General features: G+C 40.7%; 5 protein-coding genes and 1 long non-coding RNA gene across 9 annotated transcripts; 4 read left to right on the top strand and 2 right to left on the bottom strand.

Moving 5' to 3' along the window:
- Window positions 1-138: 138 nt before the first annotated feature.
- Window positions 139-21,448, bottom strand: map6a (microtubule-associated protein 6a). 4 transcript variants are annotated; one of them, XM_074611060.1, is made up of 5 exons: window positions 20,447-21,448; window positions 7,058-7,271; window positions 6,651-6,865; window positions 2,778-2,888; window positions 139-680 (listed from the first exon to the last, which is right to left on the bottom strand). In XM_074611060.1, the coding sequence occupies exons 1-5, from the start codon at window positions 21,121-21,123 to the stop codon at window positions 533-535; spliced, it is 1,365 nt and encodes a 454-aa protein (XP_074467161.1). In that variant the 5' UTR covers window positions 21,124-21,448; the 3' UTR covers window positions 139-532. The 4 variants fall into 4 exon arrangements, with proteins under 4 accessions (XP_074467161.1, XP_074467162.1, XP_074467163.1 ...); XM_074611061.1 differs by lacking the exon at window positions 2,778-2,888 and having other exon boundaries at window positions 20,447-21,447; XM_074611062.1 differs by lacking the exon at window positions 2,778-2,888 and having other exon boundaries at window positions 6,688-6,865; window positions 20,447-21,447.
- Window positions 21,449-29,326: 7,878 nt separating this feature from the next.
- On the top strand, window positions 29,327-43,263 carry mogat2 (monoacylglycerol O-acyltransferase 2). The gene is made up of 6 exons (XM_074611120.1): window positions 29,327-29,559; window positions 31,561-31,739; window positions 39,873-40,077; window positions 40,790-40,964; window positions 41,232-41,431; window positions 42,605-43,263. Exons 1-6 carry the CDS (start codon window positions 29,466-29,468, stop codon window positions 42,757-42,759), a joined length of 1,008 nt encoding a protein of 335 aa, XP_074467221.1. The 5' UTR covers window positions 29,327-29,465; the 3' UTR covers window positions 42,760-43,263.
- A 4,768-nt stretch (window positions 43,264-48,031) lies between these two features.
- On the top strand, window positions 48,032-63,427 carry dgat2 (diacylglycerol O-acyltransferase 2). The gene is made up of 8 exons (XM_074611863.1): window positions 48,032-48,399; window positions 50,657-50,785; window positions 51,057-51,164; window positions 51,724-51,794; window positions 57,263-57,467; window positions 58,287-58,461; window positions 60,814-61,016; window positions 61,881-63,427. Exons 1-8 carry the CDS (start codon window positions 48,360-48,362, stop codon window positions 62,033-62,035), a joined length of 1,086 nt encoding a protein of 361 aa, XP_074467964.1. The 5' UTR covers window positions 48,032-48,359; the 3' UTR covers window positions 62,036-63,427.
- Window positions 63,428-73,243: 9,816 nt separating this feature from the next.
- On the top strand, window positions 73,244-77,594 carry LOC141753201 (uncharacterized). The gene is made up of 2 exons (XR_012590415.1): window positions 73,244-73,802; window positions 77,420-77,594. It is a non-coding gene; the product is annotated as an uncharacterized LOC141753201 (long non-coding RNA).
- A 2,776-nt stretch (window positions 77,595-80,370) lies between these two features.
- Window positions 80,371-184,675, top strand: uvrag (UV radiation resistance associated gene). The gene is made up of 15 exons (XM_074612073.1): window positions 80,371-80,679; window positions 86,504-86,621; window positions 88,520-88,554; window positions 89,807-89,968; window positions 90,880-90,954; window positions 91,080-91,165; window positions 99,378-99,483; window positions 105,022-105,148; window positions 114,913-114,997; window positions 117,676-117,763; window positions 118,150-118,210; window positions 122,336-122,501; window positions 139,679-139,754; window positions 172,326-172,417; window positions 181,497-184,675. The coding sequence occupies exons 1-15, from the start codon at window positions 80,560-80,562 to the stop codon at window positions 182,311-182,313; spliced, it is 2,214 nt and encodes a 737-aa protein (XP_074468174.1). The 5' UTR covers window positions 80,371-80,559; the 3' UTR covers window positions 182,314-184,675.
- A 64,607-nt stretch (window positions 184,676-249,282) lies between these two features.
- Window positions 249,283-262,880, bottom strand: wnt11 (wingless-type MMTV integration site family, member 11). Its single transcript, XM_074610920.1, has 6 exons — window positions 262,639-262,880; window positions 260,287-260,479; window positions 257,539-257,783; window positions 254,766-255,043; window positions 254,302-254,594; window positions 249,283-250,288 (listed from the first exon to the last, which is right to left on the bottom strand). Exons 2-6 carry the CDS (start codon window positions 260,367-260,369, stop codon window positions 250,114-250,116), a joined length of 1,074 nt encoding a protein of 357 aa, XP_074467021.1. The 5' UTR covers window positions 260,370-260,479; window positions 262,639-262,880; the 3' UTR covers window positions 249,283-250,113.
- Between the last annotated feature and the right edge of the window lie 7,174 nt (window positions 262,881-270,054).

Below are 270,054 nucleotides of genomic sequence, written 5' to 3'. Positions count from 1 at the left end.
GACTTTTTCACGAACTGCCGTGAGACTGTGTTGGCCTATGCTACATGCTGAACTCCTCAACACTTCACACCATACAGACCCCCTATATTTGAAAATGACTGACAATACAACACAAACAAAAACTACAATACAGTATGGTAATCTGCAAGTTATGATTATTTATTTACACTAAAACCAATCAATGTACAGTACAGTTTCTTTTGTAATTGTTGTATAAGCACTTTATGGTGTGGTATGTGTAATGATATTGACATACTATTTTAAAACAAACTGCATGAAACCAGAAAATAATGTATAGCACCTTTGCAATAATGCCATGGGTCAAACAGCTGTGACCTTATGGAGCCAAAAGCTGTTTCAAACATGCGTGTCTCAAATGTGTGGGCTGCCTCTTGAATAGCGTTTTTTTATTTTTTATTTTGTGGGATTCACCTCCTTTCCTAATCCACCTTAGTTTCAAATACTAGATATTTACAGCACAGAGCATCAGTCTGTATATACGGTGTATCTGCCTCCATCCGGACAGGCACAACTACTCAGTCTGGTTCACATCTAGGGCAAAGCGTACGACTCCGCTGCTCTTCCGAGGTTCGGGTCTCTCCAGCGGTGGTGGTGGTTCTCCTCCAGCAGCACCCTGGGAATGATGATGATCGGGTCGGAGAACCTCATCCTTAGCATCTCTAGGAGGCAGCACACGGTTAAGATACCAGAGAGGAAGGAGACAGAAAGAGACACACGATGAGGCATTTCTCTCAGGCGAACAACAACATGTCATTGGGCCGAGCACCCTGTGACCGCTCATTTCAGAGGAGAATATCAAGCTTCTGCTTTAAGGCTGAAGACTCAATAGGAGACGAATATACAACACATCACTATGGGGCCTGTTTGCTTATCACCAATAGTACATAAGGCAATCTTGAATCAAGTGACTCATGTAATATATCACTTAGAAAACTTGACTATAAAAACCCAATGTGTTGTGGGAATACACGTGTAAAGTAGTTTTTTGCCTATTTCTAATGCTGCATTGGACAGCTTTGCATTTACATCAATACAGGCCATCGGTTTAAATCTATACTTTGACCCATACAATTAGTCACAGTGACATTATGAACTACAGGATGCCAAAAGTGCAATGAGGGTCTCGGGGTGTTCTGTGACAGAATAGCTACAAGATGCAGTACACTACAGAAAACAATTCCAAATGGAAATAATAGCAGTACAAATCAAAGTGAAGATCATTAACATGCACTTACAATTTCCTTTGAACTGTGTGTTTCCAAAGCAGAGCCGCTTCCTTCATTCCTTTCATACTTACCCCTCATCTTATATCCAAGCTAACACTCAAAGTCTAGACCAAATTATTAAGCACAACATCAGATTGCAGGTCCAACAGAAAACAGTGGCAGCATGCTTTAGAGACAGAATTGGTTTGTTATAATGGAAAACACAGTATGAAACTTCTACCAAGTGACGGCAAACTAAGATGCAAAAGTGCTACAGTTTCAAACGTGATTACATGAGTGATTTGCTTCTCATATATGAATGGAATCTCCACTCTCCTGCTTGGGCGGATAAGTCAACAGTCATGCAGTTTGTTTTAAAGGTGCAGTGTGTAGGATTTGGTGGCATCTAGCGGTGAGGTTGCAGATTGCAAACGTTACGTTTTGAAGACAAACAAAACAGCTTGTTTAGGTTTAGGCAACAAAACCACTTAGTTAAGTTTAGGGAAAAATATTGTGTTTTGGCTCAAAATAACTACGTTTTAAAAGTGAAACTTAAGGTTGTGAACACAAAGACAACTACGTGTTGTTGGTTTCACTGGGTGAAAGTACTGTATTTGGTGTCTCATCCATCGCCCCTGACCTCCACCTCTAATGGAGTTTCATGCTTTCTATATTACAGCGCCTGACATGCACTTTTATTCCTGTCATAATTACTACGGTCACTAGAGGTCACTGTCGTCTTCTTTTATTCCTTCTTTCGGTGATCGCCTATATGAATCGACGATAAAACCTACTAGTGGGTGTAGCAGGGCCCTATTGACCCACATCTATGGGGGCTTATAACCACTGATAATGCCTATTTAATAGCCTGACAACAGTCTAATTGGCTGTTCCTGTTGTCTATACTACAGCGCCTGACATCCGCTTTTACTCCTGTCATAATTACTACGGTCACTAGAGGACGCTGTTGTCTTCTTTTATTCCCTCTTTTGGTGATTGTCCATGTGAATCGATGATAAAACCTACTAGTGGGTGTAGCAGGCTCCTATTGACCCACATCTATGGGGCTTATAGCACCTTATAATGCCTATTTAATGACCTGATAACAGTACACTAATAAAATACTTATTAATAATCAAATTCCATTTCTGCCAATAGACCCCCCTAAATGCTACACACTGGTCCTTTAACCATGAAGAGTGGGTGCATTACAGCAGCTGACACAGGTCCATGGATGGGTGGAGATGTCTGGACTAAACCTGGGGCCTCCTTAAGAACAGGAACCTTAAGGAACCTTACATGTAGGATGTGACAGCAGGCAGTCAGACAGCCCCATTCACCCTCCCCCTACTCTAGTATCCATATGGAAGAGAAATCTACAGAAGGGCTGTGACCGGAGGAGTAGACCAGAGTTAATGCGGTGAAACAAAACTGTGCCACTGTAATAGAAAACAAAAGTAAATCACAACTCCATGAGCATGTATGAATGGGAATGAGCGGCATTTGTGGCTCGTGGTCTATTTTCCTTTCATAGCTCTCGCGATCGATTACCTTGGATCGGGCAGCGCACAGCCCCACAGGTGTTGCTTTAGAGTCTGCACCCAGCCAATATCTCGGATTGGCTGGCAAAGTTGTATGTAGTGGTACTGTTTTAGCACAACCCTTCAAATGAATCAGAATGTCACTCATTAGCACACGACAAATTGGACACAGCATAAGTATGAGAAAGAACAATATGATCTCAACAAATGTAATAGCACACATTTGTGGATTTTTTTTTTGCATAAAAGAGCATCATTTGTACAGTAACTATAAAAGCCTAAGAAGCACATGACATCTTATTCTGGAATAAGTTCCTGGACATCCTTTGACGTGCATGTTGCCCTACAAGTCGGGTGAGTTCTTGGAATATATTAGAGACACGATGCAAAAATAATATATTCTTCAGTTCTCACACGAGGGCAACATGCAGGGCCGGGAGGGAGAGGATGTCCGAGCTCATGCCAGAATGTGGCGCAATCTTGGATAAGCATAGAAAGAATGTTGTGAGAGCAAAAATTCTCTTCCATGTGGATTTTTTTACAATGTCATCTGTCTCACAAAGACTGGGACGGGGGAAACGCTGACAGATACCTGCAACTGCTAATCTTTCACCAAAAAATAAGCAAGAAGACACTGCTTTTTTCTGCTTTTTGCATTTATTTGTAATGTTTCATTAAATATGAGCAAGCAGATAGAAACACAAGCACGTCACAGTCAATTTTTTTTGTTTTGTTTTGCCCAAGACATAACTTTCTTCACCATACTTTCTATCCTTATTTGCCTAATAATCACAAAGATAGCACAGGGTGTGTGGTGTGCTAACACCTGATTACATTTACTGCCCCTACAACTCCCCTCCCCCCCCTCCCTCGTGTTACATGACAAAGTGTCCCCCCAACCAAAGGCTGCAAAATGCTAATGAGTCATCCCTGATGGGGCCCGTGCTCAGCTTGGATAGACATGGTGGTGGTGGCGATGGCTGATGTCTCAGACACAGCAGAATAGAGAGATGATACAGTCGTCCACTCGCAATGGAGGGAAGGATGCTGAGAAGCAGAGTTAATGAGAACAGTGAGGTGTGTGTGTAGGGATGGGTATCGTTAGGATTGTATTGATACTACTACTCTCATTTCGATACTCTTTATCGGTTCAGTTCTTTATCGATACTTTATCGTTTCTCTTCATTAATAATTGCTTTTTAATTTTATTATTTAAAAAAAGAATATCAATTGTATAGTATTATCAATACTCCGGTCTTTAATAATTTAGCACCGGTGCCCGTTTAATAGCCTACCAGGTTTCGGTACCCATCCCTATGTGTGTGGGGGGTGGAGCACAATGATGGGTTGACCCATGACAAGACTGTACAGTGCTCTTCTAATCCAAAAACAAAGAACAAAAATGATTCTCTCTATATATGCTAAGACTTAGTGAAAGCAGCTGGTTGCTCTGGACCAAGTGCAACATTCAGCCCTGCTATAATATACTGTATATTTACACAAGAGAGGTTATAATTAGTCTAACAGATAAACAGTTACAATACAACTTACTTAATGTTCCCTTTTCTTCAACCAGAATTAATAAATGGAGGCTTTACAGCAGTTTTGGTATGTTTCGCCATAGGTACGTCTTCCACACAAACACAGCACCACCATGTTGAACTTGCTAGACAAAGTAAAAGGAACTCCAACATTGTTTTTAAAATAAACTAAACCTCATCAAACCAACATACTTTTGGAATTTAGGCAAAACATGTAGAACAACATGGATTCAGAAACAGTCCAAAACAGAAGCACTTTTCATCACATCACTGTGCCCTTATTGGGGGAAATTAAAATAAAATATGGTATTATTAACAGCTACAAGTTACTACTTATAAAGAAAACTTTTTATCCTTGTAAACAAATATAACAAATGGCAGTGAATTATTCAGAATTTAGGAGGAATCCAAAATACACATTTAGGTGTTTATTTTGTCTATTTGTGTCTGTAGATTCCTAAATTCACCCAAAGTTAGCATTAGAAAATGCCTCATTTGCATATATAAACATAAAATTTCAGAAAACTTGTAATACAAAAAATAATTGTCTTAATGTCAGTAATCAACTGGGGAAGTTTTATGGTGAAGCTATTAGTTCAAATCTTTTTAGCCTATTCACCTCTGGTGTCCTGTAAAATGGATGGAATTTTACAATCCATACTGTATCTTTAAAGTCTGTTCCAAAATCTCCACTTCAGCAGCACTTACATCCACCAAACTGCCCAGTTTCATTCCTAGGAGGGGTTTGCTCATATATCATTCATCGCCTGATTTATTGAACATTTTCTTCCTAAAAACATGGCAAAAATAGATTTTCTTTATGGCTGTATATATTCTGATTTATGGACTGATTAAAAGAGATATCCAAAATTCAATCTTTAAAACACCGTTGACTCTAATATGTCAACAAAATCCAAGAATTTTGAACCTGGCTTCTGGAAATGTATGCAAATTAGAAAAAAAAATTAAATTTGCATATTTAAACATACATTTTCAGAAATGCAAAAATGATTTTGATGTAAATAATCAACTGGGGTAGGGTTTAATGCATAAGTTGTCTGCTACACATTGGTTACGGTCACCCTGCAGCAGAGTGCATTTCAAAAAAGCCAAAAGGAGGTGTGCGTTTGTGTGCATGCTGCTGCAATTGCATAACTGCTGTGAAGCTTTGCAGAGGGATCAGTCTTGTAAATAAAGACCACATTGGACGTGATTACACTGAGTTATGGCTATTGAGATTGACAGCTCTGCAGACAGGATACAACCAGAACCACTCAACACAACCAGCTCCACTGAACTCATCCCTCTCTGATCCTGAGAAATGTAATGTTAAATGTCATTATGACTGCACAACAGTATTATCTAATTCAGTGGGAATGCTCATCTGCTATGCAAATGGCGGGTGTTTAATGCATAATCAGTTTAGCGTGACCCAGATGCTTGGCTGGCAACAAATTGGGTGTTACAGAATAGCCTTGAGTGAACTAAAATACCACTGTATGAATGAGCTTCACATGAGAGGAGCGAATGCTGAATGAGGGAACATGGTGTTTTTTCTTTAGATGAATTGAAAACAATTTTGTGTTGCCTACAACAGTTCAAAACATTACAAAATCACATTGAACAAAGCGTTGTGATGCCCAACACCGACTTTGAGCCCTGTGAGCTCTACAATGAACAGAAAACGGTAGCAGAGATGACAGAGCAGGTACAAAACAAGCTGTGGATCAGACACTCATGACTAACCAAGCAGGACATTTATCAAAGATTTTCAGATTTGTTGTTAATTTAGTAAGTCCAGAAATCATATCAAAAGTGCCAATTTTTCTCCCCCCCAAAAAAGGAAAAAATCCTTGATAAACTCAACAAAGCAATCTGCTCAGTTGATCAAAGCCAACCCTTCAGAATTGCTTGTCGGTGGGCCCATGCAACGTCCATTGCCTAGCCTGGCTGCCTGTAGCCATGGCAACCTGGAGATGGAGGCGAGCAGAGTGGGGGGTGGTGGGTGGCATCAAATGGCGGAGGAAGAGGATGCTCCCGCCCACCCGTTACTATAGCGATCTAATATAGCGTGAGGTGGGAGGAGCAATGACATGTCATGTCTGAACCCCAACATCTTATCTTATTATTGTACAAACGTAGCCAAGAGGTAGTGAGAAAGCATAGAGAAGAAGAATGAGTGGATACTGAGAGACTGAAGAAAGAAGAGAAGAAGACTAGAGGGGGAAACAGAGGGAAAGAATAGAAAGAAGGAAAGATGATGAGAACCTTACTTAATTTTGCAGCCTCGGTGTTCCCCCAAAATATAAGAAATAAAAGTAGTAGTTCTAAATGATTTTTACTCTTTTGCCTCAGCCAGTTTGTTGTTCATCTCTTTACTTTTCTCCTTGTCCCCCACCGTCGGCCGGTTCTCGGGCTGGTTCTCCGAGGTCGTCTTCTTGGAGCCCCTCAGCGCGACGCTCTGCTTATCTTTGGCTTTCTTCACTGGCTTGCTCTGGCCTGCCGCTGCGGCTCCAGGCCTTTTGGGTTTAGAGCGAAGGGCACTATACCTGTCAACCTAAGGATGTCGGACAGCGCAAATGAGATTCCTGAGCTGAAATGCTTCATTTATGGTTTGAAATTTCTAAAACTGTGTTGTGCAATGAGATGAGCATTGCAAGAATTTCACATTACAGTAATATGAAGATTTTTCTCTTAGCTCCCCTCCCTAAAATTCATTTCCTACAAAGTTAGAAAGGCGTGTTCTCACCTGTTTGATGGGGTCTATGTAAGGCTCGCTGTACAGACTGCGTATCCTCCTCCTCTCCAGGGCCTTGTTGTCAGTATTCCGCAGCGGGGCTTGACCCTTGAAGGTCGCACTGTAGCTGGTCTCCAGGCTGGTCTTCTCGTCTGGTGGCAGGTACTGGGACCTGGCCCGGATCATCTTAGTCGGCTTCACATCTTTGTAAGCCTTGTACTCAGTTCTGTGTGGAAAGAGGGAAGTCGGGTATGATAAGAAAATATACTGTGTCGTAGAGCTATAAAACCCATCAACGATTATTAATGAAGAGTGACAAGTTGCATTCTCTGTAATTAACTTCTGTTAAAAGTACAGTGTGTAGGATTTGGTGGCATCTAGCAATGAGGTTGCAGATTGCAACCAACTGAGTACCCACTCCTCTTTTTCCAAGACTGTGGTAACGTGAGCCGCCGAGTACAAAACTGTGGTAACGCTGTTCGCCTTGCTCAGAGGTCATCCTTACCATAATAACACTACTTTAGGAGCAACGGAAGTCAGACGGCAGTTGGCAGTACCACAGTTTTGCACTCACAACCGTGACGGAGAACTACGGTGGCCATCAAGTAACATAAAAACGTGAAACACTCTCTCTAGAGCCAGTGTTTGGTTTGTCTGTTCTAAGCTACTATCTCCAGTCTACTCCTATCTCCGGTCTCCAGTTAAAAGGAATAGTTTGACATTTTGAAAATAATGCTTGCTTGTCTGTACGATAAATATGAAGCTACAGCCAGGAGACGGTTAGCTTAGCATATAAACTGATAACGGGGAAATAGTTAACCTGGCTCTGTTCAAAGAAAAGAAAATCCAATGGAGTCTCCGCTGGTTGCATGGCAACCTCAAGGTTGACACAAGACTCCAAGAGGTCCCTGCACCCGGCCAAGAAATAGTCCAGTCGCCTACGTAACCACCCATAAAACAACAAGTTGTCATTTTAACACTTTGTGTTTTGTATGGAATGAGAAACAAGATATAACATGTTAATGAGTGAGCTTAAGGTGCCGTTCACATGCCGCGTTTTTTGCATGCTCAAATCCATTGTTGTCAATGTTGACACACGGGAGCAATGCCGTTTACTGCTACATTACCGCAACTTCATCATCGTCATCACAGCACGCAGGTTTTGGTTGCGTCTGTAGAGCAACCTCCAAAGCACCTTGGAAGAAAGGATGAAAACTGGCATTTTAGACGCGGCATGTGAACGGCCCCCTAGAGTTGGATTTTGTTACCTTTGGACAGAGCCAGGCTAGCTGTTCTGCCCCGCTTCCAGTGTTTATGCTAAGCTAAGCTAACCAGCTGCTGGCTCTAGCTTCATATTTAGGCTACAGACATGAGAGTGGTATCCGTCTCCTCAACTCTTGGAAAGAAAGCGAAATGCATATTTCCTAAAATGTCAAATTATTTCTTCAACACCAATCAAAGTTTGTTTTTCAATAAAACATTTTCTAGTAGTATTTCCCAATCACTCTTATGCTCATTCATTATACGTTTTCAATACTTTGTATATTTTATACTATATTTGTATGTGTTTTGTGGCTGGTATCTGAGGTATAATTATCCCTATGCAAATCAGTGATTATTTCGGGTCTCTACATTGTCTCTATATTCTGTTGGTGACGTCTAGTGAAAACCTTCCCTTGTTGGAACATCATTAAAGGAATTCTCTATAAAAATAGATCTTACTTTTATTGCAGACAGCATAACTCTAATTCTGTAATCCCTGGAGAAAATGTGTGAAGTGAAGTGGTGCATTACTACAGAGCATGTCAGAGGTAGTGTAGGTGGGAGGAGGTTTGCACCACAGTCTGGTGGTGTGATATTGTGTAGTCCTCACACAGCAGTTCTGAAGAAGGTCAGCAGTACGGCAGTCACACAGAGCAGGCTGGCCTGCAGCGTGTGCTCCATATCAGTGACTCTACCCACATTTATACACCCAGGGATAAGTGGACCACAGAGGACAACCACAGCAGCTTAATACCAGGTGCATATTAAAGACATTTACTTTAATACATCACACTGTATCACTCTCCCTCTCTCTCTCTCCAGTGCATGTATTCCCACAGCATCCATTCATTTGAAACAAACTAACATATACAGCAACAGAAACTGTTAATCCTCAGTATTTACATTGTATTAGCGCTTCCACTACCAATTATTTTAATTATTAATTAATATGCTGATTATTTTCTCAATTAATTGATTTATTATTTGTTCCATAAAATGTATAAAAACAGTAAAAATGTCTCACAATGGACAAACTTAAACGATGGATCAGTAATCACAATAGCTGCAGTTTATTTTTCTGTCTATTGATCAACTATTTGTTTGAATTATACCTTGTATTATTGTTGTTAAAGAAGAAAACCACTGTAATTCTACTTATAGAATTCATTATTATTGAAACATGCCGTTTCTTTTAAAGTTACTGCTTGTCACGTTAATCTGTATAAAAAGCTGATGCTTTAGATAACAGAAATCTGCTAGACTCTAATATCAGAGGAGGAAGCTTCTATTCTATATGGCTATCGGATCATGATGTAAGCTAAAATTTGTATAATCCTTGGATTTCTTTTTGTTTACTCCTGTTTTTTTACAGCCAGAAATGAAAAGCAAATACATTTGCTCTTATGATAGAGCTGCATTTCCACCATGTACAGCTGAAATAATGGACAATGTCACCGTGCAACCCCAAATGGCTGCATGCACATCTTACAAGCCCTCAAGGGTGCCCTCAATCAAAACTTAAATTGAAATTAAAATCAATTTAATGGTGTCTTGCTCCTTCTGCAATAGGACACTATGGTGCTGTAGATAATTACAAAGGAAAACAGCCAGCTCTGTGTTTCAGGCCAGTCAGATGACACCTAGCAGGTCTCCCCTGTGACTCCAGTACAGTCACAAATACATAAACTCCCCCTTACGCAGCAGTACAATCCAGCGAGAGCACTGAGTCACACAGTTGTAGCCAAGGTTCAGTGAAAAGTCGCCGTTCCCTGAGGCAGCACCAGAAGAGCAGACAAGGCCAGGCTGCTGTACGAGAGCCTCATTAGAACGATCTGCAAGCCCAAGGCATATGGAGAGACATCACATCAATATCTGGCATCTATGGAGAACAGCCTTGGAGACCACATGATTCTGTTTAATGCAATGCGTGTTTCAGGGAGAGGTGTATTGATCAAACATCTGTTAATGTATTACATTGAGAGGGGGGTAATGAGACTGGAGCTGATTTAGCATCACATTGTGAACGCTGGGCTCTGACCTCAAATGATTTATGGTTTTTTCAGTGCTTCATAATTGTGTGGTTGTTGTTGTCTTTAGTCGTACCTGTGTCCGTACCACTGGTGAATATACCTTGAACAAAACTAACTAAACAACACGGACTGAGAGCATGCTATGAGGGTGTACTTATGCACAGCTGTGCTTTGAGCTAAATGCTAAAGTCAGCATGCTAAATGCTCACAATGACAATGCTAATATATGTTGATGATAACCAGGTATAATGTTTACCATGTTCACAATCTTAATTTAGCATGCTTACCAAGCCCCCAGGAAGAGCGCCTTTGAAGACTTTGAAGCAGATTTTAAATAGTGGCCAAATGGTAGAATTACAACTTAGACTAGACTTAACTTGAAGGGAGCCTGCAAATCCAAAATCTGATCTGAGATCTGCAAACACTTGCAAAAACTCTTGCGAGACTCGTTGCCCGACAACCTATCCTTACCTTAACCATTCGAGGTCAATGCTTAACCTTAACTATTCAAGGTCAATGCCTAACCTTTACTATTCAAGGTCAATGCCTAACCTTAACGATTAGAGGTCAATGTCTAACCTTAACCATTCGAGGTCAATGTCTAACCTTAACCATTCAAGGTCAATGCCTAACATTAACGATTAGAGGTCAATGTCTAACCTTAACCATTCGAGGTCAATGTCTAACCTTAACCATTCAAGGTCAATGTCTAACCTTAACGATTAGAGGTCAATGTCTAACCTTAACCATTCAAGGTCAATGTCTAACCTTAACCATTAAAGGTCAATGCCTTCGAGGTTAATTTTTACCTTCTAGACACAATCTTCTCTTTATACATCCATAATGCCAACATGTCACTGATTAACACTAAACACAAAGCAGCCTGCAGCTGACGTTGATGTTTCCCTGATGACGGTGCAAGGGGAAAAGATATGCGTCACCAAAGTTCAATTCATATAATTCATAAAGAGACAGACTGTCCCTAGAGCCATGCCGCTAGCATGACTAAAAATATGAATTTCATGATATGTTATAGGAGTATTTCACCTAACCTTTGTGAAACTATGTCAGAATATCAATAAAGACGACTGATACAGATTATAACAGATTTTCAATTAAAAATCGACTTTAACTTTCAACATCTCATCTTCATAACTATATAATTAGTTCCCATTAATCTAAACTTAAATCATCTATCAGGCACTAACATTTAAGCTGTTCATGTATTAAATGAATCTGAGGCGCAAAATGCCATTTTACCATAATATGAAAAGCAAGCTAATTATGTTACAAAGGCTGGTGACAGTGACATGGCTGGTGAATACAGAGGAGAGGTGGAAATCACAGAGAGAGCCATTACATAACTGGACTAAAGTCCATTTTCAATGCTCGACTGGGCCAAGAAGCCACAATGCAGAGACAGGTTATACAACAATGTCCAAGGCCAAGGGTCTAAAGCACTAACATGACACCACAGTGTGTGTGTGTGTGTGAGAGAGAGAGAGAGAGAGAGAGAGAGAGAGAGAGAGAGAGAGAGAGAGAGAGAGAGAGAGAGAGAGAGAGAGAAAGAGGCAGAGAGAAAGAGGCAGATTGTGAGTGCAGACAGGTTTCACAGTGTGAAACACCGGTCTGTACTGTAACATCGCTGTTATTCATGGACATATGACTGTGTAACAATAAAGCCTGTGTCTCTGAGGTCAGTGTGTACTTGGTACTTGTTTAAAAAGCTTCTTGGTTCAGTGGGCGTCATGTTACAGCTACTGTCACATACATAACAGGCGTATTACTGTGCAACACTGAAACTAGCAGTTCACCGAGACGCCGAGGTACTAAGCATACCAAATTTGTTTCAGGTCATAGAAGGTGTTATACCAAGAGCTTATCATCACCATCTCTTAACAACACATATCAAACAACCTCATCTTTTATTTTCTCTTACTAACTTTTATTTCTGCATCGTTTCCTGCTTTGATATTTAGGATGGTGTTCAGATCTGTGAGTCACTGCGGCTCAGGCAACGCTATCATACTGCTTCTGATATTTCTTGCTGTGTGACAAAAGCCGCTTTGGACGGCTGACCCTGCTGACCCGCTGTGGTGGAGGCGATGTGCAGAGAAAGGCCTCGTCACTACAACCGAACACTGGCAGCCGACAGGGGTGGAACCAGGCCAGGTTACAGCACTGCTGAGCTCCGTGCTACCCCGCTCTAACATGGCCCAATCTGGACCTCTCACCAGGGGATGGTTATGAGAGAAAAGAATAAAAATAAATGCCTGCAAATTTCTGGCCTTTGGGATCAAACAGTGTCGAGCTGCACAAGTTGATCTTGAAAAAGTACGATGACAGGTTATTAGCACACCACAGAAAACCAGCCAGGAGTACAGAAGTCAAATCAAATTGACTCCAGTAAAGGATCCTCATTGAGAAGATGCTACTGTAACATTTGCTAATTAGCACTAAACACAAAGCACAGCTGAGGCTGATGAAAATGTCATTAGCTTTTCAGGTATTTGGTCATAAACCAAAGAATTCTGACCCGATGAAGTCACTATGAAAAGCTAAGGGCTCACCAAAGTTCATCCTGAGGGGAACATGAATATCTGTCCCACATTTCATGATAATCCATCTAATAGTTGTTGGCGACACTTCACTAAAAAACAGAACTGTCAACCTGCTGGTGGTGCTAGAGGAAACCTCAGGGGATCACCACAGTCAGTATGATTCATCCTCTGGGAACCAGGAATATCTGTACAAGTTTTCTTGGCAATCCATCCCATAGTTGTTGAGATATTACACCTGAGCAGTAAATATACAGAACCACATCCATCCATATTAGGTTAGATGTCTGAAATAAGGTCTCTGGTTAACATAAGCTTAAGAGATTTTTTGTTCTATATAATATAAAATACGTCAATAAAAACCCTACTCGTGAATTTTGATGCCTTTACATGTCTTAAAAAAGACAGTTAATAACAAGTGGCTAAATGAGACTACTAAACGTCGTCCGCCCTTAACAGCCTCGTTGTGTATACTTGCGCTCATGCTACCACGGTGTAGTTCGTTTATAGCCTAGCCTTAGCTTTTTACTTCTGGCGATTGCATTCACGCTTCAAAAATCATGAAAGTGGTGTTCATTCGTGGAGCTTATCTTGCTGAACAAAACATGCAAGTATCATAAAGAGCTTATTTCCTGCAATAATCCAAAACCCAGCGGAAATGTCTCATTGGGTTTTTGTTGAGGGAACCAGGGCGATGCTAACTTCCAGGTTGGCCTACAAACATACGTCATCCCTGCACCACTCTATATGGATGTACAGTATAAGTCAGTGTAAGATGGAATTAGCCTTTGACTCTGTGTTAAAATGCACTTTGAAAATCTGCAAGCCATAAATACATCAGTGAACTAACACTGCTGAGACAAACTTCTGTGCAGTTATCACTGATGGTGACCACAGTGACTCTGGCTCTAATCCTACACCAGTGCTGGCCTGATATGGAGGCCTGGCCCGCTTCTCTCTCAGTAGTCCAGGGAATCAATCTGCCCACGCACAGTACTGTGGCTTCACTTCCTAGCAGTGTTTCTTGGTGTGTCAGCGGGCGAGAGCCTGGCTTCTGGTCAATACTCCCTCCTTCCTCTGGGACCAGTTGGCCTCATCTCTAACTCACAGCCTCTCTGTAGCTTCTCAGCCAGCGGCTCAATGGAAACAGCTATAAGCTGAGAGCCGCAATAGTACATTACAGTATTACAATATATGCATTAACGTAACATAATATTGATTCATATTTGATCAACGCTGCCTAGTTTGACCGTTTGGTCAGAGTTCGCGAGTGACTGACAGCCGGCTCTCATAGAAAGCAGATGGACAGCAGACCTCAGATCAGCTCTGACTGGTTGTTTTCCTCCGGTATGTGAAATCTTGCAGATGCCGTTAGGAGCACCGGAGGACACAGAGGCACATGATCTTTTTCAGGTTACCTGTTTCATGCACTACTGTCACGATATAGCGACCGTTTTATAAAAATAACTTTTTTTAATCATATTTGCTCCAATATCGCCTACTGCAGCTTTAATCGTGATTAAATATTTTAATTGATTGACAGCCCTAATAAAAACAACAAAAATGTTAATTTGAGCATTTTGTTGCATGGTTTAAAATGATGATACAGACTTTTGCAGGTTTTAAATGGTCAGAGTTTCGTTAGAACAGCCGGTTTAACTGGGTTACAGTATCTTACATAATTCATTCATAACCAGAATCAAATCTGAAGACATTTCCTTGTGAATTAACTGTAATCAGATATGATAAATCAGATTATATTGGTTATATAAGACGGATAGCTTTAGCTGGCAGAGCTCTGAATTGATGCAACAAATGAATACTGGATATCAGCTGACATTTTAGTACTATATTTTCAATAAAGCTCACAAAACTAAACCAAGCTGGTTTTATTTGCAGGGAGCAGAAAAATCAAAGCTCAGTTTTATTGCAAATGAGTTAGCTTGGGACATGTGAGATAACAACAGAATGGGTGTTTCTGCATTCACTGCTTGTCAGTAGAAACACAAGGCTTTTCTGGCTCTCTAAGAGGATCATTTTTAAATCCACCAGAATCCACTGGCCTCTTTACAGTGCACTGTCTGGTACCATGAGAGCTACTGTATGAGTGTTGTGTAAACGTGACATGAAAGACAAAGTCATTTTGAGTTGATGGAGCATCCTTGTCTGTGAGAGGGAGGATTTAATGTGCCCAGGTGAGGAACAAGAGAAGAAAATCAAAAGGAGAAGCTCTTGAGATTGCGGAAAATGTTGAGCTGTAATACGTGACGCAAATTAAAATAAAAAAAATTCATGCCTCGGTCTCTCTCTCTCTCTCCCTTCCTGAACTCAATGAACCTGCTTTACTTGTCTTACTTTCGGCGATGAAACTCTCATCCGTCACTCTCTGTAATTTTCGTGATAGTTCTTTACGCAATCTGCTCTTTGTGTGTCTTTTATTAGAGGCATCGCATGATGGAACAAATAACGCTGACAAGATGAAGAATGGCTTTTGTCTTTTACAGCAGTGCTGGTAGCAAAAAGACAACACTAACAAAGACTCCAGCAGCTGCTGTCTGAGGCTCACGACTTATTCTCATGAAAAAAAATGACATTTTAAACATAATGCAGCGAGTTGGCGGTGAGATGAATGCTTGTGACTGGGAGGCTGTTGGTTGAAAATGATTGAAATGCATCAATTCAGTCAAGAAAAAAAGAATAGTTAACACAGTGGTTGGCAGACAAGAACTATAGGTGAGTTTAGCATTCCCAAGGTGCACTGCAATAAAAGAGCCTTTGTGCTCTCTGTGGATAAATAAAAGTCTTTAAAAAAACGACGGAAGACAGAGCTGAGGGGAACAGGAATTCATGTGCAAACAAGTACAATGAAATGGAGGGCTGGCTTTGAATAGACAGTGAATGTGGCTCCATAATGAAAGTTGCTTCCTGCTACAGAGTCTGCCCTGACTAAAAAGAACTACACATTACTGCAACCATCGCCCAACTGAGACAGGATGTTTGAGGCCAATACTGATATTTAAAGGAAGAGTGTGTTACATTTAGGGGGATCTATTCGCAGAAATTGAATATAATATGAATCACTTTTATTAATCAATTGTATAATCACCTGAAAATAAGAACTGTTTTGTTTTCGTGACCTTAGAATGAGCCGTTTATATCTACATACGGAGTGGGCCGCCAAGTTTCTACAGTAGTCCAGAACGAACAAACCAAACACTGGCTCTAGATAGAGCCAATCACGCTTTTACGTTTTCACGTCAGCCACCTTAGTTCTCCTACACACTCGGCAAATGGAAGAAGTTTCAGTTGGTGGCAATCTGCAACCTCACCGCTAGATCGCGCCAAATCCTACACACCGCACCTTTAAGTTTAAGAAATCTGATAATGATATAGAGTGGTGCACAGACGACGTATTTCACTCGACAAAAAGCCAATGGCGGCTGGCGATACCACAGTTTCACAAACGTGTCGGAGAACTACGGTGGCCTTCAGGTAAAGTAAAAATGTGTAAAGGCTCTCACTAGAGCCCGTGTTTGGTTTGTCTGTTTTGGGCTACTGTAGAAACATGGTGGAGCAACATGACGGACTCCGTGAAGAGGACCCGCTCCCTATGTAGATATAAACGTCTCATTCTATGCAAACAAAAACACAGCAATTCTTAGTTTCAGGTGATTATACACTAACATACTTATTAAGACTATATTCCATTTCTGCCAATAGATCCCCCTAATTGTTAAACACAACTACAACAATTGTTTCTTTAAAAGTAGCCTACCAGTACAATTACAGGGGAAACACTGACATCGGCCGATATATACCCACCCGGCTGATTTATCAATCTAGCTCTAACTAGTCTAAAACTACACAAATACCCAAGACTGGCCCCAGCATCGGTCATGTTAAACAGCCCAGATAAATAGTGCAGCCAAAGGTAACGTAATACTTCGGGTATTAAAGGTAAACTTCTTCCAAGACGGAAACGTCTCTGCTGAAAAGCTGTCTTTCTATGTACATACAGGTACATACATGATATTTGATCTCTGCATTTAACCCATCCTATAAGCATGTAGGAGTAGTGGGCTGCTGTAAAGTGCCCAGGGAACACATGTATAGTGCATATGTTATGTGTTAGTTTGTGTGTGTGTGCTGTCTAACTGTATTCACACTATCCATGATATTAACCCACAGTTGACCTGCTTTGAGTCTCCACTGGCAGAGTAAGACAGCGAGCTGACTGGGCTTCTGCTTGTCACGGTGCAGCCATTTAATGCCATGTGGGGGTAAAGTGCTCCGGGCGGTACCCTGCTGACTGCTCAACAATACAGGCACGGCAGCAAGAGGCACCATCAGCTGTAAGACTCACTCACTGAGCTCACATGGCGCCGTTCACCTCTACCAGCCGACTCACACTTTGGCAAGTGTTTCTGTATCAAACCCAAATCTGCAATCTGTGACTACACTGAGTCAACACAAAATAATGTGCATCCTTTTTTGTTTTTAAGAAAACTGTGAATCAAATGAAAAGTTTTACAGATTATAGTATTCAAAATAAATGCTGAGATATGACTCTACTGAGGAAAGACAAAGAATAAAACACTGAATGCTCTGAAAACCCTAAAAATCCACTAAAAAACAGATTGCAGCAGCAGTACCAAAAATCAAGGCTCAAGTGTGAAATGGATCTCATATATATCACATCATCTCACACTCTCAGAACCAACAGTCTTCCCAGAGCATAAATGCAACTGATAGCATCAACACACAGCTTCAAGAGACATGCGTACAGTGACTTTGACATGCGTGACTTGGTGCTCATCCATCCACCAGTCCCCATCATCATCCTCTGGAACATTGCATAATGGGACAGAGATTACCCTCCTGGACCTAAACATCATCAGTCAACGCCACTTTGATCTTTCCGTTTATTTAATTACCTTCTGTGGGGAAAATAACAGCTGATCGATCTGTAATGTTTTCACATGCTGCGTGTACCTCTGAGTTTTCAGAAAACAAGCTTTCAATTAGTTTGTGAGCAACTGTTTTCCTAACATTAAGTGATGAATTAGTCACCCCCAATTAAGTCCTGTATTGTGGAAAAAGTCACATTTCTCAGGCAAGGAAGATAACAACTAACACAGCTTTCATTTTTAATTTTTTTTGAAGATCTTCTCCCAGACAGGGCCCCCCATTTATTAAAGGTTTGTTCTCCAATTAATAAGGGACTGTATGAAAATTATTCAGGGCTAATGGGGTTCAGAAAAGGGGGAAGGCTAGGTATTTTTAAAAAGTAAATAATGTAAATGTGCCAAATAATTTGACAGTGACAGCGTTTGGTTCAAAAGTAAAGAATAGCTGGAGTATTGGATATACAGGATAAACGTATCCTCATACAACAGTTCGTATGATATCTTACGAAAAGTTTTTGTGTGTTTTTCTACAAATGTCCAGCAACACCAGCGATCAGTGCGACTGTGCAAGTGGCAGCAGTGTAGAACCTGTTTAGGCAACAAAACTACTTAGTTAGGTTTAGGAAAAGATGTGGCGTTAGTTAAGTACGTAAGTTACGTAACAAAAGTAAGTTAAAATAAGTCAACACTGACTTTTGGTTTCACACAGGACACAAACAGAGTTGGGATGCTCCCAAAACAGATAGCAATATACCTGGGCTTTGGGTATCGGCCGATACCGAGTACCAATCCGATACCAGTGTTTGTATGCCTCACTGTGTGGAAGGCAACATCAGGCTTGACTTAAACATTACTTTCTTAACTTTGTAAAACAAAATGTAACAAATAAATACATAGGAATTCAAATTATGGTATATAATGTATATAGTGTATAAACATAGAATTGAATTGAATAGATTGAGTCAGTATCAGCCCGATATCCAATCCGGTATTGGTGCATCCCTAAAACAGAGATCTCCTAGGTAAAAGTCCTGTGTCACTTGTCCATTCACTCTGACCTCCTCCCTATACGCAGATATTGATGCTCTTTATAATACGTCACCTGACTTCCTTAGAGGCAGCCCTGCACGTCCTGGCTCACGATTACGTGGGTTATAAATTATAGTGCATTACTTTTCATAGGTATGAGTAAGAACAATGAATGAGAACGGCCTAATTTGTCATAATTTTGACAATGCCAATTCCGCTTTTATTGTGCAATGCGGTGGCTATGTGAAAAGTACTATTCCATTAACAAATTAAGGTTTTAATTGGAGTAAACCCACCTTAAATTAATTTTCTTTATTAATGACATTGAATTTCATAGTGTAATTTGACTTGGTTAACAAGTTCAAGTTTCAAGTTTCAAGTTTAGTTTATTTGTTATATGCATTTAAAAGTACAGTGTACAGTGAAATGCAATGAAATGCATTTTACCCTGGCGCTCTCTCAGCCCTTAAAATCTATAAATAGTACAGTAAATAAGACAATACCTGAGAATAAAATTATAAAACACCTAAAACATCCATAAAACAATCCACAGCTCTGCATTCGTTTAGTGCTACTGTTCAGTAGTCACCGCCTGATGGTAAAAACTGTCTCTGAGGCGAGAGGTCCGAGCTCTAATGCTCTGTAGGCGCTTCCCTGAAGGGAGATAAGAGAAAAGAGTATATGCTGGATGACTTGTGTCCTGCATGATACAAAGTGCTTTCTTCCTGCAGCCAGTGGTGTAAATGTCCTGTAACTGTGGTAATGGTGATCCAATGATTTTAGATGCTGTGTCATTTGACTTGGTGTTGGGTGTGTAGGGTGTTGCAGTTTTTCTCTTAGTCAAAGGGAGGGTCCAAAGAAAATAGGCTAAAGAGCTCAGGCTTTAGTTTTTTTGAAAAGAGAAAAAAAAAGTCAACACCCCTCCCCACCTCAATAATTTTTGTACACTACCTAAACATTTTCATCTGACAACAGATGTTGATAGGCATTTATAGTAGGCCTCACGATGACGTGGGTTATAAATTATAATGCATTGCTTTTCATAGGTATGACTAAGAACAATGATTGAGAACTGCCTAGTTTGTCATAATTTTGACAATGCCAATTACGCTTTTATTGTGCGATGTGGTGGCTGTGAGAAAAGTAATATTCCATTAACAAATTAAGGTTTTAATTGGAGTAAACCCACCTTAAATTATTTTTTCTTTATTAATAACATTGAATTTCATAGTGTAATTTTACTTTAAAAATATTTTGGGCTGGGTGTTGCAGTTTTTCTCTTAGTCAAAGGGAGGGTCCAAAGAAAATATGCTGAAGAGCTCAGGCTTTATTTATTTTTTTAAAAAGTGAAAAAAAAGGTCAACACCTCAATCATTTCCATCCACTCCCTAAACATTTTCACATGACAACAGATGTAGATAGGCCTTTATAGTAGGCCTATGTAAAACCTCTGATTCTAATGGACTTTGTGATAATATAGTGAACGAAGCATGATTTATAGGCTATAATACCAGTTTTGACCCCTATAACCCCTGGACGCCTGAAGCCTCTGGTCTCCCAGTAGGTAGTAGGTAGGTATAGTCACCATATGACTATGGTAGTGTGTGAACTCACTTGTACGAGCTGTCTGCTGTGATCTCCTCCTTGATCTGCCTGTTCACAGCATCCACCGCCCTCCCTTTGCCCTCTCCTCCTCCCTCCACCTTCTGGACTACTTTCTTCTGCCCCTCCTGCTTACTGGACTTCTTTTTCCTCTCCTGTCCGTGCAGGAGGTCTTTCTCCTGCACCTTGTCGGCTATAGCGCTCTTCTCCACACCGCAGTCCGCCTCAGCCTGCTGTTTGGTGTGCCTGCTGGACCTGTCGCCGTCTCCATGCTGTTTGGGTATCCAGGGATGGTCGTACCTCTTCGGGATGGGCCAGGGTTTGAAGTCCTTCTGGTACTGGGTCTCGCTGTTGAACGGTGTCTCCGGTTCGTGGTACTCGTTCTTGGGTTTACAGCTTGGTTCGGGTCGCACCTTCCAGTGCTTAAAGTCCTCGCGCGTCACCGAGCTGCACACGCGCTCCTCGGAGACGCACCTGCGCGGCGGCCGTGCAGGTGCCACGCGAGATGGCTGCGTTTCTATGGCGACCCGGGCCTGCGGAGGATGGAGAGTCGGCTGCAGCTGGACGTGCTGCATCTCAGACACGTCCGTGTACTTGGTGAAGACCAAAGGCACCGCAATGTCAGCCTTGTCCAGCTGGTTCCAGAAGCGGGCCATGCAGCACGCCCTGCTGATACAGGGCCACGCCATGCTGAGCCGTGCGGAGCTCCACTACAATGTCCAAAAACGAAGACAAATATGTCTCTCTACTGTACACTCCTGAGAGAAACAAGATGTCCGTGTGTCAGGCTGCAGGATGCAGGATGGGCTCCAATACTGTTCACGTTAGATTTTACTTAGTAAATCCATTTTGCTGCTAAAATAGACGATTTTTTAATTATAAAAACAACCGTACTGGGCGTTTTGCTGTGCTTCCTTCCTTGTGTCCCGTTAGGCTCTGTCTCGCTACATCACTCCCCAGTAGGACACTGCAACGAAAAACAGCCCCGCCCGCCTGCTCAGCATCCAGCAGACACAGAGCTGGAGGAAAATAACAGTCAAGTCAGAGAGAATAAGAAAGAACTTCCGGTTTAAGCTGCAGCGTAAAAGCCGAAATATTGAAATAGTGTAATGTTGATGATTTTTATTATTAATGCATCGGCTTCTTAAGGGTGAAAGACTTTAACATTCTCCATCCCGAAATCAATCTGACTTTAGCTCACAGGTAAGTGGCCTATATTACACCGCTCCAAAACAGTACCAGGATTGGGTTGGCAGCATGATCTCAGTCAAAAGGGATCTGAACAGAACACACCCAGCCTTTAAATAGCCTCCCTTCTCTAGACTCCTCCTCTGGTGATTAAGGTGACTCTGCTCCTTCTACATGGTCTCACAGGATTGACTGCAGGCTTGAGATTTTTACCAGTATCCATACACTTAGGTCTGCTGCTTTTATTTTGAAATATGAACATTCATTTCCGATAACAAGCTGATGGAACATGGAGAGCTTGACATGAATGATTTGTGTGTTTTTACGTACACTGCGTAGTGGTACAGGAGGAGCGACGTCTGGTCCAGCCATCACTCTGCTTCTGTTTTCTGTCAACATTTTGATATTTGTTAATAAAACAGGATGAGAAAACCAGTGGTCAGAAAATGAGAAGTGAAAAAATCTTTTCAGAGGAAATATAAAATGATTATTTAGAATAAAAAAAAATTATGATACCAGATGAATTGGTTAAAAGTAAGGTGAAAATATTAAATAGGATAACATTGCCATTCATTATTATGGAAGAAAGTTTATTTATTTTTGCACAAATTAAGACTACACAAACAAACAAAAGATAAAAAATAACACTGGGATTATATGAAGCCTTCACCTAAATGGTGTTAATTAGAATATACAGAAATAATACGACTACATATACACATATACATACAGTATAGAAATAATATGACTACATACACATACACATATATACATACAGTATATACAGTACATATACAGTACATACTGTATATATAGTGTGTATATATATATACATAGAGTGTGAACATATATATATATATATATGTATATATATATATATATAACAACAATAACAATAAATATATAAAAAAAGACAAGAAATGTGTGTGATGTTCATAAGCCAATGTGTGTGTGTGTGTGCAACAAACACACATTTCTTGTGGGTTTGTTGACTGTACTGTCAGCAGGGTGTTGTGATGCGTCTAGTGCAGTCTACTAAGCGAGCCATTGCATGTAGGGATGCCTGCAATCACCCTCCTTTAAGTTTCTGCCGCTGGCCAACCCCGTTTCTGGGGTCCAGAAAGCAATGTGTAAGTCTTTCTGCGGTCAGTACATAGCCTCTCCCTCACCAAGACTCCTACTATGCCTCCTCGTGGCAGCCCACGGTAACTGGGGTTTTGCGACCCCTGGCTGAATTAGTAGGAGATCTCGGAGCTGCAGTGGTCCCCAGAGGTGTTCCACCAACCACTGCCCCATTGCCACGTGGGTAAACCTTGGGAGGTACGATGGCTAGGGGAGTAAACCCTGATCACAAATCTGCAGTTGGGGACCGGCACAGGCGGAGTCCAGTAGACCGGACAATCGGCAGTCCCCTGCAGCTCCATCCAGATGAAGGTCGTCACGAGTTTCTCATGCCACTGGAAGTCTGTCTGGTGGAGTCAAGATGGTGGGAGTGAGGACTGCGCACCCACACCCTCACCCTAATCCTCTCCCTGCGCAAGCCCCTTGCTCCAACCCCCCTAAAGCCCTGTGGCGATATGGAATGGCGGCAGGCACAGGCCAAGGATGTGGCTGGGAGTGCCTAGCCAAACCATGCACGCAGGCGGCAATGGAGTGATGGTCGCCGAGATACGGGATGGAGCAGCGTGTCCCCTCGGCAGCTTCCATTGCGTCTGAGCAGCCCTACACTGCTCACCCCGAATGGGGAAGGACCTAGAAAAGGTGGTCTGAAAATTGTCTGCTCCTCCTACTCCGGACGGTAAACCGCAACCGTCGGAGCATCCCTTTACTGCGGTCGAAAAACAAAGAAAATTAACTTGCACGTCGCTTCGTGGAACGTTCGCACGCTCTTGGATATGGCTGTAACACCTGACAGACCCCACCGCAGAACAGCACTTGTGGCTCTCGAGCTTGCTAAGTACAAAATTGACATTGCAGCACTTAGCGAGACCAGGCTACATGGAGAGGACTCCCTGACAGAAGTCGGTGCAGGTTACACTTTCTTCTGGAAAGGGGTCCCCGAAGGCACACATCGCCTCCATGGTGTGGGTTTTGCAGTGAAGACCCAACTGCTGCAACGGATCCCTGACTCCCCTATCGGCATCAATGAACGACTGATGACGTGGCGAATTCCCCTTACAAAGGGACGCTCTGCCACCCTCATCAGTGCCTACGCACCGACCTTGGATGCAGAACACATTGTCAAAGAGGACTTTTACAGAAGTCTTGACTCCATCATCCAGAAAACCCCAGCTACAGATAAGCTCATACTTATGGGAGACTTTAATGCCAGAGTGGGCACAGAGCATCACGTCTGGAGTAAGATCCTAGGCCAGCATGGAGTGGGGAAAATGAATAGCAACGGGCTACGGCTCCTCTCCCTCTGCGCGGAACATCGCCTGGTCATTACAAACACCACCTTCCAGATGAAGAACAGGCTTAAAACCACGTGGCAACACCCCCGCTCAAAACACTGGCACCTCCTGGATTACATCATCGTCCGCCAAAAGGACAGACAGGACGTTCTCATCACCCGCGTCATGCGCGGGGCTGAATGCTGGACTGACCACCTTATGGTCAGATCCAAACTCCGTATGGGTATTCAACCACGTCGCCCAAAGACCGCCCCAATCAGAAAACTAAACTGCACAGCACTCAACAACCCCGACACTATAGGTAACCTCCGACAACTCCTTGCAAGAAACCTCAACCAAGTTCCAGAGGAACCCACTGATTGGTCAGCTCTGCGCACAGCCATCCACGCTGCAGCCTCGGAAGCACTTGGCCTGTCAAGGAAACGTCATCAGGACTGGTTTGACAACAACTCCACAGAAATAAAATCACTTCTCAAAGCAAAGCATGAAGCCCACATAGCTCTCCTGGCAAACCCTGGATCCTCCACTCTGAAAGCCACTTTTGCCAAAGCAAGAGCTACAACCCAGCATGCTCTCCGGACCATGGAAGACGCATGGTGGATGCAGAGGGCACAAGAAATCCAAAAGTTTGCAGACTGCAACAACACCCAGGGCTTCTATGATGCCATCAAAGCCATATATGGCCCCAGGAAGCAGACCATCGCCCCTGTCCGATCAGCAAACGGGAACACTCTTCTCAAGGACCGCCATGATATTCTTGGCCGCTGGGCGGATCATTTTGAGACCCTCCTCAACCACAGAAACCCCGTTGATCTCCATATCCTCAATAAACTCCCAGACCTTCCACCAATCCTCCCTCTTGACACTCAACCACAGTTCTCTGAAACTCATAAAGCCATTGAAAGCCTAAAGTACAACAAAAGTGCAGGACCTGATGGCATCCCAGCAGAGATCCTCAAACATGGGGGGCTCCTCCTCACACACCGCCTACATCTCCTGATCATAAACATCTGGAAGTCTGAGATAGTCCCTCAGGATTGGAAGGACGCTAACATTGTGGTCATCTACAAACAGAAGGGCGACAGAGCCATCTGTGGGAACAGCCGCGGAATCTCTCTCCTCTCCACCGCAGGGAAAGTGCTGGCAAAGATCATGCTCAATAGGCTGGTGGAGTACATTTCGGAAAGTGCTCTCCCAGAAACGCAATGTGGTTTTCGGAAGACCAGATCCACTACTGACATGATCTTTGTTTTACGGCAGCTGCTGGAGAAGAGCAGAGAACAACGCAAGGACCTGTACATAGCCTTCATCGACCTCAGCAAAGCCTTTGACACCATAAACCGTGAGTTGCTCTGGAAACAGCTCTCAAAACTTGGGGTACCACCCAAGTTTCTTTCCATCCTGCAGCAACTGCATGATGGGATGCAAGCCAGAGTTCTCACAGGAGGACTCCAGTCAGAGCCCTTCAAGGTCAACACTGGGGTGAAACAGGGCTGTGTCTTGGCACTGGTCCTGTTCAATCTCCTCCTCTCAGCCACTACCCACCTCTTCCACCATACCCTGGGACACAGAGATGGAGTTCACCTGGAGCACCGCCTTGATGGAAGTCTATTCAACATCCGACGGCTCCAGGCCTACACAAACACAAAGACATGCCAAATCCATGAGCTCCAATACGCAGATGACTGCGCTGTCTTTGCACATAGCCCAGAGTCCATGCAGCATGCCCTTAACACAATCTCCAGCCTATACCAGTCCTTTGGTCTCCAGGTCAATATTAAAAAAACCGAAGTCATGGCACAACTCACTACCCAACCTCCTTCACTCCCTAACTTTCAAATAGGTGGTGTTCCACTCACAGTAGTTCACCAGTTCACCTATCTTGGCTCCACAATCTCCTCAGACTGCTCCCTTGACACTGAAATAAACAGTCGCATCAACAAAGCCTCATCAGCCTTTGGGCGACTCCGTAGAAGGGTATTCCAAAACAAAAACCTGAAGATCAGTACCAAGGTGGCTGTTTACAACGCGGTATGTGCCTCCACTCTGCTCTATGGGGCAGAAACATGGACCCCATACAGACGGCATATCAAAAACTTGGAGGCCTTCCACATTCGATGCCTCCAAAAAATCCTCGGCCTCTCTTGGGAAGATCGGGTGCCTCACACAGAGATCCTTTCCATGACCAACTCCATCTGCATGGAAGCAGCATTAGCAAAAAAACATCTCCGCTGGATAGGGCATACTATCCGCATGCCTGACCACCGCTTGCCCCGCCAAGCCCTCTATGGGCAATTCAGCAACGCAAAACGGGCTGCTGGCGGACAAAAGAGGCGCTACAAGGACTACACTAAAGACCTCCTCAAGCGCTGCAACATAAACCCCACCCATCTGGAACATCTGGCACTTGATAGGTCAGCCTGGCAGGTCACCTGTGCCAGAGCAACCGAACAAATACACCACACCACCCAACAGAGGAGGACCGAAAGGCGTGCTCAACGACACCAGCGGGCAGCCGGTATTACAACAACATCTGGGCTCCCTTGCCCCATCTGCGGGCGAGTGTGTGGCTCACGCATCGGCCTCCACAGCCACATGAAGTGGCACCAGCGCCAACGACGCTGAACCCCCTCCCCCATCCCCCAACCCCCTGGAGCAATCGTCATCATCGGACACGATGGACAGCTAAGAAGAAGAAGGAGTATGTTTGTGTTTGTGAGAGGGATATTGGTTAAACATCTACATTGATCCTGAGTAATAATAATCAATCATAACACTATGAATGAAAATAAAATACAGATACATGGACAACATGTACAACAAAACAGCAGTTAAATGACCATTTAAGCATCTTTTGAGACACTTAATAGATGAACAGTTTTTTTAATGGATGTGAAAAGCTACTCCATAATTTGGTAAGTACTACTAATTACTAAGTTATGAAGTCAAATAGTAATCTTATTTAAATGATGAAAAATATAGCTTATCAAAGCCAAATATAAGTTTACTGTTAGCTACTGGTTCATGCAAAACTGCCTTTGTGACAAAGACATTGCTGACAGACTCTGCCAGCAAATAGTAGACCACATGAATAATGCCAACTCATTACACACCCTGAGGGCCTGTTTCACATTGGACTACAATTTCTAAGACATCTGACAGACAAGCACATGATCTACTTAGAGGTTTTTATAATGAAGCCTGACAGCTCATTTTTTAGAAGAAATAATCACTCTGCTGTTTTCCTTTTATTTAAAGGACCAGTGTGTAGGATTTAGTGTCATCTAGTGGTGAGGTTGCAGAAGGGCTCATAATGAAAACACCAGTTTCAGGTGATTATACGCAGTCTTAGCCCTTTTGATGCCTCAGGCAAAATTATGATTTGGAGCCACCCAACCCCCCAGTGCCTTAACCCTAGCCCCGTAAACCGCAACACACATCAGACGTCAAAGTGGTTGAAAGACAAACAATATTTTTTTGTTTTAATAAATAACTGTGTTTATTAATAAACAATTGGTCCCTGATATTGTTGGCTGAAAAGTGTTTAGGAACTTTCACAACAATGAGAGTTCCAGGGGTGAAAAGTATATTTCTTATTTGTTCATTTGTTACCTCAGTACAGAAAATGAGGAAGGGCGCCCACCAGCATTTTTATTTATTTATTCATTTTAGAGGGCGACCAGTGCCCCCCAGAAGGTGGCACCTTAGGTGACCACCCATTTGGCCTATGCCTTAAGCCGGCCCTGATTATACACAAATGAAAACATAGTTATGAATACTATATTCCATTTCTGCTAATAGATCCCCCTGAATCATAAACACTAGTCCTTTAACTTTTACTTTTCTGTACATTCATGGATTCAGGTAAACCATTAACTGACTGTCTGAGTACTCAAGGACACAAGGTTCGTTTATTGTCATTCTGCAACACAGGATTGCGCAACAAAATGTTGCCTGTTCCCTTTATGCTACACAAGAAAAAACAAAACAATTTTTTTTATGATGGAGTATGGAGGATGAGTTGAGGTCGAGTCTTGCAGCCTGAGGAAAGGAGCTGCTCTGTAGTCTGGTTGTGCAGCATGACATGGTTGGTTTCCAGAGGATGCCTTAGGTTATCTCATATAATACCAATATCTCCACTGGCTTTAAAACTGAGCCTGCTACAGCCTCTGAAGGACAGTATTGTCGGCCGAGGACGCCGGCGTCCTTGGGGAGGTTGGGATCTACGCAGGCACCTCACCTCACCAATATCACTGATGCTCGCTAGAAGGGTGGCAATGGTGTTCTGAATCACCAGCTGCAGAGATCAAGTGTTAATGAGGTACTTAAAGTAGATAATCCCAGAATCAATCAATCATTTATAAAGATGCAATCAAAGGGCCAAACTGAATGCAATGGCAGTCATACCAATTGGCCCTGGCAAATGTCAATCTAACAGAAGCTAATGAGGGAAGCAGAGAGAAAGATAAACATCAAGAGGTTTTATATTCGTCTGAGCGTCTGTCTCAGTGTTGGCCGTTGATTGGTGATAGAGGCGTGGGTGGATCCTCCACTATCTCCTGTCAGCTCCCCCCTTTCATCAACACCTCGGATAACCTTTTAGCCCCAGTGTGTTATACACACACCTTATAGGCTTGGTTATATTGCTTTATAAAACTACAAGTGCACTTTCCTTAAAACAATATTCACATAATTCATTATGACATTATGTGATAATAAATGTAGGCAGCACTTTCTATTATGCCCATGTCTATAATGCAATATAAACATACTTATAATGCATTATAATCTGCTCATAGCACTGTAGGTTCATAGTGTATTCTCATAGTTGTAATACATTATAATCTTTTTTTAATAATGCATTATAATTACTGTTATAATGCGTTATAATGTGATTATAAGTTACTCTATGTGGTCATTGTTTGCTTTAAGTAAAGCAAAGTGAATAAATATCATTAAATCTATGCAGGAACAACTACACACAAAATGTTGTCAAATATTTGTTTGCTTATATTATTATATATTTGCTTTAAGTAAAGTAAAAAGTTATTTGACAACATTTTGTGTGATGTTTCTGCATATATTTAATGATATTTTTCATTTTACTGAAAGCAAACAATGATCACATAGAGTAACTTATAATTACATTATAATGCAGTATAACAGTAATTCCCTACTGAGTTTTGGTTGTTGTTCATGTTTGAATGCTGTCTTGTGCTTTAGCAGCTCCTTCCATTGCAGGGTCAAAAGTCAGATAGACATAGATAGGGATTGACAAATCAAACTCTATTCAGTTTCTAAGATAAGGCCGTCAGTAGGAGGTGATGGTGGAGAGGTGAGAAGGGCAGACTTTGTACCCACTTCACTCGCCCTTCTTCTTCGCCACCAGCTGAAGCGCCTCGGTTTGTCTCTCTTCACTCGTGGAAAACATGAAGATTAATTTTGCCCCCTTGGAATTGCCCATGGAGAGGAGACTGCAGACGGCTGCAGTAATGCAGTGGGTCTTCTCCTTCATCGCCCTTGGTGAGTGTACATGTGTGTCCACTGGAAACATCTGGAAATGATAGCCTACTGATGAGGCTGTTTATGAAGTACACATCTATAGTATTTGTGTCTTTACAGTAGGGGTTCAAACTTGTTGGCCTAGCTGCTCTTGGGTAAAGTGTAAGTGAATATGAGAGGAAGAGAACTGCTGTCTCAAGTGGCATGAACTGCTGGATGGCCAGAAGAGGGAGCTAAATAGGACATGACTTGAGCTGAGTGCAGTCCACACTCAACTGACCTCATCTCTCATTGTATATTTTTCCAAACAGTTGCTATTTCACATTTTGGCATCCAAATTAGGTATCCGCCTGCTGTATTTTATAAGATCTAAGAGACAGATGTTGTATATATACCATATTTTGTCTGACAACCCCCCCCCCTGTCATGTTCCAAATGTTTTCACTTTTACACTGGATGTTATCTATCACTATTAATTATATAAAAGTGGATAATATGTATTTTCATACCAGACATAAGATAACATGATACCACACTTAAGGGGACTCCAGTTGGTGGGAGGTGTGTCCGGTGTGATCAGCTTGTCATAGTTGGTAGTTTTTTATTATTGTGACAATAAATACACTAAAGAATCAATCTCACACAAATTTGTCTTCATATTTTTTTTGATTTATTATTTAACCAGGAAAGGCTATCTGAGATTAAAAATCTAATTTTAAAGAGTGTCCTGGCCAAAATAGACAGCACTAATAATGAGTTACAACAACATAAAACATAAAACAAACTATGCCACAAAGTCAGATGAAAATGATACAATCACTGTTAACATTTCTAATTCAATCATGCAAAAGATTTCATCCTAAAATCAACTTAAATGGTGCCTTAAAGCCATAAAAATAACAGACCAATATAAAAATTTAATGAGATCAAGATTATAAAATACCCCAAAACGTCAGCAGCCAGAAGAGGGTGCACCTACTCATGCACACTTTATTCAACTAAAACAGAACAATTTTCAATTTTGTGGAGGACGTAACCTGCCAATATTAAAAATAAATAAATAAATGACATGATAAATAAATAAATATGTCATTAAATGTAGCAAAAGTAAAAAAATACTAATTGATATTTCTTTTTTAATTTGCTTCTTTATTTATGTATCTTTGTATTAATTCCCTTATTTTTTTACTCTTCTGCTTAATTTTCCCTCTTATTTATTTATGTATTTATTTTAATTCATTTTGACATGTATTTATTAATTTTTGTATTTCTTTTTATTAATTAATTAATGAATTCCTTTATTTATGAACTTAATTATTTCTGTATTCTTTTCTTTATACATTTACTTATACATGCTTGTTTACATTTCTTTATGCATTTCTGCCTCATTATGCAAATGAGGGGCTGTCACTCAACGTGTGTCATCATGGGGTCAGGGTGCATGATTATATACTAGCTAGCTAGCTAATGGTGTCTGCTTCTACTTATCAACTCGCTGCTGCCACGTACTGGTGCAGGTGTGCAGATCAATCTTATTTATTTATTGAGTCATTTATTTATTCATTTATTTTTAGTTAAAAGGTTCCGTCCTCCATAAAATTTTGAACACACATACTTGCAGATAATCTCATCAATGTCATCCAGACCATTATTGCTTTTGAAAGGAAGTTTGACAACCGAACACTGATGACCTCACGTGCACCCAGAGAAACCAGAGCTAAAAATGAAAGCCGTCACATTATGGTAAAATATTAAATTGCATTGACGTGATACAAGCACATTCTGCACATAGCTCTGCTATCAGTAACCACCAAAACCACTTGTGATGTCATCTCCAGCAGAACTGAATGCCAGTGATGCAGAGCAGACGCCAGCCATTCATAAAATTATCTAGTAACCTTTCATACAGTGTGCTTTGAATTTGTCATGCCGGATCTGAATGCACATAAAATGCACATGTTTACTGTATGTTCTCACTGCTGCAGAGCTGCTGCTCATGACCCTCCTGTCCTTTCTCCTCAGCACCCCTCTGCATCATCCTGTACATTTACCTGCTGTTCACTCGCTTCTGGCTGGTCGGTGTGCTGTACACCGTCTGGTGGTTCTTTGATTATGACACTCCTGCACGTGGAGGCCACAGGGTGAATGCCTTGTGTGACCTCAAAGTTTGGAAATACATGCGGGATTACTTCCCCATCAAGGTGAGAGACAGCTTTTAGTGTGTGGTTGTACAAGGCCTTCAAATACTACGTGTATATGCACATCGCCGCCACTAAAGTCCATGTCAGGTGGGGTGGGCTTTACCTCAGGAGGTCAGAGAATAGGACATCGGAACATCTCGCTCTGCCAGTTCAGTTTATCTAATCTTTGATCTCCATACATACGAACAGCGGCCCTTATCTCTGTCCTTGGCAGCAAGTGAACCACGGATGGATGAGGCCCCTTCAGCCATGTAGTCTATATGTCCACACATAGTCTACCCAAATTAACCTTTTTATCGGCTGATTAAACACATTACTGCAGGCCATGTCGATGTGTATTTGACTAGTGTTACTGAGGATTTTTTTTACTGTCAATACTAGACTAATTTTAGAGTCTTAAAATATTATACTAATATGGAGGATGGAACCTGACAAAATAAAAAAATCAATCAATAAATAAAATGACTCGATAAATAAATTAATATTTAAAATAAATGTAGCCATTAATTCATTGATAAAATGTGACATAAATTGATATTTCTGTTTAAATTTGCTTCTTCATTTATTTATCTTTGTATTAATTCCCTTATTTATTTACTCCTCTGTTTAATTTTCCTTAACATTTATTTATGTATTAATTCTTTATACATTTTTTAAAATGATCTATTTATTTTTTTATTTATTTAATTTTGCATTAATCTTTTATTTATTCTAGATATATTTTTAAATGAATGCATTTATTTATTTATGCACAATTTTCCCTTTGCATTTCACCCCTTATTTATTTCCCCAAACTTATTTATTTCTGTATTCATTTCTTTACACATTTCTTTACACATTTCTTTTCACATTTCTTTATGAATTAGCAACGTGATACGACAAAAACAAATGTAATCTGAGAGAAAATACGCTTCTACGTAATTGACAATGTTGTATTGGAAAGGTAATTTTTTAGGAAACCAGGCTTCAGGATGACAGGACAAGGAAGTCACTGCTTTTGGCAAATAACATGTAGCACACCCCCCACAACTTGTTGTTTTTCAACTTCGTTTTTTGTGAGGATTAAACAAACAAGATATAACGTGTTAATTAGCAGGCTTCAGAGGTGCTGGTAGCAGATTTTGTCACCTTTGGACAGAGCCAGGCTAGCTGTTTCCCCCTTATGCTATGCTAAATTAACCATCTCCTTTGCTCCAGCTTCAAATTTAACAGACAAGCACGAGAGTGGAACCGATTAATCTTGATCTCATCTAACGCTCTGCAAAAGGGCAAATGAGTGCATTTCCCCAAATAACTATTCCTTTAATCTTTTAGCAGATCAGTGCCCTTCTAGTGATTTTTCACAGATTTATTCTGGCTGCTGCAAACCAGAAATATTTCAGTGTTCAGAGACCTTGATGGTTGAAATGCAGAAGGATGCAATGAAATGAATAACCGATTTCTTGCTGAGGCTGGTTACTGCTGGTTACACAGACACCTATTATCTACTAATGCAGATAATTGATTATCAATGCCGCAAAGGTGTCTTCAAAACGTAGCTACTTACTGTGTAGGATTAGTTTTGAAATGTGTTTGCAAAGAGACAAGGTGGCATACAGGATACGTTAACAGTGGTTTTACTGTGACATTACAAACATTCTCAACTGTTCCTGACCCCACCAAGCCCAGACTGTTCAGTACCCTCTTCTCTCTTGCAGCCTGTTGTGTCCCTCTTGTGGTCATATATAAGTAGTGCATACATATGATTTGCGGTATCACAGGTAAATAGTTTCTAATCATCCTGAGCCCAGTATTTTATTTCAAATTCAACAGTAGTGGTTAATTCTTTAACCGTGATAAATAACTGCAGAGCAGAAAGCCATCTGTCCAGAAAACAGAACCGCCGTTGACAACATCCATCACGTTACATCCTGCCCCCAAGGCACGTCTAATACTTTGGACCGTGCTGATAAGACAGAGTGCAACAACAACAACACAAGTTCAACAGCATTTTATTTTATTCTTTTGGGGGGAACAGGCAAAGTGAGCTTATAAATTGCTTTTTTTAAGAAGATGAGATCAGAATATTAACAGTAACCTGCTCCATGTAATATTCAGACTTATTGTATCTCTGAGTATTAAGTGGGTCATGTCTCTATTTGCACAGATTAGCCTTCATAGCCATAAATGATAACACAGTAATCCATATTGGCCTGTTTAGTTGAACCATCTGAACTAATCATATTCTGGCTATCCATGCAATTCAACAGCAGAGAATAAGCTTCAGTAAAATATTCTGAGATTAGAAGACACCATTTTAAAATATATGTGATACAGAAATGTAATACTACTATTTAATAATACTACTATCATCGTCGTACTTTATTTATATACGTTTATAAAACGGCAAAAATTAGAACAATTTCAACATTTTGACCTGATGAAGATCCAAGCAGAATCGAAATATAGTCAATAAAAATATTGTGGCATGGAGTAGTGTGTAGGTGTTACCTTTTTATTTTTCAAAAATGAGAACAAGACCTTATTATTGTTATTATTATTATTATTATTATTATTATTATTATTATTATTATTGTTATTTCTTTTTTTCTTTCCGATGCTCTCCCTTGCCCTCTCACGCATCCACCTTTCCATCATTTTAGAGGACATTACATCAACTTGCATTCGTTTCCTGGAGAAATAAAAGCAAAAAAATTATAATAATAAAAGCCAAGACAAGGTATGATAAGGCAGTTACAGCACCATAAACACAGAACCATTTAATAATAAAAGTCAGGAGAAGACCGGTACAGAATTGATAATACTATAATAAAAGTTACATTAGGAATAATCATTCCATCTTAAATAATAATAAAAAACAATACAAAGTCAACATCTTTATGACACAATTTCAATAGATAGATAGATAGATGCACCAGAACAGTACATAAAATGTACATATCAACACTAGAGAAATATATCTATAGAATGCACAACACAAAGAATATTAGAATACACTATAAATATACCTGACTACTAAACTACCATAAAAAATCTAAATATAAACATAGAATAACATACTAAGTAAAGTGTTCAATAATATACTATATACATTAATAAAGTGTGCAATAACATATACATTAGTAAAGTGTGCAATAACATACTATATACATTAATAAAGTGTGCAATGACATACTATATACATTAATAAAGTGTGCAATAACATACTATATACATTAGTAAAGTGTGCAGTGACATACATTAGTAAAGTGTGCAATAACATACTATATACATTAATAAAGTGTGCAATAACATACTATACACATTAGTGAAGTCTGAAATAACATACTATATACATTAGTAAAGTCTGCAGTGACATACATTAGTAAAGTGTGCAATGACATACTGTATACATTAGTGAAGTGTGCAATACCATACTATATACATTAATAAAGTGTGCAATAACATACTATATACATTAATAAAGTGTGCAATAACATACTATATACATTAGTAAAGTGTGCAATGACATACTATATACATTAATAAAGTGTGCAATGACATACTATATACATTAGTAAAGTGTGCAATAAATTACTATATACATTAGTGAAGTGTGCAATAACATACTATACAGTATACATTAGTAAAGTGTGCAATAACATACTATATACACTAGTAAAGTGTGCAATGACATACTATATACATTAGTAAAGTGTGCAATAACATACTATATACATTAATAAAGTGTGCAATAACCTACTATATACATTAGTAAAGTGTGCAATGACATACTATATACATTAATAAAGTGTGCAATGACATACTATATACATTAGTAAAGTGTGCAATAAATTACTATATACATTAGTGAAGTGTGCAATAACATACTATATACATTAGTGAAGTGTGCAATAACATACTATACAGTATACATTAGTAAAGTGTGCAATAACATACTATATACATTAGTAAAGTGTGCAATGACATACTATATACATTAGTAAAGTGTGCAATGAATTACTATATACATTAGTGGAGTGTGCAATAACATACTATATACTTTAATAAAGAGTGCAATACCATACTATATACGGTACATTAGTAACTATGTAACTATTATAAACTATAAAGCTGAGTGAGGTGTTGTAGAGTTTCCGTCCAGTAGGCGGTGGAGAGGGTGGTCAGGTTTATCCATAAAGGATAACAGTTTGTTCAGTGTCTTCCTCTCCACCACAACTTCAAAAGTGTCAGGTTTGCGGCCAATTACGGAGCCTTCTTAATCTGTTTATTAAATCTGTAAAAAAAAAAAAGAGAAAGCAAATAGGATAAAGCATTATATGCTTTTTGTTGAACTTGTGTATTGAATTGGGCGTTCGTGGTATTCTGTCCACCCCCTGTGTGTCAGAGTCAACCTCAGGCTCTGAAGCAGACCCATTGTGTCTGAAACGTTCATTACCTTCACCTTCTTTAGATAGTTGACAGAATACATTTTGAGAAGAGATAGAGGGGGATGATGTGCAAATGAAAGTCCCTGTTTACATGGTTTATAACACTGTAAACAAAGGCACTAATCAGGGGATGGGTTTTATGGCAACTGAGGTGACAGTTATCGAAGTTGGACGTCAGACTCTCATGAGAGATCTCGTGTGAATGTATATCTGACAACAGAATGCTGTTTTCTCTCTGTAAAGATAAATACAGGAAAGGTCAGACTGAGAGCTCATACAATTCCATGTTTTGGCCCGATCTCACGTATCCAGTTCAAAGTGGATCATCACTATCATCTGACTGAATGCCACATTAAGTCTGAAACAAGGAGTCAATGTGGGGCTAAAGGGAAGCAGTGTCTTACGGAGGGCCTAATTAGTTTCATTGGTGTGTCTTTACCCACCGTTTCTAATAACACCATCATCAGCTCACACTGGAAGCTCACCAGCTGATATGTGAGCTCACTTGGTTTTCAAGAGAATGACGCGGCACATTTATGTATTCAGAATTCATAGCTGAAGGACTAACAGAGCACATACAGTACGTCTGCAACGTGAGAGTGGTTTCAGTTTTCACATCTACCTCTCTAAATGTCAGACTATTTTTGAGCTGAGAGTTTATATCTAGATCCAGATCTACTAAGAAATGATAAGAAAGCCATCCAGTATCTGAAAGGATGGCCGCTGCATCAAAGAAATATCTAGCAGAATTAAAACAGATTGATCTGCACACCAAATAGCTCCTGTTAGAAGGATTTTTTATTGCTGTAATGTTTCAAGCACCAGACTCTTCCTAACAAAAATGTCTTCTTTATTTATTTATTATTATTTCATATTTCATATTTCATATTTCATATTTCATATTTATTTTTCTTATTTGGTGTCTTTTCTCTATAACAACTCAAATAATGGATAAATAGACAGAGGCGCCTCTAGTATATTTATGACGGCTATTTAGCCTGAGTCATCTATGGAATGCATACTATTTGGGGTACATGATTTGTATGTTTACATATATATTATATTAGGGCTGCCAATGTATTAAAATATCTAATTGTAATTAATTGCATGATTGTCCAAAGTTAATCTCTATTAATCACAAATTAATCACACATTTTTTATGTTTTCAAAATGTACCTTAAAGGGAGATTTGTCAAGTAGCCTATTTAATACTCAACATGGGAGTTGACAAATATGCTGCTTTATGCAAATGTATGTATATATTTATTACTGGAAATCAATTAACAACACAAAATAATGACAAATGTTGCCCAGAAACCCTCACAGGTACTGCATTTAGCATAACAAATATGCTCAAATCATAACATGGCAAACTGCAGCCCAACAGGCAACAACAGCTGTCAGTGTGTCAGTGTGCTGACTTGACTATGACTTGCCTCAAACTGCATGTGATTATCATAAAGTGGGCATGTCTGTAAAGGGGAGACTCGTGGGTACCCATAGAACCTATTTTCATTCACGTATCTTGAGGTCAGAGGTCAAGGGACCCCTTTGAAAATGCGACAATTTAGCATAAGTTTGGAGTGTTTTTTAGATTGCTTCGTGACAAGCTAGTAGGACATGGTTGGTACCAAATATCTTCACTCTTCACTTCACTTCGATTTCACACAGCTTTAAAACTGAGCCCGCTACAATAGATAGATAGATGGATAGATATCATCTTTATGTACTTTTCTGTACCTTTTTTTATGACTGGTAAACCCACAGAGAGAAAACAGGACTCAAAAGCACGACTAAGAGCAGGGCAGGTGCAATTAGACAGTCTTTATTGCCAAAAGAGGTACAGTACACAGGTGAGCAGTCAGATTAGGCTACCAGAGCCGACAAGGATAAGGCAAAAATGTAATAAACCTAGAACACCAACACTAGGAAATCCCTGGACCGCTTGACTCAGGGAATAAAGACGAACTGGCACAGCGACGGGGAAACACACAGCCTAAATACACTGGGGTGGTGAGGCTAATTAGGAGCAGGTGAGGATAATTAGGGGCAGGTGAAACCAATCGGGGGGGATAGGTAATCACACCGGCGGGAAACACACAAGGGCAGGAAGTGAAGTATCTGAAACGAGAGGACAGGTAAGTAACACAAAATAAAACAGGAAATAATCACTGAATATTGTAGAAAATAAAACACATAACCTAAGGAGCAGGATGAGACATGACACCTTTTTTATTATAACATGTAGCCAGTACATATATAGGTTTAATATCTAATGTGTGTATGTGTAATGTGTATAATGTGTTTTCTTATTAATATTATTTGAAACCGGTGAGGTATGTCATGTGTATGCATTATGGGTGTTTAAGATGGCGACTCTCTGCTCAAATCTAAAGTAATTTATTTTTGATTTACTCTAAAACCAGTCCAATCCAGAAGGGATAATAGTGACACAGATGATGTCGTGGTGACAACTTTGTAGGAGTAACGCAGGACAGTTCTTTTGTTTATAAACAGCGGCAGTCCTCACGATGAACTCCAGCTAATGATTAACGTTGTGAGCTGCAGTTTGGGGCCACACCGACAGCAGGTACCCACAATACAAACACAGTGGACACAAAACAACCCAGCAAGTTTTGTGAAGGTCCAACACAATGACTTGGCTCTACAGCACAAACCCGTTTAGTTTTCTATTTTACATTCTACAGGTGATCGGCACTAGCCACTGTATCAGTGCTGGCTGAATTTTGTCTTTTTTATTAGATAATAGAAGAAAAGAACAAGAAAAAAAGTAAAAGTAGAAATAGAATCAAAGATCCCTTATTTGAAGCTGCCCTTTTGTCTCTGAGAAGATAGCACGGCTCCCTGATAATGGCTGTGAATGTTGCCATAAGAACCGTTGGGCGTGGAAATAGTATAATCTCACACACAGATACAAACAGTGAGGAGAGCACATTTGTTTTTTTTCACAAGTGAGCACAATACTCGCTGCAAAACAAACGACAGCACACGACAAGCTTGACTCTTGACCCCTTGACCGTGACCTTTAGTTCCTCTCACTATCTCCTCCCTATCCGCTCTGGACTAGTGGAGGCACGCAAACAACGCTCCGCAGGGGACATATCTTATCTCGTCTTTTACAGTTGATGATCAAGAACCATCATTTCTGACACTACAGAGAAATATCAATCAATTATTTACAAGGACTGAGTCCACGCCCAAAGGCTTGTCCAACACTAGAATCACTTTACCTGCCAAAGAGAAAAATCCTCCGTGTTCAGTGTAAACATTAAAGCATCTCTTGGATGTTCCTGCCCAGGGACAAACAGATGGAGTATGTTATTGAGTCAACAACAGCAGAGTTCATTTTGACTTTTAGATAGATTTGTGGCGGTACTGATTGCCCAGACTAGTAGTAGTAGTAGCCTAAAATGGAAATACAGAAGTAAAAGTCGCACAAGCAAAATTTGACTTCAATACAGTACTTGAGTAAATATTCTTTCTACACTGGGATATGTTTGGGTTGCAGCCAGCTGGGCCAACACAATGCAACACTGCCAGCTCTTTTAGGAAGAATCATATGATCTGAAATGAAATATTCTACATGATTAACCTATGTGATTAGGGGTCAATATTCAGGTACAGAAATGGACTGACATTAATGCTTTCATTATCACAACATCCTTGTCTTTTCTTTGCCCAGTTGGTGAAGACAGCTGACCTGGATCCCAGGCACAACTACATCCTGGGCTTCCATCCCCATGGTGTGCTGGTGGCAGGAGCCTTTACTAGCTTCTGCACCTGTGCTACGGGCTTCAGAGAGCTGTTTCCTGGCCTCACCAGCTACCTGCTCATGTTGCCCCTTTGGTTCAGATCCCCTTTCTTCAGAGACTACATCATGTGTGCAGGTGAGGGCCAGAGATGTTTGAATCATACTCAATCAGATTGCCCATTCAACAGTCTCTTGAGAGGACCTATTATGCTTTTGTGCTTTTCCCCTTTACTTTAGTGTGTTACATAGTTTTTTGTGCATAGTAAAAGGTTTGCAAAGTTACAAAGCCCAAAGGGAGTTACTCTCCCCCACGGAAACACTGCTCTTGAACTGCCTGAAACACCTCGCTTGAAGTCCCGCCTTTTCTTCCGTAACATGGTGATGTCACCAAGTAACACATTTGCATAATACCTGCATAGCGGCTAGTTTGGCACGCCCTCAGACAAAAGCTAGTTAGAGCGGAGCTGGAGCGGAGTCTGAAGAGTTTGGTTCAATGACCAATCACAACAGAGTGGGCCAGCTGACCAATCAGAACAGGCTGGGCTTTTTCAGGAGGGGGAGCGGTGGCAGGAGCTCAAACAGAGTGTTTCAGACAGAAGGTGTGAGTATGAGAAAAAGTCAAGTGTTTTTTGAACATTAAAGCATGTAAACATGTTTTAGTAGAAACTCGTAATACAAGTATGCACATGAAAAAAAGCATAATAGGTCCTCTTTAAATTCAACTGAGTATACAGGCAGATTTAAGATTTTATACTGAAATATGCTAGCAAAAATACTGTATTTTATAGCATTCAAGGTATTATACGACTTATTCTGATCACTTGTTATTTTCTGTTACAACACTGCAGGTCTAATTCCTTCGGACAAAAAGAGCGCCAGCTATCTGCTATGCAAAAGAGGCGTCGGTAACGCTGTGGTAATAGCAGTCGGTGGGGCCCCAGAAGCCCTTGATGCCCACCCTGGGACCTACAATGTACTATTGGCTAAGAAGAAAGGCTTCATCAAAATGGCAATGGAGCACGGGTAAGAGCAGAAGGACCCTAGGGGAAATGAGGAAAGTTACAGCTAATTCTTGGAGGTCTTATGGCTCATTTATCTTAGGTTTCATGCAGCTTATGCGTGGCCTCTTGAAACAGAGGCTTATTCAAGCCCCTCATGGGATTTCCTGGGAAAGCACATAGACCGTTATGAAATCAATTTAGACAGAGAAACAGAAGTAAAACACGTGGATTTCAAATACTCAACAATATTATTTAATCAACCTTTTCATTCAACCTCTTTCTTTTCCAGTGCTCATCTGGTGCCAGTCTTCTCCTTTGGAGAAAATGAAGTGTTTGATCAAGTGGGAAACCAAAAAGGAACATGGCTTCGATGGTTACAGGAGCGGCTGCAAAGGATCATGGGTGTCTCCCTGCCTCTCTTCCACGCACGTGGCATTTTCCAGTACTCCTTTGGTCTCATGCCCTACAGAAAACCCATCAATACAGTTGGTGAGTAGGCTGTGATACTACATGCAGCAGGTTACAGTATGCAGTTTGCTTCTTTCTGGACTCATTGCTTTAATCTATGGATTACAGTATGTGCAATTGTGTCAATTACTTCAAGCATCACCTGCAGTTTATCAAATAAAGGATGCATAGAGTGCCACAGAAATGAGTCCTAAAACCCGGAAATTAGTTAGCATTTCCGGTTTCCTTTTCTGGAAGTCTTGTAGTGTACTGTTTAGCTGTAAAATTAAAGTTTGTGACCAAGCACCGTCCACCAGCCGGAGTACAGCCAATAGGAATGCTCTCTCTCTGAAATGACCTGTGATTGGCCAAAGTCTCCCGTCACGGGCTAGATTTTCTGGAGCCTGAAAACAGAGCCATGAGGAGGTGCAGTAGTCTAGTTTTCTCTCAGAACACTTGAATTACAATATGCTGAAAGGTTATTATTGATTTTTTGCCCAATGATGCCAAAAACTTGTTGCCTACTGAAGCTTTAACACAAGCTGAAGAGACTTTAACGTTTTGTTCTACGACATAAAATACATCAATAAATACCTCACTTGTGAATTTTGAAGCTTTTATATGTATTAAAAAAAGCGGTTGCTAACAAATGGCTAAATGAGACTTCTAACGCTCATGCGACCGTGGTGTAGTTCGTTTATAGCCTAACGTTAGCTTTTTACTTCTCGCGATTGCATTCATGCTTCAAAAATCCTAAAAGTGATGTTCATTTGTTGAAGATTAACTTGCCGAACAAAACATGCAAATACCATAAATGTTTGTTTGCCACAGAGCTTATTTTCCATAAACATCCAGTGGAAAAATCTCATTGGCTTTTTGTTGAGGGATCCAGAGCGAAGCTAACTTGCTGGTTGGCCTACAAAAATACGTCATCTTGCAGCACTCTATTACACTACTATTGCATTAGACTTTGTCTGGCAGGCACAAACCTTAGCTATGTCCTTGTGTGTTGCCCAACCAGCAGTTGATTTTGGCATAAGCATCTAATGTCACAGAGTTGGCTAAGAGCATTTGAGTGAATGCAAGGAATAGTCAGATCAAACTGGTTGGCATGGAGCCTTGATGTAACACTTTAGATAAACAGACCTCTGATAGCATGCAAATTGTTAAGAACACTGTGTGCGTGATGTTCTTCACCTTGTCACCTCCCTGCAGTTGGGCGGCCAATTAGGGTGGAGAGGAATGAGAAGCCAACGGCCGAGGAACTTGATGCCCTCCACCAGCTGTACATGGACGAACTCAGCAATCTGTTTGAGGAGCATAAGGGCAACTACGGAGTGGACGAGGACACACACCTGAACTTTGTCTAAACTAGACTGTCGTCGGAGTGGATTTGATTGCATATTTATTTGTAAAGCTCTGGTGCTGCAGGCTCAGATAATTGATTGTCTTTCAACTGTTTAGCTGTTAATTAAAGATGAATAAAGTGTTGTTGGTTCTGCAACAAGACACACTGCTGTATCCGTTTATATGAGAGAGGATTCAATGACCCTATGAGAGAAAAGCAACCAGTATTTAAATGCTTAATGTATCCATAACTGAGACCTGGCTGCTCATTCAGACTGCTTTTCATGACTGTGTGGGAAATGGTTCAAAGGGAACACTGAAGACACAAGTTTTCTTCACCATCTCCCAGTGGTGGCATCTGTCTGGGGTTTGGGATTTTGTGCAAGATCTGACACTTTCTCAATCAGAATCATAGGTTGAATCTAGGTTGCTACATCATTTGGAGACACTGTCACGAAACACCAATCATTTCAGGGTTTGGTATCCAAATACTATAAACAGTGAAAATAAAAATCTTTTATACACCACTCAACTGTTTTTTGCTTTTGTTTATTTCTATAATATGTCTTTGATACAGTTAGGAATAGTTCCACATTTCAGTGTTGGAAAGTAACACACACATTTCACATGTCTGAGTTGTTAGCAGTTCCATCAAAGAGAAATTCCCCCTCTAAACTTCCAGCCCAGTCGCACAGCAATTCGTGAGATCGTCACAAAATTGAATGTATTGATTCGTGTACATAGACATTTTTTTTACAGCACAAAATCAATTCGTATGTAATCCACGTAATTGTGAACCGGCGTTGTATAAAGAGCGCGTAGGGAGCAGTTCGTGATGGATGGGTGAATCAAAAAACACAGGACTTTTGCCCAGGAGACCGCTGTTCGTGTCCCGTGTGAAAGTCAGAGTTGATTTATTTCTCACGTAACTTCCATACTTAAGTTAAGGCACTTCCAGAGTTATTTTAACCCAAACCGGGATCTTTTCCTAAAGCTAACTTAGTATTTTTTGTCACGTAACTTCCGTACTTAAGTTACGGTACTTACAGTGTTATTTAAATCCAAACCCTGATCTTTTCCTAAACCTAAGTAGTTTTTTTTGCCTAAGCCTAACTGAGTTTTATTTTGAAAAGACTGGAGCAGAAATTGACACGTGCGTCACGTGTTGCTGGACATCCATAGAGAAAAGCACGAAAAATACAGTCGTGCTGAGCGTCAGGAAAAAAAGATGAATTTGTGTCTATGTATACGAATCAAAAATTTCGTGATTATGTCACGAACTGCAGTGAGCCTGAGTTAAAACTTCTCTCATGGTTTAATTTCAATAACTGTCTGAGGTCAAAAGAAGTCAAATTATCCAATGTTTCATAAAAAATACAAATATTAGAGAAAAGCCCAAAAAATGAATACAAATCTGTGTTGCAGAAATGTGAAATGAGTCTACTGGCCATGAAATAAATGGTGGTTTCGGTCACATTAAACCTGCTCAGTGAACATGAATACTGTACGTGTCTCATTTACTGTTTTATTAATTCTAAGTTCCAGATTAAAAGTTGCATGCCTGGTTTTAGATCAGGTTTCCAAATGATAAGACTGTCTGTGGACTTTGGCAGACATTCTTTATGAGATGGCAGGGTTCTGATATTTCCAAATGAAACGACGGGCTTTTGGACAATGCCCCGATACTTTCAACACAGTCTAGACCAGGTTTGTGTGTGTGTGTGTGTGTGTGTGTGTGTGTGTGTATGTGTGTGTGTTGGGCTGATTAAAATGCTGACTAAAAGAAAAAACTTACTTCAGTGCTGTAAAGCAAAAGAGATAAATAATTGGGAAAATATTATATTTAATAATTAAAAAAAACAGTCACTAGTTAACTGGTGAAGTATGTGGTGATGAAGATGAATAAATTCTCTTACAGACTGAGTCTTAATTGTAATCAGAACAGACCTATTAGTTTCATAAAATTGATGGGAAATCAATGGACCAGGCTTTGTGTTTTAGATATTTGATATTAAGTGTCATTGTGATGGAGAAGGATTCATATGTCACACTGGGGTCTGTTTGGATAAAAGTGTTACACAGCTGATGTTGTTTGGTCTGATGTTGTTGTTTGTTCCTCTGGAGTGTGAGCGAGGTCAGGTTAACAACATTATTGACTTATTTTTGAAGACAGTGGTCAAGGTACAAATGAATCAAGGCCCTGTGTTCACAGCCCTTTGGATCATATCTTATCTTGGCTTTCTCTGAAGGAAAACAAAACATACATGGAGTTCCGCTCTCACAAGTCATTAGGATATACAATTTACATATACTGTGTATACAACAGTGGCTTGCTATTTTTGTAAGAATCACAGAAGTTAAACAAATGAAAAGTTGTATTAGGACAAAAAAAAATCAGCATATTGAGTCCTTATACAACAAGTACAGGAAGGAAGCTTGCATGATAATAAAGTCATATCTATAGATGATTTGGTATCTGCTCTTCAGATACAGTATGCTATACGCAGCACGAATTACATAAGAACATAGAACAACATGCGTAAGCAGGTTAATTGAGGTATTGCACAACAGAAACGAGTAATTTAAAGGAACAGCGTGTAACATTTCTGGGGGTCTGTTGGCAGAAATGGAATTTAATATTCATAATTCAAGTTTTCATGAGTGTATAATCACCTGAAACTAGGAATCGTTGTGTTTTCGTTAGCTTAGAATGAGCCCTTCATATCTACATAGGGAGCGGGTCCTCTTCATGGAAGAGAAACACCGCCACGTTTCTACAGTAGCCCAGAACGGACAAATTTTGGCTCTAGAGAGAGCCTTTCACATTTTTACGTTACCTGAAGGCCACCGTAGTTCTCCGACACACTTGTGAAACTGCTGTATCATGGGCCGCATAGTGCAAAACCGTGGTTACGCCAGCCGTCGTCTGACTTCCGTTGCTCCTAAAGTAGTGTTATTATGGTATGGATGGCCTCTGAGTGAGGTGAATGGCATTACCAGAATTTTGCACTCAGCGGCTCACGTTACCGCAGTCTTGGAAAGGGAGGAGGGAGCGGAGGGGTACTCAGTAAGCGAACTATAAAGAACAATCAATGCTAAAATAGCCGTTTGAACCAGAAATAATAGGAAGCATAAAGGATATTAGAGGTGGTTGACTGTTATGTAACATTGCATGATTATATAAGTGATGTCCCAAATGGTTAGATGGTGACATTTCTCAACAGCAGCCTCGTGTCAAGGCCTGTATGACTGATTTCAGCCAAAAGCAGTTATGATTCTTGGGCCTGCTCCCACTAGATATGCGCTATCAGTTCAACTTTTTGGGATGAACTTCATTCGATACAAAGTGCAAAGATTTTTCCAGTAAAGTATAATATTGAATTTCATAAAGTGATAAGGGGCGAGGAGGTCACAGACCGGGGAATGTACACGGGATGTTAAATTGCATGACTTGTGTTTCTGTAGATTTTTAACTGGACTTGTGAGCTGATGTGGCATGCAACATTTAGAACTGGGACTAAGACTTGAAGACGAGTTAATACACATTGGTTATGATATTGGTGATCATAACCAGTGGAAGAAAGCAACTAACTACATATACTCTAGTGCAGCAGTACAGTTTTGAGTATTTCCATTTTCTGCCATTCATATTCTACATTTCAGAGGGAAATAGTATACTTTTTTCTCCACTATATTTATTTGACAGCTATAGTTGGATACTATTCAGATTAATTGTTGAAGATTAAATCAGTTGTTCCTGACCTTTTTGGCTTGTGGCCCTGTACTAAGGCCTGTACTTTCATTTAATAATAATCCAATATTTCACAAAACTACCTTTCATACTTAAATTTTAAATGCAGGACTTACTTGTAGTGGAGTATTTTTGCATTGTGGTATTGGTACTTCTTCCACCGCTGACAATACCTCTGCAGCCATGTGCCAGCAGCCATACTGTACATTAGCTCACTGTCCACCTCCAGCAGCTCCTGGTTTGGTGAGGTTCTGTGCAATGCCAGCTGGCAGACTCAGTCACTGTCAGAAGAGCAGAACTTACCTGGAAGCTTCACAGATGGCAGCCTCTTTAGACTTTCACTATGCAACCCATACTCTTAAGTCAAGAAGGGTATATACGGCTGACACGCTCAGTGCCACTGCAACAAATGCATCATCTCTCCAATGTTATATGAGAGATGCATTTTGCATTACGTAATCAAATAGCATTGCTTGGATATATAGAAGAAAGAATCATTTGTTGCATTGGCATTGAACATGTGCAACAAGTCTCCATGAGGCTACACACGCTGCCTTCTGTTCATACAGTAAAATAAATAAATAAATTGAACATTAAATAAATAATTCCCTCAGATCAGTTGTGGAAATACCAAGCACCGCCCACCAGCCGGAGCAAACTTTCTCATTTTACAGCTAAATAGGCATTACAGTAACAGAATATTCATTCAAATTTGATCAGCACCACCTAGTTTGACCGTTTGATCAGTTTGCGAGTGATTGACAGCTGCCTCCGTTGAATGAACAACCAATAGGAACGCTCTCTATCTGAAATGGCCTGTGATTGGTAAAAGTCTCCCGTCAAGGGCTAGATTTTCTAAAGCCTGAAAACAGAGCCATGAGGAGGTGCAGGAGTCTAGTTTTCTTTCAGAACACTTGAATTACAATATGCTGAAAGGTTATTATAGAATTTTTGCCAAATGATGCCAAAAGCATTCTGCCTTCTGTCGCTTTAAATTCATTTTCATCCAGCTCTCTGCATCATTGTAAATATTTATATAAAACTTTTTTTTTTTTTTAAATAGGGATTTTATGATTTTCTCTACACCCTGAAAAATGTAGAGAGTAACCATAAATGTCAGTCTTCATACACAAAAAAATATATAACATGTTTTATTACAGATATTGCAATTCTGATGTCTAATGTCGTTAGGTCCTAACCGCAACAAGACATGTTGTGATAATTTGATTTTTTGCTGATATTTGCCATAAAATGCTTCATACTTTTCATTGAATCACAATATTTAGTAATTACTTTTTATGTCAAGATGGGTAGTGTACATATTTATCAAACATTGCACTGCAAATTGTAACATCAATTAAAAATTTAATTGATGGGACTTAAGAAAATGTTACAGAAACACCCCAAAATGTCATTTTTGAAACACACATATGTCTCATCCAGCCCAAAGATTGAGGTTTACACAAGGTGGGGAGGTGATGCAGGGTCAATGATCAATACATGCTGGATATTTTTCACATCTGACCCACGTGACTGCCCCAATAAGTACAGAGAGAGAGAGAGACAGAGAGAGAGGCAGCAGCAGCACCACAGTTTGTTTCCCACCTGCAGGCCATCGTGTTGCTGTACAGGGAGACTCCTTGGCACGTTATTAATTGTCCCTCCGTCCTGTCTCCTGTCTCCGTGTCTCCGTGTCTCTGGCTCCTCCCCGCACTGATTAAATGCCGGCTGGCCGCTCCAGCCTGCTGCAGTTGAAGGCAGCCGTGTCAGAGGAGCTGTAGGGTTGGACTTTATCATCCTGACAGCAAGCAAACATTTGAGTGTCTGTGAGCTTTTTCTTCGGGCACCCTCTCCATCCAAGAAGACTCAGATATGAAGACCATTCTTGCTGCATACTCTGGCTTCCTCAAAGGTAAGACTGCTTCTGGCTCAACGAGAGCTACTGCTAACAAACAAACAAACAAACAAACAAACAATGTGGGCAAACAATCAGGAGTGGAAGGGGTCAGTAGGACCTGAAACACGCGACAGCTTATTTATTGATTTATTTTAAGCACTTTGTATCCGTTTTAGAAAGTGACACACAAACAAAACTTCAATTTAAAAATATACTCAATATTATTAAAACAGATTGTTTTAGTTGACTAGCCTACCACAGAAATGTCATAGAAAAACTTTTTAGAAAAACTTTTTAAAAATATGCTGAATTTTTATAAATAAACAAACTAAAAGAAAAAAAAATGCTGCATTTTCAAAATAAAAAAACAAAAACAAAAAACAACTTATAAAATATGCTCCTTTTTTATATATAAAAAAACAAACTAAAAGAAAAAAAGCTGCATTTTCAAAAACAACAACAAAAAAAACTTTAAAAATTAGCTGATACTAAAGGAGATTAAAAAGGCATAGATTTACTACTGAATGTCATTATCACAATGTTTGATTTGTGCTCTGTGGCTGTTAATGCTGCTGCCTCTAAGTTGGATGCTAACTATAAATATACAGTTTTATGTGCAACCCATTTTTGCATTTTTTTCTGCAGTTGAAATGTTTAGATTTTAGGCTCAGAGTTATTTGTAAAATGGATGAAGTTTTATTCTGTTAAAGTGGTACAAATATTACATATTGTTGTCCCTGATCACTTCGATTGAACTCTCTTCATTGCCGATATGGAAAGTTTAAATCACAGTAACCAATAACTCTCTCAATGAACATATGGGTATGTCGGTATCATTATAAGATAGACCTTAAAACATGTGAATTTATCCTTTAATTTGACTCTGCAGCTGTAGAAGAGTCTTATAAGAGCAGAATCATCAATACGGTTATATTTAGGGATGCACAGATACTGGATCGGATGTCGGGCCGATACTGACTCAAATAGAGGAATTCCTGGTAATTTTTAAGATTTTTTTTTTTGTCAGGTTATTATTGTACGATTTATTATTTTGATAATAAATAACAATTCAGTAAATTTATATCTATGTATATTTGTTACACAAAGTTAGGAAAGTGATGTTAAAGTCAAGCCTGATGTTGTCGTACACGTAAAATAATGATCCCAGCTACTGCACACTGGTATTGCATCAGTACTCGGTCCAAGGGATTTCTTCTGTGAAAATGGTTGAAGTTTTAACTGGAAATGCTATTCTGGTAAAATAGCACAAAGACTGTATAATTTTGTCCCTGATCACTTCCATTGAGATGGCTTTAGGAATGGATCTCTTCATGGCCGGTATGGGAAGTTGAAACAATTACAACAACCTATAACCCTTTGAAGGTCCTTATGGGTATGTCTGTATTGTTAGAAGATAGACTTGAAAACATGTGAACTCGTCCTTTAATTCAGCTCTGCAGCTGTAGAAGAGTCTTATCGGTGCAGTTAGAGAATCATCAAGGCAGTTCTATTGAGCCAGTGGAATAACTTTACTGAAGCTGAACGGTTATTTGACAGGCAACCACATGGTCCTCCTGGTTGCTTCATCTGCAGGACGTGATAGGGTTTGTGTACCTTTCTGTCTGTTGACCGGTTTGATCTGGCTTGGACTCAGAGAACACCTACCGTAAGCGGGCAGATCCAGCCATGAACGGGTCACCAGTTGTATCCTCCTGACCAAGTCTCCGTCTCTCTCCTGGCCCTGGTTCAAGCAGGGATAGCCTTTAAGCCGTCATAGCATCATAGTTTACAGGTATTACCACCAGCAGCCCAGTGCTGGGTTATTTTCAGTGTGCACAGATGGGATTAGACACCGGTGTTTTCCTTCTTATTGGCTCTCAGCGGTACGAGCTGGACTAGCTGCAGACGCTCTGAATGTGTCCGTTACTTTATGCTCCTCACATGTAGCTGCATGGCTTCACTTTCATGGGCTGGTGACTGAAAAGAGCTGGTGAGTAGTTGAGGCTGTGACTCGGCTGAAATCTGTGTTGGTTGTGTTGTTTGGCACGGTGTTCTTGGAAATCATTAATGTCTTTGTTTTGTTTGACGTCCACCTTTGGGTTGGTTGAACTAAAACCAGGAGTAGAAAGGTATCACTGCTAGGAGTGTGATAACTTGCTTCTCTTCCTAATGTATTTAAGCTTCCATATCTGTGTCTTCAATAATCCAACCACGTGGATATTATACAGTTTTGCTAAAACTCTCCTGTTGTTGTCTCGTCTTTTGTCTCCAGGCACCGGCTCCAGCATCCTCTCTGCCCTGCAGGACCCGTCCGGGGCTTTTTGGCCCTGCAGATCCAAGATGGAAAAACATCTGCAGGTCATCTCAGTGCTGCAGTGGGTCATCAGCTTCTTAGCCATGGGTGAGCGAGTGTGTTTGTGAGGGCGCCGCTGTGCATTTTACTTAAGCCGTAAGAAAGCAAAGAAACCTAGAAGATTTAACTTGTAGTCTCATTAGTCTCATGACGGGGAGGTGAGATCTCTAAGCTGCACACATACTTGTTTCTGACACCTCTGACTCTCCTAGCCTTTAACAGAATGTGTGTAGCCTTTAGTTTAGCCTACTTTGATTTGTCTTTAAGAGTGATTTCTATTCAGATACTTGATCGTGCAGTCTCTCCTCTCTCCCTCCAGGTGCTGCCTGCACTGTGCTACTGATCTACATGTTCTGCACTGACTGCTGGCTTATTTCTGCCATTTACACCGCCTGGCTCATCGTTGACTGGAACACACCGAAACAAGGCGAGACATTAATCATATCAATCAAAAATCACTGTTGCATAATAGCCCAATTTTGACCAATATGTGATGAAAACCCCTGGTTTGAAGATGATTAAATTTCAAAATATGAATATAGGCATGATGTATCATAAGTTACTGGTCAAATTTCTTTGAAAATTTCTTTTGGGTTTAAAAATGAAAAAAACGGCAGAAGTAAAGAGCTAACGTTAGGCTTTAAATGAACTACACCACGGTCACATGAGCACGAGTATACACAACGAGGCTGTAAAGGCGGACGAGTCGGCGTGATGACGTTTTGTAGACTCATTTAGCCACTTGTTAGCAACCACCTTTTTTAAGACACATAAAGGCTTCAAAATTCACAAGTGGGATATTTAATCATTTTATTTATTGATTGCTGTCGGGATGTAATGAGAATTTCAACAAATGTAACAAAAAATGTTTACCAACCCTTTTAATGGAATAGTAAAAAAAGAAAAAAAAACAACAGTGAAAGTAATTGTTAGTTGCATCTGTAGTTTTGATTGAAATGATTTCTAATCCGTAATGTTCTCCTCAGGTGGCAGGAGGTCCTCGTGGGTGAGAAACTGGACAGTGTGGACATATTTCCGAGACTACTTCCCGGTCAGGGTAGGTAACTTTCTTGATGCACCATTGCTAATTTATTCAACCCCAATCTTGAAAACTCAAGAGAACATTAGCGATATGGAGACGTCAGTATCGCAACCAGTAAGGAAACAAACCATGAAAATGCGCGCGGCTTTGTGTATTTTGTGCGGTCACACAAAAAGTTTTTAATACTCTTGCTTCGGATAGTCAGTATTGTACGAGTTAGCCAGTTCATCAATTTGCAGTCATGCACAGGTTTGACATTCTAGATAAGCTTATCAGGGGTGGATTCTGTATCAGCTGTCTGCTCCATGCTGTTCCTGGTCCCGTGTTGATTGTGATGAGTGCTTGACGTTGGGAGTTTTGGACTTTGTCCTATACCTAGATAGGCCAAGGAGCAGTGTAAAGCTTGCCTAGCTCAGGTATTCCCCGCTGCATCTTTAGATGAGAGGACAGCCCTGGTTATCGCGAACTGCCACACTTGAACTTTACTGTACTGTACTGTAGCAGTGCATGACTAAAGTGTCACTGGAGAAGCCAGAAGTCATGGGTGGAGTGTGTTTAAAGAGAGGATATACAGTATTTCCTGCATGATTCAGTCAGTATATATAATAACTCTTGTACAGAGTGGAGCTGCAACAATTAGTTGATTAATTGATTAGTGGATCGCCACAAAAATACTCTGCAACTGTTTTTATTATCGTTTTTAATAATTCAAAGTAGTACCAAACATTCTCTGGTTCCAGCTTCTCCAGGAAGATGATTTGCTCTTTTCTGTTTTATATGATGTCTCCTAGGACAGTGGTTTCCAACCTATTTTCCTTGAAGCCCCCCCTACTTGTATCTAAGAAAAGCCGAGTTAGTGATGAGTTAGTCTTTTTATAATAAATCAACTTTCTTTAATGAATAAAACTTGCCAGTGCCTCCCTATGTGAGTGGGAGTGCAAACAGTTTTTGACAGCAGTGAAAATGTAGTTTTTTTTACAGGCTAAACGTCAACAAATACGGATTGAAGAAGATTATTTCATTAGATAAAAACATGTTGTGAATTTTGGAAATGATAACATCTATCTTTTTTCAAATAAATATTGACTTTTGGACTTTACAACACTGGAGTTATTGAAAATGTTTGACATGAGTCTGAAGCAATCCAAATAAAATTCTGCAAATCCTGGCACCCCCTGTGATCTCAGACCCCAGGTAGGGAACCACTGTCCTAGGATACAGGGGTAATGTGATGCCCGTTTTTCAGTATTTTGTGGCATTTTATAGACAACCACGATTGATCGATTCATTGTTAGTCGCAGCCCTAGTACAGATGGATACTGTCCTTGCAGTATCGCAGTCACATATGTAAGCGCTGTCACGTAAAACAAAGTTGATCCATGTAAAAAAACAAAAGACACAGGATTGAATGTTTGCCAAAGCTAATGTATTCTTCTCTGTTGATGAAATAGCTTTTGTTTGCTCCTCACTCCTCAGAATGCTAATGAAACACGTGGCTTTCACACAGCTTGTTTGAGTCTGTCATTTCCCTACTTAATGTATTACTTGCGATATCTGACTAGATTTCAGTATATAAAATCACTTCATCTCGGCCACTCTGCCCAGGTGTTGATGAGCTTACAGACGTAGGCAAAGTTGTTGGTAACGTTCCGTTAAAGAGAGAAAAACCCACAATGGTCACTGAAATAACTTGAAACTGACAAAAGTAATAATAAATAAAAATTCACTGAAAATTAACTAATGAAAATCAGATATTGTTTTTGAATTATGGTTCAGCAGAATCATTTAAAAAAACAAACTAATGAAACTGGCCTAGACAAAAATGATGGTAACATTAACTTAATATTTAGTTGCACAACCTTTTGAGGCAATCACTGCAATCAAGTGATTTCTGTAACTCTCAATGAGACTTCTGCACCTGTTGACAGGTATGTTGGCCCACTCCTCGTGAGAAAACTGCTCCAGCTGTCTCAGGTTTGAAGGGTGCCTTCTCCAGACTGCATGTTTCAGCTCCTTCCACAGATGTTCAATAGGATTTAGATCAGGGCTCATAGAAGGCCACTTCAGAATAGTCCAATGTTTTGTTCTTAGCCATTCTTGGGTGTTTTTAGCTGTGTTTTGGGTCATTATCCTGTTTGAGGACCCATGACCTGCAACTGAGACCAAGCTTTCTGACACTGGGCAGCACATTTCGCTCCAGAATGCCTTGATAGTCTTGAGATTTCATTGCACCCTGCACAGATTCAAGACACCCTGTGCCAGATGCAACAAAGCAGCCCCATAACATAACCGAGCCTCCTCCATGTTTCACATTAGGTACAGTGTTCTTTTCTTTGGATGCTTCATTTTTGCGTCTGTGAACATAGAGCTGATGTGACTTGCCAAAAAGCTCCAGTTTTGTCTCATCTGTCCAAAGGACATTCTCCCAGAAGCTTTGTGGCTTGTCAATATGCATTTTGGAAAATTCCAGTCTCGCTTTTTTATGATTTGGTGTCCTCCTCGGTTGTCTTCCATTAAGTCCACTTTGGCTCAAACAGTGACGGATGGTGCGATCTGACACTGATGTACCTTGACCTTGGAGTTCACCTCTAATCTCTTTGGTTACCATTCGTATTATCCGTCTCTTCAATATGTCATCAATTTTCCCCTTGCGGCCACGTCCAGGGAGGTAGGCTACAGTCCCATGGACCTGAAACTTCTGAATAATATGTGCAGCTGTAGTCACAGGAACATCAAGCTGCTTGGAGATGGTCTTATAGCCTTTACCTTTAACATGAAGGTCTATAATGTTCTTTCTGATCTCCTGAGACAACTCTCTCCTTAGCTTTCTGTGGTCCATGTTCAGTGTGGTACACACCATGATGCCAAACAGCACAGTGACTACTTTTCACCCTTTAAATAGGCAGACTGACTGATTACAAGTTTGAAGATACCTGTGATGCTATTTACAGGACACACCTTAGTTTAACGTGTCCCTATGGTCACATTATTTTACATCTTTTCTAGGGGTACCATCATTTTTGTCCAGGTCAGTTTCATTAGTTTGTTTTTTAAAATGATTCTGTTGAACCACAATTCAAAAACAATATCTGATTTTCATTAGTTCATTTTCAGTAAATTTTTATTTATTATTACTTTTGTCAGTTTCAAGTTATTTCAGTGACCATTGTGGGTTTTTCTCTCTTTAACGGAACGTTACCAACAACTTTGCCTACGTCTCTATCTACTGTACAGAGAGTATGTCTAACTCTAGGGGGAGGAATTTCAAGTCCTACTCTGTACAGATCAATGAGATGAACAAAGTTCAGCTGCATAGAGTGTTCTATATAGCATTCGTCTCGGTGGGTTGATGAGATCATTGCTTGATGCCGGCTAACTCTCATTTCTTTCGTTTTAATCTCAATAAATTGACCAATGATTTTTTTTGCTGTTGTGCAAAGTTTTAACTTTCTGTCAAATGTTGAAATATTAAAACATCATTAGTCACTGACATAGTCTGTAGTTGAAAGTTGATCTCTTGCAATAGAGCTGAATAAGTTAAATGTGCTCTAAGTGATACTTTTATTAGCCCATAGGTCAACATAACCAGAATATATCTGCAGAGGCATCAATTGATTGTAGGGCAAGAGTTCTCTATCTGTCATGAGCATATGACTATTATTCATGAGTTGGAAGCCAACTGGTCAAAGTCCAAAGCAGCCTCAAAATCGACTGTAAGGAGTCTGGAGTGTGACTGTTTGATGAACGTCTGCCTCAACACTAGAAACAAAGACTCTTCTGTAATATTAGTGCTTTTATGCAGTAATCAGTGGATCTTGCAGGCCGCCACCTCTTTACTGTCTCGTCTAACTATATAAGGTGTTGAAGCTATAGTTGGTCACTTTAATTAAAATAACTTTTTGTCATATTTGCTCATTATATCCTGACAGTAGTGCACAAGACAGATAATCCGTGAAAAATCAGGTTCCTCTGCCTCCTTTTAGTGCTCCCAATGGCATTTACAAGATTCCAACACACCCGAAGACAACCAATCAGAGCCAAGGAGTCTCTAACGCAGCTGTCAATCACTGCTTGTGATTGGTCGTTTTCTTTCGAGCACAGTGAAATCTTACAAATGCCTTCAGGAGCACTAAAAGGAGGCAGAGGAACCTGAGTTTTTCCCAGATTATCTGTCTCATGTACTACATACAGTTTGAGCAAATGTGACAAAAAGTTTTTTTTTTTATTAGAATTACCAACTGTAGCTTTAAATGCTGTGCACATCTCCCTTAGGTAATCCCTCTACATCTGCCATGCCAGCCAGGTGGAGTCCTACGTTGCTATGGAGATCTTGAATGTGATCACCTTTGCTAATGTGGTTATGCAACTGTTGTGTTTGACTAGCTGTGGAGGGAGCTCTGTGTACACATTGTGATGGATCTAAGTCTACAGTGCAGATTAGAACACTTAAAGTTTCTTATGAGATTCTGCGATTATACAAGTTCAACATGAAACCAAGAGGTTAAAATAATGCTGAATGTTTAAAGTTGAACTTTATTGCTGCCAATGCAATATACATGTACATTATTTTATGACTGCACTTGAGCAGACAGGAGAGTCATGTCAGGTTCGAGCTGATAAGGATGTCCTAGTTCTACTAAAACACAAGCTGTATTATCCCAGATTCATACTACATACTTATACTTATACTTGAGTGTGTAGCTTGTTCACACTTGAAAAGTGAGAATTAGTAATAGTAATACCCTACATACTCAAAATACAGCCATATACATCTTTACCTGCATGTATGGATTGAACATTTTATAAAGAATCATGATCCGGATCGCCACCAAAATCTAATGGATTGTTCACTGTGCTACACTCAACCCCTCCAAAAAATGGCATTCAAATCCATCGCGAACTTTTGGAGTAATCCTGCTAACAGACAGACAAACAAACAAACAAACAAACCAACGCTGGTGAAAACATAACCTCCTTTGCCCAAGGCCTTCGGAAGTTTATTTGTATAGCACATCTCAAAAACAATTTTGTACCGATATCGATAGAGCAGCGAAGAAGAACTGATTGCAGGTAGTTTGTCACAGCTGTTAAATAATAATCATAATAATAACAATATTTTTTTTTAATCCCGCTGGTATCGGATCGTTACTCGGTATCAGCCGGTCCACAAATTCAGGTATCGGAATCTGTATCGGGAAGAAAAAAATGGTATCGGAACATCTCTAAATTTTACAAAGAGCTTTATACAAAAAAGCAACAACAAAGATGCAGGAATAACCTTAACTAGACAGGAACCAGTAAAACACCAAGCATGAGATTAAATTGTACTAGAAGTATTTAGTATGGATCTGGCACACAGCTCCTGTTCTCCAGCCTTTCAGCCATATTGGTCACTAACATGACATTCCTCCTATCAGCTGTTCCCAGTCTAGCAGTGTGGAAATCAGCCTCACACTGCTCCTCTTTGTGCTTTTCTCCTCCAGCTCATTAAAACCCACAACCTGTTGCCCAACCGGAACTACATCTTTGGCTACCATCCCCACGGCATCTTCGCATTCGGTGCTTTCTGTAACTTCGGGACAGAGGCCACGGGCTTCTCCAAGAAATTTCCGGGCATCAAGCCCTCCCTGGCAACCCTGGCAGGAAACTTCCGCTTGCCTGTCCTTCGAGACTACCTGATGTCTGGAGGTGAGGTGATTTGAGAAGCCACAGAGTCTTGTTTGCGGTCTTGGAAAGTCTGATAACTGTATCTGTAAGAGAGCGGACCTTTGTCCTATTGCACAGCTGAAATAGCTTCTGTTTACTTGGTTCTGCTGATTTCACTGATTGATAGAGCTTAAACTGTTCTGTTCTGAAGGGCTGTTTGCTGTTCAGCTCTACCCACAGATACTGTGCATACTCCCTTAGGTTAATATAGGTTATTGTACATGTTTCGAAATGCTTCATTGGTAAATAGCCCTTGAAGAACTTTCTTTAGCCGGGTTTCCATCAATAGTAGAACCACTTTTCAAGGAACTAAAAGGTTCCTCCAGCCCACTGTTGTCTTTGTTTCCACCGTGGTCTAAAGACCTGTGAAGATTAGGCAAATTAGTGCGCTGATGTATGAAAAAGCAACATGACATGAGACGAGGGCTGCTGGTGGTCGCAGCAGTAAACACACTCTGCAGCCTGCATCTCAGTGTGTTCGCCTGTCTCATCTAAAAGATACTGCGACGATATTTACTGCTGCATATATTTACTGATGCACGTTGGATGTAATGAATGAAATGCAGAGGAGGAAAATTAAACTAAGAGTCTCTGTCTTTAGAATGTTAACGCCATGAAACAATCAGAAAATAACTTTTCTTTTTTTTCTTTTCTTTATCTACAATATATTTGCAGCCAAAATGTGTCCAGATCTAATAGGAACAGGAAGATGCAAACAGACTTAACAAGCCCGTGTATTTGCCTGCTTGTGCAATGCTTCTTTAATGCAATTTCTAATCATCCCTTTTTTTTCCATCCCAGGTATCTGTCCAGTGAACAGGAACTCCATCGACTACCTGCTGTCACGTAATGGGACAGGAAATGCTGTGATCATCGTTGTTGGAGGAGCGGCGGAGTCTCTGCAGTGTGCACCGGGCATGAACTCCGTCACCCTGAAGAACCGCAAAGGCTTTGTGAGGCTTGCTCTACAGAAAGGGTGAGCTGGCTGCACAACACTCGCAGACAAGGACACCTGCGGTTACTGCGACTAAACACAGCCTTGACCAAATCTGATCTCAACATGAAAATGTCATTCTCAGGGCTGTAGTGACTCATTGGAATGAATAAACCTTAGATTATTACTCACACAAAAGGTTGAAGTGACCCCATAGAAATCATCACCAAATCTTTTTTGAATGTGCAGCGTTGTCCCTGGTGAAGCTCGGAGCTGCTCGTGGCATGCAGTGCCCTTTTTGAAGGGTCAGACTACATGAGCTGGCATCGGGCTCAGACATGCATTAGTCACCATAACAAACTGTACTATGAAGCGTAATGGACCCGGTTTGTCTCGTTAACCCAAACAAGCCTGATTATATAGCTGTGGCTTATCACAGGGTGCACCTTGGCCCAAGAAGCTTAGGGGTTGCTAGAAGAGACATGCAGTTATGCATAACTTCATTCATAACAGCTGAAATAAGCCTGGGCTGTGAAATGAGGTCACTCAGGTTCTCTTTCTGGAACTGTTACGGATTGGTTTTGATGCTTATAAAACCGAGATGTTGTTAAAACCAGTTGAATAACGACTAGGGCTGTCAATATTTAATCACGATTAATTGCAAATTAATCAAACATTTTTCATCTTAGCAAAATGTACCTTAAAGGGAGATTTGTCAAGTATTTAATACTTTTATCAACATGGGAGTGGGCAAATATCCCTGCTTTATGCAAATATATTTGTTATTAGAAATCAATTGACAACACAAAACAATGAAAAATATTGTCCAGAAACCCTCACAGGTACTGCTTTGACTTTGACTTGCCCCAAACTGCATGTGATTATCATAAAGTGGGCATATCTGTAAAGGGGAGACTCGTGGGTTCCCATAGAACCCATTTTCATTCACATATCTTGAGGTCAGAGGTCAAGGGACCACTTTTAAAATGGCCATGCCAGTTTTTCCTCGCCAAAATTTAGCATTAGTTTGGAGCGCTATTTAACCTCCTTCGCGACAAGCTAATATGAAATGCAAATGGACTCCTTAGGTTTTCTAGTTTCATATAATACCAGTATCTTCACTCTTTTAAAACTGAGCCCGCTACAACCTAAAAATCGCAAGTTGTGTTAAAGAACTTAGTGGCGTTAAATTTGCAATAACGCGTTATAATTGCGTTAACTTTGACAGCCCTAATAACAACACTTAAGTTGATTTATAAGGAAAATTGAGTAAAACTTGCAATTTCGAAATTTTTGTTTTAATTTTAAAAGCACCTTGTCCAACGTAGATATGGTTACAGTATAGTGAATTTTCTGGTTGCTATAAATCTCAATTTTCTGCTCCACAAAATTACATTTGTATATTTTTTATGTTTTAATTTTTCTTATTTCTGGTAAAATACAGGATAGTTTCATCTCTTCAGGCCTTGAAAAATATTAATAAAACTGTGTGAGAAGTTAATAATCTCTCTCAGTGGTTGTGAGTTGACTTTGTATTCTTTTTAAACGGTCATAAAAAGGTTGGGAACTAGTGGTGTAAACGATGCTCCATGCAAGGATTGGTTGATGAAAAATCAAATATTGATATTGAGCAGTATTGAAAGTTCCAAAGGTTTTCTAGGTCCAAAAGCTTCTCAGGAAATATTTATCTTCTCTACAGATCTACTTTAGGTTGAATTAATACTAATCCAGAAAGTTTCCTGATTACATAAACCCTTTCATAACTGGTATACCTAGCAGGACAAAAGCTTGGCTGTTCACCAACAATGATCCACGCAAAATTGAGAAATGTCTGTGATTTCGCAACTGGAAACTACAACAGTCTGCTGCCTACGTGCTAATTATCATGACCTACTGATTCATGATAATTATCACATTGCATACTGTATATAAAGCTGCAACAAAAGCAACCTCCTTTTTGGATGTTTTTGTTCTCGTCTGCCAGCTGAAGTTGGTCTGTGATATATAGACTTGTATGTTCGATATAAATCATTCAGTTTTATCACAGATGTGCCATGGCTTTAAAGTGAGCCTTTGAGTGCCAAGCAAGCCAGTGGATTTACAGATATGACTGTAATATAACAATAAAGATATCAGGGCATATCATTTCGGTTATATAAACAAGTTTATGTTTTTTTTTAATAGGCTTTCTGTGAGGTTTCATCCTTATCAGAACCCTTTTTATAGTTTTACATGTACTAGGTCTCCACCACCAGACACTTGTTGTATATATTTTACTTGTTTCCTTTATGTTGTTGCTGATTTAAGATGTTTAAAATCTAGAAACATACTTGTGCTTTTGTAAGTGTACATTTAGAGGACAGCTGTTGAGTCCCCTCCTCTGTGTTTCCTCAGCTCTGACCTGGTTCCGGTGTATTCCTTCGGAGAGAACGACGCCTACAAGCAGGTGATCTTGGAGGAGGGGACCTACTGGAGAGCTCTCCAAAGGAGGCTACAGAAGATCTTAGGCTTTGCCCCATGCCTTTTCCACGGATGTGGCCTGTTCTTCGGCAACTCCTGGGGCATTGTACCTTATGGCAACCCCATCACCACCATAGGCAAGTTTGTGAAAGCTAATGTTTGGTTCCAGTGATTCACAGTGGTACCGATTAGGGTTATCTTTAATGTCAACAATACACTGCTATTTTAGTACACTTAACAGACTAACAGAACGGACAAAGTCAGTATTTGCTTTATCCAACTTCGGGGGTGTTTTAATTGTTAACACTGATGGTTCCAACTAGAGCTGTCAATCGATTAAAATATTTAATCTCTGATTGTCCATAGTGAATCATGATTAATCACACATTTTTTTTTATGTTCAAAATGTACCTTAAAGGGAGATTTGTCAAGTATTAAATACTTTTATCAACATGGGAGTGGGTAAATATGATCGCTTTATGCAAATCAATGTATATATTTATTATTGGAAATCAATTAACACAAAACAATGATAAATATTGTGCTGACTTGACTATGACTTGCCCCCAAAATGCATGTGATTATCATAAAGTGGGCATGTCTGTAAAGAGGAGACTCGTGGGTACCCATAGAACCCATTTTCCTTGACATCTTGAGGTCAGAGGTCAAGGGACCCCCAGTTTTTCCTCGCCAAAATTTAGCGTTGGTTTGGAGCGTTATTTAGCCAAATTATTTATCCATTTGTCAAATGATTCCTTATGTTTTCTAGATTCATATGATATTTGTACCACCACTCAAGCTCTAAAACTGAACCTTCTACAGCCTTTGAAAGACACTAAAGTCGGTCTCAGTGGGTTAATCTGTTAACTCTACTGAAATAGTAGTCAGTATTTGCTTCATCCAATTTTGAAAGTGTCTTAATGGTTAACACTGATGGTTCTAACAGTTTCAACTGAAGTTTGCTTGATTTAGTTTTAACCCTCTCTCCTGTTCTATTGCAGTTGGGGAGCCAATCACAGTGCCAAAAATTGAGGATCCGACTGAGGAGATGGTGGACCTGTACCATGCAATGTACATCAGGTCCCTGCAGTGCCTTTTTGACAAGTACAAGACCCGCTCTGGCCTGAAAGAGAGCGACGTCCTGTACATCCAGTGAAAGGACAAGGGGTTCCTGTCGAAGCTCTGAACTGTTGACAGCATCTTCAGACCCATCCGCCCCCTTCTCCACCCTGTCCCCGTCCAATCTTGGTGCCTGGTTTGGATTATCTCTGGACTGCAAACTCTGCAAAACGAGCATGTTTGCCAAAGAAACCTTTGCTCTCTGCATCGTTTCACACACACATATAGGTATCGTTCCTTCTCAGGAAACGGCAGGTTGGAAGAATAGTCACCTCTCCTTGCTGCTGTAATCAGGTTGAACTGACTAGGTTGGACAAAGATATACCAAATCCCTCATCAAAAAGTGTGCCATTGTTGTTTCTATTTCCATTTGTCAATGAAGGCATCAGGTTTGGGCTGTGTTTATCAGTGTAGAGGGGGGTGAACTCCACTAGATGGAGCTGGAAGGTAACTCGAGAGAAGTGCCAATGCTTTTGCTGTCTTTCACTCATGCAGCCATATAATTCTCACTAAACTCTTTAAGATTATATGCTAAACGCACAAGCAATGCAAATGGAAGATACCACTTCATTATTGGGATGATAAGCCCAAAGCTTAATTGAGCCAAAGACCCAGGTTGTCCCCACACATGCATGCATTTCTACTGTATGAAAGCCAAAAGTGAAGGAATTCTACAGGGTGGATATATATACATATGTTATGAATGCACAGGACATGTGTGATTGTATAATGCCATAAAGTATTAATTGTATTCTGTAGAGAGGAACAAGGCTGTTGTAGTGTTTGTCCCTCAATGGATATTTCTGATGCACTTTTTGTATTGCTGATTACCTTCTGAGGTTTTTGTGCCTTCGATATGAGAATTTTCCAAGACGGGTCGTTGTGCTGCTCGGCTTGATTTCCCTTTCTTGTCCTACTGGTGTCCAGGTCTAGATGGGTGTAATTTTTTGTCTATGCAACAAAAACAGTGATGTCTCATATCTTCAAGTGAAGGTTTTGAGCTGCAGTTGAAGAAGATGTTTTGTGGGTGAAAATCCTGAATGTTGGATGATTCCAGTGTACAGTGGATCTCTTTGTAACCGTGCCATGGGTGATAATTGAAAAGGAAGGGATTATACCGGTCTTATTACTGGTATTATGTCGTGTTTGAGGGTGTCACTAGTACTTTTGTAAAATAAGAGTATGTGAGTATAGAACATATCCTGGAAATTATCAAAGTAAGTAAACGTGTGTCGTGTTGATGGGCAGTAAATTCTAAGATCTGAAGAAGAGTCTCCTCTGGTTTCACCATTGTGCCTTCTTTATAAAGAGCAGTGTGATCCATGTGCAAGAAATTTGCAAGAAATAAACAGCGAGGCCTGTCTATACAATGAATGGCATCATCTGTCTGCCGATATTTAAATTAAACTTTTGTATGTTTTCAGAAGGAGATGTGTGTGTTTTTGGAAACATTTCCCCCCATTACTTATACTGATTTCTAATTTACCTCACAGGATATTCATCATTTGATTAGGACTTCTTTGAGGCCAATGTAGGGCAAATATGTTCAATGTTATTCAACACGGTATTAATTGTCAAGTCCTAAACATACAAATGCCCCCTTGTGTAGCTGTAAGGCTGTTAAATTCATCTCATACCACATATGATACATACACATCATACACATAGTTAAATATCTGTCAAAAATAAAGCAGGATTTTGTAAAATGAAGGTGAATTAATTTTCCAAAGAAGCGCCGTTGGTGGTTTGCCACTATGGTTGGCCTATGGGACTAACTAGCGTACTGCTACTTTCGCTACCTCACCGGAAGTTACAGACATAATCATTTCTACAATAACACCCCTGAGAATAAGGTGGATACACTCTCCTCCCGCGGTGACTACGAGTAACTGCACCTCTGTGTACGTTGAAAGTTTTATTTTGAAAAGATTTACCAGAAGTGTGAGTATGCTACTACTCTGCTGCTAAAGTATGGATGGAACCTGCCAAAATAAATAAATAAATAAATAAAGCAAAACTAATATTACAAATAAATGTAGCCATTAATTAATTAATTGATAAAATGTGACAGAAACTGATATTACTGTTTTAATTGACTTATTTATTTATGCTTCTGTTTAATTTTCCCTTTTATTTATGTATTTATTTGTATTAATTTTTGAAAATGTATATAATTCTTTTTGCATTTATTTGTATTTGTTGTTGCATTTATTTATTTAGACCATCACAGGGCTGACACATATAGAGACAGACAACCATTCATGCTCACATTCACACCTATGGGCAATTTAGAGTCAACAATTAACCTAACCTGCATGTCTTTGGACTGTGGGAGTAAACTGGAGTACCTGGAATTTATGTATTTATTTATTTATGCATGATTTACCTTTTGCATTTCAACGCTTAATTTATTCCCTCAAACTTAATTATTTCTTTGACAGCCCCCTCATTTGCATCATGGGGTAGAAATGCATGAAGAAATGTAAAAAGAAATGTATAAAAAAAACAATACAGAGATAAATAAGGGGTGAAATGCAAAGGGAAAATTGTGCATAAATAAATAAATAATGCAAAAAATAATAAATAGATCAAAACAAATGCTAAAATAGATAAATAAAAAATACATACACAAATAAATAAAAGGGAAAATTAAACAAGAGTAAATTAAGATAAATAAATAAAGATGCAAATTAACACAGAAATATAAATTTATGTCACATTTGATCAATTAATGAATGGATACATGTATTTTAAATATTGATTTTGCTACATTTAATGACACTTTGTGTATTTATTTATTTATGAAGTCATTTATTGATTGATTGATTGATTGATTTTTTTTATTTTGGCAGGTTCCGTCCTCCATATTATTTATGTGACTCTTGTGGTCCACCATGCACTACAGCAGGGGTGCCCAATACGTCGATCGCGATCTACCGGTCGATCGCAAAGGTAGTGTGGGTAGATCGCATGGCATTAAAAAAAAAAAGTTCTGGAACTTACTCACAGAGGAAAAGTACCCCAACATGAGGAAATGTGCTACCTCCTTGACTGCATTATTCGGCTCCACTTATTTATGCGAGTCAGCCTTTTCCCACATGAAGATTATTAAGTCCAAATACCGTTCCACCTTGACTGATGATCATTTGGAAGTGTGCTTGAGGCTGGCTATCAGCAGCTACTGTCCGGACTACGCATCCCTGGCTGATTCCATTCAGTGCAAGTCATCAGAGTAAGGTAATGACAAAATGTACAGAGTTATATTGTACAATATGGGTTCATGCAGTTATGCAAGGTACACCAACATATATTGTACATATAAAGAATACTCAATATATTTATAAATGAATATATGTTTTGCATTTTTATAGTAGGTAGATCATTTTGACTTGGTCATTTTATAAGTAGCTCGCATGCTGAAAAAGTGTGTGCACCCCTGGACTGCAGCATCGGAAATGGATGAATTGTTGAAATATCAAAGAATGCAGCCTACTGTTTTCCCTCAATTGATTTTGGAATGAATTGATTATTATTGATTCATAATACTTTTCATGAGAAAAAAAAAAGTACTTAGTACTACTTCTAATTATAAAACATTCCTCATCTCTGTGTAATAACCACCAAGTGTGCATCATGTGTTTTCCTACCGTAAATTAGTAATTTAAATTAGTAATACCATTAGTTGCATTAGTGTATAAAAATCGTGTTGATTTAGGTGTAACGTGTAAAAATAGGCAGGCATTCAGAGAATGAGCCCCGTCTGTTGCGCAATCACTGCGCGCTTGCATTTGTATAGCGGACGGCAAGTCAACCAGTGTTCATCCTAACCCCTAACCCTAACCCTAACCCGTGATCAACCTGCCGCCGCCTCCTGGTATCACCCGAGGACACTTTGTGCACCTCATCCAGTGATTTCACTTTGGGCAGAAGGACCTGAGTCCTCGTATGTAGCCCAGGTAGCAAGCGTTCTGAATGCCTCGAAGTGTTATAGAGACTGAGGAGTATTTATAGACGATTGACAACACATCATTCACAATCACGGTGTCGCAAAATTTGTAAATGGCTGTACATTATCCCGTTTAATACACGACTACTTAGTGAAGAAATCAATATTTTGACACAAAAACGGTCCTCCCGAATCCGACATCTGAACTGCGCTCATAGCAACGGTCTGCTATACATAGCAACTGTCTGTTAAACAGAAATGACAGACCGCCGTGATTGACCAATCAGAATCGAGTATTCCACACAGCCGTGTAATATGATGTAAAAGACTTTAATATCACTACAAACACCTAAATAAGGTGACAGCTGGCTTGAGGGAGATCAGCTGAACGTTGATGTAAGGCAGTAGCCTAAATCAACCACCAGGTGTAGCTGGTGCGCTGTAATCGCCATCCAGAATTGAGCAATTGTCCATGTTTGTCCCTTACAGGACACCGTAGTTCAGTAGTAGACAGTGACATGTCAGATGAGAGGAGCTGCTGTGATTGCCATTAGGCTGTTGAAGCTTCCCTTAACTCCACCATAATAAGCCCAAAGCTTAATTGAGCAAAAGACCCAGCTTGTCCCCACACATGCATGCATTTCTACTGTATGAAAGCCAAAAGTGAAGGAATTCTACAGGGTAGATATATATACATATGTTATGAATGCACAGGACATGTGTGATTGTATAATGCCATAAAGTATTAATTGTATTCTGTAGAGAGGAACAAGGCTGTTGTAGTGTTTGTCCCTCAATGGATATTTCTGATGCACTTTTTGTATTGCTGATTACCTTCTGAGGTTTTTGTGCCTTCGATATGAGAATTTTCCAAGACGGGTCGTTGTGCTGCTCGGCTTGATTTCCCTTTCTTGTCCTACTGGTGTCCAGGTCTAAATGGGTGTATTTTTTGTCTATGCAAAAATTTAAAACAGTGATGTCTCATATCTTCAAGTGACGGTTTTGAGCTGCAGTTGAAGAAGATGTTTTGTGGGTGAAAATCCTGAATGTTGGATGATTCCTGTGTACAGTGGATCTCTTTGTAACCGTGCCATGAGTGATAATTGAAAAGGAAGGGATTATGACGGTCTTATTACTGGTACTATGTCATTTTTGAGGGTGTCACTAGTACTTTTGTAAAATAAGAGTATGTGAGTATAGAATATATCCTGGAAATTATCAAAGTAAGTAAACGTGTGTCGTGTTGATGGGCAGTAAATTCTAAGATCTGAAGAAGAATCTCCTCTGGTTTCACCATTGTGCCTTCTTTATAAAGAGCAGTGTGATCCATGTGCAAGAATTTTGCAAGAAATAAACAGCGAGACCTGTCTATACGATGAATGGCATCATCTGTCTGACGATATTTAAATTAAAACTTTTGTATGTTTTCAGAAGGAGATGTGTGTGTTTTTGGAAACATTTCCCCCCATCACTTAGACTGATTTCTAATTTACCTCACAGGATATTCATCATTTGATTAGGACTTCTTTGAGGCCAATGTAGGGCAATGTTATTCAACATGGTATTAATTGTCGAGTCCTAAACATACAAATGCCCCCTTGTGTAGCTGTAAGGCTGTTAAATTCATCTCATACCACATATGATACATACACTTCAAACACATAGTTAAATATCTGTTAAAAATAAAGCAGGATTTTGTAAAATGAAGGTGAATTAATTTTCCAAAGAAGCGCCGTTGGTGGTTTGCCACTCTGGTTGGCCTATGGGACTAACTAGCGTACTGCTACTTCCGCTACCTCACCGGAAGTTACAGACATAATCATTTCTACAGTAACACCCCTGAGAATAAGGTGGATACACTCTCCTCCCGCGGTGACTACGAGTAACTGCACCTCTGTGTACGTTGAAAGTTTTATTTTGAAAAGATTTACCAGAAGTGTGAGTATGCTACTACTCTGCTGCTAAAGTATGGATGGAACCTGCCAAAATAAATAAATAAAGCAAAACTAATATTACAAATAAATGTAGCCATTAATTAATTAATTGATCAAATGTGACAGAAACTGATATTACTGTTTTAATTGGCTTATTTATTTATTTATGCTTCTGTTTAATTTTCCCTTTTATTTATTTATGTATTTATTTATATTAATTTTGAAAATTTATATAATTGTGCATAAATAAATAAATAATGCAAAAAATAATAAATAGATAAAAACAAATGCTAAAATAGATCAATAAAAAATAAATGCAAAAATACATATATAAATAAATAAAAGGGAAAATTAAACACAAGAGTAAATTAAGATAAATAAATAAAGATGCAAATTAACACAGAAATATCAATTTATATCACATTTGATCAATTAATGAATGGCTACATTTATTTTTAATATTGATTTTGCTACATTTAATGTCACTTTGTGTATTTATTTATTTATCGAATCATTGATTGATTGATTGATTGATTGATTTTTTTTTATTTTGGCAGGTTCCGTCCTCCATATTGTTTATTTGACTCTTGTGGTCCACCATGAACTACAGCATCTGAAATGGATGAATTGTTGAAATATCAAAGAATGCAGCCTACTGTTTTCCGTCAATTGATTTTGGAATTAATTGATTATTATTGATTCATAATACTTTTCATGAGAAAAAAAAAAAGTACTTAGTACTACTTCTAATTATAAAACAATCCTCATCTCTGTGTAATAACCACCAAGTGTGCATCATGTGTTTTCCTACCGTAAATTAGTAATTTAAATTAGTAATACCATTAGTAGCATTAGTAGCGCGCTACTGTATAAAAATCGTGTTGATTTAGGTGTAACGTGTAAAAATAGGCAGGCATTCAGAGAACGAGCCCCGTCTGTTGCGCAATCACTGCGCGCTTGCATTTGTATAGCGGTCGGCAAGTCAACCAGTGTTCAGGAACACACCCCGTAACCGTACACATCGTTAACTCTGAACATCATCCGTGATCAACCTGCCGCCTCCTCTTGGTATCACCCGAGGACACTTTGTGCACCTCATCCAGTGATTTCACTTTGGGCAGAAGGACCTGAGTCCTCATATGTAGCCCAGGTAGCAAGCGTTCTGAATGCCTCGAAGTGTTAAAGAGACTGAGGAGTATTTATAGACGATTGACAACACATCATTCACAATCACGGTGTCGCAAAATTTGTAAATGGCTGTACATTATCCCGTTTAATACACGACTACTTAGTGAAGAAATCAATATTTTGACACAAAAACGGTCCTCCCGAATCCGACATCTGAACTGCGCTCATAGCAACGGTCTGCTATACATAGCAACTGTCTGTTAAACAGAAATGACAGACCGCCGTGATTGACCAATCAGAATCGAGTATTCCACACAGCCGTGTAATATGATGTAAAAGACTTTAATATCACTACAAACACCTAAATAAGGTGACAGCTGGCTGGAGGGAGATCAGCTGAACGTTGATGTAAGGCAGTAGCCTAAATCAGCCACCAGGTGTAGCTGGTGCGCTGTAATCGCCATCCAGAATTGAGCAATTGTCCATGTTTGTCCCTTACAGGACACCGTAGTTCAGTAGTAGACAGTGACATGTCAGATGAGAGGAGCTGCTGTGATTGCCATTAGGCTGTTGAAGCTTCCCTTAACTCCACCATAATAAGCCCAAAGCTTAATTGAGCCAAAGACCCAGGTTGTCCCCACACATGCATGCATTTCTACTGTATGAAAGCCAAAAGTGAAGGAATTCTACAGGGTGGATATATATATACATATATTATGAATGCACAGGACATGTGTGATTGTATAATGCCATAAAGTATTAATTGTATTCTGTAGAGAGGAACAAGGCTGTTGTAGTGTTTGTCCCTCAATGGATATTTCTGATGCACTTTTTGTATTGCTGATTACCTTCTGAGGTTTTTGTGCCTTCGATATGAGAATTTTCCAAGACGGGTCGTTGTGCTGCTCGGCTTGATTTCCCTTTCTTGTCCTACTGGTGTCCAGGTCTAAATGGGTGTATTTTTTGTCTATGCAAAAATTTAAAACAGTGATGTCTCATATCTTCAAGTGACGGTTTTGAGCTGCAGTTGAAGAAGATGTTTTGTGGGTGAAAATCCTGAATGTTGGATGATTCCAGTGTACAGTGGATCTCTTTGTAACCGTGCCATGGGTGATAATTGAAAAGGAAGGCATTATACCGGTCTTATTACTGGTATTATGTCGTGTTTGAGGGTGTCACTAGTACTTTTGTAAAATAAGAGTATGTGAGTATAGAATATATCCTGGAAATTATCAAAGTAAGTAAACGTGTGTCGTGTTGATGGGCAGTAAATTCTAAGATCTGAAGAAGAATCTCCTCTGGTTTCACCATTGTGCCTTCTTTATAAAGAGCAGTGTGATCCATGTGCAAGAAATTTGCAAGAAATAAACAGCGAGACCTGTCTATACGATGAATGGCATCATCTGTCTGCCGATATTTAAATTAAAACTTTTGTATGTTTTCAGAAGGAGATGTGTGTGTTTTTGGAAACATTTCCCCCCATCACTTAGACTGATTTCTAATTTACCTCACAGGATATTCATCATTTGATTAGGACTTCTTTGAGGCCAATGTAGGGCAAATATGTTCAATGTTATTCAACACGGTATTAATTGTCAAGTCCTAAACATACAAATGCCCCCTTGTGTAGCTGTAAGGCTGTTAAATTCATCTCATACCACATATGATACATACACCTCAGACACATAGTTAAATATCTGTTAAAAATAAAGCAGGATTTTGTAAAATGAAGGTGAATTACCTTTCCAAAAAAGCGCCGTTGGTGGTTTGCCACTATGGTTGGCCTATGGGACTAACTAGCGTACTGCTACTTCTGCTACCTCACTGGAAATTACAGACATAATCATTTCTACAGTAACACCCCTGAGAATAAGGTGGATACACTCTCCTCCCGCGGTGACTACGAGTAACTGCACCATACGTTGAAAGTTTTATTTTGAAAAGATTTACCAGAAGTGTGAGTATGCTACTACTCTGCTGCTAAAGTATGGATGTAACCTGCCAAAATAAATAAATAAAGCAAAACTAATATTACAAATAAATGTAGCCATTAATTAATTAATTGATCAAATGTGACAGAAACTGATATTACTGTTTTAATTGGCTTATTTATTTATTTATTTATGCTTCTGTTTAATTTTCCCTTTTATTTATTTATGTATTTATTTGTATTAATTTTGAAAATGTATATAATTATTTTTTTTATTTATTTGTATTTGTTGTTGCATTTATTTATTTAGACTATCACAGGGCTGACACATATAGAGACAGACAACCATTCACGCTCACATTCACACCTATGGGCAATTTAGAGTCAGCAATTAACCTAACCTGCATGTCTTTGGAGTGTGGGAGGAAACTGGAGTACCTGGAATTTATGTATTTATTTATTTATGCATGATTTACCCTTTGCATTTCAACGCTTAATTTATGCCCTCAAACTTAATTATTTCTGTGACAGCCCCCTCATTTGCATCATGAGGTAGAAATGCATGAAGAAATGTATAAAGAAAACAATACAGAAATAAATAAGGGGTGAAATGCAAAGGGAAAATTGTGCATAAATAAATAAATAATGCAAAAAAATATAAATAGATAAAAACAAATGCTAAAATAGATCAATAAAAAATAAATGCAAAAATACATATATAAATAAATGAAAGGGAAAATTAAACACAAGAGTAAATTAAGATAAATAAATAAAGATGCAAATTAAAACAGAAATATCAATTTATATCACATTTGATCAATTAATGAATGGCTACATTTATTTTTAATATTGATTTTGCTACATTTAATGTCACTTTGTGTATTTATTTATTTATCGAATCATTGATTGATTGATTGATTGATTGATTTTTTTTTATTTTGGCAGGTTCCGTCCTCCATATTGTTTATTTGACTCTTATGGTCCACCATGAACTACAGCATCTGAAATGGATGAATTGTTGAAATATCAAAGAATGCAGCCTACTGTTTTCCCTCAATTGATTTTGGAATTAATTGATTATTATTGATTCATAATACTTTTCATGAGAAAAAAAAAAAGTACTTAGTACTACTTCTAATTATAAAACATTCCTCATCTCTGTGTAATAACCACATCATGTGTTTTCCTACCGTAAATTAGTAATTTAAATTAGTAATACCATTAGTAGCATTAGTAGCGCGCTACTGTATAAAAATCGTGTTGATTTAGGTGTAACGTGTAAAAATAGGCAGGCATTCAGAGAACGAGCCCCGTCTGTTGCGCAATCACTGCGCGCTTGCATTTGTATAGCGGTCGGCAAGTCAACCAGTGTTCAGGAACACACCCCGTAACCGTACACATCGTTAACTCTGAACATCATCCGTGATCAACCTGCCGCCTCCTCTTGGTATCACCCGAGGACACTTTGTGCACCTCATCCAGTGATTTCACTTTGGGCAGAAGGACCTGAGTCCTCATATGTAGCCCAGGTAGCAAGCGTTCTGAATGCCTCGAAGTGTTAAAGAGACTGAGGAGTATTTATAGACGATTGACAACACATCATTCACAATCACGGTGTCGCAAAATTTGTAAATGGCTGTACATTATCCCGTTTAATACACGACTACTTAGTGAAGAAATCAATATTTTGACACAAAAACGGTCCTCCCGAATCCGACATCTGAACTGCGCTCATAGCAACGGTCTGCTATACATAGCAACTGTCTGTTAAACAGAAATGACAGACCGCCGTGATTGACCAATCAGAATCGAGTATTCCACACAGCCGTGTAATATGATGTAAAAGACTTTAATATCACTACAAACACCTAAATAAGGTGACAGCTGGCTTGAGGGAGATCAGCTGAACGTTGATGTAAGGCAGTAGCCTAAATCAACCACCAGGTGTAGCTGGTGCGCTGTAATCGCCATCCAGAATTGAGCAATTGTCCATGTTTGTCCCTTACAGGACACCGTAGTTCAGTAGTAGACAGTGACATGTCAGATGAGAGGAGCTGCTGTGATTGGCATTAGGCTGCTGAAGCTTCCCTTAACTCCACCTGCTGCTGGCTGCAATATTTGGTCATTAGGCTGCTGATCAAAGTGAGCATGATCGGATTATTTGATTGCTCCATTTGATTTGACTGTAATTTAGTGCTGACTGTCACTGACGTCACGATTCTTGTGGGGACACTTATCTTCCGTGATGTCATGTTCGACGTCACACAGAAGGGTAGCAGTACTACATGTTATTGGGCGGGGCTTATGTTCCATGTCATGTGTGACGTCATGTGTGACGTCACGTGTGCTTACCAAAAAGTTTACTTATAGGACCCATTTTCTCTAATCTCTAAACTCTGAACATCTCTGTCAGACGCCAGAGACAAGGTTGTGACCTAGGCGGGTGCGGTCTACCTCGCCACTGGCAAGTTCTCTGTTCAACCCGAAAGGTTGAACAGAGGATCCGTGGCGAAACTGCCAGGCATGGACACACATAGTGATCCCCTGGCTGGTAGGCGCCGGGCCACAGCCATTGTTTCAGAGTCTACATGCCAGGCATGGGCGACAGCTCCACTGGCAGGTAGACTCCAGGTGATATTCAGGGATTCAGAGCGTTAGTAATTCGAAGGAACGCGTTATAACTGGAGGGAAAGAGTTAGTAACTGGAGGGAACGAGTTACTAACTCGAGGGAACGAGTTACTAACTGGAGGGAACGAGTTAGTAACTCGAGGGAACAAGTTACTAACTCGAGGGAACGAGATACTAACTCGAGGGAACAAGTTACTAACTCGAGGGAACGAGATACTAACTCGAGGGAACGAGTTAGTAACTCGTAATTTATATAATTCTTTTTGCATTTATTTGTATTTATTTTGCATTTATTTATTTAGACTATCACAGGGCTGACACATATAGAGACAGACAACCATTCACGCTCACATTCACACCTATGGGCAATTTAGAGTCAACAATTAACCTAACCTGCATGTCTTTGGACTGTGGGAGGAAACTGGAGTACCTTAGGAGTTATTTATTTATGCATGATTTACACATTTATTTTTAATATTGATTTTGCTACATTCAATGACACTTTGTGTATTTATTTATTTATCGAGTCATTTATTGATTGATTGATATTTTTTTTATTTTAGCAGGTTCCGTCCTTCATATTATTTTTGTGACTCTTGTGGTACACCATAGGCTACAGCATCTGAGATGAATTGTTGAAATATCAAAGAATGCAGCCTACTGTTTTCCCTCAATTGATTTTGAAATTGATGATTTAATTGATTGATTTTTATTGATTCATAATAAATAAATACTTTTCATGAGAAAAAAAAAGTGAAAGAGGTTGTGACATTATTTATCGAGTTTCAAGTTTTTATTTGCAAAATGTTAGCCTGTAATGTCAGGTTGATGTCCCTGAATTTATGTGAGGCACTTGGTTTGGATCTAAAGGGTTGCATGTCACATTTTCAACCACTAGATGGCGGTGTAAGCATATTTCAAATTGGGAGCTTGTTTCTGGCACTTTAGGGTCAACTGAGGTAATCAATGAGGTATAAAATACAGGTAATGCACAAAATGGAGATGATGTACTTATTTTTTTTCCACAATATTTTATTGAATTTTCAAAATCAAAATACAACACAAAAACAGAAATCACGTGACAGCAAGGACAAACACGTGTAGGTCGCAGACCCCAAGGGTTGGAAAAACTGAAAAAAACAGCACGGTATGTAGATCTATACATTACATGAAAAGACATTATGCAGAATTCTCAGGGCTTGGATGTATTATACAAATCAGGGAATACACAGCCAAAGCAAGGCAGTAAAATGCCCAGAGAAGAACTTTAGACACTCATGGGGGCACTGGAAGGGCGCCAGTCCACAATGCAATGCCCCTACGTATTAAATGTGCTGTACAGTTTGGGAGGTGGTTTAGAAAAGGTGCCCACAACTCATCGAAAACCCTCTTATTCCCCTTCAAGACTGAGCTCAAGCGCTCCATTGGCAAAACTTTAAAGATTTCACCATACCACTGGTTAACAGTAGGAGGTCTGGGCTTAACCCATTGGAATAGAATGCATCTTTTGGCTGATAGGAGAAGCTTGTTCAGAAGTTTTTGTTGGTTACTTGTCAAAGAGAGCCCTTCCCCTATAAGATGCAGCAAAAACAGACCAGAATTCATTTGTAATTCCTTATTAAAAATAGAGTTAAGTTCCTGTGAGACTTTCCCCAGAAATTAGATATCAGATGGCAGTCCCAAACGCAATGTATGTAAGACCCAACCTCTCTTTTGCACTTGACACAAAGGTGTCAATGATGTAGTAGTAATTATAAAACATTCCTCATCTCTGTGTAATAACCACCAAGTGTGCATCATGTGTTCTCCTACCTTAAATTAGCACTGTGTTCAGCTTCCATTCAAGGCGGAGGAGCTAGCTTAGCAAAGTAGCATTAGCACTGCACTGTATCCCGTGTCCATTCAAGACGTGGGACCAATATGAAAAGCCGTTTGAGCATTTATTCCATATCCTTGATATTAGATGTCAGTGTCCTCCACTAGTTTGGTCTTTGTCAGCACTAGTTGGCCATTTTGTCTTACTAGTTGAACAAAAACTCTTACTAGTCACTGTTTTTCAGCAACTAGTGGCACTTTTATCCAACTAGTTCCAACAGAAGCCTTACTAGTGAGACTGTGCACCACACTAGTAGGACCAAAGCCCAACTAGTAATGCTGACAGTCTTACTATTTAACTAGTAAGATCAAAAAGGCTTTAACTAGTTTACTAGTGAGCATTTTGGCCCTCACTAGTTAACTAGTGCAGGAAATTGTAGGTCACTAGTTAACTAGTGAGGTGAATATGTCCTTTACTAGTTAACATGTCAGAGCTTTTGCAGCTTACTAGTTGATTAGCAAAGTAGCATTAGTAGCATTAGTAGCGTTGTTTTTAGGTGTAACATGTAAAAAGGCAGGCATTCAGAGAATGAGCCCCGTTCTGTTACGCAGTTTCCTGCGCGCTTGCATTTCTATAGCGGTGACAAGGTCGGCAAGTCAACAGATCCGTTCAGTGTGCGCGGGGGGGCTGAACATCATCCTGCAACTTATCCGATACCTGGAATCACCCAAGGACACTTTCTGTCCCGCGTCCGGTGACTTTCCCCTGGGCAAAGTAGAGAGAAACCAAGTCCTCGTATGTAGCCCAGATAGCAAGCGTTCTGAATACCTCGATCTGTGAAAGGGAATGAGGAGTATATAAAGATGATTGACAACACATCATTCACAATCACGGTGTCGCAAAATTCGGAAATGGCTGTAAATTATCCCGCTTAATACACGACTACTTACTGTAGAAATCAATATTTTGACACAAAAACGGTCCGCCAGAGGCCGACATCTGAACTGCGCCCATAGCAACAGTCTGCTATACAGAAATTACAGACAGCCGTGATTGACCAATCAGAATCGAGTATTCCACACAGCCGTGTAATATGATGTAAAATACTTTAATATCACTACAAACACCTAAATAAGGTGACAGCTGGCTGGAGGGAGATCACCTGAAAGTTGATGTAAGTCAGTATCCTAAATCAGCCACCAGGTGTAGCTGGTGCGCTGTAATCCCCATCCAGAATTGAGCAATTGTCCATGTTTGTCCCTTACAGGACACCGTAGTTCAGTAGTAGACAGTGACATGTCAGATGAGAGGAGCTGCTGTGATTGGCATTAGGCTGTTGAAGCTTCCCTTAACTCCACCTGCTGCTGGCAGCAATATTTGATCATTAGGCTGCTGATCAAAGTGAGCATGATCGGATTATTTGATTGCTCCAGTTGATTTGACTGTAATTTAGTGCGGACTGTCACTGACGTCACGATTCTTGTGGGGACTCTTATCTTCCGTGATGTCATGTACGACGTCACAGAGAAGGGTAGCAGTACTTCAAGTTATTGGGCGGGGCTTATGTTCCATGTCATGTGTGACGTCATGTGTGACGTCACGTGTGCTTACCAAAAAGTTTACTTATAGGACCCATTTTCTCTAATCTCTAAACTCTGAACATCTCTGTCAGACGCCAGAGACAAGGTTGTGACCTAGGCGGGTGCGGTCTACCTCGCCACTGGCAAGTTCGTTCAACCCGAAAGGTTGAACAGAGGATCCGTGGCGAAACTGCCAGGCATGGACACACATAGTGATCCCCTGGCTGGTAGGCGCCGGGCCACAGCCATTGTTTCAGAGTCTACATGCCAGGCATGGGCGACAGCTCCACTGGCAGGTAGACTCCAGGCGATATTCAGAGGTTCAGAGGGAGTTAGTAACTGGAGGGAACGAGATACTAACCGGAGGGAACGAGATACCAACTCGTTCCCTCCAGTTACCAACTGGAGGGAACGAGTTAGTATCTCGTTCCCTCCGGTTAGTAACTGGAGGGAACGAGTTAGATAACTGGAGGGAACGAGATACTAACTGGAGGGAACGAGTTAGTATCTCGAGGGAACGAGTTACTATAATATACTTTAATCTGCAACAATGCATATTCTTTTATAAATTGACAAAGTTTTGGATGAAATCTTAATTTTCAAAGTAACCATACAGCAATAAAAAAAATGTAGTGGAGTAAAAAACTGCAAAATTGTCTTTTACAATATTTAAAATGTGGTGGAGCATATGATATAGTACATGTAAATACTCAAACGTGCAGGAAACCAGCCAATTCTGATAAGAAAATGTTTTTTAAAAATGTTTGATCGCAGTTTCAATGGTTTTTAATATGCTTGTTTTGTACACCAACAGGCCATTTACCAAACCATGCAGGGTCTGTTTCAAATGCAAAAGACAGAGGACTCCCAAAAGCAGAGAGCAATCAATGCTTTTTGTAAAGTCCAATAATGGAAAGAGAACTCCTCTATGTGGCTGCTGCTGTCCCCTGGTGGTTGCTTAATGTTCTGCACTCAGGGTGATCAAGGCTTCCACAGATCATTCATTTAGTAGAGTAGTAGAGTTTGGGGATCAAGCAGTGGTGGACATTAAGTACATTTACTCAAGCAATTTGAGGTATGTTTTAAACATTACACTATTCAATACTTCCACTCTACTACATTTCAGACGGAAATATTATACTTATCGTATAACACTGAAAGTTGTAATTTTGCATTTGCTGATTTACTTAGTGAATAGTATCACCTCTATACCTGGGATCCAGGGCCTTTTTTTCCTTCCCCAGCTGCTAGATGAGGAATAATGTAATGTCACTGTGGTCTAATGTACAGAAAGTATTCCAAATATAGAGAACACGATTCAGACATACTTTGTATATATACTTTATATACTTTATCTGCTGTAGCTTGTGAATTTCCTCCCAGGGATCAATAAAATGTTATCATAATATTACATCATAATTTATTTTTTTGGTATTATTTTGTATTATTAATCTCAATCTGCAAACTAACTAGGGTTATCAGACAAATGTAGTGGAGTAAAAAGTACAATGTTCGCCTCCAAAATATAATGGAGTAGAAGTATAAAGTAGCAGAAAAAAAACTCAAGTAAAGTACAAGTACCTGAAAATTGTACTTATGTACAGTACTTGATTAAATGTACTTAGTTACTTTCCACCACTGGTTGTGTCACACTCACTGATGTCACTGAAGATGCCCTTTTTATCAGCTGTTGGTTCATGGCCTAATGTTTGTGTACTTGGAGATCAGTGACATAAAGTACACGAGAGCCCCTGGGATACCCGTCAATCTCTAGATCTCCATCCTCCTAAATTCCTCACTAGTAGAGGTCAATTGTTTCAAAAGTCGCTTAAAGGGTCATTTAATTGCTGTCTTGTAATTGCTTTTCCCCATGTTGTCCATGTATCTGTTTTTATTTATTTTTTTGTTCCCACTCACAATGTTGATTGGTTACGATTGCCCAGAAGTCTCACACACACACACACACACACACACACACACACACACACACACACACACACACACACACACACACACACACACACACTTGTCTATTTTTTATATATTTATAGTATTTTTTATTGTTGTTATTATAAATTATAAATCTTGTCCAAATTGTTTGTTATCACTATTATGTAGTAATATTATTTCTTTATATTCATTTTGTCTCTAGGTGGAGGCTTCAGATAAGCCCAGTGTTTGTTTTTTTGCCTCTTCCTGCACTGTATATTATTCATTTATTTTTTTGTTATGTTGTATAGTCTTAAATTGACTAAAAAAATAAAAGATAGCCACTACAATATTAATTTGAATAGTTTTCAGTCACTTTTTATACTAGCTCTAATTGTGATTAAAGGTGAGACATTGTGGAAACCTTTCATACATTTTATGAACGGCCTGACTGTAGATCCCTGTGATCGGATAAGAATTGATGCTACCACCGTCACTTCTAGCTTATAATTTGTATCATTGCTGGAGCAGGATGGTTGTGAATAGGGAGATAGAACAGGATGATGACTGAATTGTATACTTCTTTTTTTTTAATTGATTGTGTGTTTTTGTATGTGTATGTACTGTGTGTGCGTATATGTATGTATATGTGTATACAGTATATACTATATGTATATATACAAATATTTAATTTTATTGTTTTTAATTTTACTTTTTTACTTATTTATCTATTTTTTATATGTAATATTTTTTCTCCTGTATATATACTGGCTTATTTTATATTAATATTGAAATAAATAAATAATTAATTTTTAAAAATATTTTTGAGAGTTACAAGTTCTTTTAACATGGTCATGGAGCATATATATATACTGTATATTTGTATTCTGGGGTATCGTTCCTATACAGAGGGTAGTTTAGTTTATTTATTGACTACACTGAGGGCGTTTTATATTTTTAATAATTTATTTATTCATTGTGTTGAGTTGAATGTGCTACTTATTTTGTACTGTAATTACCTTGTGCCTTTTCTACCTTTTTTTCTTTTCTTAAAGCTGACTCGGTGTAAACTGCTCAGAATTCTAATGTACTTAGGTGCAAATGGCAAATAAAAGTCTTGAATCTTGAAGTTAAGTTTCTTTGTACCGAGAATGTTATTATCGGGGACATTTGTGAATGTTTGTTCTGTTGTTTCAAAATGAACAAAAAAACAATAAAAGAAAAAAGGTAAAAAAAAAAAGGTGAGAAATGATCTGGGGTGCCACCATTTAAACTGTCACCTGCATGTCACGCTGTACTATGCAATTTCCTTATATTCTGCAGCTTTGACAGATTTCAACTGAGTCCCGCCCCCCCATCCTGGAAGACAGACAGGTAATACAACCAATAGAAACACGAGTTTTCAGTAGCAGACCCCGCCTTCACATGACGGACGTGAGTTTGAGCCAATCAGCAACCTCGGCGTCGTGCCTCCCAAACCGGAAACGGATTTCCGAACCAAGAGTAGCAAGAATACTTTGTTTACGTCCCCGTTGGTTAGCTGACAGCTGTTGTTGTAGCGCTAAAAAGCCGTGTCTGCGTGTCTCTGGTGGTCGCCTGGAGCTTCGTGTACTTCAACCCGGTTGTTGTGGAGGTCGTGGATGTGATGTTTTGTTGAATGAGCCGCTAGATGCCCGACAGGAGGATGAACTCCATCACCGGTCGGGTCCTCGCCATCCCCGCCGCTTCTGTCACCAACTCTGGAGCTTCATCCTCCAGAGCCTTACACGTAGAGCTCACCTCCCAGCAGGTAAATGCGTAAAACGCCTCTGAGCTCATGTTTAATACCAACATGCCTTCACATGACACACAGGGGAGCTTTGACTGTGTGTGTTATTTACTAGTTTCAGTTACAAACTGCTGCTTTGGAGGAGCAACGGCAGGCCTGGCAGGCTAGCTGGTTAGCTTGTAACTGCTAGCTAATGTTAGCTTACTGGATATTAATGGAGCTGGTCTGACACCTTAGACCAGGGGTCAGCAACCTTTACTATCAAAAGAGACATTTAGGCGTATACAAATTAAAAAAAAAATCTGTCTGGAGCCGCAAAACATTTGAGCATTGTGATGAAGGTAACACAGTTTATTGTATAGTATATAAGTCTAATGCAGTGAGGGCCAAAGTGCAAATGTAGGACTGAGTATTAGGGCAACATTGAGGGAAAAAACATCAGAGATTTACAGAATAAAGTCATAATATTATGAGAAAAAAGTTGTAATATTACAAGAATTAAGTCATAACTTTACGATAATAATTGTAGGCCCAATATAACATGTCTGGTTCTCCCTATCAAGATGTACACTGCTTTAATTTATTGAAGTTGACATAAATTGCACTCAGTTTCCTTAAGGTAAGTTATTTTCACACCTCTGCTGTGACTGTGGAGCAACATACTGTGAGGTTCTTTACTGCAGATACTTGGATTATTGTCCTGAAGTGGTCTGATGTAGGCTTATAGCTGAAACAAGTCCAAGATACCCCTGCTGCATATAGATGGTTGATGTGTGCAGATCAGGGGTTGGTTCTTGAAGCTGCACAATATACACATGATTCACAGTCTTAGAAGGACATCCAACAACGTGGATAGCATGTTTCTAACTAACTAACTAACTATAACTGAAAATGACAGAGATGGTAATGTGAGTGTGTGTGTGAGGGGTCCATTTTACAGTCTGAGATCGGTAGCCCTAATGCAGGGGTCAGCAACCTTTACTATCAAAAGAGCCTTTTAGGCAAAACAAACCAAACAAAAAATCTGTCTGGAGCCGCAAAACATTTGAGCATTGTGATGAAGGTAACACAGTTTATAGTCTTAAGTATATAGTATATGAGTCTAATGCAGTGAGAGCCAAAGTGCAAATGTAGGACTGAGTATTAGGACCACATTGAGGGAAAAAACATCTGAGATTTAAGGAATAAAGTCATAATATTATGAGAAAAAAAAGTTGTAATATTACAAGAATAAAGTCATAACACATTAAATTACTACTTTATAATATTATGACTTTATTCTCGTAATATTATGACTTTATTCTTGAAATCTCAGATTAATTTTTTTTCGTCAATGTGGCCGTAATACTCCGTCGTAACGTCTTACCAAATGATAAATAAAAATGATAATGTAAACAAAAACCAGTTATTCATTTCCATGTTTATAAATCCACAGGGAGCCACTGGAGAGGAGCTAAAGAGACACAGGTTGCTGACCCCTGCCCTAGACACACTAACACCAGTTAGGCTGCTTGTAGGCATTTTTGAGTTTCAGTATGTTGGCCTATTTTGAGGATAGGTGTAATTCTACACGTTTAATTGTGTACGAAGCTAGCATGCTTCTGCTAATGGCAACTTAACTTATGTCAGCACGCAGGTGACAGCTCAGTTGAAGGTAAACTGTAGTCATTACTGTGTAATGTTATATTGTCTTATGCATGTTATTTTATTGGGATTTGAAAAATGTCTAGCATGAACTAATGAACTAATGAACTAACTTCATTTTGCTTCTTGGGAAGCCTCAAAAAGTCATCTTCCATCCATTCATTCATTTGGAAACGACATGTACAAAGTTGACAGTTCATTCATTAGGGCTACCGATCTCAGACTGTAAAATGGACCCCTCACACACACACACACACACACACACACACACTCACATTACCATCTCTGTCATTTTCAGTTGTAGTTAGTTAGTTAGTTGGAAACATGCTATCCATGTTGTTGGATGTCTTTCTAAGACTGTGAATCATGTGAATATTGTGCAGCTTCAAGAACCAACCCCTGATCTGCACACAACATCAACCTTCTATATGCAGCAGGGGTATCTTGGACTTGTTTCAGCTATAAGCCTACATCAGACCACTTCAGGCCAATAATCCCAAGTATCTGCAGTAGAGAACCTCACAGTATGTTGCTCCGAAGTCACAGCAGGGGTGTGAAAATAAGTTACCTTAAGGAAACTGAGTGCAACTTACGTCAAATTCATTAAATTAAAGCAGTGTACATATTGATAAGGAGAATAACACATGTTATATTGGGCCTACAATTATTATTTTTAAATTCTTGCACCAGTAACTAAATCTTTGACCCTTGTTCCTCTTTTAAGTTTGCATTAGATTGTTAGATAATATAATTTAGATAATATATATATATAGATAATGTGGTTGTCAATTCAAACATGTGTGTCAACGTTTCAGTTCAATAAATATAGTTGACACATTCCATTGTTTTTCACATTATGAATAGACTGCTTACATTTAGGGTAATGTTTGAATATCTGACATGCTGTATTTAATGTGGTGACATGCTTGTAGCATTAACTGAGGAAAAAATATTGCTATAATAATTCTATATTTCTGTTAACATTCCAACCCGACTTGCTTTTTAAAAGATCAGTTTACCCAAATTGTAACCCCCCCCCCAAAAAAAAACGTTATCTCAAATTCCATGTGATGTCTGATCATGTGAATAATTTCAGTTTTATGTGTCTGCCTCTGACTTTTCTGCCGCCACCCCAATGCAATGGAGATGAATGGGCTTTTGTTTGTGCTCCTTAAAGCATTGAACGCTTACATTTCAAAGATTTATTCGCAGTGAGATTCCATTTACTTTCATCATATTGGCTTGGCAGCAGACATCTCAGAAATCTCAAAACATCAGCAAAAAAGAAATCTACTATACTAGGTACTATTACTATGGATAAGAAGAAAATAACATTGTCCCTTTGTATTTGGATGAACTGACCCTTTAAAATTTCCTCTGCATTTTTACTTTAGCTTTTACTTTTTGTAAATTGCATATGCTATGTCACATGATTGATCTCACGTGGATATTATAAGGGCATGAGGCTGTGACTAATGCATTTCTTATTACTGCTTGCATGTACATTTTGCATGGTGAACCTGTCTTTCTAGATTTCATTGATTGCATTTTTCCCCACACTCTTCTGTAGCTCCATAATAAAACATTGTCCTAGTAACATTGCTCTGTTGGCCCACTGGCTCACAGTACCAAAAGATAGACTGAGACGAAACTTAAGAGAGATGATTCATGTGGGAATTTTTAAGGAGGGCTTGTGACGTCATTAAATAAATAAACCTGGTTTGAAAACTGTGAGTATTTATTAAAAAAAACAACTTGAAACTAAGCCTTTAAAGCTGCAGCAATACAAATAACCAACCCTCAACAAAATGCAAACACTGTGCATTGAGAGTGCTCGCTCTGGTGGTGAAGGGCTGTGTGATATGGACAAAATCAAATATCACTACATGTCTTAATCGGAAAAAAATGCTCCATTCGCACTGAGGCCTAATTCAGAATATCCAAAAGAAATATGCTGTTTACATGACCCATATCAAATTTGGTAGATTGTCATATTCGGAATAATAGTGGAATATGAGTGTGCAGAGGTAAACTTTCTGACTAATCACAAGGGCTGGTTTTGAGCTCGCTTAGGAGAAATTGTAAATGTAATATAAAAACATTCAATGTAATGTAGAGATTAATTATTTTTATTACATTGTGTTCATATTTATTTTAGATTTTACAAATGTGTGCTTATGTCTACTGTAAACTTTAATTCACAGTTGTTTGTGCAATGTAAAAATGAAGGACGTTTTGTGTCACTTTATTCCCAAAAGATACATATATGGCCTAATTGATGGTATGCAGTAAATGTGATTTCAAATATTGAGTAAAATAGTCACGATTATTAGTCAAGCTAGCCGTGATTGGGTGCCCCCGGTTCTCAGCAATAATACAGAGTTACACAACCAAATATTTCACTCATAATATAATCAATTTTTATAATTTCCTATTGAATTTATCTATGACCCAAAGACCAAGTAGAATGAAGTTACTTACGAGTAGAAAAGTACAATGTGTTTGCCTAAGGCAGCCATGAAATTGTGACCCAGAGTTGCAAAATGCTTGTCGGGTCAGTTAGCATGTACTGTATACTACTGTACTATTTCATGTTGTACTTTGCTCAACCTAGGTACTCTTTTTGTGAGACTCTGTTTGCCAGATTTGCCAATAAGGCTTTTCCTAGCAGTTGGAGAGTCTTGACGGTGCACATAATGGTGATAGCAATATCCTACACTCAGTTCTCAGTTTATAAGTTACATCTAGCTGAAACAATAATATATCAATGAGAGTAGACAGTAGCATTAACTACAGCCTGCAGACTACAGACCACCAAGTTCAATCAACACTTGAACATCATAACCTTCAGGAAGGAAGGATTTATTAAACTTCATTAGTTTTAATTAGCTGAGTTTATATGAATTCTGTGTCGGGGTAATGTTTCATATCAGGTATACTCAAATAATTTTGGGAATCCCCTAACTGCAACTGTTTTAAGACAGAGCTTTGATTTAGTTTGTCCTGTCCAGTTTGTAAGGAAATGGGTGGTCTGTATGTTCATGCATTACAGATGTTCAGCAGAGGTCTTGTGACCAGCTAATCACTTTGTCACAGTAATCGCTTTGTCACATACCACCATCAGAGTTGTTTAATCACAGTGGTGAACTTATGGTGATCCTAACTTTGAACTTTGTCTAAGCTTTTAGTCACTAATAAGGGCTCTGGATATTAGTGTGGTTTTATTGTGGATAGCCCCACACATATAGTTTCATACTGCTCAAATGTACTTACAACCATTTCTCTCTGCTTGTGGTCCACATTAGTCCATTCAGAAATATGCACTCACATTAAGGGGGGGTTAAATGTCCCTTGCGGAACAATCAGTGTTTCTGTTTTTGAGGCCCCAGCCTTACAGGGAATCCCATGACTTAGATTTAGTCTCAGTATGGCTGCAGGAAAGAGGTCACGCATGCTGGTCAACAGAGAAGCTGTGCTGTTGTGACGTGTTTGCCTGAAGCGGGAACTTGCCAAAAGACATCTCTGTGCGTCTCGTGTTCCCACACACGTTCACATTCACAGGGATTCTTTTGATTAATATTCAAACAATGCGGATGTTACATGTTGTTGGATTGGTTTAGAGATTCACAAATGAGTACACTAATGATACTGTTGGTATTGTACTTGTCTTTACTGTGCATCCCTGATATGCTGGCTTTAAGATAAACTGATATACTGACTTTTGTTTTAAAAGTCTGTGTGTGGAGCGCCTGTTAATAAATGATGGCTTTTCCGTAGTTGGCTCATTGTGATTTGTATATTCTGTGGGAAATGATTTTAGAGCGAAACATGTTGATACGCTTCTCATGTGACTGTCATGACTGACCATGCCTGTCGAGTTAACTGGCTGCTTAATTCTGCCATGAAGATGTCATGCCTCTATTATTTGAACTGCTGACATTTAGCAGCCTGTCACAGCTGGTGGTGCCTCTGTGCATGAGAAATAACTGCTATTTTAAGCTCATTATATAGGATAGAAAATATGTTATTTCATTGACCTATAGGCATTGCTTTTCACCTGTCCTGGGACCCAGTCAGGATTCTGTGTCTTCAGAACAGCGTAGATAGCATTTGCCAACGACCATCACGTGATCAGAATGCAACTGAATACAACAGCCCCTGATATCTGTTTCTGTTTTCTGTATTTGTCCCCGCCAAACAGAGACGATTGCGTCACCTCCGGAGCATCGCCGCCAGAAACATTGTCAACAAGAATGGTTCCCCACTGCTGGACACTTACTTCACCCTCCACCTCTGCATAGGAGATCGCATATCTAGAGGTCAGTGTTACACACACCTTCCAGCCTGTCTCTCCTCCTCACATTCTTTTAGTAGTGTGTACACGAATGTGTCCTGGGCTACCTGGGTGGGGTCTCACTGCGCTCCTCATGTGAGTAAACGGGTAGACATGAGCCTCACAGCATGGAAACGACTTCTGTGCACTACTGTATCCTGTCGATACAACTATATTTTATCAAAATATATCTTATCTATAGGCTACATAATCTACAAACTATCAGACTAGCCACAGGAAGTGTATTATATCATACTGTCGGTGATGTGTCAGTATTTTTGTTCTGGTGCTCTGAACAGAGCTGACAGACGCCTGCCCGCCCGCTCGCTCTCATCCCCACCTCTGAAGCTCTGTACCCCCTCTGTTTCCTCGCGAAGGTGGCGGTGTCAGCGGCACAGAGGTACCAGGGGACCACCTGTACAAAAAATATATATTTTTACGTTATTAAAATGTACCCCAAATCACGAAAATGCAGGATATTACTACCGTCATTCCTGTAATCTTACGTCAGCTGTATTAGCCATTTGTTTACTATGTGTTTATTTACAAATAGAGCAGGGAAGCGACATCCGATCACAAGTGGTCACTCAGGACGCATGTGGAGACGCATTCTAATGCCAGGTGTGAACAGACGTACTTAGAGCTGTCCACTTGTGATCGGATCACCCAAGATACATGTTAATATGCCAGGTCTGAATAGGGCCTGTGTGAGAGCTGGCAGTGGGCTACGCTGCTCGGTCTGTTTTCTACAACTCATGTCGTACATGAAAACATTTATTATCCATATTATATTTCTGTACCACTTTCCACCCCAAATGAGCTGATGTAGCTACTACATTGTCAAAATAGCTAAGGTGGTCATGACAAATATGAAAATCCAAATTGCTTTAATTGTTATTATATGATTTGTGATAGTTGAGTAATTAAGTGACAATTGTCAAGCCAAAGTGTGATTGTCTCTATCAGGAAAATCCACCCTAAAATAGAAATTATATATAAGGGCTGTCAAAGTTAAGGCGTTAATAGCGCGTTCATCCAAATTAGTTTTAATGCCACTAATTTCTTTAACACATGAACGCAACTTGCGATTTTGAAGTCATACCAAGTCGTTCTAGCTTGTTTCAAAGAAGGCTAAATAACGCTCCAAACTTAAGCTAAATTTTGGTGAGGAAAAACTGGCATTTCCATTTTCACAGGGGTCCCTTAACCTCTGACCTCAAGATATGTGAATGAAAATGGGTTGGTTTGTGATGTTAATTGATTTACAATAATAAATATATACATACATTTGCATAAAGCAGTATATTTGCCCACTCCCATGTTGATAAAATTATGAAATACTTGACAAATCTTCCTTTAAGGTACATTTTGAACAGAAAAAAGTGTGATTAATTGTGATTAACTATGGACAATCATGCGATTAATTGCAATTAAATATTTTAACTGATTGACAGCCCTATTACATACTTTTGCAATGATTTTGGAAATTAAATTTAGTATCCTCTAAGACAAAATTTGTCTCCCTGAGCCCATAATGTTAATGGACATTGAACCGGTGAGCGACTCTGTTCTGTGGGAGTATTTATTTAAAGGTTATCCATTCAGATGCTTTTTTTAAACGTACCGCTCCCAGCTGTGAATCAGAACATGCCCATAATCCCTAAAAGTCACCTTGGTGCCCTCGCTGTGTTTACTCTAGACGACATTATCACTACAGCCTTTGGTATCTGCTGTCCAGCAGAAACTGGTTTAGATTCACAAATTATAGTTGAGCTGAGCTTTTATAAATTGTATTTTAGGGTATATTTAAACCAGTTGTTTGTGTTTTGTTGTGTGAGAGTTTTCTACCCTCTTTTAATCAGCATTCTTTGATGTCTTTTGTAGATTTTTACAAGAGTGAAGTCATACGAGACTCGCTGGTGAGTATACTTAATTAAACCTTCAAACGATTCACGTCTGCCTCCTGGGATAGGATCAGGATGTTGTCATTACCTGCAGTATATGTTAGTACACTGGTCATTAAATGCAGTCAGTGCCACAATAAAGGAAGACGAGCTTCCTGTATTTTACCGATGCCAAGGCTGGCATTTATACCTGCCAGCCCACATTTAACCACCTCTGGACTTGTTGTTTCACTATAAGCTTCCTTAAACTGGTTTTCAAACATCAAAACACAGTGACATGCTGTGAAAACATGCTTCATTGAATAAAAGGCAGACTTCCATCAACATGAATTGAATATGATATGTGCTGTTCCCTTACGCAACTTTCTCTCTAGGTCTGTAAGCATCAGTCATTAGTTGTGTAAATGACCCATGATTCTTTGGCTGTTCCTACTCTTATTTGCGTGGCAGATGCAGCTCTGCACGAAGCCACAGAGGCATCCCAAGGAGAGCAAGCCATTACCGTTGGGCTTGCTGCCGAGTCATGAGCTGACCTAAGCTGCTTTCCAGGCACACTGTTCAGTACCCTCGGCAGACAGACTGTATAATGCGCTGCAGGAGTCATGACTCCTCCTGTCATCCCTCCCAATCCCAACTTCCTCCTGTTGAACTTAACATCCTTGCTGGCATTCATTCTCTAGTATTCAGCCTCCGTCCCGTCAGCATTTGTTGAGGGAAACGTTTCCTGTTGGGCTTCCTGTTTTCATTCCAACCGCTTTACTCCTGTGCTTCCACTACTGACTCTCACTAGTTCTGCTTTCTACCCTCCCCCTACCTTGTGGATTGTACTTCTGCTTTTGACATTCCTCCTCTGCCCGTCCTTGAAAGTGACCCGAAGAGCAAGAGATTTTCTCTCTGATGGAGGGAAATGGTACATAATTGAATGATGTAAATGGCTACAGTGCTTTGTAGAACCAGTGTTGTCAGTCTGGAAGTTCAAGGACGGAGAACAAACTATCGTAGGGATCAGTCTTTAAGGTTAACGTGGAACAGGTTGATTCAATTACTTTGCCATGTATAGGGATCACATGATGAGATTGGATTTGACAGAGGTACCACACATGTCTTGTATAGCTTCACTTTAAGCTTGACTGTGATTATTACTAAATTGAATAAATCAGTTATTGTGCTGATCAGCTGTTATGTCAGCTATTAATGTCCTCTTACTACACTGATTTATCCTCACCAAGTGACTGCCAATCCTCACGTGTATATGTGTGTGTGACAGAATCCAACTTGGCGGAGCCTGGACTTTGGCATGCTGCCGGACCTTCTGGACACCTCAGTGTCTTGCTTCGTGGTGAGGATCTGGGGAGGACAGGAGGAACAGTACCAGCTCCTCATAGAATGGAGGGTCAATCTGGATGGCCTCAGATACACGGGACAGCAGGTCAGCAACCACACATGTGTAAACTTTATTTGTATAGTATACAATGTTGTCACAAGGATCTGTGTGGTAGGAAGAGTGTACAGGCTGCAAAGGGACAGGTGCAAAGTTAAAATAAGGTGCAAAGTGTTCAGATCTTTACATGTGTTTTACAGTATTGTACAATTGCTTTGGCCCAGTTTTGACAACAGAGTTTCAATTTGGAAAACACTTTAAGGCAGGCTGGGCGATCTTGAGAAACTAGCAAGAGTACACCATTTTTAAAAATGATCCAGCCGAAAAATCGGGCCCAGTTTTGTCAACTCTTTTCCAATGAAAGTAGCTAGCAGCACTAGCTCCAAAAGTCCCTAAATCTAGAGCGAAAGTCTCAAAGACAGCAACACTGATAGTCCGTCGCTTCAGGCCTCCCTCCAAAGCCACTCCCCCAAAATTATCATTCCGAACATAAACGTATCATAATGAACGTGAACGGCGAACATGGCTATTGTTAGTACTCACAGCTATCAAGCTAGCAGCTTGTGGAAGACTCCAGTAATGCCAAATGAGTGCACGGGCAGAGTACACACAGGCAGGCCGACAGGTAGCCCCTCCGTTCATTACATTCGGGCCGAATGAAATAGTTGGACGGGTTAATTACAGTGCTGTGACAGCCACAGATACCATATTTTTTTCTTTGTTTTTGCATTTTGAGTTAAGAGTTTTGCACATAGAAACTGTTTGTAGAAATGAGCCAAGGCAATCGCAAAATACAGTAAAAGAACTCAATGCTATTGTCATTCTTTATGCACAGTGAGACTAGCTTCAAAGCTCGTAAACAGATAGCACATTCTCATGCACAGCCAGATGCCCGCTGTCCTTTGTTCTCTCCGTCTCAGTCCTTACAATGAGCCTCTACTCCCTCGCTTTGTCCACAGATTCGATCCAGGAATCCAAATGAGATAATATTTGGATTGAATGATGGCTACTATGCAGCTGACTTTGATCTCAAGGTACGGCCTCTTGTCAGTTTTCCAACGCTTTTGCATCATAATGGAATACCCAGTCGTAATCTCATTAGCTTTATTCAGACGCTGTTTGGCCTCTGCACTGAAACACTCACATGTGGCTGTTGCAGGACCAGTCGGAGCGGAAGAAAAACAGTCTGCTTCAGGTCGACCAGAGTTCAGTCAGGAACTCCTACAGTGTGTTCTCTTTGCTCAGGTAAGATTCATGCCACGTAGCAGCATTACATCACATTATCATATCATTAGGACTCGACTTTCATCCAATTTATTGCATTATTACAAGCAGTCTTTTCTGTCATGTACAGACATTCTACAGTATATTAGATTTATTTGAACCCACGACTAGTATTCTTCAAATAGATCTTTTATTTACTCTTTTTGCATAATTGGTCATGTGACTAGACTTCCTCCCGTTATGTTGCGTTGCATGTTTGTCTTTAGCATTTGTATTCCAGCAGATGGTGCCACAGGAAAGCTGACATTTTGACCCATTATCAGGGCAGCTCTTCTGGCCTCCAGCTTTACAAAAATGTCACAAAGACTGTAGTCTACATTGTATTTGTTGGACATTATGGGACAAATATATAGAGCATTTTAAGCAGTAGAAACCCAAAACACAAGTATGAAACCGGAAAATTAGCAAGATATGTCCCATTTAAAGTACAGACTGTTGACTGTGAAAATTGATTGCAATACAAATTTACACCACAAGAAGGAGACAGAGATTTGCTGAGAGAGTTGCTTGTTAGAAGGGGAACCCTGCTGCAGTAATTAAGAGCTTTAGACGACACATGGCAGTTCTGGCATCTGTTGACAAACATGGCCATGTTGTTCCACATTTATATTTAAATGTGGTAGAATGTAAACGCTGCTTTCAGCATCACCAGGGCTTCCCCAGAGGGAAACCCTGTGGTCAGAGCCTTATCGCGTAACAACGCAATTACACCCAGTTTTAACTAAATACAGTAAATGTATATCTGGAAGGTTCAAGTTTGACGCTTCCAAAAAAAGATATAGATCCTGTCATTATGAGATTCCGCTGACATTTTCCTACTATAAGAATTAAATAGGGGGACCTAAATGCGTCACGGGCCTTTGCAGTATCAAGAAAAGGGAGTTATGCCAAAGCCGGCTGAACTTAAACAGTGCTCCCTCATCTAGACGTGGTCATGGTTTATGTTTATATGAGAGGATACCACTGCCTCCCCAGCAGCTTGGAGGAGAAAAGGCCCAGTTTGAATCATAACTTTTATGACCTCTGCTCTTGCTTCTTCTATTATTGCAGCTTTCTTCCACATCCTCTTCTTCTATCCGCACCCAGTGGGACCTTGCTGAGTTTAACACAGTTACATTGATCCCCCTCTTCCCACACACTGCTCTGCCTGCAGCTCCTCACCCCTGTCAGAGTTTTTCCTTTGGCTCGGTGCACTCATATGCACATAGTTTATGATTATGTACTGTAGAATGATTCATCAGATACTGTACACTTCAACAGGGATTATCCCCCCCCCCCCCCCATGGTACATAACCATATATACCACTCAGTTTCTGACCTGCTGAGCTCTGCCTTTTTCAAAGAGCATTAACTCTCTGAAGCATTCAGGTGGAGTGCTGCTCGTGGAACCGTGCTTCGTGTTGAAATCTCTGCTTGTGTTACTGGCTCACCTACGTGGTTGCATGCTTTGATAAATGATATATAGTAGCCACCTTTAGATACCGCTGGCGCTGCACCATGCGTTGACTTTTTCATAATGTAATCTAATTTTTATGGTGCCTCTTTGAGAACATTTGGATAAAATGTCTCTTTTTGATACATATCCACAGGGGACACCCACAGTGTCTGATACTCTCACCCAACACTCTCCTGTTCTGCCTTGGCCCAGAGCAAGGCGTCTTTCTCAGTGCGGTGCTTTAACGGAAAAGGACGAGAACGCTTGCTAAGAACGCGCTGGTCTTGATTAATGACGGCAATTTGTCAGCAGATTCAGTCTGCTTCTCAGACCCGGTTGACAAGCTGACACACACGCAACACGCCTCAGATGGAGAGATGAAGAGGGAGAGTATACATCATCAATCAGCAAAGACTGAAATAGAGGCTGAGCCACATCTTACATACAGTAGAGCCGGGCCCCTGTCTGGGTAGAAAGAAAGAAAGCCAAGGAGACGGTGACGAAGATGATCCAGCTGTTCAACAACTACTGTTTTTTGTAGACACTTTGCAGGTGCAAACATCCCTCGACTTTTCAAGTGCACTCCTCTGTCTTACCATGTCTGAGCAGTAAGAGAGGAAAGAAGACTTAATAGGATTAATGATAGAATTGACTTACTGTCATCACATTACTGAGTTACGTATTGGACTAGTTGGATATTAACAAAAAGGAGAGGCGGAAAGTGACGGAGTGGTTTACTGTTCCAGTTTATAATGGTTAGAGGCCATCTTTCATTGGCTAATATGCTCTTGAACTTCACATTGAAGTGGTGTGTAAGAGAAAGTACTTGAGTGGCCCCACAGTTCTTACTCAGCTCTCTGAAAGCAAAGAGTTATACACCTGCTTTTAGATTGTTTTAGGCCTGTCAAAGTTAACGCAACGCAAATTAGTTTTAACACCACTAATTTCTTTAATGCATTAACACAATCGATCTTCTTTCCATCCATTGGTACCAACCATGTCATACTAGCTTGTCGCAAAGGAGGCTAAATAACTCTCCATACTTGTGCTAAATTTTGGTGACGAAAAACTGTCATGGCCATTTACAAAGAGGTCCCTTGACCTCTGACATCAAGATATGTGAATGAAAATGGGTTCTATTGGTACCCTTCGAGTCTCCCCTTTACAGACATTCCCACTTCATGATAATCACATGCAGTTTTGTGCAAGTCATAGTGAAGTCAGCACACTGACAGCTGTTGCCTGTTGGGCTTGAACTTGCCATGTTATGATTTGAGCATATTTTTATGCTAAATGTCTGGGCAATATTTGTCATTGTTTTGTGTTGTTAATTGATTTCCAATTATAAATAAATACATACATTTGATAAAGAAAGCATATTTGCCCACTCCCATGTTGAAAAGATTATTAAATACTTGACAAATCTCCCTTTAAGGTACATTTTGAACAGATAAAAAATGTGCACTTAATTGTGATTAACCGTGATTATTCCTGGACAATCATGCGATATTAATCACAATGAAATATTTGAATCGTTTGACATCCCTAGATTGTTTATAATGACAACAAAACCATTGTAGATGCTGAATGTTGAAGTTTCAGGTCTATTGTAACAGTGGCCCAGGTGCCACATGGCAAACATCATTCTTGGGGCACAACTTTCACAGTTCAGCACTGTGACATTGCAGATTAAACCCGTCTCAAACTCCTGGAGCCTAAAGGGGAAACTTTCCTTTCCCCTCCCATGATCAAAGCCATATGTTGCCCGTGTTTCCTGATTTCCTTTTGTACGCTCCTATATGTGGAGTATGCATGTACGTACAGTATGTGTCAACAGAAGCAGTGCACAGCGACGGTGGAGCTCTGTGGGGGGTCTCTGATGCCACAGAGGCTGCTGAGGTGATAATGCTTTCCTGCAGGCAGCCCCTTAGGTCTGCTCGCCTGCTGGCTGGACGCTGCGGCCACAGCTCTCCGCCATGGGACGGTCTTGTGGTCCCGCGTTAAACAGGCAGCTGTATCGAGTCCACGGCTGACCTTGGGGTCTCAACCAGCAGCAACCAGACTACAGAAACAAACCGGCCTGAGCTTTAAATCACTGTGGAGAAATGGATGTGAGGATGCTCTTGTTTGCATTTCACACCTCTGGAGTGGACTTATGCAGAGTCAAGCAACCCTCATATACATGATTTAAGAGGAGCTTTAAGGTTGTTTTTTCAGTTTAGGCAGTAGGCCTGCAACACCCCTTCTAGTGTTTTCCCAATTGTCCGGCTTCCAAATTATTTTTTACACATTTTTTTGCATCTGCGTCGGCAATAGCCGTGGCCGGAGGCATAATGTTTTCGGGTTGTCCGTCCGTCGTATGGACGTACTGTACGTTCGGACCGTTCTTGTGAACGCCTGGAGGGAATTTCTTCAAATTTGGCACAAACATCCACCTGGATTCCAGGATGAACTGATTAGATTTTGGTGGTCAAAGGTCAAGGTCACTGTGACCTCATGTCCGTCCCGTTCTCGAGATATCTCGGGAACGCCTTGAGCAAATTTCTTCAAATTTGGCACAAACATCCACTTGGAAGCAAGGATGAACTGATTAGATTTTGGTGGTCACGGTCGCTGTGACCTCGCAAAACACATTTTTGGCCATAACTCAATAATTCATATGCTAATTATGACAATTTCACAGAAATGTCCAATACGATAAAATGATGAAGGGATGATATTTTGGACAGACATGGATGTAAATGGCAACTTGACTGGTTGGCGGAGGCGTACAACCGCGAGGCGGTAATTCTAGTTTCAATCTATAGGTACATTATCTCAATGCTAAAACCTCAGACGTGTATTTTCTCTAGCCTGTCTGCCTTCCCTTTTCACTACCTGACCAATTCTTCCTTGTTTTGCTATTTTTCTCTCACTCTCACCAGCATCTGTAATACTCTCCTTGCCGTGCTGTCTGTTGTTATCTCAGCTTGTTGATGTAGTGTTCATTACTCCCACCTATACCCTAAGCCTTCACCTCTCTTTGTGTTTTCTGGCTTCCCAAACAAAAGACAATAGGCGTTGACTAGTAGAAATCCATATGAGATTTTTGTACATAAAACACAATTTGTAGCCAGGCTTTTTCATCGTGTATTATTTGGCTTACTCCTCCAGACAGCTTAAGCAACAATGACTAACATTTTGAGATTTTTAGTGAAAGACAAGGTCAAGAAGCTTATGCTCATGACTGGGCATCCAAACTTCTCTACAGAGTGCGTGACCCCTCTTTGACCTTTTTGGGACCAAACATATCTCTTCTCAGGATCTCTTTAGCTTCCTTGCATCTCTGTGGTAGTTGTCATGTAAACAGGGCTTATAGCAACTCAGCAGATCCCCACAAAAAGCCTGGAGGAATAGAAGTGCATATGCAGGCGCGCTAAAGAAACTCAAGTAATCTTATCTTCCATTCTGGGAAAATGGAGACAATAGGGAAGTGAGGTGAATAACAAGTGGTTGAATGTGTTGACATTCTTTGGCAATGAGATACAGGCTGAATTCAGAAGTTTTGTTTGTTGTGATTTTCCGACTCTGGTTTTGTCTGTTTTGTCCGTGGCCGAGGTGTGATAGTGGGACATTATGCTCAATTTGTTGTTTCAAAATGTCTCGGAGCTTGTTTTGAATCGCTTAATCGGCTGTCCTGTTCACCCCATTGTGTTTGAAACATGGCTGCCGGAAATGAATTCAGTGCAGTCATTAGTCCTTTATGCTTGTTTCCTCTGACCCAGGTTTGTTTGACAAGGGCATCGGGCACACTTGCATGCGATGAACAGCAAGAAGACTGGCCAGGCCATACAAGGTTCAATACATTTCAAATAATGCTTTGGTAAGAGGTAGCAGCCATTGTATATGTCTGCTGAGTTTGAACCAGTCGATTAATATGGGATATTTACTGACGTATTTTATGTTGTAGAACAAAAGTTAAAATCTCTTCAGCTTGTGTTAACCACAGACCTTATTTCAGGCATCTAACTAAAAACCCATTGACTGCCAGACGAGGGAATCGGAAGTGCTAAAATACTAACTAATTTCCGGGTTTTAGGACTCATTCCTGTAGCACTCTATAGGTCTTTTTCACAAAAGACATTTTTGACTTGTCACATTAGGAAAAGCACAGGTGTAAATAATGAATCGAATGATGGCTGTATTCCATTTAGCTGCTTTGATTTCAGGATTCAGGTATTGTGCATGCTGATTTATTGTCACTCTCACTGGGACACTTTAATATAACAGAGCCATTGTTAGTTTTATTAGTTACACCTGTGCTTTTGCCACTATGACAAGTCAAATTGTCTGCTGTGAAAAAAGGTCTATTCGTCTGATTTGATTGCTAATTTTTCATAGCAGGGCACCATGTATGCATTATTGGCTGGCTGGTTTGCCAGATCCTACTCGTTGCCTCCACCTCTGTCCTTCTTCTTCTTGGTCACACAAATGGTTTTGGAGTTGAGTCAAAGTATTTTTTTGTAACAGAAAACTCTGCAGTGATAAGGTCAAGGATTTGGAAGATTGTCTGCAAGGAAGAAAGACCAAAATGTTTAACGTAACCAACTTCAGCTGTTGCATAGTGATGTGAATTAGCATCTCCACATTCAAACCCCTCTGTTGAAGAAACAGTGGCCTACTTGATGTTTCCCCCCATAGTTTCTCTCAGAAGAACTACTCCTACGTACTCCTTGGTGTCTTCTTCAGATCCCAGGTCTTTCTCTGGATTATCTTTGTGAGCCAGATGACACATCTACATTTGCTGATTCCTTCTCAGCCCTGATTGCAAAACTGCGGATGCTGGACCACAACACAGCGTGTAAACCGTGGCAAATATTTATTTCAAGGAAATCAGTAAAGGTAAATGAACAGAAGACCTGGGTCAGAGAGGCTGCCAGGTCTTAAAAAATATGTGAGGTCATCAGTTTCATCCACTTTCATTTAGTTGATTGTAAATCGCTACATTTACCATTTTAGATTTATATTTTTCCTAAAGCCCCTATTAAAAGCCTCTACAAGATGCCTTCTGTTTATCAAAAAATCTGGAAGTTTCAAAAGCGCAAGTTTCATCTGACACCCCTGCAGGATCTAGTGCCATGGTCAAAGGAGAGAATGTTATTGTTTTTCTGATGTTTATCTGCATCAAGGGTTGAGTGCACAGGCTTAGTCATAACTTCCTGCAGATCCCCTGAGGCAGAGTTGCAAGTTACCTCGAATGCCTCGGGAAAGGAAAGTTGTCATGGCTCGTGAGAAGGCGTTTTCTGGACAGTTGCCCAGCGATTAAACTGCTGCCTCAATGTGGGTGTAAGGTTGGGAACCCTGTCCCCTGTCGGTCCATAGGTTGTGATAGAGCCTGATGGGCAGGTGTTAGGCCGGGACTCAGGGAATGATAAGGGGGCAGACATGCGTGAAAAGGAGAGAGGAGATAACTATTCTCACCTGGGGGAAAAGACCATATCAGATTCTACCATCGCAATCACCTAAACACATGAAGCTGTCAAAACAGATTTGCCCCGATGTTCCAAAGGACTATCTCCAACTGCTATCACCGTCACCTGAGACAGATTAAAACCCAAAACTCTATTTACATCGTCATAGAAACAGTTTTTTTCCACGTTTGGGTGCCGGGAAGAGGCAATAATCTCCAGAGGGACTGTGTGAGTTTCATAACATAAAAGGCTCCCTAAGATTTGTAAAATGACCCAACCAAGCCGAAAGCCTGTTAAAAAGACTCTCTTACACTAAACCCTAACGCTAATCACATCTTTATTTTGGATCCAGATAGTTGAGCCATTCTGTGTTCATCAAGAAAGAAACATAACCATTACTGTGCAATCCAACTCTCATGGCACACAAATGGCATAGAGACATTTAGCGAGAAGTGCTAATTCCCCCTTTTGTCTGTGCTCTGTAACTCATTCCCACCATGTGGATTGTTGTCTGTAGCTATGTTGTTGGAGTCCCTCGGGATCCGTTGAGGGGATTTTTGTGTCTCTTTCTATTGAGACTTGAGACTTGAGAAAACACACTTGGCAGTGTGATTGATGGTCTAAATAACGCGCTGGCTTGTCATTTGTGTACTTGTGTTGCTGTTTCCCATTTCAGTGATGACAGTGACATGGCATTTGGCCCCCATCGTTGTGGTTTCAATGAATTATGTGGCCTTTTGACGGTTGTCTTTGCTTCCTGGGACTGATGGGTTCAGGTCTATTGGACAACTTTTCAACCCAACTTTTGATTATTAGAAAATACCAGTGATTAAACTTTGTGATATTTGTGGTTTGTGGTATTTAAGAACTTGATCAGTCTGGTCGAATGAACTGTAGACTTTTATTATTAGGAATGTTTTCAATATTGTTTATGTCCTTTGTTTAATGTCAGAACTCGTCATTAACTTTTACGGTCCAGGAGACTCCGCAGTCGGGCCGAAACAATGAAGATCAACCCCAGTAAATCAGAAAAAGAAACAAGGAGGGATAACAAACACACCGCACACAATGACTCTTCCACATGGGGACAATCATACTTCTTACGATTCCCTCCAAAACAGTCCACGCTAAATGAAATGAATTGCTGGTGTAGTCATAACACTGAGGCAGCCAGTCAATTTAGTGCCCTCTTGGAAGCACAGTTTCAACATGCAGTTGTTCTTGTGGTCCGGTGTGTGGTTCCAAACAATGATCTGGATGGTGACTTTGTGCTCTCCTCCTCCTGCAGGCTTCACACGGCCCAGAGAGCCATCAAGCAGACCCAAGTGACGGTGCAGAAGATTGGGAAGGAGATCGAGGAGAAGCTCAGGACGACTGCGACATGCACAGAGCGGGTAAGCAGCGCAGTCAAACATCAGCAACAAGTTCCAACTCATCAGCAACTTTCCTTTAACCCTCTGAAACCCACAATAGACCCATTTTTGTCTTTTTTAGGGGTGTACAGGGGGTCTTTAGGGGGAGATAGCGGGTCAGCAGTAAATGTCATATAGAAGTGGTGTACACCATCTGAAAGCTGGGAACCTGAAAATTAATTTGAGATGCAGCTCAGCACTGTGTGTCAACTTGTTCTAGTCATTAATAAGAAGTAAACATGAATTAATTAATTAAGATAAATTGTAAAGTGTATAAGGGCTAAGAACATTATGATTGAAGTATATAATGGTCATTCCCATGCTCAATTATGTCTCATAAGTTGTTGCAGCAATTTTTGGGTTGATGCCATTTGGCACAGATTTGGTGCTAAATTTAACTATTTTTTACCACTCAAAAATGTATAAAAATGATCAATAATCCCTCCAAAATACCACATTAAGACACCAAGACCTTGAGGAACACCATAGAAAAACCATGCTGTGATTTGGCATCAAATTCATTCAAGAATTGCATTTTTCAGCGATTGGATGACGAGCACTTCTGTTCTGGAAACTGCTCAGAAACCCCCTTTTTGTCAATCTACCTAGGAAAGCCATCCATCCTCTGAATGCTCTAGGTCTGTAGTTTTTGGTTGTAAAGTTTCATGAGGCTGCGATTATGCTAGAGGTCACCACAGATTATTTTATACAGTGAGGTCAAATTTTAAAAAATGACAACTACAAACTACAAAACTACAATGAAATGGCTACTATGGGGACTAACATCATCACACATGAATATAATTGGGCTCATTAGATCCACACGAGCCTCAGCTTTACAGTGATACCTAATTTATGCAATTCCAAGACTGTTTAGGGACCCCAGTATATTAAAATATGAATATACATAATTTATGAATAAGCTGCATGGTTACTACATGGTTTTTGCCCAAAACTGCATGTGATTATCATAAAGTGGGCATGTCTGTAAAGGGGAGACTCGTGGGTACCCATAGAACCCATTTTCATTCATATATCTTGAGGTCAGAGGTCAAGGGACCCCTTTGAAAATGGCCATGCCAGTTTTTCCATGGCAATTTATCCTAACTTTGGAGCGTTATTTAGCCTCTTCTGTACCTTCACTCTAGCTCTTAAACTGAACCTGCTACAGCCTCTGAAAGACAGTAAAGTCGGCCGAGTCCGCGGCAGCGTTTAAGCCGTTTATTTGATTATTTTCAGTAGCAGTCGGTGTTGCTGTTTCATCAGCTCATGTGATTGTAGAAATATGTAAACATTTCAGGTTTTTGAGAAGGTGTATTAAGATGAGGTGCAGTTTGAGATTTAATGTTTTCAAAGAGCGCTCACAAGGGAGCGGTAATTGCTGTGATCAGCAATAGCAGGCCCCATTGGCTTCTACAATAACAACAAACATCAGCAAACTGTACCGCGCTAAATACTTAAGTGAGATTTCAGAGCTTGTATCACCCAAATCCCCGGTGTAATTGTAATGTAAAGATATGTGAGAGGTAATTATACGCTTTAAGCAGCTATTGTATCCTTTTTGTTTTGATGGCTCAACTGAAAAGTAGAAAGAGCAATATCCCGTCTGACTAAATGACCAAAACCCAGTGTTTATGTTTCCACCTCCTGTCATATATCCTCGACTGGGATCCACAGCAAAAGCAAGAAAGCATATTTAACATTTTTGGAATTGGCAGCCACACAGCTGTGAAAACGGAGCACTGATCCCAGGTTTGACATTGTGTTTATTGTAAACATTCACTTCAAAAGCATCCCGTCTCCTCTGCTGTTATAAAAGCCCCGAGGCAGTGACACTCTGATGTTTTTATCCTCCAGGTAGAGTTGCCTTTGGAAAAAGCGCAGCTGGGATATGTTTGTGTCCACACAGTGTTTTAAATCTATTAGATCAGTGTTAATTTTGGCAGCTATTTTAGATTAAGTCTTAGTCTTAAAACGAAAGTGCTTATTAGTTTTAGTCACGTTTTAGTCATTTTTATCCTTCATAGTTTTAGTCTAGTTTAGTCGCCAACAACTCAAAACGTTTTAGTCCAGTTTTAGTCACCGAAAAGTAATTTGATTTTGAGTGCGTGCGTGTTTGAGACAGAGAGAGAGTGACAGAGAGAGGGGTGAAGATAAGGTAGAAGGTGACAAAAATAAAGAGAGATTTTGGTAAAGTTCAGGGATGCGACGATCCGACTTTTTCAGTCCCTATAGCGATAGTGATACCTGGGCTTTGGGTATTGGCCGATCCGATACCAGTGTTTAATTGATAAGCTGTATGCCAAATAAATACCTAGATATGAATTTATTTAAATGTTCTTTATTATTAAAATAATAAATCATACACCAGCAACTTGGTAAACAATTTTCAATATTAACAGGAATTACAATTCAAGTGTAAACCTTTGTAACGCAGCAACAAATTGGACAAATCTTAAACAGGAATTACAGTTCTAGTATAAAATGTGTATAGTATATAAACATAGATTTGAATTTATTAGATTGGCCCCATTGTCACCGATATCCAATCCAGCTATTTGAGTCCGTATCGGCCCGATATCCGATCCGGTATTGGCGCATCCTTGGTGGAAGGTGACAAAAATAAAGAGATTTTGGTAATTTTTTAATGTTTTTAAACTACATTTTAGTCTCGTCTTTTTTGGTCAACGATATTGCATGTTTGAAATCGTCACCGTTAGTGTTTAATCACGTTGGTGCCGTCTCATCATCATCTCGTCTTAGTCATGGAAAAAAGGTCATTGACAAACGTATTTTGTCATAGTTTTAGTCAACAAAATGAACACTGTACGGGACGGTGTGTATTATGTATGTGCTTTTGCACAGATCCCAAATTTAAAGGTTTACAGTGCCTCTGTAGAGTGCCGCTTTAGACAGCTGTTACAGCTGTTGCTTTCCATCACGCTCTCATCGGCTTTTGATATGGTTTGTTCCTTCCCCCAGACCCTTCACCCTACCTTTTTAAAGTAGCTCCACTATAGCCTTTTCAAAGCCCTCCCACAGAAAACATTGAGGCTCCATTCTTTTGCCACAAAGGAATCCTTTCAAAAAACTTGCCTCTGATATTTCCCCCTCAGTGAAACATTCCTTAAAAACCCTTTTCAGAGCTCACATCAGCTAATAAATCACATAATCCTCGTCCTCCACCTTTCCGTTAAAAAACCCGCCAAGAGTGAGTGGAGCATTGTGTGGCTCTTCTAAGGGTTTCCCTCTCTGCCTTTGGAGAGCTCAGTACTATCCTTCTGTGCGCGTCACAGTGAGCGTGGATCAAAGGGGGACAGCATGGAGGCCACCAGCCCCAGCACATGGCCCTTTCACCCTCTCACCCACTCTCTGCTATTAATCTGCTGGGTTATATCATGCCCCCCCCCCCCTTTACGCCTGCTGCTTATTTACTCAGCTGACCCGCTGCTGTTTGATGTTCAGTAGGAGTCAGACGGGCCCTGCTGGTCGGTTACAGTCTCTCTCACACACACACACACACACACGCACACACACACACACACACACACACACACACACACCGACACGGCTCTGACCCACTTGTCAACTTTGTCGCTCAGTGAAAGTGTAGGAGGCTCTCGGTTCGTGCCAAAGCCAGCGGTGGTTAACATGCAAGCATCAGGGAGCGACACATTGAAGGGATGGAGGCTCTATCAGTCTTCTCTCTCTCTCTCTCTTTGCGACTGATACCCCTCTCTGTTTTCGCTACATAGCCCTCAGAAGTCTTCAAGAAGAAGCATATCTGTGTTTCCTCTGATCCAGGCCACGATCACTATCACTAAGTGTGTGTGATGCCGCAGTCCCTGCTTGCAAACTACAGGGTGAATAACAAGGCTGGATCTCTTGTTATCCTGCCAGCAAGCTCTCTCCCTTCATTATCCATGTCATTCTCTGTTGAATCTCCCTGCACATTTCTTTGTCATCATCCACATAGACCCCTAAACGTCGCCTCTTAAATCTCTCTTTGCATGTTTTGAAGTTGCTCGTTCACCCCAACTTATCATTTTTCATTGCATGTTTCTGTTAACTTCCAATCTCTCCCCTTCATCTACTGTACACCACATCCATATCCATCAGTCTACGCATCCCTAGTGCTGTTCCTCATTAGATGGTTAGCCCACTGTAGCCCCCCCTCTACCAGATAGAGACATGAAGCCTGATGAAGTTGACACCCTATAGAGAGGGCAAGATGTTGACTAATGACTGCACACTGATGCTGCTGCTGGACAGGGAGTATGTGGTGAAAGAGACGCCAGCCGAGAGTTGTGGGTACAGAGACCGAGATAGAGACAGACACTCATCTGGAGTGGATAGGCTTTATTGTGGTCTCTCACTCGGGTTTGTGTACCTCAACACATTTGCGTGTGCCATGGTTCTCTGTGTGTTGGGCGTTAGTCTTAAATAAATGCAGGTGTTCCTGGTTTAACCACATTAAAATGCAATTTTTGATGCCGATTTAAACCAGGGCTGTTGAAGTTAACACGATAATAACACGTTAACGCAAATTTGTTTTAATGCAATTCATTTCTTTGACGCATTAACTTACAATTTTTAGGTTGTAGTGGGCTTTGAAGATACTGGTATCATATAAAACTAGAAAAAACCTAGTGAATATAATGGTATCAACCATGTCATACTAGCTTGTCGTGAAGGAGGTTAAATAACCTCCAAGCTTACGCAAATTTTGGCAAGGAAAAATTGTCAAGGCCATTTTCAAAGGGGTTCCTTGACCTGCAGCATCGCCCTGTTGGGGATTCTTTCACAACAATGACCGGCTCGCTGTACATTATCCCTTACATGCAGTATATGTGAGGGCTTCTGGACAATATTTGTCACTGTTTTGTGTTGTTAATTGATTTCCAATAATACATATAAGCATACATATTCATAAAGCAAGCATATTGACAAGGAAAACAAAGCTGGAAAATAAAGGCAAAGAATAGACAGGACTATTATGTACACAAGTATGTGAAAAAAATTATATTGTATAAATGTATATAAAAAGCACCAATGACCAACAACAGAATAAGAAATTAAAAATCTATACACAAGTCAGGTGTTCTGTATGTTGTTAACAATACAAATAGTGCAAAGAAATAAACAGTGAATGGATGTACACGGACTGGATGATTATGTACATGTAAAGATGACTATATACTGTATGTGCAGCGTGTAGGATTTATATTGACAGTGACAGATGATATGTACATATTTGAAACATTGTGCATTAAAATTCTTGTCATTAGTTGCTGACGGTGGATTCCGGATTATTGACGCCGAGAATTAGCTCAGTGGATTTGCATTAAATCAATGTGACATGGGAACATAGTTTGTTTTTGAGGGAGCTTGTTGGAATTTCGGGGTCTTTACGAAGGGTAATAACCACTAAAAATTGCTGTGCCCACATACTTAATATTGTTATTCATCCTCTCTCTCTGTTTTCTCTCCATGTCATTCTCTTCCGTTTGCTCTGAGCAGAAGAAGGAGCGAGAGTGCATGCAGCTGCGTATAGCTGTGCTGCGTAGTGAACTGCAGCGGCAGAGGAAGGCGCTTGGCAGGGAGATAGACCTGCGGCAGAAGGAGAGAGCGCAGCTTCAGAAGAAAGGTAAAGCCAATGAATGCACATACATACAACACTTAGACTGATGTGCCTGTTAACACCACGACACTACCAGTTTTATTGTTGTAATCCTTTCCCTGAAGATACAAAGATTAAACAATTTTCTTTATTATACCCTTTGTTAAATGTTCAGTTGTAAATCAAGTACCCCACCCAAAATGAACGTTGTCAGTATCTTTTGTTATTTTTTTTCTATGTTTTCCATGTTATTGTGTCACCAGTTATAGAAAAGACAAGTTAAAGACGAGTTTGTTACAAAGCAGGTGGATTCTGACTGCACATATCTATAAATTCAGTTATTGAAACACTGTATAAAATATGTCTTAAATCTACTCGATTTACCATTTTTGTCACCTTCAACATGTGATTTTATTGTACAGGAAACTCTAATTTTAAACACATCGTTCCAGGTGTCAGAGCTGTCTGACAGCAGCAGGTAGACTGTGTGTGTGCTCTATTACCTGTTCAGTTGGGAGTACAGTAGAGTACAGTAGAGAGTGTTGTCACATACAGGAAACGTCTGTCACGCTCCCAGTCAGAGGATTGGAGTCACTCAACACACATATACCCATAATGCACACTGCAGTATATAGAGCCATTCCTGTGGTTTCTGCAGCCTGTGCCAGGCCACTAAAGCTACGGTGTTTGTGCAGTGGTGTCATTTATTTAACCCTGTGAAGTCTGCAGCTCTTGACTGATGTCTGAGAGCTGAGGAGGGATTTACTGCTGCTTGTTACTGTTCATAGGGAAATAAAAAGGCAGTGTGGGTGAATCTTGGCTTGACAAAATGTACACATAAACCCAAACACGTATGTAGGTGTACGCAGGTTTGCTTAATAATAAACACTAACATTTTTATAATTGCATGTACCCACAGTTTGTATTATAATTTCAGTGTATTCTTCATTGGCTGCAGCACATGAACTTTTTTTTTCTTTTCTCAACTTTGGCTACCGCTGTTTCATATTTAGTTATGTGTTTCTCATGGTGCTCATAAAAACTCAGGTTTAATAGCAGCCACATACACCTGCCCTGCACAGTGAGTCTGTTGATGGCTTTACTGCATCAGAAGTACTTTTCTACTGTAGAATGAGAACAAACGGCTATTAAATCAGAATAACAAAAACAACTGAAGTTCATTATGACAGACAGAATCGGCCTGATAGTTGGAGACTAGAGATGTTCCGATACCATTTTTTCCTCCCCGATACCAATTCTGATACCTGAACTTGTGGTAACGGCCGATACGAGTACCGATCCGATACCAGTTTGATAAAAAAGATATATGGCCTGGCTCAGGTTAAACCCTTTGTAAAACATGAACACTTTCTTTTATTATTCAGTTTGTTACAAAGAACATAAATAAATGAAGCTAGAAATAAATAACAGTTCCGTATTCTCTTAGCTGTCTCCTCGGTGGACAGCCTGTGTGCTAATTTGTCCTGCGGGGTGCAATATTCACACACTCTACTAGGGTACTGCCACCCCTCGAAACGGAAGCCTTCCATACGGTACATATCGCCGTTTTACTTGTTGGATTTTCCACCGTGAAATATTGCGGGAACATATAATACAATATGGGAACAACTCTATTGGAGACTTAACTTGTCCCCGTGCAACTTTTTAAAATGTATTGTATGCACTGATATCTCGGCTCTCGTGTCATCAGAAATGGCGTTTGTCTTAAAGTGGGCTAGGTGCTATCTATAGCCCCTTTTCCACCGGAGGAACTCTCCCCCCGGAACTGAGAACCTTTTGAGGAAATCATTGCGTTTCAACCGCAGGGACCAGGGTCTAAATTAAGTTCCGGTGACATTTTATGGGGCCTTTTAACCCCGAAAACGGCCCTGGTTGAGGGATAGTACTTTCTGAAAGTACAGGAAGTTTCGGGGTGGAGTTTGCAGGGATGACCGCCTCTGATTTGTCAAACAAACACACAGCACTACAGCTTCAACGGCTTCAACTCGTGTATCGCTTCATTTATAAACAAGGAAGTACTCTAGTACTGATTTATGACGAGGGGAGAGCATTTCTCTTTGTTTGACAACATTGAAAGTTAGGCTCTGCTGTAGGCAGACAAGAGATCGTGAGGGCGAGTGGTAACGTTAGACGAGGGAGACAGCTTGATGGTGCTGTGAATGAAAGAAAGAAAACTTTTTAGAAAACGTTTTTTAGATGAAACAGGCAGACACACTGAACTACAGGCTGCAGAGTGTGTTTACTGCTGCGACCACCAGCAGCTCTCGTCTCATGTCACGTTGCTTTTTCATACATCAGCGGAATAATTAGCTTAATCTTTGCAGGTCTTTAGACCACGGTGTAAACGCAGACAACCGTGGGCTGAAGGAACCTTTTAGTTACTTGAATAGTTGACTAAAAGTCCCGGGAACTTTTGGTGGAAACCCGGCTTATTGGAACCTTGTGTCAGTAAGATCAGCTAGCTCTCTGGTCAAAGGGCAGGGACACCTCACTGAGCCACCAACCTGAGGTGGGGATGATCAGCATGTAGTCTGCACATGCATGCAGACATCACACACTCATACAAAAAGACGGCACTAAGAAGGGTTCAGGGAGAAGTTTCCTTTGTGCTGCTATTCAAAAAAAAAAAAAAAAAAGGGCCGTTAATCCTCTGCCTCTTTACCTGTCACCACTTCGTCTACAGCCAAAAGAACTCACTGCTCTCCTTCTCGGCAGCTCATTGATGGCTTCTTTCCAGACTGGACAAGTGCTTATTAAGAAACAGAAGAAGAAATTCCTTCAGCTGGTTAAAGAGGGGAAAGGTATTTTAGGATAAATTGAAATGCTGTAGCTGAATAGGCCTTGCTGAAAATCATGTTGTTTTTTTCTCCCAGACTCATAACTCAAAAGCTAAAAGCCATATGCTGCTGAGCCCCGCTGTACTTCCAGCTTGTTGTTTAACTCTTCCAATCAGCCTGCACATATTCATTTGTTTCACTATCGGAAAAAGGCCCTGCATTAATTACGGACAGGATACTCTGGGAGACAGGCGTTTACAGTATTCCATACAGCAGCTGATTTTGTGTCTGATTATATTTAGATTGGCACCAAGACGTATTTGTTTCATCTGATCTCATCTGTCATTGTGGAGACACATATGTTTTTATCAATCGTAGCTCTAATTTCAGTTTGGAACTTTCCTCTTGAGACCGTTGGCTTGTATGTCAAAACACACACAAACTTGAAGAAGCAAATTTTGTCCCTTTCGATAAATCATTTAGATCAGTCATTCTCAAAGTGGGTTCCATGGCACAGGAGGTGCGTGAGATTATTTGCGATGAATTATAAAATTGTGCTGTATTATTAAAAAGTGCATATCTACAGATGGAGACCATTTGTGGCAGGGAAACAAGCATATTGTGTATTGTATTGTAGCTTTGGGCCAATAGAAACTCTGATATGATTGTGACACACAGCAAAAAGTTGAAGCATTAACTGAAAGTCAGCCCAGACTGGTAGTTTTAAATGTCTGGATTTATTAGGATTATTGCTACTGTTAATTATCAGAAAGCTTTTAAGATCAACTAGAAAAATAATTAAAAGATATAAATGTTGTCAGGTTGAGTCCAAATGCAATTACATTATTAACATGATTCAAATTGAAATGTGTTTTGGTTTATCGCTATCAAACAGGTCTGAAGTATTTAGGTTGAAAAGTTTAAGAATACAAATAGTTCCAATGGCGTCGTAGGGCGATTTCACAAGCCAACATTTAGTCCGCTTTAATCAAACTCTGGTGCAGTTCAACCTCTGGTGCGGTTGTGAACGCAGTAATCGTACTCTGGTGGGGACCAAAAACGCTTGCGAGAGGTGGTCTCGGACCGTTTCCAAGTGAACCAAAACACAAGCTGCCTCTACGGGCATTTGTTGACATGGACATAACAGGTTAACATGAGTGGGAGAGGACTGACCTGGACTTCTGGGCCAAAGAGAACATACAGAATATGCTACATAAAGTCCGCAAAAACAGTGACTTTTATAGTTATAAACTGGAGGAGAAGGGATTTGTGTGCAGTCGATCAGTGCTGAGTCAAAGTCCGCGATTCCCTGCAGAGAAGTGGCAGCTCTTGAGATTAAAAAAGATAAATTGGTTCCTTCTTACACTCTCCTCAGCAACTTATTTTCATTGGTCCGCTTTGATTTGTACACTGTGAAACTGAACCAGACTAAATAGAAAACGAACCAAAAGTATCAATTTCACTCTGATTCGGACTAGCCAAACGGACTAAGGCTTGTAAAAGTGCCCTTAGACTACAAATGGTAGTTAGCGGGGGTCCTTGGAAAATGTTCTGCCCTGTAAGGGGTCCCTGGCCCCAAAAAGTTTGAGAACCCCTGATATAGACAAGCTGGCGGCAAATAGGCCAATGTTGATTCGATTAGAAGCGAGTGTTTCATTTGTTGAATTTCCACACATTCCGGTGCTTATTAGATACAGGTTTCTCTCTGAGTTTTATTGACAGTTTGTGTAAGAACATTGCTATGCAATATATCCCCAGAGGGCATCCCGCATTGGACTGTTAATCTCCATTCTTGGTCACGTTCTGTAGGATCTCATCTGTACCTGGCTGTGTGGTCTTCCCATCTCTCACACAGTCTTAGGGCCCATTAGCCAGTAACTCTTATCATCAGCCTGCTATTCCCAGGAAACTGGCCTCTCTCAAAACAAGTGGCCCAGAAAACCCAAACATAGAGTCAGGGTCCTGCAGGTGTGTGTGTGTCTACATGTGAGCCTGCAGATAAAGATGAGATGAAAGTCGGGCGTCCGCGTGTTTTGAAAAGTGCCTATTAGAATGTTGTTGCAGACTGGCTGATGCCTATTCTGCGTTCATCTTTGTTCATGTGTACGTGCTCCCTCTACGCCATCCTGGACAGTGTTTGCATAATGAAACACATGAAACACATCAGCAGTCGGTATCATCCTGATGACAGGTTAACGACTAGCTGTTCAATGCCCGCTGATTTACAGTAATGGCAGTGAAATCATAGCAGGGGTGTAGACTTGAGAAAAGCTGTTGTTTTTCACTTCTCCTTCAAATGCACACATAACTCACGCTCAAGTCCACCGTACGTCTTTCACACGATCCATAACAGAGGACATATGAGCATGACCGCACTTCTTTTTCCTTCTTTATGGCTGTGAAAGTTAAAATAAAAGTCATACTCTCCTCCAACCAGATTTAATGGGTTTGGTTTTTGGTGGGGTCACACTCTTGTCACAATTTCCTCCAGCCTAATTTCCCTCCTTCCACCTTGAGCAGATGACATAAATCAAGTCCGTGAACGGCGTTTATTGTACTTAATAACGGTAGTTATTCTCACGCTCTGTAACACAGCCAGGGCTCCTGACCAATAAATGTCAGTGGTTGGGTTTCTCAAGTGTAAGGAACACAGTTTAGTGAAGGTATGGTGTGAGGAGGTATTTGTCACCTCAGAGAAAAGGTCTCATATTGAAGCTATCATCATTAGGGCTCCGCTAGCAGCAGCTTTACACATTCAGCTGGCTGCCATCTTGACTGAGAATAAGGGTTGACGGCTACTGCAGTCAAACACTCGGCCTAATGACTCACTACTAAGTCTTTCTACATTTTTCTTGCTTTTTTGTCAACCCCCCTGACATCCCACTCAGTCTCTGTCCAGCCTGGTCGCACACAAAGGCGTATGAATGACACGGTAATGCGCAAGGCAAAAGTGTTCTGGCTTTTGGCGTGTCATTTGCACGCCATGTAGTCTGTATTGCTACGATCAGAGCTAGTGGCGCAGAATACAAAGGGAGAAAGTTTGCTTATGGCGGGCGGGGGTTGAGGTGGATGGGCTTTACAAACACTGGACTTTCAACCAGGAGACTTTTGCAAGTTATGTTTGTGATGAGTTTTTTAATGACGTTTGGGACATGTTTTCGGTGCTCATGTTACCTTGTTTCCGTACATATTGTACTAAGATTGCGTACTTATTTTAAGGCCAACCATGAGGTTTTTCCTAAACCTAACTAAAGGGCTTTGTTGCCTTAACCTTAGTCAGTGGTTTTGTTGCCCCCTACTGGTACTACACCTTCATACACACGTGTTAACGTGACACTGACACGCTATCCTCTGGTGGACAGGCAGGTCTATTACACGCTTTGGCGTGATACCGGGTTGCTCTGTCACAGCCAAAACTTTCCCTCATATAGCATGAAGAGCCTCGCTTGGTTTAAAAACTAGTCTGTTCTGATGGATTATTTTTTGTCGGAAACAAAAGCATGCTTTTTACAGTTGTTCTCCAACATGCATTCAATACAGTCTTCATAGTTACTGAACTTTTGATCACACACTAGTGTAGTTTATTCCTTTGAAACAGTCTCACAATGCACTTCAGCTCATTTCATTGGTTGTGGTTTTGTTTTGAGTTCATAGCGCTCACTTTATATTTTAGCCATTTATATTTTCATCATTTTACACAGCTGCTTTGAATGATTCGCGGGCCAAAGGTCACTCGATAATGATGTTGCAAAGTGAAACTGAACACCACGGGGCTTTTTAATAAACTGTAAGATCATTTACAGTTTTTAATGTGAGCCAGATTATATGCGCCTTTTTTAAAGATTCTGTATGTGGGATTTTCTCATTAACATTTTGCTGTATAATTTATGGCTGTAATCATTTCTTAATAGCTTCAGTGATTCTTTTGATTCAGTGAGATTATTTTCCTATAATTGCAGACTGATTAAAATTACCACAGAGGGAAAATAATTTTGACAAGAAAGCAATTTTCTGTTAGTTTAAACCAGTCTAGTGTTGGTGCTCTTTATATGATTAAGTGTGTCACTTTTAATGTCCTTAGGAACACCTCACCAAGTCCAGGAACACACACAGAGGTCACTAAGGTCAGGCCTTAGTCTGTACAAACCTTTAAACCAGCAGTTGTCCATTTTGGCGCGTGATTTCCTTCAGAATCCTTCAAAGCCTGCCGTCTGCAGCCAGAGGGACCTTACTGTACAATTAGGGCTGTCAAAGTTAACGCGATAATAACGCGTTAACGCAAATTTTAACGGCATTAAATTCTTTAACGCAATCAATCTTTTGGAGGTTGTAGCAGGCTCACTTTTAAAGCGTGAAGCATGAAGGGTGAAGATACTGGCACCACATGAAACTAGAACAACCGGAGGAATCCATTGGTACCAACCATGTCATACTAGCCTGTCAAGAAGGATGCTAAATAACGCTCCAAACTTACACTACATTTTGGTGAGGAAAACTGGCATGGCCCAGGGGTCCCTTGACCTCTGACCTCAAAATATGTGAATGTAAATGGGTTCTCTGGGTACCCACGAGTCTCCCCTTTACAGACATGCACACTTTATGATAATCACATGCAGTTTGGGGCAAGTCCTAGTCAAGTCAGCACACTGACACACTGACAGCTGTTGTTGCCTGTTGGGTTGCAGTTTGCCATGTTATGATTTGAGCATATTTTTTATGCTAAATGCAGTACCTGTGAGGGTTTCTGGACAATCATTGTCATTGTTTTGTGTTGTTAATTGATTTCCAATAATGAATATATACATACATTTGAATAATGCCAGTATATTTGCCCACTCCCATATTAATACGAGTATTAAATACTTGACAAATCTCCCTTTAAGGTCCATTTTAAACAGATAATAAACGTGTGATTAATTTGCAATTAATCGAGATTAACTATGGATAATTATGCGATAAATCGTGATTAAATATTTTAATTGATTGACAGCCCTAATACATTGTCTTATGTCCTATCTTTTCAACATTACATTCACCAGTAAGTGGGACAGCCATGTAGCATTCTAAATCCACCTCTCATGTTTAATACAGAAGATCGTTTGTCGACCAGGACGCTGCGTGTACACTGCCGTGATATTCGCTGTAGTTTGTCCTTCCATACCGTGATACCAACTGGAACAGGTTAGAGGGATGAAAGAATGACAAGATGGATGGAACAGATAGGACAGAGCTGGGCATTACATGAAAGCAAGAGTGCAATACAGGCCCACGTAGTTGATGTTGAAATATGTTTTCATGTCATCCCTCACAACAGGGATGGCCTGTCTGATCTCTGTCTGACACTATCTGTCTTCCTTGCTAATCTGATGGATACCTGTGCTCCGAGTACCTTTATTTTCTCCCTCCCTCGGTCTCTGTCAGGGTATCTCTTTTTCCACCCTTATGGTGTCAGTTTGAGCAGCATGGATGTGAGTGGGAGTATGTGATAAAAGGCAGGTCCTGTGATCCATCTGATTACAAATGTAATTTCATAATCTTAATTGCTCAAAGCTCGCTTTTCTGCCAGTTGCTGTCATCCCATCCATTTTTTTTAGTTGATTCCCAGCACTCTAAAAGTCTTTAGACTTGTGGATGGTTTTCATGTCCATTTTCAATAGAAGAATGCAGGTAAACACTTGGGCTGAGCTGATATCCAGAGCATTAATATAGCAACAAACAACTATTTGTAAAGATATAGAGGAGTGATGTCTACCTGAGCAGAGAATGAAGTCTCTGTCCCTCAGGGTGTGTTGTAATCAGAGCTTCTCCTTGCATTATTTACATAGTCAGGCCAGCTGTGCATGCTTTTAGTGCATGTTAGCGTCATACGGCGGTTACAGCTGATAATGCCGTCCCAATCAACGTCGTTGCAGAAGCATAGCACCGACCCTCTGGTTCCCCCTCAGGTAAACGCTGTTAGCTCAGTCAGCACTTTCGCCATTGTTTGCAGTTAGCTGCAAGCGGCCCGGCTCACCGTCATCTTAAACTCTGCTCCCCCTCGATTTTTTTTCATTCTCAAACTCGTAACCTTCAGCCCCAACTGATGCTGACTCATAGTGATGTCACTGATAGTTTCCTTTTCATTTGACCAAGCCACATCTCTTGGTTCATCTTACTGTGGAGGAGCAGCGACTTGACAGCGAGGTCCTCCTGCATGGCCTCTCTCTTTCCCTCGTAGTTAAGAGTGAGGCCAGCCACCTTGGGGAGAAACCTCATTACCGATGTTTATATTCACAGTCTGAGCATAAAGCATATGTGATTTTTGGCATGAAGAGTTTTGCTTTGTGGCTCTGCTCTCTCTTCACCACCAAAAATACGTAGCAAACAGGCTGTTTGGTTATTCTGAATCACTGCATTGTCTACCTATTTGTTTACAATTGGGATTATATGTAATAACTGCTGCAAAACAGAGATTTCAAAAGTAAATTAAGTCCTAAAATTAAATAACAAAATATTTTTTTCAATAGATTTGTTTTAGATAGTCAAACCTCTTGTTTATTTAAACCATATGGAACCATAAGTCATGTTTCTGTTGCACTAGTCTGAGACTGTATGAACACAGATTAAAAAAGCATTCTGTTTCAACCTTAAATTACACTTTGCTTCTTTCCGGTTTTATGCTACACTGATGTATTGTGAGTTTGCCAATACTGGAGTTCCACAACTTCTACAAGCTGTATCATCACCGTCCTTTATCTGTCGGATTTTATTTATTTGCTCAGCTCTGTATTTACACAGTCTGACAAATCCTGTAATTTGCATACACATGTTGTTTGGTTTTATGTGGTGTCAAAAGGAAATGGTTTTTGCTGTTTGATCTTGCTTAAGTTTAACAGTGGATGGCAGCCGACCAAACACAAGCCCACCTGGCTGTTCAGCTACAGCAGAACAGAACACACATACAGTACACACCTGATAATTTCCTCTTTTTTTTTCTCTTTCTGTCTCTGTCAGAGGAAGCGTTCTCCGCTCAGCACGAGTGTCTGAAGGAGGAGAAAGAATCCTTAACCAAGCTGCAGAAGGAATGCACCGCCAAGAGGTACGAGTGAACCTGTAATTAGCTATTGCTTTATGTCTGCATAGAAAACACACTTTTTAAACTCATTTACCCCCATCAAGACATTACCCAGGTATGACCCAATGTGTTGCTCAATCGTATTGAGTTGTGATGGGACTACACCCTGCTCCCTGCCTCCCACCGTGCTCTTTCAAAACAAGGTGATGTTTTTGCGGCCGGCGCGGCCTATTTATGTGTTCTAGAGTTTGCACATTGTGCTAAAAAGCCTAATGGCCCGTGTTTGCCTTGGCCTGCGGGGAGACGTGTTCGGCGGGTGCCGACCCTGGATACAGCTTTGTTTGTCTGAGAAGTACCTGGCAGTCACGGAGGGTAAACCAGAGCCCCGGGAAGGCCAGCAGGGGCCGAGAGACCCAGCAAACAGGAAATTAACACCGACACTTGTACATCTGCCTAACATCCATTCTTTGGAAATATCTGTTTCGTTGATGTTTTTCATGGAAATGTCTCTTTTTATTTAACTTCTTTGTTTCTTTTACTTTTAACTAGGGAAAAGTTATGCTGAGCATGCACACTTTTTTCAGCATTTCCACATCCTTGTTTAATATTTCACGGCTGCTGTTGAACAACTTATCTCACAAAATTGAGGCCAAAAGGCATCAGATAGTTATAGTATCTTTATTTGTTACAGATGGATAGATAGATAGATAGATAGAGAGATAGACTTTTATGTGTAAACTAATGTGTATTTAGTTTCTGAGCATTCAATTTCCTGTTTTAGGAAAGGGGTTTGTGAAGGGCTTGCACCTTGGGCTTAACCAATTAGATGAGGCAAAGCCTGCTGGACAGATGAGTGATTTCAGATCAAACGATCATTACACACCAATCTGTGTCCTCTTTCATAAAGCAGCCACACACTGGGGAAGGGAAATGATAAGAGACTGCTAACCACAGGCAAAGCCAAATAGGAAATTCAAGTGTAAGGAGAGGAGCATTGGATGGGAGGGTGCATCACATTCAATAACAATTTACCCCCCCAAAACCCCCTTTCATCTGCATGAAATGATGGGCTATTACCCACAAGTAGTATTGCAGAGGACACCCACACACCCTTCATACAAAGCAGCCGATCATCTGTGTTACTCAGATATGAGCAGTCACAGGAATAGCTGTGCATAATTCCAGGAAGAGTCATGTTATATTCACTCTTTTAAACTATGTTTTTTTTTAGCTGCAGGGATGTAATAGATGTTTTCCATTTGGAATGGGTTTCACACAACTCAATCTCTAGATTAATTGTACATAATACAGTTTTGTTTTCCATATAAAGCCACCTTTACAGTCGTAGCTTTTAAATCTCCTGCATTCACCGCATAGGTTCCTCAGTGATATTATATTATACTGTTGGATGTGGAACATTAGTTTTTTAAGCACCTATACAATGTTTCAAACAGCTTCAACATCCATTTACATGGACAGGAATCCTTGGATTTAGTATTTCAGTATATCTCGGTGATGACCAGCTTTTCACCCTGCCCTCGAGTGTGGCCGTTCGGATCAGGTATAAATACCTTTGTGTTCTGTTGTGGTCAGTCAACACAGCGTACAAACTACTTCTTTTATTTATTTATTCATGTATGTATTTATTTTTATACATTTTTAGATTTATTTATTTATTTTTGCACTTATTTTTTATTCTTTTATTTATTTTTGCATTTATTTATTTATTTTTTATTTTTTATTTTGGCAGGTTCCGTCCTCAGATTCTTTACTCAAGTAAAAATACCAACAAAAAAATCTAAAAATACTCTGTTAGAAGTAAAAGTGTTCAATATCCTTTTTAAGTAAAAGTACATAAGTATTATCAGCTAAATGTGTTTAAGGGAATAGTTTGACATTTTGGAAAAATGTGCTTATAAATGTAGCGTTTAATTAATTGATAAAATGTGACATAAATTGATGTTTCTGTTTTTAATTTGCTCCTTTATTTATTTATCTTTGTGTTGATTCCCTTATTTTTTTACTCTTCTGTTTAATTTTCCCTTTTATTTATTCATGTATGTATTTATATTAATTAAATTTAAAATGTATTTATTTATTTTTGCATTTATTTATTCATTTATTTTTTATTTTGGCAGGTTCCGTCCTCCATACTAGCGTCAAACCCCAGAACTTGTCACTGTGAGGCTTCATAATATTGCCATGTCCTCCAGCCTGTTCTGATAATGGGACAATATGACCTGCACAATGACGCATAATGACTGTCCTATTGTGGATATAAAATGAGTTATATCCTTATATACATATAAATTGCTCTAAATTGACTCTCTAATGATGAGTCATTTAGCTCTCATCCATACAAGCACCAACATTAACGTGCTATCACCCATCATTATGCTGCATAAATATACTCTCCACTGTTCGTCGTGAATCTTTTATATTTCCACCAATTTCAATTACCTTTATGCCTCACAACGGGTCCCTGTGGAGCAGTAAGCAGCCTGGATGATTTCTACCCCTCATTTCCACTTCCTCCCATCATTTCCAACTACACTTCTTCCCCTACTATCCCATCTCTGCTCTTTCTCTAGTCCTTCCTTTGCCTCACTGTTCCCAATGTCCTCCACCCGTTACTACAGCTCCGGTCTCCCTCTGCCAGCCGGCTACTCACTGTGTCCTCGTGTCTGCTTTTGTCTCCCCAGAGAGCAGTTCCTCAAGTCCAACGCCCAGCTCACCTTCCGCTGTCGTCAGCTCCTCTCCGAGCTCTCCTACATCTACCCCATTGATGTGGTGAGTTGAACCCGATGGTACACTGCTGCACAACACATTGTTGACAGGGCAACTGCAAAGAATTATCTGGTTACAGAACCGAGGCTTTGATCAAGCAGAAATGGGCCAGATCGTTTTGTGTACAACAGTTCCAAAGTAATGTCTAATTCTGAATGTTAATTCTATTCCAGTGTGGTATTAGATCATCCAGAGTCACCACCTATCTGTTTAACGTGCCTCTCTGATCAATGTCGCTCTGTTTTCTAAAACATTTGGTATACACATTTCAAATGCTGACACCACTGGCAACGCCGGTGTTTCGTCCCACACAGGGTTTCATCTTGTCTGGCTCTGTTTCTGTGCCTGGTCATCGTCTTTAATATGAAACCTCTCATTTAAATCCGCAGGCTAATCAGTCAGATTATGTCATCTGCGGAGTGAAGCTGCCAAACTCGGAAGACTTTCAAGGTAATTTATTATGCGCCTGCTTGTGAGGGTTACAGGAGGATACGCTGTGGTAAGGCATGCTGAGCAAATGTTTTGCAATAGCTTTAATGCTATATGTGGTTATATGTAAATGTTTGGTGAATAGAAACCAATTTGAAGGATGATCTCATAGATACAGTATCTATGATATCATAAGTTTGGCTACTGTACGTGGCAATTTAGCATTGCTGTGCTATTACAGTCTTTAATGTGCTTAAATGACATAATTTTATAATTACCTGTATGCCATTTGAATGCATAAAAGATATAATGACATAATTGTATCATCAATATTTTTACTAGCAGGGAAAGGTTGACATTCCTCTTAACTCTAGGCTAGTTCTACACAATAAAAACCACACCGTAGACACACATAAAACATGTCTTGCCTCATACTGTGTGTGAGATGAGTTAGCAATGATTGCGCAACTATGTAATCACATTCCTGCAGCGAAAACAATCTTTGATTTCAAATTAACAGGCACGCACGAACGAACCGGTGTGTTTTCGCCAAGTTTTTTATTTTTTATTTTTTATTTTTTATTTTTCTCCTTCTGATATTAGGTGCATTTCCATCCACCTGTTTTTATGAGCATTTTCAATTTGTGCATAAAAACACCTGAGTGGCAAAAGCAAAAAAATGTGAAAAATCTTGATATATCAATAAAACGTTTTAAGGCTTGGCTGAGGTGGAAAATTTGGTGTGTGTTTTTATATATATATATATATATATATATATACAGCTCTGGAAAAAATTGAGACCACTTCAAAATTATCAGTTTCTCTGGTTTTACTATCTATTGGTATGTGTTTGAGTAAAATACAAATTTTTGTTTTATTCTATAAACTACTGACAACATTTCTCCCAAATTTCAAATAAAAATATTTTCTTTTAGAGCATTTATTTGCAGAAAATGACAACTGGTCAAAATAACAAAAAAGATGCAGTGTTTTCAGATCTCGAATAATGCAAAGAAAACAAGTTCATATTAATTTTTAAACAACAAAATACTAATGTTTTAACTTAGGAAGAGTTCAGAAATAAAATTTTCATTTTACTCAAACACATACCAATAAATAGTAAAACCAGAGAAACTGATAATTTTGAAGTGGTCTCTTAATTTTTTCCAGAGCTGTATATATAGCTTAAAATATACAGCATAAAAAAGAAGAAAGAATCTCGACTTGGAACCTTTAAGTGAGGAAAAGTTTGTAGTTTTGGAGCCAGGCTTGTGTGCCGTACAGACGAGGAACTGGGTTGATTTGCATTCTTCTGTTTTTTGAACACGTATCCCTTCTGATCTCTTGTTGGATGCTGATGGAGGAGTTGTTCAGTATGCCAAAGTCTTACATAGTCTTCTCACAAGATGCTTTAGTAACTGCTTCCACCACCCCAATGAGACACAGCCACAAAACCACACGATTTAATATCACAGACACAGTATTAGCCAACAGAACTCTGAAAAAAAGGTTATGTCAGCAGGCAGTTTCAGCCACAAAGGCCTTGCTATCACGTTGGTGTGGTAGGTTAGAGTAAGGGTCACGCTGGATGTGTCATGATAAATGGGGTTTGCTGTCGCAGCGAGGGAAACGTGATGACTTCATGACCTCTCAAAAGCTCGGACTGAATGGGTAATGAATGGTTAGCTCTGGTCTGCAGCACTTGTCCAATACTGAGAACACACTCGCCACTGTCCACTCAACATTCTCCAGCTCCCCTTCCTCACAGCTGGTGAGACCCAGGAGGCCTCCTGAACGCATAATTCAAAAATACCACTCCCAATCTCCTCCGCTCCCTGCTGTCACACTCCACCTGTTAACATATTTTAAGAGCACAGTAGTGACAGCCAGCCCATTTGTGTTTGCAGCAATCACTTGTTCCCATAAGGTGGAGGCCTGTGTCTGCTTCTGCCTCCCAGTCCTGCATAGGTGGACACCTGGCAGTGAGTAAACAACTGAGCATGTGCTGTGGCAGAAGATGAAAGGCCTAACCGAGAACATCCTAATGCATTCACTGCATTACTACTAATGTCTACTAGGGCTGTCAATCGATTAAAATATTTATTCATGATAATTCGCATGATTGTTCATAGCTAATCGTGATTAACCGCAAATTAATCACACATTTTTTATCTGTTCAAAATGTGAGGGAGATTTGTCAAGTATTTAAGACTCGTATCAACATGGGAGTGGACAAATATGCTTACTTTATGCAAATGTATGTATATATTTATTATTGGAAATCAATTAACAACACAAAACAATGACGATTATTGTCCAGAAACCCTCACAGGTACTGTATTTAGCATAAAGAATATGCTCAAATCATAACATGGCAAACGCAAGCCCAACAGGCAACAACAGCTGGCAGTGTGCTGACTTGACTATGACTTGCCCCAAACTGCATGTGATTTTCATAAAGTGGCCATGTGTGTAAAGGGGAGACTCATAGGTACCCATAGAACCCATTTTCATTCACATATCTTGAATTCAGAGGTCAAGGGACCCCTTTGAAAATGTCCATGACAGTTTTTCCTCGCGCAAATTCAGCGCAAGTTTGGAGCGTTATTTAGCCTCCTTTGCGACAATGACATAGTACAAAGTATGACATAGTATTGGCATCACTCTGGCTTTAAAAACTGAGCCAGCTACGACCTCTGAAAGATCGATTGCGTTAATGCGTTAAAAAATTAGTGGTGTTCAAACGAATTTGCCTTAACGTGTTATTAGCGCATTAACTTTGACAGCCCTACTAACTACCATTGCCCTCCTGGTTAGGTGGCTTGTGGTTTGTGAAAAGTAGAGAAGAGCTGTCACGCCATACACATAGTCATTAATATTCCCCCTCTAACATTTCTGCTGTGACATCTTGGAAAGGGCAGCACAACACGCAGAGAGCTTAGAAAGAGAGGATGGAGAAGCATGCATTTTACCCCCTTCATTTCACCCCATTGCTCCCCCCTGCTCTCGTTTGTGTGAGGTCTGCCCCAAAAAAAGCCTGATCAAGTCTGGAATTGTCTGGATGGGTGTCGAGGTCAGTTTAAAAAGGCCTGCAGGAGGAGGATGTTCCACATTAGAGACCAGGGTCAGGGTTAGTTGGAGTCCTAATCCTGCTGGGGGTCAAAGTGGAACAGAGCGGCACTCTGCTGATGCCCTTCGGTGTTTTACATTTAACCAAACTTCCTTCGTCAGCTAAGCCTGACAAGATATCAGCAGTCTCCACTTGCACCCTAAGGTGTCCTTTAGCTGACCTGGTATTCTTGTTAGTGTGTAGCATCATCCAAAAGCACCAGATGCAACGAAGCTGTTTACACCAAGTGCTTTTGTTGGTGCAGTGGACTAAAAATGCAGGAAAAATAATGACTTGTTAAAAGACACAGTACGAGCCGAGGAGCCTACCACTCACTATTGCTATAGTCTATTATTTAAACGCATTAAGATAAAAACCACGGTGATGTTAAGTCTTTGCCTCAAGCAGTGTCCTGCCGCTGTTTGAGAATGTGAAACCACTTAGTGTGTTGTCTTGAAACCATTCCTCGTACTTAAAGCAAGATGGTTCGCTGTCAGAGATGTTCACAAAGGCGTCCAGTTTTCTACTCCTAAAAGTTATTTGGGGCTCAGAGCGGATAGTTATTCGTGATGCTTTTGCTTCTCAAGCACATATCTGAAAGAAATTGGGTATCCAACTGCAACCAATGTTTTTTGGGACTTTTGTGTTGCTGCGCCAAATTTCGTATCACTTTCAAAACACAATCCCACATGAATGCAAGTGCTCTTCTTCCTGTGGATACTTGGTTACCAAACTATCTTCGGTTGGATGTTTATTATACTTTTTTGTTTGGATTCTCAAGATGTGGACACGGTTCGTGTAAACACAATTTCTTTTTCCATATCATGAAAGTGAAATTCCAAACAAAGCAGACTGTGTGCTGTGAAGTTCTTGGTGTGATAAAATACTTTGGAGTGAAACAATAGATTAAAGGCTTTGAGGCTTTGGTGTGTTGGTGTAGATCAACTTAAAGAATAACAAGTACAACATTTCTGCTCAACAACACTCGTGTCTGATGTGTGATTACCGGAACTTCTCTTTTACTTTGTGTCCTGCAGCAAGGGATGATGGGAGCGTGGCAGTCGCCCTGGGTTACACGTCACACCTGGTCCTGATGATCTCGTGCTTCCTGCAGATCCCTCTTCGGTATCCGGTGATCCACAAGGGTTCACGCTCCTCAATCAAGGACACCATCACTGACCGACTCACTGAGAAGGAGAGAGAGTAAGTAGGCTCAATACTTGACATGGGAACATCTAGTCTTAACATGTTTTTCTTTCCTCACAAATACATGTATCACACATGATGCTGTACAGTACAAAATTATCTTCCTGCACAAATTGATTGTTCTAAACTCTGGGACTTTTTTGTAATGGTTTATGATTGGTGAATCCGAACTAACCCTTTAAAACAGGGTCAAACTTTTCGGGGCCAGGGAAAATTTGTGGGTGGGAGTAATGGACAAAATATGCTTGTTTTATTGGTGCAAATGGTCCCCTTCTGTAGATATTTGCTGCTGCCCCCATCCACAGCAGCACATTGCTTTGCACTGGGGGCTTGCCGACCTCCATCTACTGTAGGTAACACTGTGGATAAGTACCTCATACAACCCCACTTCAGTAAATCCAAACTATCCCTTTAACAAGTGTGGGTAATGTGCTCAATCTTATTCCGTTGTCTGAGTTGTAGTATCGCAACAAAATCTCCCAAAACCTGTTCTGCTTTTACAAATCTTCCCCTGCATGCTTCCAAATCTTTACTTGCATATTGAGGAGCACTAAAATTAGGTTTATGTTCGCTTTACTTCTTTATGTTAGTTTTGTCTTCAGAGAATTCTCATAATTAAATACTAAATTATGTTTTTGATTTTGTAATAAATAAAAGTCTGACTCTGCTACTATGTTCCTCACCCATCTGTTTTGAGTGAATATTTTTTACTGCAACTCTTTTCAATTTTGCAGACCAATTTGGAACATTTGCATAGTTGTATCTTTTGGAAAGACATCACTGTGCTCACAGAAAATTGTCGTTATTAACATACGGACTGTAGAATCTAATTTGAATACTCACTGGACCAGAACGGCTGTAAGATGAAAGGGGCATAAATCAGACGTTTCAGCTGGTGCTCATTTCCAACTGCAAAAGTCAAGATTCAAAAAGCATTAAACATTTGTTACATTTTTAACACTGTTAACAAGAACGTACATATGGTAAAACCTAGAGTTCATGCTGAGTGTTTATTTTTATGTATATTATCACCATTCTTTTATTTCCACCAGCTTTATTACACTTTCAGTAATCCCTCAAACCATAAGAGCCACATCAAATAACTCTGTGCTGCCATATTTCAAAGACCTGGGATATTGTAGTCAATAAATTGCCTGCCTTGTTATACTGTTATTCTCTTTGAGGCCCGACATTAAAGATTTCAACGGATCATAAATTCAGATATTTAGTACAGAGTGGTACTGTGTGTGCATGGAATTGTAACCCTAGAGAGGCTTATACTGCTTAACTAAGAATTGTTAATCTAATCATCATCCGCAGTGAAGTTTATTTTTATGCAGGGTGTAAATGGCCAAAGTATTCTTAAAAACTTATGAATGCATCTCAAGACCTTTTGAAAATTGGAATCATAAACTGTGCAGAAATAAATGTCTGGCAGGATTATAGATGGAATCTTTCAATTGAGTTGAACCCTCTCTTATTTTTAATGTGTCAGTTCACGTCCCCTAGTGTCCTCGCCGGACCATTTGGACATGTGCCGCTGGATTTGACATTATAGACATGACAACTGACTATTTGTATAAAAATGTAGCCACAGACTGACCAGACACGGTCCAGACATATACTCAGTTTTGACCGAGACTTGTTTTCATAAAATCAGATACATGTCGGATTTTATGCAACGCAACCTCAGTCTGAACAGTCATATCGGAATTCATGTGACTTTTACGTCACTCTAGATCGACATACGTCACAATTCTGCACTGTGAAGCCATTCACGTCACAACCCCACCACTCTTGGCTCCGGTCCCGCATCCACACACCTCCGTACAGAAGTAGCAGCCATTGCTTCACAATACCCATAATTAAAAATGTGTCCCTCTTTCTCCTCATTCTCGTCATCATTCGCTCACAAATTCGCTGGCTTCCACTGCACATTAACTTCTAAATTAAACCATAGCAACCATGTTTTTCTGCTACTTGTCTGAGTCAGAGTGGCAGTCATCCTGGGTAAACTAAGTTACAGTGACTGCAGTAACAGTGCAGAATACAAGAGGGATTATATTTGCTGTCATCACACCCCTCAGTTGCATCTTACTATCCTGTCTTCCATTAGTTGCTGGTAGCTGCAGTACAGTATTCGGTGTATAAGCAAAAACAGATAAATTCCAAGAGGATTTGGATTGGATAAAATATCACGGGCCTCTAATGTGCACTCAGTATCTTTTATTCCAATACATAACAAGAACCAATTATAGTGCGTACATATTTACTGCATTGTCTGGTTGTGTGTTGGTACTAGAAAGTTCTGCAATGTTTTTTCAGAATGTTACATTCATTAATCAATGCATCTTTTACAGGAGTCTGTAAGGCCCAGTGCTTTTGCATTGATCGTCTCATTTACCACATTTGGTGTAAACAGCTGTTTTCTCTGTAAACTTAGCTGTATTGTGCTCTGACACATTCATATGATGTGGAAACCTCAAACTTCTTAACAGTCAGGCCATGAATAATGACTTTTTGAACCAAACCAATTATCTTTCTTTAGAAAACGCTCACTTTTTCTTACCGTTTTTTTTTCTGGTTTAATTTTCTTTGACTGCATTTGCAGCTTTCAAGGTTTGGATGTCTGGAGCTTCACACCAGTACATCAATAGAAACACACACACAACACAGACCATACAGCAGCCTGTAATAGAGCTTTTTCACTGGGGCTTGGCTTCTGGATTTGGATTAGGGCTGTCAATCGATTGAAATATTTAATCGAGATTAATCGTATGATTGTCCATACTTAGTGCGATTAATCGCAAATTAATCTTTTTTTCTGTTCAAAATGTACCTTAAAGGGAGATTTTATCAAGTATTTAACACTCTTATCAACATGGGAGTGGGCAAACATGCTTGCTTTATGCAAATGTATGTATATATTTACTACTGGAAATCAACAAAAACAAAACAATGACAAATATTGTCCAGAAACCCTCACAGGTACTACATTTAGCATAACAAATATGCTCAAATCATAACATGGCAAACCGTAGCCCAACAGGCAACAACAACTGTCAGTGTGTCAGTGTGCTGACTTGACTATGACTTGCCCCAAACTGCATGTGATTATCATAAAGTGTGCATGTCTGTAAAGGGGAGACTCGTGGGTACTCATAAAACCCATTTTCATTCATATTAATACATAATTTAACTTAATACATATACTTGTTTTGTGCAAAAAGGCACATCTCTCCCCAGTTCCACTACCTGCGTACTGTAGCTTGGACAGGAGACGCTGTCTTCTGAAGCTGTTTTGTTTTGCCCATGGTAACAAGCCAGTGTCTCTGTCACAACCTTGGGGCTGTAACCACTTTGGTGCCTACCTTCACAGCATTATACAATTTTTGTTGAATCGAGAACTATTCACGATTGATAATACTATGTTGACATAGAGAGAAGCAAATGATTAACCGGGAATCTAACCTCACCTGGGGCTCTGCCAGGGTCGTTTGTCAGGAATTGTTCAGGCTCTGTAATTACAGCCAGAGCCAATGTAATGAAATTATTATTTGTTTGTGTTATGGTCTTGTAACTATGCATCAACTTAGAATTAAAAAACCCCGCTGCGTTATGATAATTGCAAGCTTTGGACACACATGCTCAGGTATGCACCTTACATGCATATTCACATTCGACACGTGCAAGACCACCTTCAGTGAGTGTTAGAGGGGGAGTGATGAGGAAGATTACGCTATAATCATCAGTGTTACTAATAGCCATGGATGTGGGTGAATATGATTGCCACCCTTAGTGTTGAGTGAGTAGTCTGGGTAGGTTCAAAGCCGCGGGAAGAGGAGAATGAAGATGAAAATACAGAGTCATGCTTGCACTCGTCAGTCAGCTCTTCACAATTTTGCTTTTGTTGTGTAAGGCCTTGTTGGTATCAGCAGAATATTTCAGTCCTTTTTGTTGTTTTTATGTAAAGAAATTTCAGTGTTTATTGCTGGGAATCTTAACAAATATGGGCAATTTTGGGGCACCTGTGGGCCTTTGTATTGTGAGTGCTGAGCAGTCAGCTGTGTTTTTCAGGTGGCTGTAGTGAGTAAGCTCATTATAGTAATTTAAATTGGCAGGAGATGAGATGCAGGCCACATTGCAACGTTAAATCAGGTCATTATAACCGGACTGCTGGCGTCACCATTCTTTTGCTTCTATTCTCACCTTTTAATGTTCTATGTTTAGCTGCTCATGGAGTAGCATGGCAGATGTCAGTGTATCCTCAAACAACGGTTTTAATAATAGCTTACAAAAAGTTATACCTCATTTTTCGTGCTTTCTCCTACGAATGTCCAGCAACATGTGTGAGTTTCTGCTCTTTATTTGCATGCGGTCTTTTCAAAATAAACTTCCGTCTTCACAGGAAACAACTTGGTTAGGTTTAGGCAACACAACTTTGGCATCGACTTGGTACCGAGGTATCGATTCTCGTGAAATCCCTAGTTACAGTAACTACGTTTGAAATACTTGGTTTAGGCAGCAAAATTACGTAGTTGGGTTTAGGAAAAGGTCGTGATTTGGGTTGAAATAACTATGGAAGTGGCGTTACTTAAGTACAGAAGTTACGTGACAAATAATTCAGCGTTGACTTCTGGTTTCACACGAGACACGAACAGCGGTCTCCTGGGTGAAAGTAAAAATTTTTAGACCCACTCATCCCCGACCTCGTTCCTACACGGTCACTCTTTATACTTCTTGGTTCATGATTACTGTATGTGGATTACATACAAATTAATTTTGTGGGATATATATGAATTACAGCGCATTACTTTTTGTAGGTATAGCTACAAACGGTGTATGAGAACAGCCAACAAGATGTTTGCCAACCATGGGTGTAACCCTGTAAGGTCAACAACTCCTGTGTTTACCAGTACCTCTTTGTGCTGTACTCTCAGTCCAAAACAAGTGACTCCTTATCTTTGGTCGAGGCACATGGGGGATAATGTGTAAATCAGCACTTCGACACTTTCACATCCACAAGTGTCATACTTAAAAGACAAACAGCTGGGAGAAAGTGTGTGAGGAAAAAGAGTCATTATCAGACAACACCGTGATTGAGCGGCCATCTCTCTGTGTGGGTGATTATGTCATGACAACAGCTGGAGAGGCTCACTGGGAGTCCCTTTACACATTCCCAGTCCTACCATGCAGGATATTTACACCCAGCAACAAAAAAATAAACTCTTATGGCTGTGTGGCTGTAGAACAGACACGACAATCCAGCATCGCCCTTAGGTGTCCCTGAGTGGGGCCAAACGCTCCAGTAAACTTTCACCCCACCTCCACATGTTTATGACCCCTGAGGTCCCGACGGGCTGCAGACACACAGCAAAATGATGTGTGGGGAGACGGAAAGCAACTAGCTGTGCTCTAAAAGTGTACAAAAAAGGGGTGATTAAAGTGTCGGAAAGAGGCAGCCAGTGGTGATAAGTGAGGTGGCATGGGATCAGTTTCTCAGAGCGTGCACGGATTAGCAAGCAGTCAGTCAATTATAATGGCGTGCACCTAGGAACCTTATGTTGTTTTAGTTGCATGTTGCACTGTAGGCCCCTGTTTAATGGTAATTGTCCTAACCCCACTTTTGCAATGTGATGACTCTTGGTGCTGTTGTTTTTAGATCACTCCATGCATCTTTAAAGGAAGGCTCAGCATCCCCTTTTGTGGCTCTACTGCAAGTTTGGATCCAGATTTTGGTAGCTGAAATATTAACCCCTTGGCCTCTTACTACCCAACATAAAATCCTTTATTTCTATTTTTTAGAGCCCTGGGTATAGTTGAAGAAATAAACAAATCTTGTGCCTAGCCTATTAAAGTTATTTTTATAAAACAGTAACTATATCCTGAGAGTAGTGCATGAGACAGGTAATCTGAAAAAAATCATGTGCCTCTGTGTCCTCCGGTGCTCCTAATGGCATCTGCAAGATTTCACATAACGGAAGAAAACAACCATTTAGAGCCGAGCTGGAGCCTGGACGTCTCTGAGCAGCTGTCAATCACTCACAAACTCCAATCAAACGTTCAAACTAGGCAACGCTAATCAAATATGAATCAATATTATTTTACTGTAATGCCTATTTCTCTTGTAGTGTACTGTTGAAGTTGAGGAAATACCAAGTACCGCCCACCAGTCGGAGCAAATTTTCTCATTTTACAGCTAAACAGTGCACTACAAGATGTTTCTGAAAACATTTGAGGTGAGAAATAGGCATTACAGTAACAGAATATTAATTCATATTTGATCAGCGCTGTCTCATTTGACCATTTGATTGGAGTTTGTGAGTGATTGACAGCTGCCTCCGTTGAATGAACAGCCAATAGGAACGCTCTCTCTCTGAAATGACCTGTGATTGGCCAAAGTCTCCCGTCACGGGCTAGATTTTTTAAAGCCTGAAAACAGAGCCATGAGGAGGAGCAGAAGTCTAGTTTTCTCTCAGAACACTTGAAATACAATATGCTTACAGGTTATTATAGAATTTTTGCCCAATGATGCCAAAAATATTCTGCCTACTGCTGCTTTAATTTATGTGTTACAAGCATTAGGCCTTCGTTGAGAATATGGATATATTTCACCTTTTGAGTTTGGCTAATATGACTATTCCTTTCCACCTGCATGGTAGAGTAAAGGCTGCCTTATTTCATATAGTCTGATGTTTCGCCACAGTCGAGGCACGTGTTGATCTGACCTGTGTTAACCTCCGGAGTTTGAGACTGGCCCTGTAAGAATGTTTGAAAGTAAGGTGTGGGATATGACTGGTCTGTTTGGCACCCTGTATGATTTGGCCTTTTTGGGATCACAAAAATCACCCCCACACTCCCTGTCAGAGACGTTCTCTGGACTCTAACGACATGTTGCGCCCACATTTTGTCCTGTGGAGAGCCCAGTTCCAGTGTTTCTGATTGCATGTGGGGAGAACTGGGGAGATGCGATCCAGATGTCCAGGGTCTGATTGAGAACAGAGCCCAGCCATTAAAAAGCAAGCGCTGCCTCATATATTCGTTCGCCCCAAAGTATTGAGGCAAATCATTTTTTATTTTTTTTTCTTCTTTATCACGGCTAAAGGAAAAAAGGATGCAAGTGGGATTTACACATCACTGCTTGGTTCAAACACAAAATAAACTGTTGGTGTAGGTAGTGAATGTGAACGTCAGGGGAGGGAGGCCAGCTTGAGACGAGAGGAACCTGTGAGCTCCAAGAAAAGAGGTTATTGTTCCGGGGCTTCAGCAGTTTCATGTCTCTTAACATGCACCATGTGCACAGGAGGAGAGGGGGAATTGCACCCAAACTAAACTGTCCGAGGGAAAAGCACTGTGAGGCTGCAGGGCGGGTTAAACATCCTGCTGAAAGGCAAGTAATATAGGAAGGTGTACACACATACAGAAGTTTGGCTATCACTTAAGGCGATTGAGTATCTATAGTTAAAGGGTGAGTTCACACAAACTACATGCTTATACACACTTTCTGTCTCATCTCTAGTAGGTATCCCGACATGCGGATAGATTTGATTTTTATCTCCAGGGCGTTTTAAGATATCTATCCTAGCATTTATGCTACAAAGCCAATATTGTACAGTGTGGGTCTATGGAATTTAATTTTCCTTCTTTAAATGTGTCCTCTTTATTGAATATCATTTTAAAATGTTACAGCCTCGACTGGACAGAGAGACAGAGACAGGCACACAGCAGTGCTTGTGGGATATAAACAACAGAGGGTTATTGAGGGGCAGTGGCTTAAAGTTAATATTATTCTCGTCGGCAGGACTGCGAGGCTTAAATTATACATTGAGACTGAGACCGACCTGCCAGTCGAACAATAATAGAATAACTAATTTACTAACTTATTGAAAGTTAGGGCAAAAAGATGGGTTTTGAGTTTGGGTTTAAAGGCCTCCACAGATTCAGACTGTCTGATGTTCATAGGGAGGTTATTCCAATAATCAGTAATGTTGAATAATCAGTAATCTTCAGTAATCTTGAATTTTGTGTGTTGTTAAAATGAGTATTAAGTAGAATATATAATGAGAAATATATGATTTTCTACTGGGTTCTATAAGAGACACATTGTCTGGCATTATAGAATAACTCATTATTTAAGCAGTGTGATACGCACATGTTTGCTAGTGGTTCAGTCGCATAGTTACTGTGTTCTCCATAGAGGAGATGAAGGAGGTGATCAGCTCGGGAGCCAGAGAGTTTAAATCAAATTCCAAGTAACGGCTCATTATTTAGGTCTGTATGTCAACTACAAAGGCACCCTGGGACTGGACTGAATGTTTACTTGTCTTTTGAGGTTTTCTGCCAAATCACTCAAGGACAATGGTAGGAATGCTATGTTTATAATAGCTCTGAAGAAGTCGAGGAGTCTCTTCTAGGTTGACAGGTTAGTTGCATAAGCAGCCCTTCATCTTGGAGCCCTGCTGTTGCGCAGCCTTATTGGAGCAGCCTTTGTCCATACTTCATTAATAAGATAACAAGAAGCATCTGCGCTCAATGTCTTTCTGAGGGATGCTGTAGGTTCAAGGGGATGATCCAGCCACCTGAGAACATCTAATAATATTATATTCTGTTCATATGAGGGGGGGAAATGAATGTACCTGTACACATTGTTCTTTTTTTAGCCATGCTAGCGGCATGTCTCTCTGTTGGTTTGTCCGACAATCATGCGATTAATTGTGATTAAATATTTGAATCGATTAACAGCCCTATAGATATTATACCTGCAAAGCATCAGTGTGTAAGCATTGTCATCACAAGCATGCCTCAGTTCAAAGCACCTCTGTGCTTAAGTACAGTTCCACAGAGCAGCTTGCATGGCTGTACACTCTTGGACTTGTTAGTCCAGCTATGAGAATGAAAATTGGTGTTGACCAGAGACCGCCATGAGGCCGGAATATTAATCCTAAATCGGTGTTATAATCTTTGATTAAAGGTCAGATAGCATGTCATTTTTTTCAAAGACTCTCCACTCTGCTCTGGCTTCAGTTTTTGGCTAGTAAACACTACTTGATTGTAGATTGAGCTCCTCCTCTCCATCTCTGCTTGTGATTTAAAACAATGAAAGAAAACAAAAGGAAAGTGGAAAAAAAATGAGAGCGTAGGGGTTGGGAGCTGAGGTCAGCAGACCCCTGGATATTCTTAAGAGCCGTGATGAAAACCCAGTATGACAGAGCGAGCAACCGCCACATCACTCAGGAGGCGCTTTAACGGCAGAGACCAAGATGGCGAAACGGTTATACTGGGGTCTTAAGTGCAGCAGCGGTCATTAAAATAGCATTCACTGACAGATGCTCAGTGTAATCATTTCTCAGATATTGAAAATTACAGCTCACTGTGATTTATATAGTAACCACCGCCATTAGAGCCTTGACAGTCGCAAGGCAGGTGTTTTTTTTAAAAGCAGGCCCAGATGATTTATGGTCCCACGCCGTTTGAAATTGCACATTAAAGACATCGTGAAACCCCCCCAACCATTAAAACCGGGGTGTACGTACTGGCCAAGCCTCGTCTCCAACATGTGAGCCAGAACTGTTGTTTTGCACAGTTGGAGTATTAATTAGGATGTCTAAACAGGCAAGCCAACACATGTGGAGACCTCAGCCTGTGTATATATTACAGCAGGTCAGCCAGTCACTAGGAGTCTTCCCACCGTATTCTCATGAACAACAGTAAAGCTGAGCACGACCACCCACCTGCATAGCTGTGTCCTCCTTTATACTCCTACATTTAATACAATGGACCCAGGAGGGAAGAGTCCAATATACTATAACATGCTTAAACATACATGCTCTCTGTAGTTTTCACAAGAAGCCCCCACTGACCTTGTGACCTTCTCTAATAGACTGCTTTTAACAGGACTGCCTGTGGAGACGATGGTCATTTAAAATAAAAAAGCAGAGCTCAGATGGACTCCATTTTGGCTCCGTCATTGTGGTTAAACTCCAGAAGCCAATGTCCGTTTTAAACAGGCTGTGTTCACAAAGCAAAATGCATAAGCAAAGCTTTAACTAGAGTCTTTGGGCCGTAGTAACCAATCCCTCCAGGAAATTGCGATGTTGGGATCGTAGAAATTCCCGCAAATTCAACCAATCCCCGTGAAATTTTGCGCAACCTTGCAATTTTATCCAATCACCGCAACTTTTCTACAAATCTGAGGATAGAGGAACAACCTTAAAAGCATTTGGAACAACTAACTTCATCAGACACTTATTATATTATAATTTCTTCCCATGATTCTGCTCAGAGTGATCACAGTGACCGGGTCGCCTGCCGACAGCACGGAGCTAAAGAGCTCTGTTAAGGCAGTTTCCATGAGTTACATTATGATGTGCTCAAGCGCTGCTCATTAAAAATGAGCATTGGGCGAAGGTGAATTAAAACGCTATCATGATGTGTTCAAATGTGATCTTGTAAAATTTAGTTTTTGGCGAGAAACTTGATTAAATCCAGTTTGAAGGAGATGTTTTACAACAATATAAAATGGATAATAGAGAGAGAAATATGACCCGTTTAACTTCCTAACACTAGCTCTATACAGCTTATAATATATAATTAGAGCTGCTAATGCCAAGAATAATTTTAATCAAAGCAAGCATTTAAATAAAAAAATACAATCTTTTAATTCCTAATCATTTGAATTGTGTGTTTTTATGCAAATAATTAAATTTTTCTAAAATAATTAGAAAATGTATAAATGCTGAGCCTTTTTGGTAAGATTACTTAGAACAAAAAAACACCACCTAAAAACATTGCAACATGCATTGCAATTTTTTAGAAATCAGGCATTTTAGGCTGCAACAATCCCAAATAAAAACCTGCGAAATCCTTGAGGGACTGAGTAACCTCAACTTTTCTCTTTGCACAAATAGCCCACAAATGTGGCCATTTAACTGAAGGGTATAAAAGACGTCATGTGCTGCTGACACCTGCTAAGAGGCCCACCGGGGTGCAGTCCAGGGAGACGCTGTAGACACTGGTGGTGGTGGATCGCTCAAAGATGAAAGACGTATAAGTCAGCCTGCTATTAAAAGATCCCTCAACGGGAATAAAAGAGGAGTGTTTTGAAATAGAAGTGGACAGGAAGAAAGAGCAAAGGACTTCCTATTACTTCATCTCATCAGTGTAGCTATATGTTTATTGGTTGTTTCCTCCTTTTAACAAGAGTCCTTCCTTCCGTTATATTTAGAAGTTGTCTGTGTCTAGACCCTGCAGTTAAAGAGCTGGCAGGCCGGGGCGCACATACTCTCACTCATAAAGACATGGGACTTTCCTGAGTCGCAGCTTTTGTCTTTTTACAATGTCAGGGCTCCACACTTATTAATTACATATTTTAGTGTCTACACTAAAGCGCTCGCACGTTAACTCTCCCGTGGTGAGATTGCTCTGAAGGGGAGGATGAGAATGAAAAAGAAGGGCAATTTTTTTATGAGAGGGGGGGGAAGTGACAGATTTACTTCAGCTCTCCACTCACTGTCATTTCTTTTTCATCTCTTTTTTTTTTTTTGTCCAGTGCACACAGAGTTGAATATTAGCTAAATGAAAGCAGATTTCATGTTTCAGCAATCAGTCTTTTAAATGGCCGCTAAAGTGAGTGGGTGTGTTGATTATGGTGCCTGTCATATTCGGTTTGCTGTGTTAGTTTCACGGACATGACCCTTCAACAGAGCTGCCACTGAGGGGAGCAGGAGAGGGATGTGCTGACGGAAGAAAACGGCTTGATTAAGGAAAGTGAAGAAATCTGAGGAGGCAGTGCTGAGATAGAGATGATTAAATTTGATTTATATGTACAACAGAATTAAACAAAAGAACCAACAGCGTTGTGCGCGCAAGGTGCAAAAAGGCGAAGCGAGCATGAGCTCATTTAAAAACAACAGAAAAACAAATTGTTACAACGAGCCGGTGGGAAAGCACAATTAGTGCCACAAACAAACCAAACTTCTCCAGCCTGTGTGTGAATCGTTCTGGTTTGTGTGTGTTTATTCTGGACCCTCCATCCTGATGGACAGACAGGGTACTGATTTTGGCCTGCTTATTCCTCCAGGACTGTAATTTATTTCATCCTGTTTAGTGGAGAGGACTGCTTCAGTTTATGCTGCCGCCGCTGGCTGAGTGATTAAAAATGGCGCTCTGTCTCCTCTTACCCTGCTACTCTGGTATTCCTTATTCTCTCCAAGACACATGCTCCGCGTACATTTTTACTAGGGCTGTCAATCAGTTAGAATATTTAATTATGATTAATCGCATGATTGTCCATAGATAATTGCGATTAATTGCAAATTACCATTTTTTTTCCCCATTGACACATTTTTTATCTGTTCAAAATGTACCTTAAAGGGAGATTTGTCCAGTATTTAATACTCTTATCAACATGAGAGTGGGGAAATATGCTTGCCTTATGCAAACATGTATACATTTATTATTGGAAATCAATTATCAACACAAAACAATGACAAATATTGTCCAGAAACCCTCACAGGTACTGCATTTAGCACAAAAAATATGCTCAAATCATAACATGGCAAACTGCAGCCCAACAGGGAACAGCAGCTGTTAGTTTGTCAGTGTGCTGACTTGACTATGACTTGCCTCAAACTGCACGTGATTATTATAAAGTTGACATGTCTGTAAAGGGGAGACTCGTGGGTACCCATAGAACCCATTTTCATTCACATATCTTGAGGTCAGAGGTCAAGGGACCCCTTTGAAAATGGCAATGCCAGTTTTTCCTCACCAAAATTTAGCGCAAGTTTGGAGCGTTATTTATCCTCCTTCACAACAATGCCATCATCCATGCCAATGGATTCCTTAAGTTTTTTAGTTTCATATGATGCCAGTATCTTCACTCTAGCTTTAAAACTGAGCCCGCTGCAACCTAAACATCACAAGTTGCGTAAATGCGTTAAAGAAAGTAGTGGCGTTAAAATGAATTTGCGTTAACGCGTTATCGCGTTAACTTTGACAGCCCTAATTTTTACGGTTGTAGCAGAAATGAGAGAAATGGCTATCTGTCTCCACGGTCAGAACTGATTTAGATGAAAACTGAAAAGGAAAATAGTGCCTTATTTTGAAAGCCAAATGAATTCTTTGTGAGCGCTTTATGTTTATTTGATGTGACTTTTGTATTGAGACTTTTTGGATCATTGTATGCTTGATCTACATCTTTTATGCTTATTTTGAGCGCTTTCTTGGCGGGGACTCCTTTTGAAAAGCATTGTTATCTCAGTGGGATAAATCTGGTCAGATTAGATAATATATAAACTGATAAAAATGTGCTTGTTAACTGAATTATTCACTGCTTTGGCGCCTCCTCCCTTCTTCCCTTCCCTCCGTCCTCAGACTTCCTCCCTCGGTCCTCCCCACTGGTGTGTAATAATATATTTGACTTTACTGGACGTCCCCGGGAGGAATTCCTGGTGTTTGGTGAACCGGAGTCTCTCTAGTGTGATTTCAGACACAGTGGACAGCGGTCATTAATCACTTCGCTGTGACGATGTGACGCTGTGTGTTCATGTTTTTTGCGTGTGTGTGTTGGAAGCGGCTCTGTTTTCCTTTGCGCGAGTGTTCATCAGCAAACAAATCCTATCTGTTCGTGGGGAAGTGATATTTGGAATGTCGGCGGTGCAAGGGGAATGTCTGCTTTGTTGTTCTTCCTCTCTCTGTTAGTTATTTCCTAGTGCTGAGATATGACCTCCGGCATGTCGCTCTCTCCGTGGGGCCCTGGCTGCATGTCGGGGATATGGAGGGCCAAGAAGTGGCTGGCGGTGTGGCCCCGAGGCTACAGCGTCTCACTCTTTACTTGCCAGCCTTTAGAAGCAACATCCTGTTAGAATTCATTCTATGGCCTCCATCTGTTAAGGGTTTACTTCTTTAACTTCCCAGCGTTGCGGTGTGATGTGTGAGCGAGGAGGTGTTTACAGTGAGCGCTAGGTCAGAATGTTGTCCGAGATCTCCAGACAGGCTCAGATATGAGTCGGAGAAAACAAACAGAAATAAAACAAAATCCTCGGCTGAGTTCATGTTACCAAAGGCAAATGCTTTTACAGCTGAAATGCTGAAACGTGGGTGTTATTGAAGATTTCAGAGCATCAAGATCTGAGTAATATCTGGCCTTCGAAATGTCACAATCACATCTGAATCAATACATCAACCTGCAGGGTTACAGTCATAGAAATAGAATAGGAATAGAACGGACATTCCCATTCAAATTAACGTAGCAGGATGGTCAGAGCAGTGGACATTTTTATGTGAACTGTACTGCCATTGCGACCGTTGTAGCGGGGTGATTTCCATATAAAATAAACCAAGTGACGGTAAGTCACAGACCCACTGGGGTTTTGCAGTAACGACTAAAACGAGCAGTAATGTTCCGAAGCATAGAGAGCCAGAGGAAAAGAGTAAAATGTAACTATTTAATGCTTCATCCACAGCACATTGCTATCGCCAGATGAGTGGCAACTTTGTTCAGCTCATTTTCTGTAATTGTAAATCAGATGTTATTGTCACACATTGCATTGTTCACAGTGAAATGTAATCTCTGCATTTAACACATCCTGGTATATCAGGAGCAGTGAGCAGCTACTATACAGCACACAGCACCTCGGCGGTGCCCAGGAGGCAAACTAGCAGCTACCAGTCCACGGGGACTTGAACTGGCGACCCTCTGGTTCCCAAGCCAAGTCCCTACAGAATAAAAATAATTTTGTTTTACTTTTGTACGTCACATTGTAGGCGAACATTTTACTGACGTCCGGTAGTTGCTTTCAGTCCAAAATGGCGGAAGCGTAGCTTTGCTCACTTCTTGGCAATATATATATACTTACGAGCGCATACCCTCACTAGTCGTTCGTGGGTGCAGTAAACATTACATTTCCATGGTAACAGCGAGCTCCACCAATCAGAGATGTCGCTGTTACACTTAGGATTGTGGGTAGTGTAGTACTTCTCCATGACATTGCGTATAAAACATGTTTTTCTTAAAACAATCATACAGATTTGTTTGCTTCTACTGGCGCATAAATCATCATTTAACAATCTCGTAGCTCTTGATAAATATACCTCGGATGGTTACGATATTATGGCTAATGGTCAAAATCCTCGATACAGAATATGACTGGGATTTTAACTTCCGGAACCTCGCTGTTGAGTTCTATTGCCTCAAGCACTTATAGGTCATAGTTAGAGGGGGGGAGAGCCCCATATCTGCTCTCACACAGGATTAGCAAAAGACCATGACCTGGTCCCCGGGGGGCACACGCACGCACGCACACACACACACACACACACACACACACACACACACACACACACACACATATATACACACACACACACACACACACACACACACACACACACACACACACACACACAGGAGGCATGCCGGATGCACATACTCCACCAGCACACACTCATATACACACGTGTGCAAAGCATCCAACACATGTCTGCACATACTGTACCGTACACGCACATCAGAACGCATCTGCTGCTTCTGGCAGCGCTGTCATATAATAACAGAGGCACATGTCTTGTGGAATTGGTCACACTTATGTATTAGCAGCTAAGGATATAGCTTTTTTAAAACCTTATAGATTGTCACGTTTTGGAATTTGTTTGGACACTCCCATTCAATTCCCCCTTCAGTTTCCCCATCAATAACCATTATGATAAAGTAGCCATCAAAATACCCTCTTTTACAGACCGAACTCCAGTAGCAAATTAAAACACTGTCACATAAAAGACAGACAGCTTGTGAGATGTTGCATTTTATTATCATTTGTTGAAGTTATTGTTAAGTAGATGCATCGAGGTGCTGCATTAAAACACAATTCCCTGCTGTTGTTTTGAGGCGGGCCTGCCTCACTTGGCATCAGACAATAACACAAGCTTTATTAGTTAGTTTTCAGATGGAAAGGCTTATCTTTACATTAACATTTCCTCTGTTCCCCTTTGGCGTGGCCTTTTTGGCAGCAGCAACTGTTGCTACAAAAAAAAAGAAAAAAGCAACAGCTGTTTATGTGACTAACTGCATGGATGCTGCATCTGTGTGTATGTATGTACCTGGCCTTGGTAACATCTCACGTGTGTTCTTGCATTTTTTGGTTCTTACAGAACACCAGATGTCAATTTCATATGCAGAAGAAGGAGCTGTACAAATCCTCTAAAATGAAGACATTTTTTCCTCCCGCTTCTTAAAAAGCACTATTTCAGTGTCTGGGTCAGAGGTTAAGAGTGGGATTAGGTTTACGTTTCTCTGAAGGTTAAGGTCAAGCATTTAGAGATAGAGTTTAGATAGAGCTAAGATGTGAATGTAGATAACAAAGGTCATCGCAAGTATGTTGAAGGTGTGTGTGTGTGTGTGTGTGTGTGTGCCCTGCTCAGTTCACGGAGCTGGTTTCCCAAAATATGGTATCCTCCTCCTTGGGAGATAAGAAGACATAAGCACATAATGACAGGAAGGGATGAGTCCAGCCCTAAGTCCCTGATAGCAAAGAGAATTTTCCCTCTCTACAAGTCAGCATATTCCCCTCTCTACCAGGGATATCTTCCCCATCCTTCATGAGCGCTCCCTGTGCATTGCTAACTGAGACATCCGACTGGCACCGACGGGACTTTCCCACCATGCTGAAAGGAAAGGTTCTCTTTGTTCCTGCTCAGAGGCAGATGGATGGGCTGTTCGGACGCCTCTGCTCCTGTTTGATATTTTAGTTTACCACGGTACGGAGTGGGATGGGATCACAGACCCAGACCCAGTTTCATCAGCCGTCTGCAAGCGTTACCGACTGTAAACGCTGCTGGCTGCATGAGTGGGCCACTTTCATGGGAATCATGGGAAGCCTGTTGCGGAGCCAAAGAGCAACAGTTGTTTGAATCTTTCAAAACAAAATCAATAAGCAACGGAGCCTTTTAATCCCACCAACCTTTATTGCCATTTTCACACGGACAGTCCTAAAATATGATATGCAGTATGGATATAATGCTGTTGTAAGCTTGACTGCGCTTAGTTGGCTTTCGGGTGTTTGTTGAGAGTGCCTTAACACCTTTTGCTTCTAGACTCTGTTGGTAATGGATCAAGTGGAATCAATCACCTGTTCGAGTGTAACGCCATGTTTGTCTTCTCCTCCTGTCTTTAACAGATTCCCTTTGTACCCGAGAGGAGAGCGCTTTCATTTTGAATATGGAGTCTACTTGCTCAACAAGAACATTGCCCAGGTATGAACAGACATCACATGTTCGCTACTAATGTGTGAATGGCAACTTATTATGGCAAATATGAGCATCTTACTTTTTTTTTTTACAGAGGAACATGTATTAATTAAACTATTATTCTAGCATAACATCTTTATCCTGTTATCCTATAGTTGAAGATTTGTACAAAGGGCATCTACAGTGTCAACAACTGAGATTTGTTTTGGAACCAATACATTCACTGTCACATTAAAGGCTGGCAATAATAGAAAGGCTAAGTTCCAACTGAAGACAGAAGACTTTAGAAACATGTTACAAATAGTTTAATTAAAAAAAAGACTTAATAATTTCCTCAAACAGCTGGACGCTGTAGTTTTTAGCAAGGTTTACTGGAGTAAACAGTGCATTTGTTGGGTACTCTTTTCATCTGCAGATTTTGTGCACTTGTGAGTATTTTTATGGCAACAGCACGATGCATGTGGGACAGACTCAAAATACTATTAAAGTACTCGTGTCCATTGTAAAGAAGGAGCGTGTCACCTAGTGCAACATTGAAGTGTTTTAGCCATGCTAAACAAAGATGGTGAACATGGTAAACATTATACCTGCTTAACATCAGCATGTTGGTATTGTTATTGTACATGTTAGCATGCTGACATCAGCATGTAGCTCAAACACCACTGTGCTTAATACAACCTCACAGTGTCGCTTGCATTGCTCTGAAGTGTTGTTACAGTTTTTTTGTCCAATCTGTAGTCACATTTTCAAAACTCTGAACACATTTAGCGCAACATCGGTCTGTTTTGGATCATACCATTAACACAATTCACATTGTTTTCACAGACTATGCAGTCAATTAACTTATTTCAGAAATGTTCTTTACATACAAGCTTACCCAATACCACAATTATGGATCTTGTTTGTCTTATTTAATGCTTGCACACAGCACGACAGAAATGAAAACCTGATGTTCAAAACCTTAAATATAGTACCAAACTTCTGCAACAACAGCAGCTCAAATGCTGTATTGAAACCGCTTGATAAGCATTTTTGATTGAACAGAACATTGAAACATAAGAAATAGCTGAGTCACTGTAACTTGTGTAAAATAGATCAACCACAGCTGATTCCAATCTCAATCAGAGACACAGCCAGGTGTTGAAGTTCTTTCAATTACATGGACATACACATACAGTAAAAAGGGGACTTTTTTGGATTGATTTTGTTCAATGTGGATCCAGAACAACACAGAGAAGCAGAGAGAGAAAAAATAATGTCTGGATGAGGGAAAGGAAGAGGACCAGGGAGAGGAGTAGCTGGACGTGTGGCCAAATACAGAAGATCGTATAGATTAGAACACGGCTCTACTTCTGTGCTTTCTACTGTTTTGAACAGGAAATTAACTATTTGGCTAATTGTGTGATGTAGGTGTGTTGCTCTGTTAAGAGTTTAGCAAAAGTATTTTAAGTTTAGGTAAAAGCTTGTTAGCAATTGTGAACAACTGTAATAGGTTTTGGACAATAATGGAGATCACAGAGGAATAAGATATATCAGGCATTGGCTACACAGGCAACACTTGTCGAATCAGTTCATTGTTGGTTTTGGTCTTTTTATGGGATTTGTTGAAGAAGAAGAAAATTACGGAATATCACCAGACTTGTCCTTTAAGGTGCCTTCGAAGAAGCAACATGCAATGTGTCTGTGTGCACGGGTGACATTTGGTACACAAGTTGAATTAATGCTCTAAATTGGTTCCTCTGTCTCTCCCCATCTCTCATAAACGTAAACACCTCAGGGGAGGGTCGAACTCTTGACCTATTCCTGCTTATTAAAGTACACCTAATGTGTTGACCTGGGTTACTCCCACCGTTTATCCCTCAGACATTTACCACTGGCTTATAACAATTTGCATTCCATTCCCTGTTTTCCTCCTCATCCGGGCGGGAATGAAGGGCCTCTCCGCTGAATAAGACTGGGCAATTAGCGCTAGCAGGTGGCTGACTTCAGACCACCGCACTTTGGGAGGTTTGAGTTCTGATGCCTGACCACAAGCTGCTAGCCAATATCCAAGTCTGCCATCTTCCCACCAGAGTCCAATAATAAGAAAATAATCCAGATAAGAAAACATTTTAGACAGCAAATGAAAATAAGCGCTGTGTAAATGAAACCACCAAAGGGAACGACAAAGTGGGCGTGTTGTGTTTTGAAAAAGTGTGATGAATCCAAAATGGAAGCCCTTAGTCAATGTACTGTGCTGTTCGTTGTTAGTTCAGTGTTGAGAAACTCTAATCTGACGCTCATTCCATCAAGTCAAGTCCATTTTATTTCTATAGCCCAATATCGCAAATCACAAATTTGGGGAACTTCTGAACCAATGAGAGCTGGAAAACAAGAATGCAGATAGAAATGAGTAAAGACAGTACAATAACAACGATACCACCTGTTGTACAGCATCAAGGACAGTATTCAAGGTATTTCAGATTTAGATTCACATGATGAGGGGAAAAAATGTGAAGTGAAGCCAAAATTGAAGGGACCTTATTTATTTGACCTTTGGGTCAAACACAGGTGTAGCTAATCATTAATTACTGCATTGCAGAGTCCTTGTTAATGTAATTACTTCCACCTGTGCTTATCCTGCTATGACGAGTCAAAATGTTTGTTGTTCTATAAATGTGATTTGTTGCTAGAAAGACTATCAAGTGAAATACGCAATTTCTTTGGCTTTCAAAGGAGGTCATGGCAGAACAAAAGTTTGTTGGTGGGTTTTTATCCACAGCTTTCTCTTACCTTGCAGTCACTGATGCTGCTTTTCCCCGTGTAGAGGTTGAATGTTCCTGCTGGACATCTATGAGGTGCGGGTACATTGCCAGGACAACCATACAACATAAATATATCAATTTATGATCTATATTACAGTTAAAAGTCCCATTAGTAGTGATTAAACACATCTAAATGTATTTCAAATTCTCACCCGTGATTCCTTGCTTGTGATTATCACCATTGTGACTTCCAACAGACACCTGGCAAAAGTTTTGCAGTGAAGCTCAAAGAAAAGTTTTTATACCGCTCATCTATCCCACAAGCCACAGTTTTGCGTGCCATTCATTTAAGTGTGTGAGGTAACCTGTGGTATATAGACTAACTAAATGTTTTGTTTCTAAACCTAAATATTAGGGCTGTCAAAGTTAATGCATTAATAACGTGTTTCTAATTTCTTTAACGCATTAATGCAATTTGCAATTTTGAGGTTTTAGCGGGCTCAGTTTTAAACCTAGAATGAAGATACTGGTATCATATAAAACTAGAAAACCTAAGGAATCTATTCGTACCAACCATGTCATGCTAGCTTGTCAAGAAAGATTCTAAATAACGCTCCATACTTACGCTAAATTTTGGCGAGGAAAAAAACTGACATGGCCATTTTCAAAGGGGTCCCTTGAACTCTGACCTCAAGAAATGTGAATGAAAATGGGTTTTATGGGTACCCACGAGTCTCCCCTTTACAGACCAATTTATGATAATCACATGCAGTTTTAGGCAAGTCATACCATAGTCAGCATATTTGCCCACTCCCATGTTGATAAGAGTATTAAATACTTGACAGATCTCCCTTTAAGGTACATTTTGAACAGGTAAAATATGTGCGGTTAATTTGCCATTAATCTGGATTAACTATGGACAATCATGCGATTAATCGCGACTAAATATTGTAATTGATTGACAGCCCTTTATGCACACTGTATTGTATTTATGCAGAGACCAATTTAAATATGCATGACACTATGTAATCTTTTTCATATGTTAGAACGTTTGAACATCTTCATGCATATTCCTACCTTTCAACTCCCATAACCCCACCCATATTTCTTTTTATCAAAGCCATGCGCCATGATATAAGCTTTCTGTTTTCATGAATCTTAACCATGTGGTGCCATCCCAGGTAGCATTGCTTGCTCCCTCTTGCTGAAAGTTTAATTGGACTACTGATAGAAGGCACATGCAAGTGGCTGGAGGAGAAATATTCTCTATCGGAGCTCAGCTTTCCAGCAATAACGTCTGAAATAATGGTGCAGTGATGGAGAGATGTCTCTTCTGGTACTCAAGAATGGAACACAGTCTTGGCTTCAAAGGAATCTAGTCCACAGCAGATGAAAAATGAGATCCAGACAGCAGAACGTTTTCACCTGAATCCCATGCAGAAAGATTCAAACTCAAGGTTTTGAAACCAGATGTAAACCATCAGCTGTAACACAGGTGGGCACATGTGAGGAGTGCGTGATAACTTTTTTAAGAGCAATCTGTGGGATGATATATTAATAAATGACAGCATGACGTCCGTAAAGGCTTATTTCTGTCGACTTCAGTGAACACTTGTGTGAAAACACTTCTTTTTCCTATTGTCTCCAAAGCTAACGTGCTCAGCTTTTAACAGCTTGGTTGGCCATCGGTGTTTTTACAGGATGAAATTTCAGCTTTCGTTCAAAGCCCCGTCTCATGCGTTCCATGTGTGCCTGGCTACGTCCACATTAAGGATGAGTTATCAGGTTGACTCCAAAACAGTATAACGGTGCCACATGAGCAGTGCGGCTCCATATGACAGTGATAATAGAGCATTGTTTCAAAACTGAAGCAGTGGTAAACATGTCACAGTCGATGAAATAGATCCCACTACCAAACAAGAGATTCCCCTTCCCAGTTTGGTTGCATTAAACTGTGTTCTCCTTTGAGTGTCCCGGATCTCACATCACACATGTAAGGCTGGGAAAGGCACGAAGCAACGTTCATGCTACATTTAATTTCTCCTAGTAAATCTAATTAGGATTCCTTAACCTTGTCATTCTCAACCACTTTATCAGCGAGACTTAGTTTCCCTCCTTCCTGCTCTGCGGTATGTTTCTTGTTAATTTACTGGGGTTTTTATTAGGAAATGGTTGCTGTGCTGACCCCTACACATCGAGCCTGGATCTTCTACTGCTGATATGATTTACCAACAGACAACGACATTTAGTTTCCCCCCCCCCTTGTCTTTAATGGTCGCCTTTTGTTGAGCCAGGCGTGTTCAGCGGCCGTCGCACAGCTTGTTCGATGTCTGGCTCTGTGATACAAAGCAGAGGTCTGGTTTCACAGCAGACCTGGCTGGTTTTTGCCGACCGACTGCAGCCTGGGTGGGAGACATTAGCTGTCCATCTCTTATTAAATTGCCCTGTGTGGCTGCGTTTGAAAGTGATACGGGGGACGCTGGCGAAGGATCAGGGCCACAGCAGGTCGACCCTGCTTTGATGTGGCAGAGGGAGAAGTTTGCTTTTATTAGGCCTCATGTCGTGAGGCCAGGGGCAAGGCTGGGGTGTTTGAAGCAACCTGGATGTCAGGTGGTAACACACTCCAATGTTGCCACCTCTGGTTAATTTGTTTGACAAAGAGAAGTTACGAAAGGCTTCATGGAAATCCAGCTATTGTCACCAGCTGCTTCCTATTTCTTGTGCAATCAGTAAATATTGCAAAATCTTCCATGCCTTAGTGACTCATGTGTATGAGTGTTAAAGGGGACATATCATGAAAAACGTTTTCAGTGCTTGTGCACATCCATTTGGGTATCTGGAGTGTCTACCAACCCACAAACTGTGAAATAAGACAACCCAGTCAGCTTTTTGTGTGGGCTGCCTAGATCAGAAAACATGTGATTCAACAAGCCATTCAGATTTGGTTCCCCTTCCTATGTCACGTGCAGGCTCATTAGAATATACCGCCCACGGCTTGAGAACTGCCTTTGCAAAAGTGCACCATATTTTTCTCGCAAACCAATCAGAACAGACTGGGCTTTTAAAAAGAATGTGTTTTTTGAACATTAAAGCATGTAAACATGTTCTAGTAGAAACCCAAAATACAAGTGTGAATCTGGAAATGAGCATGATATGTCCCCTTTAACTTGTCTCTTTGGTCCCAGTTGAACTGAAAATGTGCATTAAAGAGAATGTGATTTCTCTCAGCTAAGTTGTTAATGTGCCCATCCACAGGGATGCTCGGATGTTAAACCTGCCATTCCTCCATTCACAGAGACAAATTAGCCAAGTTAGTGTGGCTGACTCCAAAGGAAAACCAGCCGCCTTTTGTGTGTAGCCACGCCATGTGTTGCATTTACTTACTCTCTGTGTTATCCACTAGGCTACATTGTTGTGAAACCGGGCATGTGGGGCTGATTAGATGACAACTGATGCTATAGAAAATCTCTAGTTTTTTTAGGAGGAGGGGTGGGCACAACAATTAGTTCTCAGTCACTAAGCTTGGCGTATCATATTTTGCGGGCCTCAGGCACAGGAAAGCTAGTATTGGCATTTAAAACACAGCAAATCTGTTGTGGCTCAACCAGGTCACCTCTGGGTTCACCTTTCATTTCAGTGTACTGGGGGAAAGTCTCCTGCAGTCTCTGGGCAATTTCACACCACGACCTGCAGGCAGATTGCCATTCTGGTGGTCTGAAGCATACGTCAGAGCGCCTGTTGCCGTTAAGAGTGGCAACTGTGGCTCCATAAAACACGGCTATGACTCACGGGGGAGCCTACTGTGTTTAGTGGTTAGTGGAGGTGGCAGCCAGTGGAACAGGAGCTGGTTGGCTGGAGGTATTCATTTGGAAGCTGGTTGGAGACGTGTTCTAGCAAGAGTAACTTTTGCTTAGAAATGACAAACAATAATGAGCAAGAGTTAGTGTTTTCCACACGGTGACAGTTTATTCATGGAAGTGGTGTTTTGCAGTTATTTTGTACATTACTAAGTCTTCACATGTATTACACATCGGGGGCGTCACAAAATAAACGACACAAAAATGACAAATACTAGCCTGTGAATATTTCTACTTCGAATATACTTTGAATGTACTTTGAATATTTATGTTTTATTGCCTCTGGTAAACAGCTACGAAGTGTATATGTAGGTAAGAATGGAAGGAGTGGATCTGGTATGCGCTGCCTTTGTCAAGGTTGAAAGGAATAATAAAGTTTGTTGTCTGGTTCGGACTACGGAGCCTCCGTGTTGTTGTACACTGTAGTGTACGTATTGAATATGTCCGTTCCGCACAACATGATTGGTTGATGCCTTTGTTGGTGCGAAAGCTCATAAAAATCATCCTCGTTCTGTAAAGAAATTACGCTGTTTTTTCGCCGCATCATTTTTGCATTCTGATTGAAAGTACTCATGACAAAAACAACAGTTTCAAAAAAATATATATCATGAATTATACATTAACTCATTCTCACTTGCAGCATGTTCATTAGCACAGTAAAGTCTGTAGTAAAAAGGCAGTATTTTTTGCATTATATTCATGTTAAACTGTGTTAAACGTTTCAAATGAATAAAAAAAAAGCAAGGTAACATGCAGCACAAGGGCAGACTCCTGTTGTGGTTACATGGTATGATCCACAGGCACTAATCTCAACTTAACAAGGAGACCTGATTTAGATATAATATAGTACAACAAGAGAAATTGTTCTTTTCCTCCACTGACACCACTGAAACTGAGATTTAAACATAAGTCTGACTGATCTGTAACTGAAAAATGAGCTGGCTGGAGAGCAGTCTCTGTTTGCTATTTTTTTAAAAAGAATATGGAAATATATATTGTATGTGTCATTAGGTCTGGTGGGATGACTGTATGCAAACTCATTCACCTTCTCTTCTCTTCTTTGCACTCTTTTTCTCATCCATGTCATCTTTGTTCATTTTGACATATTCCAAAGTTGAGGTCCTTCCTTCTGCTCTTCACCTCTGTGACAAAGCTCCTGACCCCCCGGTCAAAAGAGATACGACATAGTCTTGGCACGGCCGGCCCTTTGCGGCCATTAGCTCATCTGATTGTGCTTCGATAAAAACCATATGACCCAAGCAAAGACACGCAGAAAAGAGAACATTACACAGCTCCCTTCCACCTCATAACTCCCCTCCACCTCAGGCCGAGTTGTCAAGACTGTTCAAATTTCCCAATGAAAACTATCTCCACCGATGACCTTATTTCCTTTCTTCTGTAATGCGAATGTTTGAGATGGTAAGCTACAACTGGGTTTTGTGAATATAGAGAAACAATGGGCGTACCGTATTTGCACATGGACTCAGTTTTTCCACAGTTGACATTCTTGTAAGCAGTTGTGTTTACTCTGTGTCGCTCTGGAAGCCAGAAATGGCTGTGCAGAGTAAGTGATTGCGTAATAGTCAGATGTCGGATATCAAAACATGTGCTTCCATCTTGCTAGTGTGATATTTACAGTGTGTACATTCTAAATGCACAGGACTCTAATCTCAATCTTGCAAACTTTCCTTCAAATATATTCAATTTTAACAGTATTATATAAAAAAAGATTGAATGAGATAGCAGTGATAGCTATAATGTAGGGTGCCGATTCGATATGTATTGCGATTCTACAAGTATTGCAATTCGATATTACAATTTATTGCAATTTTTGTTAACTTTTTTAACACCAGACCATGGGAAAGAAGTTGAATCATACACTTCTAGGGACTTTTACTTTGGAAAATATCTAAATTGAAATGTGAGGGTGCAGGTCGTATCCACGCGGACCCTCTGCCGTTTTCTGCTTTGTCGTTTCGACTCGCTGCGGTTTGTTTTGGTGACGGATACGGAACGGATATGACATCACGTTACTCAGACTACAACGATAAAAGTGGTAACTTCCTTCTACCTCCACATAGTCTCAAATAGAGCAAATATATAGATTCTGGCATTAAAAAAATCTATTTCAAAATCGTAAAAAAAAAAAAAAAACACGATTCATAGGTGAATCGATTTTTTTCCCACCCCTACTATAATGTATCAGACACCATATTGTCATTGCTCTCAGGAGAAAAGTCCGGCTCTATCTGGTCATATCTGCGGTATTTGTCACCATTTATTCACTCCTCCGTTGCTTGAATTCCTTTGAATGGCAATTGGAACATTTTTAGACTGAACTATTCCAGGTTTCCCTCGGGAAGCCTGTTGGTTTTTCTCTTCTTGTCCTACCGAGACTTGCGGTTCGAGACTCACTTCTTCCAGAAAAAAAAAAGGCAAGAAAAACAGGCGATTACATCTCCACTGTCCACTGTCCAAACAGACTCCTCAATGTTCAGAAATCATAATGCAGCCCAGTGTACGCTGTTTGTTTACCTGAACCCTGGACCGCGGTTTCCTCAGGGCTCGGCCACCACCTCTTACTTCCAGACACAGCCTGGAAGTAATCAGGCCATTCCAACTGCCTGCTGCCACTCATTGTCTTCATCCTTCCATAACAGCCACATCCGCTTTCCATTTTACAGGGATTGATATGCTAAAACGCATAACGGGTGTGACAGGCACCAGAAAATGTTCAAGTCAACATAATATACGTCACTCTCACCGTCCCCTAACAGGAAGAAGGAAATAAGGAATGAGGCACCAAATGTAGTTGTCTTTTAGGCCAGGCAATGAACGTGTATGTTTTTGCTTTAGCCCTATGAAGAATAACCTGTACGCTCCAAGCGCCATCTCCCACATGGCCACATGCTGTACAAATGTTGGGTAATCACCTCCTTATATCTAATAGAGGATAAGTTATAGACCCTGAGTCTGACAATGTGTTTTGCATTTGGACACCATTAAGGTGCCACTTTTAACAAGATGTCTGCACTCCGCTGACAATAAAAAGCACTTCATTAGTGTACTTTATTTATCACATTTCAAGCAAGAAAATGATATTTGGCAGGTTATAAGTGGGTTAAGTTGGGAGCGGTGTGGGTTGTGTTGCGAGATTGTTAACAGCCTGACATGAGCAGAGACAGTAGGCTGATGGCTGTGTGCTCTCTCCCTCCGCTGATTGATGCAAAGAGAGAAGAGGGGAGTCACTGTTATGATGCTGAGTTTAAGATTAGATCTGTCAAAAGGTTGTAGTCTGAAGCCTATAAGTGCTCTGTTATCTCTTTTGGGTCATACATTGTAAGCACTGTACAGACACTATCTGAACATTAGTATGATAATAGGGGTGTATGTTTGCATTAAATAATGCAGATTATAGGTGAATTAACCTCAAACGTAATGTTTTTTTTTTTCATTTGGCCTTTAACTGCAGTATATGTACAGGATGTATCCTCAAATTTTCATAATAAATGAAAAGTAGGGATTGTGACTAAACTGATAATCACAATTATTTTTGATCAATATTGTGGTCACGATTATTTATCACAATTATTCATCGATTTTAGGGACAAAATATTTTTATTGCAATTGTGCTGCTTTCCCTTCCATGTTGTGCTACATTGAAGGCCTTCAACAATTCTAAATGTTATCCTTTTACTATGTTTTTTGTCATCTATAGTGGTTATTTACATAAACGGTCATATTTCTCTCCCTATTATATATTTTATATTGCTGTGAAAACATGTCCTTCAAACAACTGGATTTATTCAACTTTTTCTTCAAGAAATACATTTTACAAGATTATATTTGAACGCATCACGATTGCGTTATAATTTACCATCACTCATGAGCTGAGCAGAGCTTGAACGCATCATAATGTAACTCAATGGAACCTCTGTAACGGAGCTCTTTATCTCCTTGCTGTTGGCAGACGAGTCGCTCACTGTGATTACCCTGAGCAGCATCATAGGAATGAAGTACAATATAACACATGTCTGATTAAGTTAGTTGTTCCAAATGTTCTTAAAGTTGGTTCTCCACAGCTTATTTTGGACTTGCAGTTGTGACAAATTGCAAGCTTTATGTCTTCTTCACACAGCTGAAGAACTTCCACACTGACGACATGTGTTTCTATGAGCGGAGCACGCATCTTAAACGTCAACGTTAACGCAGTCATGTACATTTAATTGTGGGAAGCCAAAATCGTGATCGCAATTAATATTCAATTATTTGTGCAGCCCTGATGAAAAGTGGCAATAATTACTGCTGCCATACCTGTGAACTGATAAATGTTTTGAAACATGAGTTGGGAAGCGCTTTGGTAGCCCCCCAAAAAAATAATCTTTAAGAAGAAAAACAAAAGAACCTGCAACCTGTGGTTTATGTGTCTTGGCCCAGGCCGCGCTGCGAGGAGAAGCTTGACCAGCTCCCAGCACGGCTACAGGAAGAATCACTACTGAGAAATTACATACACTGTAGATAAGAACTGTTTTTCTGCTCTGAAGAAACAGCCTGTAGGAAAAAATAAAAGCTCCCAGTGGTTTAGTCGTCTTGTGGTTCTCTGAAACTCCTTGTTCAAGCTACCTATTAACCGAACCCAGGCCTTAACGTATACTTCTCTATGCCCATGGGTTTTCATAGCCGTACTGTGTGGTCCATGTTTTCCATCACAAACTTTTGTTGTTAACTACAGCTCGCATCCAGTGCCACTCATTGGCCAGAAGGACTTGTTGGTGGGACCCTTTTTACAACCAGAAGCAGTAGAACTCTTTTCTATAAACAGATATGTTTCCATACACTGCTGTATAAGGGAGATTGTGGAAAGGCGGTAGTGTGTCTGAGGTGCTAGTGCATGCAAAGCCTTAAGCAGGTCCCCGTGTGTGATAAGAAAGCAGAAGTCATTGATGCTCCAGTGCAACGGAGAGAGAGGTCTTTGTAGTCTGTCAGCTTGACGTCGGCCAGAAGTTGCGATTCATAAGCAGGTCTCAGACCGCAGTTGTAAGTGTACGTCCCCGTTCTGTGGTTTCCAGTTTTGGGGCGTGTGTGCGTATAGCGAGGCCGTCAGTGCGCTGCGATTATGCCTGCGCTCCAGGGTTTTATGGGAATTCCTCTGGACAGCCACCTATGACTTTATGAAACACTTAAATTCGTCTAATTGAATTTCCACATTTTGTGGTTGGTAGTTCCAGGTTTGTCCGTCACCGCAAAGAGGTACCAGAGGAGCTAGTTCCACTAAATGTAAGGATAAAAGTAAACGTTGATCCCGTGTCTCTGTGTGTGCATGTAAGAGAGAGTGATTGAAGAGAATTTTATGTGACAAAGTATTCCGTTTTTGTTAGTTATTAAAGCCTTGATATGGGACCCTTAGTGATAGTACTGTATATTATATCTCATATCAGAATGAATAGGCTGAGATCCAAAGGTGATACATTAAGTGGCATGTTTAATTTCCTTTTTTCGTCTTTCATAATCAGTCGGTGCAGATCATGTTATGACCTTCATCTCAGAATATCTTCTTCCACGCGGTCAGACTGTGGTTTTTCCTGGCAAAACGTTCCGAAAACGAAGGGGGGTTCGCTGTGATTCTGGGTGTTTGGAAAGTGTTGGCTGCTCTGCTCCGTCATTTACTTAATAGTGCGTCTGCAGTTTCCAGCTGGTTTGAATTTGTAGCCGGGTCCTGTTTGTTTGGAGTCTCCTGTTGTCTCACTACATGCTATATACGACTCTGAAGTCCCTTCACTTACAGATAACTCCTCCGTCTCAACTGGCTCCACTTCGTGTTTGTATGGTAATATCTGAAAATGTTGGCTCAGGTTAGAAGGAAACTAGCTGCTCAGTAGATAAAAGGAACGAGAAAAAACACCATCAGACAGCCCACTGCAAGTTAAGTAAGTGCTTTTGTCTTCAGCGGAGGGGGATATCTCTTCCTTTGATCATAGTTATGTCATTGTGTGTTAACAGTTTTTGGATCATTCTGTTTTTCTCTCGGTGAAGTGAAAGGAAACTGGACCGTGGCACACAAATAAGAGTTCTCTCTGCTTGTGGGCTGTTTTTGGCTGCCTTAGCTCCTCCTTAGGCCCCCTCACCAACTTGTCATAAGAATGGAGGGCAGAGACCAAGTATATTTTATGTCAGCGAGTGTAGAAAAACTTGTTTTTCTTCTTAATTCATCAAACCCTGTGTGCTGTCATATGGGTGTTTGGGAGTAGAGGTATTCAATCATGAGCGCAGGCCAATGACATTAAACAGCTCTTAGAATAAAACAATGCTGGCCTCATCTGGTCAGTATTTGAAAAAATATCAGCCATCCTGGCTCCGTGTTGCTCCGTCTATCCAGCGCCGTTCCTGCTTCCATGTGGGTTTCATTACAGCCCTTTGACTCTGGCCAATCGGCAGCTTTTCATCTCAATTAACACAGCGGCTCCGGACCGCAGTCTTTCAGTGGCACTCATCATCGAGTTAAGAGAATCAGCGTCTCTTTCCCCCTAATTTGGTTTTATCACGTTAATGTCAGCATTTGTCTCCTTCTCTGAATGTCAGTCGCTCCAACACTCCTCTCCATCAAATGAAGTCTCACCTCATTAGGCCGGTGTCTCCTCTATCACCCTCCCGATGTCGGCCTCCATTACTCCGCCAGGAGGAGAGGATACCGCCGTCATGTCATCATCTGTGCCATCCGGCCACCGCTCTCTGTCTTTATTAATGAAGCGTCTGTGACGAGCCCAGGCCTGTTGTCCCAGAGGCCAAATAATCGTTTTACAGTTATTGGAGAAAGGGGGCTAAGTGGCTCATGAAAGCAGCTGTTAAATAAACACCAGCTCAAGTTAAAAAAGGAGGCGGCGGGAGTGTTCCTTTTTTCTTTTCCTTTGAAAATAATTAATGTAAGCTGTTTTCTCTGAATCCGAATAACCTTTATTTTCAAGATATTAGCTGTATGGACAATGTTCATGTGCTCATGTAGCACTTAACTGATACCTACAGTCAGTGATGGAAGAAGTACTCAGATATTTTTCTTAAGTAAAAGTAGCAATGCTATGGTGTAAAAATACTGAAGTAAAAGTCCTGCATTGAAAATCTTACTTAAGTAAAAGTTACGGCTGTCAAAGTTAATTTGATAATAATGCATTAACGCAAATTAGTTTTAACGCCACTAATTTCTTTAATGCATTAACTCAATCGATCTTTCGGAGGTTGTAGCGGGCTCAGCTCAGTGAAGATATTGGTATCATATGAACCTAGAAAACCTAAGGAATCTATTGGTACCAACAATCAACTATCATCATACTATCTTGTCGAGAAGGAATTTAGATAATGCTCAAACTTACACAAAATTTTGGCAAGGAAAAACTGTGAAGGCCATTTTCAAAGGGGTCCCTTGACCTCTGACCTCAAGATATGTGAATGTAAATGGGTTCTATGGGTACCCACGAGTCTCCCCTTTACAGACATGCTCACTTTATGATAATCACATGCAGTTTGGGGCAAGTCATAGTCAATTCAGCACACTGACAGCTTCTGTTCCCTGCGGGGCTTGAGTTTGCCATGTTATGATTTGGACATATTTTTTATGCAAAAGGCAGTACCTGTGAGGGTTTCTGGTTTCTTTGTGTTGTTAATTGATTTCCAATGATAAATATATATATACATTTTATAAAGCAAGCATATTTGTCCACTCCCATGTTCAAAAGAGTATTAAATACTTGACAAATCTCCCTTTTAAGGTACATTTTGTACAGATTTAAAAATGTGTGATTAATTTACGACTATACTTACTATACAGAATGGCCCATTTCTGATTTAAACTTCTTTATATACTGCTGGTTACATTAATCCATAATATCACATCATAATTAGTTGGTTGATTTATGTTTTGTATTAATAATCTGAATCTGCAAAGTAACTAAATGTGTCAAATAAATGTGAAGTAAAAAGTACAATATTTGCCTCTGAAATGTAGTGGAGTAGGATTATAAAGTAAAATGGAAATACTCAAGTAAAGTACAAGTACCTCAAAATTGTACTTAAGTACAGTGCTTGAGTAAATGTACGTAGTTACACCACTGCCTATGATGCAAAAACATATAAGATCTAGTATATGGTGCAAGAATAGATGAGGTTTGGCCATCAATGTTCATAAACACATTCAGTGTCAGCATTAGCATAGAAAGCTGCCTTAGGAATTTTGGCCATTTCTGAAATAATTTGAATGAGGTAGTAGTAAATTGGATTGAGTCTCAGAGGATAATAATTGTTGAGTGTGTGCTGCTGAAAGGTTAGTCCCAGTTACACATGAGCTCATATCATATATTTAGATTGAGTTTGATTGCATCTCAACTGCTTTGTTTGTTGTTACGCTCCAGATTGTAACTCGGCCATTATGGCGTCAAGCAGGCATCTTTAAGGTTTTAGTGGACAAATTATAACCAATACTGTTGTTGTCCCCATGGAAACAGACCCCCTTTTTGTAAGTTAAAAGTCTCGGCCAAGTCGTTGGTTTGTGCTTTTCAGAGCAATTAGGATGCTGTCCACAGAAACTGCACCCTGCCTCGGCTGCATCCAACTACAAATATAAACACAAATGCACATGCTGTAATTATATTATGTCAGCTCATGTGTTTGGCTTTTATGTGTTTGGAGCTTTAAGCCTTTACAACCGTTACGGCAGTCAGAGTGAAGCAGTTTGGTGCAGAAAGTTATTCTTGAGAGGACGAGGAGGGTATTGCTGAACCAAGCAGCCAGAGAAGTTCACCTGTCAGCAGCAATGCCATAATACATCCATACTCCATACCTGTCGACAAGGCTTTTCTCCACCTGACTACCTCAGCCAGTCTGTAGACCACAGAGTTCTGATCAATACATCCAGCTGATGAGAGGTGCTGTGTGAACAGTTTTTTTTGTAGATTATGTATTAGATTATGTATCATTTCACTTGACTTTTACTTTTATTTTGTCGAATTTCATTTATGATAACCAGCATTAATAAATGGTACATTTATAACTTTAGTTAAAAGTTATTTTTACTGCTAACAAACAATTAATAATGTTTGCAATAGTAGTACTGACAGCTGCAGTCCAAATTCAAAACACTGGAGTTGTAGTCGGAATCACTTCACCGGCTGTGTGTCTCAAATACTCACTGCCTTGATGACCCAGCTGCACGCGGATCACAGAGAGATGTGCCGAGGCTTTTCAGGTCGGGTAGAATCCAACGTTAACGTTATCACTGTTGATCCAGTTTGTTTGCTTGCTTCCATGGCTGCAGAAGGCTGTGTTTGTGTGCCAATATGTTTCATATGTGGCAACGGGGTGTTGAAATGGGCCGTGGTCGGGATCACACCGGCCAAAACTAAAACAGACGTTCCGAACCAGAATAGAAATTTCAAAGGAGAATATACTCAGCGTGTTTCCTTAATCTCTGAAGACATATCATAGTCATTTTATGATTTATGACCGTAAATACAATACATATTGGTCCTTTTAACAGTTTATTGTTGCACACAATATAACATGTTATATACATGTATTTGTTAATGATTATCAAATAATTTGTGAACATAGATAGATGGACACTTTACAGTATAATCAGTTGAAACTTTATAATAGCATCCAAGTAATGTTTTTAGATCCTTTACAAAGTATATATTAATCATTTGATAATTGGTTTGTAAACTTTCTATAAACACTATTTGGTTGGCTATTATAAAGTTGCAACTGATGATTATAATACCTTGTTAAATGGTCAGTACATACTTTGTAAAGGATCTATAAACATTATTTAGATAGATAGGTAATAGTTTGACAATATCAAACACATTATTAATTATCATTTCATTGTTTGTCAACAGTGAAATAACTATTAATTTAAGTTTAATTAACTATCAATTTACCATTTATTAATGGTGGTTATTATAAAGTGTTACCCTGTACGACAGCTAATTTTTTTTCAAGCTGCAACTGTTTGGTTTTTATGAATTGGCTGTTGTAGGAGAGCCGGATTTCACTTTAACCTTCAATTCAATTCAGCAGTGGCCTTCTTCCAGCTCATTAGAGAGTTAGAAACCACACTTTCAACCTCACACTCTTTCCCTCATGCTGAATTAATGGAACAATCCACATAGTTGGCTACCAAAAGTGTGTGTGGGGGAAAAAAAAAAAACTTGACCACACAATAGCTATTTGTTTCTTGTTCATCAGTCTGTTTCTGCTTCTCTCTCTCCAAGTCCTAATCGTAGTTGGTTCTTTGAGAATTAAGTCATTATTTATTTATTTATTTATGAAAACCTGCAGCTGTTTTTTGGAGAGGAGTTGGACACATAAAGTGGAGCTTTATTATTACTATTATGAGTTGTTATCATTTGGCTGTACAGGGATTTTTTGCCAATTTGAAATGGTAATGTTATGTAATGTATTATGTTTATTATATTACAATATATTACAGTATATTTGTATCTGGCTGTGGCACATGGAGGCTGGCTGGAGAGGAAGTGTAGCAAATGAATCTAATCATTGCATCATAGGCAAACAAATTAAGAGCTGTGAGCTGTTATTATTAAACATAAAGTTGAGCGGGTTGAACTCTAGACAGCCCTCAGTTTGAGGGCATTGTGAGCTTGGATCCGCCAGTCTAATCACAGATTACACGTCTTTATCTGATTCAAAACAATGCAGCGAACGCTCCACATGGGGTATTTGCCACGAGTCCTGCAATGCTTTCCTCGGTCAGATCAAATATTGTGCACGGTAAATTGTACCTGATTCTAATCAGCCGTTCATTATGACAAAATCTTTCTGTATTGGACTATGACTGTTTCAATTCCAAACACTGCAGCCAAAACTGCAGTGCAAAAAAAAGAGCGTTTTAACACTATGCAGGGTCACAGTTGAACAAACCCAGATGAGCGGAGAGCGCTCCAGGCTCTCCAAAGTAAACCGGACACGGCCTATACTCCTCCCATACCGAGGCAGGTTTCAATTTGATGCTTGGAGCCAATGAAAAAGAAAGCCATGGGTTCTTTACTTTCTTTTGTTTATTGTACAGTGATGCTGCTTTTCAATTTTTATCCCCCTTCTCAAGAAATCATTTTAACCGCTACTCTACTTGCTGAACATACGCACTAGATTTTACTTCCCATATTGTTTACAGTCAAATTTGTGACTCCGAGGGTTACTCCTAGGGTGGTTTGTTTGCCACAGAGCTTATTTTCTGCATTAATCCAAAACCCAATGGAAAAATCCCATTGGCTTTTTGTCGAGGGAACCCGGGGCGATGCTAACTTCCTGGTTGGCCTACAAAAATACGTCATCCCTGGAGCACTCTATTATTTCCTTTTTGCTAGCAGAGAAGAACTCGACCGTGTAATATAACTTGTTTCATCACTTAAATTCCAAGTTGTGGATTACACAATTTAGTCTTTCGTGCTGTCAAGTGTGACTAAAATCAACATTAATTGGTGCTTACCTTTTTATACCATATTTCACATAAGCTGTGCTTTTCCAAAGTTCTCATGTAAGAGTTCTTTCTGAAGCATAAAACGGACTTTGCCAGTGGCTCTTGGAAAACTCACCGCAGCCTCAGATCTATTCTACAAGAGCTCAGGCACAGCTGATCTTGCCAGCTTACAACCAGGATGCCTGCTAATACTTAATATGTTTATAACCTTATCCTGATGGCTCTGTCTGGCTCCCACACAGACACACATTTACACAGATACTCCCGAAAACAAAAATATTACAAATCTGCGCTATGTCCTGAGTGCATAAATGTACAGTCAATAAACATACGCACGGAATATTGCATGTGATACACATAGCTAAATCCTTCACCATGTGGACTTATGAAAGACCTCTCGTTTTCCAATTTATACTGTTATCCTCACCAACCCAAATTCCTCCACGGAGCAGTTTGATGCTGCATGTTTCATCCTGGTAGAATAGTAGCAGGATCTGTCTGGAAATCCCTTTGAACTCTGTGAAATATTGGAAGTCTGAGCTTTAATCTGGGGCTCTCTGGTTACTGTTTTGATAGGGCATGTAGTTGGCCAGTCGGTTGGACCGTAGACCAGACATGGTCATTTTTCTGTCATCGAGGTTGTATTCATACTTGACAAATTGCTCCTGTGAAGTAAGCTGAAAGAGGTTTTATAACCTTATTTGCCAGATGCAAACGTTTGCTATTTTTATGTAGTGAGGAATAGTGAGAAAAAACCAAACTGAATCCCAGATCAGTAATTATCCATTCTTCATTTCTTGTTATGGCTCACTCACACTTCTGACTTGTTAAAATAACTGCAGACGTTTGGATAAGTAGCTCTCGTCAGCCGTCACTTTGAGAGCAATGCATTTGAAAGTTCGTAACTGAGACAGATGAAGAGGAAAGTACAGTGTACGGCAGCCCAGGCTCTCTCTGTGACCTCCAATCCAGTGGTAACACTAATAGAAAATCTCAGTCGTAAAGCCATCCACAAAATAAAGAGGAAACGAAGAGAAAATAATACAGCCATTCACAAGGAGTGGAAGGGAGAGAAATTGTGGGCAGCACGAAGCCAGGATAGGCACCTGCCCACAAACCATATATTCATCCTCCTCTCTGGCCTACTATTTTCCTAGGGGCCTTGTGGAAACACAACACACATATAAAAAAAGATTTCCCTTGTAAAATACCACAACACTTTTTATTCCAAATAATAAAATGAGTGTGATCAGACTCTAATTTAAAATCATGTTTTAATGACTATGTTTGGCAGTTTTATTTAAAAGGCGCACTACAACTAGGGCAAAGTTTGTTGTGTTTATTCAGGAACACTTTCCTCCATTAATGTATCTTTCCATGCTGAGGAGAAGACGTTAGACCTGTGCTGAGTGGGGCTGTCGCAATAACCGCAATATTCACAAGCCAACCGAATGAGAGGGCAAGCAACCGCCGTAACCGCAATGTTCACGTTTCTTCTTTTTTTAATTCTTTGCAATGGGAGCGACGCATATACTGTTTACACACATACACATATAAACGGCAGCAGCATGACGAGACGCTGAGCGTCTATTTTTTTCTTACAAATATTCAACTTTGGGTAAAACTCCACAATGACCAACCAAAGTGATGGACAACAATGCTCTGCATTTAACTATAAACACGTATTTCATTTGTTTTAAAACTGTCATCTTTGTCATTTACAACAACAATAACAATAAAGCTTATTTATAAGGCACTAAAATCAGGATTTAAAAAAAAAAAGTTGCAATAATGCCGCATATCACGCTGTGGAAATTTCTTCACTGCGACAGCCCTAGTGCTGTGTCCATGCTATCCTCCATTTCCTTCCAGTCACCCATCACACATCTTGTTGCCCTTCACCGTTTGGCACCATTCAGACCACAAACGTTTGTGGCATCCCTCAAGAACAAGCTACATTTGCTTTGAATTTGAATCTTCTCCTAGGTGAGCCTCATCCAGGCACAAGGAGTCATTGGTGAGAGCTGCCATGGAGGATTGATGACGGTCCTCCTGCATGCCAATGCTGCTAACAGGAAGTTGACCTCGGTGCTGTGACTTCACAAACAGAGTGGGGGTGTTGGGTTGCTTTACATCAATAGCGCGGCTCCGGTGTTACAGTGGTGAGGGTCATTAGCCCTGAGGACCAGAGCGACCCTCAAGGATGGTGGCTCGTCCAATAGGTGTCACTGTAGCACACAACACTCATCGGCCTCCTCTGCTGACCAGGCTAAATAACCACATGATGAAGGGATCTCATTAAGGCTGTAGGCATGGCAGTACCCACCTCCCACCTCCCACCTCCCCCCCTGCAGTGATTGGGGTCAGAGGAGACTAACATTGGTCTCTTGTCACCGGTGGTCTCCCTAACTGAATTTCCTATTCATCTCACACAGCCTTTCCCGTAATTATGTAAATCTGTTGACTGAATTTGGCGGCAACACGATACTCAGCAAAGTGTAACAACAAGTAATGCGACGGAAGAATCTGGTTTGAATTAGGGCTGCATTTGAATCGGACCTATGCACAGTGAGTGCACCACACCTGTATTACATTACCACAGTGTGGAGGAGACAGAACGGAGGGGAGAGGGAGAGGGAGAGAGTAAAAGGAGCAGAGTTAAAGGATGTTAAATGAAGTGGAAGAACCTGGAGTATGCAATATTAAAAACTGTTTTATTACACGCTTGTTTGAAAAGGCAACAGAGACAGGAAGTGCAACGAATATTACATTTCAGCTGTTAAGGAAGTGCTTAAACATATAGCATGAACTGTGCAGTCAGGCAGTTCCCATGGACACGTGTGTGTTGAGTTTGCTTTGGTTCTTAAACATCTTACAGTGATAAGGCCGCTGCTAAAGTCAATAACTTAGTCAAACACCATAATCTTAAACACACTGCTCCACTATCTGTTATCTGATCGTATGGAGGTGTGGATATGTTTATGAAAGTGAAAGGCTTTCGGCCCTGTACATCTTGAGAGGACTATGAAAGGCAATTAATGTCAAAGCTGTACAGTTTTCCCGGCCTGTAGCACGAAATCATCTTGGAGGTTTTAGAAGGATAGATGACCAGTAATTTCACCAAATTCCAGCCTTTTAGAACTCCGTCTCCAACTCGGAACAAAAACCAAAGGACACCTTTTTCACTAGACGTTTAATTTGAGCTCTGCTCTAATTATCTTTCTCACATGCCTGAGCAAGATACAAAATTAGATTTTATGTGCTGTAGATCAGTTACAGCCCTTTATAAGCTGAGCTACAGAGCTTTAGATGACAGAGGCAGATAAAAGTACGGGTGCTCCCATCGACCGGCCACTGATTGTCCTTTGCTGCTCGATGCTTTGGAAATCGCGGACAAGACGAAACCGGTATAGGTCATAGACTGTATATAAAGATGGACGACTTGACAGTTCCCCAAAAGTGAAGCCAAAACATCTGGATCGCCTCCTGGCGGCTGGCTGCAGTATGGGTCATAAAGCCCGCCTCCTCCATGTTAGTGGATGGGACATGGCCCAAACTAAAAAGTCAAAACGCACGTCAAATACATTTTTCCCAAAGATGGTTTCTGATGTTTTAGGTAGTTCTTATCACGCTGCTGTATGTTCAAGTGTTCATTTATCTGATAAGTTTGGTTTTAATTAGTTATTTGATGCTATAAAAAGGGGGTGAGACGTCATGATTGACAGCTGTGAGACTCTCTTGCTGACAAGCTGCGGCCGTGCTCGGCTCGCGATTGTTTCGGGCGGGTGAACTCGATAGCGCGGCTCCACTGCCCTTCAAATAGCTGCTATAGTAACAGTTAGATACATTTCAGTCATGCTGGTCCCTTTCTAAGTTCTTACTGTTGCTCATACACTTCCTCATACACTCAGGGCTGCTCAGCAGAAGAATGGGCTTTGATTGCTACAACCTGATAATGTTCTTTATCTGTTTCCAACAACCACTAAAAACTAATATCTAATAATATTTCTTTTCATTTTTATCATAAACAATCTAGAGCGGGTGTTTGTTATAGTGTCAAAGCGGTTGATTTAATCAGTTTGAATGTAATAGTAATTAATCTTTTAAACCCCGGACTGCTGTCATCAGTTATTCTTTTTTTATCGCTTGTGTTGACACATTTCTGGAATCGACGGGAGCAGTTTATCAACCACTCAACATTTAATATTGACATAAAATCTGATAATGACTTGAAAGACTCGATCCGACTTCTATCCAATCAGTGCTAAACACATGTTTCTGGCAAGGGAAGTCTTGTGTCACTTAGTGGACTCGGCTCTATTCTTTTTGTCTGAGTATTTAATTTGAAATGAATTTATCGTACAATCCCTCGAGCTTAAGAGTTCCTACACGGTTCCTTGTGTTTGGTTTACTTTGTCTGAACATTTTAATGAAAATAAACCCAACACAGAAGAGGTAATAATGTGATACTTTGTTGATCCTTCTTTCCTTTTTCTGTTTGCCCCTTTGGAACGTTTGAAGCCGGGCCATTTGGATGAATAATAATATCTCTAATCATTAATCCACTGCCCTAGCCATTATGTTGGAGCGTCAACATTTCAATATGGCATTTTCTGCCCGGTCTACATCCAATCGAACTAAGTGGAAACGTTAAGACATGAAATAATAATTAACTCAAAATGTAACATGGAAGAAATACCTTCTGCGAGGTACATATGAGACAGCGGGGATTCCTCACACTATGAATATGTGGGAAGATATTTTCTGTGGTAAGCAAACGCCTGCGGTGTTTATGGATCCAGATTCCCAGTTTGGCTTGAAGACTGGACGATGATGATGACGTGGCACGTATTCAAGGCCAGAAAACTGCTCGGAGTTTAAGGGAAATTAATTTCTGTTGTGAATGAATTATACGACTCTAGCCAGACTCAAACAACTTTTCAGCCCTGCTCTGTATATTTACTGACACACATGAAAGGCTGCAGTGATTAATCAAGTTGGATTTCATATTCAATGCTGTACCGCATGATTGTTGAGGTTTTGAGCCTCCATTGCGCCATGTGAGGTTTTATCTACCGTTGTCCGATGCAAAGCTGCAAATGTAAAATCTAAAAAAACAGCAGCTCGGCGAATAACTGCAAAGAATAGCTGTGAATACGCATCGAGAGAAAACTGTAAGGAGCAATATAAATTCACTCATATTCTCGTTCTCCTGTGAAACATATTTACAATCTTTCACTTCATGTCACAGCTACCATCTGCAGCCGCTTCGTCACGGCCATTTTGCGTGCATCCCGGTCAACATTTCACTGTAACTTATTTAGTGGATGAGTGAAGGCTGTGCAGAGCGAGTTTCATTATGTGCCCACAATAAGCCAGATGGGCGGAATGATTGGAGCACCGCGCTGTAGCCAACATAATCAACCATTTCAAATCCACCAGTGAGCTAGAAAGAGCTTCTCAGAGGGGGGATCCTGTGTGATATAAATCATATGAAGTTGTAGAAAAAAAACTCAAGGCAAAATACATATGAAGAAAACGCTGATAAGACCAGAAATACAATCTTGCACCATATTTTCATAAGCCTTTTATACCTAACAACTGTGGACAACATTAGTGGTTCTGGGTGTATATTTAACCTTACATTATCACCCCCAAACATTGCTGTTTCGGCTATATGTGCCAGAGGCAAATGTTCCAGGATGTACTGTATGTAAGTTTTCAACCTTGGTGTTAAGAATAAATGTTTTTGCAATTGGTTCTTGGCATTTCTGTTATAGCTGCTAGAAGTAAGACATGCATCAAACGAAGAGGTTGTTTTCTCTCACACTCTTTTGTTCCAAATTAGGTTTAAGTTTAAGTTTAAGACAACAGCCGAATTTCATTTATGTATTCTAATATTAGCTACACAACTAAATTAAAAGCAGAATGCTTTTGGAATCATTGGGCAAAAATTCCATAATAACCTTTCAGCATATTGTAATTCAAGTGTTCTGAGAGAAAACTAGACTTCTGCACCTCATCATGGCTCTGTTTTCAGGCTTTAAAAAAACTAGCCTGTGACGGGAGACTTTGGCCAATCGAGCTAAACAGTACACTACAAGATGTTTCTGAAAACAATTTATGCGAGAAATAGGCATTACAGTAACAGAATCTTGATTCATATTTGATCAGTTGGCCTAGTTTGACCATTTGATTGGAGTTTGTGAGTGATTGACAGCTGCTCAGAGACGCCAAGGCTCCAGCTCGGCTCTGATCGGTTGTTTTCCTCCGGTCTGTGAAATCTTGTAGATGCCATTAGGAGCACCGGAGGACACAGAGGAACATGATTTTTTTTTTTCAGATTACCTGTCTCATGCACTACTGTCAGGATATAGTGACCGTTTTATAAAAATCACATTTGCTCTATCTTGCCTACTGTTGCTTTAATGACACACTAGGTACACAAATTATTTAGAATGACACATTCAAAAAAATTAATGTAGAACCTGTGGAGACATTATGTGCCACAAAGCTTTTTTTGTCTGCCCATTGCTCATAGCTACAAACACTGCAAAAGGGAAAGTACAATTCAAGTGAGATAATAAAGAGCAGTTGCCATGGTAACTACCTAATTTTCACTTTCTGGTTCAGCTGCAAGGTGAGAAATAAAAAATGATTCATAGTTTTATTTCCCATGTTCAAAGTAATAGTCAAGCGTAGTTCTGTTATATTGTAGGTTTCAGATTCAAATAAATATAACACAAAAACTTGTGAGGTCTGGCTTTGCAGTTCTGCCACAATAGATAACGCCAGTGCTGTTATTCCTCTGGACGAGTCAAACTGTTTATTGAAATGTCAAAACAATAGATCAGACAGTAAAGCTCTGTATCTGTAAATACAGTGGTCTTATTTACAATCTAACTAACCATATCAGCCCATTGAGGTGAACGAGTTGTTTATTTCCTCAAAGCTGGACTTTGAAAAGTTGTCAACAACAGATCTGTTGGCAAACAGGAAAAAAAGATCCCAAGCTTATGTGTGGCTCAGAGAGCTGTAAACAAGATAATTGGATCGATGTGCCACTGTGTGAGTTGGAGACGTAATGAGAGGATTAAAACAGGAACATGCGTACACAAATTTAATGACCACTATAATGAGAAGAGTAAAACTTCACCTGCTGCCATCCCTGAAGTTGACGCGATTGCAGCCTAGTGTGAAGGAATCATCTGCAGGCAAATTCTTGGCTGGAGTTAATAGCTCCATGAAAAAAACATGAACTTTGTGTGGGGTATGTGGTTTTCATGCGCCAGCCAATCGACTCCAGAGGACACCATAGATGCCCAAAAACCGCTCTCACAAGCCAAGAAACTCTTGGTTATTGAACATTTTATTGCATGTCTCACTTGAAAGTACACGTATTAAAATCTTTGAGGAATGGCCCATATACAGGACCACCTGTATCAGTCCAAATAGAAGAGAATGCAACATAAGCTAATAGTATGGTACATTGGAATCGGATACAGTTTTCACTATTTCATTGGACCTATTAGCAGAGGTGGGACCGAGTCATTGTTTTGCAAGTTGCAAGTCTTTGCATTCAAGTCCTGAGTCAAGTTCCAAGTCCTAAACTTTGAGTTTCGAGTCATAAGCAAGTCATAATGTGCCCTTCAGTAAGTGCAATGCCATTTGCGTCTCCATCTGTAATTTTTGGCCTGCCCCTTTTGCATACTGGAATTCATTTTTTGTTGACGACGGCATAATCTTTGTACGCAGACAAAATCATCTTTGGTATCACTTTATGCAACTGGCGCTCAGTAACGCAACGTTAGTTGTTCATGGTTCTGTCCTGCAACTTGATTGGATGCTGTATTGTATTGGAATGTATTGGTTCAAACAATGTGGATCTGGGGAATTAAGTGTCGTCTTGCTGGGAATAAATAATGTTAACTTTTTAAAATAACATACTTTTTAAATGCGTCAAAAGAAATAAGTGGCGTTAAAACAAATTTGCGTTAACTTTGCAGCAACTCTGTTTTTAATCTTTGGGCTTCGGGGAAGGTATCCAAGTCCAAGTGTTGATGTTAAAGTCAGGTTGCAAGTCTTTTTTTGATTTGTGTCAATTCAAGTGTAAAGTCATCAAATTTGTAACTCCAGTGGGACTCGAGTCCATTTCACGTGACTCGTGTCAACACCTCTGCCTATTCGCGTAAAGTGTCAGATTGTAATTGTACAACACTGTTAGCATTTGCTTAATAATTATCAGCCCAGCATGCAGACTTTATAGCACTTACTGGCAGGATCAGTAGAAATGACGGGAGAAGCGACTGGAACTGTTCCATTGCACAGTAACAAATGAGTCTACACTAACGTTCATAATTTGTTGCAGGATGTTTTATTACACCATCGTGGTATCATTCAGCTCTTATAACATTATATGTTTTTACAGCTTGTTTTTTTATTCACTGGTATGTAAGCTGTTCATGAATCATGTCATCTTAACCAGAAGAGGCACAGTCCTGAAATATTGTCAGTGGCAGGTTATCTCCCACAGCTCCAGTTCTCTACACATGAGGTCTATATGTATGGAGGCTAATGTCTATGTCAACCTCACGGTCTCTGCTGAAGTATCCACTCCACAGTTTGAGCAGAGGGATGGTGGAGGGAGGAACACCTGGTTAGCCCGTCTATAACAAGCTGTCATAGGACCTAATGAGTTCCCTGATTATCTCCCCCAGGGACTATGTAAAACCTATGTACTCTGTAAAATAACCATTTCTATTTTTACCCCAGTGGACAAAAGCCTGCTGATTATAAATCACTGGGTAATTGTCCATGATGCAGGTCAGACATGCACAGGATACTCCAGAGTTTGATTTGGAGACTTTTAACCTCTTGACACATGAAACGCAGCGCTCTTGATGGAAATACCCTGCGTCCCAGATCTCCTCCACGGGCCATCTCCAGTGACGGTGGAAGCCCGCTTGTCAAACGATGCTAATAACATGCACCAGTTGAACTGTTGGGATGACAAGCGGCTCCTACGGTGACCTCATAGCATAAAAGGCGGGGAAGGAGTGCTTTGTTACCTGGGCCGCCTTCCTACACCACATCATCAGCAATCAACCTCAACATTCTCCGCAGCCCGCCCACATTCGCGGTCTGATGTGAGGGTGATTAGTAGTGACAAACCCAGGGAAACAGTAATACGTGGCATAAGCCAGGCTGTGTTTGTTTAGCCTCTGTACAGAGCTCAGGGCAAACAAGCAGGTTTGGCCAAATGATGGGTGGCATGTACTGTAAACTGACTGGTTCCCGCCGGCTCTAGTCAGTTTGAGTGTGTTTATGTGTGGTCGTGGCTCCAGTGGATTGGCAGGCTGGGACTGTATACACCGCTGCATTCTTTGGGCTGTTACTTTATCTTTGAGACGGGTCAGGATGAGTCCCCAAATTGTCAGATGTGTCGGGTCAGTTGCGCTCGTCCTATAAACTCTCACATACCAAACCTTGCAGTCATACCAACTGATTACCCGCAACACATGCTGCGGAGTCTCCACAGCCCTGCGTGGGTTTTGTAGAATAGCTAAACAGGGAAGGGAGCGTCCAGACACAAAGGTGTGAGCGGCGACAGGGAGACCTGGCCGGATCTGTTTCACTATGTCATCATGTGAAAGGGCCCCCCCCGTGCAAGCTCCTCTCGCCTTTCAGCCGTCCTCAATGGGCCCTGGGAATTTCTCACCACGATCTGGTTAGCCCCATTACAAAGGACCCCGTGGCCAGCAGCTCGAAAGCACTCTTCCATACACATAAGCACAAGCACGCAAAGGACTCCATCAGCATTCATCACAGTGATGTATGAAAGGGAAACCAGGAATGACAAGCCGTCTCAGGTGAACTGATTCTGAGCAATTTGTATGATCTGGTCTGGAGCTGTTGACATAGGAACACTCAGAGGTTGTTTCTCGTTGCCATGTTTGTATAAAAATTTGCACTTTACTGCATTGTGGACTTATTCACAAATTTCCATTCCTGTTGTGTGCAACAGGATTCGTTGTGTTTTACCTCATGGTAATTACAACACATTGCCTCATATCGGTTACAATAGATTCCAAAAAGCTGTTTGGATTTACAGACCAGAATCTAAACCCTTCCAGCTCAGCTGTTTGTTTCCACCCCACAGTCGAAACCTTCATGGCGCCGACAATTGGAAATGACACCCAGCATCATGTTGTTAACCTCTTTCCATTCCAACGTCTTTGTAGAGGTGGGGGAAAGGGGAAGTTCAGGGGAAGATAAATAGTCAACAGTACATGCCACATAGAAGTGGTGTACATCATCTGAAAGCTGGGAACATGAAGATTAATTTGAGATGCAGCTCAGCACTGTGTGTAAAGTTGTTCTAGTCATTAATGATAAAACATAGTAATTAATCAATTAATTAATCAATTAAAATAAATTGTGAAAGTGTATAAAGGCGTAGAACATGATGATACAAGTTTGTGATGATCATTCCCAAGCTCTATTATGTCTCATAAATTGTAACAATTTTTGGGTTGATATAATTTGTTACACAGATTTGGTGCTAAATTTAAAAAAATTTACTATTCGAGAATTGATCAAAATGATCAATAATCCCTCCAAAATACCACATTAAGACACCAAGACCGTGAGGAACACCATAGAAAAAGCCATGCTGTGATTTGGTTTCAAAAAGTTTGCACATTTGGAGTTTTCTGTAAGAATTGCATTTTTCTGCGATTGGATGGCGAGCACTTCTGTTGTGTAAAATGCTCAGAAACATCCTTATTGTCAATCTATTGAGGAAAGCCATCCATCCTCTGAATGCCCTAAGTCTCTAGTTTGTGGCTGTAAAGTTTGATGAGGCTGTAATTATCCTAGAGGTCACCACAGGTCGTTTTATACAGAGAGGTCAAGTTTCAAAAAGTGGTCTCAATACAATGAAATGGCTACTAAGGGGACTAATATCATCACAGAGGAATACACTTGGGCTCATTGGATCCACAAGAGTCTCAGCTTTACAGTGATACCCAATGTATGTGATTCCAAGACTGTTTAGAGACCCGAGTATGCAGAAATATTGAAATACACCATGTTAGTATAGCCGAAAATAATACATTTATTATGTTTTCAAAGAACTGCATGATTTTTGCTTCAAATTGCATGTGATTATCATAAAGTGGGCATGGATAGGGGAGACTCGTGGGTACCCATAGAACCCATTCTCATTCACATATCTTGAGGTCAGAGGTCAAGGGACCCCTTTGAAAATCACCATGGCAGCTTTTTCTTCGCCAAAATGTTGTGTAACTTCGTAGCGTTATTTAGCCTTCTTCCTGACAAACTAGCATGACATGTTTGGTACCAATGGTTTCCCTAGGCTTTTTAGTTCTATATGATACCAGTATCTAGCTTGAAAACAGCCTGTGAGAACCTCTGAAAGACAGAGTAGCAACCGGGCCTGCCAGCAGGCTGTCAAAGTTTTAAAGGGTTAAGATGCCTCACACATTTCTTCCCCTTTTACATCATTCTGCGTTCTCTTTTCCCCCAGACGACACAGCCGGGTCACTAATGTTTCTTTCTGCTTGTCTCAAGTGAGCACAGAAGAAGAAGGGAGGGGGTTGCAGCGTCCAGGATATATGCCTTCCCAGGACGAAGGCCATGAGCAACACACATATATATACACATGCGGTGCTCTCTGAGGAGAAACTTAATGCAGCTTCCACCAGGGAGGGCCAGACCAGTTTATGAATATTGATAGAGTCCGGCTGGCTGAGCGCTGGGTCAGCTGCAGGGCTGCAGTATTCAGTCTTCCAAACTGTCTGGATGTGTTTAACACATCTCATTACAAAGCCGGTGTGAAGCAGCAGTCACCGTGTGATGGTGGCGCTGCATCGCTGCCAACCAGACACTTAGCCCAAGTGTTGTTGGTGCCCACTGGCAGAGATTTGGCAAAAGCCTGAGTGAGAGTGCGTGAGTTTCAAATTCTTCTGCGTTGGCTCGTCGGAGGCATACATTATGAAGAATCTTGGACCAGTCAGTAAACATCCTCCAATATAATGAAGTGCGCTTGGAGAAAGCCAGTGATGTCACCCATCACTCTGCTGTCTTCACCCATATCCAATTTCCATACTCTGCATGCTTGGCAAGATCTCTTCACATGAGGAAAACAATAGGAGGCACACATACAAATGCTCTCTCTCTCTCTCTCTCTCCCACACACTCTCAGACATACAGGCGTGTAATTTGACATAGGGTCTCCTGTCAGACACACAGTGGGGTTATTCCCCACACTTTCAGAGCTCAAAGCCAAGTAATGGGATTTACAGATATCATTTTGTCATGCCTTCTGACTGAGAATCAAAGAATTCATACAGTATATCCAACAAACGCTGTTTACCTTCGCCGAAGCCATAATATTTATTCTCTTTGCTCATATCTGATTCAAAATTTCTGATTCATACTTCCTAGACCGTAACCTTGAGATTTCCATGAGATTTTACTTTTTTTAGCGCCTGGCCACAGAACAACCAAGCCCCCCCCACCCCACCGCCCAGTGTTGCTATGCTCTTTCTGTTTCTAAACTGGTGGTGTTATTGATCTTGGCCTGCCGCTTCAAACCCAATTCCGTTCAGCTGGCCCTGTGGACAGCACAGCGCCGTCATTTGGTCAGACCCTGAGGTTTACTCTGAGTCATGAATGGATCTCTATGTTGTTCCCGTAAGGTTTTGGACCATTCCATCACCATCTGGGTTTCGGGGCGACACCCCTTGTCCCGCTACCTCAATCTAACTTCTTTTGAAAAAGTCCTCCTTCGATACTGTCACGACTGTCGGATAATTCGAGGCCAGAACAACACACGTGCGCAAACACACTGGAACATTGATGCAGACATGTGAACACTTTGGCACATGTCATGCACATACCGTAGCGTCCATGCCGTCCAGTTTACACATTATTCTGGCAGCTGTTTAGATACAATGGGATTTGGACATTTTATATTTTTGACACGCATGCACATGTGGCCTGTGTGTACTTTTCCTGTGCTACTCCTCTCCTCGCCATACATCAGACCGGCACATACGGGTACTTCGCAAAAAGTCAAGGCCGCGCCCCCTTTACGGGGAAAGAAAACGGAACATCTTCAATGCAATTTGATGTGTTTGGATTGTAATTTTGACAAGTTCGTATGCATTCATCTCTTGTTATAGAAATATAATAACTATTTAGCAACTTTGCCTTGCGTTCGCAATACCTTAATAACTTCAGATTGAACGCCGCCATGTCCCTTCAGTCGTCCCCCGTCCAACACAGTGGCCAGATATTGCTTATCCAGACTTCTAGGTGGCGTGGTCGTGAGAGCCTACTCTGGATGACGTATTGCCGGTCTGATGCATTAGTCCAGCTTTACAAGAACCACTATGGCAGGGTTCTGAATAAGTATGAAGCAATTACCACAAGAAAACAGGTATTGATGTGTTTTGGGGGCTGCTGATACCCTGAAAACCATTTGGCTCCTCGTAAACTGAAATAAAAAAAACAAGGAAATGTGACCTTTGCCCTCTGAGGCTCAAAGATGTATCTGTCTGTAATTCCTTTATTATCATGCCACTCATCCATTATGTGCTCATATATGAAGAAGCAGTTATCCTGGGTGAGTGATGCGTTAGAGTCATGTGCGCTGCATCTCTTCAGCAGAAGTGTGTGTGTGTATGTGTGTGCAGAGTGGTTGCCGTGGCACCCAAGTGGAAACAAAACACATGTCAGCTGGTGCAGGCAGTGTGTGTGACAGAGGGGCCTCAGAGATATACGCTGGACGTGCGGCATGATGCTCCTCTGCTGTTCAGTAATATAGGTTAAATAAACTTTCCGGGACAAGAGTTGGCTCGCTGTGACATCGCTCAACTGTTACAGGAGATATTTCTGGCACCAGAGCCGGAGTTTCAAGGTGGCCTTGTTGATTTTTTTATTCTTTTTTTTCACTGGATTTGATTCTATCATCATGAAATAAAGCACTGTGGTACAAGGGAGGGAACATTCAAGGCCAAATTTAGAAGTGGGTCTACTGAAGAGAGAGGGAGAGATCATGGGAGAATGTAATGGGGTTTCTAATGTGCTCTCTGCGCGCCATTTCGTCCAGATGTTTAACAGCGAGTTTGCTTTTTCTTGCCACCCGCATCTCATCCCCTGTCTTTCCACACACCTTACATATTAGCGCACATACCTGTTATCAGGGAAGGATGCCCATTGTGTGTCCAGATGAGTAATGGTCTGATGGGGGAAGAGTAGAAACGTGTCACGGTGAAAGAATGTAGACTTCAGACCTCTCCTGTAGGTGGTATTTCTTTCTTCTCCGACATCCAAACATGGGAGAATGTGCATACGTGTCTAAGTGATTCGCAGCTCGCCACACTCTATATGAAGGGTTGTAGGGTGCACAATGTGGTAGGTTGTTTGAGGTTAATGATATGTGTTTTTTCTTTTCTTGCAGCTGAGATATCAACATGGCTTGACCACCCCAGACCTGCAGCAGACGCTACCCAACCTGAAGAACTTTCTGGAGCATGGCCTGCTGGTGCGATGGTAAGAGTCAGACACTCAAATATTTCTTCAGAGGTCACTGAAGCCAGAAAGATGATGTATGAATGTGATATATAGGGATTTACAGTTTGATTTGATTGAACCAAAAACCCTTTCCCAGAATCTGTTTATAGAGATTAGGTCTGACACAGCACATTATGTGTTAGATAAATGTTAAGAATGCTACACAGTATACTTCACCTGTAATAATGTAGCACATAATCCGTACCTCCGCATTTTTTAAAGCGGTACTTGATGAGATTTGCAGCAGCCACTATGTCCCAGTGAGGTGGAATGCTTAGATCTCTGCCTCTCTCCTTCTACAGACTTATGGCCTGTGAGTAACCCTTTACTAAGACCTGAGAGTTGGTCTGTGTCCGACTTCAGCTCCACTGCCCTATAAAAGAGAAAGCTGTCTTTGATCTCCACTCCTCTCCCAGGGTCAGCAAAGGGGAAAATGTGTATTACACACATTAATTGAATAATCTTTTGTTTTGAAAGGAAAGAAGCCATGAAAAGCCAGAGCTCTCAAATCAGCCCGCCCCCTCCCTTAATGGGAAGTGGAAGGGCCCAAAGATAGACGAGATGAAAGCATGGGCCCGCTAAGCCTGAAGCTATGTGTGTGTGTGTGTGTGTATATGTGTGTACACATGCATGAACGTTTTTAAAGAAGTGGAGGTGGGAGTGTAACAGTTCTACAGTGGCTCGCCACAGCCACACTCCATGTACGACAACGAGACCACAGGGACGGGAACAAAAGCCGCCCTGTACTGACTCCGGAGTCATCAGCTGAGAACTGCCTTTCTCATCAGCACGAGCAGCTCTGAGCTTCGAAAACATACATCGAGATCAGTCGTTCACACCGTAACACGATATAGAGCTCTGCTAGATTTAGCAACACCTTAAAGGAATAGTTCAACATTTAGGGAAAGTGCGTGTTTGCTTTCTTGCCGAGTAGTTAGATGAGAAGATTGATAACACTCTCCTTTCTGTATGGAAGCAGCCAGCAGCTGATTAGCTTATGTTACCAGAAAGACTGGAAGCAGGGGAAACAGTTCTCCTGGCTCTGTCCGACGAATACATCTACCCGCTGGCATCTCTAAAGCTCACTAACTAACAGCTGTAAAACCACAACGTAACGATTTTACATTTCGGTTCTTGTATGTAATAAACAAACAAGACATAATAATGTTGAAAGGTGAGCTTTAGCTTTCAATAATAATGTCACACTTGATTTGAAAGATGGTAAAAAGGTTTAAAAATCATAAATATATGTTAAGGCTGTCAATCGATTAAAATATTTAATAGCGATTAATCACGCGATTGTCCATAGTTAATCGCAAATTAATTACCAGTATATTCACATTAAAACTGAGTTGTGTCAATACGTAAAGGAAATTAGTGGCGTTAAAACAAATTTGCGTTAACACGGTATTATCCTGTTAACTTTGACATTCCTAAAATATATATATTAGTATGCTAAAATGTTTAAGCAGAGTTACAGTGGTTAAACTTGCCCTCTCATCTTAAGACCATGCATACTGCACCTTCCTTCAACTTAAAGCCTCCAGTGAGGATGATGAGGTGACTGTTTCACACACTGTTGCGCTATTTCCTTCCCATATCAGTTCCAGTCTTCCTTGCGAAAGCTTACATTCAGATACAATTTCCAGCGCTGGGACCTGGCTCATGAAATATGGATGTATAAAAACGCTGCATGGCAGCTGCAGATAATTATCTTATAGACTGTGCGAGAGAGAGACTAATCTGCTTCCTCTATCCCTCCTTGCCACCTCTTTCTTCCTTCCACGCATCCAAACAAGGATGATGTGATGAAGGATATGACCAAGGGCGCTGTTTCCAGAACACATTTGGAAACGGTTCCTCCCTCCATATAGAACTAATTCAGCATGCTTGCAGTCTGCTGGGAGAGCCGTTCCCAAAGCGCCAAGACCCACACCGCGAGAACATAGCGGGTTCATCTCGTACATTTTATCCAGACGGGATGGAAAAAGTGAGGAAAAGCATGTAAGAATAAAAAGGGTGTACTATAAAAAAACTTAATTTTTGTGCAGTAGGCTATAGGATGCTCGTCTGGTGAGCTGCTGATCATATCTTTATACATTTCCAAACAGTACTGTCTCAGAAACACATCATAACATGTCATAATATATACAGTCCAGCTCTGCTGAAAAATGGGCACTATAGGTTTTTTAAATCTCGCTGAAGGATAAGAAACAGTGGAAAAATGGTGAATCTATTACCCCGAGGCAGACAGAGACAGTACCAGAAACCCATTCTTTGTAAACTGTACAGGCTGCTGAGATCAAAGCAAACGCGTTCAACATGCTGCCATTTGCCGCTCCACATCCGCTGAGGGCCTGGCCGAGGTTCACAGGGCCCTAATCCCGCTCCGGTGCCTGGAAGCAGGGCTACAAACACGGGGGGGTGGGGAGGCAAGGTGTGGCAGAGCTCCTGGTCAGGCAGATTCAGCGAAACCACGGCGGACCCCCTGTGTTATATGGTGAACACGAAGGGATGCCATATTTAGACAGCTGTAGTCTGGTCAGTGAAAGATAAAAGGATATAATCTCAAATTTATATACCTAAAATAACAGTTTGCAAGGTACATTAAGCCCGACACGTGCCCTATGGATTTACTATATAATAGCGGATGATCATTTGGAAGGATAAATCAGGGATATGTTCTTTTTCTCTGTTCATGTGATATTCTGTAAAGGCACATTGCGTCTCCAAACACCACTTCCTCCTTACCCGTTGGGAATAATAATGCCATTTCCATTCCATTTCTCCCTCTTTTATTCTAACCAACCATATGTTTACGTTTCATTTTTTATAAAGGAGGCTACTATAACATGATAGCTTTATATTTATGAAATTCAGCTTTTAAATCCTCTTAAAATTTGAAAAATAAATGTCTTAGATGTTATTTGAACTTACCCTGGAGATGTGCCGTACATTTTTGGGTGACACTTTATAACAACCATCGTTTATAAATGGTAAATTGATCGTTAATTAAACTTAGTTAATAGTTATTTTACTGTTAACAAGCAATGAAATGATAATGAATAATGCTTACTAATTATTAGTAATGCTATAAATTCTGTTGTGTAATATGAAATAATGAGTTTATAATCTATGTATTGTATCATAGCTGATAAGAGACGATAACAATTACATTCTGATTACATTAGTAAAGTATTTATTATCATTTTAATGTTGCACACATTATAACATTTTATACACTATATATAAGTATTTGTTAATTATTACCAAATAATTTGTAAAGTTTTAAGAAATTGTTTGTAAAACATCTATAAACTTTACATAGATAGATAGGACAGATGTTAAAAAGCCATCCTAAAAAAAAATAATAAGATGGAAATGTCAAAAGTCCCATTATTGTATAAACCACACATTTATTCTGGCATTTACTGTTCATATCAGTGTGTATTTTGTCAGCTTGTTGATGGTGTTGCACATGCTGTGCTGTGGTGATTCCCTGTCTTCAAAGGCCAGACGGTCAATAAGTCCTACCCTGTTGAAGAAAAAGAAAACATGGCTTCCACCACAGTGCATATCAAATTCTTAGTAATGTTTGCTCTTTTAGTTTCACAGGGATTTCCCTTAACCACATCAAACGGTTAAATCTTATCTGCCATTGTTGCTTTTGGCCCAAAAATCGTGGCTCCTTAGCAGGGTTTTGATATGAACTGGGGCATGTTGTGAAGCCTGTCCGGGGGATTGGACAGTGGAACGGTTTGGCTTACCAAATTCCTGAGTCGGAGTGAAAGATGCCAGGTTTGACATCAGCGGTGGAAAGGAAGAGAGCAGATACAAAAAGTAGTAAGGGCTGTTTCTGGCTCGGCATTTTCAAGTTTTCTGCTTGATGATTTAGGCAGAGGCCTCAGTGAAGTTGTTGTCAGGGTGATGCAGCAGATGGGGGTCCAATGACCCTTACAGACTTGCTGTAGGTGGTGGCTACCAGTGGAAGGAACCTATCACTATACTGCTGTGTATCATACATTTGGGAGGAGCAACAGGCCTTTTTCCCATCAGTATGGTATATCAAGCTGCTGTCGTGAATTCACTTTGCTTGTCATGAAGGTCTTAGACGAAGTCCAAGCTGCACAGAAAGTTTGAAATCTGAGTCCTCTATTGTAAAGTCCCATCCTTATTAATAGTGTATATATGGGGGGCAATTTCCTCATATGGCTAGAATAAGTTATTTTAACTTGCTTCATTATTGAGTGCTCCAGGGATGATGTATTTTAAAAAAAAAAAAAATTAACTAACATTTTGGTCGCTTAAAAATGTCCTATTTATGTCCACTTCTTATATACAGTCTATGGATTCATCCTGTGAGGGCCATGAATATATGTCCCAAATGTAATGGCAATCTATCTATCCAATAGTTGTTGAGATATTTCAGTCTGGACCAAAGTAGTGGACCGACAGATAGACATTGCCATCCCTAAAATTTCATTCCATCTCTTTTCAAGCAGCAGTTTAAAGACTACTTGTACTGTAAGAATGATTTATGCCGGGAGAAGGAAATTTCAGAATGGGAACAGAATAAATGTTTATTAAGAATATGAAAGATCTCTCGCAGTGCACCAAGAATGTCAACAAGAGACAGTTAGCTCATGCACTGTAAGTATTCGGCCTGTTCCAGCTTTTCTGAAAGCAACTTTAGGACCTGTGTTCCAGCAGTTCTGTCTTCCTAACCTTAATCAGCACACATGCTCACAGTGGCCATACATGTGTAGCCTAATTGCTCACATTAAAAAAAACATGTCATCGACATAATAGTTAAAATGTTTCAAGAAAAAATGTTATGACTGCCCAGAGGTTTGCTTGGCTGAAGTCCTCGGCGACACACCCAGTCCTCTGCTGCACAATTTGACACAAATAATAGAACAAATGTAGGCCAAACATAGGAACTGAGTGGAACAAAATAACACGGTCCAAATACAAAATTCCTCATTATACAAAAGACCTGGTGTGATGACCAACGTGATTTAATGCCAGTGTCAATAATGCATTTGCTCGTGCCGTGGATGGCCAGCTAAAAACGGACCAAATGGATTATATTAGAGAGCCTTATATTAGAGAGCCAGCTGGAGGGAGGAATGGAAGAAAATGGCTGATAATAATTAAAATCAAAGCCGTCCAATCAGCCGTTGCCGAAAGGACTTCGGTCGGTCAAGCTAAAAAAAAACGTGGTAGTCACTTATTAGCTTTTTATAAATGATGCATGGAATCCTTATATTTTCGCTCGGTACCAGTTTTCTCCGGTTTCCTAACCTGTATTGTGTTTCAAAGAGTCTGAATCACATTTTCCACTTACTTAAATGATAATTGACTTCTCATGACATCTATCTTTCTTCCTGTCTACCGAAGCAGGTTTTGATTTTTTTGGACTGGCTTCCAAAGAGCCCATGATGGTTTCATTTGGAAAGCTACAGATACGTGTTTGAGATGGCAAATCTTTCATTCAGGGTTCCTACGCTGTATGGAAAAGTACGGGAAAATAATAACATTTTATTTTTAGTAATTTACAGGTCTGGATAAGTGTGTAAAAACACTTCTGTTTCCAGACTATTGCCCCTATTCTGTTTTCTAAAATATAAAATTTCTAAAAATAAATAGACCGTACAAGCAGTAAAGTGTTTTTCATGGCGTTTGGAGCAGCCGGTGCAGCCAAAATAAATAACAATAATAATATAATAATAATAAAAAGTAACCAAAAACGGCAGGCAGACAGCACAGAGCGGAACGCTGCCTGTCAGACTGGACCAATCTAATACTTTCAATATTGAGAGGGGATGCGAGCGCCCCCTCCTCCGTTTGGTTGAAATCTGATTGGCTCAGAACGGTGACTAGTGTTCCAGCTCACCTCCGCTTTTTTTCACCTCAGGACATTGCATCTTGTTTTAATTCAGTGCAGTGGCAACATGCTTATACAAACTGAGGAGGTGTCATCCACTATGAAGTGCCTTGAAGGTCTTCAGCATCATCAGATTCTCTTTATACCATGAAAACTGTATTAGTGTTAAATTACATTAAATTACTGCCCGAACTTTTCTGACTCGCACTAGGGCTGTCAGTCGATTAAAATATTTAATCACGATTAATCGCATGATTGTCCATAGTTAATCGCGATTAATCACACATTTTTTATCTGTTCAAAATGTACCTTAAAGGGCGATTTGTCAAGTATTTAATACCCTTAACAACATGGGAGTGGGAAAATATGCTTGCTTTATGCAAATGTATGTATATATTTATTACTGGAAATCAATTCACAACACAAAACTATGACAAATATAGTCCAGAAACCCTCACAGGTACTGCATTCAGCATAAAAAAAAATATGCTCAAATCATAACATGGCAAACTGCAGCCCAACAGGCAACAACAGCTGTCAGTGTGTCAGTGTGCTGACTTGACTGTGACTTGCCCCAAACTGCATGTGATTATCATAAAGTGGGCATGTCTGTAAAGGGGAGACTCGTGGGTACCCATAGAACCCATTTTCATTCACATGTTTTGAGGTCAGAGGAAGAAATTAGTGGCGTTGAAACAAATTTGCGTTAATGCATTATTATCACGTTAACTTTGACAGCCCTAGCTCGCTCCCTACGGGCGCTCGCGTAAAAGGCCTCTCCATCTAAAAGCCCCGGGACGGATTTCTGTTCCAGTCTGTCCCTGTTGCTAATTAATGCATAATGTTTTTTCACGTAGAGCAGCATTGCCCCAAGACAGTAGAACGCTGTTCAGCTTTCTGCGTAGAGCTGGGGACTGAACGGCCACAATGTAAGTGCAAGTTTTCTGAGGGCTGACTTGACTATCCCAAATACAAAGCCTGGTTGGTTAACAATTCCAAATGGGAGAAGAGAGCTGGATGCAGACTTTGTGTAAAATCGTGTGACAACTCAAACGTGGGGGGGAGGCGCCGAAACACTTAAGTCTCGTCACAGCATCCTCTGCACCCCAAGTCACGAAGTCACGGTCAAATATGGTATGAAATATCTACCGAGAAGTCTGGCAATTTGAGTCTGGAAAAGTGTGGAATTTTGAAATGGAAAATGTGTAGGAACCCCGTTCATTTGTCTCCCCCAGAAAATTAGGTGTTAAAGAGCACATTGTTTCCATTTTGCCCCAAAACGCTGCAGAATTAACCATATGCTCGTTAGGGGGGGAGCGAGCTAAAGGCCGTCGTATGAAATTATGTGTTTTGATGGACATGTGCTGCCAAGTAAAGCACAGTCCGTCTACTGTTCGGCCCACTTAAATAGAGAACACCCTCACTGGATCCGGTCATGACTTTATTTTCTTAACCCTGACCTTGGTTGACCATCCAACATTTTTACATCTGTATGCCTCCAATTAGCTTAAATGCTATCCATCTAGTTTTTACAGGTTGTTACCATAAGCGGTTACATACTGTACCTTCAGACCGGGGATGGTTCTCATTTAGTGTATCGCAGGCGCTTTGAAGTTCCTCTTAAAACTAGACAGGCTTCTCCGCTCTCCTCAGCAGTGTCCTGCCTGTGAACCCTGGCAGGACCACCTCGGCAGGGTGCTGGCACGGGTCAAGGTCAGGCCCCCTTTTTACAAGCTGTCATGTGTTTGGTGGTGGAACTGTCCATCAGACAGCGAGCTAGTACACAATAAATGCACACGCCAAATGCCACCGTTATAAAGAAGACTTTGTTGGTGAGTGCAAAGCGACGGGAGACAATTTACAAGGACATCTATTATGACTGCATGTCCAACTGAAAAAGCAGAGATTTGTCCTCAACTCGTTAACCACCACATGTGAATCTCTAGAGAGCACATTGAGGCTCCTCTTGACCTTTGACCCCAACAGTACAGTGCCTCGGCTCCTGACATAGCCGAATGGTCACGTTAAGCAGAGCGTTAAGTAGTCCTGTGATTTTGGCCCTAAGGGCGGTCAGGCCACCATTTAAGTAAATTTATGGCTCCAGTTCTAGAGCCGGGGCGAGGTGTCCCCCGATCCCGAGTCTGTTATCTGTTATGGAGAAAAAATGTCTGACATACTTGGGTGGACGCCTGCTGCGCATTTTCCAGTCAGCAGAAAGTGAGTGTAGTCTCGCAGGATGCACAAATGTTTTCTGAATGTGGTAAGTTGGAGTGATTTACAAAGAGCTGCAGCTGTCGTTCTCCTGGACCGCGGGGGGGTGGAGTTGGGTGCTTAAGTGGAGTGAGATCAATGGAGAACCAGGTCCAAGTGGAGTCTGGGTGTCTCATTCAACCCATCAGGACATCCCAGGCTCTTATCTTGGCTGTAGAGATTATCTGACTGTAATAAATCAAATGCAATCAAAGGGCCCTCTCCTACACCCGGCGCAAGTTTCAGACCGACGCTGTTGTCATTTTCACGCCCAGTGCCAATGTTATGTAGGTAGCAATTGTAGTTGAGCCCATCTATGTGCCCATAGGCCTCTGTGGCGTCTCCTCATTCTTCTGTGTGTGCGAATGTAGACGTAGGCTACTTCAAAGTTTGCTGGCCCTCTGCCCCTAAACGGCGGCATTTTGAGGCTGATGGATTCGCCTAAAGCAGCTCCAGAGGCTTCCGCTCAGCCGGAACGAGCCCCTCCGTGAGTTGCATCGGAACGTAATATAGTTTTTATTATTTATCAATACATGTTTATCATATTTATCCTAGTGCTTATTATCATACAATCAATTTTGCCCCCCATGCCACCTGCACCGGTTAAATAGGTTATCGGTTCGCACACTTTCACTTCATGCACGAGAAGATACGTTTCCTCAGCAGAAAACGACTCTGCTGAATCTTTGCCTTTGCCGTTGCCTCTTGCGCCTTACTTTGCGCCCAGATTATGCGTCGCTTAACTAGCAAAAGTGGAGTTGGACACGCCCTAAATGCACTCGCGCCATGCACTTTGGACCGTGCGCTATAGACCGTTTGAATAGGGCCCCTAATCTGATCTTTGTAGTTTGTCATTCCTTTTATTTATGCTTGATGCTATCCCTTATTAATTGTCTTTCTCTTTGTCTTTGTCCCTCACAGTGACAGACACCATGTCTCCAGCTCCATCCCAGTGCCGGCCAAGTCTCAGCTTGGTGTGTCTGCTGCCTCAGAGATAGGCTACCCCAGCCACACCAGCTCCCCGGACCGAGGTCTGAGAAAAAGGGCGAGCTCGGAGGCCGATAAGTACAAGTCCACTCCTCCACCCAGCTACAACACAGCCATGGGTGAAGAGCAGCCCCCGGTTGGCCTGGCACCGCCCTCGCCTTCATCCAAACACCTATCCTCCTCCCTTGATGCCGGCATGGCCTCACTTAACTTGACCAAGACCGCGGAGTCCAACGAAGAGGGAGAGCAGAAGGAGGAGAGCGAGGAGACAGCGGTGGAGGTGGAGGTGGAGAGACCCAGAAGCATTGACGGAGAGGTTGAAGTACATAAAGAAGAAGAGTCTGAGGAGCAGCCACCCAGTAGCTCCGTTGCGCCTAACTCTTCTACGGTGCAGGAAACTGGTGAGGAAACGGTGCCGACTAGTCAGCACACAGGGGCCATGAACGGCTCTTTGGTACCAGGACAGGCGCTTGTCGGCCTGGCCCCGGAGCTGCGCTGCTCTGTGGAGCAAGCTGAGGAGATCATGGGCACGGAGGCCACCGGTTTAGGTTTGGGATTGGGGCTAGCAGACGAGGCCCGGATGGAGGTCTACCACTGCATCCCTGTGGACCACGCTGTAGCTGTGGAGTGTGACGAACAGGTGCTGGGAGAGCTGGACGTCGCTGGCTTTGAGGAGTTCTCCAGGCGCATCTATGCACTAAACGAGAACATGTCCAGCTTCCGCAGGCCGCGCAAGAACTCCGATAAGTGAGGACTTAAGGAGAGAGGGAGGCATGAAAAAACTTGCACAGTGGGGTTTGGACAAATACAAGGCAGGGACATGAGGACAAGGGTGGGGTCTCCACTTCCTTATCGCAGCATCACAAATCATATGAGCTATTCTGGAATAACGACCAATTTGCACTTATTGTAAACATTTCCATAGTAATCATTTCAAGGAAATACAGTTAACAGTGCAAGTATTGGGACAGTAATCTTTACTTTTATTTTTGATGCCAACATTAATATATTTTTTAACAATGGATGGAACAATGAATCATTATTCAGACATTTTTATTCACCAAAAAATTAGGCCTCAGCGATAACTGTTGCCTTCATGAATTAGAATCACTCATTGTAGTCTGTTGTTCCATAACAGGGGACCATTAATGTAAAATGACAAAACATGTGCATCACTTGCACTTTGTTTTCAAACCCCTTACTGCAATAACAGCCCTTAAAGGAACAGTGTGTAAAGACCCAGACACACCAACCCGACATCAAAGAACTAGCAGCGACAAAGGCCACTAGTTGTGTCGCCTCAATTCGCCTTTGTCTTGGCCAAAAAGTTGCACTCGAACAGCACATACGTTCTCACCACTCTCACTCACCGCTTAGCTTCATTCCAGACGGCCATGTCGTTGTGAAAATAGGAAAAACGAGAAGAGCCTTCTGTGTGACTTTACTCGTTGGCTTGCTTTCCTCACGTCTATTTCTCTTCTCGTGCACTGATTCGTTTAAGCTGTACAGCCAATCAGAGTGATTTCTCTCACCGACGATGCTGAATCGGCTGAAAAAATCGGCTGTTTTGCGTTTTTACGTTACCTGAAGACCACCGTAGTTCTCCGACACGCTTGTGAAACTGTGGTAACGTGAACCACAGAGCGCAAAACCGGGGTACCGCCAGCCGCCGTCTGACTTCCATTGCTCCTAAAGTAGTGTTATTATGGTAAAGGTGGCCTCTGACTTCTCTGAGCTTGCGTTACTGCAGTCTTGGAAAGGGAGGAGTGAGCAGAGGGTTAATCAGTTGGTTGCGATCTGCAACCACACCACTAGATGTCGCCAAATCCTACACACTGTACCTTTAACTTCTTGTACAAAACATCATCGTCTCTAAACTGCATTTAAGATTCACGTCAACACTCAATACATCAGTGTATGATGATGTTTCAATGCAGCAGCTTTTAGTTTATTTGTTTATTTTATCAATTATAGAATCATTAACATGAACAACAGACGCCACATCGAGAATGGTTGCAACTGGAAGTTTTATCAAAGTGAAAGATGTTCACTTAGCGCGCTGTCCCAGCACTTACACATTTGATTGTACAAGCAAGATGCTTCCCGAGCCTTCATTCAGGGTGCATGACAGTGGGTGTGTGTGCAGGAGGGAGGACGGGATGCGTGTGTGTCGGGACTCCATGTCAGCATGCAACCACAGTCACACAATCACAGTTAGGTTTCAACTAATCCCACCAATGACCTTTGAACAAGGCAGGATTTTGCCACCACAAAGCGAGGCGGGAGCTGGAACCAGTCGCCCAATCAGATACTCCCTAACTGTGACACACGACAGCTCAACCCAGCAGTCTTTCTCCACACGGAGTTCCTCCTTCAGGTCTTTAGATGAGGATCAGGTGGCAGGTTGGGGCTTACAGCACATGGCAGGGATACGGTGCAATTGTTTTTCTGTCCATCTCCATGTCCTCTATTTTTCTCTTTTATTTTATTTTTTTCAATTTTAATGTACCCCATTAATATTAACATCAATGTTAACGTCACGTCCACTGATTTCCATATTCAGTAGACCAAAAATTAAATTCTGTGTTCCCGTGTTCTGTTGGAATGTCTCACTCAGGCTCTACTGTAAGTGTTTATAGCTTAGTGTCCCGATCCCATCGTCTGTGATTTTGTCCCGTGTCTCCATGTTCTGAATGCTTTCTTGCACTGGTGTTCAATTACTGCATTTATTTATGTCTCTCAACAATTGTGTGGGCTTTGTTTCAAAGGAAATCAACATTTAGTTTTATGTTCCCCGCTCACATGGGATGTCGCTCATTAATATTGTCACATGTTAGACTGATATAACCAGTGTCTGGACAGCTGCTTCGCATCGCCCGCCACGACAAAGATGGACTTCTCCACCGGCAGCCCGCTTTGTGTTGCAGATCCAGTGCTGTGGTTGCTGAAGTGTTGTATTTAAAATTTAAGAAAAATGGACCATGTTAGATCATTTCCATAAAATGCTATACAGTTCAGTAAGTGACCATGTACAGATACTTTTGTATGGAGGTTTTTTTTTTGTTATTAAAGACTTGCAGTCCAATGGCATGGATGTATGTAGCCCCCTTTAAGAGTGCTCTGCCTACATTTGTATTGGTGTGCTCAAGTTTGACTATGAGGTGGTTACAGCAATGACATTATAATGTATGAAACATGATGGTGTCAAAATGGTATGAAAATGGACAAAATTCCAATATCTCCTGGAAACGGGAAGTCATGAACTAAATGTAGCTCGTCTTTCGAGCTGTATTTGTATAATATAATGATAGAAGTAATTAAATGCCACCTGTGCACACCCACACAGGTGTGCACGTTATTCTGATTACAGTACACCTCTGCTCAGGTTGAAGTCGGGTAGATGTCTATTTCAGAACTACGTGAGGTCGCCAAACACCATGTTAGGGCTACAACTGTAGCAATTATTTTAATAATAGATTAATATGGATGTTTCTCAATAAATCAGTTATTCATTTGGTTCATGAAATGTTTGAAAACAGTGAGAAAATGTCCATCAATGAATCCCATGGAGATGTCATCAAATGTTGTTTCCTCTGATCAACACACCAAAACCAAAGAGTAGAGAAGCAAAGAGATGAAACTGTGTTTTGGTTGTTTTTTTTGTTTACAACAACCGCTATTGCCATTTTTGACTGAAAACGCTTATTATATTTATAATATGTTATTGTTCAACACAGGCCATTTCGGTAGAATATGACAATATAATAGACATCATTTTGTTTGGCACTTTTTAGGCGGACGTTTTACTGGTGTCCCGTAGTCGCTTTCAGTCCAAAATGGCGGATGCGTATCTCTGCTGCTGGGCGCCGATGTTGCAATGGGAACGATCAATTGACTTTCACTTCTTGGCAATATACGTTCTTTGCCGAAACCTAAGATATATTATCATATAAGACAAAGAGAAAAGGAAAACGAGCTGAAACTATGCAATATTTGGCCTTTTTGCTTAATAAGAATAATTAAACAATAAATGATTTAAATAGTTGCAGATTAATTTTCTGTATGGACTAAATGTTTGAGCTTCAGTACTACATGTCCTAATAAAACAGTAGACATCTTTTATGGCGAACATGTTGCCTCGCCTTGGCACAGGTGTACCTAATAACATTAATGATTGCTCTGTTCAGTGTATGAGATACACGAGCCCCGTGGACCCGGCCCACCCGAATGGAAAGCAGCCATTCTGAATGTTTGTTTCATCATTAAATGCACCTGTTCTTTTTCCCGCTGTGTCAAATCAAAATGCCTCCTGTGTGAACGGCCTATAAAAGTGTTTAAGCGGTCCTGAACCCACCAGCACAGTCCTGAGATCTGATGAGATGAAATTAATGCAAACACCTGCGTGGTTGGACTAACTCCATTTCATATTCTTGTGATGGTGCATAAACAACATTATCTGTTTCTCTTCGCCATAGCTGATGTGTTTATGGGTTCACACAACGTTATTTCATCAGTCATGGACAGGGGAACGACTCCAGGTGCATCCTCCATGGAACCACTTGAAACGCATTAATCTGGCAGGTATACAGCTCTTAATCTGTAACACATTTATACGTGTTTATATGTCCCATATGAAATATTTGACACGTAGCTCCGTTTAATTCTGTCAGATTGAACCTTTTGAGCTTGACTGGTTCTATATGTAGGTTTTAGAGACATGCTGCACCTTGCATCCCTGCTTGTTACCGTGGGGAAGAAAATGGAAAAGGTGCAAAATATTGTAGTGACATCAGACAAAGACGGGGACGGCAGAAAAACATATTTCTGCCACCTAAAAGTGAGGCTCACCTCAAAAAATTGATATCCGTTTAAGTGTACGCTATATTTATAATATTTTCACCGCTTTATCATGCCGTCAGACGGCCCTATCCAACGATGGAACAGCAGTTTGCTGTTGTAAAATATTCTAAATATAGCGTAGACTGAAACGGATATCAATTTTTTAGGTGAGCCTTTCTTTTAGGTGGCTAAAATATGTTTTTCTGCCGTCCCCATCCACAGCACTGTATTGCTTTGCTCCAGTGTCGGTGCTCTTGTCGGTTTCTAGATGCTGGGGGAGTGCTGACCGTCATCTACTGTAAGTAATGCACCTACTATGGATAAGTGCCTCATATAACCCCACTTCAAAAGACCAGAACTATCCCTTTAAACCAGTTATATTACATTTATTTTATTCATTATTTCTAGATGAACCTTTAATGATCCCCATAGGAGAACTGGTTTATTTCATTTTCATATCGCTTTGAACTACTACTAGAGCTGTTTCAGTTGGTTAGCCAGAACGAGTTAAAGCTCTTCCCTCAGTTCACCCTGTTAAATGTGATCACCACAGATCTTATAGATATGGACACATGTGGTTGTACATGTGACTAACCTCACAGTGCCTTCAGTACTTGAAGTAAGCCCTTTTCTAATGAAATAAGCCCTTCTGCATTCCTTTACCTCATTATGCATGTGTCTGAGTGGAATCCAACCTTTCTGGTGGTATTACCGTGTCACTGTGTTGCCAGGGCTCCATGTAATGTATCAATTTGTTCACATTAAGCACCGGAAAGCAGTAACTTAAAGCATTTGAAGTCGACAGTGTGCCTGTAAGTCCCATCTCCCCTCGGTTGTTTCAGGCAGATTATGGTTGGCTACTATCAATACGTTTTGGCCCATTTCTCATGGCAATAAATAAAACGTTCCCTTTTAGAGTCCCCTGTTTGACTTTTCATAGTCGTTACTATTAGGAATGTCAATAATGCAGATGACTGCTGAATCTGTCCTTTTCTGTTTCCAGATGCACATAAAGCAGTTTCCTGCTCCCATAAGCTCCTTGTGTCACTCTGCAGACTGTCTGCTCTCACAGCTAAGCCCCTACAGGTGTCCGAAGGCATCAACGCTCGGCCTTCTGGGAATCACATTTCATCCGGGCCAGAGACGGGACATTTGTGCCATCGTGGAAGGCAGACCTGTTTTAAGCGTATAGGATGTGAGTGCGTGTGCCTTTGCACAGGTGCACGGCTTAAAAACGTTGAGAGTTTGCAGGTTGTTATTGTAGTTTAAAGTTTATGAGAACAAGAACCGAGGCACTGAGAGTGAGAGTAAGCAGGCCTTATTACCTTACTCACAAAGCCATCTTCATCTTTTTGAGTGCTCAGTTTTAAAGAGTCCAGCACTGTTGCACTGTATAGTCTGCTGTACTGTTCATCATCACAGGCACCTCACAAAATACACACCAGCCAAAGCAGCGCCGCTGGCTGTCTAAGACCGGGCCTCTGGGCTTTACACCACGATGTGTGTGTGTGTGTGTGACAGCAAGGAATGAACCCTTGCTCTCTGTCTTTACCTCCCTAGCAGTGTCCTCATTAACTCTGATTATTGATATGAATAGTCGCCGGCCAAATCGTCCAATCCATCTAATCCCGATGAGCGTCCTGTGATAGAGTAGAATCCTTCTCAGCATCCATCATAAGCAGGATTAACAGTGAGCACAGGGAGGAGAATCACTGCAGTCCATCAGCACCTCATTAATACAGCAGCCGTATCGTCTGACACCATCAGTCCCAGGTCAAAGTCATTCACCGTACCCTTGTCATTGTTAGGTCTCAGTGAAACCCTAGACCCTTGTCATTACCTGGTTTCCGTCATGCAGTAGATCCCTTCTCATTATTACTGTGGCTGTCACTCATGCACTGTAATCCTGTCATTGCTACACGTTAGGCATAACGGCATGTACAGTACTGTACAGTTATTTTTGGAAATCTGTGGAAAAATGGGAGACAAATAAGTCAAGAGGGATTGTTGGCTGCAGTGCAGCACATTGTGTGAAATGATGAGCATCATGCTTCTGTTGGGAATAACACTATCACACTGTCTCACACTGTCTGACACTATCACATCATTCAAATCCCTCCTCAAAACCCACCTGTTTAAACTGGCTTACTCTCTATAGTACCAATCAGTTAATCATACGTGTCTGTACAAATATGTCTCTCTCATGTCCAGTTGTTTTTATTTGTTTTTATCTGTCTATGTTTAAATTGATCCTTGTAAGGTGTCCTTGGGTGTTTAGAAAGGCGCCACCAAATAAAATTTATTATTATTATTATTATTATTATTATTATTAACACCAGAGTGGGAAGAGCTATATATCAATATCAATATATCTATCTATCTATCTATCTATCTATCTATCTATCTATCTATCTATCTATCTATCTATCTATCTATCTATCTATCTATACCTTCTGCTTCTCTTTATATGTATATGTATATGTATATGTATATGTATATATTAGGGCTGTAAACACATTAACACAAATTCCTTTTAAGGCCAATCATTTCTTTAATGCATTAACACAACATTTTTGAGGTTGTAGCGGGTTTTAAAGCTAGAGTGAAGATACTGGCATCATATATGAAACTAGAAAACCTAAATAATCCATTGGTACCAACCATGTCATATTAGCTTGTTGAGATGGAGGTTAAATAACGCTCCAAACTTACACTACATTTTGCCAAGGAAAGACTGGCATAGCCATTTTCAAAGGAGTCCCTTGACCTCTGACCTTAAGATATGTTAATTAAAAAATGGGTTCTGTGGGTACCCACGAGTCTCCCCTTTACAGACATGCCCACTTTATGATAATCGTGAGTTTGCCATGTTATGATTTGAGCATATTTTTATGCTAAATGCAGTACCTGTGAGGGTTTTAAGTATATAATATATACACTGTTTACAGTATATGCCAATGTCACACCCTGTGTCCTACCGTGAATGCCCCACATTTACGTCTCGTCACGGGACAAGAGGAGGGCAGGAGTCGGATATCAGCCCTGGCAAGCATTCAACTCTGTGGTTTAAGTACTTTCTCATTCATTAGCGAGTTGAGACCTCATACTACGACTATAACTCTTTATAGCTGGATTATAGTCATAATACAGGGATCGGGGGACTGCGTTACAAGCGCGCTGGGAGACGCAGCAGCTCTGGTGTCCTCTCTGAGAGCTCAGACTGTTCCCTGGTGGATCCGCTCACCTTGACCCGTCCCTGGTCCTGGACTTGGCTGGTCAACACAGTGCTGCGACCCAGCTCAGCTGTTTAAACCATCTCCGAAATAAGACTATCTGCCTGGATAAAATCCAAGTCACCTCTCCAGTTTTTTCGGCAGTAAAACCTCGCTCCTCTCTATCGCTCCCAGTGTTTTCTTGTTTTTTTAAACTGCGAGCCTCAACCTTTCCCAGCCATTCAGCAAACTCAGACTTTTATGGGGCTGACTTTTTCTCCTCACATGCTCCAGTTGCACAGCCTAATGAAACGCAATGGTGTCCAGCTGATTTCATTGCAGCAATATCAATATTGGGATTGGAGTGCTGTTGAGTACAGAATTCTGGGTTAAAAAATAATATCACAATGACCATGACGTTTTTATGATGGACCTTGTGAAATTAGAACCAATTGCTGAGGACTGATGTCATCGTTGCTCATTCGAGGATTTCGGGGTAAATTCATGCTTGAAGACATTGTGGCTTTCTATAATTACCTTTAGAAAGTTTGAATGACGTAATTGATACCTGCCATACAGACGACGAGGGGAAATACTCCCCAAACACACAATGGGCCTGAACAACAGCCCCCCTACAGCTATAGCAATGGGAAACAATATGAAAAGGCATATCACAGCACGCAGGGAAAGACTAGATTTTTGCCGGATGATCACTTTGCTTTTGTACAGTAGCCATTGTGCTGTATGTGGTGTACATGTTTTGAAGTCGATGTTCTTTCATGGATAACATCATGTTTTCTCCTCTCTTATTTCTGGGAATGATTCCCATTCTCTGTGTGCCTGATTCATGGCCCTGACCTCGTGACTAAAAGCCCTGACACATCAAGACAACGGTCGGCTGCCGGAGGGTTTGGGGCCATCGGCGGGCGTCTGTCGGCCTAGTATTTTTTGTGTGTCCCACATTGTCGGCTCTAGTCTGCCCATGTTGGAGTTTTTGCGGCTGATTCAGCATGTTGAATCGGTGGCGGCGCCCGTTGCTGAGAGGAATCACTCTGATTGGCGGTTCAGATCAGTGCACGAGAAGAGAAACGGACGTGAGGAAAGCAAGCCAATGAGTAAAGTCAAGAGGAAAAACACAGAAGGCTCTTCTCATTTTTCATCTTCATCTCATCTGATCATTCCAATACACGGATGTTTTCACAACGACATGGCCGTCTGGAATGAAACTAAGTGGTGTGAAAGTGGTCGGAAAATGACGCTTTGTTTCATACGTATCATAACAACGGCTTTTATACCCGCAGTCCTCGGTCTTCCGGTTTCCCTTTTTGAATGACAAATACAGACTACCGCCGCCTGCTGGTGTGGAGATTTATTTCCTCTCACCTAGGCGCAGAACGTACGAGGCAGTTGGCCTTCGGCCGTAATCTTTGCGGTGTGTTAGAGTGCGGCTTTTTTGGCCAAGACAAAGGCGACGTGAGATGACGCAACTGGTGGCCTTCGTCGCTGCTAGGGTTGGTGTGTCTGGGCCTTAAAACACTAGCTGAGTATCGGACGGTCTACACAAACAACAACGGTGTCTTGCTGAGCTGCTACCAAACCACTGCATCTGCTGGGAAGAAGCTGAGAAGAGAAGAAAGAAATACCGTTGGTGTCTGTTTGTTATTTGCACACATTGAGCCATTATTGGTAGATTGTTTCAGCATGGGCTTTCTCTTCCTCTGACCAAGTCCCACCACATCCAATTACATGTATATCGTCCTATATACGTAACACCCAGCATGTCCAGGTGTGATGTGATTGGAATTACTTCTCCCACTTCATTTTGCCTCGCTTTTCTGAAAATGTGTAAAAAAAAAGAACCCAAGTGCTTAAGTGAAGTGAATTGGTGGATTTTCTTCCCAAATGAGCATGAATTCCCAACATGAAGTAGTACTTAGAAAATGGCTGATTGCTTACGTTTTTCTCCAGGTGGTTGATAGAGAACAGTGTCAGAATCCAAGTGTTGGTGCTGGTGTCAGTTCATTCATTCATTTTATTGACATACAAATAGGGCTAGTGCTGAATAGGTTTAGAGGGATATTCTAAGGCAATGATTCACTGATAAATCTGTGGGGTCACAAGATGATTAACAATACGGGAAATAATGTTTGTGCCTCTCATAAGTTAGCATTAGTGTTACATTCAAGTCATAGAGCAATAGCATCTGATTCTCAAAGACATTAATAGCTGGTCATGTTTAAAAAACCCTACAATTCTACAATTCTACAATTTCATAAGGCAGACGCTTTTGTCCAAAGCGACGTACATCTGAGAGTTCGTACAACACAAGCAAGGATCTAGATAGGAAGGAACAACGTGAGTAAGTGCCAACAACAGCTTCAAGTCTGATCGGACACAGGTGCTAGCGACTTAGGGCCCTGTCATAATGGGAGTACCAGGCGCCTTTCATTGGCAGAGCGTAGTGGGCGGGAGGGAGTGTAGACCTGGATGAGGAAGTTCAGGTAGGCGGGAGCCGTTTTTGTTGCTGTTTTGTTTGCGAGCAACAGAGTTTTGAATTTGATGCGAGCGGCAACTGGGAGCCAGTGGAGGGAAATGGACAGCGGAGTGACATGTGCTGTTTTGGGTTGGTTGAAGACCAGACGCACTGCTGCGTTCTGGATCATCTGCAGAAGTTTTTGGGAGCATGTTAACATGCTAAAATTAACATTTAGCGCCCCTGTGCGTAAATACACCCCCAAAGAGCCGCTACCATGACTGTAGACTCTCGTGGTAATTGCTAAATACTCAAGAGTTTTACCTCTTCAGGCCTTAAGTGAAAGAGAAAGGAAACCTTGGTGATGCTGCTCGCAACTCATTGACACCGCTAACTTCTGGTAAGGGGTTACAAATAAACATCGGTTCAGTTTAAAAGGTCACAAGCCAAAAAAAGGTCGACAGCCGATGCTCTAAGGAGTGCAATGTTTACTTTTGCTAAGAGGCAACTGTAATAAATTTTGTAGAATTTTTAATGGTTTGGTTTATTAATGTTTGGTACATTGTCACCGAAGGTCAGCTTCTACAGGTCAGACAGTTATTCAACTCCAGACTTTATTCCCGTAGCAACCATTATAAACACAAGTCACACACAGGTCACAGTGTCACTTTTTTACCACATCTGTGTCTTCTTCCAGACAGTGCCTGTTTGTGTTACCTTTCAATAGAAGCTGTATTAATAACACATGTTGTGTGGTAATGTATCAGTAACATATGTTGTCACACAAATGTGCGTTGTCTGCCAGAGATGAAGATATATCGGTCTGCATTTAAAGAGTATACTGTTGTGTACGATGAGCCTCGTCATGAAACTCGATCAAGCAAGTAACAATTTCACAGATTCCTTAATGAAAAACATATCAGGACAATCTGAGGTATGCTTGTTAAATATATAAACCCCATTTTATGTGAGTTTGTCCCCGCTGTTTAATTCAAAATGTCCAGCAAAGAAGATTCTGTTTGGACTCAAACCAAAACCAAAGCCACATCTTAGCTGTGCAAACTCAGTCATCTGATAATGGGACACACATGGCCACCGTCACTGATAATCACTGAAATACCAGCATTTTATGAGGAAATCTTCAAGGTTGTTGAATTGACTTGATGTCCTCTTTGCTAATTACCTTGTCATTTGTGTAATTGTCTCATCTTGCACATCACAGGTGCATCTAGGCCTTTAGATCCCGGCAGCAATTACGCACATCTGATGCTCATTGTCTCTCAGGGAGAGCAGTTACACAAAGGAGTGAGAGGAAGTGAAAAAAAAAAGGGGAGAGGAATGAAAAGTGTGTGTTGTGCATGTGTGCGTGAAGGAGAGCCACTTGAGTGCTAAGTAGTGGAGGTGAGATTTCCAGGGAGGGGCTTGGGGCCAAGCACCCTTCTCTAGAAATTCACTCAGCAGGTGGGACACTCTTGCCTCAGGATTTACTAAAGCCTCCTGGCTGCATCGGAGAATAAAAGCTTTCTTGTGTGAAAAAGGAAGAATGTCCTCCTGGCTGCACCGGCAGCTTTGATACGCCTGGAAACAGTGACTGATTCGCCCAGAACACAGCCTTGGAAATCTTTTCTTCCTGCCTGCTCTACGGTGACTTGCATACACATTCTCACCTCTCCAATATTAAATCCGTGTTCATGGACAGTGTTATCCGACCGCCATCACTTCCCAAAGCGGAGCGCTGGTTTAAGATATGTATCTGGCGGTCACATTTTCAGCAAAACCGTACATCAACATGTCAGAGTTAATTTCTGACAAATCGTCTCTGGTCTTCCTCTCAAACTTGCCAAAGCTCTGTGTGGAAACACAGTTTGCAGTCATTCTGGGAGAGCTCCCAGTGTTTCACCTTGGCCCTGAAAACTGCTCCAACAGTTCAGGGAGCCAGTGGGGAACATTAAAACCTGCTGATGATGAAACTTTATCATCAGGGCGGAACGCTTAACACCCTCGTCGACATTTTTACAGTGCTAAAAGGAATAAACACATTTAAGATCTGTTTATTAAGAGCTTCATTTCTCATTACCTCATAGCTATAAGGACTGATGCTTAAAGGTGCTAAATTGTATGTCCAGCGCATTAATATAGCAGCAAACAACTATTTGCTATGTAAAGATGTAGTGGAGTAATGTCTACCTGAGCAGAGAATGAAGTCACTCTCTGTCTGGTCTCAAATTGAAAGAATTGGTCAGAACCAGTGGGCAACTCCGGAGTCTGAAAAGTGTAGCCAATGCAGCAGTGCCTTAAACCTGTATAGGGGTGTGTGAATCTGCAGAAGTACCACGTGAACCTGTCTGTGGGATTTGCTCACCATTTAGGTTCTTCTCAGAGCTGGAGTCTCTTAGAGTGGGTCAGGTCTGTGTGGCCTGCCTTCGCTGGTTCTTTTGTTTTCATTTATGTTCTACTCAGCTGTTTTTAGTTTTAGTCTTTTCAAGATAAATTTATTGAGTGTAGGGAGACTTCCTTTTAGGCCTGTTTTCATTTGGTGTTTCCCCTCTCCCTTTCAATCCTTCGGGATTAACTTTTAGATTCCCCTGGTCCGCAATTGCTTCCCTCTCTTTGTTCCCCTGACACTGCACTTATTAAACTGTCATGATCTTTTCAGATTCTCTCTTTTTGTGTCATGTCATAGATGGTTTCCAAAAAAAGGTTTTCTTTATTTTTTTGAGGGGATAAATTAGTTAATTCAACGCCATGAGAATAACATAATTCCCAACATGCAACATTCTCCAGCAGCCACACTTTGTCCGGCTCAGAGAAACATAAAACACATTCCTAATTGATGCCACTGGTCGACTCTCATTGCGCTCAGCCTCTCGTTGGCCCGCTACAAGCCCCCAGGAAGAGCGCCAGCCTTTGAAGCAAGTTTTTGTAGTCGCCAAACATTGGAATTACAACTTCTGTGTCCGTCAGGTGATGCCATTGGGCCAAAAAAGACTTTTTCCCACAGACTTACATTGGGAAAGAGACGTCTGTAACTCAGCGGATAATGTTTTTCGAGGTGAATCAACTTCCCAGTATGAACACTTGAATAGCCTTTGAATCATTAGGTTCTAAAAGTTGTAACTAATAGCTGAATCCAGAGTTATTTCCTTTCCTCCGTTCATGTGAATGAGCCCCAGATCGAGGACTGGGAGGCGGGCTGAAACGAAACGCTACTGAGCCTGCTCTAACCCACAATGGATGCGGAAGCTCGTCGGAAGATCCGGGTACTCTATCACTCGGCAGTCGGGCCATTTTGGCTTCATGCGCCACCGAGCAACTCTCATAGGAACGAACGGAAGCCAACCTACAACGCTGTATCCAGTTCTCTTTATACATCCACGGCCCGCTCCACATCCAGCTTGGCATTTCCCTTCCTCCCCATTTGTCATATTAGAGACGGACTCGGTCTGCTCGTTTTCTCCCACTAAACATTTAGCTTTTAATGATTACATAAAAAGCTTGGAACCAATTTGGATTCTATAAAAACGTCACTTACTCTCTCCGCGGACTGTTCATTTTACATACGTAGAGAGGAGGATACACATTACACACAACATTCCAGATGAATCACTTGGCTTTGAGTGAAATTCATAACAATAAATCAGGTGGATTCGCAGACAATAAAACAGAATGTTTCATGACCGGTCTATTTGGGTGTATCATTACTCTCTCATTTGCTTTCACATCAAGTTATCCAACGCAGAAATCACTCCGCTTCCACATGACACACACTTTTATGACTCCATCAGTTCCAATTTAATGAAAATGTGCAGAGTCCGCTGCCAAGGATTGTTCAATTCCTCTGATAAGCCTGATGAGATATCTGAGATCGACCCCACATCTGTCGACTTCAGGAACGCATCTCGACTGGAACGCGCCCAGAATTGGGCGTAGAAAACTTGGAAGTATCACAAAGATTCAGTGAAATGCACATGTGTATGCCTGCCGGTGCACCTGCTGTTGTGCTGTGTTATTAAAGTAATGGGATTTTGATCAAAACTCTGTTGAGTTCATGACTTTGACGGCAAGCTCTGTCCAAATGTTCTTCATCCTGTCCAGCCCTGTAAGTGGTCACTTAATAACATGTGTTATATATTACTATAGGGCATGTTAAAATGATACAGGAACCTTCTCCTCGCAAAACAATACGCGCTGTACTGTAAAAGAATCGATTCAAATAAACAGATGGATTTGTAATATATTTGATAGTTAAGTATCCAGCAGTCTAAAATGTACTGTGAGGCAACAAGTGGATTATATGATAACACAGAGCCAAACCTAAAGCTCAAAAAATGACTATTTCTGGAAAAAACACTAAACATTATTGGATAATAAGCCTAAAGGTTCATCCTTTAGATCATCTTTATTGGCCTTGTCTGATTGAGCTGGCTTTTCCTCTTAAATTTCAAGTACAATTAAGTCAATCAAGGAAAATAATCCATGAAATATGATTATTTTATCTACTCTATTGTATATATTCATATAATTGTGCAAACAAAAAGATCTTCAACCCTAATATAACCCGTTACATTCACATACAGACTATAGTGAAGATAACCCATCTGACCTAATTATTGCTTAAAAGTATAAATGTTTTTTATGTTACTAACACATCGGTATCATTTTACTGGTATATGTTGTTATACATTGTTACAATAACATTGTACATGCACAGTTATTAGCTGCCTGGACAACATGGTTTCAGTTACCTCACGTGCGTGATAAATGCAACGGGAGACACGACTGCCAGGAAGTCAGATGGATAGCTCGGTAAAACCTGTATCCTTGTTTTTAATGATAAAGAGGGCAGTGTTCTTATCAATCTGCACATTTCTCAGAGCAGCGCTGGAGACAAAATCCACATACTCCCTTATAGTGTGATATGGGGAGGATTATTTTTGCTCCAGGAATTCCGTGTTATTCTAGAGGGCCTCATGGTCTAGTTTTTCAACGGGGGGAAGAAACATGGCAGGCCGACTGTTTTGAAGAGCCTTCCAGAAAATCTCTTCCAGGACTCTGCAGCAGCGCTGACAAACAGCCGTAACCACCCTGACCTCCCTCGACCAACTTCCTCTGGAGAGGAACCCAAACAAATGTTGGGCCTAATAATATTCTGAGGTAAATAGGGAGAGGCAGGTTTGCGTCAGGGGTATGATAGGACTTCAAAGATTTTAAATGAAAAAGAGATGCACTAGTACTGTATCTGTAAAGTTATTTATCAACTGGTTGAAACAAGAATCGGGTCCAGACAGGATTCTCAAAACACTGAATTCCCCCCAAACCCACCAAACAGACACCAAAATTAAAGTTTTGGAAATGTTTTATTTGTTTGAATGTTTCACATTTTACTTATTGAGTTAGCTGTCAAATGATGTTTTTTGCCAGTTATATTGAAATGAAGTTATAAACTCAACTCCATGCCCCCCTACACTACCATACGCATACCAGATTTTATTTCCAGGACACTTCCAGGAAAATTACAGACCTGTTATTGTACTTTTATATTCCAAGATAAAGGCCTCACTCAGGGGTACAATTTTTTTGGAGAACACTTTATTTATTGGTCTAAAATTAATCATTTAAAAACACAAAAAATACCAGAATCAGCCTACAAAAAATATTTACTATGTGTATATTTTCAACTGTAGAATGGCTGCTAACTTCTCAGAAAAAATGACCTCAGTGCCCTCAAAGGTAGCTATGACCCTGTGTCCAAAAATTCATTGGCCTTAATTCTGATAATCCTGTAAATCAAAATACCTCCCAAATTTCTGGCAGCCTGTGCGATATTTAGAGGTTAGGTTGCCAACGATTTCTCATAAGTTGTAAAGGTTACACTTGGTGAGCCAAATACAACATAATATTTGAAGACATTCCTGAGGCACACATACAAGTGTGGCCACACAGGCAGTAAGAGTATGGAGGTTGCTTGTTTGCTGTGAAATAAGGCACTATTTAATGTAAGATTAAGAAGAATGAAGTGAAAACTATCTTCTGTTCCTGACCGCTTCTTCACCCACAGACCCAAAAGATTCTGACAGGATTATTTTGGATGTGTATTCCCTTATATCATACAATAGAGGTGTTTTTATATAAGACCACAGCTGTCGGTACATCTATTGTTCAGTGGCCACATATTTCTCTCTTGTTTGTAAAAGGAGTCCTGGGACATTCCTCAGCTTCTTCTGTCACACCAGTAGTCCATTAGTGGCCCTTGAAATGGATACTCAGCCCCTCTATCATAAAATGGTGGTATTACGCCATTAACATTACTCTTATTATGGGTTTAACACTGAAATCAGACACAGTATCAAAGCCTTTTGTAATGTGAAGAATGACATATTAGACAATATCATCTCAACTAGGCTTAAGAAAGCACATAAGTCCTTTTAAGGTGTTATTATGTTGTTCTAGTTTTGGTTAAAGATGTCTGATAGTGTTACTTTAATCTGAGTAATCATCCAACCCTCCAGGAGAAAATTACTGTATTTATTGGAGATTGCTGTGCTCTGGAAATATTTTTGCGTTTGCCCTTTGGTGTTCGTTATCGTTGGCTCTGTCCATGCGAAAAATTACTTTGACAACATAAAGTATGCAGCATATCCAAACCTTTGATGCAGCGTGTTTCCTACAGGAATACCGTTTGGTCCCATTTCCCGCTACCTGACTGAATGACTGGCAACATCTCGCAATCTCTTTCGCCATGCTAGCAGCTGTTTTTGTCGGTCAGTCTGACGTCGGTTCACCACTTTCATCCAGAGTGAAATAGCTCAACAGCTACGAATGGATTGCTGTGAACTTTTGTACAGACATTCATGATCCCCAGAGGATGAATCCTAATGACTTTGGTGATCTCCTGACTTTTTGTCTAGCGCCTCCATGAGGTTTACATAATGTGGCTTTGAGTGAAATATCTCAGCAACTGTTGGATGATTTGCCATTAAATTTGGTGCAGACATTCATGTTCCCCTCAGGATGAATTGTAATAACTTTGGCGATCCTGTGAGTTATCATCTAGTGCCATCATCAAGTAAAAAATTGTATTTGTCCAATACTTTAGTTTATGATCAAATACCTGCAAAACTAATGACATTCCCATCAGCCTCAGCTGTACTTTGTGTTTCGTGCTAAATAGCCAATGTTAGCATACTGACACACTAAACTAAGCATGCGAGCATTGTCATTGCGAGCATGTTAGCATGTTGCATGGCTGTAGACTATTGGTGGATCAGAAACAGGTTTATTGTAGGTCTTCACAAGGAATTTGCCTTTGTGTTGTGGTGCATAACGGTCACAATAAACAAAGTAAGAGAAAAGAAAACAAGTACTGTGCAAGTCATAGATATAAAATTGGAAAGGAATTAAAATATGTAAAATATAGGCTATATATTCTAAAACATAGACTCTATATAAGAAGTGGATGTAGTCACCATGACATCACCCATTGGTTTGTGGACTGCGGTTTTGAAGCCTCGCGTTGTGCATTATTGCCTCGCCATCTTGGTTTTTGGCCGTCGCCATCTTGGTTTTTTGCAACCACAAGTTACACGACAAGGTGGAGCTAAGTGCAACCAAACGCTGAATACAAGACAAGACATGAAGACTTTTTTAGGCGACCAAAATGTTACGATTAACTTTCACGAACTGAAAACACACTGTGAAAGGGTTAAAGTTGTGAGACGAAAACAGGGACAACTCCCAGACCGGACAACGTCCTGGTAGCGACCTGTCAATCACAAGGTAGCCATGCCTAAAGCATCCCCTGCTTTATGGTCTATTTGACTCTAAATGGGACCATAATTTACTAAATGCACATCAAGCTGTATTGAAGAAGACTTGAAACTAGCGATTGAGACCAGAAACTCATGTTTACAATGTTAACTGAGGTAATAAATCAAGTGAGAAGTAGGGTCATTTTCTCATAGACTTCTATACAATCAGACTTCTTTTTTTGCAACCAGAAGAGTCGTCCCCCCTGGAATGTGCAAAATATGGACCAAAGAATCTGCAAATGTTCACAGAATGAAGAAAAAATCGATCCGCCTGGCATGCTTCCCTTTAACAATTATCCTCTGGATAGTTATGACACATATCTAACAGATACAGAATGATACAGAACCATCCACGGATATCATTAAATCATGGCCTGTGACTTTTCTCATAGTGCAGTTTCAGAAGATAGCAGCGCTTCCTGCTTTGCTGTTGTTCAGTTGGACTGCTCCCAACATAGACTGGTAAGTTTCCTATCACCAGCAGCAGGGAGGGGAAGGATGAGATAAGCTACGTAAGGCAACGCCAACGGGCAATATTGTACTTTTTCTATAACAATGGTTGGGCTCAATACTCTATCGGGAATTTCCTACACAATATTAGGCTTAGCCGAAGAAAAGCAGACAGCGCTTTAACCAGAAGCCTGAGAATGAAAAGCACATGGCAGCATATCTCAGTGAGCGGTACATATAACAGACAGCATGCAACGTCAGAGAGTGCACAGAGAAAACATGGGTCGCCTGTGGCTAACCCAAAGGTATACTTTTCAGTTATAAATGGCCGAATCAGAAATAGTGCACAGTGTGCCATGCAGCTGTTACAAAGCTCTTATTCAGACGTGATAAACCAAAGTTCATGTAACACGTACTGAACTACCTGGCAGGGGAAAAACATTTTTCAAAGCTCGAAATTCACTCATATTCCCCCATAAATATTCTCATTTCAGTGACAAGAAGGTCTGTTCCACTGATAAGTTGGATAAACGTCACTTTAATTTGTACCAGCAGTGCACCAGGTTTCATCGTCTGTATGTATTAAGCATAGACTCCGCGTACGGCCTCCTAATAGAGATTGATGCATTTAATCAAATGTTCCCTCGGCCTTTGCCATTCCAAAGATTGTGTCCTGGTTATCATAACAATAATGTCTAATGACGTTGAAATGGCAAGCGGCGGAGCAAGGGGCGAAATCGCTTCAATCTATCAAGAGTACATTAAAGTAAGTGTACACTGAGTAACTGACTAGACACACATAAGTCACACATGCGCTGTAAAACAACACTGAGCCATATTAAAGTCTGATTAGAGTCTAATGACGAGGCCGATTCAAGTGGTTGGAGTGCAGATTGCTTGGCCATTAGTCTACATATACTATATACTGCACAGTACACAGTGGTCATGCTTTAGTAGCTGCTTGACAAATGTGCTGTAGACCCAGGCTGCAGAAACATCATCTTAAATGTGCTTATTTTCATGCTGCAGAAGGTAACTCATTTTAGATTAAAGGAACACTTTGCTCATTTCCAACTTTATTTCCATATGTCAAGAATACTGTACAGACGTATCATGTTCTAGTAGAGCTCTGTAGCCAGCTGTAGCCGGTTCACTTCCACCGTCAGCTGACATATTCTCACATCAGTGGATGAGTAATTATAGTAAATGCACTTAACTTCAATGCACGTGCATGAGCTACTAGGAAATGCATCAGAGAGGCTCAGGTTTCTGCTTTGACTGTGCAACAGCAATAACGATAAACACTGAGCCAGCGGAAGCTGACTGCTTCCTCCACCAGGAGAAGATAGTACAGATTCTTTAATCGGTCACTATAATGCAGGATAAGGTGATATAAACCTTGGGACTGGTTCAAACATCGATGATGGGAAGGTTGCAGAGGTGGCACCAAGTTTCAAGTCAAATCTCAAGTCAAGACAAGCAAGTCCTGAGTCCTAAACAAGTCATAATGTGCTCTTGACCTTGAAATGCCATATGCGTCTCTTATCAGTTTTGACCCAGACTTTTTGCATACCGCAATTAGTTTTTGTTGATATGTAGTTTTTGGACGCAAACAAAATTATCTTTGGTATAATTTTCTCCAACTGGCACTCAGTAACGTAACAAAAGCTCTTTATGGTTCTCTCCTGCAACTTGATTGGATGCTGTCAGATTGATCCAAACTAGGGCTGTCAATTGATTAAAATATTTAATCGTGATTAATCGCAAATTAATCACACATTTTTTTATCTGTTCAAAGTGTACCTTAAAGGGAGATTTGTCAAGTATTTAATACTCTTATCAACATGGGAGTGGGTAAATATGCAGTTTTATGCATATATATGTATATATTTATTAATGGAAATCAATTAACAACACAAAACAATGACAAATATTGTTGTTACATGCCGTAGTGTGTGTTGTGGTTTTGTGCCCTCTCCTATGTCTCCTCAAGTGCCGCCCTCCCTTGCTGTGCAGCTGCAATCAATGGATGTACACGGCTGCACCAAATCACCAATCAGGGCGGGGTGGATAAAAGACCAGGAGAGAGGAGTGGATGTTGCCAGTGAACCAGACGTCAGTATTGAATGTTTCATACTGTGTGTGGTGGTTGACGTCGGAGGTGTAGGCGCAGTCTTGAGCTCTAGTGCTTTAAATTGGGCTTTCTGTTATAGAAAGTAGATTTAAGTTTGTGTTTGTACACTTTTCATTTATAGTTAATAAATTGTATAATTTTGTTTACACCCATCCGTTGACAGACTCTCTCCTTCCTAGGTAAAATGTATATGTTACTCCCTCCATCCCCTGGACCCTAAACAGGGGAACGTAACAATTGTCCAGAAACCCTCACAGGTACTGCATTTAGCATAAAAAATATGTTCAAATCATAACATTGCAAACTCAAGCCCAAAAGGCAACAACAGCTGTCAGTGTGTCATGACTTGACTATGTCTTGCCCCAAAAGGGGGGACTCGTGGGTACCTATAGAACCCATTTATATTCACATATCTAAAAATTAAACAGAAAAGTAAATAAATAAGGGATTAATACAAAGATAAATAAAAAAAGAAGCAAATTAAAACAGAAATATCAATTTATGTCACATTTTATCAATTAATTAATGGCAACATTTTAATAATTTTGCTACATTTAATGACGTATTTATTTATTTAGCAAGTCAGCTATTTATTTATTCATTTATTTCTTTATTTTGGCAGGTTCCGTCTTCCATACATTTAGTGAAAGTGCCGTTATTGCACGACAAAGGTGTCTAGTGTGGCCTTTGGGTTTAGGATGCTGGTCTCGAAAGCCTTCCCTCTTTTAGTTCAGAAGGTGAATCAAACGGCAATATTAAAAAAAGAAATAATGAACATAAATGCTGAGTTTTTCTGGACCTTTCCTACCTATTCTAAATCATATGGTATACTGTGCAATAGGGAATTTAATTTCGGGTCTAAATCAGCAGCCATTTCTTTGGAGAAGATCCTCCCTCAGTGGAACTGCTGGGGAAGCACTTTGTACAAAAGATTGATCTGAGGTCTGAATACTGGCGCGCTCTGTTTAGTTAGTAAATCTCTGCTGTGCAGGGTCGACTCAACTGTACTTTCTACTGCGCAAATGTGAAATGTGACCCAGAGTTGTTCCTGAATCTGTAAACTTAGTGAGAATTTAAAGTTTTGGATGCAGCTTAAAACATAAAAAAGTTGGGCTCATGGAGAGTGCAGAGAGCAGGACTAATAAATAAAGGAAATATTTTTAGACTTTAAAGAAGTAAGAAGATCATATTGTGAAATCTTATTCACTTTTGTCTGCAAATCCAAATTTCTGTCATGTCAAATTAATGAAGAACACATGTATTGTCAGCCAGTAACTGCAAGCACATGACAAATATTAGTATTTTCCTTAACCAACTGTGCCAGTGTTTTTTTATCATCATGATCAAAACTTTGTTATACCTCCAATGACGTTAAGCTGTCAGTAGCTCCGCAGACAGGATGAAAGCTTCCTTCTTAGGTTTCACCGTGAGTCATCCATCAGATGAGGAAAGTTATTTGTTGTTTGTGGGCTAAATGGGGGAGCACAGAGAAGAGGCGGTGTGTGGATTCCTGAGCAGGCAGCTGGGCGAGCAGGAGCAGCCTAACAGCACTGAGATAGATGAGATAGAGGCTGGAGTGCAGGTAGAGTTAAAGAGAGGAGGGCCGAGGGCGGGGCAGGGCTGAGGGGTCCGCTTTAAAAGTCCCGAGGGCCCCCTGCATTGATCTAGAGATGTCTCCTTCACAGTCTGCATATCTCCTATCTGACTAATATTGACTTTGCCAGATTTATATCTCCGTCTTCTGATGTTTTGTCGGCCTTAGTAATGTCACCTTTGACCCCCATTTCCCGCCACTTCTTATTGGAGGCATATGTGGCTACATTATCAGAATTGGTAGTCCTTCCTAATAGGAAACAATGCAGTTTCTTTGCTGGTTCAAGGCTAACTGAATTAGCATGAAGACACATGACTTTGTTCAAGACGACAATGAAATGGGCTGAACTTTTACCTGCATGTCTGTAGCGTATAGCCACAACATAAACAGAAAACATAATTAGTTACACAAAGGTTCCCTCGTGGAGTGGATGGATAAAACATTACATAAATTACATTGTCAGAGCACATCTATAAAATGCTAATAAATCACCTACATAAAGTATACAACTGTACTCTAAACGGAAAGAAAACGTTCCATATATTTGAAACACATAATGACGGGAGACTAGCAATTAGCTTTAGAATCACTTTTCAATTTCTGCCTTTTTCCTTTTGACTGTGTAAAGCACTTTGGTCAACCGCGGGTTGTTTTTAAACTGTGCTATATAATTAAATAAACTGGCTTGACTTGTTAAAGCAGCAGTAGGTAGAATTGATGATTAAATAAAAGTTATTTTTATAAAACGGTCACTATATCCTGACGGTAGTGCATGAGACAGGTTATCTGAAAAAAAAATCATGTGCCTCTGTGTCCTCTGGTGCTCCTAATTGCATCTGCAAGATTTCACAGACCGGAGGAAAATAACCAATCAGAGCCGAGCTGGAGCCTGCCGTCTCTGAGCAGCTGTCAATCACTCACGAACTCCGATCAAACGGTCAAACTAGGCAGCGCTGATAAAATATGATTCAATATTCTGTTACTGTCATGTCTATTCTCGCCTCAAATGTTTTCAGAATCATCTTGTAGTGTACTGTTTAGCTGTAAAATGAGAAAGTTTGTGACCCAGCCGCCACGTTGAGATCGGTTGAGGAAATACCAAGCACCACCCACCAGCCGGAGGACACTTTCGGTACCTTGGCGGTACCTTGCCAAAAATCACTATGGGAATTATTGTCCCAAGATGGTACCGGTGGTCCAAATTTGGGGTCCTGGCTCACAGACTATGTATCACTTTATACATACTATGTATGTATCACTGTTTTTAAGAGATTCACACTTCTTAGTGTAATCATAGGAACCAGATTTACTGTGCTATGTTTGCTGTTTGGCACTAAAAGTGCAGGCCCCAACTTCTTATTGCACAATCGAGGATCTTTAACCAAAACAGGAAGAGGAATTCCTCACTTGTTTGTTGCAGGGCAGTATTATATTACAGGTGAACAAATACACAGACAGTCCAGATGGTGTGCAGTAGGGGACAAAGGGTCAACTGCTGTGGAGTATGAACATATTCCACCTGATCACCCCGGTGAGGATTACTGCAGTGAGCCAACGCTGCTTGTCTGACTGACGTGACCCGACTTTGGCTCCTGATATGTTTTGCGCAGTGGGAAATTGTGACCTTCCTTCTTAAAGACACATCCAGTGTTCGCCTCATCTGTTCTGCACACATATTCTTCCTCCCATGTGTGGTGCGACTGAATATAAGTCTAAAATATGCTTAAAATCAGTTGTATACATAATACATATATATTTTATTTTAATGCATTTGAGAACACTTGCATCACATTTCCTGTTCATGCTCACTGTAATCTCTGAGGATCTTTAGATTGTTGGCTTTGTTGTCTCCAAGTTAATACAATGTAAGCATGAATGTCACTGGTTCAATCAGTCCGTGTATAACAAGATATTGAATCCTGACTTGCTCACTCGATGATATCTGAAACATTTCATAATGAAAAACAACACTAAAACTTCCTAAAACAAGCAGCCCATCGCTTTGGTGTTATGTCACTGATATGACTTTTGGATGGATGAATCAAGTAACAGTCACTATATCATTTATTATTCTTTGAAGATCATTAATACACATAATTACAACGCGCAAATAAACCTAACGTTTGGGTTTCCAGCCCATATTCAAGTGAGGGATCCAAAAATGACTTGCTTTGTCTTTTCAAAAAGCTGTTTAATTGAAGAAGAAACAGATACCATCTGGCTGCAGAACATCTGAGGACAAAATACCTATTACTTACCAACTAACCACAAACTTGATGGCTTATTATAAATTAAAAACGTAAGGCTTTTTTTGCACTAGATAGTTTGACATCTTGGGAAATACTCTTATATGCCAAGTTAAATGAGAAGATAGATACCACTCTCATACCTGTGTGCTAAATATGAAGCTACAGCCAGCAGCCTATTAGATTAGCTTAGCATGAAGACTGGAAATGGGGGGAAACAGCTAGGTTGTCTCTCTCCAAAGGTAAAGAAAAATCAGCCTAATCAGCCTCTGAAGCTCACTAACACAGAAAAACAATAAAAATGTTGGCTTTGTACGTTCCTGTAAACCATGGATACATATTTTCCAAAATGTTGAACTATTCCTTTAAGCGTCAGTAAATATTTAACATCCATAAAACAATAAGTATCCTTTTATCTGAAAGTGTCTTCCTAGCTGATGACAGAAACTTCCCTTCAAACACTATCCACCACTGTGAGCAAGCTCCATCAAAACAACATGTAACATTATCCTGGTGCACAGTGCGTGTAAAGACACCTGTAACTTGCACTGAGTGACCTGTGGTTGTCCTGCGGCGACGGATGCGGTAGCTGTATGAGCCACAATAGACAACATGTCACCGTAATCCCCGCTACAATAGAGCTAAGAATAGAAGCCAAGTGGATACTGGAGACGAGGACGAACAATGGCGAAGGAGGGTGAAAATACACCTCCAATATGGACAATGGTGTATTTTAAGCCTTGACAAGGCTTTGACATCCTGATTGCTAACCTTTGCTGTTCACCTTAATGGCTCTTACACAGGTTTGTAGCCTCCAGTCAGATCCAGGCTCTCTGATTAAATAATAGATCTGATGACTGTGCAATGGCTGCTGGTTGCTGCTTGTTCTCAGTGTTAACGCAACAGTTTGTCAGTTGCTGGCGCTCGCATGCTGGGATGGTTGTTAGCGTGACAGCCCGCCAGCTGTTGGTACTTGAGTTGAAGCCTCCTGCTTGTTAAACAACACAAAGAAACCTTTAAGGTTCAACGTGTACAACAACTGATATGTTCGCCGCGGCCGGCAGACTTGGCTGATTGTAGGGTCAAAAATTATTTCTGACCCCTTTGGACCCTTAACAAATGACTCCCAAGGCATCAGGGGCAGCAGTCATATCCGATGTGCTGCTCTGTCCATGCGAGACACATGTGCTACAACTTAAGTCGGAGGAATAAATCATGCTGTATGAGGGGAATAAGGAGGATTTCCCATTAACCCCTGAATGCCTTGTACTCACATGGGATCTCCCTCTGGCTACAGGGATAAATAACATCCAGGGAGCCCTATAAACTCTTACACAGCCGAGGATTTATTCTTCCGCCTGCTGAATGGTAATGAGATCAGTCGGTTTGCAGGGTATGAGGCAGGTATGAATGTCAGATGACGTCGGTGCAGCACGACAACAATGCAAACCGCAAACGCCTGTGGTGTAACGCCACGCTACCTTCCCCACCCCCCAAGTGCCACACATCCTTCAAGGTGGGACTCCCTTTTGCTAATGGAAATAAATCATCTGTCAGGGTGGCGGCGCAGAGGTGTCAGATACTGGGTTGCGAAAAGAAAAAAAAAGACAAATGAAGAAGGGAAGGGGAGTGACCGAGTGTGGACGGTTCAAAATTCACTTTGGTGCAATGTGGGAAAGCTATGAGCCTCCCTTTCCTGGTTGCCCAGGATGTGTTTGAGCAGAAGATATATGCGACCCTCTGCTTTTAATACCTCGCTGTATATATATGTTGCTGCTGCACAAAGGCGGAGGGCATGTGAAGTAGCTCCGAATGCCTCTCTGTAGTGCTTTTCCATCTGCTGCTGTAACTTTAACTGTGTCCCATCAACCACAGCGCTCAGCGGCCTGTCACTACAGACGCAGCAGCATTTAAGAGCTGTCACAGTGTACACATCGAGCTGAGTGTGCAACTGCAACTCCCTCCTCTCGGTGTCGGCCTGTCACTTTATTAGACAGGTACAAAGATACAGCGTGAGTTCAGGTGTCCGTGGTGCTCTGAGATACAGGCAACGAGGGAATAAAAAAAGTGAGAAAGGAGGGCAGAACGTGTGAAGTATAAAGGGATAAACAAAAAGTAGAAGGCCAGAAAGCCAGAAGAAAGTAGGCAAAAGACAGACCAGGAAAACAGAGAATAAATGGTGAAGGAAGAAGGTATAAACGGGTATAAAAGAGGAAGAGTGAAACATGGTGAGAAAGTAAGAGGTGACATAGAAAGTCAAGACAAGAAAAAAGAGGCAGGATGGATGAAAAGAAAGTGAAAAAGAAGGGAAGCCTTGAGAAAAGTAGGTCAGGAGGAAACAATGGAGGGAAGAAAAGAGATGGGAATAGGGGGAGAAGAGAAGAAACAAGGGAAAGATGATGGAGAAAAGGAATGAGAGGACAGAAGGTAAAGGGTTAAAATAGGGGAAAAGGTGGAAAGGAAGACGGGAACAGTGAAAGATATGGAGGATGGAACCTGCCAAAATAAAAAATAAATGAATGAATAAATAAATGACTTGATAAATAAATAAAAATGTCATAAAAGGTAGCAAAAATATTATTAAAAATAAATGTAGCCATTAATTAATTGATAAAATTAGACATTAATTGATATTTCTGTTTTAATTTGCTTCTTTATTTATTTATTTTTCTATTAATTCCCTTATTTGTTTACTCTTCTGTTTATTTTTTTAAAAATATATTTATTTTTACATTTATTTATTTATTTTTGCATTTTTTATTAATTTATTTATTCTTGCATTTATTTTTATATATTAAAATAAATAATAATAATAAATATATAAATAAATAAAAGGAAAAACTAAACAGAACTAACCCAAGCTCTGTATACCTTCACTGATTTAATCGCCTCACGTTCAATTAAAGGCCTGCAAACATGTCCATCTCCCCTCTGTGTGTTAGTTTGGTATCTCGTATAGAAGAACCCTCACCTTCCCTATCTGTTCTGTTTGATTGGAGCGAGTGAACACCGCTGCTCAGACTAACAGCTTCTGGCATCTCCAGACAGGAATTCATTCTTGCCCCTGTGATCGCAGCAGGCTGGGATTTTGACACGGAGGGAGCTACAAAGAAGCATGTTATTATTATTTTTGTGGACGCAGAGTTCGGGGGCCTCCCCGTCCCAGATCCCTCTGTGCAGCGGGTTTAGGGTTGGACTCACACTATCTTGAATGTTTTTTTGCTTCATGTGCCTCAGTGTCAAATCACTCAGAGAGTGAAAGCACACAGCATCAGATCATACATCAGTATCAGCGTGAGGAGGATCAGCTATCTGAGCTCTTTAGCTCTCCCAGGTGGTGCCGTACAGGCCAATATATCTAACACTATATCTCAACCAGACGGCGAGTGTAATCCATACAGCTGAGGATGAAACTGTGGGACGTAAACATTGAACCCACGTATGAGGTGCGTGTGGCCGGGCTCACTTTCACACCCCAGCCGGTTTGCTAAGCCGGGAAGGTGACCATGAACTAATAACAGCATTCAGCCTCACACAAACATGCGTGCACACACTCATTCTAGGTGGGTCACAGCTGTTGAATGAACCGCTCCACGTTCGCTCTAAAAATACCAGCGTTGACATGGAGAGAAAAACCAAAAAGCTAATTAATGAAGCCCCCTCTGTATTGATTTAGTGCTGCCAGCCTCGGCTGCAGTTTTCACATCCTGTGAGATTTCATTCAGAGAATATCTCACCTTCCTCAAACCATTTCTCAACATTATGAGCTGAGCTGCTCCCGCTGTGAGCAATGCGGCGAGGTCCTCCAGGCCCGTGGCACCCCTCGTTCATTGGTCGTATGGTGGAGGAACACCACCCAGGCAGCGTGGTGTCTCACCGTCCTGGACAGCTCTCACTGGTTTTATGAACATCAGGAGCGTGAGATTGTGTGAGCTTAAGACGTTGGAGGTGGAATTAATGGTTTTCCAGCCGTACCTTGAGAACAGTAGGGTTTTCCACTGTGGGAACACATGGTGGGCTTAGCTATAATACAGTGTAATGAGATCTGAGAAGGACCCTTGAGTGTGAAGGGGCTGTCCACACTGCAGGCATGCCTTTATGGGCTGCTAGAAAGACGAGATCAGGCTGGCACCGCAGGTCAACAAGTGGAAGGCATGTGTGGGAATGTGTGTCCACCTACAGCCAGTGTGTGTGTGTGTGGGAGGGCGGAACATCCCATCCTTAATTAAAACAGCATCGCCTCCGTTTTGGTTACAGGTGGGAAAATGTTTTTTACTTTCCGCACTGTTGTGAACACCAATAAAGCAGCCTTTAACTTTTATGTACACACACACAAACAAACAGGCACAAAGGCATGCAAATAATGTATACACACATGCATGGCCACACACAAACAGCCAACAGCAGTGCTCCTTGATCGGAATCGCTACTACGTGCCGGAGGGTGTTTGGTTGGTTATGGAGAGAGTTGGAACACACACATAAACACACACCTACTCAGAAGGACATTAAAGCCTGGAGCTCAGTGATAATTAGAGGTCATTCCAGTGACAGCTGGCACAGGGCATACCACAGGGCTGCAGCTAGAGGAGGGCGATCTAACATAAAGCAACCTTTGCTCTCTGAATGTGGAGAATGCTGAGAAATGGCTGCAATGTAAGTAAGCACCTCGCGCCGTAACGAATGGCTTTCTAAACAGATTCTTCAGTGTAACAAGTGTGATATGCTGTTAAATCTCTTGTCAATATGTAACTTAATTTGCTCTCTGGCCTGATGGCTATCTGCTAGTTTGTTATAGCATCCTGTCCAGGTTCAAGGATATTTCACTTCTAGAAATCACCTCAAACAGACACGTCCGCTCCGTTATTTAAAGCTGGTCCCAGTCCATGAAGTGTATAAACATTAATCACATCTGGTCTGTACGTAGGAGCAGCGGTTTTTGCAACCCATTAAAGTATAAATTTCTCTCACAGACAAACAATGGCCTTCTAAGTGGAGTGTCGAAGCCTGTAAAGTGTGAATGCCTTTTCAGCGGGTCATCCATTGGCACTATGTTTTACAGTCTTCTTCCTGTTCCACATTTTCACAGCCAATTCAGCTTCATTACACCTCCATTGTGCCCCCTTGTATTTAGTTTTTACAGTGTGAAAAACGATCACATCAGAAGCCAGTTCAGTATTTCTGTTGTACGCTGAGATTAGCAATGTATTTAGATGCTTTTACATACAAGTGTAAGTGAGAAAAATTGTATATGTTTATGTGCAAGAATTCTTCCAAAGAGAATATGCAGCCATCAGAGTGAAACTGGACTCGCCATGACTGGCCACCGGTTGCAAATTAAAGGTTGGTGATCTTCTTCTAAAACATTTTTTTGTTATGTTTGTTAAAATTCTCATTACATCCTGACAGCAGTCAATAAATCAAATGCTCTGATAAAAAAAGGACTGTAATAAGCCTGTTTCATTGGGCCTGAATGAAATGATTGAACGGCCTACCTGCCTGTACTTGCCTGCCGCACTCTGCCCGTGCACTCATTGTCAAATCATTCTAGAAATGTCTGGGTCAACGTCAGATTTGCACTGTAATTCCAAGGGATCATGAACACTGATTGTCTTGGAAACTTTTTGGATATTTTAGGAACATTTCTGGCCTTTTTCCTCACGTAGAAATGCAGCCAACTCAGATTGGAGTTGAGGTTGGAAAAACGATAGCTATTGGTACCATATGCGTTTTTGGAGCTGCAGTCAGTTTAAGGGTGTTATAAAGGTATTCATTTCAAAATATTATATTTTATGGTGGGAGCTCAGCAGATTTTGTGATAAATTATGGCCAATTGTTATTGAAAAAATCAATTCCTATGGAGGTATTAGCTTTGAGTTTGACAAGTGGGTTTTTGACAGGCAGGTCTTTGTTTCGAGCCCTAAACTGTCTTACTAAGTCAGTGTGGGGAACTCTTCCCTTCCACAGTGAGTACTGAACATACAGTAGTGCCCTTAAGCAAGGCATTTAACCCCAACAATTCCAGTCTGGCTGGGCAGCTCCCAAGTGTGAACATGTGCAGCTCTAAGAAAGTGAAGCAGTCAGGCCAGACGCCAGGAAAAAATCTTGGCATTGTAATTTTCTGCAAACCAGGGATACGTTGAATGTGGACGTTTTTGCATTCAACTTTAGGTGACTTGACTTTATGCGTGTTACGTAACGTTAGGTATGAGAGTCCGCTAAGGGCGGTTGTTATGTTGGTATGTATTTTATTGTGTTGTGATTTTGTACGACTGCTACTTTGGCCAGGTATCTCTTGTAAAATACATTTTTGATCTCAGTGGGACTCCTGGTAAAATAAATGTAAAATAAAATCTACGGTAGTTACTGTTATCTGCTGAGGAAATACCAAGCACCGCCCACCAGCCGAAGCACAGCCAATAGGAACGCTCTCTCTCTAAAAAGACATGTGATTGGCCAAAGTCTCCCCTCACGGGCTAAATTTTCTAAAGTCTGAAAACAGCCATGACGAGGTGCAGAAGTCTAGTTATCTCTCAGAACACTTGAATTACAATATGCTGAAAGGTTATTATGGAATTTTTGCCCAATGATGCCAAACATATTCTGCCTACTGCAGGTTTACCCAAGTAGTTTTGTTTCATAGACCTAACCAATCATTTCACAATGTGGCATTGTGCATTTCTGCACTCGTGACACGAGGCTAATATAAAACGTTTTTTTGGGTTCAGAAACATCAGCATTCAACGTATCCCGTTAGGAACAGGTTTAAATCTTTTAGGAAAGCAATGAGGGGTCCAATGAATATACAAAACCATCCCCCGACACCATTGTTGAGAATTATATACAAGCTGCAGCATTATTAGTCCCAATACCTGAGATACATGAGAGCGCCCCTCTAAAAAAAAAAGGTTATTGGTAGCAAAACTTTTACAATCTGTAAAAACACTTCACCTCTAAACTACCTCAGAGCCAGACATTTTCCAGTCTTTAGCATCTCTACTTTTTAATATGGTCCCTCTGAAGCTGTTCTCCAAGATTCTTTTCTTCCATTAGTATTTTCCTCTTCAACAGAAAGAGGTATCACCTAACGCCTGACATGGCGTTTGGGGGACCAGCTACAGGAAAGAGAAGAGGTCATGTCTGGATATGACCTGCGGCAGCGGCGGAGATATAGACCAGATCTGCCATTGTGTAGTCAAAGAGGGGCGTGGTGTCCCGCTCTCAACCCCTAGTGACTTCTGGGTAGAGAGAAGCAGTTTTGGTCTTTTTCAAGACGGTAATGAATTCTGTCCTCATGTTCCCTCGGTTATTTAAGTTCCTCTCCAGACATTTAAGAGCGACATCTAACTCCTTCTCGATCTGTACAATGGATTAATGCCAGTTTTTGAAGGATTCCCACCTGCCACAAGGACATGAAATGATTTAACTAGAACTGGTTTCAGAGAAGACTTTTAGCATCCTTTGATAAGAGAACAATCTAAAAGAAGCATAGATTTACAAAATGGTCACTGAAAACATATAGGCACAAATATTTTGTTGCATTGGAATGGTATTGGTCCAATATAGCAACACAATAGAACGCTCCAGGAGTGACGTATTCTTGTAGGCCAGCCAGGAAGTTAGCTTCGCCATGGTTCCTTCGACAAAAAGCCAATGGTATTTTTCCATTGGGTTTTGGATTATTGCGGAAAATAAGCTCTGTGGTAAACACACGTTTATGACACTTACATGTTTTGTTCAGCAAGATAATCTTCACCAATGAATACCACTATATAAACGAACTACACCGCGGTCGCATCAGCGTGAGTATACACAATGAGGCTGTAAAGACGGATGAGTGATGACGTTTTGTAGTCTCATTTAGCCACTTGTTAGCAGCCGCCTTACTTAAGAAACATAAAGCTTCAAAATTCACGAGTGGGATATTTACTGATGTATTTTATGTCGTAGAACAAATTTATTACGAATCTCTTCAGCTTGTGTCAACCACAGACCTTATTTCAGGTAACTCATTTCCGGGTTTTAGGACTCATTCCTGTAGTCATGACTATATCAAAAACATTACCTCAGCACATGCTACCTTCAACCTTTTTCCATTAACACAAAATAACGACAGAAACATGTCACATGTGTCCCGTGACCGCTCCGTCTACCTTTGGCAGATATGCGATGGGGTAATTATTCCTGTGGGCTGCTGTGTTCCTGCTGCCTCTGTCCACACAGAGCCGCAGGCTACACTCGGAGCTCTAAATCTCGGAGGGATTTTCTGTGCTGAGCTGTGCTGTGTCCTCCTTCAGAGCAGACCATGTACATTTGGACCGGGATGAATCAGACTATTATTAATTATCCAGCACACAGGTCAGCGGCGCCATAAATAACCATCGACTGACAGACAGATTTTAACCAGAAAAACAGGCAGGGTTTAGGGGGACTGGAGGGTGCGTGGTGAACTCTAAGAAAGTTGGATTAGAAGGATATTACTACAGTGAAACACTTGTCTTTCTTGATGATTCCTGCTTAGACTCTAATCAGTGAAGAATGAGCCGGATCAGTGACGAGAGACGCAAGACAAAATAAACGTCTTACACTGGGTTTGAATCTGTGATTTCTTCACTCTAGTCTGCGACCTAAATTGCATGTTTTTTTCTGCCTGGATTCAAAACTCTCACACCAGAGATCGGAGACATATTATTTTCAAAAATGTTTTCCACTAGTCATATTAAAATTAGGGCTATCGATCGATTAAAATATTTAATCGTGATTAATCGCATGATTGTCCATAGTAAATCACGAATAATCGGCAATTAATTACACATTTTTCATCTGTTCAAAATGGAAACCTTAAAGGGAGATTTGTCAAGTATTTAATTATTTTATCAACACGGGAGTGGGCAACTATGCTGCTTTATGCAAATGTATGCATATATTTATAATTGGAAATCAATTAACAACACAAAACAATGACAAATATTGTCCAGAAACCCTCACAGGTACTGCATTAAGCATAAAAAATATGCTCAAATCATAACATGGCAAACTCAAGCCCAACAGACAACAACAGCTGTCAGTGTGTCAGTGTGCTGACTTGACTATGACTTGCCCCAAAACTGCATGTGATAATCATAAAGTGGGCATGTCTGTAAAGAGGAGACTCGTGGGTACCCATAGAACCCCTTTTCATTCACATATCTTGAGGTCAGAGGTCAAGGGACCCCTTTGAAAATGGCCATGACAGTTTTTCCTCTGCAAAATGTAGTGTAAGTATGGAGCGATATTTAGCCTCCTTTGCGACAAGATAGCATGACATGGTTGGTACCAACAGATTCCATTGGTTTTTTAGTTTCATTTGATGCCAGTATCTTCACTCTAGCTTTAAAATTGAGCCTGCTACAACCTAAAAATCGCAAATTGCGTAAATGTGTGAAAGAAATTAGTGGTGTTAAAACGAATATTGCATTATTATCGCGTTAACTTTGACAGCCCTAATTAAAATCTTTATATGGAACTTGTTATTGAATTTAACCTCAACCTTAAAAGGGCCAACTTTGATCAAATATTAAAACCACACCATTTAAAGGTTATTATACACTAATGAAGGACGTGCTTGTTTTGAATTTCTAGCTGGAATTTGTGGCAGCCAGTGTGATCATACAGAATCCTGTGATTTTAAAGGTATGCTTCAGAAAATAACTGCTAAAAATCGCCCATGAAATTTGAACACTAACAGCGTCTTAGTGTTGTTGCTCCAAACCACCCCTGAGCCCGCTCCGGTTTTGTTTTTCCCACCCACCAAGGCAAACAGAAGGCGTGTGGGACATCAAAGAGCCAAGATGCCCTCAGGGCACCCAGGGGCCAACTCATATCTGAGTTCAGGCAACATTTGACCTATACAAATCACCTCCTCATTATCTTAGCTTTCTCTCCCCGAGCCGTCAACCTTTTTCTAAAAGAAAAGCAGTGATGAGTGTGAGGTCAATATATCCATAAAGCAATAAAGGTATCAGCTCTGAGTGCACTGCATAGTGAGACGCAAATAAACCCAGATATCCGTTTATTGACTTAGTTCAGGCCATGATTTGTATGCCTGCTTACGGTCAGCACAAGTCAAATATGAGGTCAGTATATTTTGAATCTCCAACCCCCATCTCAATAGCCCCTGAGCTGTGACAGGGCTTTCCGCTTCACAGTCTGAGCTTGGAGTCAAATAAACAAATAATTCCATCCTTTTTGCCCCAAGGTGCTCGTCGTTATACATATTTAGTGACGGCCGATTACGATTTTAATAAGCATAAGAGGAGAAAGCCTGTTGGCCTCCCCTTGTCAAAACATTTATACAGCATGCAAAAGGGCCTGTGGTTTCACCGTCGGTCAGGGGAGAAAGAGTTGACTTTTATTTTAGTCCTCAGCCACACTGCCTCAGTCCTTCCAGAGCAGGACAGTGGGAGCATTTAGCGGAAGAGCGACTCAGTCTTCCGTCTGGTTGCATGCGTGTGCGGTGGGATGATTCATACTCGGGAGGAGAGAAGATGAAACACCTGCACAATGTCATCCTTGTGCCATCTTGCTCGCTGATAGTTGAATTCAACAGGCAGGTCAAGGTTTGCTAAAGTAAAGTAAAACAGCACAAAGTCTTTCGGCACGATGGATAGAAAGCAAAACTTGTAATGCGGGTCAGATCATTAGATGAAGAATTGGACTTTTTTCTGAAATTCAAAAAGTGGCTTAAAGAACCTTTTAAGTATAAATAGTGGACGTGAAGTCACCGTGACGTCACCCATTGGTTTGTGGACTGCAGTTTTGAAGTCTCAAGTTCTGCATTTTGACCATCTTGGTTTTTGGCCGTGGCTATCTTGGTTCTTTGCAACCAGAAGTGACACGAGAGGGTGGAGCAAAGTACAACCAAACGCTGAATAAGACATTTTTACGCGACCAAAATCTTAGATTTAGCATTCATAAACCAAAAACACACTGTGAAAGGGTTAAAGTTCTAAGACGAAAACACAGATAACTCCCAGACCGGACAACGCTGTGGTAGCGACCTGTCAATCACAAGGTATCCGTGCCCTAAAGCATCCCCTGCTTTATGGTCTATTTAACTCTAAATGGGACCATAATTTACTAAATGAACATCAAGCTGTATTGAAGAAGACTTGAAACTAGCGATTAAGACCCTAAACTAGGTAATAAGTCAAGTTAGAAGTAGGCTCACTTTCTCATAGACTTCTATACAATCTGACTTCTTCTTGCAACCAGAGGAGTCGCCCCCTGCTAGCTATTAGAAAGAATGCAGGTTTAAGGCACTTCTGCATTGGTTTCATTTTTCAGGCCCAGAGGGAGCCCACTGCTTAAACCTGCATGAGTGATTATTTTTTTGGCCTCTTGAGGGCAGCAGAAAAACAAGATGTGAACACACCATTGACATATCATCATCTTTTAAATTGATATGGCAAACTTGTTTGAAAACAGTTGCTTATTTACACACCCAGCATTACGGAGTAACATGATCATTCATTTGGAGTTATGTTTCTGTCCACCTGGTGAATGTATTTCTAATATTCACTCACTTTTAGCTCTGTTTTTGGTCTCTACCAACTCCTGAGGGAAATATCTGGCTCTTAAATGCTCCACCGTGGCATAGTGTACAGTGTTGCAGTGTTGTTCACAATGGCATTTCTTTGTTGTTCAGTTTCTAAGGCGTTTTCTCAATGATTCCCACCTCTGTCTTTCTGTCTTTGATCGGTTCCCACAACTAGAGGTGAGAATCAGTCTGTGATAGATTGTTTCAGGCAGACTGAACCACACATTTGCTAAAACGATGTCCACATTCCTGTGAAGTCAAACAATCTGTACTTGGATGAGCTGAAAATGAGCTGAAAATGTTTAGAACAGACAACCTCAAATGCCTTTTGTTGCACAATTGACTGACAGCTGTTTACAGCATGCAAACTGTAACCAAATGAGATTATTGGTGTTCAGCTGAGTGTGAAGTGTGTTTCGCAGCAATTCTTTTGTGGGTTGGATTGCACTAATTATAGAAGATCTGGTTTAAACAGCTATCTGTCAGAGTGCTGACAGCTCGTGCATGCATGTGGGACCGATGTGAGCAGAGCTGGCAGCTTGATTGCTAGCAAATGAATACAAGATTCTGGATTTGCTTTCATCCTGTGTGGTTGAGCAATAAATTTCATTCATGGATCATCATTCTTCAAAATCTAATAAAAGCTGCCTTTTTTAATAACCATGAGTCGGTAACAGGCTCCACTGAGACAACTCGCAAACCTTTAAGACTCAGCACACAATGTACAAACAAAGCTGGGCATTTTTGTCTTAATGATCCAATAACTGTCACATTTTTTATTATTTACTGCCCATTGTCTTTCAGTTTTTCTTTTGCATGAAGTTTGGTTTCATCTGTTCTCAATGTTGTTCTCAGCAGCAGCTCGGCTGGTCAGCCCAAATAGTTGGAGTGAAGTATGATGAGCAGACAAGAAACACTCAGCTCTGATGGCTATTAGCCAACAGCTCAACACCCATCACTCTGGCAGGCTGTGTTTACCCAGTTATTGCGTTAGTCAGAGGAAAGCATCTCAGCATTATTTGAGCATGTGGAAAAAGAGAAGGAAAATGGAAAACAGACAAAGCCTCTCCAAATAAACAGGAACAACTGAATCTGTTTTCTTCTTTTGGTTTGAGGTTGATAGGTCAGAACTGGCTGGCACAGCGTCATCATGAGTGTGCGAGATGTTTAGCCAAAGAAAATGAACCAGAATGGATAAAGCCCAAGACATGTCTGTTCAATCTGTCTTTGTGTCATGGGAATGGGTTGAACACTAACACCAAATGGGATTTTTGGAGCAGTAAATAGTTTTTGAAAAAAATGTTTGAAATTTGATGCTCAGTCCTCCTTCAAAGTGCCGGCACCACAGTTTCACGCTTCTGTGAATTTACGCTCTCAGAATAGTGCTTTATTGTCATAGTGAATTTTTTTCAATCTGTAAATTATTAACAGATTCTGTTTTATTTTTTTTTAGGCCCAAAAGAAGACGTCAGAAACAAAGCATTTGTGTGAGAACAGTAGAATTGTCAGAATCAAGGCCACAGAAAAGCTGCATGTTCACCATGTGCTGGCCGCCATTTTGGGTGAAACTCCAGAGCTGTGATCCAATTGACCCTAACTAAGTCCCGCCCCTTTTCGCTCTGTGCTCCAATAATAGTTGAGCGAGTTCGAAACCCAGCAGAACCTCGACCAACTTTCCCCTTTCCTGTTATACGTCTTTCCAAAGGTAACATTACTATGTAAGTAACATAGTGTCACAATCTTCACTGACACATTACATTGTATATAATCACAGGTATGGTGGGCTGCGGCTCAGAGGTAGAGTGGGTCGTCCATCAATCGGAAGGTCGGCGGTTCGATCCTCCACTCCATATGTCGAAATGTCCTTGGGCAATTAACCCCAAATTGCTCCCGAAGGCATCGGTGTGTGAATGAGTGTTTAGATTAGATCCTGATAAGATTGCATGTGTGAATGTGTGTGTGAAGGCTGACATGTAGTGTGTGGTGTAAGACGAAAGGCACTATATAAATGCAAGTCCATTTGCCACCCAGTTACTGCAAGGAACTTTCATTTCGTGTTGATTTTGGTGGCCCCTGTAGAGAAAAGTGGTAGTATTTCCGAACACCAGAGTCCCTTCAGAAAACCTCTCATTTTACTGCAGTAGGGTCTCAGCAGGGTTCCTTGCTCAGTCCTGGTTCTGGTTCCCCCCGTGCCTCCCTTCCTTGTAGCGGGCCAAGCAATATGTCCTGGGCCTCTAGCAGTGTGGTGTCGGTGTTGGCTCCCAGCGAGGTGGATTTGAGTCTGTCTGTGATGGGCTGGTCGCTGCCAAAGGCCCCCGCTGGAGTCTGAGCTGAAGTCTGTGCTGAAGGGGTTTCTGGTGACCCTGCATGATTTTGTTTTCGTTCCTTTGTTTATATTATCTCTGTAAGGATGTCTAGCATCCCAACGGGAAAGAGTAAAGTTTATCATTGTGAATATATCTGCTTACTGTAGTCCTTGCTGTCGGCTTCTTGACGCTATATTGCCTGGGCCCAGAAACGAACTATCTAATACACACAATTGACGTCGCCATGTTTTTTTTTTTGTCAAGCTTGTCCGATTTAGCGACAGTAACTAAGGGGGTCAGGACTTAGGATTGGTCAATTGCACACTTTGTAGTAATACTTTAAAGTGTAAAGCATGTGCTAATGCTCATGGTCTGCTATTTTGGCCATTAATATATAAGAAATTACTTTACTGTTTCATAATAACAGGGAATATACAAGAGGAGTTTTCAATTTGGAAAAAAGAAAATAAGAATGCACAATGTAAAGTATAACTTCGATGTTGCTGGAGCTGTCTTACCATTGTCCACAAAGGGTAAATGTTTTCCAGCTGTGAGTAGCCTCTCCATTTCTGTTGTGCATTGCATAGTGGGAATGATAGAGTCCATCAAAACCACTCCAAAAATCGTTCAGTATGCTTACTGACATCCTTCAAGAAACATGTTTTGTTTTTGTTGTCTTTATTGTTTCATTTATTTTTCTCCTTTTTCTATTTATATGTCTTATTTCATTATTTTACCAGATTTATTTATGGTTTTGCTCTGTTTTAGTACGTTCTAACTTGTTTGTAACGTTTTGTTTAGAAACTGACGTGCAGCTCTTCAAAAGCAGCTTTGTAGACCATTATAAAATTTGAATTCAGATGGGATAGCTTGTTGGCAGATTTTCATGCTCTTTTTTGATTTCTTTATTGCATGCGAGTCACAGTCATCAGTTCCCCCAACAATATGCGTTTACACATTTCAATGTGTCTCCGTATCTTCAAAGCGCACAATGAAAAGCAGTTAGAGTGTTTTGCTTTGCCCACTTTCACAGAACATCAAATCAAAGCCTCAATTACTGCAGTTAATCTGTTTCCTGTAAAGTCGTGGCAAAGAACGGGGATGAATAACACTCGAGGGAGGCATGTCTTGTTTCGGGTTTACAAACAACCCACTGAATGGGACTAGATAATCCCATGCAGGTCTCTCACTTTGCCTCACTGGGATCCATTGAGAAGATGCTTCTTTGCACCTTGGCTGTCCACAGCAGGGGATGTTTCGCTGCAGCGGGGGCACAGAGGCAGACAGGAGTGGCTGCAAATGTAATCCTCAGTAGCCGAGAGCCCAGATTGAGTCTAAGCTGATAAGACTGTCTTGGGGCTAACGACAGGCCACAGCAGGTACCCGACCCATCCATTTCCCTGCAATAAAGCCTAACTTTCAGCCTGGTCCCCTGAGGCTTCAAAGAAAGAGTCAGGCTAAGTCAGGCCAACCCTGCTGAGGGTCACAGCCACTGAGGAGAAACAAAGTTGCAAACCGTGGAAGATGTGTGACCACTTGTATGTCTGGTCATCTATCTATCTCTCTGTAAATGACACCTGTAAGCTATGCAGCTCTGTTGAGTGTCGTTGTCCTGATGGCCAAGGTACAGAGGAGACATGAGGTGCTCCAGGGGTCAAGAAGGGAGGTCAGGAGGCTGTATTGATGTAGCTGCCCCCTGACCTTAAGTCTCTAGAGGAGGGTGGGGTGCCATTCAGCTCCTGGCAGCATGTGTCCACAGCCTGACCTGAAACCAAAGTCCTGCAATGGCCAAAGGTCTTCATCAGGCACCTCCTTATAGTGTGGCCAGGCACACGGAGTCTCCTATTTAAGTGTCTTTTGAACCTGAATCCACTCACAAGACATGACAAACGGTTTTCTTTTAACACCTTTCTCCTGTGAAACAAAGTAAACACTGTGATTTTTTTACAGAGAAAAGAAAGGGCAGTTGAAAGACAACAAAAATGGCAGGCTTTGACGAAACAGAGAGGAAATACCACAGTTTGATGAAGTGGCACCGTTTCTTCAGGATATTAGTTGGTCGCCGTAGTCGTCGGGGGAAATTCAGCCTCGTCTTTTCTTAAAAAACTTAACAAGGTGAATCATTTTGCTTTTTGTAAAGTCAACACTCAGGACTGACAAGAGAAATAACAGACACGTTTTTCACCATGTAACACGTACTGTCCCCCTGGGCAAAATATATCAGAAAGTAAACCTGTTTTGCACTCAGACGAACCCAATAGAACTCAGTGCTTGAGAAGATGAAATTCAGAGTTTGGGGAAAAAAGGAGGTTCTATTTTGTTCCTTCTTTGTGTTTGTCTCTTATTTAGCAGGACATCTCAAAAACTAACATAGATTTCAATGAGATTGATACAAAATTGGGTCATGGGCTAATGACGTAGTAAGTGTGTGATTAGACTTGGTTTTGCAGATCCAGATCCAGGTGTGCATCCAGGATTTGCTTGCAGCATGGCTAAGGATGGCAATGCTGGTTCTGTCTGTCAGTCTACCACTTTGGTCCAGACTGAAATATCTCAACAACTATTGCCATGAAATTTGCTACAGATATCAAGTTCCCTTGTGTGCTAATTAGCAAATGTCAGCATGCTTACACACTAAACTAAGATGGTGGACATGGTCAACATTATATACTCTCTAAACATCAGCATGTTAGCATTATTGTGAGCATGTTAGCTTGCTGACGTTAGCATTTAGCTCAAAGCACCACACGGCCTGCAGCAAAAATACTTGCAGATCTATCCCATAATCAGCGGGGCAGATAAGCATAACAATTGTGCATTTTGCAATAAAAGCAACACATTTGGCACAGATGTAGGTTTTTTATATGTTATGCAAAGGTATAGATATCAGGGCACTACAAATTTGGCCGCCAAAGAGGCGCTTAATATTCCTAAATGTTGCGTAAAACTGATTTTATAACTCCTGCTGATTTTCAAGGTGTGTTCAAGCCGATTAGATGAGATGTCAGAAGATCACAGATCTGTTTTTTTCCCTCTTTATTTTTAAGGGTGCTTATTAAAAGCTTTTAACCTGAAAAAAAACAAAGAAAAAATTGGGACAGTGTATAATCTGATGCTGATCTGGATGCAATAAAAAAAAAAAAGCCTGAACATATTCTATTATTATAATACATTTTGAGGAAGTGCGGCCTTGACAGAGGTATGCCACACTCTGATTGCTCTCTACTTTAACTCGGTATGCAGCTTTTTAATTAGCAAAAAAATCCTATTTCTCCATCGACACTGTGGCTACACGGCAATAACAGGATGAAATTATAATGTAGTATTGCTCTGAAAAATAAACAGAGAAAAAAAACACACACTCCTCCAAATGTTCACATACACACAATGATGCCAGTCAGACTGTGGTCCTTTCATAGCCTTATATGCTCTAACAGACTGCTGTATCGTGCACAGACCAGCATTCTCCCCACCGTGTGATTTATGATGCATCATTTGGAGCTTACAATTAGGACCCGTAAATTTGCTTCTAAAACTCTTGTCTGCTTGTACTGTATCTCTGCACACCGAGCCTCGGGCAGCGGATCTGAACACAGCCCCCCCACAGAGACACTGGATAGCACACAACATAACACACCGCAACAGCACGGCGACCTCCTGCCTTGCCTATCAGGAGGATCAAGTACAACAGCTCCGGGGAAGAATCACACTTGGAGATGGAGGGAATGTCCACCTCGACGGGCAGAGTCAAGCCGAACTCGCACGTTTTGGATTTTACAATCATGGGAAACAATTGATTCCTACGTAACTGTGTTGGATTTTATGATTTGAGTATTGTTTGATGTTCCTTCACAAGGGACCAGTAAAGCTGTTTGTAAAAACTCCCACAGTTTATATAAGCTCCATTCTAGTGGTCTCTCCTGACCAGCAATGCCTCCTCCTCAGTTTCTCTCAGACTCTCAGTCCACCTTTTATAGAGAGAAATAAAAGGAGAGGAAAAAGACAAATGGATGTATCTAATCAGGTACAGATAGCCGTAGCTGAGAAACACGGACACACAGGCAGGGTACAGATTGGATTCGGGTGGATTTTGACTTGCCAGTTTGGCTAACTCACAGCTTTGGACTGTGTTCAGCAGAAGAAGAAGAAGAAGAAGAAGAAAAAAAAAACACATGTCAGGAACAATAGTCGATTAGAGAACATTGAAATGTTTGAGCTTTCTGTCTGATGTAGTTAAAACACCTGCTGGATTCAGTCCTGTGGCAGATGCTTACAGTTTCAGTGCATCTTTGTTTGGTGAGTGAAGGATCACCGGCATGTGACCCTTTCTTCTGATCACAGCAAGCTAAACAAATCATCCCTACATGTCAGTTCTGGGTGTTCTGGCTCACCAGGGCCAACAGTTCTCTGCTAATAAGTCATATAACAGATGGAAAGACGTAAAGGCTTGTGAAAGCAGTGAACGGCGAGGTTTTAAAGCGGCACAGGCTAAAGATTTCACTGTAAAAAGACATCTGTCTAGAACAAAAGTGCAACATCCGGTGAAACGCTGCACACTGGCTAAATGATATTATGCTGTCAGGTACGGACACTCCACCCATTGGAGGTGACAAAATGGGGAGGTTTTTTTTCTGCAGGTGGTGCTCTTTTCTTTGTCCTTTCCGCTGTGGTTATTACGGCTCATGCTAACTACACATTTCCTCTCAGATTTATTACAAAGAAACCACTGTTGCAGCTGTTACTGGAAAAGTAAAAACACATCACTTCCTGTGAACCACAGGACTTTTCCCAGGGAAGACTGTTCAGGCATGTTCAACAGAGCAAATGTAAAAGGCTCCATGCTCAGGATGTAGGTTAAATTGCTGTTTTCAGCTTTAAAAACATCTTTGATTATTACTTTTTAAAAATTATTAGCGGATAAAAATACAATAATGTGGAGCTTCAGGAAGTCAGACATGCCAGTTTTCTTGGGAATCACACCTGTGATGTGTGTGGGCATCTTTCAGTGACAGTGTTGCTTGAAGAGGGCCTGCAGAGGAATGTTGTGAGGGGGGCAGGGGCCATCAGCCTGGGCCTGCCTGACCTCCGCAGCTCGCTCCAGTAAGGCAGATGGGCCTTCACCCCGTAATCCCACCACAACAGGGAGCAACAGGGACAGCTCAGGCAGCTCAGCCTCTCTAAAGGCCAGAAACTCCCTGCAGGGACAGACTCCAATAAAATCTCTTTGTTCCCCAGTGAGCGCTACATCTCAGGCCCTCATCAATGCTCCGGTTTGGGGTTTCAAGAGAAACAAAACACCCTGTGGCTGCTTTCTCCTCGTGCTGGAGTGAGAGTGTGCAGAGCTGAGTTTATTAAAGCAGAGCTGAGTGATAGTATTTTCACATTTATCTTTTCCTTATATTATTATTATCGTGATTGTTTTTCTTATTGTTGTGCTTGTGTTGCCATGTCAATTTCTGTTATTTAGCACTCAGTGGGATTTAGGGAAGCAACCAACCATAATTTTCATTATCAATAAATCTACCTTTGCTCTCAATTAATTGATTAGTTGTTTGTTCTATAAAATTACCTTCAACATTTCCCAGAGCCCTCTAGGTGACCATAACCAAATTGTTTCTTTTCTCTGACCAACCTTCCCAAACTCCAAACCAATATTCAGTTCATTATAGTTACGGCGATAATAACTTGTTAACGCAAATTCATTTTAACGTCACTAATTTCTTTAACGCATTAATGCAACTTGTGATTTTTAGGTTGTAGCAGGCTCAGTTTTAAAGATAGAGTGAAGATTACATTTTGGCGAGGAAAAACTGGCATTGCCATTTTCAAAGGAATCCCTTGACCTCTGACCTCAAGATGCGTGAATGAAAATGGGTTCTATGGGTACCCACGAGTCTCCTCTTTACAGACATGCCCACTTTATGATAATCCCATGCAGTTTGGGGCAAGTCATAGTCAAGTCAGCACACTGACACACTGACAGCTGTTGTTTCCTGTTGGGCTGCAGTTTGCCATGTTATGATTTGAGCATATTGTTTATGCTAAATGCAGTACCTGTGAGGGTTTCTGGACAATATTTGTCATTGTTTTGTGTTGTTAATTGATTTCTAATAATAAATATACACATACATTTGCATAAAGCAGCATATTTGCCCACTCCCATGTTGATAATAGTATTAAATATTTGACAAATCTCCTTTTAAGGTACATTTTGAACAGATAAAAAAATGTGTGATTAATTTGAGATTAATCGCAATCAATCATGACAATCATGCAATTAATCGCGACTACATGTGATTATTGATTATCAAGTGGGTATGTCTGTAAAGGGGAGACTCGTGGGTACCCACAGAACCCGTTGTCATTCACATATCTTGAGGTCAGAGGTCAAGGCACCATGCCAGTTTTTCTTCGCCAAAATTGAATCTTCACTCTGTCTTTAATTTCTTTAATTTCTTCCAGACAAGCTAGTATGACATGGTTGGTACCAATTCCTTAGGTTTTCTAGTTTCATATGATGCCAGTATCTTCACTCTAGCTTTAAAACTGAGCACGCTACAACCTAAAAATCAAAAGTTGCGTTAATGCATTAAAGAAATTAGTGGCGTTAAAACAAATTTGCGTGTTAACTTTGACAGCCTTAATTTATATATACTAAAAAGATCAAATTTTATAAAAACATTCAACATTCAAGTGAATGATGGATAATAGAAAAAATAATCTGTATATATGTATGAACTTTGTCCACATAACGTATTGTGTATTCACCTCGACTCAGAGGTCAAACAGAGAGAATCATATTTGCTGGATGTACTTCTCATGCAATCCAAATTTGACAAAAGCTGTAAAACAAGTCTCTACTGTGTGTTCTGATTCACTGTCAACCCCAGACAACGACGCTGTTATTTCATCTTCCTCGGGTTTTTCACAGCTATTAAAAAATAATTCCTCACAGGTAGAAAACCACACACTATCATCACAATATATGAGGCAGTGCGTGATTACAGAGAAACGTGACTTCACTGTCGGAGAGGTAATTTTAAAGTGATGGTTTGTTTGTTTCTGTTGCTATGGAGGTAAAAGAAAAGAGTGTTTATGGCCTTATCAGCTGCATAGTTTGAGACGACATGCCACAACCTTCTAATTAGCACTTCCGCCTTTTGGAGGCACTTTGAAAAGCGGAGAGGAATTTGATTTGACAGCATGAATTATGATAATGTGTGTTGTGCTGCGTGCTATCCTGTAATGATCCTATGAATGTCAAACCTCTAAATCAGCTGTGTTGCAAGAATATCCTCATTTGTATCATTTCTATGGAAACTTATTTCAAAACGACGGCTCTCTGTGCCCTATTATGACAGAGAGGACTAAACGCAGAGAAAATAACCTCACACACTGCCAAATCCCATTTGTTAATGATTCTTCACATGAATCTGTTTACATCTATTGGATACCTCAGCATGTGAGAGAGGAGAGGCCACCAGGAGAACAATGGAGAGAGTAAATATTTGATCCATCTTTCCTCTGTGCTCTGTCTAGCTGTCATTACAAATAGAGGGTGAGATGCAAAAGATTGCATGGCTCGAAGAGCGTAATGACTCATAAACAGCTCGTGTGAGAAATGAAATTTGATTTTAATTGGAGTATAAATGTTTATGACATTAGAGGAGTCTTCAAAGCCCTGACTGAAAGTCTGTATATAGCTGTGGCCGCTATCAGAGGCTACTAATAATGTCTATCCGAGTTGATGACTGAATTTTCATGTTGCATTTTTCAAAGCAACAAACATCTTTCCGATGGTAGTCCGTCAGCAAGGAGTGTCTCAACATCTACTTCTCATTATTCAGGCCGGTTTCCATTCAGTTGGAGAATCCAAGATGGCAGCAGACCCCAACCCACAAGCACTGAGAAACCCACTGACTTAAAGCACCAATCAGCAGCAACAGTTTCAGGCTGATTCACTGCAGGTTTGCATCAAAACAAACCCAAAAACTGAACCAGAGAAAGGCGTGTCTGCAAATCAGAGGTCAAAAACAAAAAGACTATTTGTTCTAGTTAGTACAATATTCACCTCAATTAAAGTTCATTGCTCATGTTCCTCTGATGTGGAATACATTTCTGGATTTGCTTATCAAACCTTTCCAAAAATCATTTTAAGTTCCCCTCCGCTCAAAAATGTGTTTTGCTTATTGTTAATTCACTGTGACGTTTGAGCTTCATTGTGCAAAATGATGTCTGTCCAGAGTTTGACACTAGAATGCTGTTTTCACATTTGTCTGCTGATATCATATGAAACTAGAAAACCTAGAATCCATTGATACCATGTCAAACTGGCTTGTAAAGCTCCAAACTAACGCTAGATTTTGATGAGGAAAAACAGGCATGGCCATTTTCAAAGGGGTCCCTTGACCTCTGACCTCCAGATATGTGAATGAAAATGGGTTCTATGGGTACCCACGAGTGTCCCCTTTACAGACATGCCCACTTTATGATAATCACATGCAGTTTGGGGCAAGTCATAGTCAAGTCAGCACACTGACACACTGACAGCTGTTGTTGCCTGTTGGGCTGCAGTTTGCCATGTTATGATTTGGGCATATTTTTTATGCAAAATGCAGTAGCTGTGAGGGTTTCTGGACAATATTTGTTATTGTTTTGTGTTAATTGATTTCCAATAATAAATATATACATACATTTGCATAAAGCAAATATATTTGTTAACTCCCATGTTGATAAGAGTGTTAAATACTTGACAAATCTCCCTTTAAGGTACATTTTGAACAGACAAAAAATGTGCCATTAATTTGCAATTAATTATTTAATATATATATATACATATACATATATATATATATATATATATATATATATATATGTATATGTATATATATTATACTACAAAATAAGAAATTTGAAAATCACTTTGGTCTTAAGGAAGGGATTTCATTATTTGTACACATTCTATAGCTGAAATTATTAATTTAATTAACAACTAATTTAAAACAAACAAACAGATACATTACGCAATTATGCAAATAACAGCGAGCTGAAGCCCCACAATAAACTCACCAGAAATTTAAAATGGCATCTCGGTCTGTTTATCTCTGATCACATTATATGTTTTTGTCATCGATATAAGGATAACAATGATAATAATATAATCCAAATCAGGATCATGTTTAATTAACACTTGCATAATGTCCTTGAAAAGATATAGATATAGCTGGCACCAATCCCTCAATATATATTTCTTATCAAATCAATATATCGTGTGTTATCATAAACCCATGGCATGTTCCCAGCTTCACTGATGATGATATGATGTTGTATAAATTGTACAGATTTAACAAAACACCACATATGCTAAAGTGGCATCTGTATGTTCGAAAAACAAAGTGGGTTTTCAAGAAATAACTCAAGATAGAGCTATCCCTGTATGTAAAGTGCTGTAAATACTGGGCACAAATAATTGATTCAGAATGCCGCAGCAAACAAAGGAGACCAGATAGACAATTTTCCCTTTAATCTCAAGCCAGATTAAAGGACGCTCCAGTTATAAAGTGGCTTTAGAGTTATGTAGAGTAGTTCCATGTCTGTAACTGGTGATGAGAGGGGGCTGTTTTTTTTCCCACAGTACTTTGTTTTGGGCACTTTTGTGCACCACAACTTAATGGACAATTTTGTTAAAAAGTAAAATAAAATTGCGAGACTTGCAGCGAGGAGCAGCAACGCAGTCTGGCATCACAACAACACTCGACGTCTCGATTATTCCACAACATATGTGTAAAATTACAGCTGATGGAAGTGGACACGCGTACAGTTCTATCCTGCTGAAATCCTCCTCCACACAGAGACAACACACACACTGATGAGTGACACTACAACCAGATGTGTAATTCAAGCATCCTCTTTGCATATGCATTTTGTTGCTGCGTAGCTTCTGGCATCTCACAAGGTTTTTTGTTCCCAGAAGTGTGGAGTTATTTCCACGAACATGTGGGGAAACCAAGCAACCACACAAGCGCTCAGATTACTGTCAGCAATAACGTCTCAATTTGTTACTTGTTTTAATATTATAGGGTAAAAACGGCACAATAGAAATATACACTGCCATTGTTGTTTGTCTGAATATATATGCTTGCTGACATTATTTCTGCCATATGACTTTTTTAATCAAGAGCTGACCATACCTCTGTGGAATAATGCTGCACAGTGTCTAAATTATAAATATGTATGCTGGATTTTTGTTTCAGTATTTTTACTGCCCTAGTCATATAAAACATTATTCATTATAACCAGCCACTATTTCAATCAACCAACCACCTTACCTTTTTATACTAACTAATTAACAAATTGCACTTTTGAGAAGTTGCTTCTTTTCTCTTTCTATGGCACTTTCTATATGAAAGCATCTTTATCCTGGAAGTCATTTGGTGCATGTTTTTAGTCATGAAAAGAACACAGTTTATACATATTCATATGACATTTAGAAATATATTTTGTTTGTCACGACATAAAAAAGCTGTCATCAAAGACGTTCTGTGACAAGCAAAGTGTCTGCCATTGGAATCTCTGCCGAAGCAGGGCTGTTGTGAGTTGTGGTGAAGTGTGGAACGAAGATTGTCATGCAAATTCTTCAGGGAACAGATTTGTGTAGGAATTCTCTGTGATCCAACCCTCCAGGCAATAATCGGGTTCCACCGCAGAAATTTGTTACTTGTTTTAATATTACAGGGTAAAAACGACACGAAAGAAACAGCTTATACTCTGCCATTGTTGTTTGTCTGAATGTACAGAATGTGCTTGCAGACAGATTATTTCTACCATATGAAGTTTTTAATCAAGAGCTGACCATACCTCTGTGGAATAATGCTGCACAGTTCAAATGTCTAAATTATATATATGTATGCTGGATTTGTTGTTACAGAATTTTTACTGCCCTAGTCATATAAAACATTATTCATTCTAACAAGCCACTATTTCAATCAACCAATCACCTTACCTTTAAGTCTGCACCAGGTGCTCACTGATTACTGATTACAGTCCTCCATTGCTCTGCACATGGTAACATAAGTGCATTTCCATGTTTTCAGCAGAGCAACAGGTCTGTTGGTAAACTGCTGCATGCTGAGCTGTTTTATTTATTTCGTCTAACCAGCAGTGTTTTGGCTGAATGTTTTAAGAAGCCTAAATATAGTTTATACAATGCCATTAACAAATAAGACACTTCTCTCATCCCTCAGCTAAACTCTGCTGCTAGCTTAGCTACTGTAGCATCTTTGGTAAGTGAGCAAGCCAGTTCTGGGCTTGAAAGAGTACCCACATTAACTTTGAGCTCAATTGAATTAAATTAAAGTGGCATGTTTTGTCTTTAACGGGACTGATATCATGTATGACTGAATGTTTTACTTTTGCATACTTTCACTCCACAGATAATCAGCAGGTTAGCAGGATAACATGCATATTTTGGTAGAAAGATACAAGTGACTTGCAAGATAGAGCAGTGCTATGGAGGACGGAACTTGCCAAAATAAAATAAATAAATGAATAAATAAATGACTTGATAAATAAATATGCCATTAAAAGTAACAAAAATAAAATTTAAAATAAATATAGTCATTAATGAATTGATAAAATGTGACATAAATTGATATTCCTGTTTTAATTTATGGAGTACGGTCTAAACCTGCTCTATATGAAAAGTATTATAACTTCTGTTATGATTGACACTATATACAAATTAATTGAATCGAATTTGCTTATTTATTTAGTTACCTTTGTATTAGTCACCCTTATTTATTTACTCTTCTGTTTAATTTCCACTTTTATTTATTTATTTATTTTTGTGATTTTTCAATTAATTAATTTATTTTTGCAATTATTTTTATTCATCTATTTATTTGTATTTATTTATCTTTGCATTGATTTTTTACTTATTTTTAAATGTATGTATCTATGTGTGTAAATGTGAAATGCTAAGAGAAAATCATGTAGAAATAAATAAATAAATGCTAAATACGTATTTCCTAAACTTATTTATGTTATTATCTCAGTATTCTTTTCTTTATACATCTATTCATATATCTGTTTTTATATGACTTCATGCATTTTTGCTTCATTATGCAAATTAAGGGGCGTTGCTTTCATATTGTGTCATGCTTTCAGTCTTGGGAATCAAACTCAGAAAGGGCAGAGCAGGTAGGAAGTAGCTGTAGGAAGTAGTGTGACAGGCCCGGGCACATGAGAAGTTTGCTTTCTTTGCAAAGTAACAAGCTGTACTATAGCAAATGAATTTAGTGAGGTAAACAGTACAGTATTTCCCTCCTCATAGTATTAATAACTGGTAGTAACATTATTAGCAACAGACTACATCAGTATTCCATTATTTAAACTTATTACATCCCTTGGCTTGTCATAATATTTCCAAAACACTCTGTATTGGGCCTTTACTAACCACCTGTTTTAGGTCAGCTTCTGCATGTTTGTCGTTTAAAGTCAAGATGCTGAAACAAATTGTGATATAATTTCTTATGTACTTCTTACTTCTCTATTACTAATTGATAAAACAAATGTGGAGAGAAAAAATTAAGTTCATTAGAGAACAATTTCCATTTTAAAAATAATGTTTCCCACTGTTGGCAGGCAGTGAGCAGGCAGAGTGCAGCCAGGGGGATTAGAGCCACTGTCAGCAAGAGAAAGGGCAGAGGGGCGCACAGGAAATGATCGTGGCCCCATGGAGGCAAGTCGGAGGCCAGTGCCGCCAGTCCAGCTGCTGCAGCCCAGTGCTGAGGGAAACAAGGAAAGTGCAAGGTCAGTAGAGCATTCAGAGAAAGAGAGAGGCTGAGCACAAAGAGCCACAAGAGAAACACACAGAGAGGCCAACACGTGGAGAGAGGGGAGAAGTAAAAAAAAAAATCCTCCTGAAACACACAAGAGCTTCATGGCCTAGAGACTAATGTTGAGTTGTTGTTTTTTTTTTACATCTAAACCCCTTTAGGATTTTGATTTGTTAAGTAAACTTGTCCTCTTGGCTCTGCGCGGTCAGGCAGGGGAGATCGGTGCATAGGTGCTCATAAATCATATGTGCTGCTGATGGCTGCTCAGACACATTGTTCAGGCATGTGGAGAAGGAGGAAGTACGCTAGTTTGATTCCCCGGCACGTCACCTCATCTAGAACCGAGGTGTTTTCTGAATCATTGAGCTTTTATTATCAGCAGCCGCAGCTCCGAAGGTGGTAATTGATTCTGGCAGAAGAGCTATGGCTCACAGTTAGACCAACGTCTAAATGTAAACAAGTGGAGCCAAGCTAATGTGGAATCTCTTTATTACCTGATACGGCCATTGAAAGGATCAACTCTCTCTCCATGTGAACACGTCGGATTCGAAGAGCAGGCGGGACTGAAAACAGCCGCAAGCGAACTGCCTATCATCTATCAAAACAAAAGCAGAAATGCAAATAAACAAAGATGCCGTTTGAGACTCCAGAAGTGCAGACATGAAATGGTTCCTCCCAGCCAGGGCCAGCAGTGATTAAAGTAAAAAGCCAGGCAGGGTCTTTCATGTGGGGACCATCTCATGTGCTCCTCCCAGCTTCAAGGCCAAAACGTCTCTTTCCACTGACTGCCGGCGACACAGACAGATAATTCCTTCCGCTACACCCCCCCAGACCAACAGTTCAGCCCGAGACTAAAAGTGTCATTGCAAATAATTTGATTCTCTTGTCTCGGCGCTGCCACAACTAACGTAACGCTGGTATTGTTTGGCAGAGAGAAGGATGAATCTGAGAGCAATTGAGGTCTTGGCGCTTTTCGGAATTACGGCCCGGAGAAGATTTCCGACCCCCTCCTTCTCGGAATCCATATACCTTCGGCAGAAATCACTGACTCGCAATTGAGGAAGAATGATTTCCTTTCTCGAGTTTTCAGGCTCAGATGTTTGCATCTAATTTTACAGATTGTAACAAAATGCATACTGACAGAGCAACAGCTGAAAGAGAAAAGGAGGAGAATTGAATGTAAACTTTACAGACTGTAGGGCTACACGATTATGGCCAAAATGCTAATCACGATTACTTTGATCAATATTGAGATCACGTTTGGCTATCACGATTATTCATTGATTTTACGGAGAAAATATCTTTATTGCACTTTCACATTTAAATAAACAGAGCACTCCTTTCACTGCCAGTGATGCGTTTTGGGTGAGCTTACTAGAAAATATCATGGGTTCGGGCGGGCGGGTAAAAAGTGACAAAGAAACGCTTCAAGTAAGTTATTAATAACTTGCTCTCTGTCTCTCTCAAACACACACACACACCTGCCGTGATGACAGCGTGTATTTACACACTCCGTACCACCTCCATGTAATGCGCTGTCAAGAGGTTGTGGTCATTTCACGTGTTTCTTTGAGATCTCGTTGTTTAGGTAGCACTTTGATTTGATATGCATTGGAGTTTTCCATGAGCGGACACGCATTTTGAATGTCATTATCGCAGTCAATCATGTTCATTTAATTGTGGGAAGCCAAAATCGTGATTGCGATTACTATTAGATTAATTGTGCAGCCCTAACTGACTGAATGTTGTGATTGAGAAGGACGACGTAGGGAGAGCTGAGACAGAGTATGCATGAATGGAGAGCAGGATTTCTAACCCATCTCGGGTAGTTCAGATGATCTCCAGTCCTCCGTTTGTCCTCTGTTAATCAGCCTCCATTAAAGTCGTTTAAGTGGCATCTGCGCTCTGACCTTCACCTCAATAGAGACCAGCCAATTGAGAGTGTGTGCACATCTGTGTGTGTGACAGGGAGAACTCAAGAGTGCACACGCAAAATACAAATTTGAACAATTTCCATTCTTTTAAACACCTCTCATGTCTCAACGAACACCCCGGCTAAATCATTTCTGATAGACCAAAGGCGTATCTGTGAAATAATGCAGGGATGAATGATTCAGAGATTCATTCCACAGTCCTCATCAAAGCCTCCTCAAGTATTCCAGTCAAAATAGAGCCGGACACACAGCTGCACCTCGTTGAGGGGCTGGGTTGATTTAATCTGTACTAAACATGATCTAATTTAAAGCTAATATGGCCCTTGTGTGGTCGTAGTGCAGCACAACTTCAGACAATCAAACTGATAAGAAGAAGTGACCTCTATTGAAAGGGCAACATTCCTCCGTTCTTCATGATCGCCTGGCATCCGCTTCTCCAGACCTGTGGTCTGCTCGTTTGTTCGGTTTTGTCGGGTTTGTTTAGTCCTTACTGTCTAACGAGGATTAAATGTGTCCTTCTCCGTTTAACCAGATTCAATAAGAATTGTATGCAAATATAGATGGTCTCCCAGTGAGCACTCGGCTCAAAGTAGCACATCCGAGCCAGAGACGGATGATAGGTGGGACGCCCCTGGCCCTGTGTCCACCTGTCACAGCCAGTGATCGTTGAGCAGCAGTAATTGTTCCACGCTGGCATGAAAGCCCACAGGAAATCCCTCCAACAAAACGCCCGTCAGGCTGGAATGTTGGCACCCTGTGGTACTCGGATCCCTCGGCCCGGGGCAGCACCAGCCGAGCTCGAGGGCCATGTGACGCAGCGAGGAATGCTGGAGGCCGACGTCGGGTCGGAGGGAGGTTGGTCGGTTGCAGGATAGTGGTGGGGAACTGCCGAGGTTAGCAGAGGAATCGGGGAGGGGATTTGGGGCCAGCAGCCGAGGCTGTAGTGCTAATCCCCAGTTGGCAGGCTGAGGAGAAGTGTGAGGGCCTCTGGGCTGAAGAGGCCGTCCATCACTGTGAAGTGCTCTGTGTCCTTTCTGTCAAACGTACTTGGAGTGAGGGGGGGTCTGCCTTGACCCCGGGTAGAGGTACAAGGAGCCCACTGATGGAGAGGTTAGGATAAATCTCATTTCATTTCAGATTAGTGCAGCTGAAAAGAAAGTAAAGAAAAATCCCATAAAAAGGAAAATTAGCAGTGCCTTTTTATGAGATGACAAAAGCTTCAAGCTCACATCATTTCAAAAAGCTTTAAACTGGATTTTTTTACACTAACTAATTAACAAATTACACTTTTGAGAAGTTGCTTCTTTTCTCTTTCTATGGCACTTTCCATATCAAAGCACCTCTATCCTGGAAGTCATTTGGTGCATGTTTTTACTCATGAAAAGAACACAGTTTATACATATTCATATGACATTTAGAAATATATTTTGTTTGTCACGACATAAAAAAGCTGTCATCAAAGACGTTTTGTGACAAGCCAAGTGTCTGCCACTGGAATCTCTGCCGAACCAGCGCAGCTGTGAGTTGCGGTGCATTGTGGAACGAAGATTGTCATGCAAATTCTTCAGGGAACAAATTTGTGTAGGAATTCTCTGTGATCTAACCTCCATGGCAATAATCTGGTTCCACCGCAGAACAGAGAGAGAGAGAGAGGAGGGGAGGAGAGATGGAAAACAAGAAAAATCTGTCGTACGTCTTCATCTCAATTTGTCAACTGTACTGTCAACTGCAGGACTATCACACACACACACCTCTACTGAGAGACTCGAGACAGCGTCGATCAGATCTACGCAGCAGATGGTTAATGTTTTGTCTGTTTGTTCGTGAGACTTTGATGGTGACAAAGAGGAAAAAAAGCACCCTTAATCATTCACTCTGCGTAGGATAAACATTAAATGTGACTCCATTGCATCGCGCTAGATGTGGAAATTCAATTCTTTTCGATGTTATTGTCATTCTGCTGTGAAACAAAAAGCAAGGAAGGACAATACAAGACTAAACACTACAATGGCGTCACACAGCACAAACTAGTAGCTAACATGACAAGCATGTTTAACAATGAGAGGTCTGACCTATACATTTATTGACACAATATAATGCACGGTATAGTTTGCACCAAAACAATACAATCTCTGCTGTTAGTCTCAAAATTAGCTGCATGAGTTCTTTTGTTGGTTAACAGGCAAGTTCGGGTCACTCACACACACTCATGAATGCACACACACACATACACACACACACATAGCTTCATAATACAAACATTAACCCGACAAACAAGAGCGCTCCTGTCAGTCTACAGCTGCGCCCCTCCACAAAGTCACACAAGGCCCTGAAAAGGACAAATGTTTGTTTCCCCTCTGCAGAATTAATGAGGGCATCAGTTCCTGCCACCTCCGCTCTCCTGCACCGACAGCCACCGCTCTGCCTGGGCTTGAAAGCGAGAAGTAAATATTAGGACTTGACTATTTAGAAAGAGTTGGAAATGTGAAGCCCACGGCAGGGCCATGAGCGGGGCAGCAGGAGAAACCACTGGCAGAACATCTGAAACCTGCTCCCCGGCAGGATGTGACAGAGATGTGCGCTAATTGCTTTAACCCTTCACACCTACTTGCTCCTTGTAATGGCCCTCCAGCTATTCCTCTTCAAATACAGATTAATCTCCCCTCGCCTTCTACATTTGTTTTGTTTTAATAAGTGTGATTGGGTAACTCTGAGAACCGAACGGTAATGAGGGTGTGCTCACACGTTGAGTTAGTCTTGTAAAGTAATCTGACTCCTACAGTTGCAGAGCATCTTACTGTCGTGTGTGAAGGAGCCTGCATGTGTGAACTTATTCTACAGCCCATTGCTAAATGGCAAGGAATAATGATATTGCTAATAAGAATATATCATAAAAACATTTTTAGGCCTGGCTAGCAACTTGTATACAGATAATCCTCCGTCTGCTTCTGATCGACTTCTTCTCCCTAATCAATACACCAAGAAAATATGTTCACTTAGCAACTGTACATAATGTATAATAATTTACATTTTATGTGTGCCGGTTTTGAGACTAATTAAGCATCATATTAAAGTAACTGGAATAATTATGAATGGGACAATAATCTCATTGAGAATCACCCATTATATTAAATTCAGCATCATCTCTGTAAAGGTTCTCATTTGTTCAGGTCATTGGATATCTTGAGCCCCATTTCCACCGCAGGAACTTTTTATGGGGCCTTTTTTTACCCCCCAAAAAGGCCCTGGTCGTGGGGTAGTACTTTCTGAAAGTACAGGAACTTTCAGGGTATCTAGTATCAATTTAGGACGAGGGGAGAGCATTTCTCTTTGCTTGATAACATAGAAAATAAAGTTCGGCTCTGCTGTCGGCCTCCCAACTCTTTAAAAAGACAGAGAGAAAAGAGAGAGAGATCGCGAGGGTGAGCGGTAACATTAGAAGAGGGAAACATCGCAGCGGTGCTGTGAATGAGAGAAGGAAAAATTATTTTCTCGTTTTTTCACAGCGGTTACGTTCTAAAGCTCAAATAAATAACCAGGATTTACTGTGGAGACAGACGCTCATTTTCCTACTCTGCATTTCATTCATTACATCCAATGTGCATCAGTAAATATATGCAGCAGTAAATATCGTTGTGGCAGTGTGACAAAAAAGTTTTTTTCTTTCTAGAGGGTATTTTAGATGAAACGGGCGGACACACTGAGTGTGTTTACCGCTGCGACCACCAGCAGCCTTCGTCTCATGTCATGTTGCTTTTTCATACGTCAGCGCAATAATTTTCCTAATCTTCGCAGGTCTTTAGGCTGCGGTGGAAACGCAGACAACAGTGGGCGGAAGGAACTTTTTAGTTCCTTGAAAATGAGTTCCAGGGACCGAATGTCCCTAGAACTTTTGGTGGAAACCCGGCTTTGTAGTCCTGAATTTTGTCACACATCCAAGAGGCTTCATCAATTTGGAACTAATTGATGAAAATGTCCTCGAGACCAAACAGACAAAGTCCAGTTGCTTTAAATTAAGAACTCCACTTGTGTCATGCAATACTAGAAGGGTTCCTATGCTTTAAGAAGACAAGGAGAGTACTCTTATTTTTAAAATTATTACACTATGTGCTTAAATGTATTACATTATTCAACTTTTTTTGCTTAGTTTATAATGTAATATTTTCTCATAATGTAATAACTTATTACATTATGCACAAAAGTGTTGTTACGTTATGCGCTCATGGTTTTCATACATTATATGCTGATTGTTATATTATGAGTTTTTATTACATTTAAATTATTACATTATATGCTGTTATTACATTATAATTTACTACATGTACATCACCCCTAAATGTTTCTTGATTACTGATTTAAAGTAATAAACTGGAACCCATGTTGTCTTCCACAACTTGTTGTAATTTAGTTGCATCACGGACTTTTCCTTTCTTGTAAAGGTCGACCGTTGCTCCATGTCTTGCATTCATTGCAGTTATGCCTTTGATCGTGTCTTTTGGCAGTATATTTCTACTCACACAGATGTGTATCTAATGTGGCCAGGAACTCTATGCGTTCACATCACACTAACAATGTCGTGTTATGTGTCCATGACCACCTCCAAACATGGTTTGTGTGACTGGGTTCTCGGTGCATCTTAAATGTGTTCACACTTGTATTCTTAGCCATGCGGTTGTCATTGGAGGACCCGAGACAGACTTTCATGCCAGACCTGAGCAGGCCCACCCAAACAGTCGTGAAGCTATTTGTATTTAAAGAGTTGCATTTCCAGGAGTGTTTACCGATACAAGGTTGTACGAGCGTGTAGGGAGAGGGAGTTTGAATGAAGCAGGTTAGTAGGGATGTAAGCAGGGTGCATCTGGGAGTGGAGGAGGTGTTGGCTGTGAGTGTAGCAACAGTGACTGCTCCCCTCTTGGCTGCATCAGTGTGTAGATTTAACAGCCCAGTCGAGGGTTGAGTCCATTCCAGCTCTAATAGAGGCCAGTAAATCAGGCTGGCGTCAGGCTGCAGGTATAATATAATATAGTGGACCTGTGGCCTGTGGCTGAGGTCTCTGGGTCAGACAGCACAGCGGACGGGTGTCTGCACCATCATCGTTGCTCAGAGCTCCACCTACAATAACTTGTAGAAGAGGTCCAATATATCACTCCCCTTTAGTGCACAGAAACTTTCCCCTGGTGATTAGTAAAATACTGGTTATGACGAGACCTTTAGAAATACATACATAGAAGTAAACACATTTTATTTTCAATAAAGTTTTTGTTGCTAAGTTCTTAAAGGAATACTTTGCCCACAAAATGATAATTTGTATATCAATAATTCACCCGTGTTACCTTGAATTCTTGAAGAAAACTTCTCTCATGCATCCAGGGTGAACAAAGAATCCGAAAACGGAGTATATCCTTGATGAACAACAGCAAAACTATATAAAAACACCCGTTTACAAGCTCTCACACAACTCATGCAGTATAATCCAAGTTTCCTTTATCCAGTCGTATGATCAGTACTTGCGCACGGACGACTAGCGCGCCTGCACAAGCATGAGACTGTTTATGTGTAAGTGCTTTATATAAGGTTTTAGCGAAAATGCATGTGTTTGGGAAGTAGTGGGCATGCAACCGGATAATTGAGACTTGGATTATGCTGCACGAGTTGTGTGAGAGTTTGTAAACGGTGGTCATTTTGTGGGTGAAGTATTCCTTTCTGGTTGATTACATCTTGTGTCTTATTTTCATAATTTTTGGTATAGCGTTCCAATTGAGCGTTCCTGCTGGCTGTGCTCCGGCTGCAGGGCGGTGCTTGATATTTCCTCAACTGATCTCAACATGGCTGCCGGGTCACAAACGTTCTTATTTTACAGCTAAACAGTACACTACAAGATGTTTCTGAAAACATTTCATGTGTGAAATAGGCATTACAATAACAGAATATTGATTCATATTTGATCAGCGCTGCCTAGTTTGACCGTTTGATCAGAGTTTGCGAGTGATTGACAGCTGCTCACAGGCGGCAAGGCTCCAGCTCGGCTCTGATTGGTTGTTAGGAGCACCGGAGGACACCGGAGGACACAGAGGCACATGATTTTTTTCAGATTACCTGTCTCACTGCTGTCAGGATATAATGACCGTTTTATAAAAATATATTTTTTTAATCATATTTGATCTATTTCTACCTACTGCTGCTTTAAGTTTACGTTGCCATTTATATGTTGTAGCAACTGACAAAATTAAGTAAATGCAAATACATTTTAAGTAAAGTAAGTAAGAGTAACTTAAAAGTAGATATAAAGTAAACACCCAAAAACTATTAGTTACATTTTAATTTCCTTCAGTTTCCTAGATTTTTTAAAGTAAGATACTTAGAGAATTTTACAATGAAGACTAACTATAAAAGCAAGACCAAAGTTGAGATAAAGTGAAATTATTATTTAATTTAAATACAGTAACCTTTTTCTTTTTTGAGCATAACAAGGTTTAGTGTATCACTGTTTTTTTCTATTTAAACACAATTAAATTCTAGGTTGGGAAACGATGTATATTTAAAAAATGTTTGACAAGAAAATAGAAGCTGCTCAAGATCAGCACAAAATATCAGCCAAGATATATGTTTGCTGATTTGGCCTTTCAAAATTGGTGGAGCTCTAAATATTTCAGCACCTGTTTCACTTTCAGTAGCAGGTTATTGATGATTGATGGTGGCACATAGTTTCCAGTTGGGTATCCTTATGTCGGAAAGAAAGAAAAAAACTCTTTTCCCACAGGCCATGTCACCAATCAGACAATTCACAAATCAAATCAGTGCTGCAAACAGTGCTAATCACACATAATGGCTTTGCTGGCTGCCCTTCCCACCCAGTCTTTTGCCAAATAAATGGTATTACCTCATTCAGGCTGAGAAATGTGGGAGCAATTAAAGAGAGGGGGGGTAACCTGGCTACCATTCAAAGTTACCCTTATGTTACAAATGAAGGAAACAAATATGCGTGTGTGTAACGTCGGTTCCATTGCTTTCTTCCTCCTATAAAAAATGGTTCTTTTAAATGAGAGCTCAAGTTGAAAGATTTGCGAGGGAAAAAGATTGATTTACTGTGATGCGCTTGACTTGCAGCAAGAGAAGAAATGTCTGAATCTTATGCCTCAGCCATTCATTTGGACAACTTGAGAGAACGGCGGCATTTAACCAGATCTGGGGGGATTTGAGCCGTGCGCTGAGCTCATGTGGTCTATCTGCCTTAAGCCAAGGCTGTGTGTACGTTTCAGCCACTCAACAACTGCGACTGTCGAAGGAAGTCGAGGAGAAATTTTAGCACTTAGGCCTGAACTTGTCGTCATGTTCCAGTGTTCAGCCTGAGTTGTCTGGGTTAACAAAATACTGAAACAAAGCCGAGCAGTGATCAGCAGCCTCCTGAATTAACTGATGCGAAAATGAAAACCCCCAAAGAATGAAAACCTTTGAGCCACAGTCACAACGAGAGTGGAATATTTATTAGAAATAAACAGCACCCACATCTGTTCTCAATATATCAATATACATGACAAACAAAGCCCTTTTCCAACAATATCCACTTGCACATTTCTTTTCCGAAACTGGACCCTGAAACAAAGGAACACACAAGCTGTGCTGCGCTTCAAATGAAGATCGCAAATCAATACGTGACGGTACACTTAGTTTATTCCAAATGTTTCTACATTTTTGTCTTATTTAACAACAAACTCATAAAATCTGTTCCTCGGTCCATAAAGATATTAAAACTAAAATAAATGAATTAACAATAAACATCTGTGAGACATAAAACGTTACTGTCAATCCGGCATATGAAGGCATCTGAAAGCAAACACGCTGCTTCCTTTGCATCAACGGCTGGAAAAGACAAGTATTAATACTTGTGCTAATAATATTAAGTCTTGCGTAAAATCTCCTTTTTGTTCTCATGTTTTCCTTAATATTCTTTCATATCTGCCATTAACCCAGGTTCCTTTGATGTGTTTGCATGACATCAGTCAACTTGGCAGCACATGACAGCTGACTGTTAGATGAGCTTATTAGCGGGAAAAATACTTCACGCAGGGTGATGAAATGCAAAGCCAATTGGCCCGACGCCTTGACTGATCTGTGGTCAGTGTGGGGGGGCGGCCCGCTCCATTTATCAGATCATCACGGCTGATCTTAACGCTGCTGGCTAGGTGAATGTTTTTCCTCATTGGTCCTCTAAAATCAGTGGCAGGTTTCATGTCTAAAACAGTCTCGGCCATGTTCTCGAGACACGGCCGACTTCACAGGACACACATCAGATGAAAAGCCCTCTAAAACTGTGACTGAAGTCATCTTTACATCTGTGAGCCTGAATTCTCTCCTTGAATTATACCCTGAGGTTTACATTGTGTAACTCAACCAGACACTGGGCAAACATGGCGGCGTTTCACTGATCTTCATGTGAATAAAGCCGTGCCGCTGCCCTCTTTAACCCCTCTCAGTAATGGTAGTTAGTTAGCTGTTTTTTTGCTCCGGCTTTGTTGACTCCTCGGCCTGCTCTGTCGGCCCCCTGGCCAGATTTACTGTGATTACACGGACCACTGTTTACTTTTCCCAGCGTACTTAGCTCGCTGCTTCTTTTATTCATATTAATTCAGTCTCGCTCTTTCTCTCTCCGCGGCTCTTTTCATCTATCCTTCCCTATGATAGCTTATACTGAGTGTCTGCCATCCAGATAGGCACTGATTCACTGCATGTTGAGATTATCGAAGTATACATTTATATGTCGCAGCGGTTTAAAGTCAAGTTTATTCTGAAGATGAACAAATTAGTTTTTATCCCAAACAATGTGGCACGTCGTTTAACTTAAACTGAAGTGCTTTTACTCTTATGGAGGATGTACAACACAAAAACTAAAAATACATTTTCAAATATTACAGAAAGAATGTGATGTGTTTAACTGTAGCCTAGATATGTAAATTGAAGGAGTCATCAAAAATGATTTGCTGTTGGAGTACAAACTCAAGTGTGATTCATGTGCCTATATATGGCCAAGCTTTTTAGCTGCTCACTGTGCCGACCTTAGTCACACACACACTATCTTGATTTGTGTGCTATATTAAATTGTAGGCTTATTGCGATTACCTTGAGAGACTCACTGTGACTCATAACAAAAAGCTGAAAATCTGCGTTGAGCTCAGCTCCTGTTTGAAATGTCTGACCACAGTGATCGTAAAAATAAAAGGGATTTTATTTTAAGAAAAATAAAGAGTTTACAAAACAAAATCCCATTTAAACTGTAATATATCACATGTTGACATTGGTTTCATGTTTATTATACATATTTATATATATATATTTTTTCATCTCTGCTTTCACATGAGATACTTAATTCCGTATGATGTAATCTGAAAGAGTAGTAGAATGATTTAGGTAAAGTTTGGTTTACACATAACACATAACACATGTGTCCAGTCCACATATTCACAAAACAACAAAAAGAAGAAACCCTAAACAAAGGACACATGGGCCTGGACATGCAGAGACAAAAAATAATAAAAAAAAAATGAAATGAAATATAGCAAGCCGTAAAAGCATAAAACACAAACACGGTGTCGCACATAAAATTGAAGGATGACACAGGATAAAAGCATTATAAGTTAATATAATTTAATTCCACAATGAAATGTTAAGTCTTTATTTGTATTCACTTTGGCCAAATTAGTTTCAGACTAAACACCATAAACTCCCTGTGGTGTCCCTGACTATGTTCACATGCACAAAATATTACGTTTTTGCGCTTATTCCAAAAAAGACAATATTCCTACTCAGCTTTTTAAATGGCTAAAGAAAATGAATATTCCACTAATATTCCCGTTTACATGCGGCCGTGCATACTCCGATTAATGTAACCGGTGGTAGATTTGTTTGACTGTGTAAACGCAGGCTCCCTCTTTCATTCCTTCACCCACATTCTTGACAAGGTCCCCGTTGCGATATTTGCGCATATCCAAAAACCTGTTGATATCCAAGTCTTTCATAATGTTTAATAGTGGGTGTGTTTCTCCTTTCCGACAAGGAACGTGGGCTTTTCTTTTGGGCATCTCTGCAAACTGTCGGCTGGTTGGTTTGTGTACAACACACAGAGCTGGCTGTAAACAGGCAAGAGGCCGTGGAGTTGTGTGTCACAAACAATACCCCTTTTACATAACCCATATCAAATTCAGAATATTGTCATATTTTGAATGATAGTGGAATATGAAGCCGGGATTTTAGACTTTTAGTCCCTGGAACTACTTTTCAAGGAGCTAAAAGGTACCTTTAGCCCACTGTTGTCTGCGTTTCCAGGTTTTGTCTCACTACGAATATTTGCTGCTGCATAGTATTTACTGATGCACGTTGGATGTAATGAATTAAATTCAGAAGAGTATAATGAAACTAAAAGCATCTGTCTCCACAGTAAATCATCTGAGTGTTTGATGGTTATTTATTTGTGCTTTAGATGGTTACCGCCGTGAAACAATCAGAAAATAACTTTTCTTTCTCTCATTCACAGCACCACCACGATGTCTCCCGCTTCTCTTTTTTCTCTCTTTTTTATATGACTTATCAAACAAAGAGAAATGCTCTACCCTGGTCCTAAAATGGTCCTAAATCAGAAAAGTTCTTGTTTATGAATGAGTCGGTACAGTTGAAGCAGCGGTCATCCCTGCAAACTCCACCCCGAAAGTTCCGATACCGACCAGGGCCTTTTTGGGGGGTAAAAAGGCCCCGTAAAATGTCCCCAGAACATAATATAGACCTTGGTCCCTGCAGTCGAAACGCAATGAGTTCCTCGAAAGGTTCTTAGTTCCTGGGTAATTTCCTGCGGTGGAAAACGGGGCTTTCGAGTGCATGTAAACGTAGTCAATGTTTACTCCTCAGCCATCCGCTGCTTTGTCTTTATCTAGAAAGGTGCATGCTTTTCATGATCTATCTCCCAGCAACATGCCTGAGGACACACACACACACTCACCAAAACAAAAAAATGGCCTTTAACAGCACATACTGCTGGGTTCCTATTTAGAGGCTGGAGTAGAGGGTGGGGGTGAGGGTGAGGGTGAGGGTGGGGGTGGGGTCCACAAAAGTCATTTACAGTACGGGTCAGTACATCTGAAAGCCTTTACCACTTCAGCCAAATTCTTTGTCTCCCTCATTCACAGCTAGTTATCTAGAGCGCAGGCTTCACAAAGGCAATTGGCATTATATTGTCCGCGCTGACATTAACCCCTGATATTTTCACTGCTCTCCATTAAAGTCCTCTTTTCCTTCTCAATTACCAGGCAATTCCCACAGAGCGAGGGGTCACACAAACCACGGAGAGATACTTAGATACTTTCTAACAAAGACAGAAAGAAGGAAAAGAAACATAAACTGCAACGGCGATTAGTTCCGTTTTTTTTGTCTTCGTTTTGGACACAAAGGTCTTTAACAGCCCAGATAAGGGCCGCTCTTAAGCTGTTTTTTACCTGTTCCCCGCCAAAACGGCAGCCCATTCATGTCCCATTTTCCACACTGTCATCCTTCCGCATCGCTTTGTGTTGACAGAAAACTGGAGGAATGTGGACCAAATTAATGTTAACAACAGGTTCATTTTGTTCGCACTTGCAGGCCGTACATGACATGTTTTATTGTGTGGACTCTATCCGAGGAAGATATTTCAGAAGGGTTAAACTGAGGTCAGCTGAATAGTTGCACGGCTTAATGATAACAATGGTTGCTCAGAGGGTCACTTGGCTAGGTTCAGCATTTCCAGACTAAAGCAGGTCAGACTTGAGGCCCTATCTAATCTTAAGAGGTGTGATGAAATTACTCTGTCATGCTTAGTTTTTAGTCGGAAAAATAATTCACATGGTATTATTGTATGACAAAGGATGTCTCGACCTGATTTCAACATTTCCATAAGCACTATTTCATAATTTAATACATTTCTAGACCTGACTGAAATTGACAGAAGATGAATTTTGTGAGACATATCATGGTTCTTAGTGCTTTAGAGGGTCAAGAGGTCAGCTAAGTCCCTCATTGTCAGCACTTCTTCAACAGTGCTTTAAACATGCTAGACAGTATTTGACATGCTTAAAATACACCTTTTAAAAAACAGATGACTTTTTTTGTGGCACATTTACCAAATGTGTTAAGAGTAACATCCATGCATATTTGCATATTTGCATACTCTGGCACACTAAATTGGGGTTTCCACCAAAGTTCCCAGGACTTTTAGTCCCTGGAACTACTTTTCCAGGAACTAAAAGGTTCCTTCAGCCCACTGTTGTCTGTGTTTCAACCGCGGTCTAAAGACCTGGGAAGATTAGGCAAATGTCCGCCTGTTTCCTCTAAAAAACATGTTAAAAAATAAACCTTAGAGAAGATAAACATTGGGTTTTGTCTCACTGTGACGTCGATATTTATTGCTGCATATACTAACGGATGTAATGAATGAAATGCAGAGGAGGAAACTGAAACTAAGAGCGTCTGTCTCCACAGTAAATTATCTGTTTGATGGTTATTTATTTGAGCTTTAGAACGTACCCGCCATGAAACGATGAGAAAATACATTTTCTTTCTCTCATTCACAGCACTGTCTCCATTTTCTAATGTTACCGTTCGCCCTCGTGTACTTCCTTGTTTATGAATGAAGCGGTACTCAAGTTGAAGCAGTGACACTGTGTGTTTGAACAATCAGCGAAGGTCATCCCTGCAAACTCCATCCCGAACACCCCGTACTTTCAGAAAGTACTACAACCCGACCGAGGCCTTTTGGGGGGGTAAAAAGGCCACATAAAATGTCCCCAGAACTTAATTTAGATCTTGATCCCTGCGGTGGAAACGCAATGAGTTCTTCAAAAGGTTCTTAGTTCTGGGGGAAAGTTCCTGCGGTGGAAACAGGGCTTAACATGACTTTGGTGTCCTCATTAGTACTTTTTCATCCGCTGGTGGTCCTTCGACTCTGGCCAAGCCACCTGTATCTGAGGACAGCATGCAAGTCCTCAATCAGCAGGTGAAGCTTCACATTTCTGTAGCAGTGAACCCAGTGACAGCCTCACACACACCCTTTTCTCCCCATCTGTCAGGCTAAGGAATGCCAGTGACTGAGGAGTCCTTGGGGCTGTCGACGGACGGGCCTGTGTGCAGACAGAGCAGACCCCCGCTCACCTGCATACAGCAGACCCTCCCTGCCCCCAAACCAAAAGACAGCAGCACACTGTGTCCGTCCTCACTGCCTGTTTCTGCTTTTAGACTGTGGCTATACAACAACATCCACTGATCGAATCTTTCTATTTATAAGACCTCTTAGAGTTCGTTGTTCAGCCTCTCCCCTCAGTCATACTGTTACCACGCATCGTCTTAGGTTGTTAGCTGGAACATTAAAGACGTTTTTGGATCCAGAGTGATATTTCTCCTCATTACCATAAATAGACTAATCAAGTCTTCTTAACCTTTGTTCCAAAAATGAAATGAAATGCAACAGACTGCATCATAAAATGGCCACTAAAATCTAATCGAGTGGTGATAATATCCCCCTCAGCCTTGTTTTGCCAGAGTGTGCAGGGTTGTTTTGGCACTTTCTGTGCGCGTCCACATGGCCCAGGGTCAAGGAGTGTTACAGCTCCAGTGAGTGTGCTGCTCGTGCAGCCTGGTGCTGCGATGTATCATGTGAGCTCACAGCATGGGCCCTACATCCTCCACAGCTATTCCTGTCAGTGTAAAATCATGAGAACCACTTTAACCAGCACACGGCTGGCCAGAGGCTAATATCTCGGCTCGGTGCAGCGCCAAGTCTGCTCTCTCCGACAGCCCAACTGTCTGGCTATATGTTCCAAAATAAATTAGATTTCTGTCTTTGTGGGTTTTAATTTGATGTTTGTCCACTGGAGGTCTGGAGCCAGACAGATGAGTGTTTGAGTGTTAAAGCCGGGATAGAAGTGACAAAAATCCCTTTGCAATGGCCTTTGTGAGGAGGTGGAATGTCCAAACAAACACTTTCCCAGGGTTAGGGTGATTCAGAGAGCGATCCCAATAGGCTGTCAGCTTGAGCCCTGCAACTCATTACTGACTGTGCTGAGCTGATTTACAATCACACTGTGCTATAAGTTGTGTCAAACTCTTGTTTTATATCACTTGGATTTGCAGTGAATTACAGTCAATGTTGCTTAGCTTAAAAAAATAGCTATGGATTTGTCTTTGCCCAAAGTCTGTAAAATGAGCTACACAGTACATCATTAAAGGTGCAGTTCACCGAAAAAGAGAAAAAACATGCAATTTCCATGTAAAGATGATGGTGAAGATCATTTAATTATTTTATAAATACTTCTTTCTTTATTTCAGTATACAAAATAACAGTATGTACATCCACGCAAAAGTGGTTTACAAAATCCATGAGTTCAGCTCATATGCTCTGAAAAATAGAATATATTTTTGAACTGCATGTCAGACATAAAGGAGAAAATGCACCATTTCACAAAGTCCTTAATGGTCTCTTCTCTCAATCCACAGGGATGCAGGCATGTCAAGATCCACACAGGACACACGGTGAGAGTCCAAAACGTCAACCACAAAAAATGGTCCACGATTGAAAAGTACTTTGAAGTTCCCTTTGTGTTCCTTTTTTCCCCTATTGTCCATTGCTGCAGAGGAAAAAAAGTTTTTATAGTACCTAAAAAAAGTACCACGCGGATCCATCAGAACCCTTCGCTTTCTGTGGAATGAAGCCAAACATAAGTCTCTGTCTAGTGAGGGGAAAAGACAATCCCTCTCCTCCAGCATAATATCCAATATTATTTCTTTTTTATTAGAGATATAATAAAATAGACTTTCAAGATCCCTGTTAGGGGGATTTATAATCATTAACAAGAAAAAGGAAATACCCAGGAGGACGGCGGTCTTCACGTAAACTGGCACTGTCGCCACACTCCCCACGTCCAGGTTTGTGAAGCGAAAAAAGCTCAGAAGCCCAATTGGCAATTTTGGAGATACAAAAATGATACTGACAAGAATAGATCACGTCTCGTTGAGATAAACATGCTAAAGCTTAAGACAAAAGTAAGCCTTCTTGGTATTGTAGTGCTTTGGTTAATCTGTAGCCTCGGGTGGCCTGGTACAAGTAGAGGAACCGCTGGCGGGCGCAGACTCATTTGCAGACATATCGCTCCACGATCCGCTCGCACTTCTTGCAGGTGACGTAGCAGCACCAGTGGTACTTGCAGTGGCAGCGCTCCACCAGCTTCTCCGTGTACGGGTTGTAGCCACGGCCGCAGCACATCAGGTCACAGCTGTCACTGCCGAGGGAGGTTTTGTTGCACTGTCTGAAATTAGCATAGACAAAAAAAGGGAAAATGTTAGATTAGACATTTTATTTTGTGTTACAACTAGGGCTGTCAAAGTTAATGCGATAACGTGAAACTAGAAAACCTAAGGAATCCAGTGGTACCAACCATGTCATGCTAGCTTGTCACAAAGGAGGCTAAATAACGGTCCATTTTGCCGAGGAAAAACTGGCATGGCCATTTTCAAAGGGGTCCCTTTACCTCTGACCTTAAGATATGTGAATGAAAATGGGTTCTCTGGGTACCCACGAGTCTCCCCTTTACAGACATGCCCACTTTATGATAATCACATGCAGGGCAAGTAAGACTTTTGGGGCAAGTCATAGTCAAGTCAGCACACTGACACACTGACAGCTGTTGTTGCCTGTTGGGCTTGAGTTTGCCATGTTATGATTTGAGCATATGTTTTTATGTGAGGGTTTCTGTCAATATTTGTAATTGTTTTGTGTTGTTAATTGATTTCCAATAATAAATATATACATACATTTGCATAAAGCAAGCATATTTGCCAACTCCCATGTTGATAAGAGTATTAAATACTTGACAAATCTGCCTTAAGATAAAAAAAATTTAATAAATTGACAGCCCTAGTTACAACTATGCATTTTTGCTTCAACAAGATAGAGAAAAGGGACAACCCGCTATGAACGCTAACATATTTTCAGTTTGGTTTCCTGCCTAAGACAATTAGGTTTACAGCTTCATTCTAAAATATTTTGTAGAGCCCACAATAGTCCTTTTAAAAGAGCTTGACCGTCCTGTGTGCCTTAACCTTTTGAGCAGTGGATGCTTGGGCGCCTCTCCATTACGGAAGCCTAAAGCGTCTTGAATGAGCAGAGAATAGCCCCGTCGTAAATCACACTGAATACACAGGGCTGCCCTCCCTTTCTTTAGCTTGTCTTCTCCACATAATTGCATTGTTTTATGATGGCAGAGTGTTAATGACCAGCGCGGTGAGGGAGACAGGGAGGCTGCCACGGGAGCGAAGGAGGAGGAGGAAGACAGGTTTATTACATCGGTGGGAGCTGGGAAGTAGACAGAAACCCCACACATGTTATGCTTCGTCAGGAGCGAGATTTCGTTAGATCACTTCTGTGCTGTAAGTGGAGAAAGAGGACAGGACTGTACTCTCTACAGTTCACATGTGCTGGTTTAAGCAGGGCACAGTAATGTAATTTAAGACTAAAGCATAGGCTTCAATAGCATGTCTCTTCCCAGGGTCATGACACTCTTTTTGTACCAGTGATCACATTTTATCCATTAGGAACTGCTGCTAAAATTAACTTTCGCTGTCCCAGATTCTCTCGTTCTATCTACCGCTCTCAGGTCTTGTGAATGGGTCAGAGCTAGCAATGCAGACAGGAGCAAGGTCAATTCAAGTGTAAAAACTGATAAAACCTCTCCTCAAGTGGCCACCATCGGTAAGATGACATTGTGACCACGTGATGAGTGTTGTGACGCAGGGAGGTTTGAGAATCCCTCCAATTCAATTCGCCCAGACACCTATGGGAATAATCAATACCCAGGCACATACACTCACACTTACTCACACGCAAACATCAGCGTCACGCGTTCATGTAACAATGGCAGCAAAGCAGGCGCCTCATGATTTGTTAAATGCACCAATGTCGCAGACTGCGCGTGGCTGCTGCGTTATCAGGATGCAGACGAGGGACGAGTTGTGCACAGTGAGTGTCCTTGACAAGAAGCATTTCTTCTGGTTATCTGTAGAGTGGCCTATGGCTGAGGGACACATGATATGACGGTCATATGATGTATGACATTTATAATATACAACAACATCACGTGCCATTTAGTGGAGCTTTTTTATCCTCAGTTGGTTTCTCATGCCATGTTTGCTTGCTGTTGACATTGAAGCATGCTAAAGTACACGTGGATCTGCAAAGCATTGCATTTATTCTTATAAAGTGTGGTATGTCTGGTTTAACAAACATATTATCAGCGGGGTGATATTGGTGATCAAGTTTTTATACTTTAAACAGAGAAACTTAAAGGGCAGGTCCATTATTTGGGATTTTTTTTAGTTTTTTATAACATTCTGTAGCTTCCCAGTGGTGTTCCTTGTGTTTCAAATCTGATAATTCAAATTTTGGTTGAAGTATGTATGTTTTAGTGCAAAAATGATGACATTCTACACAGTATATACATCCTTATGGTCAGTGTCTTATATACAGTAACTTAGATGGCGGTCGGCACGCTCCCAGTTTGGAGAAGTAGACAGGAGTAGCTAAGCAATGTACTGCTTTGGATGGCACGAACACGAACAAACTAACTGATTGATGCAGCGGTAGACCAGCAACTATGTTCTGAGAGGTAAAATTACTGTTTTTGTGAATGGAGTTTGGTGGCTTTGAAGACAGCATTATAACGGCTTCAGTTCTCCGTCAGAAAGGGCTGTCTGATGGCGAGGTAAAGCCGTGAAAATATTCTAAATATAGAGTACACTTAAACTGATATTGATTTTTTTAGGTGACTAAAATACGTTTTTCTGCTGCTCCCGTCCACAGCCGCTTTACCTCGCTGTCAGACAGCCCTTTCCAGCGGAGAACTGAATCTGTTATATCATTCTCTTCAAAGCCACCAGACTCCATTCACAAAAACATACATTTTACTTTGCAGAACACAGGAATATACTGTATATACAACCCCACTTTAAAAAATCCAAACTAACCCTTTCAGTTATTTCCAAACTTAGTAAACTTGCCTCAGCTAGTACTAGCATTCACATTATTCATAACCTTATTGATTAGCTTATGTTGGTAACCTTCGCCACGGCTGAGTGCGCATTTCCATTTGAAAAAAATAAATAACGGAAAACGATACAGATGGACCCGCGCTTTAAAGGCAGGGTTGGTAAAGATTTTAGAAACATTTTTTGTTATATTAAGTGAAATTCTCATTACATTCTGACAGAAATCTATAAATCAAATGTCGAATGTAATGATTGGATGGTCTGCCTGCCTGCCTGCCTGCGCACACTCTGTCAGTGCACTTATTGCCCGTCACCATAGACAGCTGTGAGTACTAACAATAGCCATGTTCGCCGTTCACGTTCATTATGATGTTTATGTTCATAATGCTAATTTTGGGCGTGTGTCTTTTGAGGGAGGCCTAAAGGGATAGACTGTCAGTGTTGCCGACTCGGCGACTTTCTCTCCAGATTTAGGGACTTTTGGAGCTAGTGCTGCTAGCTGCTTTCATAGGAAAAGAGTTGGCAAAACTGGGCTCGTTTTTTCGGCTGCATCATTTTTAAAAATCTAATGTACTTTTGCTAGTTCCTAAAGATCGCCCGGCGTGCCTTTAAGCAAACTCACTAGTCAAGTCTGTGCAATGCAATTCAAAATTAATCAGCAAAGCCTGAGATAGGAAAAATTGAAAAATTCAATAAGCTTGCAAGAAGAGTGCTTCGTATTTGTGCCATATTTCTCTGGTATTGGTTGGCCAGATCTCAGCCTATACGTCAGACCCTCAGACAAATTGGCTCCTTGCTGCCCACGAACTTCTCACAGAGCACAAACCAGCAACACTGTCCCAACTAAAACACTGGAGCTGAGCGGTGTAAATAAACCTTTATCTTTGGCCGACTAGTTCCCCATTTGTGCGGCCCTCTCCAATCGATATCAGCTCGAGTGCACTCAGTCCTAAAAATAATATAGCATTAGATAGCGGGACAACGACTCCAGTCACAGCGACACATGCTCAGACAAGCCACAGACGGAGCACTCTCAGGGGCCGCTGGTTGTTATCAGCCAGCCTGCAAACTACCACCAAGGCAGGACGGCACTTCACTAGAGTCAACATCCTGGATGACTAGACATTCAGGATCGGTCATTTCCTGTTTGTCAGCTGCGTGGGACTGTCACTGATATGAGTCGGACCAAACAACAGAAATCTATCACTACCACCAAATATCCCCCTCTTTCTCCTGCACACTCACAGTCAAACACAAGGATGTGACGTGGCAGTCTCACCTGTCCTGTGTGCCGATGGAGCCCTGCTTGTCATTCTGAACACAGAAGTCCGAGGAGCTCTGCAGGTAGACCAGCTCGTTCTCCCTCACCGGCCTGATGTCAATGTCTTTGGGTACCAGCTGCTTGCGTGTCCCCATAGGCCGGTGAACAACTTTGGTGGCAGACAGGTACTTTGTCTTCAGGTCCATGGCGATCTCCCGTAGGTCTTGCAGGCCTCTCCAGCAGGTCCTTATGGAGCAGGAGCCGGACACACCATGACATTTACACTTCATCACCAGCGCATCTCTCAATGCCTAGACATGATGACATTGATACAAATAAGATACAGTCCACATCAGGCATAGAATCCATAATACATTTACAATTTAAATTGTTGTGCCCAGTTCAAGAAAAACATGTAAAACTTATTTAGAAATATTTTGCACTTGTTTTACGTCGAGTAACAATGTGGCCACATTGCTTACTTGTCTTCCGACTTCGCTGTTGTGTAGGTGCATCAGTTTGTTGGCATGGGAGCCCGCACGCTTCATCTTCATGGGCGCGTCGGAGAACTTGGAGCCCATGATCAAGCCGTAGTGCAGGTTGTCAGCGCAGCCGCCCCAGCGATAGCCAGGCTCTGGGATCTCTGCGGGAATAGGACCGCACGAGCACACACGCAAATCTCCAGAAGTGCACGCCCGTGCTATGGTGTGGCTGATGGTTGCTGCGGACAGGGCGTAGACAAATGCAGCCTCTCTTGTTCCTGTCGAAACAGAAGAAGCCCAAATTATATAGGTGAAAATAGAAGACTGACAATGCAGACATCAAAGCCATTCTCGAGTTCAATGCTAACACTTTTGCACAAATTACAGTCAGCCAGTTATTAGGGCTAATGATTATTTTCATTGTCAATTCTTTTCTCGATTAGCCGAGTAATCTGGCCTATTAAATGCCAGATTTATAGTTTCCATAGTAGCCAAAAGTGACGTCGTCAGAAGTCTTGTTTTTTCCACCCAACAGTTCAAAACTCAAGTTTGCAATCACACAAAATAAAGAAAAGCAGCAAATCGTCACATTTTATAACATGTTTGGCATTTTTTCTTGAAAAATTACTTTAAAGGGAAACACCAACTAAATTCAGAATTCCTATGTTATTTCCATGGCCTAGTAAAGTTCAGTTAACATGAGCTCCTCTCTCTCAAAGCCAGAAACCAGAGAAGCCGCAGTGCAGCGCAGCAGGCTGATGTGTTCTTCTGTCTGTCTGTCTCCATCTCCCCTGTTTCAGTGCCCTGGACAGTGCCACGCGCACACACCTCTAAATATAACAAACAGCGATATTCATCTGAAAATAACTAATAATAATTCATGTTGAATAATGAATAATGTTGTGGGAGTATTCCTTATTTCATGGGCTATTTTGGGATTTACACATTATTATTACATACTTGATTTGGAGGTCGAATACCATGGCAACGGTCAAAGCTGCGAAGCATTTGAGTCAGCCCTTCCTATGGCATCAGTTTGAGTTTTAGCATTCTAGTTTGGGGTTTTGGGAGAGAGTTGTTCATGTATATTATAATATTTTTTGGACTGTCTTAGACCATAGGAATAACATGTGTGAATTTTGAAAATGGGCGTAGTTCCCCTTTAACAATTAATCAATTAAAATAGTTGATTATTTTAATTTTCAGCTCTAGCAGTTAGTAGTATCAAAGCCCCTGTTGGTTCAGATATGTTATACATGAAATAATATTTACGTAACATATACCAGTACAATGTGTGAATATTCTGTCTGAAACAATCTGATTTAGTGAGATTAATCTGTTTTTCTACTCTGGTTTCCAGAATACTACCATTTGTTATAATGTATTTTTTAGGTCCTAGCATGAAGCGTATAATGTCCAGCTTGAATTTATGCTTGTTCCAATGATGAAAAGTTATTACAGCAAATCAAAACATCCACAGAACGTTCTCAAATCACTTCTGTTGTATAATCAACTCTGCTATATGTCTGTCCTATTTCCCTCTTGCAGTTCTACTGTCTCAGTGAATAAAATGAAATTGAGTGCACAAAATTAAACCATCAAACATAGTCCGTCGGTGCTCTCGAAGTAACACAGAGTGAGCACTGATGTAATTGGCGGTGATGTGCGTACACAGAAAGCACATATGTTAAAGGCCGGGGAGCAATTGGAAGTAAGGGAAGAAATCACGTATGACCGTGGGCTGGTTAGATCAAAGCCTTTCCCGGACAGAGATGAGCCATTTCCTGTTCGGTGCAGACTGTTCATTTGGCAAATGGCAGCCATGTACTTTCTGGGGAGTGCTGCACAGCTCCCCCACCCACAACCCAGCAACTGCCTCTGGCTGACTCAAGGTCCTTTTTTTTGCATTAGACTTTTGCAGCCAGACTGCGGTGCAAACAGGCGTGCAGTCAGATAATGCTGTGGATTTCGGAAATAACAAGCTCATTTTTATATCATGGATTTGGGGCTTCAGTACAGTACAGCTTCAGTACTTCCGTACAAGCCACTGGTGAAGGCTCCTTTGTAATAAATGATGGAATAATATGGCTGGCAGCAAAAAAGTGGAAAGATGGGGCAACATGTTGTCTTAGAACCAGAAATCCTTTTTCAAAAGGATATAATTCTGTACGCAGTCATGTTAAAATAAACAAATAAATCTATTGTGGCGGCCTGGAAACTAAGCAATGTACTGCAGTGGATGCCACGTTAGTTCAGATCCGAAAGTCACGCAATAACACAAACAAACTAACCGATTAATGTAGCGATGACAGCGGTATAACGGGTTCAGCTCCCTGTCGGAAAGGACTGTCTGATGGCAACGTGAAGCTGTGAAAATATTCTAAATATGGCGTACACTTAAAATTATATAGATTTTTTTAGGTGACTAAAATAAGTTTTTCTGCTGCTCCCGGCCACAGCCCCTTTACTTCGCTGTCAGACAGCTCTTTCCAGCAGTCTTAGAACCAGAGGTCCTTTTTGAAAAGGACATAATTCTGTATCAAAGTTATTTAGATCGCAGTTATGTTAATACAAACAGATAAATCTATTGTGGCTGAGGATCATTTCACCAGTTACTGAACTGCATGCAGCACTTAAAGACCTCGGCTTTGGATATTCATTGCATGTCAATGACCGTAAACATCAGACTCTTGTGGGTAAAAAACTTGGAGTGGCTCTTTGGAAACAAAAGCATCCGTGCCGTCGTTCAAAACTGTTTATAATGTGACCATACCTCGGTCGAGGTCTGGCCGATACTTGGTAGCGTCAACGGGGATGTCGATGGAGGAGCAGTTCCAACGCATATCAGCAAAGGTCTTCTGACATGTTTTCTTGACTTCGCGGGCGGCTGTGATGATGGTTTGCATGAGCTCCAGGTTGCTGCGGCACAGCTGAGCTTGGGAGGACACCATGCCGGGCAGCAGCTTACAGTGTTGGGTCTGGTTGACGTGTAAAGATGTAGGGGCGTGTGATATCGACCTAAACACAAACAAAATGTATTGGTCAGTATGCATTATACAACATTCTTAATGCGGCAGTAGGCAGAATGTTTTTCTGGCATCATTGGGCAAAAAATTCACAATAACCTTTCAGCATATTGTAATTCAAGTGTTCTGAGAGAAAACTAGACTTCTGCACCTCCTCATGGCTCTGTTTTCAAGCTTTAAAAAATCTAGCCCGTGACGGGAGACTTTGGCCAATCACAGGTCATTTCAGAGAGAGAGCCAACTATTGGTTGTTCATTCAGCGGAGGCAGCTGTCAATCACTCGCGAACTCTGATCAAACGGTCAAACTAGGCAGCGCTGATCAAATATGAATCAATATTCTGCAACTGTTATCCCTATTTCCCACGTAAAATGTTTTCAGAAACATCTTGTATTGTACTGTTTAGCTGTAAAATGAAAAAGTTTGCTCCGGCTGGTGGGCTGTGCTTGGTATTTCCTCAACTGATCTCAACATGGAGGCCGGGTCACAAACTTTCTCATTTTACAGTTAAACATAACCTGATGACAAAGATGTTCCTGAAAAAATTTACGGCGAGAAATACGCATTACAGTAACAGAATATTGATTCATATTTGATCAGCGTTGCCTAGTTTGACGGTTTGATCGGAGTTATCGAGTGATTGACAGCTGCTCAGAGACGGCAGGCTGCAGCTCGGCTCTGATTGGTTGTTTTCCTCCGGTCTGTTAAATCTTGCAGATGCAATTAGGAGCACCGGAGGACACGGAGGCACATGATATTTTTCAGATTACCTGTCTGATGCACTACTGTCAGGATAGTGACCATTTTATAAAGTTAACTTGTTTTAATCATATTCGCTCCAATCTCGCCTACTGCTGCTTTAATTGCGCAGGTGATAATATTGTGTATGATTGCTTTATTTTTTTGTTTGTTTTATGAGTTGTAAAATGATCGCGTTTATGGGAATAAGAAAGCTATGAGTCTTAGTTACAGCGGCGTGTTAGCGATTTGAGTTTGTCGTGTATACACATTTCGAGCCTCTGAGACACATCAGAGCAAACAATTGAAAAATTGAAACAGATAATGCTTCAGGCAGGGAAATATTTTGGCCCGCGTTGCAGAGAAGAGCCATCTTATCACAGCGAGAATCCCGAAGGAAAGCCAGCCGAGGATTCATAAAACATAAGTGACACGTTCTTGGCACGGGGCTTTTCTTTTGTCGAAGCACAGAAGAGGCTTCAAGATATTCCGAGAAATATAAAAAAAACACTAAATTCAGATCCACAGTCCGATAGATCCCTCACATTTGCATTTTCCATCACAGAAAGCATCGTCCTCAGCTCGACATGAATCATCTGTTTACAGACTATTAAAGGGTGCACACATTTGATTCAAAGGTTTTAAAGTTATTGAGTATTAAGTTAATAGAGAAACCACAGGCAGAGCAGGTCAGCTCTGATCTCTGCTCTCTGTGCCTGCTGAGAGTTCGTGAGAACCGTGCAGCGCCGCCTGCTCCTCGGCCTGTTTTGCATTATAGGGGGCCGAGGGGCCGCCACTCTGTGCCCAATGATAAGCTGTGACTCTGCTGGGCCGGTGGTAACCCGGCACTCACAGGTGTTTACAGCCGCATCTGTTTTACATTGCACCGCTGTGCATTATCAAGACTGTAAGAGAGCTTAGATTTAGCACATGCCATCCCGACTCTCATGGGCACATCTGCTTAAGTCTTCCCACTGTGAGAATTACAACCACTCGTGCTGATAAGAAGCCACGGATAGTTTTGGAAAAGCCAAAGCCAAAAAGTCGTGTTTTCAGTGCTCCGACAAACGGATAAAAACTCGAGAAAGAGAAACCTTGAAGAGTTTATAAGAATGCCAAACAACACCACGCAAAACATTCAATCGAAACATAAACAAATTTAAAAAATAGCAACTCGGGAATTTTACGGACTTTCCAAAAATATGGTGAAAATTATTGTTTACTTTCACGCCGCCATAAAAACAGCGTGGTGCTCTGTTCGAGCAATCAACATTTGTGTCACATTTATAGCATTGCAGCTTCCCTCTGCAGGACATTTTTACACTGATTGAGGCCTAACTAGACTACACACACTGGCACTGTCTGCGCCACCATGGCGCCTCGTCATCGCCATCTTATTTTCTATTCTTATCTTCTTCTGAGGGGACATTTGGTCTGAGATCTTGGAACGGAAATATGCACGCCGTGTTCTTTTACGGAAGCTGCAATAAAGTTAATAAAACCAAAAGAACTGCCAGCTAATCTACTGTCCCCTTCATCAGATACACATGCACAGAACACACAGCCTCTCCCTCGATCAGGAGCAACCTGAGGAATGTTTGGGGCCTGTTTCAAAGCTGCCACGGGCCCTCCACTCCATAAAACACTGCAGAAAGAGGCCGCACAATATCTTCATGAGGTCATCGTCATCCGTTTGGACATCGTTTGAATGTAAAGCCGGTGAAAGTGCCTAAAGAACGAGACGAGTATTATACTTACAGCCATTTGATGCCGGAGCAGACCTGAGACAGCAGCAGAGCCGTGAGCACACCCAGAGGCAGGACATGAGAGCTGCTCCTCATGGTTGGACAGTGGCTCCAGTTCACACAGGACACAAATACAAAGGGCTGTTTGGGCTTCTTGGCTCAGGCTCACAGGTCAACTCTCATGGCACGGCCTCCTCTTCTAAACCCTGGAATAAATGACATAAATATGATCAATTACTTGGCAGATTTGAAGTATTTTTTGTCTTGAAGCGCTGATGAATACTTTTACGTTTAAGAACCACTGAGAGTCTTTGTGTGCGCCCTGAAGCTTCACAAGGTTTTTGAAAAGATAGTTTAAAAACAGATCAAATCTGATGAAGGAATATTTTAGTTCTACGTCAGCAATCTGAAACATTACGCACACATTAAATGAAGAATAACTAAAATGGAAATGAGAAAAATTGTCGTGCTTTAAGAAAAAATACTTTCAAGACAGCTCTCTAAGCATTCAGGCACACAGTTAAAAAAATCCAACCACCTTCTACGTGCAAATAAACACAAGGGACAAGACAAGTAACTGCAATGAAACCTTAAAGACAAAGAAATCTCTACATTTTCATGAAGCTGTGGTACAGATTGTGTGTCAGAAGGCACAACTCTGACAGTGATTTTAAAATGATTTTATTCTGCTTTCTGTCGTTTTTTTACGTTGTATTCCAGATGTTTGGTGGTGAGGTTTAAATACATGTTGCATACAATCACATGAGCTTTTTACTAAACTTTGAGCCAGTAGCATTCAGACAAAGAGGTCTTATTACTTCCTGTGATTAAACTTGATTTGCCTGTCTCTAATTGTAATTCAGTTCTCACCTCTACTCCACTTGGGGAAAATGTAAAGAATTTGACATAGAGTGATAGCAGTGGGATCTTCAGTCAGCCATCAGAAGCATTAGGATCTGATAGGCTGTGAGCTGCTGATAAGACATCTCTTTGAAGAGAGAAAGCTGCTGATAAAGGGCCTTTGATTGGCGAAACTGTGTGATATTAATTATTTAAATGAGCTAAACTGAAACTCGTTTCTCTTGGCCAACTACTTTCCACGCACATACTGACCGATAGACTAGAATAATGAGCCTATCTTATTATAGGCCACTATCTATTAAAAACAAGGTATTTCCTGAGCATTTGCAGTCTTTGTAAATAAATCAAGTGGATTAACTGTTTAAATTTACACTGTGCCAAAGTGGGCTGAATGGCAGCTCCTGTTTCCCCCTGAAAGATAAAGCCTGATAGCTTTACACACACACGCACACACACACACCATCCGATGTGTGTCTCTCACCGAGCCAAGATAAGCTGAGCAGGACGCACCATCATATTTCAATTCTTAACTATCCGAGGGGATCTAATTCACTAACAAAGTCGAAAACCCGAAATAGGTACCTTAACCCATTGCCTTTGGTCGTGTCATAAATTACAGAAGTACTGGTCTGAAATATTATGTGAAAAGGAAAAGATATTTGATAAGGATTTATAAATTAATCTTTGATTTTAGGAATCCCAAGTACAAATATAAACTACTGCAGCCAACAAAAGGTTATATAACATTCTTACATTTGCTCAGTGGATCAGTGATAAGAAACCTTCTGTCCAAGCCTGGCGAAAAGTCATATTTGAGATGGTCCCTTTGGAATATCTCACAAATATCCTACATGCCCAAAGTAGATCAGTTCCACAATATCTGGCAGCTCTATCTGAATTATATTGGACCTGAACTCTCTTCCATTATCTCACAAGGAGTCTCTTGAACATGAATTCATATATCCTGTGACTTCCCTGCACTATGGACTATTTCCTATGACCTCCTACATACATTTTTTTTTTTATCTAAGCTGTACCAGTGTTTGTTGTTGTTGCTTTTTTTATTGTATTTGTGAAAATAAGAAAACCCAATGAACATATTAGTGGGAAAAAACAACTAACAAAGTCGGACAATGATATATTTATAATAATATTATAATAAATGTCGTTTGCCAATCTGAAGTCAAGTGTTCGTGAAGAGAAAGTCTTAAGAAGCAGGTTGCGCGTAAATTGATATGTTAGCCTACATGAAATAAAAAAATAATAAAAAACTGAATCTTTGGAAAGTAAAGTGGAATAAAAGCAGTTAACCATGATTTCTCACACCTTAAATCTTTACTACACATCTCCCTCACTTTTTCTCCCCAGCAGATAAATCCCCTACAGTCAAATTCTGGACACAAAACAATCAGCACTAAACTCAATGATCCTAAACGTTCAATCTTTTTCGTGCGTAAAGACGCAACAACTGTTCCTCCATGCAGCCAAACTAGTTCCACCTCACCTTTGCAGCGGCGCTCAGCTTTCACCGTTGAACAAAAAACAGAAAAAAATCTCCCTGCAAGTCGGAATATCCTTTCAGAGTGTTGTCTGTGTAAGTATCAGCCAGATGCATGAGTAAAATCCAGCATGGGAGAGTAGTAGAGTAGCTCCGGACAGGTACGCATGGTGTGAGTGAGTGCGAGTTGGACAGAGAGGGCTGAGCAGAGGAGAGCAGAGGAGAGGAGAGGGAGTGAGTGAGTGAGTGAGTGAGTGTGGGCAGACTCGGACTCAGCTTTAAAGTACTACCCCTGCCCTGCTTTGATCTCACTGCTGATGTCACACCAGCATTAGCATAAGAAGGCACGCTGCACCAGAGACCAGAGCACACCTACTTCGAAAAATAGTCAAGTCAAGCCAAGTCAAATTTATTTCTATAGCACATTTAAAGGTCCCATATGATGCTCATTTTCAGGTTCATACTTGTATTTTGTGTTTCTACTAGAACATGTTTACATGCTTTAATGTTAAAAAAAAAACATTATTTTCCTCATACTGTCGACCTGAATATACCTGTATTTACCCTCTGTCTGAAACGCTCCGTTTTAGCGCATTTTGACGGAATTGCAACATAATTGCATTAACATTGCTAGTCAACAGCTTGGCTCCATGTGTACTTCCTGTCAGCTGATGACATTCACATACACTGCAACCAGGAATAAACTGGGACACATTTAGAATGTTTTAAAATTGTATCAAGGATCTAAATATTGTATATTCGTGACATCATGAATGGGCAGAGTTTCTGAATACGGGCCGTGTGAATTTCCCTGTGGATTGAGTGTTTTGATACTTTCACAGTATTTATATAGGACTTAAGCCTGCGTTATATAAAAAAAAAATGAAAATCTCACTTTTTTATAATATGGGACCTTTAAAACAACATGAGCTGACCAAAGTGCTTTACAGACATAGGCAGAATAAAAACAGGTCAACAGAGCAGACAACAAAATCTCACACATCCACAGACAGAGACCAAGATAAAAATCCATGAGTAAAAGGACTGTTATAATGAGCATTTATAAAAGGCCAATTAGTAATCACAATTCAAGTACATTCAAAAGCCAAAGAAAAGAGCTGGGTCTTGAGCTGTGCTTTGAAAGACTCTGTAGAGGGAACAGATCTGATGTGGAGAGGCAGTTTGTTCCGCAACTGAGAATACTGCTGGATTGTCATTTTATAGTGAAAATATACTGTGGACTAGCCCCTAATATTCCCACAGGGGAGTGGAGTGAGTTATAGTGTGTCAGTGATGATGAATAGTCCACACAGTGACCTTATTCTAATGGCACTTTTTTTTTTGTTTTATAGCTGCTCTGGTATCAGGCTCCCATAAAATACCATCAAAGTTCTCAAAGGACACTTTGTAGCTGTCCTTATCATTATGCTTAATAGTAGCCAATATTTATATGTTGATCTATATAAGATATTATATGGCTGTAAAATATTAGAGTTAGATTAAGCTGGTACAAAATATAAAACCTAATAAGTGTCCCTGGATTAGAATATTTCTTATACCATAAAAAAGAAAAAATGACACTTAGTTATTTTTGCAATCTTCTTTAGAAATTGTTCTACAGTCTTTTTACACGGTGCTAAAACAGTGATAATATTATTTGTTGTAATTAAAGCAACCATAGTGTTAAAAGGTCACAAGGTCATGTATTATTTAATATTTCATTCTTAAGATATAAAAAGATGCATAGCGTATTGGTCCAGATGAAAGGCAAAAGTGCCGTCACGGTTCAAAACACTGAAATGATTCAAGACATGTAGGCTACATCTGCTGATTTCTAATGTGCAGCCGTATGGGATAAATATGAAATAATTAAATTATTCTATTACTGAAAATGTCCATGTCCCGTGCTTTTCATCTAAATCCATTTAGCGATAATGTTTTACATGCAGATGTAGTTGCATTTTTTCTGTATCTTCCGTGCGCTCAGAAATATTTTCATTAACGACGGGGCTGTAGTAAAATTGCCTGCACAGTCTCTCCTTTGTGAGCACATTGTCTTCATAATATAATAATTCTTAAAGTAATTTTTGCGGTAGTTGTCACAGTCGTAGACAGACCTTTTTATCTAGACTGAAATCTAATGTATTTTTTTAGATAAAGGTGAATTTGGCACTGGAATAAAGTTAACCATCCTCTGAATTCACTACAAGATTGACATCTAATTCTATTAATTTGTGTAGATACAGTATAATAGTTAGAATGTATTGTAATTAGGGCTACCAATCGATTAAAATATGTAATCGTGATTAATAGCATGATTGTCCATAGTTAATCGCTATTAATCGCCACATTTTTTTTCTGTTCATAATGTACCTTCAAGAGAGATTTGTCAAGTATTTAATACTCTTATCTGCATTTAGCATAAAAAATATGCTCAAATCATAACATGGCAAACTGCCTCCCAACAGACAACAACAGCTGTCAGTGGGTACCCACAGAACCCATTTTGATTCACATATCTTGAGGTCAGAGGTCAAGGGACCCTTTGAAAATGTCTATGACCGTTTTTCCTCGCCAAAATTTAGCTTAAATTTGGAGCGTTATTTAACCTCCTTCGCCTCCTTAGGTTTTCTAGTTTCATATGATACCAGTATCTTCACTCTATAGCTTCCCACTGAAACCTTAAAATTGCAAGTTGCGTTAAAGTGTTAAAGAAATTAGTGGCGTTAAAACAAATTTGCTTAATGCATTATTATCACGTTAACTTTGACAGCCCTAATTGTAATCCAATGTAACATGATATCATGGTATTCTAAGTACACACATGCACACACACGAATGCAATCCATCATGGGTTCTTTACATTTTTCAAAATAAAACCTTCTTAAAGTTACACAGAGTTTTCCTGCGCTGGCTGAACCACAGTGTAAGTGATACGCTGCAGAGCCAGCTGTGGGAAAGTCATGTATAGTTTTCCCTGAGAATCCGCTGCTTCCAGCGCTCAGACAAAGGCAATAGTGAGCTGTTGTCCAGACCTTGACCTTGCAACCGGTATAGCTAACATGGCTGGCCTCGTGCACCGAACAGCAGATCAGGTGTTGTCCTGCTGTCTCTGGAGCAGCCCTCTTCCTCTGGGAACACCCGGATCTCGTGTCGAAATCTGTTGGCCAAACAGGGACCGATGTTACGCTTTACACGCAGTATGATAGCTCCGTGTTTACAGTGGGGCTGTGATCCCCGGGCCCAGAGAGTCAATGTGTTTTACATGGCAGTCAACTGCGAATGGGCACAGGTCGGAGCGTGTGTGGGAGTCGCGGAGCTTCCAGCAGGACCGGGCCCGTCTACAGAGAGACTTTTTGCACTCAGGCTCTCCATTCCTGAGCTAGGATCAACACGCAGCCCCTTGATCTTCAAATCTCACCTTCCAAGCAACACAGAGGGGGGAGGACACCTTCTGAGGGAGACAAGAGGGGGAGAAACGAGCCACTGGAGTCCATGATAATGAAATAACTCATGTCACATAACAGGAGAATCAGAGCTGATCCACATCAAGGATCAAAACCATCTTCATGGAGATACTTTGTCCTTTTTAACTGTAACGATAGTCAGCTTTTGACACAATGGGGTTACTGGCGAAAAACCCACAATGTATATGAAAAGATGACTTATTATATTTACAGTTTACAAGTTTACAAAGCGTGCATTCTATTTTTTTTAATCCAGATGTGGTTTGAGCCTGAGCTGGAAGTTTATTTTCAAATGAGTTTGAATCAGTAAATTAGATAAATCCCAAAAATAAAACCCAAAATGTAAATGCACATGAAAAGAAACGGTAGTTTATTTGACTTCGGTAAATGTGCAAACTGTATATTATCACAATTCTTGTGTTGCAAAAATGTTTAAATTGCGGGAATGAAGAACGGAGTCGGCCCAGCTCTGACTGAATACAGTGTTAATGTTTGGGAGGAATGAGTCCTCGGGCTCACGGCATTGAGCCATTGTCCTTTAAATCTCGAGAGAGTCGAGCCAATATCACAAATCTGTAGACTCTCTGAGCGGGGGGGAGCGGGGACACTCAACTTTCACCCAGGAGGATCAGAGCCTGAATGGGTGCAGAGTTACTATTATGCCCCAGCTGGAAAATACTCCCATGCTCCCATCAGAATACGTATAAACCCACACTGGGCTCCAACGAACAGTGCGAATGTATCAAAATAAAATGTTAATTTTTCTCAACATGTTGCCGGGTCACAAACATTTTACAGCTAAACAGTAACCTACAAGATGTTTCTAAAAACATTTGAGGAGAGAAATAGGCATTACGCTAACAGAATATTGATGATTGATTGACAGCTGCTCAGAGACGGCAAGGCTCCAGCTCGGCTCTAATTGGTTGTTTTCCTCCGGTCTGTGAAATCTTGCAGATGCCATTAGGAGCACCGGAGGACACAGAGGCACATTTTCAGATTACCTCTCTCATGCACTACTGTCAGGATATAGTGACCGTTTTATTAGATTAACTTTTTTTAATCATATTTGCTCCATTCTGGCCAACTGTTGCTTTAAGGGAGATGAAAAACAAACAATGAAGTAGACGGTATGTTCTCAACTTAGTTCAGTTTTAATGCCAAACCCTCATTACACAAAAAAAGATTCTCATAACCACACTAGCATGTTTTTTATTTTTAAATCCAGTCCCTTTTATTTTGTCAATTTTTGATAAAACGACTGCAATATGTAAACCACAATGATAAACTAATAAAGGTTGAACTCTGATGAGGTACGTTCATTTCTGCCTGTTCTCTATTACCAGCTAAACCCATTTGACCAGAGATATTTTATCAAAATGAAAACCAGGAGTTTGATTAACAGCCATCATCAAAAACAATAAAGCAAGGACTTAAAAGAGAATCTTCAAATGGAAACAATCAGTGAACCCTATCCGTTACGGTTAGTTTTCATTTAGCCTCTTATCTCCAACCAGACAGGGCTCTGCTGCCAGCTGGTTATTGACAAATAACAAGAACATTATGGATCACCAGCAGCATTCCTAAAGGGTCAGATCTGTCAGATCAGACCCGCAGAGGGACAGTGACAGCTTCGGATCAGCCATGTGAGAATCCAATCACCCTCTGGTGTCCCTCCTGTGAAAGCTGCTGTAGCTCACAGCGGGGATTACCTCAGAAACAACAAGCTCCGTCCAATCTGTCTGACTGGACCCACGTCTTTTGTATACCATTTGTTTATAACCTCTCTCTCTCTATTGTGCTTTGAGGACAGAACCCTTTCAAGTGACAGATGGGTGCCACTTTTGAACACGTCATGTGGTCCTACAGGAGCCTAGCTGTGTGTCCATGAAGCTCCAGGAGTTTACCAGTGCTGGAGGATCATTCCCGAAAAACAAAAGGGTATGAAAGTTGCCTGCATCATGTGTTAACCAGTCAAGAGAGGAGTGGATTCCAGTAATACAGCCAATTAATCATATTTCAGTCCTGTCATATCACCAGATCCTCATAAATCTGAGTTAAATGAGTCCATTCACAGCATGCAAACTAAACACGCTTTAAAGGGAAAATCCACCCTAAAACTGATTATTTATTATGGGATGTCAAAGATAACGCAAATCAGTTTTAACGGCACTAATTTAATGCATTGACTTGCGATTTTTAGGTTGTAGTGGGCTAAAGCTAGTGAAGATACTGGCATCGTATGAAACTAGAAATTTGCTTACATTTTGGGAAGGAAAAACTGGCACGGCCCCTTGACCCTTGACCTCTGAGATATGTGAATGAAAATGAGTTCTATGGGTACCCACGAGTCTCCACCTTTTACAGACATGCCCACTTTATGATAATCAAAGTTGGCCATGTTATGATTTGAGCATATTTTTTATGCTAAATGCAGTACCTGTGAGGGTTTCTGGACAATATTTGTCACTGTTTTGTGTTGTTAATTGATTTCCAATAATAAATATATAAATACAGTTGCATAAAACAAACATATTTGCCCACTCCCATGATGACAAGAGTATTAAATACTTGACAAATCTCCCTTTAAGGTTCATTTAGAACAGATGAAAAATGTGCAATTATTTGAAATGAATCGCGATTAACTATTGACAATCATGTGATTAATCACGATTAACTATTTTAATCGATTGACAGCCCCATACAATACTCTTAATTGCATTGGTGATGATAATGCAATGTGCATTTGCTTATTATTATTTTGTTTTATGAGTTGTAAAATGATCACGTTGGACAAATCTCCATTTGAAGTACATTTTAAATAGATAAAAAAATTTGATTAATTTACGATTAAATATTTTAATCGACTGACAGCCCTATTTATTACATCGTTTACTCCAGTGATTATGTAATTTTAACACAGACTACTGTCACCTAAAATGGAAATTAGAATATCAAGAAATGAATTGATGATGTGATTTTGATTTGTTTCATTGACACAGAATCAGTGTCTGTATCAATGTTGAAATTTTTCCCTCTTCTTGTCATTCAGTATTTGAATGTGAATTAGAATATAAGTATGTAATCCACTAAAACATTTACAATTTGTTTTATTATTTACCGTCTATGGAGCAACTGTATGATTTGTGTCATGACATCATCCCCGCAGACTGTCTCTTTGCCGTTTCATCTGCTCCAAGTCACGTATTCAAACCGAACTATACATCACTCCAAAATGAACACATGTGAATTATATTCTGGGGTGTATTTTCCCTTATAATAAGAGACATTGCTTCCAGCGTCGAGGGCGGCAGCACTGTCTCACACAGGTCCTTTATCACGCTCTATGAAGCCATATCGCTGCGTCTGAAGAGGTGTTGCTGAAGAGGAGCAAAAGGTGTTGAGGGCAGAGGGGGTTGAGGTGAACCGTGTGGGTGGGGTGATGACTTCAGCAGAGTCTGGGTGCGCTGTCCGCTCCGCTCACACCTCCTGGTAAACATGAAGCCGATAGAGGAATCATAGCGACAGGCACCGGCCCGGCTGCAGGCCTCTGAACAGCACAATAGATAAATTGTGCGGATACATCTGGTTCTTATGAGTTTAGCCTTTTAGATTGTGGTTGGCGGAGGCGTGAGAGCACCAGAGCATCCCTATAAATGATTAAAGCTTACTTGTTTAAGGATTACAAAAGCATTTGAAAATTCCAAGCTGCATGCCCGTTGCTCTGCGGAAATGTTCCAGGCCCAAATAAAGGCTTTTGTACAGGTTTTTTTCCTCAGACAATCAAGAAAAGCTTGTCAGCAATCATAAAATAAATTGCATTCACTGCTTCATGATGGGATAATCTCTTATACACCTCAGTATTGGTTAAACACACTCACCGAAGACAGTCATTCCCATTTCACTTACAGTTTAAAATCCTTAAGCTTTACAATGGCAAGTAAAAAATGAAGTG

Source organism: Sebastes fasciatus, chromosome 16 (genome assembly GCF_043250625.1).
Source record: "Sebastes fasciatus isolate fSebFas1 chromosome 16, fSebFas1.pri, whole genome shotgun sequence".
In the NCBI taxonomy this organism is placed as follows: Eukaryota; Metazoa; Chordata; class Actinopteri; order Perciformes; family Sebastidae; genus Sebastes; species Sebastes fasciatus.
The sequence above is the reverse complement of the archived record's forward strand: the minus strand, read 5'-3'. Positions and strand labels throughout refer to the sequence as shown.

Coding starts and splice junctions, on each gene's coding strand:
- map6a (XM_074611060.1), bottom strand. CDS start 21,123: ATGGCGTGGCCCTGTATCAGCAGGGCGTGCTGCATGGCCCGCTTCTGG. Junction 7,272..20,446: donor ACAGCAGACAGCTCGTACAA/GTGAGTTCACAC, acceptor CTTTCCACACAG/AACTGAGTACAAGGCTTACA. Junction 6,866..7,057: donor ACATAGACCCCATCAAACAG/GTGAGAACACGC, acceptor CGACATCCTTAG/GTTGACAGGTATAGTGCCCT.
- mogat2 (XM_074611120.1), top strand. CDS start 29,466: ATGAAGATTAATTTTGCCCCCTTGGAATTGCCCATGGAGAGGAGACTG. Junction 31,740..39,872: donor GGGATTACTTCCCCATCAAG/GTGAGAGACAGC, acceptor TTCTTTGCCCAG/TTGGTGAAGACAGCTGACCT. Junction 41,432..42,604: donor AAAACCCATCAATACAGTTG/GTGAGTAGGCTG, acceptor ACCTCCCTGCAG/TTGGGCGGCCAATTAGGGTG.
- dgat2 (XM_074611863.1), top strand. CDS start 48,360: ATGAAGACCATTCTTGCTGCATACTCTGGCTTCCTCAAAG. Junction 48,400..50,656: donor ATACTCTGGCTTCCTCAAAG/GTAAGACTGCTT, acceptor TTTTGTCTCCAG/GCACCGGCTCCAGCATCCTC. Junction 51,795..57,262: donor GAGACTACTTCCCGGTCAGG/GTAGGTAACTTT, acceptor TTTCTCCTCCAG/CTCATTAAAACCCACAACCT.
- uvrag (XM_074612073.1), top strand. CDS start 80,560: ATGCCCGACAGGAGGATGAACTCCATCACCGGTCGGGTCCTCGCCATC. Junction 117,764..118,149: donor ACATCTACCCCATTGATGTG/GTGAGTTGAACC, acceptor TTAAATCCGCAG/GCTAATCAGTCAGATTATGT. Junction 172,418..181,496: donor CATGGCCTGCTGGTGCGATG/GTAAGAGTCAGA, acceptor TGTCCCTCACAG/TGACAGACACCATGTCTCCA.
- wnt11 (XM_074610920.1), bottom strand. CDS start 260,369: ATGAGGAGCAGCTCTCATGTCCTGCCTCTGGGTGTGCTCACGGCTCTG. Junction 255,044..257,538: donor TCGGCCAGACCTCGACCGAG/GTATGGTCACAT, acceptor CTGTTTCGACAG/GAACAAGAGAGGCTGCATTT. Junction 254,595..254,765: donor ACAGCGAAGTCGGAAGACAA/GTAAGCAATGTG, acceptor CATCATGTCTAG/GCATTGAGAGATGCGCTGGT.